The sequence below is a fragment of the Mustela putorius genome, unplaced genomic scaffold (genome assembly GCF_011764305.1).
Source record: "Mustela putorius furo isolate JIRA1106 unplaced genomic scaffold, ASM1176430v1.1 tig00003834_pilon_pilon_pilon, whole genome shotgun sequence".
In the NCBI taxonomy this organism is placed as follows: Eukaryota; Metazoa; Chordata; class Mammalia; order Carnivora; family Mustelidae; genus Mustela; species Mustela putorius.
Window position 1 is genome coordinate 19,234,806 of NW_025421987.1, and position 288,358 is coordinate 19,523,163.

The 288,358-nt window shown below is 34.8% G+C and overlaps 1 protein-coding gene across 8 annotated transcripts; it reads left to right on the plus strand.

Annotated features, from left to right (window-relative positions):
* The first annotated feature begins 66,425 nt into the window (after window positions 1-66,425).
* Window positions 66,426-188,622, plus strand: LOC101670340 (casein kinase 2 subunit alpha' interacting protein). 8 transcript variants are annotated; one of them, XM_013048670.2, is made up of 6 exons: window positions 66,426-66,482; window positions 68,012-68,082; window positions 86,894-87,012; window positions 147,196-147,343; window positions 157,803-157,933; window positions 181,547-185,572. In XM_013048670.2, the coding sequence occupies exon 6, from the start codon at window positions 181,826-181,828 to the stop codon at window positions 183,977-183,979; it is 2,154 nt and encodes a 717-aa protein (XP_012904124.1). In that variant the 5' UTR covers window positions 66,426-66,482; window positions 68,012-68,082; window positions 86,894-87,012; window positions 147,196-147,343; window positions 157,803-157,933; window positions 181,547-181,825; the 3' UTR covers window positions 183,980-185,572. The 8 variants fall into 8 exon arrangements, with proteins under 8 accessions (XP_012904124.1, XP_044944173.1, XP_044944172.1 ...); XM_045088237.1 differs by having other exon boundaries at window positions 66,435-66,482; window positions 67,921-68,082; XM_013048678.2 differs by lacking the exon at window positions 66,426-66,482 and adding an exon at window positions 188,256-188,622 and having other exon boundaries at window positions 67,873-68,082; window positions 181,547-183,577.
* The last annotated feature ends 99,736 nt before the right edge of the window (window positions 188,623-288,358 follow it).

Sequence of the window (288,358 nt, forward strand, 5' to 3'; positions counted from 1 at the left end):
AGATATTTCATGCACTGCCCTAAAAGTCCTCTGTGCTCTGCCTATTCCTGCCCCTACCCAATCTCTCACAACCACTGATCTTTTTATTGTCTCTGTAGTTTTGCCTTTTCCAGAATGTCCTACAGTTGGTATTATACAGTGCATAGACTTTTCAGATAGCCTTCTTTCTTTTAATAAAGTGCATTTAGATTTCTTTCATGGTAGCTTGTTTCTTTTTACTACTAAACAGTATTCCATTATTTAAATGTACCACAGTTCTTTTGTTTTCTTTTAATTTAAATTCAATTAGCCAACATGTAGTACATCATTAGTTTTTGATGTAGTGTTTAGTGTTTCATTTGTTGTGTATGACGCTCAGTTCTCTTGTATCACATGCCCTCCTTAATGTCCATCCCCCAGTTACCCCATCCCCCTACCCACTTCCCTTTTTGCAGCCCTCAGTTTGTTTCCCAGAGTCAACAGTCTGTCATAGTTTGTCTCCCTGTCTGATTTCTTCCCACTCAGTTTTTCCTCCCTTCCTGTATGATCCTTTGCGCTATTTCTTATGTTCTATATGAGTGAAACCATATGATTGTCTTTCTCTGTGGACTTATTTCACTTAGCATAATACTGCCAGTTCTATCCATGTCAATGTAAATGATAAGTATTCTGGATATACCACAGTTTATCCATTTACCTATTGAAGGACATGCTGGTTGTTTCTAAGTCCTGGCAATTATGAATAAAGCTAGTTTAAACATTCATGTGCAGGTTTTTGTGTGGGCATAAGTTTTCATCTTCTTTGGGTAAATACCAACAAACTGGGTTCTATGGTAAGACTATGTTCAGTAGTTATAAGAAACTGTGAAACTGTTTTCCAAAGTGGCTGTACTGTGTTTCATTCCTACCAGTAAAGAATGACAGTTCCTTGACAGCATTTGGTGTTGTCAATGTTCTAAATCTGGGCCATACTAATAGGTGTGCAGTGCTATCTCATTGTTGTTTCAATTTGCATTTCCTTGATGGCATGTGATGTGATGCATCTTTCTAAGAACCAGCTTTTGAGTTCATTAATTTTCTCTCCTGATTTTCTGGATTTAAAAAAAAAATATTGATTTCTGCTTTGATCTTTATTTTTTTCCTTTCTTCTTACTTTGGATTTTGTTTGCTGTTCTTTTTCTTTTTTAAAAAAAGATTTTAAAAAATCTTTAAGTAATCTCTGTGTCTAATATGGGGCTTAAACTCACAACCTGGAGATCAGGAGGTGCAAGCTTTACTGACTGAGCCAGCCAGGCACCCTTCTCTTCCTAGCTTCTTAAGATGGCAGCTGAGTTCACTGATTGAAGATCATTCTTTTCTAATCCAGGCACTTAATGCTGAAAACTTATTTTAAAGTACTGTTTTGGAGACATCATAAATTTTAATTTTGATTTCTCACTTCACTGTTTTTTAAACATATTAAGTTCCTTAGGCATTTTAAAGCACAGTAATATGTTGAATTTGTTTAACACTTTACATTTTCCAGGATTAAAACAAATTTTTTTTTTACCTCAGTTTATTTCAGGTTAAGTTGAAACAAGCCCTTAATATATCCTCAGTTGATCAGTCAGTCATTTAACAAATATTTGATGAATACCATACTTTGTGCCAGGTACTAGGGATATGCTAGCAAAGAGTGTCTCCTCTGTCAAGGAGTTTGTTTTATTTCATTTTTAGTGGAAAAAGAATTTTAAAAAATGAGATGAAGAGACGAAATGAAGTTAAGTGTTTCACTGAAGATCACACACCTATACAGGGTAAATCCTAATCTTTCAACCACAATTTCATGGTCTCTTTCTTACACTATTAACACTTCAGAACTTTTTTCATTAAATATGAAAATAGAAAGGTATCAATATAATATATGCATATTATTAAAACCAGGTAAGATAAAAAACCCTCTGTAAAACTACACATTATAGTTTGCTTATGCTGATGTAAAATTAACTAAGTAATCACAGATTCAATAAAAAAGGATGTAAATAGTATTAATACTACTGATTGGGAAGAGGAGAACTATTCTACCAACAAACATTTGTTTTGGGCAGATAGCTTTATCTTCTGGTTTCCAGTTTCCATATTTCAAAACCTGCAGTTAGGTCAAATGATCTTTCATTTTGCTTCTAACTTTCAGATACTAAAACCAAATTTCAAATATTTGTTGAGTATTCACTACAGTGCTCTGTTAGGTATTCGAAATAAGGTAAGACACAGTACTTGTACCAAAAACAGTCTAGTTTAGGAGGCAAGAAACATAAGGAGTATTTTAGAATGCCAATATGAGTGATATAGGCAATAATGATCTGGAACAACTGGGAATCATTTTCTCTTTCTAGGGCACATTTGGCATGTCTGGAGATGCTTTTACTTGTCTTGCCTAGGGGGATGATGACTCCTATTGGTAGAGTCACCAATAGAGTGGAGGCCAAGAATGTGCTAAACATTATGCAGTGTACAGGACAGCCTCCACACAGAACTTATGTGGACCAGAATATTAATAGGGTTGAGGTTGAGAAATGGCTCTAGAAATTCAGGGGGAAGACCACTGTGGGAAGGAAAGATAGGAAAGTTTCACCAAGGAACTGTGTTTTTCCATGAACTTCTAACGTGGTTACATTCGGAGAAACACAACATAAACAAAGTTATGGAGAAGGGAATCAGCGTTGTTTATTTAGGGAACAGTGAAAAACCCGGTGCCATTGGGGTCAGGGGCTCACACATCAGATAGAAAGTTAGATCGGTATCATATTTTGGAAAACCTCAAATGCCAAGATCAAAACTTCTTATTTTATTTATTAGAGAATGGGGAGCCATTCGATGGGCATCCTTGAGAGTAAGCATTGTTTTAGTTAGATGAATCTGGCAGTGGTCTGAGGATCTCTTGTAGTGGAGAGGCTGAAAGATAATCAGGAGGTTATAACAATCCAGGCTTGAGGTATTGAGTATTAATTCAAGCAGAACTTGACTTAACCATGATGCTTATACCACATGTCCTAGTCTAAATTCAATTACAGATTAGGGTAAAGCCATTCAGTGGCAGTAGTGCCGAATCACGTTTTCACACAAGTGTGTAAATAATCAGTTCTGGTTTGTAAGTGATGTGGACTTTCTACACTATGCAGTTTTCCTCATGTATTTATATCCAGTGTGTTAAAAAAATTGTGATTTTTATTTCACAGACTGAAGTGATGAAAACTTTCATTTGAGAACATCAGCTTTTATCATTTATTTGATTTTGGGTTCTTTCTGTTCCTGGTCCCTATGGTCCTTCCAGAGTGGTGTTCTCTAAACTCTGGGTTCTGTAAATCGGTGTATTAATACATTGCTTTGTAAGTTTGCCACCCTGTTGGTTTCCACTTGCCTAGGCAAAAAATAACTACCAAAAAGTTCATCCCTCAGGCTTTCAGTGGAAGGTGAGGTGAAAATATTAGGACATTTCTCAGTGTGTTTAAGTTTAATTATTGGCTTATATCAATAAGGTCAGTGCAAGCAACAAATATTCCTCCTTTTTTCTTTTATTTCCCACTGATCTGATTCAATAAATGTCATTAATTATATCAGTGTAATTAATGTATTCAAACTTAGATTTGGGAAAGAAAGTTGTTCTTTTGAAGTTTGGAAAGAGCAGTCATATGACCATCACTGCAGTAAATTGCACTACTCAGTTGTCATAAGCACTTTGTTGTACCCGGTTTATAGCAGAACTTCAGTAAATATCAAAGGTCTGAATGAACAGATGAATGGATGAAAGGTACCCTACAGGGCATAGTAAAGATCCTGGAATTGATTTCTGACTTTGTCAACTGTTAGCTTTTACGATAAAAAAAACAACTTCTTCTTTCCTTCCTCTTCCTCCTCCCTCTTCCTCCCTCCTCTTCTTCTTCTTTCTAATAGAAAGGAACTTCTAGGAAATTTTAATTTAGAAAGTGGCTGCTTTCAAATACCTACTGTTTTGATGATACTCATGACTGATTTAGATATGTTTATTTTTTTAATGCTTCAAGCTTTTGTTTAGATTCTAGTTAGTTAACATATAGTTTAATATTAGTTTCAGGAGAAGAATTTAGTGATTCATCATTTACAATACCCAGTGCTCATCACAAGTGTCCTCATTAACACCCATCACCTGTTTAGTCCAACCCTCTGTCTACCTCGCCTCTGACAATCCTGTTTGTTCTCTACAGTTAAAAGTCTCTTTTATGGTTTGCCTCCCTCTCTTCTCTCTTTTTTTTTTTTGTTTCCCCTATGTTCATCTGTTTTGTTTCTTAAATTCCACCTATAAGTGAAATCATACAGTATTTGTCTTTCCCTAACTGATTTATTTTGCTAATATAATACACTCTAGCTCCATCCATGTTGTTGCAAATGGTCAGATTTCAAGCTCTTTGATGGTTGAGTAGTATTTCTTATGTATGTGTGTACCACATATCCTTTATCCATGTATCAGCTAGTGGACATTTGGGCTCTTTCCACAATTTGGCTGTTGGTGATAATGCTGCTATAAACATTGGGGTGCATGTACCCCTTTGAATCAGTATTTTTGTGTCCTTTGGGTAAATACCTAGTAGGGCAATTGCTGGGTTGTAGGGTACTTCTGTTTTTAACTTTTTGAGGAAACTCCTTCACTGTTTTCCAGTTTGCATTCCCACTAACAGTGTAAGAGGGTTTCCCCTTCTGATTTAGATATAAGTTTAGATCACAAGAGAATTGAAAATAATGGACATAGACTTTTGAGTTGTAATTTTCTTTCCTTTTGGAAAGCTAATGAACTATGAAGTGACTTTTCTTTAAGAAAAGTATTAATATGATTTCCTTAACCATTACTTGGTCTGTAAACCAGCTCTAGTATAGCCTCTGCCTGGTGATTATTCTACTGATAGGAAAATCCAATCCAATAGGTCATTCTTTTGATGAAAATACAATCTTAGTCTATGAGAGACATTGTGCCAGGGAGGAGGAAGAGATCCTTTCACCAAAAAACCTGAGGAAATGTAAGGGAGGAGACCCAATTATCAATGCATGTGTACATTGAAATATTACCATTAGAGCTAGCTCAATTGGCAGCGCTACTCAAATTATTCCCTTATTTGTTTTCCATGGGCATAGAGTGCTCCAAATTACTTCACAAGAGATAAACTTAATGGCAAATAATTTCTTTTGTAACAAGTTTTGGAAGAAAACAGACTCAGAATGCACTTGTCTGTCATCACTTAGAGCAGCATTAAAATTGCCTGGGAGTTGGCTATTATCAATGCAAAGATTTCCTTAGATTATTGCTGCAGGTAATTAGGAAGATCCAGAGCTGCTCTTGGGTATAATGATACTATCACCTTTTTTTTTTTTCTTTTTAAGATTTGTTTATTTATTTGAGAGAGAGAGAGCGCACATGAGTTGAGGGGAGGGGACAGAAGGAGAGAGAGAGGGGAAGCAGACTATCTGCTGAGTGGGAGACAGATTTGGGGTTTGATATCAGGACCCTGCGATCTTGACCTGAGCCAAAACTGAATTAACCATTTGAGCCACCCAGATACCCTGATACCATCACCTTTGATCACACAAAATCATTTTTTTAGGAAAACTTCTTCTTCGTCTTTTTTTTTTTTTTAAGATTTTATTTATTTATTTGACAGACAGAGATCACAAGTAGGCAGAGAGGCAGGCAGAGAGAGAGAGAGAGAGGAGGAAGTAGGCTCCCTGCTGAGCAGAGAGCCCGATGTGGGACTCGATCCCGGGACCCCTGGATCACGACCTGAGCCCAAGGCAGAGGCCTTAACCCGCTGAGCCACCTAGGCACCCCAAGGACAACTTCTTGATAGAGATTACCTCTCTCTGGCAATGTCAGAAGCTTGCTTCCTAGGGCAGCTAGTGTTACTTGGCTCATCCTAATCACTGTCTACCATCCTGTCACTCTAGGCCTTGGCTTGAGGCCACTTTTTTTTTTTTTTTTAAATATTTTATTTATTTATTTAATTGACAGAGAGAGAGAGAGATACCACAAGTAGGCAGAGAGGCAGACAGAAAGCAGGAGAAGCAGGCTCCCTGCGGACCAGAGAGCCCATTGTGGAGCTCTATCCCAGTACCCTGAAGGCAGACACTTAACCCACTGAGCTGCCCACCCTGAGGTCACATTTTTTAAAAGGTTATATTGTAGATGTCTGATAAGCTTCCTCAAAACTTCTAAGATGGGGGGAAATTTTAAATCAAAATAATGGCTTTTAAAGTAATCTGAAGCATCTCTTTTGAACTATGGTCTACCATGCAGGAGTTGATTTAGGAGGCACAGTTGCAACTAGACCAGAGTGGAGATTCTTCAGGATGGCTTGTTCATCCCTAAATAGAAATGTGAGTCTCAAATGAAGATATTTCCACTTGCAGGTACTCCTAGAATGACTCTGCTTCTTAGACACATAAAGGCTCCAAGCTTTCACAATGGGTAAAAATAGTTGCTAAAAAAAGGAGAAATGAGACTGCTGCTTCTCTATAACATAGGAATATGATAATTAATCTTGGGAGGTATGGGGCTTTTTTGCTTAAGAAATTTCATGACAAGACTTTTGGCTGTATGAAAATAAGCTTAGAACTTAGTCTGGAATAGAAAATAAAACAAATGTGAGATAAACTGTATTGCATGACTCAGTAAGAGAAAGATGGGGATTCTAATATTGTGTCTGGAAGGGATCTTAGGTTGAAAGGGTCTAGAAGTAGACAGCAGAAAGGAGAAAGTATTAGGACAAAAAGTGGGAACGGGGCCCAGGAAATTTTACTGGACAAGGGCAAAAACACAAGTGACTATGGAGAAATTCCCCATGGTGGGATGGGGTGGGATATCTAAGGAATTTTCAAAGAAAAATGATGCCTAAATATTCATCTTAATTTCTTACTTGGTCCTATGCCATAATCTCCCTCATTTATTCCCATACATTTAGTAAAACAGATCTCATCATCTTGAGTTAATAGTGCTCTTCGAAATGCAGAAGGAGAAGCTCTGTCTTCTTTTGGGCTGTGTAGCAAGGACAGCAGCTGCAGTGTGCGTGAGAGTGGGATAGGAGATAAGGACCTAACTCTGGCCTAACAATTTGAAGCTGGCGTCAGTAGTCTAAGGAATGTTGTAGAGATGCTGAGTATTCTACTGTACTATGCTCATGGGCCTCAGGTTTTAAAAGTTTATCTTTTATTATTTTTAAAGGCCTTTTAAAACAGCATTTTCAGGTTTATAACAAAATTGAGAGGCAGGTACAGAAATTTCTCATATATGCTCTACCCCCGCAAATGCCTGGCGTCCCCCATTGTCAGCATTCCCCACCAGAAGGGAACATTTTTTACCAAGGATGAACTTATGCTGACAGATCACAATCACCCAAGGTCTATAGTGTACCTTAAGGTCCACTCTTGTACATTCTGGAGGTGTGGACAAAATTATGACATGTGTCTATCATCATAATACCGTATAGGAACAGTTCACTGTCCTAGAAGTCCTATGTGCTCAACCTATTTGTCCTTCCCCTTCTTCCCATGCTGGACTCTTGGTATTTTACACACACACACACACACACACACACACACACACAGATTATTGAAGATTGGAAAATTTGGGGCAACTTCTTTATAGTAGAAATAAGCTCAAAAGGAGAGTGGAGAAGAAAAAAGGTGAAATAATGAGTCCCCAGTTCATGGCATTTTAGTCTTTTACCTCCCCAAATGTTTCATATGGGTTAAATGAAATTAAAGCCAGGAACAGCCTTCAGAGAAGGAAATTAAAAAAAAAAAGAAAAAAAAACAACCAACCCCCCCCCCCAACAACCCCAAAAATCAAACTAGCAAGCATTCAGAAGACAAAGTGCTACTGGATAAAAATGGGATGAGTCTACGTACTTGATCTCTGTCAAAGGGGTGGTATAACAATTCAGGCTTTTATTTAGCACCATCTGGCAAAGATGCATCTTCTCCCTCAAGGCCTGGGATCTTTCTTAATATTCTGGTTTTACTGCCCCCTAAGGATATCCCTGAGTGGAACACACCCTGACAAAAATGATGCTCTTGAGGTTTTTCTGAAGGTAGAGGGGAGGGTTAAAGAAGCAGTCACACTATGGCTTATTAGCCAGTGTTCCAGAGAAAGGGGACATTTTTACAGGAGTGGGAAGCAATGTCCTTAGTATTTCTAAAAGGAGTCTGCACACTAGGATAGGATTTGATTGGAAAATTTAAAATTTAAAATTATCCATTTAAGTTGGCTTTATTAGGTGTCAGCTAATTAGGTCTGGTCTTCAAGAAGGTAGCTGACAATTCAGCCCTCAAACTTTAGAAGATTAAAATTATTCTGAAAGGAAAACAAAGATAAGGTTTCGTGTATGACTTGGAACATTTAATTCCTTAGGCTTTAGTTTCCTTATTTGTGAAATAAAGAGTTTGGAATAAAAGATTTTCTAGTGCATCCAGTTAGAAGATTTTATGATTTGATAATGTTAATCAAACAACTTATTAACAATGAGTGCTGGTTAAATTCAAGGCACTCTGAAAAATTCGAGTGATACAGGAGTTTAAGACTGGTCTTTGTCTTCAAGGATCATGAAAGTAATTGGAAAAACAAGATAATAGGAGTAAGTGAAAAAGTATAAATCCCATTCCACAAACTCAGCTGTACAAAAAATAAGGCAACTTTTTGTTTTCCAAAAAGTAAACTTAATATAAAAAATTTGATCTCAGTTACTTTAGGGGTTCCCTGATATTCTCCAGAGTTATGTCACACACAGTTGTGGGGGCCTTTACATGTTCAGCTGGGGGAGACTCTGATATGCAGTTGTCAGGTCAGATGTTAAAGTTAAGAAATTCAGGCAAGGAAGCCCTGCTTGGCTTCCTCAGATCGTGTGCTGGTCCGCTGCTTCCTTGCCATATTTTGGACATGGGGATCCTCTGCAAGGCTGCTTGTGTCCATCTGTGACACATTCTGTCCAGGCAATACTCCGGGTTTTTGAGTTTTTACCAGGTGCCTTTACGGACCTGTGTGCTTTGAAGAATTGTGGATATTGTCTTCATCTTGTTCAGGATACATCCTTAGTCTGAGGTGAATCATTTTCCCTGCATACTGCTTCAAAGCTATTCTGTGTATGTTCCTGAACTCTCTAAGTTGTCCACTGGGTTTTGGTTTCTGAAATTCCAAAGTAAGAAAAACATTCAAACTACTTCTTAGTCTGCCTCTCCTGAAGCAATCAGTCACAGAGGCTATTGTCCTCTTTGAGGGAAGAGAAAGAAGAAATATATTGAGAAAAAAATTAATATCTTAAATAACTTTATTTGATTAATGACCAAATAATAATGCAAAGCATAAGAGAATGATCTTTTCTATCTGAATATGTTTGTTTGTTTTTTGTTTTTGGTAAGTGCATTTTAACCCTGCCTGATTATAATGTGTAGATTTTTGAAAGGACCCTGGAAGAGGCCACTTGGAGGATCTGAGAAAGAGGGAAGAATTGACAGCTTCATCAAAGAAGGGATAGAGGGCCCCTGGGCAGCTCAGTCCATTAAGCCTCTGTCTTCGCCTTGGGCCATGATCCCAGGGTCCTGGGATTGAGACCTGCATCAGGCTCCTTGCTTGTTGAGGAGCCTACTTCTCTCTCTCCCTCTGCCTGCCATTCCCCCTGCTTGTGTTCTCTCTATCAAATAAATAGATAAAATCTTAAAAAAAAAAAAAAAAGGTTAAAGGCTGCCCATCTTCTCTGCTTCACAAATAAACAGAAAATTAAAAGTAGTCTTTCCAGAGAGGAAGTCAGTGACAAAGCCAGATGCGGGTGGGTAGTTTAAGAAATTTGCTGCTTCAGTGTTGGGTGCAGAAGAAGGGATGAAGGAGGAAGTGAGCGGAGAATCCTGTAAGGAAAGAAACTTCTGGGGAATGGTGCTCCCTGTCCACGGTCCTGTAATCACTAGATTCTAAAATATAGGTTCTCAACATGAGCTTTAAGGGTCTGTGAGTGACCCTTAAAAAGAGCTTGTAAGTGTTTCATTTCTCTTAGAATCTGATAAGTGGGTATGTTTGACTTCTGGGAGGAAGTTTTGATGGGAGTCATCAGAAAGTGGTACCTTGCTGAAGGGGTTATTGAAGTTTTTTTTTTTTACTCAAGGCATAGAAGTTTGAACTAGGATTTTTAGCTCGGGTAGTTGCTCAGATTAAAGGGCAGTCTGAAATCAAAGGGTGGGCATTGAGGTGCCCAGTACCCAGAGAGATGACCAACACAAAGGCTCTAGTGTGAATACTGTTCAGATTAGGTTTATGGCATCTGGGGTAGTTAGAATTGGTGAGGACAAGAACCAAGGGCCTATATGTCCAGAAGTCATAATCAGCCAAACCAGTCTGTGGTTACCAGCTTGGTTTACCAGCCAAGCCATTCTGTGGTTAGACCAAATTTGTGTGATGGTTTAAAAATGTGCAGCATGAATAGGACTGTTTCTATAATTTTGTCACTATGTTGTTGTTATTCCAATCTCGTTTTTCCTTTAGCATTTTAGGAAAGACCCTTTTGAAAATTCCAGTGTATTGCAACTGAACTATGGAATAAAAAAAAATTTCTCTCTCTTCTTCCTGTCTAAATATGGAGAACAAAAGGGTCAGTGTGAGTCCCAGTTGCCCAGCAGACCAGAGGCAGGAAGACGTGATGGAGCTAGGATCACACTTGAGGTGTTTCTGAATTGAAGACAGGGCGCACTAAATGCGGAAACTTAAACTGAACCCTGTAGAATGTCCTAGTGGGGAAAAATCGCTGTGGTTGGGTTTGCTGGAATAGATTTCATGAAATAGTTTTCCTTTGAATTAGACCTTGAAATCTGAGTAAGAACTCAGAGAAATGTGCTTAGGTATGAGCATGCCTTGTCTATATATATTAGTTTCTACACTCAATTCATGAAACACAGCATGTGCTGGGAGCAGTCCTCTGAAATCGTTTTGCATATTCTGGATTCTCAGGCTTGGGTGTGTGTGAATGAGGAAGGTGGGCAAGTTCCTTTCAAAGTTACTACTATAAAGTAAGTTGATGGTGGAGTAAATGAAGAGGTATGGAGTGTTCTGCAGAGACTAATTTTTAGGATATCTGAAAACCTGTATGAATCATCATTTCACTATCTTCTTATATGAGTTATGAGATGGGAGATAAATATTAGCAGGCAACAAATTACTATGCTTTAGCCTATGGCCAGAGAACTCTGACCTTGCCTTTCATGTGCAGGGGACAGGTAAGAAAATCATTTGATCAAGCCGCAGATATATATCTGTAGGACTTCAACTGGGAAATTGTTATTAGACTATAGATACAACGTTTAGATGGCTTGTTTAAGAAGTGAGGCTTTCTTTTCAGAAAGACTGACTTCTAGGTCTTATTCTATTATTAACTAGCACTGTGACCTTGGGCAAGACACTTAATCTCTTTTTGTATTTTCTCATTTTGAGAGTCAGATTATGTCAGGGGTCTTTGATCTTTCTCTGGGTAGGAGCTACTTTTCTTTCCCCCGTCTAAAAGCTTGTGACCTGATAACAGAACTTCAATGCTATTTTGCTTCTGAAGATGGTTAACAAGGAACTGTTATTAACTTCATTTTATAACTTAATGCAACTTGTAGTGTAAAACTCTATTCCTTCCATCTATGTCAAGGTCTCTAGCATTAGCATTTAACATATGAATTTTGGGAGGACACAAACATGCAGACCATAGCAGAAATATTGTATGAGTATTAAAACAATTTTGTTAAAAAAATATTTTTTAAGTAACCTTTACACCCAGCATGGGGCTCGAACTCACAACCCTGAGATCAAGAGTTGCACACTCCACTGACTGAACCAGCCATGTACCCCCTCCCTCCATTTTTTTGTAAACCTCCCTAAACAAGATTTGACTTTGTAGCCCTCTGGATGTTGTCCTTTTTTAATATTTCTGAATTTCTATCAGTGAAAGAATGAGGGTCTTTGTGTGATAGAATTTCTCTTTCTCTGAGTCTTACCACACTAAACTGGCAGGTAGCATTCTGAGTAGCCTTCTGTGTGCTCAAAATCTGTTGATCTAGGCTAGTCAATGTCCAAGATCTCTTCTAGCATTGAAATATTAAAATCCAACATGAGGATTTAGAAATATTAATACCTTTTTATTTTTTAAAAGATTTTTATTTATTTATTTGACAGAGCGTGTGAGAGTGAACCAGCACAAGCAGTGGGAAGCAGCAAAGGGAGAGGGAGAAGCAGGCTCTCCTCTGAGCGGGGACTGATGCAGGACTTGATCCTAGGATCCTGGAATCATGACCTGAGCTGAAGGCAGACAGATGCTTAACCGACTGAGCCACCCAGGTGCCCCATTAATGCTTTAAAAAAATATCTATCTATCTATCTATCTATCTATTTATTTATTTTAAGGGGGGTGAAGGGGCAAAAGGGGACTTGGAGAGGAAGGGAGAGAGAATTTCAAGCAGACTCCCTGCTGAGCATGGAGCCCTATGGGGCTCTATCGCACAACTCTTGAGATCAGATCTAAGCCTAAACCACAAGTTGGACACTCACGCTACTGAACCACCCAGGAACCCCTTAATGCCTTTTGAAAGCAATGCCTAAATTTCTGAGCTAGAGTGGGAACACAGAGTAGGCGGAATAGGATATAATTCATCTGATAAGGAGAGTTGAATTCTCTTTCCTTGATGATGCTGAACATCAATGACTCCTGTTTCTATACATGTATCTTCTTATATCAGCATAGAACTCTGCACTAGTTCCAGTTTTAGTGAATAGGGGCAGGGATTCTCATCATTTTTCCTTCAGGGATGTTATAAGCACTGCTATAAAAAGTATGAATTTTTCTCTGGGTATGATAACCTGCTGACATAGGAATTCAGTGTTTGCTTTATATATAAGGAACTTGGTAGTTAAGTTTTTTTATTTTTTAAAATATTTTATTTATTTATTTGACAGACAGAGATCACAAGTAGGCAGAGAGGCAGGCAGAGAGAGAGGGGAAGCAGGCTCCCTGCTGAGCAGATGCGGGGTTCCATCCAAGGACCCTGGGATCATGACCTTAGCTGAAGGCAGAGGCTTTAACCCACTGAGCCACTCAGGCACCTCTGGTCGTTAAGTTTTAAATGATACTGAGTGACAAGGAAGTTCTAGAGTTTTGCATGTGGAGCGAATCTTGAGATTTTTGTTCAGTGTTTCCATTTCAGGCATACTTCTCTGTCCACTAATTAAAAAATTAGATGTAGTTAGGAACATAACCTAAAATTTTTAATAAAAGTGACATTTTGTCACATTCTCTCATTTTTCTACCTGACTTTAACAAACATGTGGATTAGCTCTGTGAGAAGGGTGTGTAGAAATCATGACCTTTGTCACATTTGACCTTAAACTTCTGAAATTAGATTCCTCAATCTAGTGAGAATTCATAGCCTTCATTATATTTGTAACAATTGAAGTCACACCATCATTTCATAATGATTACATATTTATAGTGTACAGATTGTATGATATTTATAGTTTTAATTTAATAGCAAACACACAGTTTCCATGCTGCAAATGGCTATTAAAATCACGGGAATCATGGAAATTAGATTTCTTTGGACTTCTGTGGCTGCCTGAATTCCACAAGATAAATGCCAGATTATTTTTTATTGCCAGATCCCATAGTTAAGGAAACCATGAAAAACTTGGAATTTCCTAAATAACTGTCACAAAGATACAGTTCAATTTAGACTCCCCAAAATGCATTATTATGCAGTTTCCTCTTCCCCACCCCCAAACACTGCGTGCCTTCCTTTTCTTCCACCTCCCAGTACTCCTGCTTGCTGCTCAGATTCTGTTGGCTTCATATTTAACATAAAATTCTGAAAAAGTTATGGGTGTGGATCACTAGTTTTATAATTAAATCAAAAGTCATAGCTAAATTTTATCATCTTAATAGTTTTCATTTGTTTGGGCTAGATTCTTAAGGAAGAATTTCAAGGTGCATCTGTCAATAAGTATTTATAAATCACTTGTTACAGGTTTAAAACTGTCCTTAGTTTGGCAGGCATGTAATAAACTCTCAGGCATTATTCTTATTTTCAAAGGGCTAATAGTGGCAGGTATTATAAACAATTTAGAAGAAAGATTGAAGTTCAAAAAACTCTTAGGAGGCTCTTGTGGGAAAGATGAGAGCTGTGGATAATAGCATTTCCTATTAGTTTGGTGCATTGACAAGGGGGATATAGACCAAGGAATCTGAGATACACTGATGGCTACTAGGGAGTTCTGGAAGTCAAAAGAGACCGATGACTGGGATTAAGAGTTCACAGGACAGACATTAATTTATCTGAATCATGACTTTATGAGTAGATTTGCTATCTCATTGAGATTTGAGAGGTTTACACCATATCTAATAAAAATTAGCTGTGAAAGTATAAGATGCATGCAAGTATAGAAATATCTTTGTATTCATCTGCCCATTTGTCTTTATTGGTCTGTCTAGCTGTACTTAGCACAGGCAAAAACACATAGACATACCCCATTAAATAGCCATACTGATCCTAATCCAAAGTTTAAAAATAACCCAGGATGTTTCTGAAAGAATTACATTTATTAACTGTTCTTCATTTTGCAGATTGCTGTCCATGTAGAAATGAGTGATTCCTTCTTCCTGAAGATTTTCATTCTTTATTCGTGTTATTTATTTATGTGGCATACACCACGCATGTCAGCCTCATTTACATATTTAATAAGTCATTAGTAGGAAATCACATTCATCCCTTTTTATAGGCTCCAACTTTCTGATTTACTTTTGACACGATTGTATTTTCAGGGTATTTCTTCAGAGAATGTAAGATTTTAATCCATAAATGTGTGGTAGAATCAAGTCTCTGCCTTTCTCCTCAATGCTATATTCTTTCCAAACAATGGAGTTTTAGGAATATAAACACTAATTTCTGGTTGACCACTTTTCCAAGGTCATATTATTTTGCTTCAATTAATATTACATTCGAGTATTTGCATATCCCATAGTGTCTTTGGATTAAATAGAAAACATGTGATTAATTCCATTGGTAGCCACATCACTGCTCTGGATACCTTATTAACATATAAATGATTCAGTTGAAAATGGAATGTATTCCCACTACATTTAGTCAGAATGTGGTAAAAGCCGCTTCATTAGTATATTTCCCGTGTTATTTCTCTCGTCCCTCCCTATCTAATGTCCCTACTCTCTTTTTTTTCTGATACCCATTCTTGCAAGATCCTCATGGATAAATGTTAGCTTCTTCCCTGTCCTCAAAATTCTATTTTTTTAAATTAATTTTTACAATAAAATAGAAGCTTAGATAAATATTAGCCTGGCTTTTTCTTTAAGGAAACCAAATCTAATGCTAAGTAAATTGTCATTAGTAAACCTTGTTCAGGAAAGGTCTCAATTTTGATTGGTTATGCAGGCTATGAAATGAAGAAACTGCAGAGAGACAAGATAATAATGCAGTTCTAAGGCTGGTTATGCTATGTATTCTGGCCTGGATTTGGGGGTGGGGGGAGGAGGGCCTCTGGAAGTTTTCTTGGAGAAATAACATTTAATTTGACCTGAAGAGCCAAAGGTAGCCTAAGAGAGTATGTGGTAGGAGGTTGATGATAAAGGGAGGGAAAGACTATAGAGAGAAATCAAGTGATATTAAGTATGTCAGGTGAGATAAGTGAAAGTGATTCTGGGTATAGGGATAGAGGGCAGCCCAGACAGGTATGGAGAAACCAGCTAGCTTCAAAGGACCTTTAAAATTAGCAGATAGGGGCGCCTGGGTGGCTCAGTGGGTTAAGCCGCTGCCTTCGGCTCAGGTCATGATCTCAGGGTCATGGGATCGAGTCCCGTATCGGGCTCTCTGCTCAGCAGGGAGCCTGCTTCCTCCTCTCTCTCTCTGTCTGCCTGCCTGCCTGTCTGCCTACTTGTGATCTCTCTCTGTCAAATAAATAAATAAATAATCTTAAAAAAAAAGTAAATTAGCAGATAGGCTTGGATTTTATGGCTTGAACCACTGAAGTGAAACAGTGTATCAATCAACATACTTAAGTGTTGTTAAATCAATTAAACCAATACACTGAGGTGGCTCTAATGCCATGGTGGCCTAAGTAAACAAACCAAAATCTAAGCCTGTAAATGCCTCAAGGTTATAAAATCAAAACAGCAAGGACTACCAGTCACACACAGCCAGCCAGGCTTTAAGCTATAGCCAATCCAGTAATTTTCTTTCTTTGCTTCTATACTTTTCTCTGTATAAGTCTTTTCCTTGAGGCCTTGTGGCAGTGTTCCTAACCACTTCTGATTTGGTGCTGCCGAATTCTAACTAATTTTTGCTCAAAGAAACTCTGAAGATTTTTTTAATATATCTGAGTTTAAAACTTTTTTTTTTTTTTAAAGATTTATTTATTTGAGAGAGAGTGAGAGTGCACAGGCAGAAGTGGAGGAGGGGCAGAGGGCAAAGGAGATGAAGAGAATTTCAAGCAGACTCCCCACTGAGTGTGGAGCCTGACCTGGGGGCTCAATCCCATGGCCCTGAGATCATGACTGCCTCAGGTTATCTCCTAATAGTTGCTAAATACTAATGCTATTTTAGTCTCAAAAATGTGTGTATAGTGCTGTATTTCTTTTAACAGCAAATGACTATCTTTGACAACATTTTGGAAGTTTAATCAATAAATTAATCAGCTAATATCAGTCAATGGAATATAACTTTTTTAAAGCAAAAATTGTTTCTAAGGAAATTATATAATTTTGGCATTTCTTAAAATCTCTAACAATGACCCTGGATTGTTCCCCTGCTTTTAAACAACATCTGATTTAGTTCTGAGGATATGACTGATGTGTAATAAATCCCTGTTAATTTAAATGATATTTTTCAACCTATTCCCACCAGCCCCCACCCCCCAAAGTCTTTTAGGAATAACTGTCTCCTGATACAAGCAATATAATTAAGGGGAAGGAATTTTCCATAAGTATTTTTATATTTTGATATGAAACATCGGTGTCATGGAAACATTTATTTAAAAAAAGCAAGAGGAAACTTAATTACCTAGGGGAAAAGTTGGGAAATACTTTAAAGCCCTTGGAGGAAAGCACACATTTACAGTTTATAAAAGGTAAGGAATTAGTCACTGTAGAAAGAGCCCCTCTGGTGTTTGGCATTCTCAGCTATCTTAATCAAAACCCAGAAATAATTTGAAAATAAGGCTCCTGAGCATAAACATCAACAAAAGTTGCCAAAAAAAGTTACCAGTGCAAAAATTACAGGAAAAAAAATAACCAGCATCCACATATAGGATGCTGGCTTTCAAAATTGGTTTTTATTAGGCAAAAGGGAAGATATGAAAACTTTTAAATACAAAAGAAAATAAAAACGAAAACAATGTGGATAGAAGGGAAGAAACTGACAGACAAGAGACAATGGCAGCAGAGAAAAGAACCTGTGATAGCTACTGTGAAAAAGATGAAAGGCTGCAAAAGCTGCCCATGTCTAAAGAATGGACCAGAAAAATAACAAGCTCTGGGGACATGTAGCTAAAGAGAAAACTCATACTTAATTTCAATAATTTTGAGCATGTGTTTTGACCACTGTTAAATGCTACAGCAGTATTTGATCAGTCTAGAGATAAATTTAGAGATTCCCTTAATATATGAAAATATTTTACAATTGCAAAATAATTGTAAACCAGTTAGGAAAGATCTGTACACTTGATTTCTTTTAATACAATAATATAGTGTGAGTATTTTAGAAACATTTTATATTTAATATATTTATATTAAATATATATTATTTATATATAATAAATATATAGCATATTTATTATATTAAAATATTTAAGAAATATTTTAGAAATGTTTTCAGAAGCTGATTAAAAGTTCCAGAACTTAAAGTATCAAATCTTCATTTGAAAATAACCCTTTTCTCAGCTCTATCCACTCCACTCTGATATTTGTCTTCATATCAGCAAATCAAAATTTATTTGTCTGAATTATCCAACTAATTTTATTGATGCATTTTACCTACCTCCTCATTTCATCTGGGTAGAAACAGCCTGGATTGGGGTTCTTATTACTAAAGGGCTTCTTTTTTGTATAGCTGGTTTAAAAGAAGATCATTTAAAAATTATTTTGGAGATGGATATAATCGCTTTCTCAATTGTTAAAAATTAGAAATCAAAGTTTCAATAATACATTATGTGTTCAACAAGAATCTAAGGTGTTCAGTGTTACAGAAAATTATAATAGTAATCCCCTGTGCGTTAATATAGTGCCTGAAGAATAAAATGAAACAAAATGCAAATGTTGAGACTTTTCTACAGTCAGAGTGTTTGGATATTTTCCATTTTTATCTGCTGCAACCACACTGCCAAAGGGCTGCCTGAATTACCTTATCTTTAGTTTCATACCTGAGCTGAATGCAGTTAGTTGTTTTTTTCCATTTAAATGTGTGATTCAATTTTGAGAATTTCTTAAAAATAGTCTAGGGATTGTAAAAGGCCTTGGAGTGGAGCCATCTTCCTGAATTAATATACACTCTTGTCTGCCGTCAGCTACACATGAGCGCCATTGACATTTGCCATACACCTTTCATACCCAGTGCTCACATGCCACACTTCTACAAACATTTCTCCAGATTCGCTTTGAGCAAGTCGGATTCCCTTTCATCAGTATGTGATGATCTTAATACGAATATATGGTCAGAATCCAGTACAATAAGCAGAAGATGTACAAAATCAAAATTTAAAAGGCCAGCAGCTTCTTATTGCTGCCCAGATCTTTGCATTGTTAGTGCTTAAAATTGACATGCATAGTAGCAGGAATTTTCTGTCTCATTGTGTAATTCCTCTCTTGATTTGTAATCCAGAAGAACAATTTCCTTTGGGGACTTACTTTTATTTCCAGTGCTTTCTGATATCCCAGACCATTGATTTTAGAAAATATTTGGAATGGTTGTTTACTAGGATACACTAATTTTGAAAAGATATTAAAATGTGGTGGAAAGATCATTTCCATTCATTTTGTTTGTCTGTGTGGGCTGGTATGTATAAATGTTGCATGAATATTAATAAATGTCTGTTCACAATAATGTTTTCATGGGCTGCGAACCTTCCAGTGTCTAGGAAAGATTATGAAATCTCACATAGACTTAGCCCTATAAGGTCTTTAGCATGTTCTGTGGCCAACCATTTATTTATTTTAATGTATGGTGAAGCTAATGAGGAACAAATCTCAGATATAACACACAGGATTTCCCCACACCAGTAAAAGAGAAAGTAACTATGGCAAGTGGGAATAATAAAATGTTCTAAAAAAATATTCCTAATAATTTGCTGAACTCAGTGTCCTTCTCAATTATATCGATGTGAAGTTAGTATTAGATATTGAAACACAGCATTCTCCTATTTGATTTGCTTGGAAGTTTCCTTTGGAAGAACTATCACACCACTGCTGCACTATAACTGCACTGGAGCTCACTAAAGTCCTTGGCATGCTTTGCATAGTTAATAGTTATTTATATTTCAGGTAATGGAAGGCTCCCCGATATGTCTGGTTAAGAAGACAATCCCTCAGGGTGTAGAGCTACGATTTCACAGGAATAGAAGAGCAGTCAGGTATGAAATAAAAAACAAAAACTTAGCTAACCTAGTTTTTGAAAAGGGGATAGTGCGGATATGTATAATTTTAGTGATGTTTATAGTAGAAGCTGGTGCTGTTTTACCCAGCTTCCTCCCAGGTGTAAGCATGCATGGTTCAGAGACAGTAAGTGTTGTCTACTAGAGGTTCACCGTTATTTCCTTTTACACCCTGGGCTGCCATTAGTTGCTGTCTGGAGATGGAGAGGGAGGTCGTATTTCCCCTCCATCACTGTCTTTCAACTCTTGGCAGAGTGCAACCAATAGCTAATGCAGAAGTCCCAAAGTTTTGCCCCCTTGGCTTAACCTGACACAACTCTGATAGGCCATTAATGCAAAACCACACCTTTGTTCCACTTCTTTCTTGACCTGTATCTTCAGCACTGCCACGGTGAATCCCTTGCATAGAAACTAATTCCATGCTCTGCCTCGAGGCAACTGGTTCTAGGACAGCATTGATTTCACTCCTTCACTTCTAGAATGCTTATTGCAGACATTGTGCATTCATGTACAAAATCGAGTAAGAAATAATTCCTGCTTTTAAGGCACTCAGGTTCTGGTGAGGGAGGAACACCTTGCAGGTCATTACAGAGTGATACATGCTTTGACAGAGGATAGAGCAAGCCGTCTGGCATAAGGTGTGGTCAGGAAGCTTCAGAAGGGACTTGACAGTTGAGCTACATATTTTTCACTAGGGATTTGCTGGACAATTAGAAAAGAAAGACAGAAAAGTTTCTTTCTTTTTTTTTTTTTTGAAACACACAAAAGCATCATGTCTTTGGGAGACCACTGCAAGCTTAATGTGTTAAGAAGGATATGAAGGATGGGCTTGATTTAGGTAAGGGGCAGACTATGTAGGGTACCAGTGCAAAGGGATTAGACTTTCTACTATAGGATATGGGTTTCTTTCTTTTTTTAAACATTTTTATTTATTTAAGCAATCTCTGTACCCAAACTGGGTCTTGTACTCATGACCCTGAGATCAATAGTCACATGCTCTTCCAAATGAGCAAGACAGGTGCCCCAGAATATGGATTTCTGAAAGACAGAATCATATGTGAAATTAAAAAAAAAATAGGGGTGCCTGGGTGGCTCAGTAGGTTAAAGCCTCTGCCTTCGGCTCAGGTCATGATCCCAGGGTCCTGGGATAAAGCCCCACGTCGGGCTCTCTGCTCTGCAGGGAGCCTGCTTCCACCTCTCTCTCTACCTGCTTTTCTGCCTACTTGTGATCTCCGTCTGTCAAATAAATAAATAAAATCTTTTTAAAAAATTAAAAAATATTTTAAACTTTATAGAAAGAAGGAATTGCATTGAGAAAAAGGAGGAGGGTCAGTGAGAGATACCGAAATAGATAGTTGGCAGAATTCTTTGAGGGTGTGGGATCCGAGAGATAGATTCAAGAGATTTAGAAAAAAAAAATGATGATTTATTAAATGTCAAGGATGAGAAAGGGAAAGATTCTAGGATAAATTCTGGGGATCTGGCTTTAATAACAAGGTTTCTCATGGTTCCAGGAGGAATGTAAGGGAAGATCTGTTGATTCTGTCACCAATATTTTTTTTTTAAAGATTTTATTTATTTATTTGACAGACAGAGATCACAAGTAGGCAGAGAAGCAGGCAGAGAGAGAGGAGGAAGCAGGCTACCCGCTGAGCAGAGAGCCCGATGCGGGGCTCGATCCCATGACCCTGGGATCATGACCTGAGCCGAAGGCAGAGGCTTTAACCCACTGAGCCACCCAGGCGCCCCTTGTCACCAACATTTTTAACTTATATTGTCTTGCAGATTTCTAATGGTTCTTTAAGTAGAGAAATTCATGGGGAGCTGGTATATACAGGAAGAAAGATCTGATGATTTTTGTCTTTTAAAAAAAATATTTATTTATTTATTTATTTATTTATTTATTTATTTATTTGCAGCACTTGAGCAGCGGGAGGGGCAGACGGAGAGGGAGAGAAAAGAATCTCTAGCAAACTGTGCTGAATGCAGAGCCCCATGTGGGGCTCTATCTCTCAGCCCTGAGATAGTGACATGAGCCAAAATCAAGAGCTGGGCACTTAAGCGACTAAGTTAGTCATGTGCCCCATGATTTTTATCTTTTAGAAATCTTCACCTATGTTTCTCTTTCAAGTTGTTATTGCTGTCCTCATTGGCAATTTTTTTTAAGCTTTTTTTTTTTTTTTTTAAGCTTTTATTTATTATTTGTCAGAGAGAGAGACACACACACACAGAGCACAAGCAGGGGGAGAGGCAGGCAGAGAGGCAAGCACGCTCCCCTCTGAGCAAGGAGCCCTATATGGGATTCCATACCAGGACCCTGAAATCATGACCTGAGCCGAAGGCAGCTGCTTAACAATCTGAGCCACCCATGCATCCCGTCATTGGCAAATTTATCTCAATCCCTCCCCAACTCTCTTTACCCACTTTAAGTGTATTAGATAGTTCTTAATAACTACAAATTGTGTTTCTATTTCCTTTGCTAGTATTACTCTGTTTAGAAGTGTTTTTGTAAAAATAATATTCTTTCATAGCTTTCAACATACTGTTAGTTCAAATGGTTTTTATTGAAGATGCTAAAGCAGTGGTTTTCACTAGAATTTTCCCAGGATTTTTTCAAGGGCATGTAATGGAAGATTCATGTGCATATTTCTATGAAGTTTGTATGGTACTTATAATCTACAAGGGCAGCTAAAGCTGAAGTACCACAAAAATCTTAAGGGACTCGCTGTAGCAGAAGCCTTTGTTGAGATATGGTGGACACAGAAAGCAAACAGAGCCTTTTATGGAAATACAAGGACAGATGCCCTGATTTGTAGGTAATGATTTGCAAATAAACTGCTTTTCTAATGGGCAACTCCAATATAGCCAAGGTGATTTAACAACTGCACCTGAGATTCATTTATTTAATGATTCTCCCTAGGAATATGAGTGAGACTTGTTAATCTTTAAACAAATTCTATAACTAACTTGAAAGTGAAATAGGATATGTGTGTGATCACTTTTGTCAAAGTGAGGAGAACTTCTATTTCTGAATTACTATTTTTTATTATTTATTTATTTATTTAAAGATTTTCTTTATTTATTTGAGAATGAGAGAGTGAGAAAGAGCATGAGAGGGGAGAAGGTCAGAGGGAGAAGCAGCCCCCGCATGGAGCTGGGAGCCCAATGTGGGACTCGATCCTGGGACTCAAGGATCCTGACCTGGGCGGAAGGCAATCGCTTAACCAACTGAGCCACCCAGGCACCCTGAATTACTACTTTTTAGTTGAGAAGTCTATTTTTAGACTACATTCTACAATAATCTTTGATTGTTAACTATGGATTTCCATTTGAATAAGAAAAAAACCCAAAATATTCAATTTATTATAGGCCAAAGTTGTTTTACTTATCTATATTGTTTTAATTTTTTTTTTTATTTTAAAAAATTTTTAAAGATTTATTTATTTTAGAAAGAGGGAGCTCATGTGCATATGTGCGTGTGTTTGGGAAGGGGCAAGGGAGAAAATCTTCAAACAGACTTTGTGCTGAGCACATGCCTCACATGGGGCTTGATCTCACAACTCATAAGATCATGATCTGAGCCAAAACCAAGAGTCAGATGGTCAACCAACTGAACCACCCAAGTACCCCTACCATGTTTTTATTTTTAATATATCCTGAACTTATAGCTGATCCATTTAGCATGGACAATGAAACTTCTATTTCTAGTCATCTTTCTGATAAATATAAATATTCTTAAAAATAAATAATATAAAAAATGTATAATTAATTATATCCTATAAGGTAAGGTATAGTACCCTAAGATGTAATATAAAACTTTTATTTTATATTGTCATTCTGGTACTTTAATTACTGAGCTTTGTATTTGTACAAGCTAGTGTATACTCTTATGCAACCCTAAATAGGTTTAGAACAAGTATATTCCATCTAGGGATAATTCCATCTAAATATTAGTTATGACAAAAATCATCTTCAGGTCCAAAAGTCTTTTAGACTATATGATTTTCAAATTCCGAGACTGTGCAATAAAGCAATGGTTATTGACTTGGTAATGAAATAGAATATGGGAAGTAGTTAAGGGATTCAAATAATGTTTGATTTGGTGAATTTACTTACAATGTGCTATTGGTATTTAATAAGGAACTGGTATACCATAGGAAATTATTTTTAAACCAAAAACACAAAGTAAATGGACATTTTTGCTTCTTTGTTATTTTACAAAGGGCATTTCTGTTTTACCACAATCAATCTTGCCAACCTGCTAGTGCCTTTGACCCTGATCTGAGAACCTTTTACTTGAACTTGGCCTTTCAAATAGGGTAAATATGATCATGGTTGTGGTTTGTGGAGGGCAGAGGCACAGCCAGCTTGGGCTTATCCAGCCAGTACTAAGTGCAATATTATGGTGTAGAAGAGGAAACATGCCAACTCAAAGATGAAAGAATTTCCTGTGCTTCACTTTTCAAAGCATTCAGAATTATTGAGTTGGCCCCTGATGTACAGAAAAATATTCTAAACTGGAAAGTAATTTGTTTGAAAGGATTTTCTCCCATAGTGAAAACCCATGAAAATAACATCTATATATTATAATATATAAGGTGAAAGTTGATATCCTATATCTCTAAGTAATATTTTCCTTACATGAGGGAAGTCTCTGGAGTCTTGATAATTAAAACTATCCAATAATACTGGCAAAGTGGATGTAGGTTGGGATTTTCCACCACATAAGTATTGGCTAAGTTTTACTGCCTGAAAAAAAATGTGCTTTTTCATTAGTGAGTTTTTCTGTATTACTGTGTGCCAGTTGTAACATTTATTTTTGTTTTACACAAGTTTTGATTTTTCCTCATATAATTAAATTCAGATTTTTATTGGCTGGAGTTGGTTTCTTGGAAATTTTTGTCTTCAAAATGACTCTTGCAAGTAACCTCTAAGTAGTCTTGTTTTTGCCTTGAAAGAAGGTGCAATTTAGATGAAGATGAAAGATGAGAAGTGAATTCTGCTGACAAATGAGTATCACTTTCATCATGCTGTTCCCATGATTAAGAACCTAACATGTGTTTGGGTACCTGGGTGGCTAAGTCGGTTAAGTGTCTGACTCTTGATTTTGGCTAAAATCATGATCTCAGGGTCATGGGATTGAGCTCTGCATCAGGCTCAGTGCTAGGCCTGGAGCTGCTTAGGATCACATCTCATTCTCTCTCTCTCCCCTTCTCCCTGTGTGCACCTCCTGCCCCCCACCAGCTTATATATACATGGCGCACTTTCTCTCTTGCTCATTTGCTTAAAAAAAAAAAAAGAACATAAAGTGTCTTAACGTGTCTCTCAAAAAGTATTAACTCATCTATTTGACATTGGAGTTCTTTCATCAAGAGCACTTTATGACCTTAATGTTATTTTTTTTTCTTGCAGTCACTAATCTATTGTCCTAGCAATACTTAGCCAATTTTATCTGTTATCTTCTTCTGAAACTTTTAAAATGATTTTCCTCTTGTTTAAAACAGCCTATTCTGCTTTCTGCCCATTCAAATCTAGCACATTCTTCAAGGCCTGCTGAAACAGACCTCCTGGATGAAGCTTTCATAGATAAACTGGCCTTCTGTACCTCTGTTACTTTAAATGCCTTTAATCATATATGTATGTGTGCTGACTATATATCTATCTACCTACCTACCTATGTCCTAAATTCCTTCCTTCCTTCCTTTCTATCTATCTATCGTCTTATTGCACTGTGTGAGATAGCCATTGAACTAAACACTTTTGGTATTAGTGTACCAAACAGGTAAGTAAACTTGCCCTTAATGCCGCTTACATTCTCTTGTTATACATGATGAACAGGAAAATATTATAATGACTAAAAGCTTGAGTTCAGAAGTTGGACAGAATTGAGGTCAAATTTCAGCTCTAATCTCACTTAGTTTCAGTTACTTTTTCCTTCACATGTGTAAATTAGGGGTAATTATAATACCTTCATATTAGGTTTATTGTGAGAAATAATTTTTTTTAGTTTTTATTTATTTTATTTTTTCAAAGATTTATTTATTTATTTTTAAGGAGGCAGAGAGAGAGAAAAAAACTTTAGCAGACCCCATGCTGAGCTGAGCGTGGTGCCCAATGCAGGGCTTGATCTCACAACCCTGAGATCACGACCTGAGCCACAGTCAAGAGTCTGAGGCTTAGCTGATTGCACCATCCAGGTGCCTCTGTTGTGGGAATTAAATGAGATAATGCTTTTTTTGAGGAGAGTAATACTAATATCCTAGAATTTATTACATGCAGCTAATATTAGGGAATTTTTGATACCTCCTTCAATGGTAACATGTTATTAAAATGAGAATGAATAAGGAGTCTTCATTGAATGTACCAGCCACACAAGTTCATTGGCATTATTGATATTTTTACAAAAGATAATCTTTTTCTCTTACAAATCTGCAGAATTGGAAAAGCAGCACTTTGCTGATTACCATAGTTGTGAAAGGCAGTTTTTACTCTCCAGAGGCTTAACTGCCTTCTGATTATAAAAGAGTCAAATTACGTGATTTTTCCACACATACAGGATATTATTTAATAAATGAGTAGGTCATTGTACCAAAGGTATCTTACTGGCCTCAAAAAACTTTTCAAATGATTTAATTTGTACCTACAGGAGATGTTATTAACTAATGATCCCACCATAACATGACTGTGTCACTTAACTCTTCTTATATTTTATTTCTACCTTCATATGAGATGGTTCTTAAAGGATGACATTCATCTAAACAACTGAATTTATGGGAGTAAATGGACTTGGTTCATTTATTTATTTACTCATTTTTTTTCTTACATGTTGTGGTCCTTCATTCATTAGATTTTTTCATGTTATTATATTAAAATCTATAAAAGAGGTAAACAGTTGAATGAGAAGTTGACTTGGGGCATGTAAAGAATCACACAACTAGAAAATAAGGCTATGTATTGATGCAATGCGACAAGAGCCAATGATATATCGTGGTCAGGGAAGTCTTCTTGGAGTCAAGGTTTGGAAAAAAATGAATGCCATGCATTGACTAAGATGTAGTCAAAGTATTAAAGGTAGGATATGTAATTAATCTTTTATATTGGGATGTTTTATAGAAAGAGTGTTTTACCATAAGTAACTCTTAATCTCACAAAACAAACTGAGGGTTGCTGGGGGGAGGGGGTTTGGGAGAAGGGGGTGGGATTATGGACATTGGGGAGGGTATGTGCTTTGGTGAGTGCTGTGAAGTGTGTAAACCTGGTGATTCACAGACCTGTACCCCTGGGGATAAAAATATATGTTTATAAAAAATAAAAAATTAAAAAAAAAAGAAAGAGTGTTTTATTTATTTTTGAACAATATACTCTTTAGTTAGGATTTAAAATGCAAATGCTAAAATAAAACTTTCTCTAAAAGCAATCTATCTAAAGTTTTGAAGCTGGTGGAAAATTTTCTTTTTACATTTAAATTGCAGTAAACCTTGTCTTTTATTTAACATTTTTTTTTTATCCTTACTGATAGGAAAATATGTCAGGACTAAAACACATTCACATACACACAGAAAACCACTTAAGCAGGGTACATAGTTTTTCCTCAACCCATGTGGCCTTGAAAATGAGTATGTGAAGGAAGAAACTGGTCTATATAAAAGTGTCTCTGATTCTTGGGTGGCTTATGGTTAGTGTTATTGTTTTTAAAAACCACTCTTGGCTTCTGTGGTACATTGACCTGTGTGTGGAATCTCAAAGTAAATGTTTTCCACTCTGTGGGACACTGGGTCAAAGACGAAAAGTTTTGTTCCCTTTCCAGTAACAATTTTTTCCCGCTCCGTATTCACATGATGATTTAAGGCCATTTTCTTTATTTGAGGCTAATCTTCTTTCTTAGAACAAGCATTTCATAATTTGGGAAGCCAATTTCCAAGCCCTGAAGCTCATTGTAAAGCAGGGTGAGGCAATCCTTTATTTGATCTAATTTTAAGGCTGTAGAGAGTTTCCTTTCCACTACAAGGTGCTGTTGTTCCCACCATTAGCTCTGAACATTTTGGTTAGATCAGATTTCTCTAGAATGCTGCTAGAATGCTGCTTTCTCTGATTTAAGCTATTATGAACTTGAATACAGATTAATTTATTTGATTATCTAGAAAAGCTATGAAGGGATGGACAGTGGATGCATTCATTTTTATAGGGGAGAGAGAAAGGGTGAATGAGAAGTTGGGTGCACTATTCAGTTGGATGATGGAGAATAGGGAGACAATCTTTACTGGAGGCAGCTGAATGGAAGCCTTGTGAAGGGGAAAAAGACTGAAAGTGTGAAAACATGTGAAAGATGAGGTCTCCCAAAACAAACTCCCTATATGACAACTTTGTGTTGTTCTCTGGTTAGAGTGAGACCCTGTCTGCGGTTGCCTAGAGTGTGCCATGTCTGACATGTCAAGACATTTGGCTTGTGAGAGAGCTATTGAAGGGATTCCAAGAGTTCAGATGTGGCATGGGGCTACATCATGCAAAGCTGAAGTAATCTAACTGATTCGAGACCTTTATATTCCCCCAAAAGAAAATCTGGAGCACCCTTTAGAATTTCATAGGACCAGATCTTTGAAGCATAAGTCCATTAGATACAGCCTGGTCTATGGTACACTAAGGTAAGTATCAGACTTTTGTCACGTTATCTTCCTGAAGGAGTATGCTAGAGCCAGGGGACAGTTCTGAACTTCTGGTTTCATATGCCCTTTGTCTTGTATGCCCAGCTTTTCCTCTTCCCAAGCACTCCCCACATGTGCTTCCGCCAAGTTTCCCCATCTCTCCTTACCTCTGCCCTCATTTCTTGCTCTACGTCATTCTCTTTCTGAGCAAACAGAGTAATGTAAGTGGAGAAAAAAAATCTCTTCCTCTACCCGTCTTAGATTCTCTAGCTGGGGCCTCATAAATTAGATAGGCCAAAGATAGATAACAAGAGAAAAACAAATACAAGTTTGTTAACATGTGCATGCACTAGGGAGAACCTAGAGATGAGTAACTCAAAGGGGTGATTAGATTCAGGCTTATATACCATTTTAGGCTAAAAGAAAAGTGGCTTGGGGCTTCTGAGATAGGAAGGCAAGTTTTGAGAAGGTGTCCAGAGAAAAGTACGGTAAACAAGGATTTTTTAATAAGGTTTGCTGTATAGATTTAAGTTAGTGCCTTCTTCATTGATCAGAAAAATTGTTAGAAGTCTACCTCTTTCTGGTACTAGAAAGAGAGACATCTTTACAAACAGAAATTTCCTTTACCAAAGTAGAACTTGTGGCCTATTTTTAGAGCTTTGCTAGCTTCTGCTGGTTCTCAGTGGCCTTTAGCTCAAAATAATCCATATGCCAGAGACATATTATAGTGTGTTACATTCTGGTACCCCACATTAACTTCAGCTTCCTGCCTATGGGAATTAGGATTAAGTGATATTCATGGATTGGCCAAGACTGCTTGATCTCTCACTCTGAGGGCTTTTTGGTGTCCCTGACTAGGACCCAGATTTTCCTTTCTTATCAGGTAACACCATGATTTACCCAGCTGTTTATGCTACTTAGGTATGGTACTTCTTATAGCTCACCCTTGTTTCTAATCCATTGGGGGTTTCTGCTGGCTCTACTTCTTGAATCCATTCTTTGTCTTCACAGCTGCCATGATACAAGGGACATTGACATCTTTCACATACATTGTAGAATACTCTCCATATATGTCTGCCAACTTCCACTCTTTTTTTTCCACAGTCTAGTCAAGGGTGACCTTCTTAAATGTGAATGGGATTCATATCATTCCTGAGATTAAAAGATTTTAATGTTTTCCCATTGAATTTAAAATAAAATCAGCTTCAAAAAAAAATTAAGTAAAATCAGCTTCTTACCAAGGTCTACAAGGCCTGGTGTGACCTGGCTCAGCCTCCATATCTAGAACTTCATTTTAACATTCTCTCTCATGCTCACTATTCACTATATCCAAGCATAATGATCTTCTTTCAGTTCCTGAGTCACATGAGGCTCTTCTGCATCTTAGAACATCTGCCTGAAATGACCTTTTTTATATTTCTTCCATGACTAGATCTTTCTATTTATCAGTCTTTTGGCTTTAGTGCTGTGCCAGCTCTCAATTTTGTTGTTGTTTGTGGTACTCGTCATGGCATGCAATTAACTTTCTTTCTGTTTATATATTTGTTCTGTCTCTTGTACCCATCCCATATTTTTTTTTTGTGATAGTAGTCTTGCTATTCTTTTTTTCTCTTCTGTGTTGAAATTGTAGTACAGTCCCTGACACGTAGTAGCTACTCAGTAAGTATTTGATATGCAAACAGCCAAGGGCAAGTCCTAGTCCCAATACTTCCAATAAAGACTATATTGGTGTTGACTAAGGGTTGTTCCTCAAAACATATCTTTGATTTTATAGGATTATCCTACCTTATTAAATTTGCATCTGAATGATTGGGGTTAGACATCTCAGAAACTATTAGGTTTTTAGCTGTTTCTCTCTAAATAAACTGCTAAATTAAATTTTTGCCCTGAACCTAAGGAGTTATATTGTCAGAAACTTAGGTTTCAAAATATACTAGTCCGCTAATCCAAAACCATGAATACAGGTTTTATAGCGTTTTCCCCAAGCAAATCATGCATACTGTAAACCTTACGAGATTTTACTTGAAAAATTGGTTTCTTAGCCATGCACATCTTCCTGTTTCCTACCTCCTCATGTATCTTATCTATCTAGGAGAGCTAATTGCTAAAAGTTCACAGATGTAATTGCATTGAAACATTAGAATAAGCTATTCTTTTGAAGTAAAACTGAATAACTATAGTTATTAGTTGCCAAGTGTGTCTAACCCAATGGCATTCAATAGCATATATCTCATCACTATATTGTATGAAAGGCTTGACTCCAATTCAGGAGTTTAAACTTTGCTCATTGTACATTTACTTTTCAGTAATGTTAATTAGCTAATTTGTGAGATACAAATAAGCTATAATTAGTACGGTGCTTTGATATTTTATTTCTAACAACAGGAAGATGATTACCTTCAAAAATAATAAAAGATTTAAATCTAAGTAAGGATCTAAATTACAGTCCTTGAGTTGTGAAGAAAAGTGAATTCAGTTAATCCCCATTTGCATGTGCCAATTAGTTAAGTATTAATCAATTTCCTATATAAATGGAAATGAGGATACCAGGATTCTTTGGTAAGATAATGTTTCTCATTAACACAAACACAACCTCCTGACATTTCATAAAATAAAAAAATCTTTCCCTTTCCATTTTCCTTTTTCAAAATATCTATTGATTTATTTTTCTATAGTTATGGAATCTGTTCATCCCAATACATTTGTAAGAATTTTTTCAGAATTTCTCTTAGACTCTAATAATAATGAATAGCTATTGAGCAGAATTTAGAGTATACTTTAGATATTATTTTAATTAAAGCATGGTTTACACACAATGTTACAGTAGTTTTAGGTGTATAAAATAGTGATTTGACAAATATATACATTATTCTATGCTCACCACAAATGTAGCTACCGTGTGTCCCCATAGAACTCTCTTATAATATCATTGACTTTATTACTTATGCTGTATTTTTTTTATTCCCATGACTCATTCATTTCACAACTGACAGCCTGTATCTCCCACCCTCCTTCACCCATTTTGCCTATTCCCCTCTCTCCTTACTCCCCTACTCCCCTGGCAACTGTCAGTTTCTTCTCAGTATTTATGGGTTTGTTTCTCTTTTTGTTTGTTTATTTTTATTTATTTATTTTAGCATCCTTGTCAGTGAAATCATATGGTATTAGTCTTTCTCTAACTCATTTTACTTAATATAATGCCCTCTAGGCCATCCATGGTGTTGTAAATGGCAAGATTTCATCCTTTTTATGGCTAAGTACTATTCTATTGCATATATATGATATACGTATCACATATATCACATCTTCTTTATCTGTTCCCCTACTGATGGACACTTGAGTTCTTTTTATATCTTGGCAATTATAGACACTACTGCAATGAACATAGGGCTGCGAAGAAAACGTAGTAATAATTTGGAAAGATGTAATTTTTTTTAATAAAAAATTTTCAAATCTCAGAACTCAATTTTATATCTGAAGATGGGGAAAGTAAAGTAAGAAGCTGAAAATATTCAGATGAGCTATGCTGCAGTGAATTTATCTATTTTCTCTCCTTTCTTTCTTCCTTCCCTCCCGCGCCCCTCCTCTAGGTATGGAATATGCCCAAGTTTATGTGTTTAAAATATTTATATTTAAAACAGATAGTAGAGTTTGAAAAATCACTCAAATTTCTTAGTATTGAAAAAGCTATTTGGTATTTGGAAAATCAAAGGAACAGAATTTTTTTTTTTTATTGACTAAGTTTTTATTTTTTTATTTTAATTTTTTTTAATTTATTTTTTATTTTCAGCATAACAGTATTCATTATTTTTGCACCACACCCAGTGCTCCATGCAATCCATGCCCTCTATAATACCCACCACCTGGTACCCCGACCTCCCACCCCCTGCCCCTTCAAAACCCTCAGATTGTTTCTCAGAGTCCATAGTCTCTTATGGTTCACCTCCCCTTCCAATTTCCCCCAACTGCCTTCTCCTCTCTATCTCCCCATGTCCTCCATGCTATTTGTTATGCTCCACAAGTAAGTGAAACCATATGATAATTGACTCTCTCTGCTTGACTTATTTCACTCAGCATAATCTCTTCCAGTCCCATCCATGTTGCTACAAAAGTTGGGTATTCGTCCTTTCTGATGGAGGCATAATACTCCATAGTGTATATGGACTACATCTTCCTTATCCATTCGTCCATTGAAGGGCATCTTGGTTCTTTCCACAGTTTGACAACCGTGGCCATTGCTGCTATAAACATTGGGGTACAGATGGCCCTTCTTTTCACTCCATCTGTATCTTTGGGGTAAATACCCAGTAGTGCAATGGAAGGGTCATACTCACTCAACACACACAAAACAGGAACAGAAATTTTAATGGAACTATTAAATGAATGATTTTTAGCAAGTGCTTTACAAGACTTTTAGAGCTCAATTCTGCAAAATTCGGGGCTGACATAGACATAATATTCACAGAAATAAAGCTATGTCAATATTCTCTACCTTTCAAAGTTGGTCCTCTGGGGTATTTTACTCCATGGCAACCTGACCCTTTATTATCATATTGATATACTCCTAAAATTAAATTAAAAAATATTGCTGTGGCAAGTGAGAAATTATAATAAAACCAAGATAGTCTTTTGAAATGTGGTTTATGTGGGAAATACTATAGTGAGATGAATAGAGTAGTGGTCTGTTTTCTCATCCTACTATAAATTTTAGTTTTTTTTTTTTAAGATTTTATTTATTTATTTGACCGACAGAGATCACATGTAGCCAGAGAGGCAGGCAATGAGAAAGAGAGGAGGAAGTAGGCTCCCCATGGAGCAGAGAGCCTGATGTAGGGCTTGATCCCTGGACTCTGGGACCATGACCTGAGCCGAAGGCAGAGGCTTTAACACACTGAACCACCCAGGCACCCTAAATTTTAGTTTCAGGTGCTTCTCAGTAGCAAGAAGCTTCTAGATTCCCAAATTATACTTTCTTGATTAACCATCACATTATTTTTCCTCTATCATTCATAGAAGGCAGTACTAATCAGTGTGATTATTTAGAAATTTTTTGACCAAACAACAAACTTGTAAAGATAATGGTGTAGACTAGAGGAATAGCTGATTACCCTAAAATGTTTTCCTTTAAAAAAAAATTATTTAATGATAAAACAAATAAAAATTATTCATAATCCTAAGACTTAAAACTAAATAAAAATAAAGTAATTAGAGAATAGCTTCTTCTGCCCACTGTTCTTAAAATTCCAATCTATAGAGGTAACTATGGTTGAAATTTTAGTACCTGTTTTAAAAATTTTTCTTAATTTTATTAAAAAGTATCCCACAGCAAAAATGAACTATTGGGACTTCATCAAGATCAAAAGGTTTTGCACAGCAAAGGAAACAGTTAACAAAACCAAAAGGCAACTGACAGAATGGGAGAAGATATTTGCAAACAACATATCCAATAAAAGGCTAGTATCCAAAATCTATAAAGAGCTTAGCAAACTCAACAACCAAAGAACAAATAATCCAATCAAGAAATGGGCAGAGGACATGAAGAGACATTTCTGCAAAGAAGACATCCAGATGGCCAACAGACACATGAAAAAGTGCTCCACATCACTGGGCGTCAGGGAAATACAAATCAAAACCACAATGAAATACCACCTCACACCAGTCAGAATGGCTAAAATTAACAAGTCAGGAAATGACGGATGCTGGTGAGGATGCAGAGAAAGGAGAACCCTCCTACACTGTTGTTGGGAATGCAAGCTGGTGCATCCACTCTGGAAAACAGCATGGAGGTTCTTCAAAAAGTTGAAAATAGAGCTACCTTATGACCCAGCAATTGCACTACTGGGTATTTACCCTAAAGATACAAATGTAGTGATCTGAAGGGGCACGTGCACCCGAATGTTTATAGAAGCAATGTCCACAATAGCCAAACTATGGAAAGAATCTAGATGTCCATCAACAGATGAATGGATAAAGAAGAGGTGGTGTATATATACAATGGAATACTATGCAGCCATCAAAAGAAATGAAATCTTGCCATTTGCTATGACATGGATGGAACTAGAGGGTATCATGCTGAGTGAAATAAGTCAATCAGAGAAAGACAATTATTGTATGATCTCCCTGGTATGAGGAAGTTGAGAGGCAACATGGGAGGTTTGGGGGTAGGAAAAGAATAAATGAAACAAGATGGGATTGGGAGGGAGACAAACCATAAGTGACTCTTAATCTCACAAAACAAACTGAGGGTTGCTGGGGGGAGGGAGTGTCAAGAGAGGATGGTGGGGTTATGGACATTGGGGAAGGTATGTGCTATGGTGAGTGCTGTGAAGTGTGTAAACCTGGCGATTCACAGACCTGTACCCCTTAAGCTAATAATACATTACATGTTAATAAAAAAATAAAAAATTTTAAAAAAGTAGTTATAAAAATATTAATTCAACAGTATTTCCATAAAAATTTAAAACTAGGTTCAGAGCTACCTGAAGTGAGGAAGTTTCAGAAGTATCAGAATTTATCAGGAAGTATCAGAATTTCTTATTCCTTCTGTGTTTATCTATTTCTTCCTCAACACTTACTTGTACATCTATATTTCCCATTTCTGGAATGTCCTCTCCCTTTTGTCTTAGTATTGCTTTTCCTTCAATGCTGAGCATAAGTCCCACCTTTCTAAAAACTCCAGTTCTTAGAATGTACTCTTTTATTGTTAATGCCACATTAGGACTTTTAGCACGTGTCTAGTACTCAGATATATATTTTTATGTATGTAACCAATCTACTGAAAGCCCTCTGGGCAGGACTAGTCTCATATACCTCTCTATTAAATAAATGCCTTACACACACACACACACACACACAAATAAAAAGAAAAATAAAAAGTACCCTCCACACACATCTGTACAATATTCATACACTTTTCAAATATGGAGTCATGTCAAAAAATAAGGTACCATAATTTATTCAACTATTTCCTTATTTATATATAACCAGAGGCTTTTGTTGTTTTTTGTTTTTCCCATCACACTTCCTCAGTGGGAATTCTGATACAGATGCTTCTGTGCTAGTGTGTTTTTTTTCTGGTTTTTCTTTGGTTATTTTTTTATATCACTCCCCAAAATACTGGACTTCTTTCAGTTCCATAAAGAGTTTGTGAGAGAGGCCATTTTTTTTTATACCTTCACCATTCCTGATTATCATTCTTAATTTCTGTCAATCTTATGATAATTTGATTTTTTACTTCCTTAAGTACTAATGAGCCAGAACACCTTTCAGATGTTTGCATATACTCCATCTGCATTTCCTCTTCCTTGAATTCCCTATTTCTTAAGGTGTCAAACTATAAGACTGAAAGATGTCGAACTACTTGTAGTTTGAAAACTACAAGGTGTCAAATTATAAGACTGAAGCCCCAAACTTTAGAATACAGTTTCAATCTAGATGGCTTCTCTAGTTGTATGAGAAAATAACCAAATTCTGTTAATACTGTTTTTATCTTCTTTTTTTAAAATTTAATTTTCATATTTTTTGTGAGTTCCAAAATTCATTGCTTATGCACCTCACCCAGTGCTTCATGCAATACATGCCCTCCATAATATCTACCACCAGGCTCACCCAACCTCCCACCCCTCCCCTCCAAAACCCTCAGTTTGTTTCTCAGAGTCTATAGTCTCTTATGGTTTTTCTCCCCCTCTGATTTCCCCAACCCACTTCTCCTCCCCATCTTCTTGTTCTGTGTTTGGCTAGGATATGAAACCAACTGACCAGCACTATGAACCTACAAAACAGGATATTTGAAAAAAAAAACCTTGCACTGGAGTTGATGACAGCATATATTTTGCAGTGGTACTGGTGGTTAAATACTTCTCTTAGGACTCATCCAGCTGATACCCTGAGTTAACTGTCCATTCAAAGCCTAGAAACTAGGACTACTTAATGGTTGCACAAGAAAGCAATCATTCAAATCTTAATTTACCTTTGGAAATGTTTTTGATTTGGATTGCGGTTGTCTAGATTGGGACCAGTATATATGCATGTGTGTGTGTGTGAGATGTATATGTATATATCTCTGTATTTATAGATAGTTTTTTTTTCCTCCAAAATGTATGGTGATGGAGGAGAGTATCTATTTTAGCAAGTTGACGGATTTCAAGGTCAATGTACAAAATTAAATTTTATTTTTACATACTGGCAATAATTAGAAAATGAAATATAAGTATACTATTTCAAAACATCAAAAAATAATTCTTGGGGATAAATCTGACAAGAAGTGTTTAAGACCTTTATACAGAAAACTATAAATATTGCTGAGAGAAATTAAAGAATATTTAAATAAACATAAAATGAACACATCATGTTCATGAATTGAAAGACTCTATATAATAAACATTTCATTCTTAAACTGATCTATACATTCAACACAATTAAAAAAAATAGCTAGAAGTTTGTGTGTGTATGTGTAAATTAACATACTAATTCTAAAACCTGCAAGGGCCAAGAATCTTGAATTATAAAAGGAATCTTGAATTATAAAAATAAAGCCAGGAGATGTGCATCGCCAGGATTATATTTTATATTGTATATTATATGTTATATATAGATCTGCAGTAATTTAAAAAGTCTGATATTGCACAAAGACAGACAGGGTTGTTTGGGTGGTTCAGTTGTTAAGCATCTGACTCTGATTTTGGCTAAGGTCATGATCTTAGGGTAGGAGATTGAACCCCTTGTATAGGCTCCATGCTCAGTGGGGAGTCTGCTTTAGATTCTGTCTCCTCCTCTCCTTCTGTGCTACCCCCCTCTGCTCTCTCTCTCTCTAAAATAAATAAATCTTAAAAAAAGGAGACAGATATAAGTGACTCTTAATCTCACAAAACAAACTGAGGGTTGCTGGGGGGAGGGGGGTTGGGAGAAGGGGGTGGGATTATGGACATTGGGGAGGGTATGTGCTTTGGTGAGTGCTGTGAAGTGTGTAAACCTGGTGATTCACAGACCTGTACCCCTGGGGATAAAAATATATGTTTATAAAAAATAAAAAATTAAAAAAAAAAAAGGAGACAGACAGACAAATGATGCAGAGAACAGAGTACATAATAAACATTTACCACATGGTCACTTGATTTTGATGATGTTAATTCCAATGATATGAGGAAAGGATGTTCTATTAAATAAATGGTGCAGGTTAATTAAATATCTATATGAAAAATTGATCATGATTCTTAAATCATATCATACAAAATAATTTTTGATTTGAAAATTAGATATAAAAGGTAAGGCAATAAATTAAAAAAAACCCACTTTCTTGACCTAATGTAGGCAAATATTTCTTAAATAAAACATAAAAAATACTAACCATAAAATAAATGACAGTAAATTGGACTACATTAAAATAAAGAACGTCTGTTTATCAAAATATACAAATTAGAGATTAAAAAGGCAAGCCTTGGGCCACAAAATGAGAGGAAATTTTGCTGTATTTGTGTGTGTATGTGTGCGTGTGTGTGTGTTTGTAGAAAAATATGCTAAGACTTGAATAGGACCTTCATAAAAGAGACCATCCAAGTGGCCAATAGAAAGAAGAAAGATGCTTTAATACAGGGATTCATAAATTTCTGCTGTAAGGGCCAGATAATAAATATTATCTGCTGTGGTAACTGAAAAATACCCCTTCGAAAGAAACTCATATCAAATTTCTGAAACTTGTGAATATTACCTGACACAGAAAAAGGGTGTTTTTCAGATGTAATTAAGGATCTTAAAATGAGATCATTCTGGATTGTCCAGGTGAATCTAAATACAATAAGCATTATAAAAGACAGACAGAAGAGAACAGATATACTAGAGGAATAGGACATAGAGATTGAAATGCGGCCCAAACCAGGAAGCTAAGGAATGCCAAAAATTCTCCCCTAGAGCCTCCAGAGGGAGTACAGCTCTGGCAGTATTTTGATTTCAGACTTCTGGCTTCCATAACTACGACAGAATAAATTTATGCTGTTTTAAGTGATCCAGTCTGTGGTAGTTTGTCATGGCAGCCACGAAATGGGCCATATGATCTCTGTTGTAACTATTTAACACTGTATTGTATTTGTAGCATATAATCAGCTGTAGACAATAGTGAGCTAATGTGTATGTTCTAATAAAATTTTATTTCTAAAAGTTTGGAGAGACTGTGAAGCAGGGAATTCTCATATACTACTGGTGGGAATATGAAATGGAATGAGAATTTTGAAAAATTGTTTAGCATTTTTTATAATCCAGAAATTATCCTAGATTTAGATAGAAATTTATAAATACGTGTACCAAAACACATATAAAAATGTTCATAGTAGCACTATGCAATAATTCTAAAGTGGAACAAAATTCAACAGTAGAATCAATTAATCAATTGTGGTATGTTATAAATATACAGGCACACACATAAATACAGTCATGTAATATTACAAGGCAATGAAAATGAATTCTGGCCCCTATAATAACATGGATGATTTTTGTAAATAATATTGGGAAAAAAAACAGTTACAAAATAGTAAGAAAATAGTACATACTGCATAATTATATTTATGTAATGTTCAAAAGCAGACAAAGTATTGATGGTGGTAGGAGTCATTGTAGAGATTAGTTCTGGAAGGCAGTGACGAGGGTAGGAGGCTTGGGGGGGATATCTGGAGTTTTGTTCTTTGGTAGTTATGGTGGTTACCCAGTTGTGTTTCCTTTATAAAAATTCGTTGGATTGTGTGATTTGTATTGTTTTCTGTATCTCTGATATACTTCAACCAAATATTTGTATACTTTTGGAGTCCACATGGCATGAATTTTAATGTAAGTAGGGTCAATAGTACTGTATCATGTGACAAATAAAAATCTTAAGTAAAGTTGAAATAGTGACACTATTTCACTATTATATTGAGTAACATTCTTAAAGATAGTATTTTTGAAAATCAGTACTTTAAAAAATAATCATTCTGACTTGGGGATAACATAAACTTCTATGTTAATATTGTTGTTTTTAAGTAATCAAAAAAAATTTCTAATAGTTGATGTTTTTTCTCAAACATGATTAATGATGAGAAATTGGAAATCCTGAAATTTTTTTTTTAGTTCAATGGGAGTTTTTGATTATGAAAAAAATATACTTTTAAATTTTAATATACAAGGCAGAATTAATTATATAATAGCTCTTTGGGAATAGTAAAAGTTAGTAAGGAAACCTAGATTGCTGGCAATGGCTATTTATTCTTCTAAACATCATAGTTGAAAAGTGGCTCAGATTGTAATATGAGATTAACTTGCATAGCTTTCTTTAGATCATATGCACATAGTCAATTCACTGCTTTAGTAATTTAGTTGAAACTTTCCTGGGATATTGATATTTACACTTTCTAAAGTCTTTCATTGCCATAAGCCACTTTATTTAATTCCTTCATCTCAGAAATGGGAATTCTACCACCTTCCTGACATCACAGTGACATGGTGATTAATTAGTTAATGTTTGTAAAGTGCTTTGAGGATGTAAAGTGCTAAATAAGTGTTAAGCCCTGTTAAGTATCACAGTCAATCAATATAATGTTTTATTGTACAGAATCTCATGTTACTTCAAGTGCAGTATACTAATTTAGTTAATGTGAGAGTTCTTATGAAATTACAGCTATATCAAAGAATTGGCAGAAATTTTATAAATTATGAAGACGCAGTAAGGTTCAGAGAATTACATTTATTTATTTAGAGTTTTAATTTATATTCATTATTTTTTATTTTAAATCAAAAAAACTTAAAATTTCTCATCTCAACTTTCCATTTTAATTTTACATATTAAAAATACTCATAAAATAATCTATGCTGGAGTCTCCTTAGCCATCCTCAGTTCTGAATATAATATTTCATTTCCAAAAGAATTATTGATTCTTTTTAAGAATATCTGAAGGCTGGAGTTTTAATGAATTTGTTCTTGTTTCTTCATAAAATCTAATAAGTGGCTTTACATTAGTAATAAATGGCAAGAATTTTGTAATATGGCATTTAGGTAATATAAGACAACTTTTCTGTTTCATACAGGTAGGCTAAGAGTGGCTGAAAGAGGCTTGATATTATCCAGATATACTGAGTCTAAGCTGAGATATACAGAATAATGAAGAAGGTAAGAAACATTATTTTTTAATTTCCTTAAATCCCAGGGAACATTCATTTTCTTTGTATAGGAATTAAGAGCTAAATCCAGTGTATTTATCCACATTTAATATAGAAATGAGCAAATTATAACTTGAAAATAAGTCCTTCTTATTAAAAATAGGTAGTAAACTATTCTTTAAAAAATACCTGAAATAGATAATGTAAGTACCTGAAAATATGTTTCACTCTTTGTTGCAGCATGTAATTTCACTCTTTTGGGTGAAGATTTAAGGCAGATAGTGAACGAAATGAGAGAGTAAAGACAGTTTATGCATTCTAGACAGCTTTCTCTTGCCTTTGTGGACCTAAGGAAATTCCTTCTCTGTGTTGACGTCAGTACTTGCATGAGACTAATCTGAGACCAGCAAAAGATTTAATTAGGTAGTTGACTTTGCAAAAACAAACCACACTTTAAAAACACACAGATCCCAGAATCTTCACTTCTGGGAATTTATTTTTCCTGGGTTCCTAAAGATCAGCTAGTGTAATTTTATGGATGAGAACACTGAGTTTAAACACATTCCCTGAATTTGCCTGGGGCACAGGACCATAGACTGATGGGTTGCTCCGGCAGGGGCCCTCATCCTGGTCACCTTTCCACTGTCTTTGTGGTTGAGGGACAGGGTACAGGGTTTAGAATTAGCAGAGTTGCCTTGGGGCCAGCGTCTGGCTTTGTCGCTTTCCTGAGCACATCTCCTCTCTGAATACGAGTTTCAGTGCCTTGCAGAAAAAAAGAAATGATGCTTTTCAGGGTTGCTGTGAAGATTACAGATGAGGCACCATAAATACTCAGGGAGGAGACTGACATATAGTCAGAAGCTCAATAATTGAGGGTCAAATAATATGGTCCCTTTACACATATTATCTCCATTAGAAAAACTTGATTATTACAGTAGCTATATGAATATAGTGTTTCACATGCAGCAGCTCTCTACGTTTATTCATTTAATTTTACAACTGATAGGTTTCACAACAACTGTTTTATTTCTGTTTTACATATGAGAAAGCTAAGACGTAGAGTAATGGATATGTGTAACATAACCAAGACTCACAGAAATTAAGTAATCAACCCAAGAAACACCACACAACTTGTACTCGGGGAGCTGGACCTCTGTCAAGTTGGCCCATCTGCCCTTCTTCTGCTGTTGCTGTCTACCTACATGACTTATTAATTTTACTCTGTAGTAGTGATCCTAAATATAAGCAGGAGAAATGCCCCCAGAGAAAAGAGAAGGGAAAAATGAAGGCAGAGAAATGAGAAAGAAATAAGAGTAGAAAAATTCAAAATGCATTATGTAGGTTTCTTGAGTAACCTGTGCTACTCATACATTCTTTACATTAATTATGGGATTTGAAAAACTCTGGTATTTTATTACTGTGGTGTAAGGTTAATTCCATAAGAATTTGAACTTTTTTTCTCAGTCTTAGTATAGTATCAGTTAGATGAGGTCAGTTTACATAATATCCTATCTTTGCCACCAGTTTTACTGACTAAAATAAATTCAACGTAGTATCTGTTACTGACGTGGCTCCCATTTGTCACTGGTAAATGCATATTATGTCCCACACCATGACAGTGACTTTATCCACGGTTCCTTGGGGAACTAGAGTATATCACTTAACAGTGCTTGGTGAGCTCATAAAGCTATTTATAATGTGTAACACAACCATTAATAGTTTGAATATTTATAACCATACTTAATAGCTATATATCACTGGTACAAAAAAAATACATATAGAAAAAATGGTTTCTTTCTCAAAGTCAAACTGGTATCTTTGTTTTTAAATGGACTGGGAAGTAAGTTAGATTTGTGTACAAAATTGGAAATGGCCCCAGGGGAAATGTGTCCTAGGATTTTTGTACTATATCCTTATAGCATTGTTACTTACCTGAACACTTACCAGAACATTTTCTGCTTGCTTGTTTTACTTGTCTTGTCATCCTGTGTCCAGTTGGTTCAGTCTGGCTTAATTTACCTAATAGACATCTCAGAGTTAACCCATTCAAAACTGAAAACCTGTCGCTCACAATCTCAGCCCCACTTGAAGTTCCCAGATTACTTAAAATCATCCTTTCCTAGTTGATGACATATTCCTTTCTTTCTGTTTCTTGGGCCACAGACCTTTGAGTCATCCTCAGTGTTGTCTTTCCTTCTCTCTCTGGATCCTCTAATGAGAAGCATATTCATCAGCATAAAATATCATATAATTTCAGGAGTTTCACAGATGCCCTGAAGCCCAGACACTTTATGGACTTTAGGTGAAGAACCCCTATAAAATGTCCTTTCCAGGTTTAAAATCACATTATGCTTTATAATGAAAGTTTTTATTATAGAATGATGCAAAATGAAATATGATTCATTTTCCAACAAATATTGGTTCCTTTAATCAATAGAAGATAATACCTTGGAGGAGGGGCAAGATGGCAGAGAAGTAGGAGACCTTGTTTCAACCAGTCCCCTGAAGTGAGCTAATTATCTACCAGAACACCCTGAACACCCATGAAATCAGCCTGAGATGTAAGGTTTTACACTTCTGGATCTCTAAGGGGGCAGAAGAACATCAGTGGAGAGGTAAAGTGGAGTGCAGCACTTGGACTGATATTGGAGGATAAACAAAAGTGGGAGGGAGCCACCAGAACTGACCCATTGGAAAGTAATACCCCAATATGAAAACGCCCTGTGCTTTGGGACCAGCATTAACTTGGAGTCTGGTTAAAAGCACTCAAAAAGAACATAGGGTCTTAAGAGGCAACTAGTGGAATCAGGTGGCCTTGGGCATGGCCCTAAGCCACCATCCCAGGACAGTCACAGCTGGTGCCTACCTGTGCCTGAGAGAACCTGACAGGGGCTCCAGTCCATGGTCCCTGAGCCCATGGCTTTCTGCTGCTTGCATCATGGCTTGGGCTGGGTGCACCCCTTGCCTGCACCTGAGAATCCAGGTGCAGGCTCCTGCTGGAGGTCCCCTGGACCCACCACCTTTCTTGCTGTGCTGCTGCCTTCTGTGACCTGTGCCGCTGCTACATCAGAAGGTACCTGGCATGACCCTAGACTCCAGACAGCAGTCTGGACAATGGCAGCCACTGGAATCAGGCTCCCGGGACCAATAACGCTGGCAGTTTTAATGGCATGGGGGTGCAGAGAAAAGTGGGGGCCTCTGGCAACTACTGAGACAGTGGCTGGGGGTGTGCACCGCCTGTGGGAGGTTGCTGTGTTCAGTGGAGTTTGCAGAGGGGGAGTCTGTGTTCTGGACCACCCAGAGGGGAGCAGACTGAGGCTTCTCACTGAGGTAGAGGACTGGTGCTGGCAGTTCATTTTGCACTAACCTGCTGAAAGGTCGCAAAAAGCCGCCAAAGAACAAAAATTAATTAATCAAATTAGTGATCTAGAAGACAAACTGATAGAAAAGAAGGATCAGGAGGAGGCCTGGAACCAATAGCTTAGAAGCCGTGAAAACAGAATTAGGGAACTAAATGACACCATGAAATGTTTCAGTGTCAGAATTATTGGGATCCCTGAGAGAGTGGAGAAAGAGAGAAGACTAAAAGATATAGTTGAACAAATCCTAGATGAAAATTTCCCTAATCTGTGGACTAGAATAAGTGTTCATGCCCTAAGGTGGAAAGGACACCCCCCAAGATCAAGGAGTCTAGAAAGACCTCCAGACACTTAATTGTGAAATTTGCAAATCATAATTTCAGACAGGAGGTCTTAAGAGTGGCTAGGGGGAAGAGATTCCTTATGTATGGAGGAAGGACCATCAGAATAATGTCAGACCTATCCACAGAAACCTGACAAGCCAGAAAGGGTTGGCAAGACATATTCAGGGCACTAAATGAGAAGAACATGCAGCCAAGAATACTTTATCCAGCAAGGCTGACATTCAAAATGGATGGAAAGATAAAGAGCTTCCAAGACTGTCACAGTTTAAAAGATTATGTGACCACCAAGCCATCAGTACAAGAAATATTAAGGGGGGCTCTATAAAAGAAGAAAGAACCCAAGAGTGACATAGAAACTTACAGAGACAACCTATAGAAACAAGGACTTCACAGGCAACATGATGTAAATAAAAACTTGTCTTTCAATAATCACTCTGAATGTGAACAGCCTAAATGCTCCCATAAAACAGGGAGGCACAGGGTTGCAGACTGGATAAAGTGACAGGACCCATCCATATGCTATTTACAAGAGACACATTTGGAACCTTACGATACATCCAGACTGAAAGTGAAGGGATGGGGAAACATCTTTCAAGCCAATGGGCCTCAAAAGAAAGCTGGGATTGTGATTATCATATCAGATAAATTAGATTTTAATCTAAAGACTGTAGTCAGAGAAACAGAAGGATACTGCATCATTCTTAAAGTGTCTATCCATCAAGAAGATCTAACGATTGTAAATATTTATGCCACCAATATGGGAGCAGCCAACTATATAAGCCAATTGTTAATAAAAATAAAGAGTCATATTGATATGAATACATTAATTATAGGGGATCTTAACATGCCATTCTCAGGAATAGACCATCTAAGGAGAAAATTAACAAAGAAACAAGAGCTTTGAATGATGCATTGGACCAGATGGACCTCCTAGATATATACAGAACATGCCAACCTAAAACAACAGAAAATACTCATTCTTCTTAAGCACATATGGAACTTTATCCAGAATAGAACACACACTGGGTCACAAATCAGGGCTCAACCGATACCAAAAGATTGAGACTATTCCCTGCATATTCTCAGATCACAATGCTTTAAAATTGGAACTCAACCACAAGAAAAATAATTTGAAAAGAATTCAAACACTTGGAAGCTAAAGACTATCCTGCTCAAAAATGTTTGGGTCAACCAGGAAATCAAAGAAGAACTTAAACAATTCATAGAAACCAGTGAGAATGAAGACACATTGGTCCAAAACCTCTGGGATACTGCAAAGGCGGTCCTAAGGGGGGGAATACATAACCATCCAAGTCTCACTTAAAAAAAGAAAAATCCCAAATACACCAACTTTCTTTAAACCTTAAAGAATCGGAGAAACAACAACAAATTAAGCCAACCCCATACTCAAGAAGGGAAATAATTAAGATTAAAGCAGAGATAAATGAGTTAGAAACTAGAAGCTGATTCTTTGAAAGAATTATTAAGATTAATAAACCACTGGCCAAACTAACCCAAAAGAAAAGAGAGAGGATCCATATTAATAAAATTATGAATGAAAGGGGAAAGATCATGACTAACACCAAGAAATAGAAACAATCATCAGAAATTATTATGAACAGTTATATGCCAATAAGTTAAGCAACCTAGAAGAAATGGATTCATTCCTGGAAACCTATAAGCTTCCAAGACTGAAACAGGAAGAAACTGACAACCTGAATAGATCGATATCTAGTAACTAGATTGAAACGACGATCAAAAACCTGGTGATTCACAGACCTGTACCCCTGGGGATAAAAATACATGTTTATAAAAAATAAAAAATTAATTAAAAAAAAAAAACAACCTCCCAAAAAGCAAGAGCCCAAAACCTGATGGATTCCCTGGGGAATTCTAACAAACATTCAAAAAAGAAATAATACCCATTCTCCAAAAGCTATTAAAAAAAATAAAAACAGAAGGAAAACTTTCAGACTCTTTCTATGAAGCCAGCATTACCTTCATCCCCAAACCATGCAACGACCCCATCAAAAAGGAGAATTTCAGACCAATATCCTTGATGAGTATGGATGCCAAGATTTCTCAACAAGGTCCTAGCTAATAGGATTCAATAGTACATTAAAAAGAATATCCACCATGACCAGGTGGGATTTAGCCCTGAGTTGCAAGGGTGGTTCAAGATTTGCAAATCAATTAATGTGGTAGAACAAATCAATAAGAGAAGAGAGAAGAACCACATGGTCCTCTCAAATGGTGCAGCAAAAGCATTTGACAAAATACAGCATCCGTTCCTGATTAAAACTCTTCAAAGTATAGGGATAGAGGGAACAGTCCTCAACTTCTTAAAATCTATCTATGAAAAACCCCCACTGAATATCATTCTCAATGAGGAAAATCTGACAGCCTTCCTTTTGAGATCACGAGCATGACAAGGATGCCCACTCTCTCCACTGTTGTTCAACATAGTACTAGAAGTCTAGCAACAGCAATCAGACAACAAAAAGAAAAAAAAAGTATTCAAATTGGCAAAGAAGAAGTCAAACTCTCTCTTTGCAGATGACATAATACTTTATATGGAAAACCCAAAAGTTTCCACCACCAGACTATTAGAACTCATACAGCAATTCACTAATGTGTTAGGCTACAAAATCAATGTACAGAAACCAGTTTCTTTCCTATAGACAAACAATGAAAATATAGAAAGGGAAACTAAAGAATTGATTCCATTTACTATAGCACCAAGAACCATAAGATACTTTGGAATAAACCTAACCAAAGAGGTAAAGGATCTACTTGAGGAACTGTGGAACACTCATGAAAGAAATTGAAGAAAACACAAAAAACACAAAAAGATGGAAAAATATTCCATGTTCAGGGATTGGAAGAATAAACATTGTTAAAATGTCTATACTTTCCAGAGCAATCTACACTCTCAATGCATCCTGATCAAAATTCCACTGGCATTTTTCAAAATGCTGGAACAAATAATCCTAAAAGTTTTATGGAACCAGAAAAGGCCCTGAATTGCTAAGGAAATATTGAAAAAGAAAAACAAAGCTGGGGCCATCATATTGCCTGATTTCAAGGTTTACTACAAAGCTGTGATCACCAAAACAGCATGGTACTGGCACAAAAACACACATAGATCAATGGAACAGAGTAGTGAGTCCAGATACGGATCCACAACTCTATGGTCAAATAATCTTCTACAAAGCAGGAAAAAATATACAGTGGAAAAAAAGTCTCTTCAATAAATGGTGTTGGGACAGTTGGACAGCTATGTATAGAAGAATGAAACTTGACCATTCTCTCACAGCATACACAAAGATAAACTCAAAATGGATAAAAGCCCTCAAGGTGAGGCAGGAGTCTATCAAAATCCTAGAGGAGAACATAAGAAGTAACCTCTTTGACATTGGCCACAGCAACTTCTTTCAAGACGTATCTCCAAAGGCAAAGGAAACAAAAGTGAAAATGACCTTTTGGGACTTCATCAAGACCAAAAGCTTGTGCACAGCAAAGGAAACAGTCAACAAAATAAAGAGGCAGCCCATGGAATGGGAGAAGATATTTGCAAATGACACTGCAGATAAAGGGCTGATTGATATCCAAGATCTATAAAGAACTCCTCAAACTCAAGACACATAAAACAGATAATCACGTCAAAAAATGGGCAGAAGACAGGAATAGACACTTCTCCAAAGAAGACATACAAATGGCTAACAGACACATGAAAAAAAATGTTCCTCATCATTAGCCATCAGGGAGATTCAAATGAAAACCACATTGAGGTACCCTTTACACCGGTTAGAATGGCCAAAATGAACAAGACCATAAACAAGTGTTGGAGAGGATGTGGAGAAAAGGCAACCCTCTTATACTGTTGGTGGGAATGCAAGTTGGTGCAGCCACTTTGGAAAACACTGTGGAGATACCTTAAGAAGTTAAAAATAGAGCTACCCTGCAATTGCACAACTGGGTATTTACCCCAAAGATACAAATGAGGTGAAAAGAAGGGCCATATGTACCCCAATGTTCACTGCAGCAATGGCAACAATTGCCAAACTGTGGGTAGAGCCACGATGCCTTTCAACAGATGAGTAGATAAAGAAGTTATAGTTCATATATACGATGGAGTAGTAGGCCTCCATCAGAAAGGATGACTATCCAACATCTGTATCAACATGGACGGGACTAGAGGAGTTTATACTGAGTAAAGTAAGTCAAACAGAGAGAGTCAATTATCATGTGGTTTCACTTACTTGTGGGGCATAAGGAATAACATGGAGGGCATTAGGAGAAGGAAAGGAAAAGTGAGTTGGGGGAAATCGGAGGGAGAGCCAAAGTATGAGAGACAGTGGACTCTGAGTGAGAAACAGGTTTTGGAGGGGAGAGAGTGTGGTAGGGTGGGTGAGCCTGGTGGTGAGTATTAAGGAGGGTATGTATTGCATGGAGCAGTGGGTGTGGTGCATAAAAATGAATCTTGGAACAAGATTCAAATAATAAATACATTTAAAATACAGATAGTAAGAAAATCTTAACGTGAAAAATCTGTCATGAAGGAATCTTAAGGATCAGATAAAGAACCTCAGGTCTGTCTATGATTCGTAGAGAACTTAGATATTTATAACATGACCAAAAACAGGATTTCTGTGGTTCATTAGGCTTTAAACATTAATTTAAAAATTGCAATATGAAAAGAATACCACCTATGTGTATAAGCAAGAAACTTGTTCTTTGGCAATTTAATTAATATTAATCAAGTAAATTTTCATTATGCAATTAGAAATTGCATTGTTATCATAATAAGTTTTGTTGAAGGTGAAAAATCCCTGCCTGAAACTCTAAGAAGTTCTTGATCTTAGAGTTATGACAAAGTCTATTTATTGCTCTATGAATCTGCTTATCATTTTAGGTGTGAGCAACAGTGAAGGGTGTGGTTTTTACTTGGCTGTATAACTCTTTTCTACTCCATTTATAATTTTTTTTCTAACAAAATTCTGTTTTCATTTTCTGCCTTTAACGTTTAATCATTTATAAGTGAAAAATTCAACTTTTAAATTAATGCTTCCAAATTTAAAATAGTCATTGGAACATTTCAGCTGAAATATTGATTATAAATCCCAAGACAGCAGGAATAAAATTTACTTACTATGACCAGAACAAATTGAATTTAGACTCTTCTAGGTATACTTATGTGTTTTTATAACAAAGTTGGGAAGTTCAAAATTTTTTTAGTAATAATATTGGAATATAGCTAACAATTCTAATTTTTAGAAAAGTTTATGGGTTAAGAAATTAATCAATTTTTTAAAAGTTCTAGTGAACTAGGAAAAATATTTAAAGGTTTTAGATTTTATTTATTTACTTGACACGAGAGAGAGAGCAGCAGAGGGCGGGGGGAAGCAGACTCCCCACTTAACAGGAAGCCTTATGTGGGGTTCCATGGCAGGACCCCAGGATCATAGCCTGAGCTGAAGGCAGACACTTAACCAGCTGAGCCACCCAGGCACCCCTTGAGTTAGGAATTTTTAAGAGGCTAAAATTTATATGTCTATAAAATCATTTTGAAACATTAGCAGCAAAGTCAGAATTTGTGTTTATAAAATAAATAAAATATAATTTCATTGTTAAAAAGTGAAAGAAATATTCCTACATACTTAAAATAACATTAGTCTAGATGTCTGCTATAGACTCTAGAGTTATGTAGAGTCATAAGCTGTAGAGTCATAAGCTTCTAGAAATAGAAGAACTTGAGTTTATTTTATTGTAAGTCAGGTGCAATAAACAAATGTTGAGGAAGTCTCAATATTGAGATAAAAAATCCCAAAATAACTTTCATCATTAACTGTGCTAGGCACCATGTAATGTGGGAGGAATACATGACATCATTTTACTATAATCACAATAGAGAACACGATACCTGAATATTTTGCTGCTGCTCTTGTCTCCCTCACCACTGGCAGTCACTAACTGAAAACTGCATTCATCTGCTGAACCCAGTGGCCACTGTTGTGAAATACTTCACAACACATTCCTTAAATTGACACTTCTTATCTCAGTGGGCTAACAGGTGAAACTTACTTATCATTTTCTTCTTGTAGTACAACACCCTCCAGATAATTTATAATCTTGGTTAAGAGTTACATTGTTGTTTCTTTCTTTTTTACTTTCTTTGGAAAGATTTGGTAATGCATTTATTGCATAACTTTTCTCTGGGATTGCCTAGTGTACTGGTGCCAAATACTCAAGCTTTCTTCTTAAACTGGCTTATAACTTTTGAATAAATCCAAGAATTTTTCTGTTTGTAGGTAGTATAACATGTCTAATAATTATCAGGAAGCCTAAAAATGATCAACAATCCTAAAATTCTGAGTATAACTTATCTACCCCGGGAAATAAAACCGATTGACTTTATTTAAGCCTATATACCTTTAGTATCCAATGTAGCAGCTGGTCTATTCTTAATAAAGATGTATTTTTTTCTTTATTATTACTGTTGTAATTTAAATAAGAAGCCTCTAGCAGTTCAATATGCTTTAAAAAAAAAAAAAAGAATCCCAAGAATAAATAGCATCCATATCTTCATTGTAGTAGTCTTTGCTTTCCTTAACTTGAAGCATAAAAGCCTTTCAGTAACTGATGTTATATTCTTAAAATAGACTACATTATCTTCAACCATATTATCTATTTCCATATGTCATAAAATGACCAAGTTTCTACCATAATACCAGAAACTATACAAAAGGAGTCAGTAAGTGGTGTTATTTTCCTAATGTCTTCGAGAGAGATGCTAAATTTGATTCTGGTTTTTTAAATGTAACATGAAAAATAAGAGAAGGAAAGATATATTTTGGTTGTTAAAATAAAAAAAATTTTTCAGATTTCAAATACTTTAAAAACATGTGAAAAGTCAGATGTTCCATTTCCACTAATATCATTTATTGAACAAATATTCTGAATATCTTCTAGGTGATAGTTATTCCATGTTACAGCAGTGAAAACCAAACCAAAACACATGTCTGTAGTAAGCAGCCTGTAAATGGCCCCCAATGATCTGTTTCCTGGTATGCACAATCTTGTACAGCTACCTTCCTTGAGTGTTTGCTAGACTTAATAATTCAATTGTAATGAACAGAATATGCCAAAAGTAATGGATTGTCCATTCCTGAGATTAGGTTACAAAAAGACTGATGTCTATCTTACTCAGATTCTCTCCTGCTCTCTTTATATTTCTCTCCAGGAGTCCTCACTTTGGGAAAAGCAGTCTTCAGGCTACAGGTTGTGTTATAGAGAGGCCCATGTGGCAAGGAATCGATAATTCTGTCCAATAGCTAGTGAGGACCTGGCGCATGCCAGCAGACATCTGAGTGAACCTGGAAATGTGTCTTTTGTGACTTCCCAAATAGACTGAACTTGGAAGTTGATCCTTTTCCGGCTGAACTTCTGGTTGATTATGGCCCCCACCAATACCTTGACTGTAGTCTGTAGGACACTTTGAGTCAAAGGTATCCAGCTAAGCTATGCACAGATTCCTGACCTACAGAAATGGTAAGATAATAAATATTTATTGTTTTATGTTGTTAAGCTTTAGGTGTAAATAGATAAATAGCAACAGATAACTAGTACATCTTCCTTCTTTGTTTATATTCAACTGTATATATTTGACCTAAGGAGAAGACATTGGGTATGATAGATGTAAAAGCTAATGTGAGCAGTATGGAGTTTCTCAAAAAATTAAGTGTAGAATTACCATAAGATTCAATGATTCCTTTTCTGGGTATATGTGCAAAAGAATTGAAAATAGGGACTCAAGCAAATATTTATACACATGTTTATAGCAGTATATTCACAATAGCAAAAAGGTAGATATAACCCATATGTGGTGTACACATAAAAAGGAATAATATTCAACCTTAAAAAGGGGGAAATTGTGATAGATGCTACAACAAAGATAAAACTGGGACATTGAATTAAGTGAAATAATCATACAAATACTGTATAATTCCACTTTTATGTGGTATCTAACATAGTCAGATTCATAGAACCATAAAGTATAATGATGGCTGTCCGAGACTGGGAAGAGGGGAGGAATAGGAAATTACTGCTTAATAGGTATGAACTTTTAGTTGGGGAAGATGATAAAGAGTTTTGGAAATGGGCGATAGTGATGATTGCATGACAATATGTATGTACTTAATGTCACCGAACTGCATATTTAAAAATAATTAAAATAGTAAATTTTATGCTATGTATGTATATTTTACCACAGTAAAAGAGAACAGGAACAAAGAAATGATAAAGGAAAGAACTGTGTAAAGGAAAACTCTCACTTTACTCCTATACTTTCCTTAAGCTCAAATAGTTGAGGGTGACTGAGTAGACTTCAAAGTGAGGTGTGTTTTGAGCTCTCAAGCTGTGATGTGAGAGCTTTTGGTGGTAATGGAAGTCATTGGCTGTGCTCCTCCACCTCCAGAGAATTGAGAAGGATAAGAGTTGCTTGGTGGCCACGGAAAGGATAAGACTGCATGCAGTGGAAAAAGACAGTGAAGATGTAAAAAGTACAGATGACAGTCCAAGCTGGTGTGGACTTAATGGAGATGAGAGAACCTAAGACTGAGCTAGAGTCTGGGAAATATGTGACAAAGCCTTGATTGGTTATTAATGCGGTGGGGGTGTGGAAGCCTAGAGATTATTCATGCTTTTAAAATTCCCTTTGAGGGCGCCGGGGTGGCTCAGTGGATTAAGCTGCTGCCTTCAGCTCAGGTCATGATCCCAGGGTCCTGAGATGGAGCCCCACATAGGGCTCTCTGCTCAGCAGGGAGCCTGCTTCCCTTTCTCTCTCTGCCTGCCTCTCTGCCTACTTGTGATCTCTCTCTCTGTCAAATAGATAAATAAAATCTTAAAAAAAAAAAAGAAAATTTCCTTTGATCATATTCTCAGAGGAGCTTTTGTGCATGGGGTTTTTAGGACTAGGCCTATCATGGCACTTCACATAAGGTGGATCTTTTCTATCACATAGCCAGTGAAGAGAAGGTAGAATGAGAGGTGGGAATTTGGGGTCAGACTGAGAGAATTTATTCAGTCAGAGAACATGTGGATACATAAATATCTGAGTTCAATATAAGCCCTTTGGCTTTACACCTATAAATAAGATTCAGAGAACAGAGATAATCAAATGGATATTGGGCTACTGGATAGAAGCGCCTTACTGTGTCATTCTCCTGCATGGAGAACCAGATATTCTTCTCTAATTCTAGGGCTGAAAATCTCCAAATCCTGAGGCCACATTCTCAGACTATATGTTTTTGGTTTCTTCAACATTGGAATATAACTGGAAAATTGTATCATGGCTTATTTCTCAGGGTCTTTATGCCAAGTGGTTTTTTTCCTCTCGAGAATTTAGAGCAGTGCAAGGGTAGTATAGAAAGAACCTTTTTACGGAGTGCTCACTGATAGCTCAGTGGTGGCTCAGGAACATTTGAAAACAGCTTTTCAGTGTTCTGAGGGGTGACTGAGAAGTCAAAAAAGCAAAGTGGGAAATCACTGTGGTTAAGGGACTCAAGGGCAAGAGAAGCATTTTGCCCTCCCTGCCAATGACCTGCCTCCTGTTATAACTTGCACTTCACATTTGGATGCTATTTATATCATCAAATACTGACAGTTCAGTTATTAATAAATGTTTCATTTAGACCATATCACTGTAATTGTTAAGTGAGGTAGATCATAAATTTGCTATCTTTATCCCTTTATATTGTAAGGTGTGTACAGAATGCTGCAGTTGATCACAAGGAAACACAGATGATTAAGAATAAACTTTCCTTCTGGAGCCTGAAATAAAATGGAAGGAAATAAACATTTGCCTTGTGACATGGTCAGTAGGATAATAAAGGTATGGAAAGGGTGCAGAGAAGGAGTTCTTGTGGTGGCAAGAGAAGCCTTCTTAAGAAAGGTGAACATTCATTAGGACAAAATTCACCTGTGTAAATTTTAAAGGTCCTGTTGACTTTTATTCAGCACTTCATGAATTCAGGAAGTATTCAATCTAGTAGACAGAACGGTGCTCCAAAGAGCTGTCCAAGGAGACAGATTTCTCCACAATGAAGTGCGCAGGCACAAGGAGGTTTTACTTGACATTTGCTGATTGGTTAAAACAGGGTTTCTTTCCTTATGTGGAACAAAGGACCATCTTGAAAGCTGGTCAGGTAACTTGTTCTCAGTGGGCAAGTGCTGATTGATCTAGGTCTTCCTTTTCTGGAGAGCGTAACATAGAAATTTAGTTAAGTTCTGGTTTGCAGATGTAAGGGCTGAGCATGAATGACTGCATTTTGGAACTAATCTGGCCACTTTAACATGTTAAACAGTCTTGAATAGGTTTTATTTAGCTCATGGAAAAGCAGAGGAATGTGAGAGAGCATGAAGAAAGCAGGTAAACTGTTTTAATACTTTAATAGGGTGTATGGATGAGTCAGATTATGTCAGGAGAGGCAGGTAGAAGCCAGACCCTGCTGTGCTCTGTGCTCCCTGCAGAGTATCCTCACAGACAATGGAGGCATCTCTAATACCCTTACAGACAGTGGAGATACTAGTGATAGAAGTAAGATGATTAAAGTATTTTTTGTAGATGAGAACCATCAAAAGGAATTGTTCAACCATGGAATTAAATGAATTCATGTATCAGTTGCATGAATTATATGGACTTTCTCCCTTTACTTTCTCTGTCTCTAATGCCACATTTTTAAATGTCTTCTGTGATTCCTTAGATGTGGTAATTCTCATAGCATCTTACTCCCTATCCACTCCACTCCTCACCTGTGAGACAATAGAGGATTGTGGTTTAACTAGAAATAGAAGAGTCAAACAAAGCAGTTAATTTATTTGTAAAATAATTATTTAATACTACTATGATATTTTTAAAAATATATTTTGGAGACCTTTTTATCTGGGAAGTAAAACTGATCATTAGAGTTCTTTGGTTTCTATATTTTCAAACCAGAAGAAAGTAAAGATTCATTCTTTCTTTATTTTCTTCAGAATTTTAACTTACCCCTCTTCTCATATTGTATTCCTTCCTCCTGAATAGTATATGTGCTGTTATTTTTATTTTCAGTGATTTTTGGAATATTATAAAATTGATGGTGTTTTGGTGAAAGTTTTTTTTATGGAAAGGATTTTGGTTCCATTAATTGCATAGTATCTACTGAATTATTACAAAAATAAATAAGATACTTGAAATAGAAAATGTAATGTAAGACAAAAGTTTCCCTACCATGAAAATTCTATACTGTAAATGTAAAAGTAATATGATCACCAAGGTAAAAATAATTTAGAAACTTGTAAATGAAGATTTGTTTCATGATGAGTCTGAGAGGTTAGTTACAACTAAATATTTTGAAGTATTTGATAGGGTCTTCTGTTCTTACTTTGGAACTGAGTCCCAGGAATAGTGTGGATGGAAAATCACATTGAAGAGAATATTAAAAAAAATCCTCCCTAAGCTCCATCAAAGCTTAATATAAGATCAGGTAGCAATATTATAAAATCAAGTAGCAATAGCAGTGGCAAGGTAACAAAGATAACACAACACTAAAACCTAAGGCATATCTGAATTTGTTTCAGACCGAAGTCTAAATCTTTGTTTTTCAAGAGAACATGTTTTCCTTGCCTGAAATTATGTTAGGGAGGACTGTTTTTTTTCTATTCCTTTCTATTATTCATTCATTAGACAATGGATTTTTGGGTGGATGCTATATGCTAGTCAGTATACATAGGTGCCTTCATAGAGACAATAGTTGAATGGGGGACACAGACCAGAAAATAGTAAAGCAGAAATAAAGTAAGAAATGGGAAAGTCTTATTGGATATAGCAGTGAGGAGAAAGCTTCACTGAGACCTGCTTCAGTAAAGTATCAGTCATTGTGTGGTTTGAGGAATGACAGATATTGGAGACTGACTATAGGTAACTTCAGTAAAGTTCGGCTCTGATGGTTGAAGGATGGGGGGTAGGTGGTAGTTGACGGAGGGCTTATCAGTGGAAGGAAGCTTTGTGTAGTCAAGATTGAAGAGAGTTAAGCTTGTTCAAATGCTAACCAGAGGGAATTAGGTGACAGGTAGAGGTTAAGGATGCTGGACAGTCAGAAATACACAATGACATTCAGATATATGGAAATAAACAATGAAACCCATGGGCTAGTAAGGGTAGGAATTACGTATCATTTCTGAAGTAGCAAGTAGACTGAGCATCTTTTGGGATTCACTTTTCAGGTAAGATAGTTGAGGCAGATGGTAGGCCTTATCTACTATACTCCTTGCTTCTTCTTTTTTTTTTTTTTAAAGATTTTATTTATTTATTTGAGGGAGAATGAGTGAGAGAGAGCATGAGACAGGGGAAGGTCAGAGGGAGAAGCAGACTCCCCAAGGAGCTGGGAGTCTGATGCGGGACTCGATCCTGGAAGTCCGGGATCATGACCTGAGCCAAAGGCAGTTGCTCAACCAACTGAGCCACAGGTCCCCCCCTTCTTACTTCTTTACCCAGATTTCTGTAATGTGAAAGGTGAGAAGGTAAAAATAACTTAAAAAAGGACCTTTTTGTCAAAGACTCTTCCTTTCTTTCATTCCCTTATATAATATCTGGGTAGGGCCATGGAACCTTCATATACTTCAGATTATTTCAGTGAAAACAAACAAACAAAAAAGAGTGAAGTAATACCCTTATAGATAGATAAAATTTTGGGATGTTAGTTTATATATTTTTCTCTTGTGTTCTGGTTTTCTTCCTCTTTTGTCCATTTAAGGAGGTATTATTTCTCTACCATGGTCATCAAACTAGGCATGTGTAGAATGGAAAGGAAGTCGTGAATCTACATTTTGTTTTCTGAAAACCTAAGTCTTTAGGAAAATTTGGAGGGAAAATGGAGGAGTTAAAAGGATACTTCTCATGGGTAGAGACAAAATGTCTTGAACTTATCGTGTTAGAGAGTGATGTTTCCTCTCTAGACTGCAAGATTTCTCCATGCTTTAGAAGTTCAGGGAAGGAGCTGAGGAGGAAATCTCTGGGTCCTGAAATTAGTAACAACCATTCCTTATATCCAGTAGCACTGCTGGTGAGGCTGGGAGATCTGAGGGTAGAATGGCTAGTTGGAGTCTTGGCAGGGGGATCATGGGCACAGAGAGCTTCAACAAAGCCCTTAAGACTGGCATAGAGGCAGCAGAACCTTTAGATCTGCCTGCACCATGCAGCAGGAGCCATAGGTAGCTCAGCAGAAATCTGTGGTGACTGAAAACTGGACCAGATGCCCCTGTGGTCTCAGATGCCTTGGTACTGATCTGTTTCAAAGTCACCAGAGGAATTCTGCGTGTTGTGATCTTACTGTTCCAGAAGGAGTATTTATTCTCACTTTGGTGAATTTTGAAGGATAAGAAGGGCATCCCCCACAGAGGGACATAGAAATAGAGAATCCAAGCTGTATCATTGCTACTCTTCTGAAGACTGTGTGTCTTTAACCAGTGTATTCATACTGGAATTTTTCACTTTGGGCTCACTTTAATATAGATTAATGATTCACTAGCACAGAAACTAACCCACACTCTAGGTATCTGGCCAAATTTCTGGGTTCCTGCTGCTGAACAAGTGAATCATATAGCTTCTTTAAGAAGAATTTAAGAACATAGAATGCCCACATATAGTAAACTTCAATGAAAAAAGGGATCGGTAGTAAATCACATTTCATTTCAGTTTTAAGGATAAAGAGGCTGGTATACAATAAGTGTTTCACATACACTTTTTCATTATTCTCATACCAATCATATGAGAAAAATGATGCTTGAAAGGTAAGTAATTTTTGAAGATAAGGCAATTGAGTTGCAGAGTTGCTTTTTAAATGCAGATTTCTGTTTTCTCTCTCTCTGTATCCTTTTTTTTTTCCATAGTAGGGGGTATTGATTTTTGTCAAATATACATAAAGTACACATTTAAGCTTATATCTTTTATTTCTAAAGTAGTAGCTTTGTGCAGATATTCTAATAGCATTACTTTTTACATAACTAATCAGAGCAGGCATTTGCCATGTGAGAAAAAGAGTTTTATTTCATGTCTCATCACATCATACATGTCTAAAATTGACACTGGTTTGGTCAGTGACAATTATCATGAGGTTTAGTACTGGGTAACTAGTGGATAAAAATTCTTAATGTTTAAAAGGTATGACATCTACATTGACTTTAGAAAAAATGTCATAAGCTCTTGAGGCCATTAAAAAAGGCTTATAGTGTGAGATCATAGCATTTTGGAGCTGAAACAGATCTTTGTCCAATTTTCTTACTCAGCTCAGAGTTACTTTTAAGTGGTTTAAGTGTGGTTTAAAGGTAACCTACAGATTATCACATTAGAAACACAAAGTTATTCAAGAAAATGTTCACCACAAAGATTCATTTTCTGTCTTTACACATTTTTGAGACATTTAATTCCAAGAAGGAGATTTAATGTCCACCACTAGAGTTAATGGAACAGTGAAGACAGATTTCTGCTTAATCCCCTTGAACCAAAGAAAGCTAATTTATAAGGCTTCATGTAACAATGAAGATTAAGAATTTCATGAAATCCAGATGGGCAAACAATATCTATATTATGTATTTTTCATTCCTTTTCTTAAGTGTGTTTTAATTTCACTTTAAAATATAAGTGAGAACTTATATACTCTGGATTTTGATCATAATTCATTACTATTTTTATGATGCAGAAAGATGGTATGTTTTATGCTTTCTGATGGCTGAGTTAAATATGTTTGTATTGTTTAATATCTTTATAATGGGCAGTCACTTCTAAGATTTTGGAATTTGTTTATAATGGAAAAAATAGAATTTTACTTTTCTTATGACTAAGAAATTTTTGGTGAATTTAATTAGGAAAAAAAACTCTCAAAACTATAAAGTTGTCCCATTTTATTAATGTGGAGGGAAGTACCAAATACTTTTATTTAGATAAGCCAACTAAGTAATAATATTTAAATGTTACCGTATTTTTTACATCTATAGCATCCTGTGTAATATTTATAATTGCACAAGAGATTACTCTGAGGTGCTTAAGAAGTGCTTTTAAACATATTCGATTTCCTTTTTTTTAGATTTTATTTGTTTACTTGCCAGAGACAGAGAGAATGCACAAGCAAGGGGAGTGACAGGCAGAGTGAGGAGCAGGTTCCCTGCAGAGCAATAAGCCTGACTAGGGGCTTGATCTCAGAACTCTGGGATCATGACCTGAGCTGAAGGTAGATGGTTAACTGACTGAGCCATTCAGGTGTCTCTTCAATTTCCTTTTCTGGAGTATCTGGTCATTAACAAAAGATTGTTTTTCACCACAGGTAGAAATGTATGTTATCGTGGATGGAACATTATTAATTTTCTAGGTAGAACACATTATAATCCAAAATTGCTTGTGCTTTTCAAAGCATCCAAAAATTTACAGAAACGTAAAAATTACCTGGGCCCTGGATGCCTCAGCTGGTTAAGTGTCTGCCTTCAGCTTAGGTCATGATCTCAGGATCCTGGGATCCAGCCCCACATCGGGCTCCCTGCTCAGTGGGGAATCTGTTTTGGCTCTCCTCCTGCCTCTTCCCTGCTCATGCTCTCTCTCTCTCACTCTCTTTTTCAAATAAATAAATGAAATATTTTTAAAAAAATAAAAATTCTCATAAAAATATGGATTAATTAAACGTTTAGGCCGTAAAAATCTCTATTAAAATTTGAAATGAGATAAAATATTTTAAAATATCTACATGATACTCAATATTGCCTGGAATTCAATGTATATTTTAAAAGTTAATTTTAAAAATACCTTGTTAAATAGTTTCTCTATTTTATCTAATGAAGGGATATTCTTCAATAAGCCCAATATTTAGCCCTTGAAATGATACATGGATTTTTTAGCTTTTAATTCCTTTTTCACCAAGACTATGCAGACTTTCTGAGGCAATGTTCTTTTAAAAATATGTTGCTCATACTGTTACTTGAGTAGACTGTAGCTTTCTGAAATCAAAACAGTGTCTTATTTATCCTAGTGTTCTTAGCACAGCACAATTCATAAGACTTGGCTTTTTTATTCAGTCTATTGAATGTAGATGAATGGTAAGTTTTTCTTTATGAAATATCTTTAGGATAACTGTATCTTCCTCAATATATTGTATATTTATTGTTTCAATAGGAGCATATCTTTTGAGTTTCCTGATGCAGCTCCACTCATTTAAAAATGCATTAACAGATAACAAATCAAGAAGTTATTTATTGCCTACCCGTATGAAAATGAAATGTAAATTACAATATCTAGGAATTTTATCTACTTGGGGAAATACTGAATAACGGCATTGCTTAGTAAAGATAAACTTGGTTGAAAATAATGAAACTCTTGAAATTGAGAGGCATGAAATTTAGACTTAAATCATTGATGTATTCAATCAAATACATTTTAGGCCTTAATCAGGGGTTTAAGTATGATAAACTCAGGATTTAGAATAAATGGGCCTCATTGCACAAAAAGAAACCTTAAATGGGTGATAAGGTTGAAGATCCGGAGATCAACCAAGAGACTTTAATTCTTGTGTGAGCTGTATGGTGGAAATGTGAATAGAGACGGATGTGATAGACTATATCTAGCAGGAAATACCGATAAGAAGGAATATAGGCCTGGGTGTCTGGGTGGATCAGTAGGTTAAGTATCTGACTTTGGCTTGGGTCATGATCCCAGGGTCCTTGCTCTGTAGGGAGTCTACTTGTCCCTTTATCCCTCCCCCTTCCTCATTCTCTGTTAAATAAATAAATCAGTAAAGTCTTTTTTTTTTTTTTTTTTTTTTAAAGAAGGAATCTAACCCAAGGAGAAGGTGATATATCACCTCACACCAGTCAGAATGGCTAAAATCAACAAGTCAGGAAATGACAGATGCTGGCGAGGATGCGGAGAAAGGGGAACCCTCCTACACTGTTGGTGGGAATGCAAGCTGGTGCAGCCACTCTGGAAAACAGCATGGAGGTTCCTCAAAATGTTGAAAATAGAACTGCCCTATGACCCAGCAATTGCACTATTGGGTATTTACCCTAAAGATACAAATGTAGTGGTCCAAAGGGACACATGCACCCGAATGTTTATAGCAGCAATGTCCACAATAGCCAAACTATGGAAAGAACCTAGATGTCCATCAACAGATGAATGGATCAAGAAGATGTGGTATATATACACAATGGAATACTATGCAGCCATCAAAAGAAATGAAATCTTGCCATTTGCAACAACATGGATGGAACTAGAGCGTATCATGCTTAGCGAAATAAGTCAAGCAGAGAAAGACAACTATCATATGATCTCCCTGATATGAGGAAGTGGGTGATGCAACATGGAGGCTTAAGTGGGTAGAAGAAGAATAAATGAAACAAGATGGGATTGGGAGGGAGACAAACCATAAGTGACTCTTGATCTCACAAAACAAACTGAGGTTGCCGGGGGGAGGGGGTTTGGGAGAAGGGGGTGGGATTATGGACATTGGGGAGGGTATGTGATTTGGTGAGTGCTGTGAAGTGTGTAAGCCTGGTGATTCACAGACCTGTACCCCAGGGGATAAAAATATATGTTTATAAAAAAATAAAAAATTTAGAAATTTCAGGCTGGTCTCACTGACAAAAATACCTTCAACAACTAAGGCATGAGGGAGAGGAGACCAGAAAATTTGATGACTGATTTTAGGCTCATTAAATTTGAAATGACTATAGGCCATCAAAGCATCCACAAGGAAATAAATAAATAAATAAATAAATATATATATTAAAATATATAAAATATAAATAAAATAAATAAATTTAATATATTTTGAAATATATTTAATATATAATATATATTTATATATAAATAAAAATGCAGTGCATTTAGAAATGTGAATGACAATACAGAGCAAGATATATATTTCTGAGCATAATCAATAATGAAGGAGTGGTTGAAGTTATGGTTAACAGAGCATGATATAGGATTATGAAGAGATGGAAGGACAGAGTCACACTGAACACCATAAAATGGAAATGAGAGTAGGAGAAGGAGCTATCTGAAAATAGAGTCGGAGAAGAAAGAAGAGAACCATATTGAAGTAGGAGATGCAAAGTGTAGAGAGAATTTCAAGGAAGGAGATAGAGCTGTAGCGTGCAGAAGCCTATTCCTATCAGCTCAGGAAAGTAGATTGTTAAATTTGGGGGAATTTTATGGGTCAGTTTTTAAACTCAGCCATTCAAAAAAATTAAATAACATAAACTTCAGTTAAGCGAAATATATTAAAAGCAAAGTTAATAAATATAACTTCTCACTTTCTAATTATTTTACTATCTTTCACTGTTACCCATACTCTTTAGGTTATCTATATATATTATAGGTAACCCTATGGTGGAAATACTATATAATTGTGTTCTATTTCCATCTCTTTTCAACTCAGCATGCAGTGATATCACATTGGTAACTTGAAATCAGCAGTGAGGGAGTATGTGAGCCATTAAAATGGCAAGTGCTTAAATTTAGGCCCAGTTTAAGTTCTGTTAATTCTCTAGGCAAAGGATTGCAAACTATATCCTTGGGCCATATTCAGCCCATTGCTTGTTTTTGTACATAGTTCGACTATTTGTACATAGACTAGTGTGCATAGTCTAAGTTTTATTGGAATACAAGCATCCCCTTTTGTTTACATACTGTCTGTGGCTGCTTTTGTGTTAAAATAGCAAATAGGAATAATTATCACAGAGTATAAGACTCATATATTCTAACATATTTAATATCTGACCCTTACAGAGAAAATTTTCTATTGCTGGTCTACACATAAGAAAGTGATGAAGAACATATGCATAATGCAGATTCAATTTAAAAGTGTGTTCTGTGAATAGGTGTTAGTGTGAAGACCACAAGAATCTGAGAAAATATTCTTCTAGTATTTGTAAACTATTAACTGAGTCAGCAGAAAAGTTGCTAACACCATTGACAAATGTGTGAAGTTCTGATGAATGTCTCTATTTTGTCATTTTTGTTGTACTCAAAAACATTAACAAAAATGTCAAACCTTACACCCGTTGGAATTATACTCATTTGTCAGTCTCAAATATAGATTGGCTATGGATACAGGAGTTTGGCAAAAATCAACAAAATCCGTCTGTGATAATCAATTGGCTTGTTGGAATTTTCAATGAGGAATATTATATGTTTTATTATTATGTATAAATTGTATCCTATATATTTTTTATGTCAGTAAAACTTAAAGTCAAGACTTAAAATAAAGTTATGTGTGTATATATATGCACATTATTTTTTGTGTAGAGAGCACATTTTTAAGCATTTCCCAGAATAGCCCTGTATAGCAGTTTTAGAGGCAGTGGAGTATTAGACTAAGATAGAAACAGTAAAGATCATTACATTTAATAAGTACTTAATGACATAGAGTATATTTGTCATTCAGAAAACTATGAATCACTTAAAAACTCCTCAGAGTAGTTAGCTGCAAATTTTATTGCTTTTTTCTTTTATTCATTTAGCAAATATTTAATTGATTATGTGCCCTGTACTAAGGCATTATGCTAAGGAGTAAATGTAAAAGTGAGCATATAATTACAAAATTAAATAAACAGTCTTTAGAGTTAGTGAATAATAGAAATGCGATGGCATTGACCTTCTTAAGCAGGACGTCTAGCAAGGTCTCTGAGGAAGTGCTGTTTCAGCCCAGACAGAGACCAGGCTGGGAGGATTGTGCCTGGCAAGGGGAAGAGACTATGCAAGTATCCTGAGGAGTTAACTTTAAAAAATTTTCTACTCCCACAAAAATTTTTACTCCCTTGCAATAAGAAGGTAATCACTTTCAATTGCTTCATTAATTATAAAAGAAACTAAATTTTAAGTAATATTACTTGGGATATAGGCTGTTACTTTCCTCTAAAAACCTCAAAGTTAATCATGTGTGGAAGTTAATTTCCCAAGTTTCCTTTTAAAGCTAGTGTGGAATTCTCTGTATGTTTACATATGACCTCCATTAAGGCTAAGAATTTCTTCATTTCGATTTTGGCTTTATTTGATGCTAATATGTTATGTCAGGTTGTTTCTCATTACTTTATGTCAAAGGAGGATAATTCTTTTTCTTTCTCCATTTATGTGTTCCTGAATCTCTAAACTATACGTAGGCTCAGACAGCAAAACATTCACACTCTTACCCAATTTGATTTTTTTTCTTAATTCATCAAGCCTCAAACTGGTATATGATCTTTGGTTTCATGAAAATCCTGGGTAGCTCAGCATTACAGTGGAAATCTACCTTGTGAAAAAAGATTACTTGCATTTTCTCATATTCCTTTATTCTTTTTGCTATGTTTTTTTTTTTTTAAACAGAAGGTTAAATCAGGTATAGTTAAGTTCTTCAGGTGGTATTATTTGTGAATATTTTGAGGTGTTGACCGAAATATCCTCCTTACCATCACTTATTTCCTTCTCTGCATGACTTCATTCCCCTGCACTTCTTGGATTTTCTTCTCTTGGGTCTTGGGACCCTTCTTTCCAGCATAGGCATCCAGAAATTGTAGGATGTTATCATTGTAGGATTGTTATCATTGTAGGATTGGAAGAAAAAAAGGCAGCAGATCCTTGGCTTTTAAACTTAAAATCTTCACTTCCTATATAAGAAGTAAGTATTTAAGAAGAATACTTGTTATCTAGTTCAGAAGTCCCTGTACTCCTGCCAGAGCTCCTCTGAACTGTAGAAGGGAATAAAACAGAGGAGGAAGCAAGATAGTAAGCTGGGGCTTACAACTCATTTTGTAGAATTTGTCTTTTACTTTGAGTTAAACAAGATGCTGTAAAAATGTTGAGGAGTAATGCAGTCCTTAGCCTTTTCAAAGGTTCATTCTGCCAACTACGGTAAATATAGATGAGGGGTTAAAGATAATAACAACAAAAGCGGTTAAGAAGCTATTGCTATAATCCAGGCAAGGGAAGATAGCTGAACACAAGTGATTAGATTCTGAATGTATTTTTTAGATGGAACAAATAGGATTTCCTAACAGACCAGAAGAAGGATATGAGAGAAAGGAAGGAGTCAAGAGAACTACAAAGTTGGCTAGAAACAATGTCTGTCTTGAGGTACTGGAAGGATGAAGTTGCAACCTACTCAGATGGGATTGGAGGAGAGATCAGGTTATCAATCTTTGATGTATGATATATTAAATTTGAAATGTTTGTTGGCCATTTGGAATTTGAGCATACAGTTAGCTACATGAGTCTGGAAGACCTTGAGTAGAGAAGTAATTAATTCAGTTTTCAGCATAGAGATAATATTTATCAGCCTCTCTGAGGCTGAATTGAAGGCTAGTTCGCCAATAATATGTTTGAGTAATACTTCTAACAGATCGTTTTGCAAATAACAACTATAAATTCTAAATAAAATACCAAAAACAACTACTACAAAGGCTCTGAGGAGTTAACAAACCAGGCAGGTTATGAAGGAAAATTGAAACTTGTAAGAAGTAACAGTACTAGGTGAATTTCCTCATTTTTATAGCTTTTAGCTTGAGTACTGTCTCAGTGGTTTCTGAAAGGCCTGTTTTAAACTGCAATAGGAAAGCTTGTTTTTCTGTCCTGAAGAATCAGAAGACAGAGTTTGGGGCAACCATGGAGAATAAAGAGTGAATGAGGATACAGAGCCAGAAAAGGGGAGTTCTACTCCCTGTGTACAAACTCTATGAAATCTCTGGCTGATCCTTGAAACATACATGATTGAAAAAAATTTCAGCTAAAGACAAAAGAAATGAAAGGACATTTGAGCTACTTTTGGTGAGATAGTTTATAGTTTGAATTCGATTTAATTAACTCTATTGAAAATTTTTTCTACTTTTTGGAGGAATACAATATAGAGTTTCTCCAAAATAATGTTTACAGTACCCTAAATCTGATCTAAAATTATTTAACATATGAAGAATCAGAAAATGTGATTATTTTAAAGAGAAATATCAACTCAGATAATAAAGAAGCTGGAATTATCAAGCAGGTATTTTTTATTTATTTATTTATTATTTATTTTTTAATTTTTTATTTTTTATAAACATATATTTTTATCCCCAGGGGTACAGGTCTGTGAATCACCAGGTTTACTCAAGCAGGTATTTTAAAGTAGCTGTTTTAACTGTGCTCCGTGAGGTAAAGATGCTTATAATGAATGAAAATACAGGAAATTTTAGTAGAAAGACAAAAAACATGAAGAGAGAATCCAGTGAAAATTCTAGAACAGAAAAACAGTGTTTCTGAATTAAAGAATTCCCTGGATGAGCTTAGCAGCAGAATGGAGATGACAAAGGAAAGAGTCCATGAACCTGAAGAAAGGTTAGTAGAAATTATTCATTCTGAAAAAGCAAAATAATAAAGATCAGAAATTTTAACAGATATTTAAGCATCTGTGGGCAATAGCAAAAAGTCTAACATAGTTGTAATTGGAGCCCAGAAGAGAGGAAAGAGAATGGGCCCGAAAATGTATTTGAAGAAAATATGGCTGAAAGTTTCTCCAGTTTGATGAAATATACAATACTACAGATTCAAAAAGCTAACCAGATGAAGGAAAATATAAATCAAACTAAGATCATCATTGTCAAACATCTGAAAACCAAAGGTAAAGAGATTTTCTTGAAAACAGCAATAGAAAAATGACTCATTACCTACAGGGTAATAATAATTTGAAAAACCACAAACTTCATAAAGTGATGGAACAATGTCCTTAAAGTACTAACATAAAGTCCTGGAACTACATGGGATCACTAAGGAAGTAGAGAAGAGGAAGCAAGAATAGGTGAAGTGGTAAGAAAGATGGAAAACAGAGTGGGAAGTATCCTGGAAAATGATTTGAGAAAGAGCCTATGGTCAACTGTGTCAAATGCTCTATTGTGTCAAGGGCAGAGAATGACTGTTGGATTGAACAACAAGGATGTCAGTAATAATTTTGACAGGAATAGTTTTGGTAGAACAGTGGATTTAAGGCTTGATTTGGAGTGGGTTTAAGAGAATGAGAGGAAATGAATTGAAAATATAAGTAAAGGCAACTTTCGAAGATTTCGGCATAAAAAAGTATGGAGTAGTAGTTAATGTGGAGACTGGGGTCAATAGAAGGGTTTGTTTTGTTTTGTTACATGCTGATTAGCAAAAAAAAGCAAAAAAAAGTGATAATTTTGATAAAAAGGGAAAGAATTGTGCAGTGTTATCACATCTGTAGAATAATAATAAAAAAAAACCAAAATAGCCAGTTGAGTTAGAATAAAAATCATGCACATAAATATATTACTTCATTATCTTATCCTCTCTATCTTGAGAAAAGCTTGTTTCTCCCCAGGCTTTATTATTTACAATTTAATCATTTGTCAGTGCAAATATTTGAAAAAAATGTCCACTAAAAATTATGTAAAATTCTATGATTTTATAAAATAGTAACTGATTTCTTTGTATTTTTAATTATGGACATTATCCAGAATATGAGCAGTATATATTTTAAAAAATGTTTTTTAAAGATTTTAAAACTCTGAATATATTTTTCTAATAACATTGATGTTATATGAGGTAATTTATCCTGACCAGTCTACAAAATTCTGTAAAGTAGATGAGTTGTAATACTCATTATCTGAGAAGTCTCAGTTATTCAGATTTTTATTTCTATGGAAAACTTATTCTAGTTTTCAACCCAAGATTCTGGAACCCATCTTCCATTGTGAAGTGGGCTTAAAGGTGGGAGTGGAAACACAGCCTCCTAGTCACACTCCCCACCCTCATCTTCCAGCAGTGAGGGTAAACCATCAAAGTTCTCATGAACTCACCAAGAATTCAAGCAATGGGGTAATGGAGATCCTGGACATTTATTTTCTCACCAGTGAAAATTAATGAAGACCCAAGAGTTACTGCAGCAATAGTGATGAGAAGTTTCAGCAGCTAGAGTGTTTTGGTGAGTTCTTTGTTATGTGGCTGTTTATACCATATGTAAGGGTGTGTTAAAGTCTTTCTGTGCGTGTGTGTGCACACATACACATCCATGTGTATACTGTTGTTCTGTGTATACTGAAGTCCTGTTGACCTGAAAACCTAACATGTAAAAAATGCCAATGAATAAACTTTTGTTCCCATCTTTATTTTATAATTAAGGGAGAAATGTCCATTAAGTAAACTAAAAGCAGATTTATTGCCACACATATTTGAAAGTATATACAGGAAAACTCCATTTCATATGCATTCTGCACCTATAAGATTATGCATTGATAATGATACATGTTTTAATGATGATGCTCAGCGCAGGGAAAAATATCCTGAAGGGAATTCTGAATCACCCATAGTTAAACTATTTTCAGCATAGATTCAGTCCTCTTATAAATCTTAGAACATTGATAAACCATATAATTCTTGGGTAAAATGATTATTAACTAGAACAGCTCCCAGCTACAGGGGTGAAAACTTAAGGTTGTGTCCTTAAGTGGACCTGTTGAAGTAAATTTTTTTTTTAACTTTTCTTCTTGATCTTCTGGGTCATCATTATAACTGGCTCCATTAACTATTTTCTGCCTGTCTTAAAATGTAAAGCTGATAGTTTTAGACATACTTTGGACTTGAAAAATTGGAGGTGTGTTTGCCTATTTGTGAGGACAACGAATGACTCGAAACTTGCTGGTTGGGATACACACACACGCGCACACATACACACACACACGCACACACACATCTCAGATGCCCAAGAGGAGCACTTGAGTTCAGAAGGTTTAGAGTCATTGTAATTACGATTCACTGAGAGTAAGAATTATAGCTAAGCAATTTTCTTTTCTTGTTTCAAAAGAAATGGGTACACAGATGTATATTCTGAATACTTAGAGAGTTTTAATTGCCTGCCATGGGGTAGTATTTAGGAGCATGATTAAATGGGTTAAGCTATCTGTAGAAAGGGAACCTTTAAGTAAGAGGCGATATACTACTGGTTAATGCTCCTTCTGAGATTGAATTTAAGATTTATAGCTTTCCCTATTTAAAAAAAAAAAAAACTAGTACATGGTTTGTGTACATATTGTTAGAACCTGAATTGTTCACAAAGATATATTTTATGCTGATTCATTGGCATTGTTTCTAAAACAACAGTTGCTATTTCAGATCTTTTCAAAAACTGCACATACTTAAATACCAAGATCTCTTCTCTATAATCTTGTTCTTCTAAGATATCGCTGGTGCTGTGATCAGGAGTTATTTGTTCAATCATGACCTGTGGGGCTTTCATAACCTCTTACAAACTTAAGTGCCAATCACCAGGCTGGATATAATTACATTTTGGTGATTTCTTTGAGCTTTGAAGGCTAATGGATAGCCTCAAGTATTTAAATAACTGCTTGAACTTTCTTAATTGATACAAACTGTCTGTAATAATTCCACTTTGTCTAGTATGCCACCTGAACAGCTTTATCTTAGGTTTATATACTTAATTGATAGTGTTCAGTGGTACATGATATTTATGTGAGCCTTTGGCGTATTGAACTCTATATGAGATAATCCTTCTAAGTTATATTTTAAAACTGTGTACCAACTTCAGAAACTAAAACTCTGGAATCAGAGTTTGTATGCTAGATCAACAAATTTACTATTTCATATCAAATTTTGTTAGTCTTTTGTAAACATACTAAAACTTACACAAATGATTTTTCCTATTTTTTTCACATTGCAGATTTATATGGACACATGTTTATGTTTCAAATAAAATGAAAGTAACCATGTTAACTTATGAAAACCATACCAAATGACCCAATATCTAATTATAATGAACAATTACTTGAAGACTCTTAATTTTCATTGAAGGGTTTTATTGATTTTCTACATTAAAAATAATCAAGATGTATTTAGAGGGATAATTCAGTTCATACCATATTTTCCTTTAAAAAAATCACATCTTAAAATGTACAGTATATATTGATCAGAATAGGATATAATGTAAATCATAGAACAGAAATTGTGGAAGTAAAAAGCATTATTAAGTAAGAAAACATTTTTTAAAATTTCTCTTTAAGAATTAACCTTAGCATCCTAGATTTGCATCTAGAAATGTCTAAGTCTGAGTCCTTGTTCTGCAGTGTGACTGTCATGTGACATTTGGCAAGTTACGATACTTTTATGATGGGAAAATTATGAAGACTACAATAATTATCTCAAATACTCAACACCTCTTGATATTTCATGGACAGTCAATAAATGCTAACTTATTATCATTAACATAAGTATTATTGTCATCATCATAAGAAATACCTTATTTTTAATTTCATCTTGATTATAACCATAAATTATGATCCAGATTTGGCTTAAGAAGATCTTGAATTAGTTCCAAAAACAAAGTAAGTTCCTGAAGCATTAAGATATGATACTATTAATGTTACTTACAAGAATATTTCAGAAAATCTGAAGGCAATTCATTTTTCTGAAAATAATTCCTTGAAGCAGGTACCATTTTTGAATGTATATATTTGGAATGTTTGAAAACAATGGATGTTCTATAATTTGTCCTATACTGCATATTTTTATTCATTGTATTCTGCCTCTTAATAAGTAGAAGATGTAAAATAATATGTCATTAAATAGGTATTATTAAATCTGAGTCACCAAACTTAGATCAATCTCAGATTGCCTGCTTATATTGCTAGCCAAGTAACTTTTGGTGTTAGTATTGTTTGATAGTTTTTATTTGAAAACATGTGGGGTGTGTGTATATTTATATGTATGTCTTTTTTTTAAATTTTTTATTTTTTATAAACATACCATAAGTGACTCACAAAACAAACTGAGGGTTGCTGGGGGGAGGGAGTTTGAGAGAAGGGGGGTGGGATTATGGACATTGGGGAGGGTATGTGCTTTGGTGAGTGCTGTGAAGTGTGTAAACCTGGTGTTTCACAGACCTGTACCCCTGGGGATAAAAATATATGTATGTCTTTTTTTGAGCATTAACAACTAATATACCACAGCAAAAAATCTTTGAAATAAATCTTTGCTACAGCGTTGTATAGATATATGATTTGAGGGTTCTGCATGACTTAGTAAGAAATACTTTAGCATTGGGAAGCATATATTATACTCAAAATTTTTTTTAATAAAAATAATTTTTTTATTTAAAGGGAAATAGAGTCATTTGAATGTATCTTCCCCCAGTGTTAGAAAATAAAAAGAGTAAGAGTCATGGTTTAGAAAAAAACCAAACTGTATATAAATAACTCTGCTACATCCACTAGTTCTTGGATACAGGTTGATTAATTTTGCAAGTTGATAATTTTGGTGTGTATTATTCCCAGTTCCAAGAGTTGATGGATATAGTATAGCCATTTATGTGAAATTTCCTTTTCTACTGGTAGCCACTAGTCACAAGGAACTATGAACATTTGAAGTTTTGCTTATGTGACTGAGAAATAGAATTATAAATTCTATTTACTATTTATTTATATTTGTATTTAAACAGCCACATGTAGCTAGGGAATGCCTTATTGAACAGCACAGTTCCAGATTTATGAGAAGTTTTCATATATGGTTACATTTATGCCATGGCTTGCTATTGACAATGCCCAGGGTACAAACTGCTTCGGGATGACATATCCCTAAACCTATCTCCTGTTTTTATAGACATGGCCCATGCAGAAGTTTATAAAGCAGCAGAATCCCCAACAGAACTTAATTTCTGATTTCCTATGACAAGTGATAAACTTGGTAGGTGGTGATAATGATCTTCAACAACCACAATAATTAAACTCTATGTGCCATTCTGTGGCGTGCTGATAAGAAATGAGAAAAAGGAGACAGAATAAAGGGAACATTTTTATAACTAGACTCTGCTTCTTATCTTTCTAGTGAGTCTATTGACAGAAATGGCCATATTCTTAATAAGCATTATCCCTGGGCTTGGTTACAAATCATTAGCTGAATTCATTATGTGAAAGTCACTAATTTGAGTAACACAATCCTATTTGATAAAGAATGACATTGATGTATAAATCAAAGTGGCCAACTTTTCAGTATTTTCTGATAATAAAATATAGATTATTTTAATAATAGTGAATTCATGTTATAATGAAGTACACAGGGTCAGTAATTTGGGGATCAAAGGACCATTGCACATAAATTACTAAACAAATGCCAAAAGCCATCTAGACACTGAGACAAACATCTTTATGTCCTCTTTTCAGTTGTATCCTAGCTGCTTTATATTTGGTTCTTTTGCTAGAACAGAACATCAAGCAGCTAGCATCTATGAAGCAAGTAACGGCAGTGTAAACTTCAAAGTTACCTTAACTACGATGGAACACAGAAGATACTGCTACATGGTTGTTTTCATTTTCCCAGTTTTGATTTTACAATGGATCTCCCAGGTCAATCAATCATTCTTCTCTATTATTAAGTTTTATTTATGGGAGGACCCATAATAAGAAATTCTGATCCTTGGCATTTCAATAAGAATAATTTTGGCAGTGTTTTTCAGGATTAAATCTTTAAGATTTCATGGCTTCTAGTCCCAAATGCTAGAGACTTTTTGGTAGAATTTTAGTAGATACTACTAACGTTTCTGCTAGAAATTGGAACTAGGCTCAAGTTCTATTGAAAAGGTATTCTTCAAATTAACAGTCGTAAACTGTTAACTATCTGTAAGGGCGGGCCCATCTTGTGTTAAAAACAGCTTATAATATTTTGGTGATATATATGAGATAATTCCTGTCACCAACAAAATTTTGTTTGTGGAGAGGGAAAATGCTCTGAGTTTTAAGTGTTTATATATTTTGAACTTGCCATGGAGGCATGTGCTTTTTATTTCCTTGAGACATTGTTTTAAAATCCTCTGTTTAAAAATGTTCTTCTTTGAGCTTTAGTAATAATTATAGGTTCATATAGAGCAGCTCATCAAATCTTGGGCAGAAAAGGACAGAAATAATAGCAAGAGAGTTTCTGAGTTTGGGAGAACTGAGCCCCCAAACTGAGTTTAAAGTTAAATAAAATGTCCAATTTAGATATCTACGTGGATTTGATATACTAATTCCTTTCTTGATATGCACCTTCTTTTTTATCTTTGTAGTGACCTATGAATATAAAACTGACTGACACTCATTTATATTTGCTGTCTCGTATTCTATTGGAAAGATCCCTGTTTAGAACTACAGGATATAAGGACAAGCATATGTTTTACTCCTAATAAATTAATAATGAAGAGAGAGCCATCTTTTTTTTTTTAAGATTTTATTTATTTATTTGAGAGAGAGAGAGAATGAGAGAGAGCATGAGAGGAGAGAGGTCAGCTGGAGACACAGACTCCCTGCTGAGTAGGTAGCCCGATGTGGGACTCAGTCCCCGGACTCTAAGATCATGACCTGAGCCGAAGGCAGTTGCTTAACCAACTGAGCCACCCAGGTGCTCAAGAGCTATCATTACTACATTGTAAATTATACAGTAAGTCTTAGGTGATTTATTTAGTAGCTTAAACACCTAGGAAATTTCACTAGTTGGCAGCAATTGGAAATGCATATTAATTGCATGCTCCATCCCACATCTGAAATAAAAGGAGAATGTCAGGAATAGATTAATTCTGGTTTACTTCTGAATATCATATTTTAATTTCTTTTATGTTTCTTTAATCTTTTTAGCAGTGCTGAAGGATTTGGAAGATGTTGATTAAAGCGTTTCCTCTGATTAATTATATTTTGGCTTTCAACTGTTTTATTTTAAAATGAAGTGCACACACATTGTCTGGATTATATGAGCATCTGCTCTTCCCAGTCTCTGCAAATATTTATATAAATCTTACTGCCACCCTGCTCCCTCCAAGTTCTCACTGCTTAGCTAATCCTGATTGCATCTCCTCATTAAACCATCTTCAGGATATGGAAACATAAATAAAACAGACTCACAGCCTACATTTCAGGGATATTTGTGTGCATGGCTTACCATTTAACTCATGTTATTAAATTCTCAGAATTCATTCTGAAATTACAGGGTTTCCTTTACCTCTGCTTCCTCTATTTATACATATGATTATTATTAACCGAAGAACTATTTTGGTCATGAAGACTATGACTTTATAGAATACACTATATTTTAAGTAAGGTTTATGAGATTAATATGACTGGAAATATAGAAGTTAGTAGGTAGCTTAAAGGTGATGCATAAGTGTTGAATATCTCCAACTTTTTTTTCCTTTTAACTATCTTTCCTATTTGTTTCTTTCTTTCTTATTTTTCTATGGTTTCAGAGAATAAAATATAGTACCTCTCCACAGGAATCGAGCGCTAGTACTTACTACAAAGATTGTCCTTCACCTGGGTTTCCTTAACTAATTATGGCTTTCATTTGGGGACAGTACTTTAATCTGGGGTCTTAGCTTTATTTCGTGCTTTGATACAAAGTGAGAGACATCTATTTGACTTCATTTTACAAATTGTCCTTTGACCATGTAGTTTCTGTAGACAGAATGATTTTTTTTTTGATAGTAAATTTCTAAGACTGAGAATTTCTGTTCTAGCAGCTTTATGTAATTATGTTCAAAGGGGTTTGAATTAAAATGGAACAGATGTGTCCATCTTTAATTATGGTGTAACAAATTGTGTTACTTTAAGGTTTTATTAACTGAAACGCTCATCTTTATGTAATAATGGGTCAGTCAGTTTCAAAATGATATCGGTGCACACAGTGTACTGCCTGTTTTACTTGGACTTCAAAAGGACAGTTAAAATTCAGAGGCTCTGCAGATAGAACCAGAAGAAACTATAAGAAAATAGGCATAATTTGTTATTTCAAGTTAAGTGAAAACAATTGTTAGAAACATAAGAATTTTAATGTCATCTAAGTAAGACCAGAAAGGTAACATTTGGCATGACAGATATATCTAAAGTGTAGTGGGGGAATATGCAACTCTGCATTAGAAAATGTAATTTTTAGGTTTCCTGAAGGCTCTTTTATATTCTTTTGTGTAGATACTCTCTTATAAATGAGTAGCCAGGAATTTTTTTTTTTTGAGGGTGGACCACTTCTAAGTCAGTACAATAAAGCCCTTTTAAGAACTAGCGTGCATCTACTTAGAGAACCAAAAATTTGCAAGAAGAATATAGGTAAGCACCAATCCTGTGATGCAAGTCCTATCCCAGTGTTTCCATTTCTGTCATTAGTACCACATCCTTTTATGCTTTAGGACATTTTCAACTTCTTATACTTTTTCCATTCCCCTAACCCAATCTATCACCAGTTATTAGTTTTATTTTTGACTTTCTTTCTTTACACACTCTCTCTGCTCCCTTGTATCCACTGGAATCCAGACTCCATTACCACATACCCAGATTATTGCAATTCTTTTCTAATACATTTTCGTGACTTTTCTCTCCCCTTTCTGCTATCTTCTTTAATTCATTGCTAGTCTTTAATATTATGACACACTATTTCCTAAAATATTTTGATAGATCTAAATTGTCTATTGTACAAAGCCATATTTTGAGGTCTGGTCTTCAGGATCACCCATAATCTCTAAGCACCTTCTTCTCACTATTCCTCAATAAAGCTAGTGATATGATCTTGCTTTCATAATGTCTTTCAGTAACTGAATTCAGCTTCCACGTGGCAGGATTACTCATTTTATGCCAAAATATATAACTTTGTCATCACCTGTATGCTCTTTCTTCAGCCTAGGATGCTCTGGTGGTTTTTTCACTAAACACTTGACCTTTCTTGAAAGGCGAGATTCATCACAATGTGGTGGTTTTATCTTTTCCTTTTCTTTTCTCACTTTTCCCTATCTGAGTTGACAGTTCAGTTTTGATTCATACCCTATTTTCTAAACTTGTTTTGAGTTTTCATAAAAATCTTAATTTTGTGAAATAAGGTCTGTTTCACAAAAGGACTCAATGAAAAGTATACCTTAGTTGATGAGTTGACAAGCCTTCTTTGAGAGTCATTGCTAAGACTGTATTTATTGGGATGGATAGGGGGGCAAAAAGAGTTGGGTAAAAGAAAAAATTGGGGAAATGAATATTTTATTTTATTGCAGTGTCTATAAAATTGTTAGTGTTAAGGAAGCAAATGCATTAAATTCAAAGAGAAAACATGGAAAAAAAGAGGGTCTTGTTCATATTTTCCATTTATCTATTTTTCATTTTCAAGTGATGGAAAACTGTTATAATAAATGTTTTCATGTCCTTTTCTACCGGTTCTCATATCTGTGCCAGCTCTGAGTTATTTTCAGATGACTGATTTGTTTCCTAATTAGGTATCATTTCTCCTGCAAGAGCGCCAGGCCCTATTCTCTCTACTTTCAAATAATTGCCCCTGAGTTGCAGACGTTGCCTCTTGGACATTGTGTAAAACAAGATACTGAGTTATGATAGATGAATTTTGGGATTTAGTAAGAGCTGGGGGATGCCTGTGTGGCTAAGTCAGTTAAGCATCTGCCCTTAGCTGAGGTCATAATCCCTGGGTCCTGGGATTGAGCCCCACATTGTGCTCTGTGTTCGGAGGGGAACCTGCTTCTCCCTCTCCCTCGCTGCTCCCCCTCCTTGTATTCTCTCTCTGTGTCTCTGTCAATTACATAAATAAAATCTTAAAAAACAATGAGTAAACTTTACAGAATTTTAGTAAACACCAGATACTGAAAGAGGATCTTAACAGACTAGCCATCTTCATCTTTCGTCTCTTAGAGACGAGTTACAACAAAGAGACAAATTAAAACAATAGGACATTAAGTCAGAATGCAGAGCAATAGATTTCAAAATAGAAGACATACCCAGGGAGCCATTGTTAAGGTGTCCCTTCTCAGCTCAAGGCTGCTGCTGCACATCCTGCTCCCGTAAGATCTTCTGGTCTCTGTCCTTTTCTTACCCCTCCTTCCCTCAGTAGACATGCCCGCTCACATTTTCAGGATCCAAGGAAGGAAACAGAGCTTAATATTTGGGTCAATCAGGGCATCAGGCTAGCTGATGCAGTTTGATATTTTCTCCTGTAAACCTCAACACAAAACTCTGGATTTTCATTTAAGGACTAACAACACGTTTAACTTTGATGAATTAAAAAATAAGGTAAGAGCTACAACTGAGTTAGTTATCTAATATTAGAAAACAAACGTTGATCATTGGGTTCCCTTGGTTCACTAAGAATGTCTTTGTGACCTGAACATATACAGTTCAGAGTTTTTACTATCCCTTAATAACCAATTTGAAGCAACACAAATATAGTATATTAAAAAATATAGTATATTAAAAAGTATGGAGTAGAGTAAATTAAAAGTAATACACAAAAGTGAAATGCTACAAATGAACAATATGATTTCAAATAAATGAGTGCAAAGTAGACGTGGCTTCAGAGATGTTGACTTCTTGTCTTTTATTTTTCTAATATCAAATTATCACAATATTTATTATAAAAATTTTGGACAGGGAAAAAAATACAAAATAAGAAATTTACCCTTACTCTCATTTTATCACCAAGTGAGAACCCCAGTCAATATATTGGTGATAATCTTACCAAGAGGTAGCTTTATATAGACAGACATTTTTTATTAAAAAATTATATCACAGTTATGCTGTTTAGTAAAATTTTTTACTTTATGTCAGATTAATACTATACTAGAGCTTCAGTGTCCAATTTAAAGCAACACTGATTGTAAGGTAGTTCCCATTTGCCCTACTAGAAGCCTAATTTATTTAGTTATAAAGACTCTTAAAATCATATATTTTAGCAAACACTAAATTCATTTTAAAATGCCAATTTTTAAAAATCTTATTTTTCATGAAATGCCACTAATTTCTCATCATTGGAGACATTCTTTGGAGTCACCAGCTTTTTAGAGCCCATCATCTATACTTTGTATCTGTTTATGATGCAGTTACTGGAAATTTCATACCATGATATAAGTATTCATTTACATAACATTAAGGCTTATAGTATTTTTGTTAATCTCCACAATATAATCATTTGTCTTAATGCTTTTAAAAGTGATCTTTTTTTACCACAATATCAACATGTGTGTTCAATTGTGTGTTCGGACTCTTGGAATAACTATTAAATATATTAATTTTCTGTAATTCCATTTTTTGATTTTAGTCATGTTAACTCCCTGTCATATCTGTCTCTCTATATCTATCTATCCATCTATAATCATCTATTTATTTTTTTTATTTTTATTTTTTTTTAAAGATTTTATTTATTTATTTGACAGACAGAGATCACAAGTAGGCAGAGAGGCAGGCAGAGAGAGAGGAGGAAGCAGGCTCCCCGCTGAGCAGAAAGCCCGATGCGGGCCTCGATCCCAGGACCCTGAGATCATGACCTGAGCCGAAGGCAGCGGCCTAACCCACTGAGCCACCCAGGCGCCCCTCATCATCTATTTAAATATATGCATAAACCAGCTAACTTTAATGAAGGCTATTTTGGGCTAATGTCTTCTCCCAATTCCCACAATGCTATTCAAGACAAATTAAGGAAGCACCATTTGGAAATACTGATTTTAAGCTTACTCATTTTGGGGCCAGGACAGAAGGAGGGGGATAGAGAGGATCTTAAGCAGGCTGGATGCCCAGTGTGGAGCCTGACATGGGGCTCAATCTCATGACCCTGAGATCGTGACCTGAGCCAAAATCAAGAGTTGGATGCTTAACTAACTGAGCCGATCAGGTGCCCCTCATTTTTTTTCAGGGATCATTTTGAGGGAAAGAAGTTTATCTTACATTTGAGCGTGTAGGTTGTAGGAAAGGAGATGGCAGGGGAGTATAGGAAATATGTTTTTGAGGGTTTTTTTTTTTTAACTTTATAAAAACTTTATACTCTCCAAGTAGGCAATGAGAGCTTTTTTTTTTTTTTTTTTTTTTTTTCTTAAAAGAACACTGAATCTGGAGTTGATTTTGTAGATATTTGACATAGTCCTTCTATTTTGTAAATAAAGAAATAGTGGGACTAAGAGGATACATGGCCTTCCCGAGTTCCATAGACTTATAGGGAACTTTAAATCAGGCAGGTCGCCAGTTTATTGTTCTTACTCAATACTGTATTGAAATGAAGACTTTTGTATGAAACTCAGGAAAAGGTAGCTCCTATTATTATTATCATTTTCTAAATCTGTATTTGGTATAGAATGGGTGACATTCCTCCAATGATTCTAAATGTAGAAGTAGAGTGGGGAAGTATAGACTACATAATTCAAGAAATTTGGTTGTGTATGATAGGGGGAAGTGGTCCTACAGAGTGAAGAAAGGTTTTTTGTTTTTTTGTTTTTCCTTTTTAAATGAAGAGACTTGAACAAATGTTTGCTGTGGACTATCCCTCTTAAACCCAGACAAATGGAGCTCCAGCCCAGGGTGTTCATTTTCAAAAGACCCCTCTGCCCTGTTGGCCACATCTTTACCCAGGGCAAAGAATCTGCAGTCTGAAGTGCACACCCTACTGAGAATTTGGGGCCCAAATGTTTCTGATTACGCTTCTAGAAACACATAGACCTCTTAATTTGTACTCCTGCAGTTATAAGCTGCTAGGTCTGAGGGTGGGGGTGACTATTAACAACTTTGAGGTATGGTTAACATAAAATCTCTGCACATACTCAAATTGTACAGTTTAATGTTTGTTTTTATACATAAAAGATAAGCACACAGAAATTTATTTTTCCCATAGAATATGATCAATTTTTAAAATATTTCACACATATTTTTATGTTCAGTTTGGTACAGATTTATCTAATATAGTGTGCATAGTAATTAATATATTTTACCCAGATCCTCTGTGTATTGGCTTATTTTTCCTTCTTTACTTGTTCAAAAGAGGGATTAAAATCTCCAGATATTTATCTGGGCAGTTTGTCAGTTTTCAGTTTACATGTTTGAGGCTATGCTACAGGGTAAATATACATTAGTCATGGTTGTATCCTCTTGCTCCAAGAACAGTGTAACTATCTCACATATCTTTATTTGCCCTTTAAAATATCTTTAACGGGAATTCCATTTTCTCAGGTCTTAACATCACCACCTACCTTTCTTTTACATCCTGTATGCTTAGTATGCTTTTTCTTTTCCTAATGTTGTACTGTACTTTTTGTGCTTTTTGTAGTGTCTCTTACCAGACATAATTATTATTCAAAATGAAAGTCTGAATATCAATTATTTTAATCTTCACCCTTCTACAATATATATTATGAGTTCTGTGGCACGGGGGCTCATTTTTGGTATCTTTTTTTCCCCCCAATTTCTATTTACTGTATTTGTGTTCTGTCTTTATTTCAATTTATAACTTTTAGATTGCTTTTTTTAAACCACTTTACGATAAACAGAAAGCTGTATATATTTAATGTATACAACCTAGTAAGTTTGAAGTATACATCTGTGAAACACAATTTGTTTTGATTTATCTAAATACCCATGAAACATTACCATAGTCGAGATAGTAAGCATATCCATTATCTCCAAAACTTTCCCTGTGCCCCTTATAATGTCCAGGTCTGCCTGTTTGCCCTACCCCCAGATAAGTACTTAATTGCTTGCAGTCACTCTGAATTAGTTTGCATTTTCTTGGGTTTCATACACCACACATTCCTTTTTGCTTGTTTGCTTTTGGTTTAGCTAGTTTTACTCAGCATAACTATTCTAAGATTCTTTCATGTTGATTTTTTTAATGGCTTATCTTTTTTATTGCTGAGTAGTATTTTATTATATGGGTATGCTAAAATTTGTTTAGCTATTAACCTGCAGATGGGTACTTGTTCTCAGTATTTGCCTGTAAGAAATAAAGCTGCTCTGAACATTCTCATACAAGGTTTTGTCTAGATGTATGCTTTCCTTTTCTTAGGTAAATACTAGCAAGAAAAGGGGTGGATTATTTTTTTAAGAAGCTATTGAACTTTTTTCTAAAGTGGAAATTTGATATTCTAACCAGCAGTACAGGAGAAATCCAATTTCTCCACATGCTCAAAAACATTTGGTATAACTAGTCATTAATCTTAGGCATTATAACAGGTGTGTAACGGTATCTCACTATAGTTTTAAATTGCATTTCCTTAATGCCTAATGATGTGGGCATTTCTTTTTTCATGCACTATTTGGCATATATACATCATCTTTGATAGTGCCTATTCAAATCTTTTGTTTATAATCTAATTGGGTGGTTTGTTTTCTAATTGAGTTTTGAGAGTTCTTTTCAATGTTGTGGCTGAAAGTCTTTTATTAGATATGTGCTATGCGAATGTTTTCTCCCAGTCTGTGGCATGTCTTCATCTTCTTAATAGTTACTTTTTTTTTTTTTTAAAGAAATGGTGCTTTTGATGCCTATCCACAAAATATTGGCCTAACCCAAAGTCACAAATAGGTTTTCTCTTAGAAATTTTATGGTTTTAGGTTTATGAGCCTAAGCCTAAATGACCCATAACCTAAATAAACCTTTATGACCCATTTTTAGGTTTATCTTTGTTTTGTTTTTTTTGATACAAGGAATGGTTCAAATTTGGTTCCATTTGTTGAAAAGATAGTCCTTTCCCACTGAATTGTTTTTACACTTTTCTCAGAAAAAGAAAAAAAAGGAGAACGGAGTTGAGGGAAATTGGAAGGGGAGATGAACCATGAGAGACTATGGACTTTGAAAAATAATCTGAGGGTTTTGAAGGGGTGGGGGGGGGAGATTGGGGGAGCCAGGTGCTGGGTATTATGGAGAGCACATATTGCATGGAGCACTGGGTATGGTCCACAAACAACGAATTCTGTTATGCTGAAAAGAAATTTAAAAAAAGGAAGAAGAAAAAAGTTTTTTTTTTTTAAATATGTGTAGAGATCTTTTCTGTTTCATTGTTCTGTGTAGCTGTCTTGAAGCCAGTACCACAATATCTTGAATACTATAGCTTTATAAGTCTTGAGATCAGTTAGTGTTCACTTTCCAAATTTATTTTGGCATTTCAGAATTGTTTTGGATATTATAGGTCTTTTGTATCTCTATAAAAACTTTAGAATTGATTTTTCAGTTTCTACTTAAAAGCCTGATGGAATTTCGATTGTGATTGCTTTGAATCTATAGATCAGTTGGGGGAGAATTGATATCTTAACAGTAATGAGTCTTCTGATCCACGAACAATTTTATGTCTCCATTTCTTTAGATCTTTTAATAATTTACCCAGCACCATTTTGCTTTCTCATTGTACATTTCACATCTTTTGTCAGATTTATCAATTTAATTTTGATAATACTGTAAAATAACTTATAAATTTGTTTTCTGTTGTTTATTACTAGTATTTAGAGATACAGTTGATTTTTTTATATATCGATCTCATATCTGGTAGTTTGGTAAGTAATTTATCATGACTAGTTGCTTTTTGGTAAATTCCATCAGACTCTCTTCCAGACAGTAATATCAAATACAAATAGACGGCTTATTTCTTTCTCTACATAAAGATGCCTTTCTTAGGTGAATGATTACAGTAGCTAAAAACTCCAGTATAATATTGAATAGATGTGTTAAGAGTGGACATGTTGTTTTGTTACTGAACTTGAAAAGTATTTAGTTTTTGTGCAGGATTTATGTTAGCTGTACTTATTTATTTATTTATTTATTTTTTCTTTTTTTCTTTTTTTATTTTTTATAAACATATATATTTATCCCCAGGGGTACAGGTCTGTGAATCACCAGGTTTACACACTTCACAGCACTCACCAAAGCACATACCCTCCCCAATGTCCATAATCCCACCCCCTTCTCCCTAACCCCCTCCCCCCAGCAACCCTCAGTTTGTTTTGTGAGATTAAGAGTCACTTATGGTTTGTCTCCCTCCCTATCCCATCTTGTTTCATTGATTCTTCTCTTACCCACTTAAGCCCCCATGTTGCATCACCACTTCCTCATATCAGGGAGATCATATGATAGTTGTCTTTCTCTGCTTGACTTATTTCGCTAAGCATGATACGCTCTAGTTCCATCCATGTTGTCGCAAATGGCAAGATTTCATTTATTTTGATGGCTGCATAGTATTCCATTGTGTATATATGCCACATCTTCTTGATCCATTCATCTGTTGATGGACATCTAGGTTCTTTCCATAGTTTGGCTATTGTAGACATTGCTGCTATAAACATTCGGGTGCATGTGCCCCTTTGGATCACTACATTTGTATCTTTAGGGTAAATACCCAATAGTGCAATTGCTGGGTCATAGGGCAGTTCTATTTTCAACATTTTGAGAAACCTCCATGCTGTTTTCCAGAGAGGTTGCACCAGCTTGCATTCCCACCAACAGTGTAGGAGGGTTCCCCTTTCTCCGCATCCTCGCCAGCATCTGTCATTTCCTGACTTGTTGATTTTAGCCATTCTGACTGGTGTGAGGTGATATCTCATTGTGGTTTTGATTTGTATTTCCCTGATGCCGAGTGATATGGAGCACTTTTTCATGTGTCTGTTGGCCATCTGGATGTCTTCTTTGCAGAAATGTCTGTTCATGTCCTCTGCCCATTTCTTGATTGGATTATTTATTCTTTGGGTGTTGAGTTTGCTAAGTTCTTTATAGATTCTGGACACTAGTCCTTTATCTGATATGTCGTTTGCAAATATCTTCTCCCATTCTGTCAGTTGTCTTTTTATTTTGTTAACTGTTTCCTTTGCTGTGCAAAAGCTTTTGATCTTGATGAAATCCCAATAGTTCATTTTTTTCCTTTGCTTCCCTTGCCTTTTGCGTTGTTCCTAGGAAGATGTTGCTGCGGCAGAGGTCGAAGAGGTTGCTGCCCGTGTTCTCCTCAAGGATTTTGATGGATTCCTTTCGCACATTGAGGTCCTTCATCCATTTTGAGTCTATTTTTGTGTGTGGTGTAAGGAAATGGTCCAATTTCATTTTTCTGCATGTGGCTGTCCAATTTTCCCAGCACCATTTATTGAAGAGGCTGTCTTTTTTCCATTGGACATTCTTTCCTGCTTTGTCGAAGATTAGTTGACCATAGATTTGAGGGTCTATTTCTGGGCTCCCTATTCTGTTCCATTGATCTATTTGTCTGTTTTTGTGCCAGTACCATGCTGTCTTGATGATGACAGCTTTGTAATAGAGCTTGAAATCCGGAATTGTGATGCCACCAACGTTGGCTTTCTTTTTCAATATCCCTTTGGCTATTCGAGGTCTTTTCTGGTTCCATATAAATTTTAGAATTATTTGTTCCATTTCTTTGAAAAAGATGGATGGTACTTTGATAGGAATTGCATTAAATGTGTAGATTGCTTTAGGTAGCATAGACATTTTCACAATATTTATTCTTCCAATCCAGGAGCATGGAACATTTTTCCATTTTTTTGTGTCTTCCTCAATTTCTTTCATGAGTACTTTATAGTTTTCTGAGTATAGATTCTGTGTCTCTTTGGTTAGGTTTATTCCTAGGTATCTTATGGTTTTGGATGCAATTGTAAATGGGATTGACTCCTTAATATCTCTTTCTTCTGTCTTGCTGTTGGTGTAGAGAAATGCAACCGATTTCTGTGCATTGATTTTATATCCTGACACTTTACTGAATTCCTGTATAAGTTCTAGCAGTTTTGGAGTGGAGTCTTTTGGGTTTTCCACATAGAGTATCATATCATCTGAGAAGAGTGATAATTTGACTTCTTCTTTGCCGATTTGGATGCCTTTAATTTCCTTTTGTTGTCTGATTGCTGAGGCTAGGACCTCTAGTACAATGTTGAATAGCAGTGGTGATAATGGACATCCCTGCCGTGTTCCTGACCTTAGCAGAAAAGCTTTCAGTTTTTCTCCATTGAGAATGATATTTGCAGTGGGTTTTTCATAGATGGCTTTGATGATATTGAGGTATGTGCCCTCTATCCCTACACTTTGAAGAGTTTTGATCTGTACTTTTTAAAAATCAACAATGAATATTAGATTTTGTCAGAAGTTTTTACTATTACTACTGAGATTGTATATTTTTTAAAAATTTTGGTAATATGATGAGTTACATTGATTTTCAAATGTTAAAACAACCTACCTTTTTAGGATTAATCCTTATTTAGTCATGACACATTAATATTTATATCCTATAGTCTATTTTTTAATACTTTGTTTATACTTTTTACCCTATGTCATGAAGACTGTTGGTCTTTATTATTCCTTCTACTTACTTTGGACTTTTTTTTTCTTTTCTTTTTCTAGTTTCCTTAAGATAGAAACTGAGGTCATTGACTTGACTTCTTTTTTTTATTACTTTATTTTACTTTATTTATTTGAGAGACAGAGAGCATGAGAGGGGAGAGGTCAGAGGGGGAAGCCGACTCACCGCCGAGCAGGGATCCCTATTGTGGGACTTGATCCTGGGATGCCAGGATCATGACCTGAGCTGAAAGCAGTTGCTTAACCAACTGAGCCACCAAGGTGCCCCTGATTTGAATTCTAATGTAAGCATGTGGTGTTATGAATTTTCCCATTAGTACTGCTTATTTATTTATTTATTTATTTGGTTAATTTACTTAGTTTAAAATATTCTAATTTTTCTTTAAGTTTCTTCTTTGATCCATGGGTTATAAGAATTATATTATTATTCTTAAAATATTTGATGATTTCCAGAGATCGTTCTTTATTGATTTATGACTTAATTCAGTTATGGTCAGGGAAGATTTTTATGGCTTGAATGCTTTTGAATTTATCAAGACTTGTTTTATGGCCTAAATTATGATTTTTCTTTGTGAATGGTTTGCTGTTGAAAAGAATGTGTATCCTGAGGTTGAATGGAGTGTTTCATATCTTTTAAGTTTGTTTATTAGGTTGAAGTTGTTCCACAATAAATTGATTTTTATTTTTTTAATGTTATGTTTTCCCCTCTATGTTTCATTTTTAATATTTCTGTTATACTCTCAATTTTACTAGTCTTTTCTTTTACATGACTTAATCTACCTTTATTTTTGTTCTGTGTATTTTCACCACAGTCATTTTAATATTTATATCTAGAAAGTAGATCTGGGTCTTTTTCCTATCTTTCATGTTTCTACTGAATTTTATAATGTATTGAACACAGTTACTAAAGTCATTTTGTTGTCCTTCTCTACTAATTCTAACACACCTGTGTTCTAGGTCAGTTTCATTTTATTGATTCTCTTCCTCTCTATGTGTCATGCATTTTTTGCTTATTTGCAAGCCTGGTAATCTTTTTTTTTTTTTTTAAAGATTTTATTTATTTATTTGACAGAGAGAGATCACAAGTAGGTAGAGAGGCAGGCAGAGAGAGAGGAAGGGAAGCAGGCTCCCTGCTGAGCAGAGAGCCCGATGTGGGACTCGATCCCAGGACCCTGAGATCATGACCTGAGCCGAAGGCAGCGGCTTAACCCACTGAGCCACCCAGGCACCCCGCAAGCCTGGTAATCTTTGACATCCATTGTGAATTTTATCTTTTTGAGTGTTAGGTATCTTTCGTATCCTCTAAATATTCTTGAACTTTATTCCAGCAAACAGTTAAATTACTTTGAAATTATTTTGAAATAGTTTGATACTCTCTGGTTTTCCTTTTTATACTTGTTTGCTGCAGTTAAGTTAAGGTTAATTTTTTCTTCACCATTGAGGCAAGACCTTCCTGGGTGGTCCACGTCATTACCTGTAAGTGATGAGACTTCTTAGTCTGAATGATGTGAAAAGGCCTCTTTCTGACCCTGTGTTATCCCAGCATTGTTCCTGATGTTTTTTCTGTCTACTTTTGGGTAATTTCCTCATGTGTATGCCCTGATAATTTATCTGCTGAATACTTAAGGGCACCCTCTACAGACATCCAGGGTTCTGTCTCTATGAAATTCTCTCCTCTCTAGGACTCTGTCCAGTGAACTGCAGCAGCCTTATTCTTCCTGTCATCTCAATTCAAGGGGTCCACTGGGGTCCTCCTGGCTTCTCCCTCTCCGTATCATCACCTGAGAACTCTCTCCAAACAGTAAGTTAAAAGAACTGTAGAGCTCACTTCATTTGTTCTCCATCTCATAACGATCACTGTCATTTATTGTCCAAATTTAAGTCTATTTAAGTCCAAAGTCTTTAAAAAATGTTTTATGTATTTAAAAATTGTTTTACATGTTTTGTCTATTTGTTGTTGTAGTTGTTAAGATGAAAGATGGTTTTATGTGGGATAGTAAATCTAGTTGCTGCTGTTCCACCTTGGGTAGAATTAGAAAGCTCTGTTATTTTGATTTGTAGCTTTGAAATATTTAAAAATATTGTGGGTGCCTGGGTGGCTCAGTGGGTTAAGCCGCTGCCTTCGGCTCAGGTCATGATCTCGGGGTCCTGGGATCGAGTCCCACATCGGGTTCTCTGCTCAGCAGGGAGCCTGCTTCCCTCTCTCTCTCTCTGCCTGCCTCTCTGCCTCTCTGTCTACTTGTGATCTCTCTCTGTGAAATAAATAGATAAAATCTTTAAAAAAAATAAAATAAAATAAAAATATTGTATGAGGCCTCCAGTTGTACCATTGCCCTCGACTCAGCAAATATAATGGTGTATATGGGGAAAAGAATTAAAGTAGATGGGAAAAAGAGGGATAATTGATGTAATAACAAAGTTTCAAAAGGGAAGGAAGTGTTTTTCCTAAAATTTTATAGAAAATAGGTAATATGCGGTATTCAAGAATGTGATTTATAAAATGTGCTGTTAAACATTCAGAGATGTTATTGTTTTTTGACATGTAGTAATAACACAGTTGCTTTTGGAGGTCTTATAGTTTCGATACCTAAAACCCAGTTACATATTTTCCCATCAGTTTTTAGCAGTCTTGGTGTGGAGCAGTTAGTTGGCCAAATTTGCCAACTAGCTTATCTTATTTGGAGAAAATAAATAATGAAGTACAGATTTTAGGCCAGATATGAAAAAAAATACGTGAAAAATAAATTTAGGAATAAATGTGTAAAAAGAACTAATATTTATTTATCACCTACTATGTTCCTCATCTGCATCATGCTAAATGTTCCAGATTATCTCATTTTATCTTCATAAAAACTATATTACATGGGCATGAGTATCTGCTAGATTAAACATAATTCCATTTTCTTTAGATGAGGAGATTGACGCCTAAGTGTACACAGCTAGGAAGCAAATGATCCAGGATATGGATCCAAGTAGAATCCAAGTAGACTGATTTAAGAGCCCACACACTTAACTAAGTGAGTATATTGCCAATGAAGTTAAAATGGAAATGAATTAAAATACACAAGGGAGCTGGAAGGATTGAGGGTTGTGGTCAGAAAGCAGGATATTAATGTTAAAGATGTTGGAGACAGAGCTGCTTTGGGTGATGTTGGATCTAAGGTGGGTGGCTGGAATAGGGTTGAAGTTAATGTAATTAGAATTAAGGTAATTTAAGAATGTTTAGGCAGAGTAATGCATGTTCATGGATATTAAAATCATCCATGGTACTGGCTGAATTTGAGGTAGAAAGTAAGACTAATGAAGTTTTATATTCCTTTTTTTTTAAATATTTTTTTTTTAAAGATTTTATTTATTTATTTGACAGACAGAGATCACAAGTAGGCAGAGAGGCAGGCAGAGAGAGAGAGAGGAGGAAGCAGGCTCCCTGCTGAGCAGAGAGCCCGATGTGGGGCTCGATCCCAGGACCCTGGGATCATGACCTGAGCCGAAGGCAGAGGCTTTAACCCACTGAGCCACCCAGGCGCCCCTGAAGTTTTATATTCCTATTCTGTCATACTGACTGGCCTTCTTCACACCTTTAGGAAAATTCAGGAAGTTGAAGAACTTTAACATCAGACACCTTATTTATTTATTTATTTATTTATTAAAGATTTTATTTATTTCTTTGGCAGAGACAGCTCACAGGTAGGCAGAGAGGCAGGCAGAGAGAGAAGAGGAAGCAGGCTCCCCGCCAAACAGAGAGCCCGATGCGGGGCTCAATCCCAGGACCCCGAGATCATGACCCGAGCCGAAGGCAGAGGCTTTATAACCCACTGAGCCACCCAGGCGCCCCCAGACACCTTATTTAATTGGTCAGGTTAAGAATCCCAGGTCTTCAACCTGCCAGCAAACAATCTAATAAATAGATACACTTGCTTTACTGGTGTCCACTCCTTGTTATAACTCCTGAAGTTATCTGAGCCTCAGTCAAGGAAAAGTTTTAATGTCATTGTTTGACACTTAATCACTGTGGTCTTTTTGGCTCCCCTGTTCAGGTACTCATCAGTGCCAGAGAGGAATTTCAGCATATCTAGGAGTTAGGGTCATCTGAATTTTCCTGCTTTAGATAGGGGAATTCGCCAGAATAAGTATATATTGAAGGACCAAAGCTTGTAGAATCCCTAAATTTCTTGGCTGGTTATTTAATATTTGTCAGGTAATCTCATGGAGTCTTAGCTCTTTAATGTCATCTTAACTCCTAGTATTATTTTATTTTATTTTTTAAAATATTTCATTTATTTATTTGATACAGAGAGAGAGCACAAGTAGGCAGAGAGGCAGGCAGAGAGAGAGCGGGAAGCAGGCTCCCTGCTGAGCAGAGAGCCCTATGCGCAGCTTGATCCCTGGACCCTGAGATCATGACCTGAGCTGAAGGCAAATGCTTAACCTACTGAGCCACCCAGGTGTCCCTTAGTATTATTTAACTATAACATTATTGTTGTTAATATTTTTAAAACAAACTCTTTTACCAGGCTTATTTTTTTATGTAAATTCTCTTTGGAGAGAAGGAAAAGATGGTGCCCTCTTCAGCCTAAGAAAGAAGACCATTCTGGATTTTATACTATACTTGATGAGATTATAATATGAAAATTAGCCCAACAGTAACTGCATTTTGGCAATACTCTCTTTCCCTGATTTTGTTTAGTGTGGGTTTCCTGCTCTGCAGGAATTTGGTTCTCAGTGGATTTTAAGCTCTAGCACTTTGAGGTCGCACAGACCCACAGACCTGTGCCAGGTCATGGGTTTCCATTTGTGGCCAACTCTATGATTAAAATGCTTCAGAGCATATCAGTGACAAGGCAGTGTTGGCATTCAGTGCCGTCAGTTTGTGTAATGGTTAAGCCACAGATGTATGTGGGTATCATGTTGTCATCATGTTCTAGAGTGAGTTGACCAAAAATCAAATGGGGCAGGGAAGGCATAAAATCAACCTATAAGGCAAATTAGGAAAGAGAAATTTGTTTCTCTAAGAGATTTGAAGTTTTCATGTCAGCGAGTCTTAAAGTTTGGTTTGTAAATGAGTCTTAAAGTTGAAAACAAAGTATTTTATTTCCTCAAGCAATAATTCTGTGTCCCCATCATGTTTATATTTTATTAGAGAATGGGTAGGTATAGGATAATTTAAATAGAGTGTTAAAGTTATCACTATTTTTTAGGATTGAAAAAGGAAATAGGTAGTAGTTATATTGAAGGCAGAGAAAGAGGGGCCAAGTTAAGGGTGAAATGCTAATTGGAGCCAATGCAGGAGACAAGGGAATATTTCTTAAATATAATTAATATTGTAAATTAAAGTGTTCTTTTAAAAACAAACAAACAAAAAAACGGCTTGTGTTTCAGCCTGATCTCTTACTATTCTCAAGAGAAACTTTCTAATTCACAGGAGGGAATATAAAAGGAAACCAAAGTGAAATAAGAGTCAAATAGTTGCTGAGTACACTGAGGCTTCATTTATGAAAATTGAACTTAGAGTGAGTCTTAATCAGTGATGGGGCACTAGATGTTTAAGGTTGAGGTAGAAAAAGCATCAAGTAGGGACAGAGCCAGAGTCAGGAAAGACTACATGGAAGATAGTATTTAAGCACAGTGGCTTAGCACATGCTGAATTTTATATTTCATGCATTGTTACCCTGTAGTGTTTATAATTAAGATAAAAAAAGAATTCCAAAGATTTTATAGATTAAAAAAAAGAAATTCTAACGGAACCCCATATTTTATACTTAACATTTTCCTATCAGTTAGAAATCTGTGTTTTCAAAACTGCACTTTAACTTTGTTGCATACAGCGCTTTGGAAAACAGATTCCCAAGTTTGGAAGGTCAGTGCAAACCCTTCATACCAACAAAATGTACACTTTCCTTTCCAACATGCCAGAATAGTTCTTCTGATGCTGTTGAATATTAAAGTAATGAAGGATTTTGGTGTTATCTAAATTATTTGTTTTGTTCTCTGGGCATATGAACTAATGCAAATTTGCAAAGGCTGGTTGAAAAATAAAACCTCACTTGGATAGCATTTAATAAAAAATGCAAGTCTTTTGACTAATAGTAAGATTATAGTATTTGATTCTTCTCCCAAGTAAACAGATTGATTTTCAGGAATTTGAATGATGGAAAAATGACCTTTAAACCTATTTTTCAAGTGGAAGAGACTGTTATATTGTGAAAATTCACACACAAATATTTTGGAGAATACAAATCTCCAGGGAATTATGGGGAGCAAAAAATTACAAGATAAACCATATGGACTTGAGCTGATATTACTGACATTTTTCTTTTATGAGTATACCAGTTTTATAATGTAAATTTGAAAGGTTTCTGTTCTAATGAATGAGTTTCGTTGTTAGCTGTTTCCAGATAAATTGACTCATTTCTGCTATTTTTCAGTCAACAGCCATTTGTTGAGGGTCTATTAGCTGCCAAATCCTCTTTTAGGCACCAAAAATACAGTAGTGAACAAGATAATGTTTGCTTTCCTAGATTGATATACTTTCTGGGAAAAATTAATAATAAAAAGAAAAATATAACAATATGATATCAAACAGTTTGATATTTTGAAAAGAGAAATTAAAATTGGGACTTTAGCTACATAGTGATTGAATGGCTACTTTAGGTAGGCTGTTGGGGAAAATTGTCTGAAAAGTTTGTACCTGAATTCAGATCTGAATGATGAAAAGGATGCAGTTAAGTTAAAATCTGGGGAAGGGGCCTAACGAAGAATAATAATTAAAGTAGCATGAACATAGGAATGCCTCTGGCATTTTTGTGGAAAGGAAAGAAGACCAATATGCTTTCTTTCACAAGAGAGAGAAAAAAAAATTCCAGTAGTTAAAAATTATTAGGATACTTTTTGCCTCTTACAGCTGAAAGTACAAAGATCAGGTAGTTTTAGGATTGTTTGATCTTGTCAACCATGTAGCACCTGTTGCCTATTTTATCAGGAGTAGAAGTTCAAACATTTCTGTGCCCTCATCTTGGTATGGAATCATCAGAAACACAATGCATTCAAGCACTGGACAGGCTATAGTGGAGACACAGTGTAAGACAGTTTTTCTGGTGGCATTGGTCCTCATTGGTCCCTTTTGGCAGCTGATAGAGAGGGACTTACCTACATATGCCCATCTTGTGCTGTAGCCTGCAAAAGGCAGATACAACTGTGGGGTATCAGATGCTGTATGATGCACATGCTTAAGCAGAAATAAAAAATATATTCCCACACAAGGTGATAAGCCCAGCAGAGACTGTGAGGACTCTTGATCTCTTGGTGAAGAAACATTCCAGGCCTTTAGGGAGAGGGTGGATTATGCAGAGTTTGATACTGAGTTTTCATTCTACTCCAGTTGAAGAGCAATTTCTGGATTTTTAAACTGGTTGTGTGTGTGTGTGTGTGTGTGTGTGTGTGTGAGATTGATCTGATATATGTTATATTGATCATTGATATAGGGTGGTGTGACAAGTTCAGGCAATTCTTCCCACAGAAAACAATTATAGTAACTGGAAAATAATCAAAACAGAAATTTGAAGATACTGGAAAATGACCAAAGGCAGGTAGAAACTTGAGAAGAGTTTACTACTGAAAGACTGCTGCTACATTGGGTAGAAAGTACAATGCTGTGTGTTGTGGCTTTTTTAGAAAGCCTCAGTTTAAACGACTCAATTTCAGGGAAAATTCTAGAAGCAAGAGCACCACAAAGGTCTGAAATCCAAAAACCTGAGTATAATATTTTTGTAAATTCCTGGATGATCAATAAAATATGACCCCAGAAAGGCTGGTGAAAAAGCAGGGAGAAAATAAAGATGGGTTTGCTTTTGAATGAAAGAATTGCTTCTGGGGAAATATTATAGTTATGCCTTTTATTGAGTGCATTTCCTAGTACACAGGGAGCTTGGATGGCAGAGAATAGAAATCTTATTAGATTGACTTGTCAGAAGACAGAATTCTGGGATGGAAAAGGGACTGGAAATTTATTAGGAGGGACTGGAGACAAGAAACCACCAAAAGAGTGAACCCCCAAATCTAAGCATTGACTCAGCTAAATTTCTTGGCAGACGTCTAAACTAATAGGGACAGAGGAGACCAACATGGAGGCTAGACTTAAAAGCAGCAGCTGGAAGCCAAGAAAACTTGGCCAGAGTTATCTTCTCCAAACCATGGGGAAGACAAATTTTAGTTTGGATCTAGGCAAGTTAATGACTTACTGGAACCAAAAACCAATAATCCGAAGAAGAAAAGAGATCTTAGAGTCACTCCAACATACTCTCTTATGGACAGAATGTATCTCCCCCAAATTCATATATAAGGCCTAACCCCCACTTTAGCTATATTTGAAGATAGGGTCTCTGAGGAAGTAGTTGAGGTTAGATGAGGTCATAAGGGTGGGAAACTGATCCAAAAGGCTTGGTATTCTTATAAGAGAGACTAAAAAACTTTATTTACCCCCACCCTGCCACATACACACTGGGAAAGGCCATATGGTGACATAGAAGATGGCTGCTGCAAGCCAGGAAAAGAATCCTCATCAACTGAGCCTTGAGCTTGGACTTCTAGCCTCCAGAACTATGAAACCTGGAAAGTAAAATTTCTGTTTTCTAAGCCAGCTGATTAAGGTATTTTGTTATGACAGTCTGAGCTACTGAGCTAACTAACATATTATCTATCATGACAAGTTTGGAACAAAAAATTACTAGCCATGGTAATAAATTGGAAAATGTAATTCATATGCAGGGAAAAAAAATACATCAATACCAACTGATTGCAAGTGGGTCAAGATATTAAATAAGCACAAATGTCAAAGTAGCTGTTATATTCAATGAATTAAAAATATATTCAAAGGTTGGAAAAAGTTTATTGTACATTGAATTATGATTTTTTAACAGACAAATGGGAACTAAAAAAATAAGTCAATGGAAATTCTACAGCTAAAAATTATAATAACTGAAAATAAAAATTCCCTAGTTGAGCTCTAAAACAGACAGAAAATAGCATAAGAAAGCCTCAGTTAACTAGGTATAGTTTACTGGAAACTATACATTCCAAAGGGCAGAAATAAAAATAGATCAGAGAAAAATGAACAGAGCTTCTTTAGAGAACACTGGAGCATATCACGGGGTCCAACATATGTGTAATTGGAATCAAGAGTCAAAAAGAAAGAGAAAAGGACACAAAATGTATTTCCAGAAATAAACAGAATGCTTCTGAAATTTGATTACAAATATTAACTTACAGATAAAAGAGACTCAATGACCCTCATTTGGAAAATAAAGAAAAGCTGTACCTACACCCCCCATGTTTAAGATGTTAGAAATCAAAGATAAAAGAGAAAATCTTGAAGATCATAAGAGAGGAAATGACTCATCACTTATAGTTATGATACAATTATAAGTTGACTTCTAATTATAAATAGTGGACACAAGGAGATATTAGAGTGAAATATTCAAAGTGCTGAAAGAAAAGCCACCACCACCACCAAAAAGTCAGCCAAAATTTGTTTTCAGCCAAGTTGTCCCTCAAAAGTGAAAGAGATTTTCTTTTTTTTTTTTAATATAATTTTTTATTTTTTATAAACATGTATTTTTATCCCCAGTGGTACAGGTCTGTGAATCACCAGGTTTACACACTTCACAGCACTCACCGAAGCACATACCCTCCCCAATGTCCATAATACCAATGACAAGAAAGAGATTTTCTAATAGACAAATTGAGAGAATTTGTCACACCACTAAAGGAAGATCTATACCACTAAAGGAAGATCTTCAAGTTGAAAGGTAATCAGCTATACAAAAGGAATAAGGGGGACTATAAATTGTAAATAACTTCAAATAAGGAAATATTTATTTATAGTTTTATTTCCTAATTTTTCTAAAATACCTATGACTATGTAAAGGAAATTTTTAACACTGTATTGTTTGGCTTGTAACACAGATGATGTATTTTGCATAACAGTGATAACACAAAGGATGGAGGGTGCTAGATGAAAACTACACTGTTGCAAGTTTCCCATATATCATCAAAGAATGTCAATATTTACGTAGATTGAAATAATTTAAAGTTTAATGTTTTAATTCCTAAAATGACCATTTAAAAATGTGAAGAATTATAGATAAAGAAGTAAAAGAAAATTTAAATTAAGAAAAGAAAGAGAAAGTGAGAAAGATGAACAGAGGAAGTGAGGCAAACAAAAGAAGAAACAAAAGAAGAATAGCAAAATATCAGAAAGATATCCAGTCATACTGATAATTACATTCAATGTAAGTGGACTTCGGTCAGTAAGGATTACTATATCAAATAAAAAAGCAACCCTCATATTTTTATATAAGTGTGTTTTGAAAATAAAATAATCGAAAAAAGTATAACATGCAAAGATAAACATGAAAGCTAAAGTAGCTATATTAATATGATTTGGTAGACTTAATACAAGGATTATTACTGGAGACAAAGGTAGAGATTTCATGATGATAAAGGGTAAATACAGTGGGAAGATATAACAGTTATAAATGTGAATGCATCTAATAACAGAATTCCAAAACTTAAAATCTTAACTGCAAGGAAAAATAGGTAAATTAATAATTATAGTTGGAGATTATATTATCACTCAGTGATTGATATACTAACTTGATAGGAATCCTGTAAAGATACGTAAGAATTAAACAATACCCTTAGCTAATTTGACCTAATTGATATTTATAAAATACTCTACCCAACATTGGAAGAACATTTCTTTTTAAAATTTTATGAAATATTTAGCAATGTAGATCATATTCTGGGCAATAAAACACAATATCAATACTTTTAAAAGGACATTTAAAAGTCATTAAAAGTACATACTCTGACTGTGATATAACTAAATTAGAAATCAGTATTAAAGGTATGTGGAAAATCCCCATATAGTTGGAAATTAAATAATATACTTTTAAATGACCTATGGGTTAAAAAGGAGAAGGAAATGAGAAAATATCTTGAAATAAATAAAATTTAAGACACAGCATATCAAAATTTGTGGGATGCTGCTAACATGGTGCTTGAGGGGAAATGTAACAGTAAATGTTTTCTTACAAAAGAAGACAGGATGGGAGTTAATTATTTAACTTGCCACCTTAAGTAAGAGACTCAGAAAACAGGAGGAAATGAACTCTAATGTAAGTCAAAAGAAGGATCTAGTAAGCATAAGAATGGAAATTACTGAAATAAAAATAGAAAAAAAAGAGGAATGAAACAGAAACTTAATGAATGCAAAAGTCGATTTTTGAAAGAGAAAAAATTTGATACTAATTCAGCTAATTGAACAAAAATTAGAAAATAGATTACTGATGTCAAGAATAAAAAATGAGATGATTATCAACAACTTAATGCCAATTTCACAAATTTAATGGACAGAATTCTTGAAAAATAAAAATTCTAAAAAATTTCAAGATGAAACAGAGAATCAGAATGACTTCATATCAGTGAATATAGATCATTGAAATTTGTAATTTAGAATATTTCCATTAAGGAATTATGGGCCCATATGGGTTCTCTGGCAAATTCTAGCAAGTATTTAAGAAATACATCCTACCAATTTTTACAGATTCTTTTAAGAAATCATTACCTTATAGGCTAATTGGTGGATAATAGACTATAAAGAAGCAAGAGTTGAAAGCAGGGAGACTGGTAGGAGTTTGTTTATAAAGTCTGCATTAAATTGATGATTAATCAAATTTGAGTTGTGGCAGTGGACTTGGAAAGAGTGGTTTAAGTGGGGATATATTTAAGAAAAGGTAGAACTTACCGAGTTTTGACAGATGTGGGATATGAGAGAACAATCACTATGCCTCCTTAATCTTTTTCCCAAGCAATAAAATCCATAGAGAGCTATTAATTACAATTCAGGAGATTTGAAAAAAGTGTATTTGAGGGTGAGGGCGTAACAAAGAATTTTAGTTTGTATGTGTTTTGTTCAAGATGCTTCTTGAGATTTCCAAGGGAATAATTGATGGGATGGTCTTGTGTTTAGTGGAGAGATTGTGGATGAAGACATGAATTTAGGAATCATCAGCATTTAGAAAATTTTGCTAAGGAACTGGATGAGATCATCTAGGCATTGAAGGTAGATGGAGGTGAACAGATTGCTAAGTCTACTAGTCTTTTAGAAGCTCATGTGAGCAAGAGAAGACAGCAAATAGTGTGACTCTTCAATAGTCTTCGTTTCTTTGTCTCTTCCTAAATTCTATTTCATATTCAAAATTTACTTCTGACAACCATATTCACTCAAGACACCATGATTTTTTTTTTCTTCACTTTGACTATGCAGTGGCCACCCTTTGCTTTTCCTCTCTTTCCAGGCTAAAATCATTCCCATTTTGGATCTCTATAATTGCTATTTTTCTCTTTCTGGAGCATTCCTTCCACTGGTCTCCATACAGTAGATTTGATCACATTCAGAATTCAGTTCACGTTATTCCAAACTTAGAGAGGCCTCCCTGCTTCCCTTCCCCCAAAAGCTACTCTTTCACTCTATTCTATTATCTGATTTAATTTGCACCAAAACCATTTCATTATTTTAAAAGTTTTTATTATTAATTGGCATTTTATTCCCTCTTTTTTCTTGTTTTCCCTCATTCTAAATATTTGTGTTCTCCAGGATCTGACTTCAACCTTCTTATATTTTACATTATATTTCTTCTCATTCTAGAATGTATTAACTCTTTAGTTTACCACCTGTGTTGTTCATTTTTGTATCAGCATCTTCTAGAACAGTGTCTATCTGGCACATCACAGGTGCTCAGCAAATGTGTTTTGAATTTGAATGAAAATGTGAGTGAATATGAGGACTTTTGATCTTAGTTACCTAAAATGACTAATTTCAGTTTGACCTACTGTACATTTTCACCCATCTTCATCTATATTTTTTCCCCAGTGAGAAATTTCTTCATCCTCTCCATGACTAAGCTCTTTTGATGTTTTCTTGATCCCCTATTTCACTACCTTCAGTGCTAGCTCTTTGAATTATAATCTGTTTTAGTTTTCGGTCACCCTTTATTTACATTTACTACTTTTTTCAGCCTTCTCATAGATTCAAAACAGTAACAATCAAGGACTTCCCTTTGCTCTTGCCATTTTCTCAAGCTAACAGACTTTCCTTCATTACTTTTGTGGCTAAACTTATTGAAAGAGTATCACCATTGGACCTTAAAGTCAAGCTCAAGTACTGATTTTGACCTATGTACCAATGTTTTTATTCTGTTTACCAATAATTCCTAGTTCCTAAACTCAATGTTCTCTCTTAACGTCCCTACCTCAGACACTCAGCAGCACTTGATACTCCCGTTCCTTTTTGCAGATCCTTTGTCATTTGGTTCTCATCCCCATCTCTGTATTATCATCCTAATCTCAGTCATTGTCTGAGTTTCCTTATTTTACTTGCAAAGAGAAGATGTTTTTTAAGGATCCTCTCCTCCACCTTCTTCCACTGGCAGCTTCATTTTGGGTCATGGTTTTGATAATTAACAATGTGCCAATAGTTATAAACCTGCAGTTTGAGGTTTATTTTCAGAGATCCAGATTCTTATTTCCACTGTTTTTTGGGGGTGCTTTGACCTGAAGTTCTTGCCATAACTTCAAAGTCAGTATTTCTTTCTTTTTTTTTTTTTAAAGGTTTTTTATTTCTTTATTTGACAGAGAGAGAGACAGAGATCACAAGCAGGCAGAGAAGCAGGCAGAGGCAGAGAGAGAAGCAGGCTCCCTGCTGAGCAAGGAGCCCGATGCGGGGCTCCATCCCAGGACCCTGATCATGACCTGAGCTGAAGGCAGCAGCTTACCCCACTGAGCCACCCAGGCGCTCCCAAAGTCAGTATTTCTTAAATGAAACCTATCATCATTCTTCCCAAACACATGCTTCTCACTATACATTGGTACTCCTCTACCTAGACTTTGGAACTGTGGTATTTCCTTTGATTTCTCTCTTTCTTCATCTTCCTGTTAAATTATTTATCAAGTCCTGTTTATTCTAGCTCTGTTAGATCTATAAACTTCTCCTTCTCTACATTTTCATTGGAACTACTCTGTGTAGGCACAACACTTCCTTTGGCCTTTGAATGATTGACTGAATTCTATTATTTCCAGATGCATTGTCTTCTCTCATCCATGTTGCAGTTGGCAGATGGATTAAGTTTACTAAAACACAAATCTAATAATGTTGCAAATTTCACCATTAATAGTAATAATAGCAAAAACTTATTAAGTGCTTACTGCTTGCTAGGCCACTTTTTTAAATGTTTTTCAATGATCTTTTACACAAATATTGCAACACAGATACTCTTAATGTCCCCATTCTTAATATCTTTCTTCAGAAGAGGAAACGGAAACACAGGAAGAAGTAATATGCACATAGTGACACTGTGTTAAGGCTAGTATTTGATGATTTTAGCCAGCACACTATGTACTGCCTTGGCAATAAAACCTGAAGACTCTGTCTATACAGGACTGTCTGTGAATTTGATTCAATTCACTCTGTTTTAATTGAAAAGAATTCACTCTTATCTTAAGCAATACTATCAGTGATATAACAGATTTTATGTGCTAGTAATATTTTTTCCATACTCATAAAATACATATAAAGCAGTTAAAATAAAAAATTACATCAGTGTATCAGTTAAAATCATACCACATTACCATACTTTAGGACATACTTATCTGCAAAACAAAGTTAAAATCATTATGCTGTTATGCAGATTTTTTCACCACTCATTTTTTAATGATAATTGCAACTTAAATATGTAATATTATTTCCCATTTCTACCCTTTATTCTCCCACAGGTAAAAATAAGTAAATAAATAAATGCCATTCTTCCTCTATATATCCTACTACTTCTGGGTTCTTGATTTTTGTTCATGCAAACAAAACCTTATCTTTAGTACTCTATTAAGTGAACTTTCACATGTAGTGCTAAGTTTATTTTATTTTTTAGTAATTTCTACATCCAACATGGGGCTCAAACTCAAGATCCCAAGATCAAGAGTTGCATGTTCTTCTAACTAGTCAATGGGGTGCCCCCAGATGTCAAAATTATTTCCATTCTTTCCACTTATGAAGATTCAACTAAGTGGTTTTAATAGATTCCTTAACTGGATAGGATATTTCTGTCCTAAACCAGTGCTTTCTAGGAGGCTTTTCACAATGATGGAAATAGACTTTCAGTACAGTGACTATTAAACACATATGGCTGTTGAGCACCTGAAATATGGCTACTGAGACTGAGGAATCAAATTTTTGGTTTTATTTAACTTTAATTAATCAAAATTAAAATTTAAAAAGCCACAGATGGCTAATGGCTCTTATAGTAGATAGTACAGCTGAATGACCAATATATTTAAAAAAGTTGTTACTGTAGCATATAAATACATTTTAATTGTTTATAGTTTCCTGGAAGGAAGAATCTTCATTTTATTTTTGTGTGTGTATTCTAATGCATCTAGCACATTTCTTCGTATGTCAAAGAACACAATAGATATTTGTTATGTGACTAAATGAATGGATGACTATCTGTTAACTTTGCTTAATTGCGTTAGTATCAGTGATATCACAAACTGTTCCATAATTTAATTTTTTTCAAGATAACTGATAAAATAAATGATTATAAAATAAACAACTGGCTTTCATCTTTGCCATTGCTTATATGATTCGATTCTTTAATAAAAAGTGCTTTCATTTCATCAGTTCATCCTTATTTTTTCCTGACATTGCTAGAAATGAAAACATCTATTTTGTTAACAAGCTCAATTTCAAGTCAGCCAGACTGCAAATCCTCAGATTTACTATAGCTCAGTCAACAAACCCTGGAATATGTCCACCTAGATTCACCATGGTTCTAATCAGCCTTTTGCACATGGAATGCTCCCCATGAGGCTTAGACCCCTGTGACACTCATCTCTTTCTAATGCAAGTGCCTGCTTCTCCCTCTGCTGGTTTCAGAATAAAAGCCTTGTCAAAAAAAAAAAAAAAAGAATTAGATCTTGACAGCTTTTTTCCTATGGTTAATTGAGTTGATAGATATACTTGACATTTATCTAAGTATAGAATAGAAGATTAAGACATTTTCTACATACATTCTGTGTTTTAGGGGAGGTCACTTTCTGAGGTCATTTTAACGTGGCTGTGCAATTAGTAGTAGTGATAATTCCGCTTCATATCACAATGTCGTTAAAGTTCTTTCAAATTGACAGATAAACTTTTCTTTCTAGGGTTTGAATTGTTTGGATCATCTTTAAGTTCATTCTAGGTCTTCCCTCCTTCAGTCCTGTAAATTAATAGTTATTGAAAAATATAAAAGATGGTATGCAGTTTCGTTCTGTTCAAAGAGAATAGGGATAGAGGGCTGGATTTGAGATCACCTTAATTATTGTCCCTAAATTTGTGAGGGCATTCCCTGGTATTGTTAGGCAGATCTTAAGAAAATTTGAGTCTGTGTGTTTGTGTGTGTGTGCCCGAGTGCCTGCACACACGCACATATTTAAAAGTTCCTCAGCATCTAATTGTGTTTGTTGTTATTGATAGAAATGCAGACTATGATTTTTTTCTTTAATTTCCCAGGGAGATTTATTTTTTTTTTTATGTTCTTATGTTAGCGTGCTAAGGTTATCTCATGTAGATATCTAACATCTTTACTAGTGATTCTTATCATCCAATTTAGTGTTAGGTATTCATTTATTATAGCCGCTATTTAAACATTTTACATTTGTAGTATTTCATTTTAATCTGTAAAACATTTCAATGAATCTAAAATGTATTAGTACATTTTTAGAATAACAGTTTGTGCAAGGGATTTTGAAAACATATATGCTTTGGAAACTAATGAAATTATTATTATAAATATTATAGGTGTTAATGTTAATTGAGAGAAGACTATACAAATAAATTGGAGATTAGAAAAATGTATTTAAAAAGGAAAGCAAAAATAATTTTCAACTTAAAAAATGTAAACAATTCTATTTAGATTAAACCCTGAATATAGTAGTCTAAGGCAACTAAATTAGTAATGCTAAAAAGCAAATGTTTGCAATGTTGTAAGAGACAAAAGAATTACCCCAAAAGAATATTCTATTATGTCAGTAAATACTAGCAACTTACAAAAAGAATTTGGTAGCAAAGGCATCAGGCTACGTTTTAAGTCTTTCTTAACTATTGCATTTAATTTTTATATTGCATACTAGGATCATAAGGGACAATAGCACTATTTAGGAAGCTAAATACCACTAGTAAAAACTATAAAATTCACTTTAGAAAAATAGTAACTACTTCTAAATGGTTGCTTAAAAAAATAAGGCTATCAAGTTATATTTTTATTGACTGACAAAGCTCATGTAAAAGGGAGTGAAGGGGTCAATATTCCTTTTTTTTATGTTTTATAAAGACTTTTTTTTTTTAAAAAGATTTATTTATTTATTTATTTGACAGAGAGAGAGAGAGGGAGAGAAGGAACACAAGCAAGGGGGAGTGGGAGAGGGAGAAGCAGGCTTCCCGCGGAGCAAGGAGCCTGATTCAGGACTTGATCCCAGGACCCTGGGATCTTGACTGAGCCAAAGGCAGATGCTTAACCAACTGAGCCACCCAGGTGCCCCAAGGTTAATATTTCTAAAATAGATACAGAATTAAGGCAAGAAAGGAACATAATAGCTGTAAGAAATAGAAGAAAAATAAATAAGAGCATCATGCTAGGAAAAGAAAATGAATCAGGTATAGACTCAGTAAAGTTTTTTAGTGAGTAAAAAATGGTATGGTAACATATTCAGAGATTTATTTTTATTCCTTTCACATGTTGAGCCATTAAGAATTAATGTCTTCCTGCTAGTGTTTAATTTATTCCTGCCAAGAAGCTTACATATTCGAAAGTTTGGGCTTAAAGTATCTCCTTTATAGCTGTGTAAACAGGGTTTCAGTCAAAGTAGAGATTAAATAGGTTCCTCATGGAAGAGGGTACTTAAAATGATGGGCTCTTGCTTATTCAGGTAGAGACAAAAAGCCTCTAATACAGAGGAAAGACACCTCAGTGTGCTGCAGTTGTGTCAGGGTAGGAGTAAGGTCCAGTCACCAAGTCAAGAGTGTGGCAGAAACTTGAGGCTACCACTCTCAAATGTCCATGGTGAGGAAGTGTGTTCCTTGAGGGAAAGGTATATCTGTTTATAAATGAAGATCTGAGGCCTTCTGAAAGGGAAGGTGCCTGTAAATGTTCTAAATAATCTTATTTGGAACTCTTAGTATAGGAGACAAGGTTGAATGCATCTGAATGGCCCTGACCAAGACCTAGTGGTTAGGAGGAAGGCATTGAGATCCCTGAAATAAAATTTCCTATAGGACAGGAATAGTATGGGCTGGTACTTTAGATGGTATACAGTGACCTAATATTCATGTTGCCATTATGGGAGGGGTGAGGTTTTATTGGTTAGGATACAACATGGAGCTGGTACCCCTCATGAGCCAAGCCTTGGTTCTACTGTGTGGGGAACAATTGCTAAAATATGTGAGTGGTTCCTAAGAGAGGTGTATCTTCAGACTCCAGCATGGAGACCCTCTGTGGCTATGTTGACAGGGAGAATAAATATCCACAAGACTGGGCAAAAGTAAACTTCAGTAGGAACACAATTTAAAAAACGAACAGTAGTGGTAATGGAAGGATTAAATGTGAGATATCTATAAGCCTGATTTCAGAAGAGGGTTGACTTTCATTCTTTGGGGTTTGTCCCTTAGGATTCCTGCACAATAGTGGGTCATGTTGGAAGAAATTCGACTTCCTTCTGATAAGATATATAGGGATTCAAACAATGAGTTAGGAAAATAAAAGGAGATCTGATTATATGCGGCACTTCATAACAGTTCAGGTATAATGTTAGAAATAACTATCAATCAATTAGAACTAAAAAGATAACATGTACTAGCCAAGGATCAATTGTAAGTGCTTTCTGCTCATTCCGAGAAAAGTGATTGCAGTTCCTTTGCTCCGGTCCTCTGTTTCTCTTTCCACCTGCTTCTTTGCCCAATTTTCCTGCCAAATGAGGACTTTCTCCATATCCCTTTTCATTCAGACACTTTGTTGGAGAGAATCTAACTTGTTTAGTTACTATTCAGTAAAGCACATTTCTATTGGATATGGTTCTTGTGCTAAGCAATATCAGAGTTAGCTTCTTACATGAAGGATGGCTGCCATTGACATAGGAACTGATCCTTGATACAATCCTGTGTAGTCAGGATATCAGTATTGAAAAATTGAAGGGCAATCTTGTCCCCAGAATTGGCATTTGATAGATACAGAAGGATGATGCTACTATACCAGATTGGGGATAGCTAGGCAAAAGCTCCCGATAACAGTGTGTTTCATTAGGACTTCCAGAACCCCTGAGCACTTGAGAATATTATGGCACTTCTTTTTTTTTTTTTTTTTTTTTTTTTTTTTTTTAAATTGAGATTATTTATTTATTTATTTGACAGAGAGAGAGAGAGAGAGATCACAAGCAGGGAGAGTGGCAGTCAGAGGAAGAAGGAGAAGCAGGCTCCCAGCTGAGCAGGGAGCCCACTGTGAGGCTCAATCCCAGGACCCTGAGATCATGATCTGAGCTAAAGGCAGGTGCTTAACTGACTGAGTCACCCAGGTGTCCCTATTATGGTACTTCTAAATGTGTAATCAAAATATATTAACTTACAGAATACATAAAAAAGTCTAAAACAGTTCTGATTTTTCCCTATTAAGCTTCCTTGTTTCTTAATTTTTTTGCTATTCTTTTTGTCGTCGTGGCTTCTACCTTATGAAATTTTGGAAGCTTCTTAGTCTGTCCATTGACAAAATAATCCTGAATGATTCTGAACCCATTGTTGGGTAGGAGAAAGGGGTACTGGGCTCAGCTGTGAAGGCTTGAAGATGGAAGATTCAGTAGAAATAAGTCATGCACTCATCAATGCTCTGAGCCTTTTTGTCCCTGTTGTTAAAGGAGTTCTGGACTTTGAAGGTTCATATCTAAGGAGTCTGATATAAGTCATTTATTTATTTAATTTTTAACTAATAGATTCTATTGCTGATTTGGTTCCCTTGTGCCCAATGAAAACCTAGTCTTTCAGTTTTCATTATTGTTTAGGTATATATTTCTAGTTTATATTATTGGGTTATTTGGATGAGTGTACTAGATTAGATCTAAAAGCTGGTTTCTACTCTCACATTTCCCTGTTAACTAACTTCATGGCTTCACAGTGACAGCTTACCTTTGTGGAGCACACATTAATCTCAAGTAGTTATCTCCTCCTTCTTTCTCCTCTCAGGAGACTTTTTTTGGAGGTACTTTAAGATATTAAAAATAGGGCTCCTGTAAGTCTCTTTTGGGCCTATAACTTAATTCTTTGAGTCAGAGGACACTACCTTTGAAATTAATGAAATAGAAAACAAAAGAGGTTATGTGATATTGTAGAAAGAATATAGGTCTTGGAGCTGGGCAGACATAATTTCTAATCTAAGATCCATCATTCATTATTTATGAAATCTTAGGCAATATCTTGTCTTTCTGATGTCAGAATTTTTTATCAGTAAAATGGTGATGGCTATGTACATGTCAGAGTGTTGTACTAAAGAGGGTAATAAAGAAAAAATACTCAGCACAATGTTTGGTGCACAGTTAATTCTCCATTATTGTTTGCTCCATTCCAGACGGACACTCAGGGAGCCACTTCACTGTTTACTCATCAGCATATGGCCTAAGTGCTATTTCTTGTGCTTGCTTAGTCATAGAACTTATCCTGGGAATTATTCATCATTTTGAATGGCCCGTAGAAACTCATGTCTTCTCATGCTATAACTTCACATTTGACTGTGTAGATATTAATGCAGAAATAGAAAATAAGTTTCTCAAATAAGCCTTTACATGATAAGCTCAGATTCATTCATTATTTCATTTTGTTCAGAAATATTTCCTAGAGTGGCTATTTTGTGCTCTTTCCAGACTTGGAATACTATGATGAATAAGATAGATAAATGCCCTTATAAAAATTACATTTTAGTAGCCTGAGATGGACAACAAAATAGGAGAAAATACATGGAGTAGGTAATTACTGATTGTGAAAAATGATAAAAAGGAAATAGTACATTCAATGAAAGTAACTAGAAATAGAAGAAGTCCATTTTTGATTGGAGGGTGAAGGAATTTTTTTCCTTTTTCCCTCCCTCCCTCCTTCCCTTTCTCTCTGTTTTACTGAGACCTGAAGTTCTAAAGAAAACTAGCGAAGTCAAGAGCCAGGGAAAGAGAATTACAAGCCTTGGCGTAAATAACTGGAAGACTCAGAGGCTGGAAAGAACTTGTCAGGAATGAGAAGAGTAAAGAAAGCCTGTGTGGCTGTAGCATAGTGAGGTGGGATAGAGGGATAGAGTTATATATTATGAGATAAAAATAATGTGACGGGAGTAATCCCCCCCCTGCCCCGCCCCGTCCCATTAAAGAACAGTAGGAACTCCTGGAACTATTTCATACAAGGAAACGGCATGATTCAATTTACAATTTAAAATGAATCATTTTTGTAGCTATGAAAAATGACTCTAGTGAGATAAGAATGGAAGCAGGGAGGGGATGCCTGGCTGGCTCAGTGGCTTGAGCCTCTGCCTTCAGCTCAGGTCATGATCTCAGGGTTCTGGGATAGAGCACCACATCAGACTCTCTGATCAGTGGGCAGCCTGCTTCCCCCCCTTTCTCTTCCTGCCTTCCTACTTGCAATCTCTCTGTCAAATAAACAAATAAAATCTTCAAAAAAAAAAAAGAACGGAAACAGGGAGAACTGCAGTTGTTCAGGTTCGATGAAATACTGATGACTTAACTAGGGTGCAGACAACAGAAATGTAGAGAAATGGACAGACTGAGATATATTTAGGAGGTAGAATCAAAGTGATGTGATAGATATGATGAAGGCTGTGAGGAAAATGGAAGAATGAAGTTGGCCTTATAAGAAAATAAGAGAAGTCGTGTTAGTTTCTGTTGCAAAAAATTGGAAGATTATCAAACGTGTTTAGTGGTTAGAAATCATACTGAAGGAAGTTGAAGAGGTAATTGGAATATGAGGAACTGAAGATAGCAGTAGTGAACAACACATGAAATAATCTTTTGCGATTTTATTATTTTTCTTATTTAAATAAGCTGAAAATGATATGAGCTATTCCCCTAGAAGAGAATGTGCGGTCAAGAAAGTTTGTTTTTAAAATATGGATGCTCCTAGAATATATAGTGGGCTGACTAAGAGTCGTTAAAAAGGGAGAGAGAAATTGTTACCGTAGACAAGGGGAATGTAACTATAGAATAAAATCCTTGAGAAAATGAGAGCGTTTGGAATCTGTATCTCAAGCTGGCTTGAGCATAGTCAGAGTCATCACTGACATGGTCATGTCACTTAGTCCATTCTAACAGGAAGAATAAAAGAAAAGATGGGCATATAGGAAGATGATTTTGTAGATATGGAGGCAAAGGAATAAGGGAGTTATTTTTCATGGTTTCTACTTTCTCAATAAAGTATGAGATCATTTACTGAAAATGGAGGAAGATAGGACATGAGTTTGTTTGAGAACATTGGAAAAGGTGTGAAATATGAGCTAGAGAGTAGGAAAATAGATTAACTTGGCAGATGTAGTAAGACTGAGAGAAATGCAGAGAATTCAGTTCAGTTTGAAGTTTATGAATGGGAAATGAAATATGCAGTCCATTTGTGAAATTTTTTTGCAGTAGTATTCAATGTCTTATATAGAAAGTACAGAAAATGTATAATTTGGTTAATTCAGGTTTGAGGTTTGTTCAAGCAAGCATGACAGAGGACAAACTAATTGAGACTACTTTTAGACAGTGGTTATAATTACCACACATGTATTCTAAACTGAATTAAGATGGTGTGAAGATGGGAAGTGAAGAAGAATGACATAACATAATCAAGAAAAAATCAGTAGGGTTAATCATAAAAAGGTTAGACGTGGCAGTGGAGGTACAGTTGCAAATGAAATGGAGGAAGAAGGATGTGGTAGTCAACAAATGAAATGTTTAGTGTAGGGTAGTTACTAGTGATGATGAAGTCCAGGGTTTGGCCATGTGACCAGGTGGCTGATGTGGAGAAAGGAAAGATGGCCCAAGATGAGGAAGTCAAGAAACAGAGGTCAGTTGTTAGGTGGATCATCTACATGGATAATGATGTCACTAGTAATAAAACCAGGCACTGAGACATATGGAAGAACTCGGATGGAAATAGAGTGAAATTGAGGCTATTATCGTCCACCAATAAATAGTGGGTGAGAAGTCACATGGAGATGAAAGTGAGCAAGAAACCTGGAAACTTTTTCTTAATCTAGTAATTTCATAATTTTGTTTTTGATTTTAGCATTGCAACAACCACTATTCTTTAACTATAATTGACTGAAAACACATGGTTTACTTAATATCCCCTTTCTATTTAGGTGGTTATCTGTGTGTATCTCACTGTGGATACTAGCTGTAGCTCTCATGATTCCCCTTATCTCCTAAACCTTTATTTTTTTCATGAGTATGCACTGGAATTTTGTGTGTAGCCTGTTGTTGCTCTTCTTAATCTATAGGATGGCATTGATATGTGATTTTATTTTTCATTTTCTCCCACTTATAGCACTGCCTTGAGATAATCCATAAGCCTTAATAACCCTCCTTTCAAGTTTGCATTAATTCTTTCCTATTTATTTCAACACAGTACTTATTTTTCCCCCTGAAGGTAGTTGTATTATTACACTTCCTCTTTTGCTAGTCCTGTGTTAGGCTCTAACAATTCCCATTATTTATCTTCTGATTACTTTTTTTGCAATATAAATTCCTGACTAAATCAACATACACAAATTCACACATACTATTAATGTCTTACATGAAAGAGTGGTCTGTTTAATATCTATGTTTTAAAAAATGTAACTCTTCTAGTTCTTTTGGTGCTAGGCCAATTATGTTAATTAGAGTATATTGAGCAAAGTACATATTTCGTCTCTGCACATATATTATTCAATTTGATCAAGCTTCAATATATAAAAGCTTTTTGCAAAATGTAGTGTCAAAATGTTACAGTCTTTGGTCAGAATCTTGGCAGATAAAGTCAATTAAAAAGGTCAAAATAATGGTCCTTTATTTTACAGGAAGTGTAAATGTACAGAATTTATTGTCTAATTAAATGCAAGTCTGTAATTCAGTATTAGTATGGGGAATATAAATGTATCCAAATCAGGAAGCAGAAAAATTTGGTTTATTAATAGTAACCAGATATAAGATTGGCTATCCAGTTTGTTCCTTATTTATTGCATTTTGTTATTCTGGAAAACATTTATGCCCTTATAAAATATAGACAAAAACATTTTCTATTTAGTCAAGTTGTCTTCATTATTAATTTTTGGTTAGTTGAATATCTGTCAGATTAAGGTTGTTTTGTTTAGCTATGGAAAGAGTCTTCTGTGGAGGGTGTGTATTTTTCCCTCTGCCCAATTTAATACCAAATAATACTGATTCATCCATTTAACAGATATTTATTAACTATCTACACTATCGCTTGCACTGTTCTGGGAGCTGTGCATACATCAGTGAAACAAATAAATAAAAAACAAACTAAGACAGTCTGCCCTCATCAGCTTACATTCTAGTGGAGGAGAATGTAATAAGCTAATCATATAGTTTATATGTTCATATATAAACTATACTTATATAGTTTATATAGTTCATATAATAAGCTGTCATATGCTAAAATAAAAAAAATGTTGTATGGGTATATGAGATGGTAATTTGTGGGTACAGTTCCAAATATAGTGCTCAGAAGGGCCTCTGATACCAAGAAGGGAACATTTGATTAAAAAATGCATGGACATGAAAAAATGAGGTTTGTGTTTATTGGGAGGAGGGTTGTGGAAATCGTTGGCTCTTATCAGGCTGTGCTAGAGGGGCAGCTTGAAAGCTGTTGTGGTTGGAGCAGAGTAGGGAAAGATAAGAGTGAAAGAACATGCCAGATCATGGGGGACTTAAAAACCACTATAAAGATGTTGACTTTTCCTCTGACTGAGACTGGAAGTTACTGAGCAGAGAAATAAGATGATCTGACATAAGTTTTAAAAGCGTTCCTCTGTGTTGAGATTAGACTATAAGGAGAACAGGGGTAAAGCAGGGAGAACAGTTAGCATATATTGAAATAGTCTGGGTGGGAGACTTTGGTGGTTTATACCAGATTGGAGGGGATAAAATGTTGAGTAGTAGTTGGATTTGGATAAATATTGAAGATAGAGCCAGCAGTAAAAATCTAGTACAAAAATATGCATTAGAGTACCTAGAGGTGAAAGCAGAAAGACTAAAAACCCTGTATTTTTTTCTTTTTTATAACTAAAAAAAACCATTGCTAGAATGATACCTTTCTCTTCCGAAACCCATCAGAATAGCTTGTGTCAGTATGCAAATATAAAACAAATACCTCACTCAGTGTTCTAGGGAAAAAATGTAGAATGTGTCTGAATCCAAGGATTGGCTCATCCTGAAACTGCATAGGATTTTAAGGTCTCTTCCTCCATCTCGTGGATGTAAAGACCATAAAGAGCTTAAATTTTCAGGGGTGTGGAGGGACCTGTGTACATGTGAAGGGTGGGGTGATACATTTGGATAGGATAAGATTAAAATTATTTAGCAGATCTGATGCACTTCACTGGAGCCAAATGAGGCTGGCAAATGGGAAGGAAGAACTAAGGGCTGTCTTGGAGTGAACGGAGTGTTCAGTATGCAGCATACTTGGACTAATGGTAAGGAATAAATATGATGATATGAGATTTGAAAATAAAACCTTTATCCAAACCAGGAAAGTGACTACTACTAGAGAATTCCCTGACTCAGTGCCACTAACCTGGCACTGTGTCATGTAGTGGAAGAAAACGATTACGTAAACCAGGAAATAAATGGGTTAGTCATGAAGCGTTGTAGTATTTCATCAAGCTCTTGACCATATGTTACATCCAATGAGTGGTCTTTTCAGAGGGACATGCCAGCTACAAATATTTGATGAAATAAAAATATAACAAAAATTAATAACCAAATTAAGGAGCCATTGCTTTCTTTTTTTTTTTTTTTTTCTTAAAGATTTTTATTTATTTGAGAGAGAGAGTGCAGAGTGAGAGAGCACAAGCAGGACCATGGGCAGAGGGAGAAACAGATTCTCCACCAAACAAGGAGCCTAAGCAGACTACTTTTTAAAAAATTTAATTTATTTTTTTCAGTGTTCCAAGATTCATTGTTTATGCACCACACCCAGTGCTCCATGCAATATGTGCTCTCCTTAATACCCACCACCAGGCTCACCCAACCCCCCCAAGCCCCTCCCCCACCAAAACCCTCAGTTTGTTTCTCAGAGTTCACAGTCTCTCATGGTTTGTCTCCTCTGATTTCCCCCAACTCACTTCTCTTCTTCTCCTAGTGTCATCCATGTTATTCCTTATGCTCCACAAGTCAGTGAAACCATACAATAATTGACTCTCTCTTTAAACAGTCTTTTCTTAATGTCTCTTTAATTCTCTGGTTAAAAGTTACATACTTTGGGGATACATTATTTCTATTTGGATGTGGAAGTAACACTTAATTCATGAAATGTTAACTAAGGAGTTCATGCGCAGCCTGAAATAATTAGTGCCACAATATATGTATGTTTGTTTATTTGTTTTTGCCATGGATTATCTAAAGGCCTAGGAAAATTTGGGTTTTTGTATCATGTATTTTGATAGATTTACACATGAAAGCATACTAAGAAAATATGACAATCATATTAACAGTAGCATTCATAACATTACTTTGTTATTTTATAGCTCCTTCCTAATGTGTAAAAATGTAAAAATCAGTCAGTGCTTATTGAAGATAAAATCTTGTGTGGTGATTAAGAATTTGGGTCCTGCAATCAGACCTCTCTGTGTTCATTCCTAGATCTCGTTTTCTAGCTTGTGATTAGAGCAAATTACCTAACCAATGTGTGTCTAGTTTCCTCATGGGAAAAAAGAGGATAAAACTTAACAGCCATCTGCCAGGACAGATCTATATCTACATGTATTTATCCATCCCTCTACCTATCTAGATCTATCTATCTATCCATCCATCTTAATATTAGTGCCTATTGCATAACAAAAACTAAAAGTTAACTATTATTATTCTTGGGAATAATTTTTCCACTTCTGAGTTTTAGATATTTGCCCTGTTGAATTGCACTATAAACTCATTTGTTCATACAGGTTTGGGGAACTACTGTATGCCATATATTGTGCTAGGAACTTGGCCTATACATGTGATTCAAATGGACATGATATTTGAATTCATGGATGTTGCAGTATAGAGCATAACATATTTAAAATACTGAAAACACAAATGTAAACCTGAAAAGTGAAATAAATAGATTTTTAAAGGTGCATATAGCAGGTGAAATCTAAGCTAGAATAGTTTTTTGTTGTTTTTCTAAAAATTATATTTGACAAGACTATTTGATTACATTGGAAATATCCAAGGGAAGAAGAATATTTTAAGGACAGGGAATAGCAGGGGCCAAGAATCAGAGGTAAGGTTTTTTTTTCAGGAAACTAAGTCCATCATCACTGAAGCACAAGCAGTAAAGTGGGACTTCCATAGCTGAGGTTGTAGAAGTAGGGAAAGATGAAATTGTGTATACTTCTATAAACCATCCTGGAAATCTACTGCTTTACACTGAGAGCCAGGGGAAGTCAGTGTGATGATTTATGACAAGGGTAACATGATAATATATGCATTTTAAAAAAGATTACTCTAGTTTGAAGTAGTGAGGGTGGAGGAAGGCAAGTGAGAGTGGTTATAGTAGGATCAACAAGCAGAGCATAGTAGAAGTTCATTCAAGAAATGATGGTGACTTCATGATAGTTTAAGTGGAGGAAAATGAAAAGAACCAAAATGTCTTTTAAGATGTATGATCAAAGGAATTTGTAGTTATTTTGTTATGGAAAGGAGGGACAAAGAGAGAATAGCCAAGAACAAGCTTCATATTTCTGGGTGAATTGCCTGAGAAGATTGGGGTGCCATTTAAAATAATAGGAAAAGAGCAGGTGGTGCAGGGCAGCCTAGAACAGTAGAAGATGACACCTATTGCTTTGCACTGTGAATTGTGGATGTGTTAATTTCCAGTAGGAAGTTGGGTGTGTGGTTCAGAATTCAGGAGAGAATTTTGGCCTGAAGATAGCTGTTGTTACACCCCAGAATAGTTAAAGCCCAGTGTAAGGTGTGAGATATCCCTAGGAATAGAGTATTGAGTGAAAAGAGATGGAAGCTTAGGATAAATCTTGAGAAACTTGTTGACAGAAAAGGAACAATAAACAAAAATGAAGAATAGTTAGAGAAATAGTAGAAAAAAATAGGAGACCTAAAGGGACAGGAAGATTTAGGAAAAAGAATTCCGAAAAGGAAGGATCAACCAACAGGTCAAATTCTTCCAAAAAGTTAAGCAAGGTTAGAATAAACACTTCTGATTGAATTTTGGAGCAGAGAAGACATTAATGACCCCTCTAAAAGCAGTTTCAGTGAATTCGTGGAAGTTGAAACCAGAATAGAATGGACCAGAAACTAAAAATAGTGTTTTTAAAAATGGAGAAAAGTGTAGGCAACACCTTGTATCAGTTTGGCTGCCATGTGGAGAAACAGAATACTAACTGTATTAGTGAGTCAAAGGAAAGATGCTTTTGTTTTATTTTATATATTTTTCAAGATGGGGCCATATAAGCATTCTTAAAAGCAGATGACATAGATGTTAAAAACATAGTTGTGATACAGTGGAGAGATTAACTGTACAAGGTTCAGAGAAGGGAGAAAGAACTGGAATCTAGAGAATAAGAGGATTGGCCTTGGAAAGGATGGAGGGCAATTTTCTTTGAATCAGGAGAAAGGAAGTATGGGTATAGCTTTACTTTGGATTACATCTTTGGTGTTGAAAATTAGAAGAAATACCTCACATATCTGCAGAGGAAATGAGGGAAAATAAAGGGTTTTATTTTCAAACAGATAAGGGAAGCTTTAATGACATTACAGAGAATGCAGAAGAAGCAGCTTAGGTAAACTTACTAAGAGTCATGGAAGGACTTGTACTCGAGAAACTACAGAACCCTTGTGAAATAAATTGAAGAAGACACACAAGATGGAAAAGCATTCCATGCTCATGAATTGGAGAAATAAACATTGTTAAAATTGGAGGAATAAACTGCCTGGAGCAATCTATACTTTCCATGCCATCCCGATCAAAATTCCATCGGCACTTTTCAAAGAGCTGGAATAAGAATCCTAAAATTTGTATGGGACCAGAAGGGACCCCGCGGGCATCACATTGCTTAATTTCAAGTTTACTACAAAGCTGTGTTCACCAAGACAGCGTGGCACTGGCACAAAAACAGACACATAGACCAGTGGAACAGAGTAGAGAGCCCAGATATGGACCCACAACTCTATGGTCAAATAATCTTTGATAAAGCAGGAAAAAATATACAGTGGAAAAAAAGACAGTCTCTTCAATAAATGGTGCTGTGAAAATTGGACAGCTATGTATAAAAGAATGAAACACAACCATTCTCTTACAGCATACACAAAGATCAACTCGAAATGGATAAAAGACCTCAACATGAGGTGGGAATCTATCAAAATCCTAGAGGAGAACATAGGCAGTAACCTCTTTGACATTGGCCACAGCATCTTTTTTAAAGAAATGTCTCCAAAGGCAAAGGAAACAAAAGTGAAAATGACCTTTTGGGCCTTCATCAAGACCAAAAGCTTCTGCACAGCAAAGGAAACAGTCAACAAAACAGAGAGGCAACCCATGAAATAGGATAAGATATTTGCAAATGACACTACAGACAAAGGGCTGATATCCAAAATCTATTAAAAAAACACCCCCAAACAGATAATCATGTCAAAAAATGAGTAGAAGACATGAACAGACACTTCTCCAAAGAAGACATACAAATGGCTAACAGACACATGAAAAAATGTTCCTCATCATTAGCCATGAGGGAGATTCAAATCAAAGCCACATTGAGGAACCACTTTATACCAGTTAGAATGGCCCAAATCAACAAGACAGTAAACAAGTGTTGGAGAGGATGTGGAGAAAGGGGAACCCTCTTACACTGTTGGTGGGAATGCATGTTGGTGCAGCCATTTTGGAAAACAGTGTGGAGACTCTTTAAGAAATTAAAAGTAGAGCTACCCTGCAATTGCGCTACTGTGTATTTACCCCAAAGATACAGATGTAGTGGAAAGAAGCGCCATATGTACCCTAATGTTCATTGCAGCAATGGCCACAATCGCCAAACTGTGGATCACTTCTCCTCTCCTTTTCTCCATGTCCTCCGTGTTATTCCTTATGCTCCACAAGTAAGTGAAATCATATGATAATTGACTCTCTCTGCTTGACTTATTTTACTCAGCATAATTTCCTCTGGTCCTGCCCATGTTGATACAGAAGTTGGGTAGTAATATTCCTCCTCCAAAAGAGGCGTTAATATTCCATTGTATATATAGACCATATCTTCTTTATGCATTCGTCTGTTGAAGGACATCAGGAGAAGGAGAGGAGAAGTGATTTGGGGGAAATCAGAGGGGGAGACGAACCATGAGAGACTATGGATTTTGAGAAACGAACTGAGGTTTTTGGAGGGGGGGGTGGTGGGTTGGGTGAACCTGGTGGTGGGTTTTAAGGAGGGCACATATTGCATGGAGCATTGGGTGTGGTGCATAAACAATGAATCTTAGAACACTGAAAATAAATAAATTTTTAAAAGTGTCATAAAAATTAAAAAATTTGAAAGCCTAAATGAAGAATATTAAATTTTTGATATCAACTTGTGAGATTGATATTCCTTCACCTAGATTATAGCATGGAGAATGTATATAGTGGATTCATCTGGGGTTAGGGATTTAGCATTTATTTATGGACAAAGGAATTTTAGGAAAAAGTATAGTGAATAACAAGGATCAAATCAGAGTAGATGGGAGAAATATAAATAAAGCTATTGAGAGATAAATAAGTATAGACAAGATAGATACAATGATAGAAAGGACAATGGTTTAAACACAGTAATATTTTCTTTTTAGAGTGTAACTGCAGTAGCAGAGTGACATATCCAGAATTTGCAGAGATTGTGGTCAGTGAGATTTCTGAAGTAGTTTAATGTGATTGTTTGGTTTATTCTGTGGTAAAAGAAATGTGTGGTTGAAATGGAATGGAAGAAAATGTTACTTCAGAAGTAATATTCAGATATAATTTCAGATGTAATAGAATTTCAGATATAATATGGCAAACGTGGAATTCAAAAATAATAATACAGTTTGGCCAGAGAGTAACAATGTTGAGCTGGTTGCCAAGGTTATTAAAAAAGAAGTAAAAATGACTGAGAAATAAGTAGATACTAGAGGGGGTTAGGAGGATTAAAGAACTGAAATGATGTAAGCCCCAAACGAGCAAGTGTTATAGCCTGCAAGTAGCATGAGGGAACAGAGGAAACACGGACATACTGACACTGACACAACTCTATATAATTACCTGTGGCGTGGGAGTTAATGTGTGGCCTTTACTTGATGAAACTACCAGAAATATGGTGTTCTCAGAGGAGAACAGAGTTAAACGTCACGTCAGTGAATGTTGAAGACACTGAAAATCTTAAAAATAAACAGGAGTTTGTGCATCAAGGGATATATATGACCTGAACTACTCTTGAGGTTTTTGCATGGGGTAATGGTCAAATTTTTTTAGGTGGGGAAGAAGTATAGACTATCATCAAGGAAAGAGTATGAGAGAGAATACAGTATTGTGGGGGCTTAATTTTTGGTGCTTACTAGAGAAAATAGAGACATAAGATGATTATTGCAGGTCCTCTCATTTCCCACATTCCCACTTTGAAAGAAGACATGGTTAGTTGTGTCAGCCAAAGCATTTTTTTTTTCTTACAGTCTTTTACTTATTTTTTAGTTCATTGTACTTAATTAGTTTTTTTACTTATTTAATTTTGTTGAAGTATAATTTACATACAATAAAATTTATCCAGGTTAAGTACAATTTTATGAGTTTGAAAATATATCTATCGGTGTTACCACTACTCCACTTGTTATTGAACATGTCCTTCACCCAGACACATGTTCTGTGTCCCTTTGCTGTCTATGTACCCACTCACTCTCCTAATAAACAACTGATATAGATTTGTTGGTGTAAATTACTTTAGAATATGTACTCTTTATCTCTTTATCTGAATTCTTTTGCTCGGTATAACATCTTTGAGATTTATCCATGTCCTTTCGTGTCTTGATAGTTCACTCCTTTTTGTGGATAAGTAGTACTCATTGTATAAATATACCAAAATCATGGCACCTGGGTGGTTCAGTTGTTAAGCAGCTGTCTTTGGCTTGGGGGATCAAGTCCCTGCTGGGCAGGAAGCCTGCTTCTCCCTCTCCCACTCCTGCTTGTGCCCTCTCTTGCTGTGTCTGTCTCTGTTAAATAAATAAATAAAATCTTTTAAAAAATAAGTATACCAAAATCTATTTACCTATTCATTCATGACACAGATTTGGGTTGTGTTCAGTTTGGAGCTATGATGAATAAAGGTACTATAGGACATTTGAGTATAAGTCTTTGTGTAGAGACATTCATTTGTCTTGGGTGCTATCTATATATGTACGTTTACTTTATAAAAACCTGCCAAGCTGTGTTCCAAAATGGGTGTACCATTTTATATTACCACCATAAATTTACAAAAGTTTAATTTTATCCATATCTTCACCAATATTTGGTGTTTTAAAAATTTTAGCTGTATTGGTAGCTGCTGGTATTGGCTAATGATATTGAGTATCTTCTGATGCATTTACCTTCTTTTTTGAAAAGTGTGTTCAAGTTTTTTTGCCCATTTAAAAATTTTTTTTAAATTAAAATAAAGGGTTTTTAAATGTTCTTACTTTAGTTAATTAATTATTTTTTTCAGATATAGTGTTCAATAATTTATCAGTTGTGTGTAACACCCAGTGCTTATCACATCATGTGCCCGTCTTAATGCTCATCACCCAATTACTCCATCCCCCCACTCACCTCCCCTTCAGCAACTTTCAGTTTGTTCCCAGTAGTTAAGAGAAATTCGTGGTTTTTCTCCCTCTCTGATGACTTCCCATTGAGTTTTCCCTCCTTTCCCCTATGATCCTCTGTGCTGTGTCTTACATTCCACATATGGATAAAACCATATAATTGTCTTTCTCTGATTGACTTTTTTTGCTCAGCATAAATCCTTTAGTTCATCCATTAACATTATTATTTTAATTCCAGTTAGTTAACAATATAGTGTTATGTTAATTTCACGTGTACAATATATTAAAAAAATGTTTTTGTTGAGTTGTAATGGTTCTTTATGTGTTCTGGATACAAGTCCTTTGTCATATATGCTTATACTCACACACATACACATATATAAACACACATACATAAAATTTTATCCTAATTGTCTTTGCATTTTCTTAATGGTGTTTTCTAAGGAGTAGATTTTAAATTTTGTGAAATTCAATTTGTCAGTTTTTTATGGTTTGTCCTTTTTGTTTCATATCTAAGACATCTTTGCTTATCCTAAGATAATGAAATTTTCTTCTGTTTTTGTTTCAAAAGTTCATAATTTTAGCATTTATATTTACGTCTATTATCTATCTCAAGTTAATTTTTGAGAAATATGTGAAATATCAAAATTTGTTTTCTCCCTCCATAATGGATTTCTAGTTGTTTAAGAGCACTTGTTGAGAAAACCAACTTTCCTCACTTAATACTTTGGCATCTTTGTGGAAATCAGTTGATTTGATGTGTTTGGTATTTAAGTGTTCGCTCTTCTCTTGCATTGGTCTAGATATACTTACAGGTAATATAAGTCTTCCAACTTTTTCTTTTTCAAATTATTTTACTATTCTAAATACTTTGCATTTCTATATTGATGTTAAAGTCAGCTTGTCAATTTCTTGAAAAAAGAGGGCATGTTGGACTTTTGATTGGGATTGAGTTGAATCTACAAATAAATTTGAGAATTAACACCTTTAACAATATTGAGTCTTCAAACCCACGAAAATGGCATATCTCCATTTCTTTCTTTCCTTTTTACTTTGTCTCAGAAATTTTTTCTAGTTTTTAGTGTACAGGTTCATAGTTTACTTTGCCAAACATATCCATAAATGTTTTATATTTTTGTTGTTTAAGTAATATTGTCTTTAAAATCTGCTGTTATTGGGGCACCTGGGTGGCTCAGTGGGTTAAAGCCTCTGCCTTCAGCTCAGGTTATGATCCCAGCATCCTGGGATCCAGCCCCGCATCGGGCTCTCTGCTCAGCGGGGAGCCTGCTTCCCTTCTTCTCTCTGCCTGCCTCTCTGCCTGCTTGTGATCTCTGTCTGTCAAATGAATAAATAAAATCTTTAAAAAAATTTGCTGTTATTGTTTATTGCAGTTAATTACTTTTAATTGGTAGTCATATTAAAATGATATTTTTTGAGCATATACTATATGCATTCTCTTGCTTTATCTTAGAATTATCATGATGAGTAAAATAATAGGTCCTCTGTCCTTTTCAAGTTTACAGCATAGTGAAGGAGACAGACATCGGTAAAACAGTGACACAGTAAGTGTAATAAAAGAGGAGTGCCTAGTCCATTAGGACACACAATGAGGCAGTTTGACTTTACTAGGAGAATAATTTGGCCTATAAAAGTGCAAAGGAATTGAGGTCTGAAGAATGAACAAGAACTGACAAAATAAAGAAGGGAGAGGAAGAAGAGTCTAACCAGAAGAAAGAAGATGGGCGAAGACTGTCTGGTGGGAGGAAACACAGTGAGGAGTGGTACTGAGGGATGATCATGCTAGTTAGAAGAGAATAAGAGAAACCATGACATTAGATTTGACTTGAGAGATAGCTTAGTGGTAGATCATAATCTGAAAGTCATCTTTGTCTTTAGCCTGAATGGTTTTAGGCAGGAACATAACATTATTATGATTACATTTTAAAAGGTCAGTGTGGCTGCCATGTGAATAATGGATTAGAGGGGAGCAACAGTGGCATTAGAAGAGTTAAGTGGATATTACAATTGTCTGAGATGGTGGTTTGGAATAGATGATGAATTATAAATGGAGAGAAGTGATTAAATATAGGAGATAATTCAGAGAAAACAAATATGTTAATGATCGATTGGATATGGCCGGTAAGGGAGATGAAAAGGTTGAGGATGGTATCAATGTATCAAATGACTTTTTTTTCCAAAGATTTTATTTTATTTAACAAAGAGAGACACAGTGAGAGAGGGAACAAAGCAGGGGTAGTGGGAGAGGGAGAAGCAGTCCCCCTGCCGAGCAGGGATCCTGATGTCGGGCACAATCCCACGACCCTGGAATCCTGACCTGAGCTTCATGAAGGTAGACTCTTAATGATGGAGCCATCCAGGCACCCCTTAAATGACATTTTAAAGACAAGCAAAAGGGAATATGAATAGATCATTGATATGTGTGTTTGGAGCTCAGAAAAGATATCTAGGTAGTAGAGAAACATTGCCCAAAGGAGTATAGCTATCAGTTGAAATTTTACATGAAGATGAAACTATCTAGATAAGGATTATAGAATGAAAAGGGAATAGGGCCGCTGTTCCTGTTTTTCTTGCTAATTCAAATACATTTTAGCTATTAGTATGTCAAGATGATCTTTTCATATTCTTTTTTCCACCAAAATTTCCAATTCTGTCAGTTTTTCTCCTTCAATTTCTTATATTTTGTCTTACATTTGTATAGTTTACTTATGACATTAAACTTGTACCATTATTAATCTTTTGCTAATTTTATCAAGTTCTCTGTAATAATAATAACAGAAGATAATTTGTCAAAATGCTAATTCCTCATGTGATACCCCAAAATTTACATATAATGGGGGTTTGTTAATTAAACTCAACTGGCCATATTTGCTCTGTAGATGATCACTAGGAAGATAAAATGTGAGTAGTCTGGGGAAGAAAAATTGAGAATGAAGTAGAAGAAGAGTTGTGTTATGATATCTATATTCATAAAATATTAAATTGTAAGTAGATATGAGTACAGATGGTGCCTTACTTATGACAATGTTTGACTTATGATTTTTTTGACTTTCCAGTGTGTGAAATCAGTACACATTTGGTAGAAATCACACTTTGAATTTTGAATTTGTGCTAGTGATATGAGGTATGACACTCTTTGGTGATGCTGGGCGGGGCAGCGAGCTACATCTTCCTCAGCCATGTGGTCACGAGGGTAAACAACTAATACACTTACAACCATTCTCTACATATATGACCATTTTGTTTTTCAGTTTGAGCACAGTATTCAGTCAGCTTCATGAGATGTTCAACACTATATGATAAAATATGCTTTGTTTTAGGTAACTTTGGCCGACAGTAGGCTAATATAATCCTCTGAACATGTTTAAAGATAGCCAGATTAAATCACAGTGTTTGGTAGGGTAGTGTATTAAATGCATTTTCAGCTTTTCCTATTTTCAACTTATGGTTTATTGGGACATAACCTCATCATAAGTCGAGGAAGATCTGTATTTTGCAAAATTAGCTTTTTAATTATTTACAATGATGGTGATGATACCTAGGTTTGGTTTTTGTGAGGTTTTCTTTCCCTCCTCCCTTCCTTCCTTCCTTTTTCTTTTTCGTTTTTGGAAAATTTCACCACAATTTGAGACATCTCCATTCTAAATAATAGCTATTTCATTGCTAAATATAAAAAAGTAAGAAGTAGGCTGATAATATATAAATTGTCCATTCCCCTTTTAGATGCCATTTATTATTTATTCATAAAGCAATCCTTAATCTGGGAGCTGAGCCAATAAATTGATTTCATTTTCATGACTTATAACAGTTTTGGATAAGAACCATTGTTACAACTTTGTAAAATTGGGTAACTGTTTCCTGACAACCTATAGGAAAAAATATGGTTTCCTATAATAAAATACTGAACTTCATCCAATTCAGAGAAATATGCTGAATTCATAAACAGAAAATTAAATTCTCTAATGTAGAATGAATATAGATATTATGGCCACTGGAATTGTTCCTAAACTTGAGCTGCTATTACTTATGCAAAATGTCCAAGGAAGATGAATGGCTCATTGTTGAACCCATTGAACAAAAAGCTTTGATTTCCAACAGTGATTTTAATCAAGACTCATTATATGATTTAGAATAAGATACTTAAAAAGTCCATGCTCCTGTTTCATCATCAGTGAAGTAGAATGAAAAATGCACTTTTTCTTTGTTCTTAAACCCTTAAAGTTGTAAGGAATGATACTGCTAGTGTACCCTACTAATATAAATGCAAATTATAATAATTTAAAAATTATTTAAATCTAAGCATCAGCTAAATAAATTAATTCTAAAATAAACTAGGGGTATATAGGATTAAACATTTTAAAATGCTGTATATGCTAAAATATATGTTTCATTTTTCCCAATGCAACACTTTCCATGCAGGTAGGCTTACTGTTAAGAATAGGGGAAGACATATTTTGAATATGAAGTGAAACTGTAGCAATTAGATCCAAGAGCTAAGGGGCTTTATTTAATAATTATAAGTTGAAAGCTAATCTGCCCACAAACTATTGAAATACTGGGGAGGATATCTTGATTTGTCTGTAACTAAGAGTCTTACGTATGGAGACAGATAATTTTTTATTTGGAATTATCATTCTTCTTCCATTATGGCATGGAATATGTGTAGTTTTCATAATCCTTTGCACATATTAATGTATGATATCTGAGGAAGGTAAAATACCAAGTGAAATATGTAGTCATTTATTTGTTTTCATTTTTAAAAAAGAAATAGAAACTGTCTTAGGTTCTAAGGATGCAAAGATTCGTTAGACACACCAAAGAGTTCAAGATCTTTCAGAGAAGAAAAACATATGAAAATGTATAATAAAGTACTAACTTGATAGGACATTAGTGTTGATATATGTGGTGTTTTAGAATGAAATCATTTTAGAGAGATGCATTCTTTAAAAATAGCATAAAGACTAAAAGCCTTTTTGAAATACTTTTGGAAAAATTCTGTTACAGATTTTACTAATTCATTCTTGGGCCAAAACGGTTGTCTTGGGCTTTTCCTTAACATCTTTGAAGATGATTTATTGACTTCAACATTTGAAAAAATCATATCTGTATCCTAAAAAATATGTTATCCCTAATGCAAAGGATTTATATGAGTGAGTATCCATAGTGGGCTGTGTAGAGTAGCCAAATTTACCTACCCATTCCTCTCCTGAATGCAAAGCTCAGACATATTAATACAGAATCTAATTTTTATGTCAGTCTTTCACTCCTCTTCTCATCTATTCATTTGATAAATGTTTATTGAGTACTTAAAATATACAGGGAATGTGCTGGACATTGGGCTATAGTGATGACAGAAATTTATTCTTCCTGGTGTAAAAAAATAATACAACTGACACATAAGCCTGAGACTGATGTGGGGCTTCATACTTCTTCATTAATTCAAAATAGCTAGGTCCAGGATACTAATCCAACCTGAGTTTCCACACCTGTTAAGGTCAGAAATGCTGGTAAAGTAGGGAAGGAATGGAAAATCTGCCTCTGTTCTTTCCCTATGGCCTAGTGTGTCTTTCGGCAGGAGAACTACAAAAGTGAATTGAGAGGGAAAATAAACAAGGAGCAGATTTTGCCTTTAGGCATAGAACTGACCCAGGCTAGTAAAATGTGACATATAAATTAAGGAGAATGCACAATGGAAAGAATGATCGGATAATGAAATAAAGGGAAAACTATGAAACATCAAATAATAGAAATAGAAAATGAAGCATAATAAATACGTATCTGAGTAGAAAACTAATATTTGTCCTTGCATAAATAAATGATAGATTGCAAATTGGTGGTCAGACAATACATGCTAGGGAAACTTTGGGTGAGAAATTTATTTAAGCTGATATAATTAAGTGATGTTTAAAAACATGTTATTATTTGAGCTGGACCTAGAAAGGTAAGTTACATCATATAGTGAAGTAACAAATACTTGCTAAAATTCTGTCATTTGGTAGCAATGAGACTCTTGGACTTCCTTGTAAAATGGGAAGTTGGGTTGAATGAACTTTTTCAGTCTGAACCACCCACTGCATGCTCTAATTTTATGGACAAAGATAGAAGCTCTTAGGTAGCTGGAATAGAGGAAAAATGTGACAGGCAGAATAATGGTTCCTAAAGATTTCTGTGTACTAATCTCTGGAACCCATGAATGTGTCATTGTACATAGCAAAAGGGACTTTGCAGTTGTGATTAAGCTAAGGACCTTGAGATGAGGTGATTGTTCTGGATTATTCAGGTGAACTCAATCTGATTACATGGGCACTTAAAATTGGAGACACTCCTGGTATTGTAAGAAAGGGGGAGACAGTGGAAGAATGGTCAGAAAAAATGTAACATTGCTGACCTTGAACATGACAGAAGGGGACCACAAGCTAAGGAATATGGGTGACTTCTAAAAACTGGAAAAGTAACAGCCCAGTGACATCTTGATTTTAGCCCAGTGAGACCAGTGTTGGACTTCTAACCTATGGAACTGGAAGATAAGAAATTAGTATTGTTCTAAGTGCTAAGTTTGTGGCAATTTTTGTATTGGCAGTAGGAAACTAATGTAAAAGTGTTTATGTAAAGGTTACAGTAGGTCCATGATGCAGAGGGAAAAAATATCAAATGTTTTTGATGAACAAAGATAAGTTGGTAAGAAATTTGGCTGAGCTGAAGAGTGTGTATACGGGAATAACAGAAGATGAATCACTACACACGAGTTAAATTACTGAGGGCCTTGAAGCTTAGGCAAAATAGTTCTATTTATTTATTTGATTATTTTTCATATGGTAAAATCATAATAGAAAGTTATCAAAAATTCTTGAGAGGTATAGAGTTGAAAAGAAAAAAGTATAGAGTATACTTTGCATTTTAACAAATCATTAAAACATAAATCATAAAAGTTAAAATATTCTTATAAAATTAATAATACAGTATGCATATTTAAAGAACTATATCTTATTTCACAAGAGATTAAATTCTTTTTTTATAATTTTAAAAATAAGATTGACTCCAGCAAACTGTCATTATTTAAGTAAAAACATTACCATATGCATACATAACCTACATGATTACTTGCTTATCAATAATAACAGTGAAAATAGTAACCCCTTTGTTAATAGTCCATAGTTTATGTAGTCCTTGCAGGCCTATGGCATCTTGAAGAAAGTTTCATTTAATTAAAAAAAATGAATATCTTCTAGGGACTAACTTTAGAAAGAAAGATATTTTTGCAGAAAATTTTACTGAGAACAGATTTTTTAACATACTTTAATGGCAGCATAAACTACTGGATAAAGTTAGCCTTATAGAAGAAAGATGAGTTTATGATAATTGTCAAAGTCCTAATGAAGAGTTAATGAAATCCTCAAATCCTGCTGGCTGTATTAATGAAAAGACTCAAATGCAAAATCTCTGTGGGAAGTTTAATCTTTGTCACATTTAAGAAGTGGCTAACCAGTCCAACTTTATAACTGAGTATATTTAAATGGGGTATTTCTTAAGGGAAAAAAAAAGTCAAATAGGAGGAAAAGGAGGTGAGGGACAAGGGGGAGAGGAAGAAGAAAACAGGATTTCTAAGAGTATTACTATTTACAAAAGTATAAATTAACTTTACAAGACCTGACTTATAGTTAAGTAAGCTCTTTTAAGGGTCTAGGTAATTTGGGGCCTCAGGAAAATGAGATGGAACAAATCTATTCCTTTGCTTTGGAAAGAAAGTGATCTGCTGTTTCATTTCTTCTTTGGGCAACTCACTGTAATATCACACATGGTAACAGTCTACATAGGTATGAAACAGGTTAAATGGAAATTTAGTAAGATACTTCAAATCCATAACCCAGGAATTGGCTGCTTAAAAGACATTCACTTTAAAATTCATTTTAACTTTGGCTTTTAAATAAAATCTAACCAATGTTACTTGATTTCACATTCACCAGAGCAATACACATTTAAGAAATTTTGGCATTATCATGAGCTAGTGAGGTTATGGAATAAAGGGAATCCTTATATGTTGGTAGTGGTTGTATAAATTGATACAGCAAGTTTTGAGAATGATTTGGCAGTATCTGGTTAAGTTGATCAGGATCTAGTGTTCCGCTTCTAAGTGCTGTATTTACTTCAGAAAAACTATTGCATATGTGCACAAGAAAATATGCACAAGGGTATTCAATACGACATTGTTGTTTATAGGAAAAAAAAAACTAGAAAAAAACCTAAATATCCATTATTAGAAGTGGATAATTTATATATTCAGCAGTCAAAATAAATAAAGAAAATAAGCAGAGAAATCTTGAGAGAAAAAGTCAAACTCTTAAGAACTCCTACAATAAGATGCCTGTTGTTTTAAAATTTGAAACCTATAAGAATAATATATATTGTATGTAGACACAACATATCATATTTGTATGTAAAAAGTGCGAAAACTTGGATGGAAAGGATACATTTCAATTTGTCTAGGATTCAGTGGGGATGGCATGGAGTTGATTGAATTAGGATACAAAAAGAGAATGATCAAACCTTTACTCATTATGTCTTTCCACAGTTATTCAAAGAAAATGTGAAAGCATTTTTGTTTAATCTGAGAGTGGGTACAAGGTATTTGTAATCTTTTTGTACTTTTCTGCATTTTCAAATATAAACCAATTGAAAAATAAAGGATCATATTTTATTTCACCATATATATTGATCATCTCATGAATAATCTGGTAGTGGTTTTAATTTGAGTTGCTTTGTGTGGTTCCATTAATTCTATTTCAGTCTCAGATCATACTATTTTTCATTTCAGGCAGCTGGTTTGTATTCTTCCTTAGATTGTGTTCTGATAGCATAAGGTCTCTCTAGTACTATCATGCATTTGATGATCCACTTACAAAGTTCTTTCTCAAAGATTTTCAGAGTATCTCTAGAATTGTACTGAGCAATATTTTTACTAGTTTTTTTTCAAGATTAAACTGATTGACCCAAATAAGATTCATTAAACACAAGCTCTGGAAAAATAAGGTCACCATGAAAAAAAAAAGTAACTTTATTCTGGACTGGCTAATCTGATTGACAGAGTTAAATATGTGCCATTTCTGAGAGAAAAGACTAGTTTGTCATTAGAGATGATCTTAATCATTGATACCAAGGGATTCTAATGGGGGCAGCTTTGTTCTTTCCTCTTCATTCTTGGGAGAGCAGTTGACCCCTTAGCTTGCTTCATTACCATTCTTCACAATAAATCATTGGCCCATTATGGACAGCCATTTAGAGAGCAATAATAATAATAGTTAACATTTAAGGAGCTTTTATTATTTTCAGTGCTCTAATCAGCACTTTACATGGATTATCTCATATCATTTTAACAACTTATGAGGAAGAAGCTATTATTATTTACCTTTATAGATGCAGGAACTAAGGTTTACAGGGGCCCATGAAATCTCAAAAGAACATAAAAACTCTACATCACTGACAGCATAAACCTAAATTAAATTGTATGCTGAAAATATTTCATTCTACATTTGATAAATGTCTCAGCAAAGAAAGCCTATTCTTTAATTCGCAAAGAAATATGGAAAAATGTGGGAGATGATATTTGCTGGTGACTGGAAAAGAAGAGGTATGGATATGTGGTAGGCATCAAGAAACACACAGAAACTTCCAGTAAACGGAAGTAAGTTCTGTTCTTTCCTGATAATATTGGCAGGTAAGTCCCACATAGTGTATTTTTCTTGTTTTCTATATAGCTTGAGGGTTCCTGTGGAAGAAATCAAGTCCTAAATATCAGAAGGAAAATAGTGGACCAGGGATAGGTTTAGTACATGCATGGCATCTGTAAAGGGTAGTCTGGGGAAATGCACATGGATGACTATTCAGGAAGGGTGTGGGGCTGGTCGTGCATGGAGGCAGCACAGTCATACAGGGGAAGGCTCAGAAAGTTAGATAAGCCTGGCTGCCTCAGTCGGTTAAGCATCTATCTGATTCTTGGTTTCAGCTCAGGTCATGATCTCAGGGTTGTAAGAAGGTGTCCCCAGTCTGACTCTGCTTAGCGCAGTCTGCTTGAGATTCTTCCTCCTCTTCTTTTTTGCTCCTACCCTACCACCCACATGTGTGTATGCATGTGGGCACTTTCTCTCTCTCAAGTAAATAAAATCTTAAAAAAAGAAAAGTTAGCTAAGTTAATGGTAAGTGACACGCTGCAGGAGTCTTATGCAAGCAAGGAGCGGAAACGGATTTTGGATAGATTGAACATATTTCATAGACTGAGGCAATTTGGAAATTCTCAGTGTTCATGTGCAGCTTGCATATTTAATACTGCATAAATGTTACAGCAGAGCAGTCCAATAGAAACCTCTCTAGCCCAGGTCCAATTGGAACAGGTTTACATGAAAAAAAGATTTTTGTTCTTTAAATTTTAGTATTTTTATACCCATTGCACCCTCAACCTTTTCTCTTGAGAAAAGAGAGAAAGCTTTCAACTTTCGCTCCTTCTCTCCATTTACTCTTCCTTTCCCCTCCTCCAGAAACCCAAATTTACCATCTATTAATTATCCAGTACAACTTTCTTATTCTGCACTATTCTGTCCTTGCTTGAGTAAATCCCTTTTGCTCCTAATTTTAAAATTGATCTTTTTTTTTTTTTTCTTTAGTTCTTTATCTGCCCATCATTTCTTCAGGTCAGAGGGTGGGAAGAGAGGTCAGTGAGTTCGGTTCTCTGCTTTCCCCTGCAGAGTCACTTCCCATTGGCTCTGCCCCTTGACCACAGACAGGTCAGAGCTCCTGTCCTTCATAGAGGACCCTTATTTTGACTTACCCAAACCACACGCCCTTCCTTAGTTTTGGTCTAGGAATAGTAATAGCTCAGATTTTCTAGCTTGGACTCTAACCCTTTTAAGATTTCTTTATACTCTGCCCACACCTTGATAAATATATATTATACAACAATCCCAGTTTGAATGTGTCATCTTTTTCCTGTTCGGACTCTGACCAAACCAGCCATTTTAAGTCTCTTTTCTTTTATTTCACACTTTCCTGATTTAGTTTGTCCTAGATACCCATTTATCTATTATCTACTATCTATCTACCATCCATCATCTATCCATCTATTTTGTGATTTCCTGTTTTAATCTTTATTCCATTAGGTAGCTTGTAGAGTAAAAATATCTCAGGAATAAAGCAATCTGGTAGCCATGTGGTCATAAGCAAATCACTTATTTCCTCTGAACCTTACTTTTTTATTATTTTTTTTCTTTTTCTTCTAGAAAATGAGGATAGTTACATTAGATGATCTCTAAGATTATCTTCTGGTTTTATGATTCTACAGTTTCATAAAATGAGCAGTATATAATTTTTCAGTCTCATTGATTGCTTGTCTCTAGCCCTTGCTTTATTGTGACTTTATATAAAGACGATGTCTTTGTAAAAGTCCACTTTTGGGGTGCCTGGGTGGCTCAGTGGGTTAACCTCTGCCTTCCACTCAGGTCATGGTTTCAGGGTCCTGGGATCGAGCTCCACATCGTGCTCTCTGCTCAGCAGGGAGCCTGCTTTCTCCTCTCTCTGCCTGCCTCTCTGCTACTTTTTATCTCTGTCAAATAACTAAATAAAAAAATCTTTAAAAAATATAATATCACTTTTTATATATAAAAATTTAAAAGGAAGAAAATAAGCCTAAATGGGTTCAAGATATAAAAATATCAATATAAAAACACAAAGTAAACAGCTAGTATAATTATGTAGCTTTGAATTTGAAATTTAAACAGTAAAATTCTATCCAAAAGTAGAATCAAAAGAAGAACGTTAAACACAGGTAGTTATGTATTTAATGCAAATTGATTATATGTCCTTTGAACCTTTAGCTTGAATGAGTACAATTTATTGATATTTTCAAGCATGGGATATGGGAAGAACAGTTTCTTTATATGTTATTTATAGAAGATTTAGCTGGCAGTCGAACTTCTCGATTTCATTTGCCTGATATGTCTTTAGGTGTGAAGAGAGAGTTTTTTGAAATATGTGACATTTTAAAAGGGGCAAAGAAACATTCTATATTGAATGGTCAGATCTCAAGGAATATTTTGTCCATACTTAGCTTTAGATAGAAGATTGAACAATTTTAAGATGGAGTTTTTGACCACTCTTTCATTGGACTTGATATTAAGATAGCAAACCATAATATGATACTAATATTTCCAAATAACAGTATGCATCGTTTTCTAGCTGGAAGGTATTTTCTTCCAAAGAAGTCAAGCAAATAAACCTGTGTTATTAAAGTTTTTACTTTTGATAGCCCCAGAAAAGAAAAAAAAACTGTGCATAGTGTACAATATTTAAATTCCATACTTGAGACAGACCCATGCCGCCATGCAATTGGCCACAGAATTCAGTTTCTGTCACGGAATTTGCCCTGTGGAGATCACTGTGCAGTCCACTCTCATGTGGCTGACTGAGAGGCGAGGGGGAGCTTTACATTTGCTTTGCCTTGGCTCTGGCTTAGGAAAATTGCTCAGGCAATTGCTCTTTGTAGCATGTAATGCTGTTAGTTCTTACTCCACTGCTAATAGCCTCCCACTCCCAACTAGACCACAAAGACGTTGGAAGAAAGAAGAACTACTATATCTCCTAACCCTGTTGACCCATGTATCAATAACAGGGGGTAGCTTTTCAGTCCTACTTCCTCACACTGTGGATGTCACCGAGGATGCCAGGGTGGAACTATTTAGTGAGAGTTGAGCCCAGCATTTCCCAGCATTGTGCCAACATTCTTCTTCTAATTCAAAGAGATTATAAGTTTCATGAAGAAATAAAGTGAAAACTTTAGAAAAGGTAGGAAAAGGAAGGGAGATTCTGAATGCAAATTTATGCATTTCATGTAACTTTTTTTATGCTAAACATGTGAATATGTATATTTTATGTTTTTAAGGATTGAAACAAAAGATTATGCTACTAGATTCAAGCTAGGAAAGTGAGGAGCTGATATTAAAATTTGATCAGCTTCTTGGTGGCATATGTAGCATTTACAATAATCTCTTCCTGTTTTTGGTGACATGGTCACTGCATCTGATGAAGGTCAGCATATCATGCCCACCCACAGTGTGCGTGGGCATACAGGTGACTCTGTAGGCTAAAAACATACACTTTTTTTTTTAATGATTTAATGCTTTTTTTTTTTTTCCTCCTCCAAATAAACAATGGATATTTACTGAAAGGTGCTATCCTTTGGAAGAGATTCAGGGAAATACCATGGAATAGATTTACTTTTATATGTAATATATTAATTTTAAGATAGACATTAATAGTCCCTTAATACTCTTTCAGTAGAACAGAAAGAAAAAGCAATTTATTCACCAGCACTTAATTGACTTCTTAATGGGCACATTGCTAAGAAATAAGAAATAGAAAAAAATGTCGTGTCTATTTAGTTTTCACATAGACAGTGAGGTTTGAGAGATTAAGTTTTTCCTTAAAGAAATAAAGACAATACATGGAGTTGCTCATTTTTATTGTTCACTGCAAGTCAGACTGCTCATTTAATGGAACTTAGTAAAGTTCAATTGTTTATCAGACCAACTTGCTGTTTTTTTTCCCTTGGATTTGACCTTATGGAAATGGTAATCTCTCAAGATTTTGTGGATGGAACAATAAAGAAGTATAAAGACTTCTCTACTAAATCAGCTGATTAATCTTATAGAATAACAAAAAAAATTGAATTTACCTGATAATATGGAACCAAGTTAGTGCCTAAACAGTCCCTTAATACTCTTATTACCACAAAGAAAAGCACCTTATTCACTTTATTTTACATGAAATAAAACACTCTATTAATGTTCCATACAGGGAGAGAATCTAAATTCTTATCTCCCAAAATGTATATGTTCAAGGTTGCCCATTATAAGAGGAGTTACTGTGGTCTGGGAGTTGCCTATATACTGTACCAGATGCTTCTGTTCCATCATTAAAATGTGCCAAACCATTCACCTCAAATTTTGAGCACCTACCAAGTTAACAGGAGGATTCCTTTTTGTTTTATTGTTTTGGTGGCTTCATTATCAGAACCAGTTTTCATTAACAAATATATAAATTAATCATAACTTCAGCGCCCTGAAAGTGATTCAGAATAAATCAGCCATGACCATTACCGCCAACTGAGACCATTGGAAAGGGGCCCTGGAATAGTGTAATTAGTTGCCATTACGTGGCTGCAAAGCCTGCAATTTTCCTACTGACTCCGTCCCACTGCCTTGCTTAAGTAAGTATTTGCACGCAAACTCATGATAATTGATCCCCTTCTGTGTCAAGTGTCTTCATAACTTTAAAAATTAAAGATGCACAGTGTCTCAAGTGGCTTGGGTAGGCAATTTTATTCCAATTTTATTATCACAATGGGTCCATAATATGCATGGAGTGTCCTTTCTAATTTGCCATGCCTGAGCAGTTACCTACTCTGTTTCTGTATTTGCCTGTTTTTCCGCCTGTTCCTTCTCTTCCAGTCTGGATTTCCCCTCATTTTCTGAGAAAACAGGAGGCTACTTGCAGGAATTAACTAGCTATTCAAATTAGTTGCCCAGAATCAGGATTGGCTTAAGCAATGTGTTGTTTGCTGCTAAATCAATCGTATCTAATACACAAGAAAATGATTTCTTTCTCTCGTTTCTGGGATTGAGGAAAGATGTCTAAGTGACCAGGTACAAATGAAAACTTTGCTCTAAACATTAGAATGTATTTTTAAAATACTCTCAGTACCAAATTACAGACAGTAAGTGTTTTGTGTTGGTCTCAGCCTACACAATAGTGATGGCACTTGTGATGAGCACTGGGTATTGTGTGTGAATGTTGAATCACTAAACTCTACTCCTAAAATCAATATTGCACTATATGTTAATTACTAGAATTTAAATAAAACTTTGAAAAGAAAAAGAAAATAGTGATACTATTGGCTAGGAAAGCCTATAGCACTCCCCTGGGTTCTTATGATTTGTGGTGAGCCCCACTTAATGTTTCTCTGACCAGAGTCCCTGTTGTGGCTGGACTGGTTCTTGTGATTCTCCTTATTGCAAGACACGCCTCAGCAACACCATCAGAGAACTTCGGTAAAACAAGGTTTATTACTCACAAATCCTACAGGGTACATGGCGCATTCATGGTCACACAGCAAGGTCTGAGGTAAAGAGATTTTGAAAGCAAGCTCAAGGATCTGCAGTTCTGTCTTTATTGAGGTCAAGGGAAGGGTTTTTTTTTCCTAGGGTTTTTTGGGTTTGCTCTTCATTGGTGAATTTAAAACATAATAGCAGGAATTAAAGCATGGGAAAGCAGGGTCACTCTAGCAGTCAGGTATCTAGGTCACCCAGAGCTTTCTAAAAGGAGAACTTCATAAATGGGGCCGTCAGGCTCTTTATCTCATTGTGTAGCTGGCAATATGTTTATTTGAGGTGACTGGCTTTGAAGTAGATCTCTTGGCAATCAACAGTTTAATGTCAAGTACTTATATTACAATCAAAACTAATTGTCAGGCACTTACACTACAGTGAGGCAAATAGAAAAAAAAACTAGATTATCTAGCCAAATGAATTGATAAAAATTATTCTTAGGACAAATTGTAACACACATGCATGATGCTATACATAAGCTGAATATAATTTAAGGAGCAAGTTATTTAATTACGAGATCATTTTCTTTTGTTTCCTTTGGGTTCTTTTATCATATTTCTATTTTTGTTCTATTTTCTAGTCAAGTCAGTGGTTTTCTATTTATTAGTATAATGGAATGTATATTATTCATTTTATTGGTCACTTATAAAATGAAACAATAAAAATTCAAATCATCCTTTGCTACAGGAACAGTTATATAAGCAGTGATAATATCCCACTTCCGTAACAAATGCATCAGGGTGATGTATTTTTAGCTGTCCTAGGGCCATTATCTCAGCCTGAATTAGGACCATTGTGTGTCACAAGAAGCCTTTCACCCAACAGTAGTTGAGAAATCCTATCGGGACTAAGTCAATAAATCAAACTCCAAAGTCTTCAAGAGAAAGAATCTAAATTTTGTCACAAAGTGAGCAAAAACATATGGGTGTTCACTATTTCATGGAAAAATGTGGTTCACTGATCTCAAAAAAAAAAAAAAGGCTCTGTAAATGAAATCATGAAAACTGCACTTAGCCAATAACTTTATCAAATTGCAAAGTTTAGAATATCCTGAAGATGACCCACCCCCACATATTTCCAAAATTGGGAGGGTTTTCTTTTATATAGTGAATTATGCCTATAAATGAAAAGGGTCTGTTCTTTGCAGCACATGCAGAATTCAATGGAAGTACTTGAAAATCAGACCCATACTTGAGATCACCAGGAGTCCGACATTTATAAAGATTTCTAGTTACAGAAGCCTGAGCCTGCCTTCCTTTGATTTGTTGCAGTGTGAACCATTGGTCCATTCATGAAACTCTCCTGCCAATAAAGTCTTTTAAAGAACTTGTCTTTTGTGGTGATCTGATTGACAACTGTTCAATAAATCTTCAAAAAGATTTTTCAGGGGATTATAGATATTAGTTATTACTTCTAAAATTTTTTTCTGATTAAATATAAATTGTTTCCTATAAGTTTACTCATTTTATCCTGATTTCTAGTCTCCCATTCCCATTGAAATCCAAGTATGAATTTAATTATTGTCAAATGCTGCCATTTGATTACTTCCTGGCTTCATGGGACAAGAAGTCAACTTCATAATGAGTTCTTAGCACAGCCGTGGATTATTGTATGAATTTTGGTGATAAACACTTGACTTTGGTGCCCAGGATTACTCATCTATAAGATACTTTTGTTATGTTCAGAAAGATGGAACAAAACAAACAGCAATGAAATAAAATGTTCATGTTGTCTTAAAAAAAAAAGCTATTTTCCATTTTAACTACTGATTAAGCAAGACATATTAGTATTTAAAATTTTAAATGTTTGTGATATAGTATTAGAAAACATGTTTTTATTACCTTAAATTATCTATTGCAAATTACCTTGTATATGTAATTGAATATACTTATATTTATTGCTCATTTTTAAATGAATAAGAAAGATAACTTTTTATCATAATTAGGATGAAAATTTTATTTTTACTAAAACTAATAAGAAAAACACAAAGAATGAGGTCAGATTTAAATTTTTTTTTTTAAAGAATTTATCTATTTGAGAGAAAGAGTATGAGAGAGAGAGAGCGAGCATGAGGAGAGGGAGGGTCAGAGGGAGAAGCAGACTCCCCGCCGAGCAGGGAGCCCAATGTGGGACTTGATCCAGGGACTATAGGATCATGACCTGAGTCAAAGATAGTCGCTAAAACAACTAAGCCACCCAGGCACCCCTAAAACGTGTTTTAAGGTATAGTTTTATTTTTTTGTGTGGGACTTAGAACAAATCTCAACTTCCTCCTAGCTTTGAAGCAAAAGTAAGCCATCTTGTTTCTCTAATTCCAGATACTTTTTAAGGTCTGCAAGTGGCATGAAACTGTCCCATTTTATTCTGTTTGTTTATCATCTATCTATCATCTATCATCATCATCTATCTAACCTCCCTTTATCTTGTTTCCCCTAAATGATTAAGTTCTTATCAGCCTCCTATGAGTTTTATTAAGCTAAATATATTGTAAGCAATAAACTAAAGAGATTCATTAAGTTGAATCTCTACTCAGCCACTAAGCATATACGGCTTCTCTAGACTGTCTTGTTTGTAACTAACTCCATGTAACTATTAAGAACTTGACATAGATTGTGTGATTAAAAAACTGAATTTTTAATTTTATTTGATTTTAATTAATTTTAGTATATGTGCTGCCGAAGCGAGCACTGATTTTAATTAATTTAATTCTAATTTCAAAATTGATATTTGATTCACTTAGTTAAATATTATTTTGTTTGGAAAACTTGGGTATGTGAATTTACTTTTTCTACTGTATTTTATCAAACCTAAATAGGTACTAATGATGAATATAGTATCTGGAAAGAGGTGTTTTGTGAGTATATAATACATTCAAGATTTCAAGATTTGGTATTAAGTTAAAAGAAAATTTCAGATCTAGCTGGCTTTTTATTGATTGATTCATGAATTGGGAAGCATCCAGTCTAGAAAAGAGAGAGACTTCAAAGAGTTGAATAAACTGAGGGTTTTATAGACTGAAGTGAGCTAGAAACAAGGGAGTTATACTGGGCATTGCTTATTTGGAGCAAAAGGAAGTCTGAAGATGATCAGGTAATTTATGGTGAGTGAGCAAGTGCTAATTGGTTGTATTAAGCCTTCCTGTTCTGAGAGCTGATCATAGAAATTTTAAGTTTTAATTTGCTGTTGAGGGGCTTAGCATGAGTATCCATGTTGGCCCTAGTCTGGATACTTTAACAGCATAAAAAAAGAATGTAAAATATTATGTTAAAAATTTATTTCTTATCAGTTAAATGTTGAAATGACTGTATTTTATTATTTTATTTATTTTAACTATTTATTTATTTTAGGGGAGAGGGGCAGAAGGAGAGGGAGAAAGAGTCATAAGCAGACTATGCTGAGCATGGAGCCCAAAGCAGGTCTAGATCTCTTGACCCTGAGATTGTGACCTGAGTCAGAGCCAAGCGTTGGATGCTTAACTGACTGTGTCACCCAGGTCCCTCGATCATATTTTAGAAAGGTTGGGTTAAATCAAGTATATTATTATCATTTTCATTTTAATGTATTAATATAATAATATTGTATATTATTTTAATAGTGTATATAATTTAATTTTAATGTATTATTTTAAATTTAATGCAGTTTTAAAATTTTAATTTTAATTTGAAATTTTAAATACAATTTTTATTATAAATTTTAGTTAACATACAGTGAAATATTGATTTCTGGAGTAGAATTCAGTGATTCATTACTTACATACAACACCTAGTGCTCATCCCAAGTGCTGTCTTTAATACCCATCACATATCTAGCCTGTTCCCCATGCACCTTCTCTTGTTAAGAGTCTCTTATTGTTTGTTTGTTTCCTTCTCTCCTTTTTTTTCTCCCTTTCCATATGCTCATCTGTTTTCTTTCTTAAATTCCACATATGAGTGAGATCATGTGGTATTTGTCTTTCTCTGACTTATTTCACTTAGCATGATATATTTTAACTCCATCCACATTATTGCAAATGACAAGATTTCATTTTTTGATGGCTAAGTAATATTCCAGTTCATACATATACTGCATCTTCTTTATCCATTCACCAGTAGATGGACATTTGGGCTCTTTCCACAGTTTAACTATTGTTGATATTGTTGTGATAAACATTGCAGTGCACGTACCCCTTCAAATCTGTGCTTTTGTATCCTTTACGTAGGTAAATATTTAGTAGTGCAATTGCTGGATGGTAGGGTAGTTTTGTTTTTAACTTTTGAGGCACCTCCATACTGTTCTCCAAGAGTGACTGCACTAGCTTGCATTCCCACCAACAGTGCAAGAGGTTTTCCACATTCTGACCAACCCCTTTTGTTTCTTGTGTTGTTAATTTTAGGTATTCTGACAGATGTGAGATGATATCTCATTGTGGTTTTGATTTGTATTTCCCTGTTGATGAATGATGTTGACCCTCTTTTATGTGTCTAATAGTCATCTAGATGTCTTCTTTGGAAAAGTGTCAATTCATGTCTTCTGCCCATTTCTTAACTGGATTACTTGTTTTTTGGGTGTTGAGTTTGATAAGTTCTTTATAGATTTTTGGATACTAAGCCTTTATCAGATATGCCATTTGCAAGTATCTTTTCCCATTCCATAGGCTGTCTTTTAATTCTGTTGATTGCTTCCTTCTCAGTGCAGAAGCTTTTTATCTTGATGCAATTTATTTTTGCTTTTGTTTCCCTTGCCTTTGGTGATGTGTTTTGTAAGAAGTTCAATGGCTGAGGTCAAAGAGGTTTCTGCCTGTGTTGTCCTCTAGGATTTTGATGGTTTCCTATTTCATGTTGAGGTCTTTCATCCATTTTGAATTTATTTTTGTGCGCGGTATAAAAAAGTGGTCCAGTTTCACTCTTCTGCATGTTGCTGTCCAATTTTCCCTTGTTGAAGAGACTATCTTTTTTCTATTGGATATTCTTTCCTGCTTTGTTGAAGATTAGTTGACCATATAGTTGTGGGTCTATTTCTGTTTCTGTATTCTGTTTCATTGATTTATGTGTCTATTTTGGTGCAAGTACTATGTTGTCTTAATGACTATAGCTTTGTACAGCTTGAAATCCGGAATCGTGATACCTCTAGTTTTGTTTTTCTTCTTTAGAATTTCTTTGGCTATTCGGAGTCTCTTATGGTTTCATACAAATTTTAGGATTGTTTGTTCTAGCAAACAATGTGAAAAATCCTGGTGATATTATGATAGGGCTTGCATTTATTGTGTGAATTGCTTTTGGTAGAATAGACTTTTTAAAAAAGATTTATTTATTTATTAGAGAGAAAGAAAGAGAGAGAGAGTGGGAGTGAGAGAGCAGGATAGGGGGAGGGGCAAAGGGAGAGGGAGAAGAAGAGAAGCAGACTCCCCACTGAGCATGGAGCCTGACTTGGGACTCACTCTCAGCAGCCTAAGATCTTGATCTGAGCTGAAATCAAGTCTTAGAGGCTTAACCTACTGAGCCACGTGGGTGCTCCAGGTAGCTTAGACATTTTAACAATGTCTGTTATTCCCCTCCATGAACATGGAATATTTTTCCATTTCTTTGTGTCCTCTTCAGATTTTTTCATAAGTGTTCTATAGTTTTCAGAGTACAGATCTTTTACTTCTTAGTTAAAAAGAACACCTTAGTTAGGTGTTAGGTGTATTCCTATGTATTTTATTGTATCGGGTTGCAAATAGGATCAATTTCTTGATTTCCTCTTCTGCTGCTTCATTGTTAAAATCATTTTCACATGTTTCTCTTTAACTTTTTAATGTGGTGATTAGAAGGTTTGAACTTATATGTGCATCTTACATATATTTCTATTTGACAACACTGTTAAAGAACAAATATCCCAAGAGAAAGGGTAGTATAAGCTGTACTGCATATAAAAATAAACTTGAAATAGTTTGGTATGAAAAAATTTTATCTTTGGAAGAATAATTGTTTTTCAGAATTAAGAAAAGGGAAGGAATAATAAAGAATGTATTGATCACTTTGACTATATAGAATGCATAAGCTGTGAATTTCTCTGTGTATTTCTTTTAAGAATCCCACTGTGAAGAAAATTAAAGAGCAGCAGTTAGTATGTTGTGGAATCAGTTCTTCTTATCTTCTCTAGGGGGAAAGTTCTCTTGCTCATCCCCTAGAGCTGGGTGGCATTCAGATTATCCTTCTGGACATTTATTTCTCTCCTAGAGGAAGGGCTCACCTTATGTTGATGATTGGATCAAGGATACTTGCTTATCTTATGACAAGGTCTTTATCTTTCTCTCCCTAGGGGAACATATTGTCTTTATTTCTGTTTTGTGCTAAGTTTTAGTATTGGAAAATATGTATAAGTATGCTTGCACAATTTCAGTATGCAAATCTGCTCTTTCAGTTGTAAATTTATGAACTCTATATGCTGAGAGTGGGGATCGGGGTACATGGTTTGTCATTTTTTAGCCACCTAGAATGGGTGGATTAAATTGGTAATTTTCAATGGGTAGAGAAGTAGGTATCCCTGTTTCGGCTTTTGGTCTAAGCTATACTTTTTAAAAAAATAAACTTTACTTTGAATTAACATTTTTATTGTGATATAGTCAACATATAACATTGTGTTTAAGGTGTACATGTTGATTTGATACACTTATATATTACAATATGATTACCATGGTAGTGTTAGTTAACACCTCCATCATGTTGAATCGTTAGTTATTTCTTTTTTGTGATGAGAACCTTTAAGATCTTTTTTCTTTTTCTTAAAAGCTTTCAGGTATATATTTCCTAATCTAGTCTCCTGGAGAATCTTTTGGAATAAAGATGATAGTGTATTAATCTTAATTTGCCTTGTGTGACTTTAATTTAGCAGATGCTGATTAATGACATAATGCATTGAGAAATATGCCTAATCTAGATATGCTCTTGTCAGATATGTTTGATCTAAACTTCATGATGGGAAAACAGATACATCTAGAAAGTGGGTTGTTCTACAGATTGACTCACCTGGACTATTTGAGTAGTTAGTATCACAAATGACCAAGGAAGGAGCATATATCTCTTGTAGATATCTACAAGATATCTTGTAGATTGAGGGAACTAAAGGGACATAATAGTCAATGTTATGAACCACTGGATTTTGAAAACATATTTTAAGATAATTGAGAGTGTTTGTGTATGCGTATGGATAATACTAATGTTAACTTTTTTTTTGGTGTGGTAATGATGTTGTGGTTTCATAGGATACAATGTTCCACTTTTTGGGGCATGCATGCCAAAGTATTTACGGGTGAAATTTAATGATGTCTGCAACCTACTTTGGGAAGTTTGATAAAAGGTGTGTGTGTGTGTGCACGCGTGCATGTGTGTACATGTAGAGAGAGAGAGAGAAAGAGATGAATAGATAAAAAGTAGGTATAGCATAATGTTAACAGCTGGTAAATCACTGAGATTTTTCTGTGTTTTCAAAAAAATTTTTTTAAGATTTTATTGTGTTTTCAAAAAAATTTTAAAACTCTCAGTGGATTTAACATTTTTCAAAATAAATATTGATACATAAACATTTTTTATATATGTGTCACATTGGGGATAAGAAATGTAATTGATAATTCTAAGACCCCCACATAGGAGTGACAGATATTTACAATGTATATGACAGATGGCTAATAAAACTAATTTGTAGGGGCATCTGGGTGGCTCAGCTTCTCCCTCTCCAGCTCCCCTGTACTTGCATTCCCTCTCTCGCTATCTCTCTTTGTCATAAATCAATAAAATTATTTTTTAAAAAAACCTAATTTATAGGAAAATTTTGAGATCAATAAGAAAATATAACCTTTTTAGAAGTAAAATGTTTAAGATAAATAGGTTATCAACAGAGGAATAAAGACAAATGGCCAGTAGACTTATGAAGTGTTTATCACTGATAATCAAAGGCAGAAATCTAAATATAATATCAAGGTAGAAATTTTGTCTTTCATTTACTAAAATATTTTAAAATTATAAATAACAAGGCAGTCCAAAGCAACAGGTAAATCTGCTGGTAAAAGTACAGTGTTTTGAGAAAACTAATTGTAAGTTTGTTTTGAGTAACATAGCCTAAGAAAATCTGAATTATCCATAAAATAGCTACAAAGATTTTTAAAAGCAGGATTTTTAAAAGACAGAGTGTTATAGATTCTGGATTCTGTTTCCTGATATTTAAAATAGAAAGTATTTTCAATGCCTGCCTCTGGGGGATGTTGCAAATATTCAGTGAAATAACTAAAATTAAGAGGATTAAACAAGATGATAAAAACATAGTAAACAGCAGTTAATACCATATTCAAATAGAAATGACCAACACAGAAACCCAATTAGGGAATTAAGTAAATAAATTTTGTAATTTCTATACAACTAAAAACAATCAATGTATTGAAATTAGGTTCAAAGATTATTTGTTACATTTTTAAAAGAAAAAGTCATGTGGGACGCCTGAGTGCCTCACTTGGTTGAGCCTCTGACTCTTGATTTTGGCTCAGTCATGGTCTTAGGGTCATGAGATTGAGCCCTGTGTTGGGCTCTGTGCTCAACCCAGAGTCTGCTTGACATTCTCTCTCCCTCTGCTCCTCAGTGCATTCTCTCCCTCTCTCTCTCTAAATAAATGAAATCTTAATAAAAAAGAAAAAGTCATATGTACCTTCCAAAAAAGTGTTTAGTATCATCTTGTTTTTATTAAAAAAATTCATGAAAATGAATTCATAACCATGTAAAAGCATAAAAGGCTATATAACAGCAATTACTTAATGGTAGAATTATGGATAGTGTTAATTTTTTTCTCTTTTTCTCTAAATTTTTCACAATCATTTCATTTACTGATGTAAAAAAACCTAGCGACAACATTATAATCTTCTTCTATGAAAATGGAATATGGTTTCTAATTCCCTGTCTAGATTAAAAAGATAAAATTGATAAGGAAGATGAGCTCAAGAAACCAGTATAGTAAGGAATTTAGCATCATGCAAAGTGTCTTCCCAGTCTTTCGAAGTACTCTACAAAGTAAACACAATCAGGGTGGTGTTATATTTTATTAGAAATAGAGTGGTGTGATGGAATCAGATTGATTTGGGTAAAGACTGATTCTCATGTCCATCATGGATTTAATTTGGGGAAATTTTATTAACATTTCTGAATTTTCCTTTTCCCATTTGTAAGCAGAATAATATTACCTAAATAAGAGTAGTGTGATCTTTTAAATGAAATAATGAAAGTAGGTTGACATGCATAGTCTCACCTAGTCTTCATAGACTAGTGAAGTGTTCTGAACATGGTTCCTTGCAAAGTTCATCTGACTTCAAGACATACTCATACATGCTTTACAAGCCCTAACTCCAGATCCTGGAGGTATAATGTTTCTTTTATCTTATAGCCTGAAGTGAACCTCCTTGGTAGGTATGATAACCTAGGAGTGTAACATTTTCCCATTAGACCTTAAGTTCCACTGAGATACCTCAAAGTGAATCTGTGCCAAAATTCAGAAACACAAAAACACAAGGTTCGTCTTGCTCTCCAGAAGGCTTGGTTGAAATAGGGTGACAGAGACTTGAGCCAGCTACAGAGGAATGGAACTCAGAGGGATTCAAGAAAATGCCACTTGAATTTGTACTTTGTTTATAGCTTTTACATCTTCCTAGTGAATCAGATTGTTCCCTATAGACTCAAAGCTTGGGTTCAGTACACAGCTGAGATTAGGAGACCCAATAGCATTCTCAGACCTCAGATAACCAAATCAAGATAGCATTAAAATTAAGAGACAGAGATCAGTAATGCATTGTTACAGCTTTGAGACTGTATGGAAATGATTATACTTCTCTTCTCCTGAGACACTTGCTATACCATATCACTGAATCCTACACATCTATCACCCTTCACACATTTAGTCGTTTAGGCAGCTTCTGGGTATAGAGGGAACAATGGTTAATTTAAGACAACATAACCGTAAATCTAATCCATTTATTTACTTATCAAGAAAAGTTCTTGGCAATTCAAATTGCTTGATTAAAAAGCCATAATGTTATCATTCAAAGTAAAAGCAGCTTTTTTTTTTTTTTGCTATATTTGCAAATTAGGCAGGATTTCTCCTTTTTAATTGCCCATGCTAACAGTTTTTAGTATATGGGCTCATATGGAATAATACAGCATGAAAATAATGTAGAGCACCACAAACGTCTTTCTGAATTCTCCCCAGTTTACTGCATTATTAAATAGTACATAAATTATTCAATGTCCTTTATTGCAAAAAAATATTTTTTTCTTGCAAACAGGATCAAAACTAAGTGACATTATTTAAGATTACTAGGCATAGATTATAGAATATTTTTTTTAAACTAAAAAAGACCTGACCTTCATTTACACACTTCACTGATTGAAGCACAGGGAAATGTGATGACAGAAAAATAGGGAGGCAATTTAGTTTATTTACACAACAAATAGCCCCATTTGTTGGTATTTAATGTTTGCTTTCTTACTGCCTCTGTGCTCTGAGATAAAGATTTGAGCATGTACTTTATTTTTGGTTATCTGGCCCCAACAGAAGGTTGCCTGGGAGCTGGAAGGGCAGGCATTTAAAAACCCAAATATTTAATTACCTCTCCTGGCCTGGTTCAGAAGACCTTCTATTGCACAGAGAAACAAGAGTACTTCTGCTTGGGCTGGTGCTTGGTTGTTTCTGAGAAAGAATGTCTGATACTCCCTCCATGGGATAGGGAGCAAGTCAAGAATTAACAGCCTTGTATCATCTCGCATTTGTAGCTCAAATGGAGAATTCCCACTTTGGACACCAAGAGCCAACTATAAGTATAATAAGCATGCTACAAAAGATGGAGCATTTTTCACTCAGATCTGATCATTCATTCTTTTTTATACTGATCTCAAATTTGCTTCCATGTAACTGCTGCCGATCGGTCCTGGTTCTCCCTGAAGCAACATAAAAGAGACCTAGTTTTTTTCCACACTGTAGCTCTTGGCTGTTAGACATCTCCTATAATCCACAAAGGCCTGTGTTAGACCCTGTGGTATTTTTACTTGTAGTGCTTAAAAAAATTAAGTATTTACAAATCCGTATTATAATGGAGGATATGAAATTCTCCCTTAAAGATCAAGGACTAGCCCTTTTTGAGACTTAAAAGAAAATACGTGTAAAGTTTTAAAATTTATAATATTTCATCATAGCATCTTTGTGATACTGTAAAAAATTTGGAAATTGGTAAAAATGTGATTATATACTTAAAACTGTGAGAAATTGTGGTAATAGTAGGTTTTGTAGATGCATTTATAAGGAAGTCTCTTGACCAAACTGAATAATAAAATATATATATTTTTAGGGCATTAGAATTCTTGTGAAATCAGAATTCACTGGTAATTCCTTTGGAATGCGTGAGAGGGTACATGTCACCGGGGTGGGGTGAGGAGAGGTGTTTTGATGAAAGCCAGTGGAAGAGTTTTAAGAATTTCATTTTAAAAGGAGAAACACCTTGGTCTAGTTAACATATTGCATGCCTGTTGAGATCTTATTCTAAAGCACTCACAACACAAGAGTAATTTTAATAATTAGGACTGTCATTATGCTACTGCTGACAACTTCCAAATGTCTACGGGAGCTAAAGGTCTGTGTGTGTGTGTGTGCGCGCGCGCGCGCGCCTGCACGTACACATATGACCTCGCGCACGCATGTGCCCATTTGTGTACCTTTATCCTCTGGTTTTCAGCAACATTTAGTATGTAATAAAATGAGATTTTACTTGTTACAATCAGCTGTAGTCAATGAGGAAAGGTGAGGGGAAAGAAAAGTAGAATTCCAAGATTAATATTATTTGAAATTAGGTATTTGTTTCATTGTTATTGTTTCTTTGTACTTTAAACTTTCTTTTCTTGAATATGGAGAAAACTTAATGGCAAGGAGAACTTTAATAAATCCCTTTAATAAAACAAACATCAACAAGAAATCTTTTGCTTTTACTGTCATGTCTTGTTTGATGTTCTTATTAAAGCAGTTGAAAGGATGTTCTGAGACCCAGAAGGCTTTATAGCCATTATGCAAAATCCAGACAGAGGGGAAAAAACAAAAACACAAAACCCCATGCATTTATCGCTTACACTCACAGTGCATCAGAAAACACCTGGAAAGATTTTTTAGAAATACTGATCATTCCCAGGTCCTCCCTAGAAAAATTCTTGTTTTATTCGTCTGGGGCTTGGACATTGTTATTTTATATATCTTCCTAGGTGATGTTAATGTGTAGCTAGGACTTAGAACAACTAGTCTAATTGAGAGCATCATAAACATAAAACTTATACTTGGCAGCTTCAACACTTGAATTAAGCACTTTTGTGGAGCTATATCTCACTGTCTCTAGCTAGTTGTGATGGTTTATTCAGATCCAAAAAATATGGTTGTTGGTCAATAGATGGTTAGCTTAATACTATACTGATTTATCTTATGCCTGGCTATCACTTTTGAGTAAGACTGAATGGCTGATCTGCCTTGCTAGTGCTGCCACTCTGCCATTCTCCCAAGTAGGCATATTTAATTGTCCTTGATTACCAATTAGCCTACACAAAGCATCATAATCTCCTTCAGTGTTGCTTTTGAGGCAACCATGCCTAATGACTCAGAATTGTTCTGTGACATTCAAACTATATACTACTACTGCACAAAAGTTAAAGCACTAGGCATTTCTTTGGAAAAAACATTTGAAATGAGATTTATAAAAGTTAAATGCTCACTGATTTTATATATATATAATAATAAACTCTATTTTCATTATTATGAAAAAATGGGGATAAGTATCCATAAAATTCTATAGCCCCCCCCAAAAAACCAAATGTTTAATCATGAGTAGATTCTTTTATGAGCTTATTTAAGATAAGCTTTAGAGGGAGAGTGAAGTAGAAAATTCTGGAGAAGCCAGATGAATATTTAAGTTGCATTCAGTTCCCAGACTAAGGACTCTGTATAGAAAACTATGTTACTTGGGTTATGGCATGTGAGTATATGACAGATAGGAGAGGATGAGTTAAGAAGAATATAACATGACTTGGTAGGGGCCAGTGTAAGAAATATTTGTTTGTTCCAATCTGAAATGATCTCTTGGTGGTTTATATGGGATCTGTCTCATAAAACAGGAGTGGGGGAGAACACAAAAGTCATAAATGAAACATCTGACACAAAAATTCAGATCCAAAAAATACGGTTGTTTTAAATAAAAATTGTTATTAAAACTAAAATTTAAACATAAGGAAATATATTTAAAGAGGACATATGCAGGGGAAATTTGTACAGGGTACATTGGGAACTTATCTTATTCATTGTGTTCTTTTCTCCCCACTCTTGTCTGAGAAGAGAGATGCCTTACCTCCTTTTTTCACTTTCTTCCTGAGTATTAGATCAGTTTGTATACTGTTTTTAGTTTTCCATAACTGATATCCTTGAAGAGAAAAAAAAACCCTTTTTGTGATTGTACTCAAAGTCACTGTGGCCATATCCTGGTTCTTTCTTTCAGCTTGAAGATTATATGTACGGAGGGAGCCTTGCTATAAGTCTGTCTAGTATCCTCATTCCACAAGGCAGCACTGCTTCCATATAAGCAACAGTTGTCCTGCTACAATTAAAGCTTCTCTTTAGTTTTTATTATTTTATTTCATATTTTCAGCACTTCAAAATTGTTTTTTTTTTTTTTTTTTTTACAGAGACACAGCACTTTCCTCCTGTCAAGAAAACTCCACCAGTGTATATGACTCCAAAAAGCCATCTGGATTTGCCCCTAGCAGTGTTGTAAGCTTGCTTATGAGGACAACTTTTAACAGAAACCATCCTAGAAACAGTTTAATTTAAAGGGTCTGTATATTTTTCTTAGAAAAAAAACACAATAATTATTTCAGCAGAAGTTAAAACATAGATATAATAGCATCACCGTAAGAATTCAAGAGCTGTTTAATTCCTCAATGAGCAAAATAGTCTGTCTCTCTCTCTACCTGACAGCATATATGCCGCTGTATTAGTTTTTAGAGTTTTTTCTTAATATCTCTTTGTATGTTTGGGTATGTGTCTATGTATGTATGTTTGTCTATTCCACATGGCTCTCCATGGGTTAGCTTTTGACATTTTATAAAGAACTTTATGTCTATTTGTATCTGCATATTTGGCAACATGGGTTCTTCGAAGGGCAGAGCACTCATTTTCTCTCTATCTTCCTCTATGGTAGTCTATTTTATTTTCCTTTTATTTCCCTTTTCTCGTGTCATCTTTTTTCCCTCCTTTTTATTTTCTGTGTATCTTTATTTGTCCAATTGAAATATCTTTAAATTTTTTTTTTCTTAAACTGAAACATGAATGTTTTGGATGGTTATCTTTCTCTAAAACTAACAAACAACCAACCCAATTTTTTTAGATTTTATTTATTTTGAGAAGGAAGGCAGGGAGAGAGTGGGGAGGAGGGGCAGAGGGAGAGAGTGGGGGAAGGAGAGATTGAGAGAGAGAGAGAGAGAAACTCCCAACAGACCCCATGCTGAGCATAGAGCCTGATGTAGGGCTCGGTCTTGTGACCCTGAGACCAGGACCTGAGCCAAAATCAAGAGTCAGACACGCAATTGACTGAGCCAACCAAGTGCCCCAATTGTCCTTTCTTTTATGGCTTTGGTGAGATTTTTTTTTTTTTAACTAAGGAAGAAAAATATTTTTCCACATTCATGACCTAATAGCCATCTTACAAAAACAAAACAAAATAGAACAAATCAAAACCAAACCACAACCAAAATATTAATACAGCCCTAGAATTTAAACATCTAAAAATATTATTAGCTTAACCATGGTGTCAGAAAGAACAATGTAAATATTTTTCCCCAAAAAACAGTTGTTAATCTATTGCAGAAAATTTTTAGATTTTATTATTTATTTATTTATTTATTTATTTATTGCATATCTAAGACACGGCAAATATTTGGTCTATTATTGTTCTTTATTTTCTTTTTCCCTCATTGTTGAATGAATGCAAGAAAGAAAGGCATCCGAGGAGGCTAATAGCCTCCTGCAGGGTCTTTCCAGTACACATTTGAAAAGTTAGCATTTCTGACCTATGTTCCTTTCAAATTAAATATCTTTCCAACTTATGATGGCATTGTGTACCAATAAACCCTTTGTAAGGTGAAAATACTATAAGTTGAAAATGAATGTAATATACCTAACTTATTGAACTCTGCCTAGCGTGCTTTAGTGTGCTCAGAACATTTTAAGGAGACATTTGGGCAAAATCATTAACATAAAGCCTATTTTGTAAAAAGTGTTGGAGATCTCTTGTAACTTATTGGGTACTGTACTGAAAGTGAAAAAACCCAATGGTTGTCTGGATACAGAGTGGGCTTAAGTATATTGCCTGTTCACCCTTGTGGTTGTATGGCTGACTGAGAGCTGTAGCCTGCTGCTGGTCCTGCCCCCGCATCACTGAGAGTATCTTATTGCATATCACTAGCATAGGAAAAGACCAAAAATTCAAAATTGGAAGTATATTCAGTATATTCTCCTGAATGCATATCACTTTTTTGCACCATTGTAAAGTCAGCAATTTTAAGTCGAACCATTAAGTCAGAGATCATCTGTACAAGCTTTGACAAACAGCTTTAATAAGGTCTTTTTTTCTGTAAGTAGCATTTATAATGACTTACATCCATTTAAAGTAAAATTGAAAACAACAAAGCAATAAAAAATAATACAACTCAAGTTCCATCTATCTTTGCACCATTAGGACAGAAATGTATGTATTTGGATTTAGTTCTGAATAGTAGAACCAATTAATCAGTTTAGAGCATAAACTCTATGATGGCAGGGGATCGTGTCTGTCTGGTTTCCTGCTTATTATTTGCATCTAGCACTTACTGCCTCATACTCAAGTAGATAACTTAATAATTACTGGTTAGACAAACTCAAACATTTAGAAAGCAATTTTTCTCTTTAATCTTCAATATATCAACCATAGAAGAATCCCAGAAATTGGATAATTAAACTCAGGTCTAATACTAATGGTCTAAAATAATTGTGGGTAATATCTTAGTTTTTCTGTTTTAGGGTATTCTGTAGTTTATTACAAAATTGTATCAGATAAAAGGAGGAAACTATGACTATATTCTCACCTTTTCTGACAGAACAGTCTTATTAATTTGGAAAATTCTCAGATGAAATGTGTTTATTTTCATTCTTCTGATGAGAACAAAATGGAAAATGCAATGCTTTAACAAGTTATAAGAAGTGCTGGTGAGCAGGGGTTCCTTATCTCACCTCCTTATGTTTCTCTTTTATAGAAATAAATGGTATCACCTTTAAAAAGCATTGGCATAGACTTATTTCTTATAATATTTTCCTTTTATGATCATATTTTCTCTCTTGATTCTTGCATTGGAAATAAAAATGAGATTTCACACTAATGTTTTACTTTTCTAAAAAAAAATCTATTAAACAAGGAAATTTTATTTTGAGATAATCCATTTAGCATCTCATCCTTCCAACACATAAAGAGCCTTTAGGAGCATCTGTGATATTCTCTAACATTGAATACATGCAGGGGTGCATCTCACAGCTTTTTAAAAATACCCAGTTTTTAGGTTTTTTTATGTTTTATATTTAGATTTTGGTTTTGTGCCCCAAGCTGAGCAATCCTAACAAAGCTATCGATATGTTGATAGATTGATGAACACCTTCATATATTTACTTTTTCACTCATTGTCCCTATGCAGTAGATACTATGATAGTCACAGAAAATACAAACATAACATGATTGATGTCGATATAGACAGGTTATAGAAAGTCCCTCTCTGTGTTAAAGATCAGGAGAAAGAGAGATTGACAGGTACCCTCTGTCTCATTCTTGCTGATGTGGCCTCTTCACAAGTTGTAATACAGGAATATTTAGGTTTCAGGAAAGAGAAGATTCTTTCATCTCATGGCACAGACTTCGGAAGTTTTGTGTCAGATCAGGGAACCACATTTGGCAGCAAGGTGGAGATGAAATAGACCCTGGCAGCAGAGTAGGTCCTTACAGCATAGGAGAATCCCATTTTATAGGTAAGGGATCTTAGGAGCCTATGATAGAAAGAAAACCTGACCAAGTTTCAGTGCTTTCTTGTACCTGGCCCTCTTTGTTTGCTGTGCCCTAAAGACATTACGTTTTACATGCCACTCACAGAAAAGTTTACTTACATAGAGGGTGAACTTTTTCCCCAGAATGAAGAAGGTAGTGTCCACAATTAACCTCTTAATGGGATATATCTCTTAAGTGAGTTTTACCCTTACTAGCTTCTTGGTGAAGCTGCAATTGATTGTTTTAAATTTTTCTCTCCTCTCATTTTTTTTTTTTTTTACCCCCTACTACCCCTGCTTCCTCCCTATCTTTGTTCCACCATTTCCTCCTGAATAACTTTAAACTGTACTATTATCCGACTAGTCATGGTGATACACTTGTAGTTTATAATAGGCAACTCAGAGCTGGGAAGACTGTCTTGTCTTCTGAAATCACAGTGCATGAGGCATGCATAAGCTGTTGTAGTAGACGTGTTATTCTAGAGTATTCATGTTTTCTCAGTTTTGAGAAATAATAGTAATAAAATAGTTTTATATGTCCATTTGACTCCTTATACTCTGGACATGTTAAGTGAGAATATTTTTGTTAGAATAATCTTTGAGGAGAGGAGGCAGCAAAGTCAACTCTAGTTGCTGTAGAAGGAGTCCAGATTTCACTGAGAGAATCTCTTTCTATAGATGTTGACTTTAAATTTACAGTGGGAAATAAGAAAGAAGTTGGTTTTTATAGGGACTGCATTGAACTGATAGATCAATTGGAGGCAGTTGCCATCCTGAAGAGAATAGATACTGAATCTTTCAATCCATGAATGTGAAATGTGTCCTGATTTTTTTTTTTTAAATTAGATGTAGGTTCTTTTTTTTTTTAATTTTATTTTTTTATTTGAGAGAGAAAGAATGAGAGAGTGCAGAAGAGTGGGAAGAGTCAGAGAGAGAAGCAGAGGAAGAAGCAGACACGCTGCTGAGCTGAGAGACTGGGACTCCAGGATCCTGACCTGAGCCAAAGGCAGTAGCTTAATAGACTGAACCACCCAATCATCCCAAAATGTGTCCTCATTTATTTTGGTCTTGTATTTTCCAGTGCTTTATACTTCTCAGTGTACAATTTTTACCCATTTCCTATTGAATTGATCTCTACATGCTTTATTCTTTTATGATGTTATTATGGAATTGTTTCTTGATTTCATTTTCTGATCATTGCTATAATATGGAAATACAGTTGATTTTTATATTGATCTTATATCCTGTATACTCACTAAACTTATTAGCTTACTAGGTTTATTATGAATTCCTCGGGATGTCTATATACAGGATATTTTTGGTGTGTAAAGACAGTTTTTCCCATTTTTCCTTACAATCTGAATGCCATTTATTTTTTTTATTTATTTATAGCACAGACAGTATTGGAGAGATTTATTTCTGTGGATTCCCATTACTCTGTCACAATAAAATGTTAATTCTGGGAGGGACTTTATATTTCTCAAAATCTGAAATAGTGTCGAACTCAAAATTTAGATGAGCATACCACTTATATTCCACGTAAACTTAAGAGGAATTTTCATTTCCCTGTGGAATATCCTATGAACATTTTCAAGGATTCTCTTTGTCATTTTTATTTTCCACCTCCACTAAATTCTTGTATTTTGCTACTATCTTGGAATTTTTACTTTATTGCTTATATTCTGCCCATCCACTATTCCCTTGGCCAAATTAGCTATAAAATGAATTTTGCATGTATTAGAATTTTATTTATATCAGAGAGTTTGTATTTCTTTTTTTTTTTTAAAGATTTTATTTATTTGTTTGACAGAGATTACAAGTAGGCTGATAGGCAGAGAGGCAGGCAGAGAGAGAGGAGGAAGCAGGCTTCCTGCTGAGGAGAGAGCCCGATGCAGGGCTAGATCCCAGGGCCCTGGGATCATGACCTGAGCTGAAGGCAGAGGCTTAACCCACTGAGCCACCCAGGCACCCTGAGAATTTGTACTTCTTCTCAGGGAAAAATATTACACACATAATTCACAAATAAAGAAAAAAAAAGAAATAATAGAAAAAGAAAGAAAAAAAAAACACATAAAGAAACTAAAAATCATATATTAGAATATTTGCTGTTGACATCCTTTTGACTATTTAATATGGGGGACTTCTTATTGGCTTTACTAGTGTGCATGGGCCTGGCTACTGTCACCATTGTGATGGCTCTTCAGTCCTCATTTCAACTCTGATATATTTGCTTACCTCTTCCTTTAAATTCTTACTCATCTGTTATGCAGAGAATTTCAGCTCTTACTTGTCCCTACTTCCAAAGTTGGTTCCAGGCCTAGCTTTTTCTATGGATTGACCTTCATGTTTAGTTAAATGAATGTTTGCTGAGTTCATAATCCTTATAAGAAGGATATTCTCTGAAATATCTTTTTCTGTCTAAATTGCTATAACATTTTGGACTACGTGTTCATGTGGCATATTCTATAGGAATAACCATGGTGAGCCCTAGTAGGGCTCTTCTGGTAGGGAGAAGACTTTCCTGTCTGATATAATATGATATTGTACAAAGTTAATATTTTACTCTTCTTGAAGACATCTAAGGGCAACTCAAAAAGGACATTGTACTTCAGGGATACAGTTAAAAAAAAAAAACTAAACTAAAAATTCTAACTTTAGTGATAAGTGCTTTATTTTTTTTTTTAAAGATTTTATTTATTTAATTGACAGAGAGAGAGATCACAACTAGGCAGTGAGACAGGCAGAGAGAGAGGGGGAAGCAGGCTCCCCGCTGAGCAAAGAGCCCAATGTGGGACTCGATCCCAGGACCCTGAGATCATGACCTGAGCTGAAGGCAGAGACCTAACCCTTTGAGCCACCCAGGTGCCCCGTGATAAGTGCTTTTAAAGAATAACAATTTAATGGTGTGTCAGAACATTACTAGGAGAACTTCCATCATTTACTTAATATCATTATCCCAAAATATGCAAATTCTGCCATTGGCTTTACATGGATAGATGCCTATGTCTGTAAAAGTCACTCATCAAGTGTTAATATTTATATTTGAACTCTTCTCAATTAAGGAACATGCAATTATTGGACCATGGCTTCCTGGGTTTAGTGTATGAAACAGTTATGTTTACCAGTTTACCAGTTATACCTTCATGAATTACTTATTTCCAGCCATAGTCTTTAACAAAACTTTTTTTCTGCATGTGAAAATCCTCTAACATAAACTTAAAGAAGTGTAATGATGTAACTTTTTAAGGAACAAGTTATGTAAGAGTTGGAGATTTGAAAAGGTTTCCAGCTTAAAGAATGAGTACCTAAAAAGACATAGGGCACCTGGGTGACTCAATCATTAAGCGTCTGCCTTTAGCTCAGGTCATGATCCCGGGGTCCTGGAATGGAACCCCACATTAGGTTCCTTGCTTGGCAGGAAGCCTGCTTTTCCCTCTCCCACTCCCCCTGATTGTGCTCCCTCTCTCTCTGTGTCTGTCAAATAAATAAATCAAAATCTTAGAAAAAAAAAGAGGTACACACAAATGCAGATTGTCGAGTTGCAAATCCTTGTTAGTTTTAATTTTTTTAGAATAACTCTGAAGAGACAGCAGAAAATTTTTATAAAAATCTTTATACGGAGAGGTACATCATTAATATTTGATTTCAGATATTTTACTCTATTTTCAGAATCACAACTAAGAAAAGTTATATACCACATAAGCATAATAAAAAATAACATTTTCTGCAGATTAGCAATGGCTGTATTAAAACATACATGACAAAGTTTATTTTTTCAAAAATACTTTGTAATTACTGTTTAAATCAAATGTAATTAGCTCTGTATGGCATTTAACATTGACAAATCAATGCTTCTTTTTTCTTTTTTGCATCACGATGGGTTAAAACCAAACCAAGATACGCTCTTCTTTCTTTCCAAATGTTAAGATGGTTCTAAACCTAAATAAGTAATGAAAATAAATAGATATAATTAACATGTTATACTTTGAATCTTTAATTTTTAATTTTGGGAATTAGATTTGTTTATTTATATCCCCATTATCCTATCCTAAATATGAACTGGAATCGACTCTATTTCTTCAGTTCCGTTTTCTTGTTCTTTTTATAATAATATACAAACTTGACTGTAAAATATTTTTTTATAATAATGTTATTTGAGTTAAGTAGTGTAGGTGACAGACATAGTTACTTAATAGGTACAAAATAGCAGTAATGCTAGTACCAGTAGTGGTAGTAGCAGCAGTGGAAGTTGTAGTAGTAATGTAATAAGCATTTGTATAACGCTTTAATTTTTAAAATACACTGACATATTCCTTATGACATTTGATACTGAAATCATTGTTGTTTTACAGATTATTATTTAGATGCTAAAAGAGTTTGCTTTTCCAACAAGATTACTTGGTAGAACTCCCACCTATGTCTCTAATCTTCAGACTTTCATTCCCCTTGTTATGATGTTATAATAGGGTGGTAAGCAAATTTATCTATGTATTTTTTTAATAAAGTCAATTTTTAAATTATTATTATGTTCAATTAGCCAGCATATATTTAAGCAAATTTAATAGTCTCTATTTTACTCCATGAAGAAGCCGAAATCTTGAGAAATAAATGATGCATTCACTAAATACTCATTTATTCTGGACACACAGTGTGTGGGCAACTTGTTAGTTGCTGCAAGGGAACCAAGAATTAATGAGCTTAAGTTTCATAAACATTCTAAATGTTTTCACATAATAGACACCTATTTTTAAATGAAAGAGTTCTTTCCTATAAAACAAACAAACACAAAAGAATTACTAAATTGTTTCTTGGTATTTATGCAGAACCAAGAAAATCATGAATATTTTAAAACTTGCTTATGCATTTTTTTGAATTAAGATCACTGTATATTTGTTAGTTATCATAAATGTAATAAATGTTGCCCTAGTGGGTAGAGTTAAAACAACTCTCTAAGTGTCTATGTCAAAAGTACTAGTGTGTGTGGAAGTACTAGGAAGAATGAACATGCCATAGTATTGCTACTTAATATGGGTCCAGGGACAACAGCATCAACAGTAACTGAGGGCTAGATGAAAATGCAGATCCTCAGACCCTTCTCCAGACTTTGTGGACCAGATTTTGCACTGTAACAAGATCTCAAAGTCATTCTTAGTTTATTATACACTAGTCCATATAGGTAAAGAGGGATAGATGGTGGATTTATTGGAAATAGTATAGTATAAAACCACATCGGAAATCAGACAAAAAGTTCTGAAGGCTGCATATACCACCAAGGAGCTATATTACATTTGGCAAAGAACATAATCAAATGAGACTTAGCAGCCTCATCTCTAAAACAAAATGATTAGATTAGATGTTCCTAGCTTGTTTCCATTTTCTTATCTGCATTTATTTTTCTAGATTAGCTGGTACATGATTGTCTAACAACAATAAGTTCTTGTTATAAGTTCCCTCCTTATCTATGGGGAAATACATTTCAAGACGCCCAATAGATACCTCAAACCACAGATAGTACCAAACCCTATATATGGTATGGTTTTTCCTATATATGCATACCTGTGATAAAATTTAATTATAGCTTAGGTACAGTAAGAATTAACAATAATAATAAAATAGCACGATTATAAGAATATGCTACAGTAAAAGTTACATAAATGGGGCGCCTGAGTGGCTTAGTGGGTTAGGCTGCTGCCTTTGGCTCAGGTCGTGATCTCAGGGTCCTGGGATCGAGTCCCGCGTCGGGCTCTCTGCTCAGCAGGGAGCCTGTTTCCTCCTCTCTCTCTCTCTCTGCCTGCCTCTCTACCTACTTGTGATCTCTCTCTGTCAAATAAATAAATAAAAAATCTTAAAAAAAAAAAAAGTTACATAAATGTGGTTATCTCTCTCAAAATGTTTTATTGTGTTGTACTCACCCTTCTTTTAGTGAGGATGTGATATGATAAATGCCTACTCAATGAAATGGGTTGAGGTGAATGATGTTAAGATAGGCATTGTGACATAACATTAGGTTATTGACCTGGCCATGTGTCAGAAGGAGGATCATCTGCTCCTAGACTGGTTGACCAAAGGTAACTGTGGAAAGCAAAATGCGGTGAGGGGGGACTTCTGTATATTTGTATGCATTTAAGCAATTTATAAAATAATTAGCTCTTCTGTAGTTTTAAGTGTGGTACTCTCTACTTCCGTTTGGGTGAGAATATCTGTTAGAGGTTTGCAAATATAGGGCCTGTATTTTAGATTTGGGGTTCCATTCATAACAGTTCTTTTAACAGTCTCCAGTATGTTCTTTATTTGCATCTTTTTTTCCATGGGCCAGTGGTTGATAACCAGCACTAGAGCTCTGTCCAAATATAGTCATCACCTAGAAAGTTTGAAGCACGAGCTTCAGCACTTTGCTTATCCTCATGTCTCTTAGCTTCTGTATATTTCTACCATGAGCCTGGGGAGTGAGACAGGGAGATGGGCCTCTAAGCTCCATCTTTAGATGTGGGTCTTCATTTTGATGTTATTTACTTTCTTAAGCAGGCAGTGCCCTGCAGAACGTTTGAAGAAGCCAATAGAAAGTCCCTAGGAAACGCCAGGTGAGGGTTCCTTTTTCTATTTTACTGGCTCTTCCCTTTCCTGCTATTATTTCCTGCTATACCTTTTATTACTGTAACTTGGCCTACACTAACTTTAATCTCGGGCAGATAACTAATTTGCAAACCTAAAAATTATCTGATATTCATTGTCGCTAAATAGCTGGCAGGCTCTCCCATTTTTTTTTTTTTTTTAAGATTTTATTTGATGGAGAGAGAGACAGCGAGAGATAGCACACAAGCAGTGGGAGTGGGAGAGGGAGAAGCAGGCTTCTTGCTGAGCAGGGGGCCTAATGCGGGGCCTGATGGAGGGCCCTGATGCAGGCCGATCCCAGGACTCTGGGATCATGACCTGAGCCAAAGGAAGATGCTTAACAACTGAGTTACCCAGGCACCCCTATAGCTGGTTCTCTGAACAAGATAGTGTTTCTTTCCCTTTTGGTTTCAGATGGGAGAGCTGGGCTAAAGCTTGTAATGTTATAGTAGGTCTTTATGGAAGGTTTTTAAATTCACCAATCTCTTTAGATAGCTCAACATTCTTCTAATTAAGCCTCTAAAAACTCCTTCCTTCCTTCCTAGGTGCATTTTCTAAAAAATTTTTATACCACAGGTGGCAGTTTGACATCTTGATATTCTATTTTATATGCCAGACTAATTTTGCAGTGAAGAATTAGAAGAACTCCTTCCTGCTCAGCACTGAACCTTCTAACTAGAGCTAACTATTCCTGTAAGAGAAGTTCAAGAGGATATTGTACGTCCCAACAAGAAAGGGCTGCGATACGTATGTATACATATATATCTCTCCTATAACAAGATAGTGCACCTAAAAATTAAGTAAAAAAAAAAAAAAAGGATTTTGCAGAAGAGTCATATTCAATAGAAGGGCTAAAATATCTATTAATTATCAAGAAGAGAAATAAATAAATTTGAGAAAATATACCAGCATAAAGAGGAGGGACAAAGACATGGAAAAGGTAGGAATATAGAGGCTCCAATATTAGACTAGTAAGAATTTCAGAAGGACAGAATAAAGCCATTGAGGAGACTAAATATAAGAGAATTTTCCAATTTTTAGAAGAGCCAATCTAATGGAAAGGAGCAACCCAAGAAACAAAACAGCAGTGACTTGAGGGAAATAACCTCACATACATAAAATCATACTCACCCTCCCCCCACACACATACCTTAGCCATATAATAGTGATGTTTCACACTTCCAAGCGTTCAGTGAAAATCCAAAAGCTTCCAGAAAAAGAAGAGTTTTAATTCTAAACAGAGCAATGACTTTATTTAGAAGTCTATTTAGAATTTCAGTAATACTGAATAGTAGGAGATAATAAAGCTAGGACTTCAAATTTTAGAAAAAATTATTTAAAGAGGCACTCTACCAAAATAATTTGAGAAAAATAAGTGATTGGGCTAAAGGAATTAGTAGAAGTTATTCAAGAATATAATACATAAAATTCCAAGATAATAGCAAATGCAACAAACTTTTAATGAATTGTTCCAACTCCTAATATGAAGTCTGAAGTTTTTGAATAAAGTTAGGAAACTCTACACAAATTTTAGGAATAGGCCCCAGAAATGCTTGATGAATTGTAGACATGTGTTTTCTACTAATAAGAAAAATGAAAATCAGTTGGTATTCTGGGAAAGATAAAGTACTAAAAAATGTTCCTGAAGTGAAACAAATAAGTACGTAGCATGCTATTAGAAAAATAAAGCAATTATGTATTGATTAGATGATTCAGGAGGGACAATACGTACTATAATTCATATAAAATATCTTTAAAGTTTTAATAGATAAGGTTTCTATTCATTTCTCTATAATGTGCTGGTGACTCTTCCTCTAAAAGTATGCTGTTTTGATAAGGCACTTTAATTATAATACAACACTTATCTTATAGTTTCTCTAAAATTTTTGTGTTTTTATTAAAAATAGTTTATTTTTTATACAATTAAGATGTCTAATTTTTTATGGATTACTTTCTCTTATTTTTACTAAAAAATAATGCTATGGTCATTTACAAAACATATGCCTTAAAAAAATCACACACTAGTGACCCCAACCATTTAATATTTTCTCAATTTTCAAATTCAGAAGATGGCTTTAGGAAAGGATTTTTATTACCAAGAAAAATATTTATCTAAGGTTTAGTAATTTGTCTAATTTCATCTGTCAGTTGATTTCTGTTTAACTCAAATTAATTAAATTACATATATAATACCTATAGGAGGGAAGAGAAAATATGAAACCTATCTATTATCTCTCTGAAATTTAATATATAAAGAATAAAAATGTTAAAATATGTGCAAACTCATTTGGGACAAAAATCAATAAAGTAAAAAAATAAACTGTCTTGAATCTTACCAATAAAAGGTAATGATTTAATTTTTAATTAAATTTAATTTTTTCTTTGTACTACAGCATAACCTGTAAGAAAGGAAAACTGATTTCTCCAAGCTGAAGTTAGGGTAGGTAAAGATGGAGATAACATTAGCTGGAGGAAAACAGTCCTAACTTGCCAGGTTTCTACCAAACATCTTCTCTTAATTATTCTCTTCTTTGAAAAAAGAACAGTCAGGGTTACTGTGGAAAAAAAGAGTTATAAGACAAAAACAGGTGATAGGTGATGGCTCTCTCCTCAAAGCTGCTTTTTACAGTTCCTTCAAGGCACAGACTCAGGGAGAGGAGCCCTCTCACAAGCTTGGGTCTGACAGGGCACAGAAATTTAAAGATTCAAAACTATGACAATCACTCTGAATACAGATATTAGGTCATGGAATTAGGGGAAAACCAAAACCTGCTAAGATATTTATGAATTTTTATATTGTCAAAGAAACCCCAAAGCTGACTGATGATCGTCTCAAAAGTTCAATCTTTAAGGTGAATTCAGTGTCCCTAAACTCCACCTAAGAGGAAAAGGACTGTCAGAGTTCTTGAGTCCCCATCTTAAGTGTCACTGTAGCAGATATCAGGGTCCATGGAGGTTAATGGGAAGGAGGGATCTCTTCAGAAAGCAGAATTCCAAGTAAGTTCTGTTGTTTGCCTGTAGTATCCATCCTACCTCACTTCCCACTTCTTTTTTTTTTTTTTAAGATTTTATTTATTTATCAGAGAGAGGGGGAGAGAGAGCGAGCAGAGAGGCAGACAGAATGGCAGGCAGAGGCAGAGGGAGAAGCAGGCTCCCCGCCGAGCAAGGAGCCCGATGTGGGACTCCATCCCAGGACGCTGGGATCATGACCTGAGCCGAAGGCAGCTGCTCAACCAACTGAGCCACCCAGGCGTCCCCACTTCCCACTTCTTAATGAATACTGTTAAATAACCCCAATATTGGCGAGGTATCCATCCCTCCTTTCTCTGGCTAAGTGTCCCAACCTATTATTTTTCAACTCCAGGGGTTCCAAATTGAATATTTAAGTCTATTTTAGTAATCCCAGCTTTCTGGCCAGCAGTTCATTTAGTAATGGACAAGTGATTTGATTCTGGCTGATGAGATGAGAGATGAAGTTCACTGATATGCTTTTGGAAGAATGTAACAATTCTCAAGAAAGAGACAGAAGAGAAAAAGGTTGCCTTGACTATCTCTGAATATCTTCTTGTGTGCCCAGATGAGATGCTAAGAATATGAAACATAAAATTATTTAGCAACTAAAATGAGGATAAGCCAATACAGGGAGAATGAGTCAATTCATAAGTTTATAGAGAAGTAGATGTTACCCCCACTCAGAATCCATTACCCCTCTGGATTTAATGCGCTATGAAATATTCTTTCATTTGTTAACCAGAAAAGTTGGATTTTCTGTTGCTTGCAGCTTTACAAAATATCCTGAGGACTGTCAAAACACATGCAGTACTGCATAGACACAGTTGAAATTTCTTTATCATGTGGCAAGGGTTCATAGTAACTTATTGTGGATATTCTCTTACCCAAAGCACTAAGTGAAAAAAATCTGGTTCTTAAAAATTGTAGGTCTGAATCAGCAGAATACCTCAAAACATGTAGCTGATAGAAGAATTTTTGAAGTAAATTTTATTACGCATGTGATATATACATCAAAGAGAGGGTGAAAGAGAAGGAGGGAGAAGCAGATAGAAGAAAAAAGAAGGAAATGACAGAGAAAAGAAAAAAGACAATGGTGTTTACTGCACAATGGTTCTTATAATCTGAATCACTTTACCCCAATGAGCAAGGTGGAAACATTATATTTAAACCTTGTAAACACTTTATCACTTTGCATAATATGCATTACTAGATGCCAAATATCTTCTGAATTTTAAGTGGTAACATTTAAAAGAATGAAAGGTTAATCGGTTATTCTGCACTGAAATGCTGGATTAAATGAAATTTAAAGTCAAGATCATTAAGGGAGATTCCAAAATAGAGAGGTCGAGTGACATACCAGCAGGATAACTTTAGGATTCAGAGAAGCTGATATGAATTGAAAAAGGGTATAAATGACCTTTTTTTTTTTTTTCCTTAAAAAACATCTTTTGATCCAAAAAGCACTTCTGGCCACATTTCATAGTCAAACTGATGGTTGAGTTATATCATGTTAACAAAATGGCTTTTTCATTAAACATAATCCTCTCATGAAATTTAAACAAAAACTAAATTTAATTATAAAATACAAAAATGTACAAACTTTTAAAAGGAAAGAAATACTACATAAGTTCACAATTAAAATAATTAAAACAACATTGGCCTGTTTGAAGCTGATGAACTCTATCTCCTGCAAATGCTATCTGATCATTCAGGAAGAAGGAAAATCCTCGTATGGTCCTGACAACCCATGAATTTTGAGGTGTCAGTTTGCTGGGTAGTTACCTATTGCACTGCAGCAACAAGAAAACAAACAAACTAGAGTTCTTGGTGTACCATCAGTATTTAAAATTTGGGAGCAAATCTGTTTGTAATTGTGTCTGTTTCTAGAATTTTTAATACAAAAGCATGAGTAACACTGTCTTCCAGTCAAAATTCTTAGTGTTTATGATCAGGAAAAAACTCTAGATTGTAATGAAGTCCAATGTGCTTAAAAGTAAAACTTTAGTCCTTATTTATTTGAAATCTACTGTTCGGTTTAATAAATGTAATAATTAGAGTAAAAAATGATTGGTGCCTTTTTATTATCAGGCCATAAATATTCTCTTTCAAAATTGTAAGTAAATGCCAAGTTTAGTTTTTTCATACTAGTTTAATTTTCCATTTTTCTATTTGGTGTCTAAGTAATATAATGTTAATGGCAGCACAGTCTCTGCCTGCTATCTGTCTATCTCTTCCAAGATTACAGCCCACTTTGAGGGACCTAAGAATTTATCTCATTGGAGGACCATTAACAGAGAACAAATTGAAATCCCATTAATGATCTTGCTCAATTAATGGCAGATGTTTCAGAATTCATGGCATACTGCCCTCAGTTAAATAGAAGCTACTATATTTCAAGTTCAACTGGAGTTTAGCAGGAACTAGAAAATTGTGCAATACCTTCATGATTATGGGCCAAGAAGGAATTCTTCAATCATAATATTATTATAAAACTGTTCTTAAACACCTTTAATCTTATTCATATTGTATACAGACTTTATATTATATTAGCAAAATTATAAATTTTCAGTTTCTTCTAAGTCAAAATAATTTCCTGATACCAGAAATCCTGAAGTGTTTTAAGAATCTTAACATAAAAACAAAATCAAGTTCAATTATTATTATAAAGAATTGATTTATTATTTATCTTAGATGAGTGTTAAAAATGGGTTACCACCATTATTTGCTTCTTTAATAATGTTTTTAAAAAACATTTAACAGTTATTAAGTCCTTACTGTTTTCTAGGTCCTGAGCTAAATATGTTGACTTTCACTTATCGTCATAACATTGACTTCCCTATTAATCTTCTTAGATTACAAAGGTGAAATCTAGAAAGGAATTTGTAAAGAATAAGAAAAGTATTCAAAACACTCAGTGAGGAGCGCATGGGTGGCTCAGTGAGTTAAGCTTCTGCCTTTGGGTCAGGTCATGATCCCTGTGTCCTGGGATTGGGTCCCCACAGTGGGCTCTCTGCTCAGCGGGGAGCCTGCTTCCCTTTCTTTTTCTCTGCCTGCCTCTCTGCCTACTTGTGATCTCTGTCTGTCAAATAAATGGATAAAATCTTTAAAAAAAACCAAAAAACAAAAACAAAAAAACCCACAAAAAACACTCAGTGAATGGCAGAGCCTATTTCAAACCCAGATCTAACTAATTTCTGTATTCATGTTCTTATTGATTCTGGCATAGCATTTCTCTCTCTACTTCACAGCTAGAGTTTCAGCAATTGTCTAGAATAATTTCTACTGTAAATCTATAAACTTACCAGATTCTCTCAAAGATGTATTTATTGTCAATTTCTCTGAAACTTTTACCAGCTTCTCCCAGCTACTAGTTTACATAAAATGATGTCCATACATCCACATTCCTTTGTATTGCCCCAGACTCCCATCTCACAACTCCCATAACCCTCATTTCTTCCTCCACCTGCCTCAAATCATTTCATATTCTCTAAGCAGTGTTCGTGCTTTCCCTCTTGCTCTGACTTCCTCTCCAGTGTTCTGGCCTTTGAAATTGTGCCCCTTTCAAGGCTTTGTACAAATATGGCATCTATCCCATGGAATCTTTTCTAATAGCCACCCTCTCTATCCTCTTCCAGTTTCTAAGAATTTTACATGTCCCACTTTTCTTTGACTTTCTTTCCACTGAAACCACTATTACTGTGTATCTGTTGAGTAACATGATGTTTTACCAATAAATTGAATACAGACACTTTGGAACTGTGCCCCTGTGTTTCTACACTGATTTATTATTTTTTAAAATTTATTTTGAGGTCTATAGAATACACTTAGAGTTCAAAAATAATTTGGTAGCACACATTGTTCTGTAATAGTTCTTATATTTTTTACAGGTTGATTTAAGTACTTTTACAAAGCAGAGTTAGCACTACCAATAATTGCATGTGCACCAGGATCTAGTGCTTAAAAAATTTTAGTTTAGGGTGAGATGAGAAACTTTAAAACTAAAGACTGACCTCTAGTTTACATTAAGTTGAGTGGCCTAATGATTTGTTTTCCAAACTGGGACAGTTTGGAGAGATAACAGGGTAACTATGATTTAGGGTAGTGTTGGGAAGTCCTGGTTTCATTAACTAGCTAGATGATCTTAAGAAGTCATTTAGTCTCCTTGAGTTCAGTTTCCTCATCCATAGATGACACGTTTGGAGTAAACAGTTGAGACTTCTTCTATCTCTAAAATTTGTGAAAGGTATAAAATACATTTTATGCCATAAAATGTATAGCAGTATTGCAAATTTAGTATATTGTTAATAGTTTACCACATTTTGGATTTCAAATTCAGGGAAATGGGAATGCAGGAAATGTAGTGACAAAGAGCCCTTTCAGTAAAATGATAAAATTTGGAAAACTATTAGTTAGAGTAAGGATCAGATACTTTTCAGATAAGCTCGAAGAGTTCAGTGGTGATAAAAATGGAATAGTTAGTAACACAAAATAGATTAATACAGCTACTAAACATAATCTTCAGGTTTCAAAAAGGAGTTGTGTGGGAGAGGCTTTTGAAAAGTCTAGAACTCTGGCAGATAAGACATGGGAACTGCTTTGGGAATATGTGTATGGCAGTAGGCATAAGGAAGGTGTATACATCTGTTTGGGAAAGGGTAAACTGCATTAAATATTTTAGATCTTTCTGGATAATGGACTTCAAGCATTCTAGTAAAATATATTCTAAAAATGTGTTTGATCCAATTTAAATATTAGCATTTGATTTAATTTTGAATTTTTGTTGTTGTTGCTTTATGTACAAACTAAAAATCCGCTCTAAGGTGACTTTAGAGATGTGTGGTCTGTTTTTAATACCATATACTCTAATGTCTAGAAGTTGCCTGCTATTCTGAAGTCACCTAGAGATTATCTCAGCATCTTTATGTAACATTTTTATATAGTCATCCTGTTACCTCATCTCAAATGCCAGGAAATAGCCTGACCAGATGCTGATAAAAATATTACATTCTGTTTTAATGCCACTATTTGAATTTCAAAAAAGAGGAAATGATCCTTAATTGTAGATTCAGTTGTTATTTGCAGGTGCAAAAGGGAACTTTGGCTGCCTCATTTAATAACTTGTTCCAAGAGTTCAAAGGTGAATTAAGAGGATAGTACAATTTAATATATGCCCAGTTTAACTAGGTGTTGCCTAGAGAAGTTTATGAGTCCGTTAGGGAAGAGCAGTATGTTATATTAGCAAAAGGAACTTCTGTTAACTAATCACACAGTATCAGAAAGGTGTAAACCCGTTTTTCTTTCGGAAGATATCTCTGCTTAATTTTTTTATCTATTGCTGAGAAACTGATTAAAGTTTGTTGTTATTGATAGTTTGGGTTTGTAAGACTTAGATGTGTCTGAAACTTGCCTAATTTACATTTCCACTTAAATAATTTAACTTCTGCAGAGTGATATATTTTATTACTGTGGGAAAAACAATAAGGAAACTTGGGGATTAAATGGAATTTATTTCTTGGTTTCCTACATTAACTGATTTGGGGGTTATTTCTTCCTTCATCTGTCATACCAGAAAAAATAAACAATTAAAAATTTTCATGGTGCATTTCCATGATTGATTATAAGCTGGGTTAAATCCTTATATAGTAGGAGTGTTTTCTTGTCAATTCTTTAGTTTCAATAATATGATATTTTGTTGAACATTCCTATACATTTTAAAAGTCTGATATAAATTAGAATATAATCTTTTAGATGGAGAAACACAATTTTACTCCCTAATTAAATAGAATTGTCTTATACTTAGTGAAGTTATCATGTTACATCTAGATAAAATAGCTTTGATTTAGATGTAGGTTCTTCTTTTTCTGTGTTGTGAACTAATTATCTGTATGTGGACTTTATATTTTCATCCAAATGTATGCTTCAGGTACACCAATCAGAATGAAATGCTGGTATGCAACTATGTTTTTACCTAGGAATTTTCTACAACCAGAGTTTAGCTTCTTGTTTATCATCTTTATAAAATATAGTGATGTCAGTTTTAAAAAGACCATCTTAAAAGTAGGAACAAGGCTTAGTAGGCAAACCCTTTTTTTTAAAAAATAATTTGTGAGGTTTTAAAAAATTATATAGTTTTTGGGAAAATTTAAAAATTAAATAGCTAGACAGAAAAATGAACACCAGAATTGGAAGGTCGAAACCCATATATCTCTTATACACTTGCCATGGTAGATTAAGATATACATATCTCCTATTTATAGGAGATACACATTATGTGCATGCATGTGCATGTGCATACAGACACACTCAGATCCTGTTAATTTGCATTTGGCTTCTGAGATCTTTTGAGTATTCACACACACATACAGTGTTTTATTTCCTTATAATTATATAACTAATGGAAACAACATGGGTTCCCATAGGCAAGAACACCCAAATGCAAATCAACTGTAATAGCTTATAGGAGTTATTTACATAACTATATAATGAGGCAGTGGGAATTATTTTATAATAATAAAAATGACAAGTTATTAATCATATATACTTCACGAGACATTTTATATGAGATAATCACTACTATTTTCTTTATTTTACAGATGAGAAAACTAAGACTTAGAGAATTTAGATAATTTATCCAAGATTATAGAGCTAGAAAACAACACGGTTGCAACTATAATTTTGGTATACTTGACCTAGACTTAAAAAAAAAAATCATTGAAATATAGTTGACATACAATATTATGTTAGTTTCAGGGGTACATCATACTGATTCTGCAATCTATATATTAACTCAGTGCTCACCATAATAAATATACTCACCATTTAAGACCATGTATTATTACAGTATCATTGACTACATTCCCTATGCTGTACTTTTCACTCCTGTGACAATTTCTCTTATAGTTGAAAGTTTGTACCTCTTAATCCCCTTCATCTCTTTTGTCCATCCCCCTGGCTACCTTCCTTGTGGCAACCACTAATTTATTCTTTGTATTTAAGTCTATTTGTTTTCCATTTGTTTGTTTTGTTTTTAGACCCCACATATTAGTGAAATCATATGGTGTGTGTTTGTGACAACATGGATACATCTAGTATTATATTGAGTGACCATGATTTTTTAAAATTGTCTTATCAAAAATATAAAAATTGTTTTAACCCTGTTACATAATCTTTTTCCTGATTACTGTGAGTTCTTTAAAAGTCTTATTATATTTCTTCATACAGAGAAATCTGGGTACAATCAATAATCATATATTATGATTAGTTAATTAAGAATTGAGATTCTTTTTGCTGCAATTTTTAAAATAATATAAACAAACTTATAGTCTAATCTAATTGCTTTCATAAGCAATCCTTCAACTTGGTATGAAAAGATAAAGAAATACGTAAAAATTTGCTTTTTAAAAAATACGCTAAAATACTAATTGCACACTTAAATCCATCCTAAAGAAGTTGTAAAAATAATGAGTGATTTTTAAAATTTAATAATTTGTAATGCTTTTTGTTTCTCATACACATTCAATACTGTGGCTAGTTATAGGAGTTAAAAATATTCTATTCAGTGCAAGAGGATTTGTAAACATACTGTTTATATTAAATGTCTGCTGTTTGGCACTGTTGTTCAATATAAACATCTGGATTTTACCTCAAATGCTTAAAATTGTTGACATAGCAATTTTTGATAGTATTATAAGTGAGGAAGCATATAAAAACAATAAGTTTGATGGGAAATAGAAGAAGGGTTTAGAAAGAGGAGTTAGGAAAAATGAGTGCAAATTGAGAAAAGAGGTGCATAGATGTGGGTCAGAGGAAAAGGTCAAGAAGATGAAGAGAAAAGTCTTGGAAGGTATGTACAGAATGACTGAAAACAGATGTTGGCAGCAGTCAAGGGAGAGGCAGAGAGAGGAGACCATGATTCTGAAGGTTATTTATCTTTTAAAGATAGAGAAACAGAAATCAAATGCCTCTATATGCAGAGAGAAAGACAGAAAGTATATTTTTTTACCCACCTTTGAAGAGAACAATCATAAGGTCAACTCTAGTGTGTGATGCGCAGGGCCAGGGCACTATTCTTCACAAAAAGGGAGTTAATATGGTCTGAAAAGGGTTGTTGTAGAGTAGTAAAAGAGTTAATGCATATACCAAGAACTGAGCAAACGCAGTCTGTTATTAATTTCACCATAATCATTTAGATATTACTTCATTTGCCACTCTCCAGTTTTCTATGAATAGAAATATTTGGGAAATAAAGGAATAGAAAAATAGTAAAGGAGTAGTGGAATCATCTTGACCTGAGATATTTGTGATATCAAAGGTCTAAATAGAAATTATCATATTTCTGTTTATACTTTCAGGATAATGTTTTAGGAAAAATATATAACAAAAATTGTTTTGTAGTGTCACAGTGATTTCAAGAGAAAATATTGCAGCATCAATTCTTCCTATAGGAAGAATTTTAAAATTTGTATATTTTATTTTATTTTTTAAGATTTTATTTATTTATTTGACAGACAGTGATCACACTTAGGCAGAGAGGCAGGCAGAGAGAGAGAGAGAGAAGGAAGCAGGCTCCTTGCTAAGCAGAGAGCCCGATGTGTGGCTCCATCCCAGGACCCTGGGATCATGACCTGAGCTGAAGGCAGAGGCTTGAAACCACTGAGCCACCCAGGTGCCCCCAAATTTGTATATTTTAAAACAAGATATTAACTTAGTAAATAAGTGAATGAAAAGTTGATTTATATTTGTTTATAATGAGTTTGTTTTCCTCTGGGATTATTTGAAGAAATACTGAAAAAAGAGCAGCACTGGAACTCAGACAAGAATATTTTAATCATAAAATCAAGGGCATAAAAGAATTAGATTCATTTTTAAATGGAGAACATTTTTTTAAAGATTTTTATTTATTTATTTATTTATTTATTTGAGAGAGAGAGCCAGAGAGAGAGAGAACATGAAAGAAGTTAGCAGGAGAGCAGACTCCCTGAGCAGGGAGCCCAATGTGGGGCTCCATCCCGGGACTCCAGGATCATGACCTGAGCCAAAGGCAGTCGCTTAACCAACTGAGCCACCCAGACATCCTAAATGGAGAAACTTTTTAAAAATGATCTAAACTAGTGAATATTTAGGTGAAGACATTAATAGTAGTTTATTTCAAAAAGTTCTATAAGCTTATTTTCCAATAAGGAAAAGGTTATACAGTGCTTATATGCAGTAAATTACAGAGTATTAAATGTTACCTGTCATCATGACTATATTTTGATATGTTGTCATGATGAGAAAACTAATCTCTCGAATTTAGGAAAGATTAAATTGCTAGTTATTTGCCAAATATGATATTTTAAAATATCCTATTTCATTCTTATCTTAAAATGGTTAGCATTAAGGTATTGTCAAATATATGAAGATATAGAAATGTTATGTATATGCATTAACTAGTTTAATGCATTTGAAACAAAATCTGCATTACTGAAATCTAATCACTTTAGATTCATACAGCAAGGGTGTTCTATTAAGTGAAAAACACAAATCAAGCAATATGAAGGCAATGTATAACCTACCAAATTTTCCATTGGGGGCTATGTCCTTGATTTTATAAGGAAAATATCTTGAATTAGACATGCAATGTAATCAACAGGTCTCTTAATGTGTCGTGGTTTTCCATAAAGTCCTTCTCTTTGTTTGCACAGCTGCTTTCTAAGAGACCTATATATCACATTTCCCTTATGATATTGTCACTGCTGTTTTAAACCTCGTGACCATTTCCAGGAAGAAAGTTGCGTGCATAAATGTTTGATTTTATGAAAACTTGACCCATTGTTTCATTATCATTGATATCATTTGAATTTTTTGTATAGGCAAGATGTTTGGATTGTCTAATATAATATTAAACTGTGGCTACATTAAAAAAGAAATGTTTATGTAAATTTTAGCCCACAGAATATAGTGTATTCCAACATGTAGTCCCATTTAATCATTTTGTTAGAAATATTATGTTATAGGGCAGTTGATTTACAGATGATTTATTGGCTTTGAAGAGATATCTCAAATCCTCGATCTCAAAGGCTATATTGGTTTTAAAAATAAAATTGATAGGTCAGTAATGCCATGAACTTAATACCAAATTACACAATTGATTTTTTAAAACAGATACCCTTCTAATAAAACATACTGATGTCAATAAACTTTGTATTAGCAACAAGTAGCCAATTAGCAAGACGCTGTTCTACTTGGTTCCTGCTAGAGAGTTAATAGTCTGAATATTCATGTTTATCTTAACGGTCTCACTTTTCATTTGATTATTTCCCCTGCTCATCAGTCACCCCCAGGATAAGAGGTATATTTTTTAGAACTACATACAGGACCCCTCTTCATCTGCTTCCATCCTCATATTTCCAGGAGTGCCGCAGTGAATTTCTCACTGTCCCTGTATGTTTTAAGTTCTTTCATAATTTTGTGCCTTTTCATAAGATGACCTTCCCTTGATTATCAATGGTGAAATGATTTTTCAAAAATCCAATTCGTATGTCTCTTCTTCTTTGAAGCCTTACTGGACTTCTCATCTGATAGAGAAGTCCATGCATCTCTTAAGAACATGATTATGAAAGTGTAAAACATTCTTGATTTGGCAACACACAAACACACAAATACACATGCTTCTGTTACTTGAAAATAACATGGAAAGAACCTCAAAACCTTTAAATTGTGCTTTTATGTTAAATAACTTGATGATCTTCATAATTAATTTGATATCATAAGGCATCCCTATTTACTTTAGTGTTCAAATCTTGTGGATTTGTTGTACACACTAACTTTGTTGGAATTTCTGTTTATGTTCTCACACATGTCATGAGTAAAAATTTTTATATAAATCTTGAATGAAATTATCATATTGGGTGGATCAGAGACAATATAAATTTTTTATAGCAGACAGTGTAAGAGAAATATTTGCAGTATTTGTGATAAAAGTAGACATTATAATACATAATACATTATACATATAAATATACTAATTATAAATTGTTATAATGTACAATAAAAATATATAAAGAACCCTTATACTCAATAACACAAAGATGAATACACTGAATCATGGGTAAATAAAGGGACCATGGACTTAACAACAAAATAATATAGTCAAAATTTAGCTGATATTTAAAATATGGATATTAAAACAAGTGGCCATGGAACAAAGGCCAGCAAATAGAAAAATATCTTATATGTTCTGGAGCCAGAGTTTATGAAATAGCTAAATGTCACTTATCTATTACTGATGGGAATGTATTTTTATTTATTTTTACAAATTTCCTGGGGGAATATTTAGCAAAATATTTTAAAGTCTGAAAATACAAAATTTTATCCTAAACTACTAGTTCTAGAAAATAGTCTAAAAGCAGAGATGTAAAAAAATATTGGTTAAGATAATGATCTTCAAAGCCTCACTTTTAAATAATGGAAATACAATGATACTTATGGACATGAATTAAGATTGTATTTGAGAAAAATCTTTAAAGACATGAAAATATCTATTATTTCACTAACCAAAAAAGAAAATGATAAGCACCTCATATTTGTATAAAAATGCTGGTATATAGAAACACTGGAATGATATACACATAATAACTCTGGATAATGGGATTATGTATTATTTTTATTGATCATATTCTCAAGTTTTCAATGACAAATACATATTACACTTCTCATTAGAATATTTAAATGATTAATTTTCCTGAAATTAAACAATCACAAGCAGAAAAATTAATGGACTTTTACAAAGCAAATTTTGTAAAATGTGTCTAGAATGGGCTGATTTAGCTCTTTACATACCAAGTCCATGGTTCTTGAACTTGTCTAGGAGAGAATAGAGAAGATAGACAGCATTGAATACAGCTGCATAGCGATGGATAGATTTCTGCAGAATTCATGGCAGGGTTGCTTGAAGTCCACTCCACTAACAACTCCCTGTATTTGGGTGACAACTTGATTGCAGGTGGAAAAGGCAGAATTTTCTCAATGCTCTTACTTTGAATAGAGAATTATAGAGCTCTTTCTGGAAATGGCAGCCTAGGAATTATAATTTTTCTGTCCATAGGACATAGTCCTCTCAGTATTACTTTTTCCTCACAAAGAATGTAAATAGTATATAGCCTACAAGATTATCTAGCATGAGAGTAGCTCAAGTTTCTTTTCTAAGAATCATTGAAAGAGCCATATTTTTAGTTTTTATGCAACTTCTCCTGGGGACAGGCACATATATAATCAGGAATATATATATAGATGACAATGCATGTATATGCAGGTATAATAACATTCAGAGAATGAGAGCTGAATGTCTGAGCTCAACAAAGTAGAAATGTCAGGTATTCATGTCAAGTATTCATGTCAGGCTAGAGATAAGCCTAGGATTGCAGAGGTTTCTTCTGAAGTCTGCATACCTGAGCCAGTGCATCTTATGCATTTGGCTCCCAAAAGAGGATTATCCTCTTAGAATGATCAATGACTAGCACATTAAGAATTAACTTCCAAGAAATTCTCTAAATTCAGATCTTTGAATTGTAAAAATAATATAGGCCCAAGGGTATTTTAGGTGTTGAGTTTGGCAGGCAGGAGACTATTTGGTTTAAGCAAACCAAACCTTAAAATGATAGTAGGTTACTCCAGACTAAAATTTAAAAGAAAAAAAATTAGATATTGCATATTCTGGCTATTAACTCAATGTGACATTGCTGGAAAATTAATCTATATATACAATAAGAATGCTGGATATAAAATGCTAAACCAGTCTTCACCAATTTTTAAGGCATCTGTGCATTTATATTTTTGTTGTATGGGTTTCTTAGAGGCCTCTGATTTCTTTTGAAGAAGGCTTTCTTTGGAGGATGCACCTATGTCTATTTTGATGGTTTACTGAGAACACAAAGCATTTACCTCATTGTACTGTCTTTTATCAGAGGTCTTAACATTTGAGATGCTAAATGAGGTTGGTTTACGAGACTCCCTTTGTTTTACACTAGGGTTTTTTTTTTCCCCCTACTGATTTGTAATAATTTTGCTGTTAAATTCTCAACTGAGGATGGGACTCCTGAAATTAGTAGTAGTATGTGGAACTACTACAAATTATTGATTCATTCATCTGCTGATGGACATGAGATTATTTTCAGTTTTGGACTATTAAATTAAAGCTGCAGTGAATGTATCTCTGCAAGTCTTTGTATGGGTGTGTGCTTTCTTTTCTCTTGGGTAAATACTAGGAGTGGAGTGGCTGGATTATAAGATGCGTGTGTTATTTAGCTTTCTAAGAAATGGTCAACCTATTTTCCAAACTTCTTGGGCTATTTTAAATTCTCACCAATAGTGCATCAGAGTTCTATTTCTTCCACATTCTTGTCAACACTTAGTAGGAGAACATTAAAAAATTTTAGCAGCTCTAATAGGTATTTAGTCATATCTCTTGTGGTTTCAAATTGCATTTCCTAATGATTAATGATGTTGAGTGTCTTTTCTTGTGTTTATTTCCCATTTGTATATCATCTTTGGAGAGCTGTCCAAATATTTTGCCCATTTTTTTAATTGGATCACTTACATTGTTATTGTATTTTGAGAGTTATCTATATACTCTTGATAACATGTCCTTTTTCAGATACATGGTTTGCACATATTTTCCCTAAGTTTATAATTTATCTATTCATTTTCCCAAAAGTAGCTTATGAAGAGTAGAAACTTTTAATTTTGGTGAAGTTCAACTTATTCATTTGTCTTTTATTGGTTGTGCTTTTGGTGTCACATCTAAAAATTTATACCCAGTTCAAAGTCACAAAGATTTTCTCTATTTTCTTTAAGAATTTTGTAGATTTAGGTATTATGTTAGATCTGTAATGCCATTATAAATTGATTTTTGTATATAATTTGAGTTATGGGTCAAACTTCACATTTTTTGGTAGATGTATATCCAGTGATTACAGCATCATTTGAAAGGACTATTCTCCACTGAATTGTTTTTGCACATTCTAAAAAAAAAAAAACATCAGCTGTCCATAAATGTGTGGGTGTAATTCTGAATTCCTATTTTGTTCCATTGATTTACTTGAGTTCCTTTATGCCCAAAAAGGACATTTTGACTGTTGTTGCCTTTTTTTTTTTTTTTTTAAGATTTATCTATTTATATGAGAGCAGGGGGGAGGAGCAAGTGGAGAGGAAGAAAGACTCTTAAGCAGACTGCCTACCCAATGCAGAGCCCAGGCACTCAGGAATCTATCTCATGACCCTGAGATCATGACCTGTGCCAAAATCAAGAGTTAGATGCTTAACCAACCAATCCACCCAGGGGCCCCAGCTATTGTTCTTTAATAAGTCTTGATGTCAGGTAATGTTGGTCTTCCAATTTTATTTTTTCAAAGCTGTTCTATTTTAGCTCCTTTGCATTCTGACTCTTCACTGAGATTTTTCTAATGTTAACATGTTACACAACCATTGTGTATTTGTCAAAACAAAGACATTCTCTTTAAATATAAAAAAAAAGACATTAACATTGGTAAAATACTATTATATACAAATACTAAACTACAGATTTAGTAAAATTTCATGGATTTTTCCATTAATGTCTTTTCACTGATCTAATCCAAGATACCACACTGCATTTAGTCGTTATGCTTAGATTTTTTTCCAGTCTGTGACAGCTTCTCTATTGCTACTTGCTTTTTGTGACTGATACTTTTATGGAGTAGTGGTGAAATATTTTATAGAATTTTTCTTAATTTGGGCCTGTTTGACATTTTCTCATGATTAAGATTGGGTTCATGGATTTGGGGGAAAGTATTACCCTTTTTATATGTTGTTGGATTTGACTTGTTAGAACTTTGGGATTTATGCATCTATCTAAGGAGATAGGTCTTTAAGTTTGTATGTTTTAATCTAGTAATGCTTTTGTTTGTTTTTTTGGTATCAAGATAATACTTGATTCATAGGAAGAGTTATGAAGAAATTCTTCCATTTTACATTTCTAGGAGATTATGTGCAGAACTGGTATTGTTTCTTCCTTAAATATTTGGTACAATACACCAATGAAGCCATCAGAGTCTGGGTTTTCTTTGTGGAAAGGTTGTTTTTGTTTTTGTTTTTGTTTTTGGGGGAGCAACAGAGGCGGAGGGAGAGAGAATCCCAAGCAAGCTCTACAACCAGCATGGAACCTGACACAGCACTCAATTTCACGACGCTGTGATCATGACCTGAGCCAAAATCAAGAGTCTGGTGCATAACCAAATGAGCCACCCAGGTTCCCCTCTGTGTGGGAAGGTTTTACACTCAAATTCAATTTATTTCATAGGTATGGAGATCTGTAGGTTTTTTTTTTTTTCTTTAAAGATTTCATTTATTTATTTGAGAGAGTGACAGAGCAGAAGCAGGGAGCGATGCAGAGAGAGAGGGAGAAGCAGAAGTAGGCTCCTCTCTCAGTGAGGAGCCTAATGTGGAAGTGATCACAGGACCCTAAGATCATGGCCTGAGCAGAAGGCAGCTGCTTAACTGATTGACCCACCTAGACACAACCAAAGATCTGTAGGTTGCTTTTTTTGTTGTTGTTAAGATTTTTATTTATTTATTTGACACAGAGAAAGAGAGAAAGAGAGGGGAAACACAAGCAGGGGGAGTGGGAGAGGGAGAAACAGACTTCCCATTGAGCAGAGAGTCCAATATGGGGCTCAATCCTAGCACCCTGGGATCATAATCTGAGCCGAAGACAGACTCTTAATGGACTGAGCCACCCAGGCACCCCAGATCTGTAATTGTTTAAATTTATTTTTGAGCAAGTTTTGGCAGTTTGTGTCTTTCAAGAAATATGTCTCTTTCATCTGAGTTGTCTAATATATTGGTGTAATATTAATGGTTACACCTTACTTTTTAATACCTATAGAGTTGGTAGTGATACCACGTCTTTCATTCCTGGTATTTTTATTTTTCTCTTCCTCTTTGTTTTCTTCTGGACATGTCTGACTAAATGTTTTCAGTTTTATTGATCTCAATCAGATTTTGGCATCTTTGATTTTCTGGTTTCTGTATTATTAATTTCCCTTCTAATTCTATCATTTTTTTATGCTTCATTTTGGCTTAGTATGCTATTTTTCTCCTTGCTTAATAAGCAACCCAGTGTCCTTGGTTTGAGTTTTCTTCTTTTCTAATACAGATATTTAATGCTACAGATATCTCCCCCCTCCTAAGTTAAGCGTTAATAGCATCCTACACATTTTTATACATTCTAGTTCTATTTTCATTTATTGCAAAATAATTCCTTTCTTTTTGTCTTTGATCAATGGGTTCTTTAGAAGTGTATTATTTATAATGTTTGATTACATTTTCAAATATTTTTGTTACTGATTTATAATTAATTTCATTGTAAAATCCAAGAACATGCTATGTATAATTCAAACCCATTTGAATTTATTGAAATTTGTTGTATGGCCTATAATGTTTTGGTGACTATATCATGTACACTTGAGAAGAATGTTTTTGGAGTGAAATGTTCTCAATTAGGTCAAGTTAATTGACAGTGTTTTTTAAATCTTAAGTACAAAATTTTACTGATTTCCTGCTTATTTCTATCCATTAATGAAAAACTTACTGCAATTTCCAATTATAATTTTTCTGCTTATTAGAAATATGTTTTGAAAAAGGAAGTAGAATGAAAGCAAGGAACATTTATGCATTGCAAAAAGAATTGAAAGATACAAAAGAAGCAGACACAGTAAATTGTTGGACTTCTTTGACTACTAGGCATGAGAAAATTAATATAGAAAGTATCTATGATGATTATATAACCTGCCAAATGTTGATATTTAGTAAAATTCTTGATTCATATACATTGACTTAGTAAAGTAATTTCACTGAACTTTCTGAATTTTAATATATTACTGATTCTATCAGGTTTTCTTTAGTCTAAATTGGGTTTTTAATCACACAATATGCATAGGGAGATAATTTGTCTTTTCAATAGTTATATTTCCTTTTTTGTCTGTTTTCTTCATTATTACATTGGCCAGACCTTCCCAAACAATATTAAATCATAATAGTGACTACATGATGGATATGCTTGTCTATTATCAGCCTATGGTAGGATTAGCTCATATTTCAATATCAACTGAATGACTTCATTTTACTTTCGGATAGAGGTTTGTTTTCACTAAACAACTAGTTTTTTTCCTAGTAATTTACTGAATTTTATGAGGAGTGAATTAGGAGTGAGTTAGATTTTATAAAGTGACTTTTTTTGAGCATCTATTAAGATTTATTCTGAATTACGAACATGACAAATGATAGTTTACTAATAAATCTTTACATTGCCAGAATAAGATCAAGTAGTGATAGATGATTATTATTTTATTATAGTGTTAAATGTTTTATTCTATTTAGGAATTTTACATATGAAACGAGTATCATTCTATTATTTTTCTTTTAACTTTGAACTATTTTTGTCATGGTTTAATATCAGAATCCTGTACAGCAGTTTCATAGAACAAATTTAGACTATTTCTATTTATCATATTCTGAAAAGGCTTGTATAAGTTTGAAAGAACTCATCTATTAAAAGAATTTGGGCACAAAGACTATATATGTGGGTTTATTTTTTTCTTAAGTGGTATTCATTTTCTTCTGTAGTTATAGCTTCACTCAACTTTCCACCATTTCATGAGTACTTTTAATATTTATATGCTTTAGCAAAACACATTCTTTGAAATGGGAGTGCCATTTGTGAATGTCTTGAAGTGGAAAATATTCAGAAATGTTAGTTTTCTCTGTTTCTTGTCTTAAATAGAGTTTTGTTAGTTCCATTTGTTTTGAATTTCTTTATTCCTCTACATATGATAGTAGGATTTCCACATTACATTCTTCTTTTTCTTTTTTTTCAAGTTTTCATTACATCTGTGTGCCAGATCTTGGTTCATTCTTTAATGCTTCACCTTTCAGTGCAATTTTGTTTCAGATGTGTCTTTTCATATTAACATCAAGTTATGTATTTTTTAACTTTCTATTGAAGTTAAGAAACATACAAAAATACACATAGTGTAAGTGTTAGAGCTCAATTATCACAAAATGAGTTCACCCATGCAATCATCTTCCAGGTCAGGAAACAGAATATTACCACCACCCTAGAAGTTTTTGTTTCCTCCTAATCTGTACCTCCTCAAGTATTAGTTTGACTTTTAAGATCATAGTTAGTATGACCTTATTTTGTATTTTCTTTTGTAAAATTATGTAGTATTTTTTATGCATATTATTACTTTCATTCAACATTGTGTATGTGAGATGCATCCATGTAGTTGCATGGTGCTAGACTTTTGTTAGGTTCATTATTGTTTGGTATTTCATTATATGACTATATCATAAATTATTTATATATTCTGCTATTAATTGACAGTTAATTTGAGTTTGGAGATATTATGGATAATGTTCCACTGAACATCCTAGAGCAATGTATTTGGTGCAAATATTCATTTATTGCATGCTTGTTGGATTATACCTCAGAGCAAAATATAGTAAATGTGTGTGTGTGTAATGTGCTAATTAATTTACATAGTCATTAATTCTTGGCTTTGTCTGTTTTTATTTTATTTTGTTTTATTCACATCCTAATAATATATTATAATATCTCTGTTTTTTAAATATGCATTTCATGGGTTTCTAATGGGCTAAGCTTCTTTTCATATATGTGTTAGCATATGGATATCCTCATTTGTGAAGTGCTTGCCCATGTATTTTTCCATGATGCCAAATGCATTTTTTTCTAAGCAACATGCAGAGGTTATATATGTAATATTTCCATGATAATATCCATATCTGTATTTTTTCAGATTATGTTTTGTAAATATGTTTTCACATTCTTAGAACTGCCTTTACTCCTTATAAATATGGTGTATTTTGGTGACTGGGAGTTCTTGGTTTTAATTTATCAATTTTTAGTGCTTACTAGATACTATCTAAGAAATTTTCGCCTTCCTCAAGGTCATGAAGTTATTCTATATTACCATCCAGAAGCTTGTTAGGGTGTCAGACAGTACATAGTGGAGTGTACCATTTTCTCATCTTCAAAAAATTGGTGTTGAATCACATCACACAAAATCCAGCAATCACAAGTAACTTCAGTGCTTATTATGCATGCATTCATCAACAAAATGAAAGAATTTCCTGGGTGAGCAGCAGTTGTGTTTCACCAGCAAGAATTTCTTTTCAAACGTTTGGAAGATGAGATGGAAGAGAGGGAGTGAGGTCAGGAGGGCAAGATATAAACATTAATTATATATTTGTCTAAATGAGAAATGCCTACAGTATAAACTGAAATAGGGGCATTGGATAAGAAAAGGTAAATTCAGATATGAAAGAGGTAAACTCAGCCAGTATTGGTATCTAAATGGTTTTAGAGGTTGAAGCTCTCCAGGATGATTTCAAAGATTCCAAATTAGATAATTAGACTTTAGGCACTGAGATAAAAGATACAGAAAAAGATTTCTCTAGAAGGAGAAATAACTTTATTGAGTTTTATGCATTTTATATTTGAATTGTCTTTGAGACTTTGGGATAGAGAAGTCTGATGATTAGTTGGGAATACAATTTTGAAGCTGAAGAGAAAACCAGCACTAGAGACAAAAGATTAGAAACTCATGGGTGTGTAAATAATTTTCTTGGTACTTGGAAAATTTCACAAAGACTGACTCAAAACTTGAAAACAAATGAATTATCATATCGATAAGATATATTTTTAAATGGAGTAAATATGTGAAAATATACCTTGACATAAGGGAAGAACTTCTAGTAATAATAGAATTGATAGTTAACAAATTGGATAAGTTGACATATATGAACAATAAATTTGTCCATCAGAAATTGGATTGGTAAGTCACAAAAGCATTTGGAAGGGTCATGAAACCAAAACTGATAGCTCCCATCCTTCAAGAGCCTTTGGACCAATGCCTTAATTGGCAGATCCAAGGTCTGTTGCAGTCACTTCCAGTTTTTTGTCATATGATGTGTCTTAGCCTAAAAACCAGAAGAATAGACCCCTGTCCATGAAAATGCACTAAAATAATGTCATCTTATATTATGCGGTTTTATTGGGGGGGGGGTAGATTTTTATTTACTTATTTGAGAGAGGGAGAGTGAGAAAGGAGTGAGGACAAAGGGAGAAACAGACTCCTTGCTGAGCAGGAAGCCTGATGTGGGGCTCAATCCCAGGACCCTGGGTTTATGACCTGAGCCAAAGGAAGACATTTAACCAACTGAGCCACCCAGGTGCCCCAAATGTGTTGTCTTTTAAAAAACAGCACATCTATCTTTTCTGAGCTTGCACCTTGGGCCAGCTATATGTTTCTGTTTTTTGTGAGGCTTCTTTCTATAGTCCATTTTTAAATCCTAAACATAACTAGTGAGATCGCATAGGAATAAAATAAAAAAGAGAAGAGAATGGGTGATATAACACTGAGGACTACATTGAGGTGAGAGGAAAATAAAATAATTTACTGAAGGCGTAGAGAGAAATGAGAGAGTGAATAGAGAGACCCAGAATAGAAAGAATGACCAAAGACATTAGTTTTAAAAGGTAGTAGTCACAGTTTCAAAAGCTATATTGGTGAGAAGAATTGGTGACAAGAACAAGAATAAAAGTATGCAATAGACTTTCAATGAGAATTATGGACTTTTGGAAATAAGCTAAAAATAATGATAGGGTACTTGTGATCTCTCTGTCGGGTAAATAAATAAAAATCAAAAAAAAAAAATAATGATAGGTAACTGAATCTAAATTGAAAACCAACATTTCAGAAGAACTTCCTTTTCACTTTCCTCTAATATTCTCTTATTTCCTGCAACAAACTTACCATAGTTTTTTGTTTGTTTGTCTTTCTGTTTGTTTTACTAAAGCTGGTATTAAGAGTACCAGAAATGGCTATCACCTTTTATTATATCCTGGGAAATTGTATTTAGTTAGTTTTTAGCTCAATCAATTAAATATTTATCTATTTCACAGATAAATGGGGTTTAGAAAGCTGGATTCAAAAGTTACACACAGGGGTACCTGAGTGGCTTGGTTAAGCATCTTACTTCAGCTCAGGTCATGATCCCAGGATCCTGAGATTGAGCCCCATGTTGGGCTTCCTGAACAGGGAGTCTGCTTCTCCGCCTGCTCATGCTCTCTCACTTACACACTCTCTCTTTCAAATAAATAAATAAAATTTAAAAAATAAAGTTACACACAGAGTAAATGGCTTGGATTTTACATAAAGCCCATGCCTTAATCACTATAAAAAATTGTTTGAGAAAATTAATATCCTTATCAGCATCTCTTCTGAAATCTCTTCATTATTTTATTAACAGGCATTATTTCCTCAAGAGAAAAATAAAATACCTCTAGGAAATGAAAGAGAAGATAGCAGAGAATCTCTAATGGTCATAATTTTTCCAACCTCATCTATATCTGAATTTTGATATACTCTATGATATTTGGCAATTAACAGTGAGGAAACAAGATAGAAGGAAGAAACTACCAAGGACTATTTATTTTAAAATATTCATTGTCCAATGAATCCATCTAAAAGACTTTCAAATATCCTACAAGCCAGCTGCTTTCAAAAAGACCTCTATCAGTAGCACAAGATGATACCATTGGCATGTTATGATCAACACTTTGTGCCTTTAGAACACTCTTACCAACTGGCCACAACCAATTCATTAACACATCAGTACACAGGTGAAAAACTAAATCAATCTAATAACCAGCCTGTGGTCAGACTGCAGTCCCATAGTAATCATCTTGCAGCACCTCCAGTTAGCTCTAAGCAGATGGCACAGAGCTTCTCATTATTGTCATCTGTCAAGTCTCAGGACACAATTTCACAGGGCTTCAATAACAAGGCTCTGAAAGCACCAGTATCCCAACCCAAATGTCAGGCCACCCCTTCACTAGACCTCCACCAGAGAACTTCACTGTGGCCTAATCGGAGAGCCCTGAGCTCACCTGTGATACATCATAAACCTGAGACAACATCTTCACTTGAACTTAATAAAACATCTTCATCTTTGGAGTCCACCCAAACAAATCTGAGCTCACAATCACCCCTCCCCAAACCTCAGACTTCATCTTCACCAGACTTTTGCCAGACATCATCTTCACAGAAGTCTAATCAGGGAGTCTCAAGTTCATCATTATTTCCCTCCAAACATCAAGATACACCTTCCCTAGACATCCTCTGGACATCATCATCTTTGGGATCTAATCAAAGAGTGCTTAGCCCAACATTACCGCAATCCAGGCCTCAGAAAGCATCTTCATTGGATAGCCTTTGGACATCTTTGTTAGAGCGCAATCAAAGATCTTTGAGCTCACCATCACTCAACTCTACACCTCAAATAAATGTCTTGCTTCAGTCTTCAAGTTCATCGAAATCCAATCAAATGGCTCTGAACTCACCGTTACCTGACTCAAGATATCAGACAGCACCTACACTGAATTCTAGTTCCTGTGTTCTGAGTTTACCACTGTCCCACTCAAAACCAAGGAAATCACCTCCAGCACATTCTGTCCGCCAGGCTCAGAGTTTGCCATTGTTCTCACTCAAATCTCAGACAGTGCTTACACTTAATCAGGACTTTAGGACCTTGAGCTCACCAGTTTGTCACTCCAAGTTTCAGAGCACTTTGTCACCAAATGACAAACAGAAAGCCACAGATTTATCTTCATCCCATTCTAAACCAAATGTCTTAGGTCCGTCATTATCAAGCTCCAAACACTTTATCAGAAATATAGCTGCTTCAACATTGGGCTCCAGATTCCAAAGTAAAAACAGCTTTGATTTTTGTGCAAAGACAGAATCAAATAAAGAAATTCCATGGAGTTTAAATTACATTTATCCTTGCATTGTTAAAGGTGGAACTGTGCCTGATGATGTCCTAAATAAAATTGTCAATTCTCTTTCCAAGACTAGAATCCAGAGGGATCTCTGTAGGCAGATTCTCTTTCGAAGGATGAGGGGAAGACCAAATCCTCATCCTGGTCCCCGTCTTTCATCAAATTATGTAGTTTGTTTAGCTTGTGCTTCCTGCATAAAATCTCAGTGTAACCATCTTACAGGAAGGAAGGATCCTCGAGGTGCAACGCTGTTTGTCATACCAACACCTGAACTTGGTTCTGAGGGAGAAACAGAAGTGAAATTAGTTTTTCTCCTTTCTCTACCAGAGACTTCTCTCTCATCTTGTCTCCCATCCCCTGTGAAAGAAAATCAGCCTGATGAAGCCCCTGAAGACAACCTTGAAGGAATGGAGAAGATACGTATTTTCTCTCCATCTGAACCTGAAATCACACAGGAGCTAAATAACAAATGGCCGACAGCAGGCCCTGAAAACAAAGTTGTAAGCCAACAACCCCAGGCTATTGACTGGCTGCTTTATGTTAAGAAAAGTAGTAATTTTCAGCCACAGTCCTCTTCCTCCTCTACATCCTCCTCCTCCTCTTCATCTTCTTCTTCCTCTTCCTCTTGCACTCCACCTTCCTTACTGCCTCCTTCCAAAGAGTCTACCACATCTACTCTCTCAGGTTGTGTATTCACTAAGGTACTTAGTTACCACCGGTTGCCTCCAGGGGTCTCCTGGCTTGAGTTTATATGTAGTAAAAATCACCAGCCACTTCCTGGAAAACCACAACAAAGTCAATCACAACCTCCCAAAACATGGCCTATGAGGAATAGCACCACAGTAAAAGGGTCAAAGGGGCCAAAGATACTGTTCAAAATTTTCCAGACAGTTTCAAAATGAGAGAAATATTGATTAAATTAACTTTTTGTTTCTTTGAAAGCAATTGACCTCTTAGTTCTTTGAAACTAGAGATTGATTTCCTATCATGCTTATTAAAATTCTTAGTAATAACCAAGTGTGACTGTATATTTTAGCTGATGAAACACCTAGTTAAGGGGAACTAATACTCTTAAGTCTATTTTCTAGTTAAATAATAGACTATGATCTCCTAGACAACAAAACTGAATCCCAGGTTTTTAACCAAAAGCCTGGCATATAGTAGCCATGTATAATCATTGATACATGAATTAATCATAATTGGCCATAAATCAGAAATACCTCATCTATCTTGTCCTGAACAGTATCTAGCTCATTGTTATTCTCATTCCTCATAAAACATGATAATGACAGTATCCTTAAGCCAATTCATGCTAACCTGTTTCCCTCTCTCTAAAGAAAATTCAGATTATGTTCAACAGGTAAGAATGTACATAGAGAGGAATTTTTTCTCTAGTTATATGAATCTCTTTCTACTTATGTGTTCCTAACGAAAATCCTTCTATGCTAAGATCCCACACTCTGAAATCCAGTGATTTATTCAACCTTAGTTAACAAATCTCAGCAGAGAACTAACTAGTACAAATAACTCTACCTGTCATCTGTGCCAGTATTTATAGGCTCTGTGCCAATATTTAAATTGTAGGCTCTAAAGTTACCCGTTCATCACTTCTATCTATACATCCAAAATGGGTTAATAAAAATGTTTAAAAAATGTTTTTGTTCCACTGGGTCTACTGGTAGTGGGAAGAGAAGGACTGTCTTATCTATTCACCTTAAGTGATCATCTCAAACCCCTAGGACTAGAATTAGTATCTCTTTCATGCACTGATGACTTAAAATTCTGTTCTACCAATATCTTTTGACTCTATACTGAATAGTTCCAACTGAATAATGCACAGGCATCTCAAACTCAACATGATGAAACCAGAATTATTATCTTTATATTTACAATTTGGAGCATTATATTTACAATCCTTTGCCCCTAGTGTTCCTGTTTCAATGAATGTACCACCATTCATCATGGAGGTATGTTTGACTTTTTTTTTTTTTTTTCATTGCCTGCCCCACTCTTAGGTCCATGAGTTCTATGGCCTTTCTTTTCCTAGAATCCAGCTTTTTTTTCTCCAACTCCAACCCTGCCCTAGTTGTGATCACAACTGTTTGTCACCTGGATTACTGCAATAACTCCTAAACGTGCATTTCTAACTTTTGAATACATTTGTAAGAAACAAATTTGGTAATGCCATTCCACTGCCTAGAATCCTTTCATCATTGCCCAGTGTTTTCTTGGCAAAGTCTAAATTTCTTTTATAATTGAACTATGGTAGCCTCTCAACACTTATTTCTTGTTCTTCTACATTTTCCTCCTGGATGCTACAGCTATACTAATTGCTTTGAAATGCACAGAATGTGTCAAGGTCTCTGTTATATCCTACACTTTTTTGTTTATCTTTTTATTCTAGTTCTTTTTTTCCCCCCATTATGTTAAGCATACTCTTTAATCCCCATCCCCAATTTCCTTCATTCCCCCAACTCACTCTTCTCTGGTAACTATCAGTTTGTTCTCAATAGTTAAGAGTCTGTTTCTTGGTTTGTCTCTGTCTTTCTATTTTTCTTTTCCTATAGTTATTTGTTTTGTATTTTAAATTCCACATATGAGTGAGATCATATGGTATTTGCCTTTCTCTCACTGACTTACTTCACTTAGCATTATACTCTCTAGCTCTATCTGTATTGTTGTAAATGGCAAGACCAATCTTTTTATGGCTGAATAATTTTCATTGCATATATATACCACATCTTCTTTATCCATTCATCTGTTGATGGGCATTTTGGGTGCTTCCATATTTTGCTATTGAAAATAGTGTTGCAGTAAACATAAGGGTGCATATCTTCCTTTGAATCAATATTTTTGTATTTTTTTAGGCAAATACCCAGTAGTTCAATTACTAGGTCATAGTATAGTTCAATTTTTAATTTTTTGAGGAACTTCCATACTGTTTTCTACAATGGCTGCACCAGTTTGCATTCCTACCAATAGTGCACAAGAATTCCCCTTTCTCCACATCTTTGCCGGCACTTGTTTCTTATGTTTTCTATTTTAGCCTTTCTGACAGGTGTGAGATGATCCATTGTAGTTTTAATTTGCATTTCTCTGATGATGAGTAATGTTGAGCATCTTTTCAGGTGTCTGTTGCCCACTTGTAGGTCTTCTTTGGAGAAATGTCTCTTCATGTCTTCTGCCCATTTTTCCACTGGATTGCTTTTTGGGTATTGAGTTGTATCAGATCTTTTATATTTTGGATACTAACCCTTTATCTGAAATGTCATTTGCAAATATTCTCTCCTATTCAGTAGGTTTCCTTTTAATTTTGTTGATTTTTTTTCACTCACTGTGTAGAAACTTTTTATTTTAATTTATTCACAATAGTTTATTTTTGCTTTAATTTTGCTGGCCTTACATCCTACACTTTTAAAAAGAAAATTTTGCTGTCCAGAAATACCTTCCCATCTATACATTTTTATCCTACAGGACTCTATTTAATATTGAAATCTCAGGAAAGCCTTTTCCTGATGCATTTATGAAGGGGTTAGTTGGCTCTCCTATTATTATAAAACTGTGTTAACTCTCTGTACTGCTCTTAACCCACTACAAAATAATCATTTTTGTCTGTTTTCACTTACTATACTGAAAACTCCCGCTATTTTTTTTTTTTTTAAACCTAGTCCTTGGCATAGAGTGCATGCCTTAAAACAGTGTTGATGTTGAATAATGCTGTTGAAGTTCTTCATCTTTTTTTAATTCTCTGAAATAAGTAACAGTTCATCAGTTTGCTTCTTTCCTGTAAGATTGAATTGTTCTTTGTACCTTTTGTCTTGGTGAGAACACACATAAAACTGTTATTGATGACAGCAGTCATCCTTGTCTTATTTCTTATGTTAACAGTGCTTCTTTCTAGTATTTCAGTATTAAATGTGATGTTGGTTGCTATATAGCTGGTCAGTGATGATGAGGAGAAACTTAGGTATGTGATAATGTGTTCATGGCCTTGTCCAACCCATTTAGAAGACACTTGACATGTGCTTTATTCATCCTGAACTTCTCTTTTGGTGACACACATCACTTTGTAATTACTTGTTTAATATGCTTTCCACTAGACTAAACTTCAGGAGTGGAGATCCTGTGTCAACCTTGTTTACCACTAACTCCTTAGGATGTGGTACCTGGAGCGTATTATATATTTAAAAAATATTTATGGAATTAAGTTAAACTAGGGAGTTCAACTGACTTTTCTTCAAATAATTTACATGTTTAATTTTGTAACTCTCAGCTTGTTTTCTAAACTTTATACCTTATTATAGTTTCTTTTTCTTTCCTTTTTTTTTCTTTTTAGGGCTATGATTTAGTTGCTTTTTACTTTTCTAATGTATTGGCAGTTATTTATCTTGTTCTTAATTATAACAATGTCTACTTTCAATATTTCTTCAAAAGAGTTCTTTAACCAGTATTTTCTAATTTGAACATAAAACCGCACCAAACTTACTGGGAAAATGCATAAACAGTAGTTATCCAACCCTGTTCCTCCCCAGCTTCTGTTAAGACACCAATAAAATAAGAAAGAACATGTGTCATGCCAGAGAGGCCAAAAAATTTCTGACAGATCTTGTATAGATGAGACCAGATTTCGAAAATGTAAGTCTTCTTTTTTTAAAATTTATTTTCAGTGTTCCAGAATTCATTGTTTATAATTCACTATGTTTGAAAAATAGAGATTATCTGAGACATAATAGAAAAAGATATTAATTGCATTTCATTAATGCTTTTCTCCTTAAATGGAAAGGGCTAGACAAGAGAAAAATCATAGTATAGTTGAGAGGTAGAAAGTAGATCCTATGAGTTGTCTCATTTTGATCCAACCAACTGATGTAAACTGGAATGACACATCTGGATGATAACTTGACAGTAATATCAAAATCTTAATAATATATGTAACTGTTGGGGGTAATATACATAACTGTTTGCCCTATGATCATCTTTATTCAAAATTATTTTAAAGAAATCATCATGACTACATAGAGTTATAGAAGTAAGCTTTGTGTTTCCTTATAATAAGGATTGAGGACAAATTTAGATGTTCATTTATAGAAGTGTTTAAATACATTATGACTCATACATGTGATATTTTTCCTAGTGAAAAAATTGTTATTTCTAATATTGCATCTACATTCATTTCAGGAATAGAACTACTTTCTTCAGGAAAATGTCTTGTTGAAAATCCTTAAGCATGGATAGTGATCCTGAGCATGGGTTGGAAGAATAAAGTTGAACAAAGAAGAGATAGCTAAACCACCGTATTTAAATTTTAAACAGGACTTTTTCAATGAAAGACCAATGAAAAGAGAGAATATAACATTTTTGATTTAAGTGAAAATATACTTGGATTATAAGACATTATATGCAGTTTATATATGATTCTACCTTGTAAAACATTGAAATTATACATATGTGTATATGTATGTCTTCATATTATTGCAAAATCTATTTCATATATATGAGAAAGATGGGGTGATAAAATAAACACCAACAATAATGAAGTGATTATTACTAGAAAATGTTATAAAAGAGTATTTAGGAAATGAGATTTTTAATCTTTTCCCAATCTTTAATGAATATGAATTCCTTTTATAATCAACTTAAAACATGTTTCAAAAATAAAAAATTAAACTTGCTTTGTTTTTTTCTGCTTTAGATGAGGTATATAGCACACAATTTTGTTGTTGTACTCTTGTCCACCTATTGGTATCATTTGTGGCATTACAAGTTCAGAAGAAATACATATTTCTATGAGATACATAGTTTTTTTCAGAAGCAAAAAATTTTCATTAAGTTTTAAAATCCATCAAAATATTTGTAAAAATTGGATATTTTCTATTTCAATATTTATTGCTAGACTTCTTACACTGTTCTTTTATTTATTTGTGCATTTATTCATTTTTAATTATGAAATATTTCAAACCTATAGAGAAAGACTGACAATAAGTTGGTGAAAGGTTTTTTTTAAATTTTTTATTTTTTATAAACATATATATTTTTATCCCCAGGGGTACAGGTCTGTGAATCGCCAGGTTTACACACTTCACAGCACTCACTATAGCACATAACCTCCACAATGTCCACAACCCCACCCCTCTTCTCTCAACACCTCTCCCCCCAGCAATCCTCAGTTTGTTTTGTGAGATTGAGAGTCACTTATGGTTTGTCTCCCTCCCAATCCCATCTTGTTTCATTGATTCTTCTCCTACCCCCTTAACTCTCCATGTTGCATCACTACTTCCTCATATCAGGGAGATCATATGATAGTTGTCTTTCTCCCCTTGACTTATTTTGCTAAGCATGATATGCTCTAGTTCCATCCATGTTGTCGCAAATGGCAAGATTTCATTTATTTTGATGGCTGCATAGTATTCCATTGTGAATATATACCACATCTTCTTGATCCATTCATCTGTTGATGGACATCTAAGTTCTTTCCATAGTTTGGCTATTGTGGACATTGCTGCTATAAACATTCAGGTGCACGTGCCCCTTCGGATCACTACATTTGTATATTTAGGGTAAATACCCAGTAGTGCAACTGCTGGGTCATAGGGTAGTTCTATTTTCAACATTTTGAGGAACCTCCATGCTGTTTTCCAGAGTTGTTGCACCAGCTTGCATTCCCACCAACAGTGTAGGAGGGTTCCCCTTTCTCCACATCCTCGCCAGCATCTGTCATTTCCTGACTTGTTAATTTTAGTCATCCTGACTGGTGTGAGGTGATATCTCATTGTGGTTTTGATTTGTATTTCCCTGATGCTGAGTGATATGGAGAATTTTTTCATGTGTCTGTTGGCCATCTGGATGTCTCCTTTCAGAAATGGCTGTTCATGTCCTCTGCCCATTTATTCTTTGAGTGTTGAGTTTGCTAAGTTCTTTATAGATTTTGGACACTAGTCCTTTATCTGATATGTCATTTGCAAATATCTTCTCCCATTCTGTCAGTTGTGAATTTGTTAACTGTTTCCTTTGTGGTGCAAAAGCTTTTGATCTTGATAAAATCCCAATAGTTCATTTTTGCCCTTACTTCCCTTGCCTTTGGCGATGTGCCTAGGAAGATGTTGCTGCGGCTTAGATCAAAGAGGTTGCTGCCTGTGTTCTCCTCAAAGATTTTGATGGATTCCTTTCTCACACTGAGGTCCTTCATCCATTTTGAGTCTATTTTTGTGTATGGTGTAAGGAAATGGTCCAATTTCATTTTTCGGCATGTGGCTCTCCAATTTTCCTAACACCATTTATTGAAGAGGCTGTCTTTTTTCCATTGAACATTCTTTCCTGCTTTGTCAAAGATTAGTTGACCATAGAGTTGAGGGTCTATTTCTGGGCTTTCTATTCCATTCCATTGATCTATGTGTCTGTTTTTGTGCCAGTACCATGCTGTCTTAATGATGACAGCTTTGTAATAGAGCTTGAAGTCCAGAATTGTGATGCCACCAACTTTGGCTTCCTTTTCAATATTCCTTTGGCTATTCGAGGTCTTTTCTGGTTCCATATAAGTTTTAGGATTATTTGTTCCATTTCTTTGAAAAATATTGATGGTACTTTGATAGGAATTGCATTAAATGTGAAGATTGCTTTAGGTAACATAGATATTTTCATAATATTTATTTTTTGAATCCAGGAGCATGGAACACTTTTCCATTTCATTGTATCTTCCTCAATTTATTTCATGAGTACTTTATAGTTTTCTGAGTAGATTCTTTGCCTCTTTGGTTAGGTTTATTCCTAGGTATTTTATGGTTTTGGGTGCAATTGTAAATGGGATTGACTCCTTAATTTCTCTTTCTTCTGTCTTGTTTTTGGTGTAGAGAAATGCAACTGATTTCTGTGCATTGATTTTGTATCCTGACACTTTACTGAATTCCTATACAAGTTCTATCAGTTTTGGAGTGAAGTCTTTGGGGTTTTCCACATATAGTATCATAACATCTGCAAAGAGTGATAGTTTGACTTCTTCTTTGCCGATTTGGATGCCTTTAATTTACTTTTGCTGTCTGATTGCTGAGGCTAGGACTTCTAGTACTATGTTGAATAGCAGTGGTGATAAAGGACATCCCTGTCTTGTTCCTGACCTTAGCGGAAAAGCTTTCAGTTTTTCTCCATTGAGAATGATATTTGCGGTGGGTTTTTCATAGATGGCTTTGATGATATTGAGGTATGTGCCCTCTATCCCTACACTTTGAAGAGTTTTGATCAGAAAGGGATGCTGTACTTTGTCAAATGCTTTTTCGGCATCTACTGAGAGTATCATATGATTCTTGTTCTTTCTTTTATTGATGTGTTGTATCACATTGACTGATTTGCGGATGTTGAACCAATCTTGCAGCCCTGGAATAAATCCCACTTGGTCATGGTGAATAATCCTTTTAATGTACTGTTGAATCCTATTGGCTAGTATTTTGGTGAGAATTTTCGCATCTGTGTTCATCAAGGATATTGGTCTATAGCTCTCTTGTTAGACGGGATCCTTGTCTGGTTTTGGGATCAAGGTGATGCTGGCCTCATAAAATGAGTTTGGAAGTTTTCCTTCCATTTCTATTTTTTGGAACAGTTTCAGGAGAATAGGAATTAGTTCTTTAAATGTTTGGTAGAATTCCCCCGGGAAGCCGTTGTCCCTGGGCTTTTGTTTGTTTGGGGATTTTTAATGACTGTTTCAATCTCCTTACTGGTTATGGGTCTGTTCAGACTTTTTATTTCTTCCAGGTTCAGTTGTGGTAGTTTATATGTTTCTAGGAATGTATCCATTTCTTCCAGATGTCAAATTTATTGGCGTAGAGTTGCTCATAGTATGTTCTTATAATAGTTTGTATTTCTTTGGTGTTAGTTGTGATCTCTCCTCTTTCATTCATGATTTTATTTATTTGGGTCCTTTCTCTTTTCTTTTTGATAAGTCGGGCCAGGGGTTTATCAACTTTATATTTCTTTCAAAGAACCAGCTCCTAGTTTCGTTGATTTGTTCTATTGTTTTTTTGGTTTCTATTTCATTGATTTCTGCTCTGATCTTTATGATTTCTCTTCTCCTGCTGGGCTTAGGGTTTCTTTCTTCTTCTTTCTCCCGCTCCTTTAGGTGTAGGGTTAAGTTGTGTACCTGAGGCCTTATTTCTTGAGAAAGGCTTTACTGCTATATATTTTCCTCTCAGGACTGCCTTTGTTGTGTCCCACAGATTTTGAACCGTTGTATTTTCATTATCATTTGTTTCCATGATTTTTTCAATTCTTCTTTAATTTCCTGGTTGACCCATTCATTCTTTAGAAGGATGCTGTTTAGTCTCCATGTATTTGGGTTCTTTCCAAACTTCCTTTTGTGGTTGAGTTCTAGCTTTAGAGCATTGTGGTCTGAAAATATGCAGGGAATGATCCCAATCTTTTGATACTGGTTGAGTCCTGATTTAGGACCGAGGATGTGAACGATTCTGGAGAATGTTCCATGTGCACTAGCGAAGAATGTGTATTCTGTTGCTTTGGGTTGAAATGTTCTGAATATATCTGTGATGTCCATCTGGTCCAGTGTGTCATTTAAGGCCTTTATTTCCTTGCTGATCTTTTGCTTGGATGATCTGTCCATTTCAGTGAGGGGAGTGTTAAAGTCCCCTACTATTATTGTATTATTGTTGATGTGTTTCTTTGATTTTGTTATTAATTGGTTTATATAGTTGGCTGCTCCCACATTGGGGGCATAGATATTTAAAATTGTTAAATCTTCTTGTTGGACAGAAACTTGAGTATGATATAGTGTCCTTCCTCATCTCTTATTATAGTCTTTGGCTTAAAATCTAATTGATCTGATATAAGGATTGCCACTCCTGCTTTCTTCTGATGTCCATTAGCATGGTAAATTCTTTTCCACCCCCTCACTTTAAATCTGGAGGTTTCTTCAGGCTTAAAATGAGTTTCTTGGAGGCAACATATAGATGGGTTTTGTTTTTTTATCCATTCTGATACCCTGTGTCTTTTGATTGGGGCATTTAGCCCATTAACATTCAGGATAACTATTGAGAGATATGAATTTAGTGACTGTTACTGTATATGGTCTCTGTTCCTTTCTGATCTACCACTTGTAGGCGCTCTCTTTGTTTAGAGGACCCCTTTCAAGATTTCCTGTAGAGCTGGTTTGGTGTTTGCAAATTCTTTCAGTTTTTGTTTGTCCTGGAAGCTTTTAATCTCTCCTTCTATTTTCAATGATAGCCTAGCTGGATATAGTATTCTTGGCTGCATGTTTTTCTCGTTTAGTGCTCTGAATATATCATGCCAGCTCTTTCTGGCATGCCAGGTCTCTGTGGATAAGTCAGCTGCCAATCTAATATTTTTACCATTGTATGTTACAGAGTTCTTTTCCCAGGCTTACTTTCAGGATTTTCTCTTTGTCACTGAGACTTGTAAATTTTACTATTAGCTGACGGGGTGTGGGCCTATTCTTATTGATTTTGAGGGGCATTCTCTCAACCTCCTGAATTTTGATGCTCGTTCCCTTTGCCATATTGGGGAAATTCTCCCCAATAATCCTCTCCAGTATACCTTCTGCTCCCCTCTCTCTTTCTTCTTCTTCTGGAATCCCAATTATTCTAATGTTGTTTCATCTTATGGTGTCACTTATCTCTCAAATTCTCCCTTCGTGGTCCAGTAGCTGTTTGTCCCTCCTTTGCTCAGCTTCTTTATTCTCTGTCATTTGGTCTTCTATATCACTAATTCTTTCTTCTGCCTCATTTATCCTAGCAGTAAGAGCCTCCATTTTTGATTGCACCTCATTAATAACTTTTTTGATTTCAACTTGGTTAGATTTTAGTTCTTTTATTTCTCCAGAAATGGCTTTTATATCTCTCAAGAGGGTTTCTCTAATATCTTCCATGCCTTTTTGAGCCCGGCTAGAACCTTGAGAATTGTCATTCTGAACTCTAGATCTGACATATTACCAATGTCTGTATTGATTAGGTCCCTAGCCTTCGGTACTGCCTCTTGTTCTTTTTTTTGTGTTGAATTTTTCCGTCTTGTCATTTTGTCCAGATAAGAGTATATGAAGGAGCAAGGAAAATACTAAAAGGGTGGCGGCAACCCCAGGTAAATATGCTTTAACCAAATTAGAAGAGATCCCAAATCATGAGTGGGGGAGAAAGTGGATAAAAAGAGGTTCAAAAAGGAAGAAAGAAAAAAAAAAGAAAAAAGAAAAAAAAGGAAAAGAATTTAAAAAAAGAAAACAAGAAAAATAAAAAAATATATATATATATATATATATATATATATATATATTAGATAAACTAGTTAAAAAACGTTAAAAAAGAAAAAGGTAAAAGTTAAAAAAAATTTAACCAGAGGGCCTTGCTTCGGTTTAGCCTCTGGAGCGATGTCCCTCAGCGGAACAGACTTTTAAAAGTCCTGATTTTGTGCACCGTTGCTCCACCGTTTGCCGGGAGCCAGCCCCTTCCCCCTGGGGTCTATTTTCCCGTCGCTTTGGATTCACTTTTCCGCCGGTCCTACCTTTCAGAAAGTGGTTGTTTTTCTGTTTCCAGAATTGCTGTTCTTCTTCTCTTCGATCTGCCGATGGATTTGCAGGTGTTTGCAATCTTTAGATAAGCTATCTAGCTGATCTCCGGCTAGCTGAAGTAGTCTCAGCCTGCTACTTCTCCGCCATCTTGACTCTCCCCTCATATATAATTTTAAATTTTCTTGTAACTACATTAGGAAGTAAAAAGAAATAGGTAAAATTCATTTTGATAGTATACTTTATTTGACACCATGCATCTAAAAGTTTACCATTTCAACATGTAATTAAGACTTGTTCTCAACAAGGATTGATTTGCCTCTGAGGGCAGAGGAAGAGGGAGAGAGAATCTCCAGCAGACTCTGTTCTGAGCACAGAGCCCCAGGGTGGACTCCATCCCACACCCTGAAATCATGGTCTGCACTGTAATCAAGAATCAGATGCTTAACTGAGACACCTGGGTGCCTCTGCAGACAATTTCGATTGTCATAACTGGGGGGATATTTCAACGGTTCTAGGTTATGACAAAGTATAAGCCAGGAATGCAGCTAAAAATCATACAATGCAAAAGGTAACCTCTGACAAAGAATTAATCCAGTCTAAAATGTTAATAGTATCAAGGTTGATAAACCTTAAATTAATATGATAGATATTAGTGTGAAGTATATAAATGTGTGTGCATACGCATATATATCTGTCTTTCAAATCTGTTGAATTTAACACTTAGCAGCACATCAGAACTTGGACTAGCCACATTTCAAGCACTCAGTAGCCACATTGAACAGTGTGGGGTCATAGTGTTAAAACATTTTAAAATTTACTGGATATTACTGAATTGCTCCTTAAGGTAATTTTACTGTTTTATATCCTCACAAGTAATGCATGAAGGTTTACACTGTTCCATAGTCTTACCGGAACTACATAATTTTAAAATTTTTAATTCTTGACTTATACGAATAATGTGGTTTATACTAATAAGATGATCTCCTTGTACTGTATTTTAAATGTTTACCCCTCTTATAGCTATTCCTTAAATATCTTTACATATTTATTGACCTTCTGGATTTTCTAATTTATGATTTATCTTTTATGGGCATTGCTCATTGTTCTAGTGAGTGCTTTTTTTTTTTTTTTTTTTTTTTTTTTTTGATTTGTGTGTGTATTCCAAACATAGTCTTTCAGTTGGCTTGTTATTAAACGATCCTGACATTATCAATAAGTCCTACTTGGTCATCATATGTTGTGATTATACCCTACCACATTCAGGTTTTTAAAACTGGCTATAATTTTATATCTATATTCAAAAGTATTATGGAAAAAAATTAAAACCAACCAAATGAGAAAAAATGGAGGCTATTTATTCCGAGCTTTTTATAGCAAGGGATTCAGTCACCACTACTTGTATTTGCAGATATTTAAAGGCCAGAAAAACAGTGGGAAAGCTTTTTTAAATTTTATTTTTTGAGAAAGAGTGTGAGTAGGGGAGATGGGCAAAGGGAGAGGAAGGGAGAGAATCTTAAGCAAGCTCCATAGCAGCTTGGAGCCCAATGTGGGGCTTGATCTCATGACCCTGAGATCATGACCAGAGCTGAATCAAGAGTCAGAAGCTTAACCAACCAAGCCACCCATGCACCCCCAGAGGGAAAGCTTTGTAGCAGAAAGAAAGAGAAGGGTTCAGCTATGCCCTACATGGAAGCTGTTGGTACAGGGAAGCTAAAGGCAGGCTTACTAGAAGAAGGGTGATCTATGTAATTGGTTAAGAGTGCACATTTGGCTTTCTCTGGCTCTTAGTTGGAAGTAGAAGTGGGAACAAAAGTAAGTTACTTAATCATGTCCTGGACATTTTGGACCAATGGTTTCAGACATTATTGTTTGGCTTCCTGAATTGTGACTAGAATTAGTGGTCTGATGTCTTACAAGTCTGATATATTAATAGTGGGCATGCTCTCTAGGCTGGTTACTGCAGATAATGATTTCTTGGGCTGCTAAGTGCAGGCTATAGATCAGAGTTTATGTTTATACATGGTGATTGTCTATATATTTATTCTGTCAATATGACCTGTGTAAACTTTTCTTACACTGTCTTGACAGTTTTGTTATAGAATTCTAAATTAATTGAATAGATTTTCCTATTTTTCAGTCTTTTAAAACAATTTGTATTCCATATTTTGATAGGTGACAATTTTTTGTTTGGTTCTTCTGTTTCTCTTAAAATTTTCACATAAATTTCATGGTAATTAGTAATTTAGATTACTCTGATATTTGGTATTTTATAGAGCACTTTCTCTCTGCCTTGATTTGTAATGAATTTTTTTCTGTCATCTAATTTGAAAATGTTGTCAGCAAGTTCTTTTAGAATGCAATAAGCTTTTTCAATATGTATACATAGTACTCTGTTAATCTTTGTCTTCTATAACTTTGAAAGTTGTTTTTTAAAATCTGTTTTATCTTTTTATATAACCACTAGTTAATTATGTGTTGGAGTTCTGTTCTCTGTTTTTAGTATCTTACATTTCATTTCACCATGATTTTTTTTTCCTCTGAATTCTGGAAAATTATCTTGAGTTGTTTTTCACATCAGTAATTCTGTATTATCATTTGTGTTCCTAACTGCCCCCTCTGGAATTTTAATATTACTTTTGTATGCTTTAGTTTCCTTCCATAAATTAAAAAAAAAAAAAAGTCAGCATCACCAAGATACATTTCTCAATGGCTCTCAGTATTTAGATTTTTTTCTTTCATATGTTTTACAGGATATTTACAGAACCATTTAAAAATCTTTTTAAATACTTAAAACATGAAATATTTATCAAGATTTATAGTTATTTGACATGTCACAAAATTAAAATACATAAAACCACTATTCTCACAAGTATTACTAGCACCTCTTTTCCTTTCTCTGAAATTTGTCTTGGAGAAACTAGTTGCTCAGGATCCCGTGTACTATACATTTCTGACTCCATAGTTTTTATTTTTCTGTTTCTCTTTAGTAAGAGAAACTTCCTTCCTCCCTGCTTCTTTTTATCATTACTCTTCCAAAAGTAGTTTTCTATGTGTGTATTAGGTGGCATAAATGCTCTAGCCATATAAAACTATATCAAAATACATTAAAGGAATATCTGTTTATTTTTCTAACTTATAGATCCTTTGTGTTTCAGAATTGGGACAAATTTGGAGGGGGTTTATGAAGACTCATAAGACTCTTTTATAGTCACTCATTCACCAAATGTTCCTTTTAAGTGGTGGGGAAAAGGATTTAAAGCAGCTTGCGTGAGATTTGTGATCCACTAATTCTTGGGGAAGCAGATGCCCTCCCAAGCCTGGGGAGAAAAAGGTCAGGTGACTTGATGTAATCTTCTTATCAGATGGAATTTCCTTTGCTATGGGGAGTAGTCCTTATTTGTAGAATGCCGTTAGCAAAATACCCTGTTTAATCGGTACTTATAGTAAATAATCTATGAACTCATATTGCATGGTTCACTAGAGAATGCCAAAAAAGCTATACAACTTCTTGAATATAAGCAATGATTTTTCGTAACTAAAATCTTCCTCACTGTGTAAGGATTATTGCTAGAGACAGTGGTTTGACTTATCACAAGTCTGATGTATAGATGCGATACCTTACAAAATGTCTCTTACAAAACTCACATGTTATTCTTGCATAACAGAGACCACATATTGAGTGTAGAAGAGAATAGGAACATTCTGGAATGTCTCAGTCTTCTTTCTACTTTGTCTTTGCTTTTGACAACCTGCATTTTTTAAAAAAATAATTTAGGTAAGCTTTGGTAAGTAAGGTCTCTTATAATTTAAATCTCCCTTAACATTTTGTTCCTTTGAGTGAGTTCAAGTGCCTATTTTCCAGCCTCTGATTTGGTACGGGAAAAAGAGCTGCTGCAGCAAACTAGTTGATATAAAGCGGTATGACATATCTGGAGAATAATTTCACAATAATATCGAACCCTTGATAATATCCATAACCATTTTCCCCTAAGGCTCTCCAATGCAGAGTAACATGAAGGCAGCTATACACAGTATAATAAATGGGTTCATCTATGTTCCAATAAAACTTTACGAAAATGTGTAGCAGATCGGATTTGGCCCCTGGTGCTTAGTTTGCTAACTCCTCCTCTTGATAGTTTGGTTTGAGAAAGCTTATCTGGCAAGTAACATTTGTCTCTGAAGTGAGGACAGGACATATCATAAAAAACCCTTGATAGGGATGCCTGGGTGGCTCAGTCTATTAAGCATCTGCCTTCAGCTCAGGTCATGATCTCAGATTCCTGGGATTGGGCCCCATGTCTCGCTCTTTGCTAGTGGGGAGTCTGCTTCTCCTTCTCCCACTACCCCTGCTTGTGCTCTCTCTTAAATAAATAAAGAAAATCTTAAAAAAAAATCCCAAAACAAGAAAACCCCCAATAGATTTTTTTCTTCCCTTTTCATTTACAATATATGAAGAAGCAATAGTTGTTTGGCCTTAGTCTTGAGTGTTGAGTTTTATTGTCAATAGCTTTAAAGAAAAAATTGAAAAGGTAAACCAGTGGGTTAAGTGGGTAATTATTTTCTTAAATTTGCTGCTTTTTAATTTATAAATGCTTATAAAATTAATTTTGTTATCTTTGGTTAAAATGACATTTTACCTATTTCTAGCTTAATATGGATAAAGAAAATGAATCACCAAGGGAGAAGATGGAGAGTTGGGTGCCTGAAATTTCAGGCAAGAAATAAGGGAGAACGTTTCATGAGAATGGAAGGAAGTTTGGGGCAGGCTGGTGGATCAGACTCTTTATTTCCCTCTTGTCTCCATCTCTCGTGAGGTGCTGTCAGCTGTTTTGCTTCTGTGTCAGCTGGATTGGCAGTTCTCCAAAAATCAATATTCAAGTTATTAAATTTTATTGCACTAAAGTGCTATTTCCTTTCTTCTCTTTCAGATCCTCCTCTTTCTCCACTTTCTCCTCTCATTCTCCTCTTCCTTTTCCTCCTCCTCCTTTTTCTCCAAAAACAATCCATGCAAGTTCATTGTCAAATAGTGTCTTAAAAAAGGAAAAGAAAACTACAACAGCAAATCATCTTCTTTAAACCTCTTTCATTGGCTTCTTCCCTTTTCTAGGAAAACTCATCAATTTGACTTCCATTACAATCGACTTTTCCAGTCCCTTCTCAGAAACCACAGCCATTCCCCCTCCCTGCCCTCCAACACACACAGAAAGAACCAGAGAATTGGAGAATTTCTTATATAAGACCTGGATATAGTTTTCACATTACCAACTATAGGATCATCAGCAAGTAACTTAGCCTCTATTAGCCTCTTTTAATCTGTGTTTATATGTCTGTAAAGCAAAAGACTTAAAGTGTATGTTTTCTAGAATTGTTCCATATTCTTGCATATTATGTCTTTAAACGCAAAGTTATAGGTAAATCTAACTGTTCCTCACTTAATCAGTATGAGACTTCCTTTCATCATGCTTTTGTTCACAAGATTTCAAACACCTGAAGTAACTATATAATGACATGAAATACAATTAATCGTCATGTCACATTAACTGACCCTGTGTATACATATAATAAGAGCCATGTAAACTACCATTTATTTTTTATGTTATTTAAATTCATTAAATGTGAGGTGCTGACAACAACTAGAATGAAGGTGGAACCAGGCTCATTCCTTCATCCATCTGCATGACATTGTGTGTGTATTTTACACAAGGCGTTTCCTAAGGAAACTGCAACCTCTGGAACCTCATCTAAACTAAGACTTTTTAAACTTTTTCTGGGAAAAAAGGAAATAGAACTGTATTGTGTCTCTGGTCTAAATATGTGTTTCTCTTCCAGGTTGAAAAAATAAAATACCACTTTAACGCTCAGGGATAATGATCATGTGTTCCATACTCTTGGGCTCAGACACACACAGACTCAGGCTCTGTCACTAGCTGCACAGCTTTGGCAAGTTAGTTAATCACTGTGAAAATCTGCTCCCTCATCAAAGAGGGATGATATATGGTGAGCATCTGGCACACAGTAACCCTGAAATGAATAGTATCATTCCCACCTTTATTATTCTGCTGAAATTCTCCTTCTTCCTCCTCTTTTTCTCCTCCTCGTCCTCCTTTTCCTCCTCCCACCTCTGCTCCTCCTACCCTTCTTCTTCCTCCTCTTCTTCTTCTCCTCCTCCTCCTCCTTCCTCCTCTTCCTCCCCCTCCTCCTTGTTCTTCACATTTATGCATCCACTTTGTGCTTTAGTAGTTAAAGTTGGTAATAAACATTTTGATGCTTTAGGATAATAATAGCCCGAGATCCATATTCCAAATGTCAGTTACAGTGTTCCTTGAGAGTATCTCTTCTGTCAATTAAATCTGTATTCCATTTTAATCATTACCACTCAGGTCAAGGCTGCTTGTTACTCACTGAGCAAAATCCAGACTCCTCAGCCTGTCACGTATGGTCCTTCTATTTTGTCCATATCAAACTCTTTTATCACCTTTTTTCATAAGGTACTACAACCATAATGCATTTCAATTCCATATAATCTTTGCCTCTTGCAATTTCTTAAATATACCCAGTATTTTCCGTCTCTCAGACTTTGCTTACTGCTGCTTGGGTCATTTAGAACATCCAACATCCATACCCACCTATGTTAATATCCTATTCATTATGTAAGCTCATCTTGGTTAGCAATATATCAGCACACCTGCTTATACCCTAAACCAGTGGTTTTTTCTTAGCATTCCTATGCCTCTGGCATGGGTTCTCTGATTCCATTTATTCATAGATCCTTTTGACTTATTTACAATTTCCAATTAACCCTTGAGATTAAGTGCCCTATGTCTAAACCCCTTCAGTTTATTTTCTTCATTTTTTCTTTAAGTTGTATAAGGTCTTGCCTTTAGTAAATGCCTTGCTAATAAATATTTAAATAAATATTTGGCTCTAGGCAGGAAGTATAGAGGGATGGGCATAGAGCTATTTTTATTTCTTATAGAAAATGACTTCCCTAATGCTTCTTCCTACAGTGAGGAAATGGTGTGTCAGAATCACATTCTGGGATTTGTGCCAGGGTTACACTACAAAGTGAGAAGTGTTTGGAAAGGTAACACTGAAGTGTTAGAATCTCTCACTAAGAAGTGTGAATTACAGTACTTTAGAAAATGAAAATGAACTGAAGTATAACCCCTCCTCAGTCAAATGAAAAGTATAAGATGTAATAAATATATAGTAAATTGAAGATGATTTTTTTAAAGGTTGAGACCATACCATATTATTCATAAGAGAAAGCTGTGGAGATCTGTGATGTGAGTTGAATCATAGTATGTGATATTTGATACTTATTAATTACTAAACTTTAAATTGGCCTTCATCTCTCCTAGCAATTGCAATTTCTTCGAATATCCATTACAGAAAATATATTGTATTTAATTATTTTCACTAATAATGATAATCATAATCCCACTTGTTTGGGGGATTATGTTTTGTATTTCCATTTTTTGGAAAATTTTTTTAAAAATTTAAATTCAATTAATTAACATATAATGTTAGTTTCAGAAATAGAGGTCAGTGATTTATCAGTCTTATATAATACTTAGTGCTCATTATATCACATGCCAGTGACCTATCCCTTCACCCTTCCCGTCCAGCAACTCTCAGTTTGTTTTTTATGATTAAGAGTCTCTTATGATTTGTCTCCCTTTCTGATTTCATCTTGTTTTATTTTTTCCTCTCTTCCCCCATGATCCTCTGTTGTGTTTCTTAAATTCCATCTATAAGTGAGATCATATGATAATTGTCTTTCTCTGAGTGGTTATTTTGTTTAGCATAATACCTTCTAGTTCCATCCACATTGTGGTAAATAGCAAGATTTCTTTTTTTTTTTTTTTGATGGCTGAGTAGTAGTCCACTGTATAAATATACCACATCTTCTTTATTTATCCATAGATGGACATTTGGGCTCTTTCCACAGTTTGGGTATTATGGACACTGCTGCTATAAACATTGGGGTGCAGGTTCCCCTTTGGATTACTACATATTTGTCTTTGGGGTGAATCCATAGTAGTGCAATTTCAACTTTTTGAGGAACCTCTATACTGTTTTCCAGAGTGGCTGCACCAGCTTGCATTCACACCAATAGTGTAAGATTTGGTTCCTCTTTTTCCTCATCCTCACCAACATCTGTCATTTCTTGACTTGTTAATTTTAGCCATTCTGACTAGTGTGAGGTGGTATCTCACTGTGGTTTGATTTATATTTCCCTGATAATGAGTGGTGTTAAACATTTTTTCATTTGTCTGTTGGCCATTTGTATGTCTTCTTTGGAGGAATGTCTGTCTGTTCATATCATCTACACATTTCTTGATTAGATTATGTGACTGATTATTTATTCTTTGGTGTTGAGTTTGATAAATTCCTTACAGATTTTGGATACTAACCCTTTATCTGGTAAGACATTTCTTATGTCTTCTCCCATTCTGTTTTGGTTTTGTCGACTATTTCCTCTGCTGTGCAGAGGCTTTTTTCTTTATGAAATATCAATAGTTCATTTTTGCCTTTGATTTTCTTGCCTTTGGAGATAGTGTCTAGCAAGAAGTTGCTGCAGCTGAGGTCAAAGAGGTTGCTGCCTGTGCTCTTTTCTAGGGTTTTGATGGATTCCTGTCTTACATTTAGGTCATGCATCCATTTTGAGTCTATTTTTGTGTATAGTGTAAGAAAATGGTCCAGTTTCATTCTTCTGCATGTGGTTGTCCAAATTTCCCAACACAATTTGTTGAGGAGACTTCTTTTTTTTTTCCTCATTGGATATTCTTTCTTTCTTTGTCGAAGATTAGTTGACCATAGAGTTCAGTGTCCATTTCTGGGTTTTCTATTATGTTCCAATGATCGATGTGTCTGTTTTGTGCTATTACCACACAGTCATGATGGTTATAGCTTGGTAATATAGCTTGATGTCAGGAATTATGATGCCACCAGCTTTGATTTTCTTTTTCAACATTTCTCTGGCTGTTCAGGGTCTTTTCTGGTTCCATACAAATTTTAGGATTATTTGTTGCAGCTCTGTGAAAAAAGTTGATGGTATTTTGATAGGGATTGCTTTGAATGTATTGATTGATCTAGGTAGCCTAGACATTTTCACAATATTTGTTCTTCCAATCCATGAGCATGAAATGTTTTTTCCATTTCTTTGTGTATTCCTCAATTTCATGAGGGTTCTATAGTTTTCTGAGTACAGATCCTTTACCTCTTTGGTTAGGCTTATTCCTAAGTATTTTATGGCTTTGGGTGCAGTTGTAAATGGGATCAACTCCTTAATTTATCTTTCTTCTGTCTCATTGTTAGTGTATAGAAATGCAACTGATTTCTGTGCATTGATTTTATATCCTGCCACTTTGCTAAATTCCTGTATATGTTCTAGCAATTTTGGGGGGAGTCTTTTGGGTTTCCACATAGAGTATCATGTCATCTGTGAAGAGTGAGAGTGTGACTTCTTTGATGATTCATATGCCTTTTACTTCTTTTTGTTGTCTGATTGCTGAAGCTAGGACTTCTAGTACTGTGTTGAACAAAGGTGGTGAGCATCGACATCGACATCCTTGCCATTTTCCTGACTTTAGGAGAAAAGCTCTCAGTTTTTCCCCATTGAGAATGGTATATGCTGTGGGCTTTTTTTTTTTTTTTTTTAAGATTTTATTTATTTATTTGACAGAGAGAAAGAGAGAAGGAACACAAGCAGGGAGAAGGAGAAGCAGGCACCCCGCTGAGCAGGCAGCCCAATGCAGGGCTTGACCCAGGACCCTGGGATCATGAACTGAGCTAAAGGCAGATGCTTAATGACTGAGCCATCCAGGTGCCCCTGCTGTGGGTTTTTTGTATCTGGGTTTTAGGATATTGAGGTACGTTCCCTCTATCCCTACATTGTGCAGTGTTTTAATCAGAAAAGGAGGCTGTACTTTGTCAGATGCTTTTTCTGCATCTATTGATAGTGCAGGATAGTTCCTGTCCTTTCTTTTATTGATGTGGTGTATCACATTGATTGATTTGCTCATGTTGAACCACTGTTGCAGCCCAGGAATAAATCCCACTTGGTTGTAGTGAATGATTCTTTTATGGTATTGTTGGATCCTATTGGTTAGTATCTTTGTGAGAATTTTTGCATCCTCATTCATGGGGATATTGGTCTCATCAATTTTCAAATCGATCACATGTAAAAAACTTAGATATATTTAGTATAAATTTTTTAATTCTGAGTGGATCTTACCACTATCTTGGATATGAAAAATTATCTAAAGAATATCAAATTGTTTGGAGATTTAAAAAGATAACTAAAATTATTATTATTTTAATAATTTTTTATTTTTTATAAACATATATTTTTATCCCCAGAGGTACAGGTCTGTGAATCACCAGGTTTACACACTTCACAGCACTCACCAAAGCACATACCCTCCCCAATGTCCATAATCACACCCCCTTCTCCCAAACCCCCTCCCCCCAGCAACCCTCAGTTTGTTTTGTGAGATTAAGTCACTTATGGTTTGTCTCCCTCCCAATCCCATCTTGTTTCATTTATTCTTCTCCTACCCACTTAAGCCCCCATGTTGCATCACCACTTCCTCATTTTTTGATTTACATTTCGTACGTGCCATCTTCCCTAGAGTTGCATAATATTCTTATGAAATTTGAAGCATATTATGATCCCAATTGTACTAAAGAAGAAATGCAATACAAGGAAAGGCTCAGTCTAATACTGGAGTTTACACAATGGTCAAAGAAATGTTTTTTTCAAATGTCTAAAACTGCATGCACTCTCCAGTATGGTGGCTATTAGTCATATGTAGCTATTGAGGGTTTGAAATGTGGTTTTACCATACTTTAAAATTTAAAAACTGAAGCACTATAAAATTTTTTTCCAAATAAACAGAATTTATCATTTTGGTAAGACTACATTTCCTTTAAGTATTCCATCACTTTAAGATATTACTGTTTTATAGTTGTGTGCATTTTGGGGCCTGCACATTATTTCCATTATTATATATATGCATATCAAAAAGCTAGTTGATACCAGTGAATTCATTCAGTTCAAATGATTTTTTTAATATACTGTTGAAATATTATAATGTGTTTACTTGAATATTTTATGTGGATGGCATGAGCTATAGTAATGCTTATATGTAACTTGTAATTGGTAACTAAATTGAAATTATTGTGAAAGTTTTGATTACAATATAATTAAAACATTTTTAGTTTAAAATAAATATGGACATATTTTAAATTTAAAATGAAAATATAGGGGCACGTGGGTGGCTCAGTGGGTTAAAGCCTCTGCCTTCAGCTTGGGTCATGATCTCAAGGTCCTTGGTCAAGTCCCACATCGGGCTCTCTGCTCAGCAAGGAGCTTGCTTCCCTCCTCTCTCTGCCTTCCTCTCTGCCTACTTCTGATCTGTCTCTGTCAAAGAAATAAATAAAATCTTAAAAAAAAATAAAATATTTATTCTTTTATTCTTCTCCTACAAATGAAAATATACTATTATGCAGAATGAAGTGGAGATATGGAAGTTTGCACTACATCTAAAATAATAGTGAAAAAGAGTGGAAGTTTTGTAAAAAATTGATGAATGACAATTTTAGTATGCTAAATCAGAACAGCACAACAATTTATTTATTCATTGTGTTTAAAATTAAATATAATATGATGGATAATATTAGGAAATATTTCAGCAAATACGTTATTTTTTAAATTATAAGATTTTATTTGTGAGAGAGCAAGAACATGAGATAGAAAGAGGAGAGAGAGAGCATGAGAAGGCGGACAGGCAGAGGAAGAAGCAGACTATGTTGAGTGGGGAGCCTAACGTGGAGCTTGGTCCCAGGACTCTGGGATCATAAATTGATTGCAGATGTTTAACCAACTGAGCCACCCAGGCAACCCAGCGAATAAGTTTTCTATCAATAGTCAAAAGTGTCAACACGTTTAATTGTCAGAAAGTGTAATTAAATATCTAAGAAGTATTTAGAAACTATTTCTAACAGGAGTTGTTTTCTAAATCAGTATAGACCTTATTAAAAAACAAACAAACAGGGGTGCTTGGGGACTTTTTGTCTCTGGTTAGGTCATGATCTCATGGGTCATGAGAGTGAGCCCCAAGTTGGGCTCCATGATCAATGGGGAGTCTGCTTGGAGATTTTCTCCTTCTGGCCCTACCTGTGCTTGTGCACATGCACTCTCTCTCTTTTTCTCTAAAATAATTAAATAGATCTTTAAAAACAAACAGAAAATAAAAACATTCTAATGATTACTCTGGCATTAACATAAAGTGAATTTAAAATATTGGCCATTAATACCTAAGTTGGAAAGTATAATTAATGTGCTTTAAAATATTTCAACATTTGTGTAATTTTTAGAAAACAAAGATTCTGTGATATATCTTCTGAGATACTATATGTGATATTAAAATTTTATGAACAACTATTTTTTATGGACAACTATAATAGAATTGAGAATATTTCCTTCAAATAATTTAAAAGTTAAATTGAGAATACAGAAAATTTGTCCAATTTAAAGCTGTATGAGTAGAATTTTTCTGAAGATTTATTTATTTAATTTAGAGGAAGAGAGAACTCGAGTGGGACTCATGCAGACTCTGGTGTGGAGCCTGATGCAGCGCTGGATTTCATGACCCTGAGATCACAAACTGAGCTGAAACCAAGAGTCAGAGCTTAACTAACTGCACCACCCAAGCACCCCTGAATAAGACTTTTATTTCAGGATTTATTTATTTATGAGAGAGAGAGAGAGAGAGAGAGGTTGGGGGGCAGTAGAGGGAGCGCACAGACCCTGATTCAGGGCTGAATCTCACAACCCATGAGATCAGAACCTAACCCAAAACCAAGGGTCTAGACACTTAACTAACTGAGCCACCAAGGCACCCCTATTTAGTTGTTTTTTTAAAACAGAATTTGAACTTGTAAGTTTGTAGACTCAAAATAGGCTTGTATTCTTGCACACACACAAAAAAGCATTTTTATATGGAGGGTTACAAAAAATATTTCAGTTTCAGAAACTCTGAAATTCAGAAGTTATGAAGAAAGACTTAAAACTGACATAGCACTAAAGTGAAATATCTTCAGTGAAGCCTCCAAATAACAACTCTTAGAATATATAACTTTCTAACAATATCAAAAAACACTTCCTCAAAATTTGAAAAATTGCAGAGTTTATTTTTAGATTGACAGTCATGCATCATATGAGACACACTGTCCAGTCTACATTTGGCATAGCTTTCTCCTCAGAGGACATTTGAATTGACAAAGAAATATCATTTGCTTGTGTAAAATAGAAATTGTAGCTTATTTTTTAATATTTTCCATCTTATAAAGTCAAAATTCAGCTTGATTATGGAAAAATTAATTATGTTAGGTCAAAATTCCATACTGATTGGAATTAAAACTGATGTTTCCTTTATTGTTCCATTCCACTCTGTAATATATATAAAATGTCTGTGATCAGTTTTTGAGAAAATTATACTAAAAATATAATGTACACAGTAGTTAAAACCATTCAATATATGCATGTAAGTGCTATGAATTATAGCCAGTTTATGGAAGTTATTGAGAAAGAAGAGAGAATGAATTTAATAATCTTGTGTTCTTTGCCAATTCCCCTTGTTGAGTTGTGGATGAATGCTCTAAAGATTACTGTATTGTTAATTCAAATTTTTTTTGAAACAAAAGGGATTCTTGCCAAATATTCAATATGACAAACAAATAGTAGTGTGATTTACATATTTCCTTGATATAACATTCCATATGAGCAAGCAAAACTTGTAGCATCAAAGAAAGGAAAGGCTTATTTGTTATTTAGCTAAACAGGTACATGAATTTATTTTGAAATGAAAACTCTTCATAATACAAGTCAATAATAATTATTGCACATTTTGCAACACAAATCAATATGCAGATTTGAATTGTAATTGGCAGCATTATGTAAAATGTTCTCAAAATATAAGAGAAAAATTTGAAGAACACTAAGACTGCATTGACATGAGTTAATAAATGTATTTAACTTGAACAGACATGGTTTTGAAACCAGTATGCTTTAGCTCCAAATTTAAAAAAATCTTCTATAAATGATAAGCCAGTTTTTTCAACTTAGATACAAGTAAAAAAGCAAAATAAGTTTTAGAAATTGATTCAGTTATTTGAAACCTCTGAAATATATTTAGAATAACTGGTGTATATAAATGTATTTTTAAACTGTATGTTTAGCAACTCTAAATGAAGATTCAAAATATTTGATGAAAATTTAGTGTCCAAATGGAAATATGCTTTAAAGGTACCATACATTAAATTTTGAGGAAGATGGTATAGAAACTATAAAATGACTCAATAATATTTATATTGACTATCTTGTTAAATGATTATATTTTAGATATATGATGTTAAATAAAATATTAATGTTACTCTTACTAGTTTCTTTTTATTTTTTAGTATTTCTACTAGAAAATTTAAAATTATATATGTGGCTCACTTGTATGTCTATCAAATAGTGATAGTCCAGAATATAAAGAAGGGTTGAGTGTCTTGAAAACTACCATTTCTTGATGCCTAAGAAGAATACATTTGGCATGCATTTGGTAGTTAACAAATATGTCTGAGTGAAAAATGTTTGCTCAAATTTCTGATAGAAATGTTTGAGATGTGTAAGCGGGACTCTTTTCTCTCTCTCTCTCTCTGTCTGTCTCTGTTTCTCTACCTTTTTTCTCATTAAAAATGATTATCATAAAAAATTCAAATGTTAGCAAGTATAATATCTGTCTTGTGATGCCAGTATGGAGAGATACTGCTATTAATTTGGTATATCATTCCAAATTTATTACTGCTATCCTTCTATTCTCCCACATTTTTAAAACCATAACTGGCATCAGAATGTACACACTTTGATATTATGTGGCCCTGTTACAGTTTTATAAATTTTTATTGTAGAAGTAGTGAATTCAGAGAATAACCAGACAATAGCCAAACATACACTATAGAAATCCAACATTGTTTTCCTCTTAAAAATAATTCTTAGGGGGCGTCTGGGTGGCTCAGGTGGTTAAGCCTCTGCCTTCGGCTCAGGTCATGATCTCAGGGTCCTGGGATCGAGTCCCACATCGGGCTCTCTGCTCAGCAGGGGGCCTGCTTCCCTTCCTCTCTCTGTGATCTCTTCCCTTCCTCTCTCCTATTGTGATCTCTCTCTGTCAAATAAATAAATAAAATCTAAAAAAAATAATAATTCTTAGAAGATTATAATATATTTTTCCTTATTTTGTCTATACATATTTTGCATTTATTTTTAAAAATATATGGTGGAAGGGTGCCTGGGTGGTGCAGGGGGTTAAGTGTCCAATTCTTGGTTTTGGCTCAGGTCATGATCTCAGGGTTGTGAGCTCAAGCCCCTGGTGGAGCTCCATGCTCAGCAAGGAGTCTGCTTGAGACTCTCTCTCCCTCTGCCCTACCCACCCCACTCATGCACACTCATCTCAAATAAATAAATAAATCTTGTGGAAGAGTGGGGTTTTATTGTACATATAGCAAGCATATTATCTCACTGTATTGTTTTGATACTGGAAGGATTCATCTCATTTGCTTTTTCAGTCAGTCATTGAGAAAAATCCATAACTCTGGTCATCATCACCCTTGGCCAACAGGCTCCTCCTGTGTGCCACTGGCTTTTTCAGCCCTCTTCCTTACCTCTACCCAAATACTGAAGTTCTTCTCTGAGCCCTACAGTATGGTCATTCTTCAGAACAACTTCTTAAACAACATACTCAGTTCTTCTCTGATCATTCCCCTCCTGGTAATCTAAATGGTTGTAATCTAGGTCTCTTCAGAGGACATTGCATCCTTCAAGTTACTGTGTCTTATTATATCACTCTTTTTGAAATAGAGTTTCACTTTTGATTCTCATTGGGGGTTTTAAACCATTCTTTCTGTTTAAATCCTAACCCCCATCCCAAGTTTCAGTGTCATATCATCCAGCCGTATCCTCAACTTTCTCACCCTTTTTTATTTTCCAGTCATTTTTTGAATGTGGTATAAGTCTCATTTGGATCCTCACTTACTTTAATACTCTTCAGTACTCCTGTTAAAACTCATGGTATCTCAAAGTTCTCATTCCTGTGATTCCTCATTCTGCCTGCCTCTTCCCTCTCAAAAGCATGGCCAGAATATAGATCTATTCATCATTAAACACCTAAAATCTCAATTTCCAACATTTCACCCATTTTCTTTAGTGCTCTTATTCCAACAGTATTTTGGGGACACAATCTACTATTCTTAAAAACGTTTAATTATCTTTTACCTCATTGATGTCTTTCTAAACTGGCTTGAATTTTTTATAACCTATCATTATAAAAATGATTACATATACCCTCATCTCTTGTCACATCATCTTCTTTTTTTTTTTTTTATAATTTTCTGGTAAAACCCCAATCCTTGTTAAATTTAATTCTTTGTCTACTCCAAAGTTGTATCTCTGCAGGTGAATGTGGCTTGAGAAAAACTAGCGTGCTGATGAGCCTCACATTAAACCTCAAATAAGCCTTTAATGCTGTCCAAAATCCATCATCTTTTCTCCTCTCCTAGATAACTATTTGATACCTTTTTCTCTCCTTGGCCATTTCACTCTCAAAAAAGCATTGAGTTCTAAGTGCTCTGTGCTGTGACCCAAGGACTCTTCCCTTTTTATACTTAATTCTATCTCCTTTTAGCTACAAAAGGAAAATTATCTACCAATTGTCCCCTAAATGACGAATTCTCCCCTTTCCTAATTTTTGTCCTGTTAGCAAACAAAATAATGTATTTTTATTATCCTAAAAAAGGAAACTAATTTTTCACCATTTACAGCTACTGCCCATTTTACTTATCCATTTTACCCACTCAGAAAAGTCATGATGGCTCTAAATAGGTCTCTTAAGCTCTTTTATATACTAAATCCAATCATGATTTCACTTACTCTGCTATACTAAAGTCACTACTGTCTAGATCATTATAGTACTTAGTATTGTTAAATACAATTTTTTAAAGATTTTATTTATTTATCTATTTATTTATTCCAGGATCAGGGATGAAAGGCAGAAGGAGAGGGGATCTCAAGCCAACTCTGCGCTGAGCATGGAGTCAATCAATGTAGGCCTCAATCTTATGACCTGAGATTATGACCTAAGTTGAAATCCTGACCTGGGTTGAAATCAAGAGTCAGTCACTTAACTGACTGAGCTACATAGGCACCTTGCTAACTACAATTCTTGATCTTCAATTTAGTTGAATTTTCAGTGACACCTCTTTAATAAACTTATTAATCTTTCTTCTCTGAAACACATACTTGCTTGGATTCATCATACCATATTCTCCTACTTTTCTTTTTCTCCTCCTCAGTACCCTTGTTCCTTTCCTCATCTGGACCCTGGATTGGAATAGAATAGTGCCCCAAGATTCAGTCCTTGGACCTCTTTTCTTTCTCTACTCATTTCACAGAGTGGCTTTCAGTACTACAATATAGGATGATAATTTTTGAAAATCCTGATCAGATATTATAACTCCAAAGTACTTAGTGTCTCCAATGGCAATAGAGATTTTTAAACTTAACCCATTACAAACCAAACTCCTTATCTCTATTCTTACACCTCTGCTCTAATCCCAAACTTGTTTCTCCACAAGTCTTCCCATCTCAATAAAGAGCAACTTTGTTCTTCCAGATTAATTTGTGCACTATTAGCAACCTTACAATTTCATATTTAAATCATGAAGGATAGGGTCATTTTTAGGTTATTTTAAAAACTTTACTCAAGATTCGTTTTGTTTGCTGAGAATTTATAAGCACTTCTGTTGAATAATTAAGTGTTTTGGCTTCTTCCAAAAACTATTCAATCAAGGGACCTACTATCTTGTTTGTTCTTAAATATATCTGTCTTAAAGAAAAAGTAAATTACTCTGTAGCTTTATGGGTTGTTCCAGGAGATTAAAGAGAATACTAGTCATTTCCTTCCCCTTAACTTTCTCAATATCAGAATTAGAGACCACCAGAAAACAATAAAGGACCTCTATTAATACATTTCAAACTCACATGGAAAGTCAAAAATAATTATTCAGGTCATTTGGGAATTTTAAAAAGCAGCTTAAAAATATATCTCCCAGAATTGCTAAAGGTAGCATAAAAGAGTTTTGAGGAAAAAAAGGTCATTGCATCTTATGTTTAGACATGACAAGAATTAGAATGCATTAGTGTTTATTAAGACTTTCACATCCTAAATCATGGTTTGCAAACTGTTTGAAAGGGAAATAAGGGAAGCGGCATTATATCAAGTGGTTATTTAAAAAAAAAAAAAGTGTACTCTGATCATCAGAGACTACAATAAGGAATCAGGAATAAATGTATCAATTTTGAAAAAGTTCTCAAAATAATTCTGAAATTATTTTCAGTAATTTTGAGAATCAATAAGAATATTTTAGAGAAAAGAACAATCTCAGCTTGAAATATGTCAACAATAGGAGTTGTAGAGTTGGACTTGGATGGAACTTAAAATTTGAGTCAGAGGCAAAACAAGATAATTTAGAAAGTGGCAGAGATGCTCTCAGTGATAGTGATGTTAAGCAAAAGGACCCAACAATTTCAAACATAGCAAAGTGTACAAAAATCTATGAGTTTAGACACAAATCATTTTATTTATCTGAAAATGCTAGTTTTGTTCAAAGTTAAATGTTTGGCAAACTTAATGACTTAGAAAGTAAGTGTAAAGACATTAAGAGGAGAAAGGAAGGTGAGGAATTAATTTTGGGGGCATAGGTATCAGACAATATTAAGGATTTTATGTTTATCTCATTTAATTTGTAAAAGTCTATGAGGTTGGCACTATTATTAATCATTCTTGACAGTTCAAAAAACTGAAAGAGAGATTATATAACCTACTCAAGGTCATAAAGCCAGTGAAGAGCAGATCAAAGTCCAAACTCATGGTATATCACTACACATTTGTTGATATTGCTAAAACTAAAAGTAACAACAAAAAGGGAAACTGGTAATACTCATGTCTGGCTAAAATATGAAGTACCTAGAACCCCACTATAAAAGCTAATGGTATAGCTACTTTGGAAAAAATAATTTTGTAGTTTCTTATATATTTAAACCTAGAACTATCACATATCCAGCCAACCCTCTTCTGGGTATATACATAAGATACATGAAAAGTTATGTTCACACAGAAATCTGTATATGAATATAATACATTTATTTGTATCTTCCAAATAATAGGTACAACCCAGATGTCATTCAGTCAATATATGGGTAAAGAAATTGTGCTCCATCTTTACAGTAGAATACTACTCAGGATATAAAGAAATACAATATTGATTTATACAACAATACAAATAAATCTTAAATGCACTTTTCCAAACCCACAAACTTCATACTTTATGATTTCATTTAGCTGACACTGTGGTAGAAGCAAAACTATAGATGTGGACAACAGACAAAAGGTTGCTTGAGGATGAGGGTTGGGGCAATGGGTTTCTATGAAGAGAAGGAGTTTGGGAGTATTACAACTGCTCTGTATGATATTATGGTTTTAGATACTTAATTCTATGCTTTTGTTAAAAGTCTAAATTTGTCAAAAATATGAATTTCATATCATAAAGAATAGATTGAGTTGAATAAATTTCAAAAGAAACAAACTCCCATGATATGGGGTGGTGGTGGAATACAAATTGCCACAAATGAGTCTAACTGTATTAAAAATGAATTACATAATTATACTGAAGAGAATGGGGAAGAAAGAAGTTGACACATAACTTTGGAATTGTTTTGAGTGAATACTCCAAGGTTACTGGACGTTGTACACAAAGGCAGTACTCTAACTGGTAAATTTGTTTCTCACAAGGATATATGTTGGCAAATCTAAAACTACTATAACTATATAATAAGATTAAAACAAGCAGTAGATAATGAGGGCCAGATTTTTCATTGTCTGAGAAAAAGTTGAAAATGATGGAGATGGCTGTGGTAAACGTTATGGTGCTGGATTGTAGTCAGAGCAATTAATACAGACTTTAAAAAAATACACACACACACAAATAGATACAGATATATCTACAGGTGTGTGTGAGTGTCCATGTGCATGGACTAATCTACAGAAATATATTTTCTAGCTCTATCCACTAATGGGGAGTAGAAGCAGTGACACCCAAGTAAAAATTGGCATATTTAGCACCTATAACCTGGTATCTAAATACCTTTCTCAAGTGAAATTACACCAGTTTGCTTAGAGACCTAAAAGGACTCCAGGACTGAGGCAGGAAAAGATTAAGTTGAAACTGCAGCCTTTTGTGGTTGTAGAAAGGAAGTGCTAGAGAGAAAGAGAGAGAGAAGAGGGTATAGGATCCCATATAGAAAAGCTCTCAGTGGCCAAAATGGAAACACCTTGTGCAATAGAGTAGCTATTGTCTTGAATTAAACCTCAAATAAAGAAAAAAGGAGAATTACGACAGATATAAGTAACTGAATAAACAAATGGACAATAGGGATAGCTCTTCCTGATAGAGAACTTCAATTAATAAATGTAGATAGAATAAGGGAAATAGAAAATCACCACTAGAACACCATAATTACTGCACACAAGATCCACTGATAGCTGTTAAAATTACGGGGCAGAAATTACATAGAAAAAAATGGTATTTGTATAGTCCAGAAGTATCTCTCCCTTAAATATTCAGTTATTGGTAAGGGATGAAATAGTAACTTTATAGGAAATAATTTTGGAAGATACTACTTTAATTGTGTGATTAAGGTTAACGTGACTACAAATACCACTAATGCCCATGGACATTGTGTGTCTAGAAATAGTGCACTGAAGGGAGCACATCACCTTTGTAGCTTTTTTCCTAGTAATGCATGACTTTAATTTAAAAATGAGAAAATACTGGGCAAGCCCAATCCAAGAACCATTCTACAAAATAACTGACAAGTATCCTTGTCAAAGACAAGGAAAGCTTGAGCTAAATCCTGGAATGAAAAATGGACATTAGGGAGGAAAAGTTGGAATTCAAAGAAATTCTATAGTTTGGGGTGCCTGTGTGGCTTAGTCAAGTATCCAACTCTTGATATAGGCTCAGATCATGATCTCTGAATGGTGAGGCTGAGCCTCACACTGGGCTCTGTGCTGGGCATGGAGCCTGCTTAAGATTCTCTCTTTCCTTTTCCCTCTGTCCCCTTGTCTTTCTCTCTCTCTCTTAAAAAGAGATAGAGATAGAGAGAGAGCGAGAAAGGAAGGAAGAAAGGAAGGAAGGGATTCTGTCATTTAATGGTATTTCCTCAGGATAAATTTATTATTATGATAATTACTCTAAGAATTTGTATGTTATTAACATAAGGGAAAGCTGGATAAAGGGTATATTGTTTTTCAATGTATTATATAAGACTAAATTATCTCAAGAAATGAAGTGTGCTTTTAGTCAAGCTGAAACAATAAGAAATGTTTCAAAAACCCTTCTCATCACTCTAAACCAATTAAAAGGGCAGGTAAAATATAAAAATTATACATATTATAATATCAAGTCCCCAAAATATAAAAACCTTCTCCTTGATCAAATATAGACAAGAGAAGTGGTTAAGAGGGCTGAACCACAACCTACTGAGCTGTGGGTCTAGAAATATGTCTATGTGGGTAAAACAGGGTAATGGGAGAGAATAATGCTTCATATAAGTAAGTCAGTGAAACAAGAAACCACAGAAAAGAGATAAAAAGACAGATTATAGGCTGGATTCTCCAACAGCCACTCTCATTCTTTCCTCCTTAGCTTTCTTTTCTACTAGTTATATAAATAAAAATATTTTAATTCTCAGACTCCTTTAAAAGCTAGATTATGATACATTCTACTCACTGGTATGGAGGTGTTAGTTTTGGATGAGGACTTTTTGGACCGAACATAATCTTGTTAAAGGAAAATCCTTGGGCCATCCCTATTATTTCTCTGTGAAAATGTAACATGATATCTCAGAGTGCAGCTCTTATATTGAGACCATAACGATGAACCTGAACATTATGGATGACAGAGCATGAAGACAGATAGAACCAGCTTTTTTGATGACATCCTTGGGCTTTATACCAGTAATGACATCTTGTCTCTGTACACCTTATGTGGGAAAAACAAACCGTTCAGTTGTTTAGTTTCTGTTTTTTTTCTTCATTTATAGCAAAATGCAATTTTAACCAGGTTATAGAAAAGTTAAAATTATACTAGTCAAGATGAATACACCAGCATAATTCTAAAGCAAGTGAATAAACCTTATAAAAATGAGTAAAAACCAATCATAAAAGTATGAATTCACTCTAGAAAGGATTACAAAATGAACAATTTGAAAAAATTGTTAGAATAAGAATGTTTAGAGCTCAAAGTGGTGACCGAAGGAATAACACCCATGAAATAGAACAAGAACTCATGAAATAAAAGATACAAAACTAAAATATGAACCAATAGGCTGAAAGAAAAAAAATTGAAATTATGGAGAAAATTTATACTATATGTTTCTAGCAAATTAGAAATAAAGGGGAACTTAATTTCATTAAAAATATCAAAGAAAACATCATACAAAATGATAAAACATTAGAAACATTTCATATAGATACTAGTTTTGAAGACATGGATCTAGAAATTCAACTTAATTTGAGGATTTCATAGGAATTGATCAACTTAAATTTATATCAAAGAATTAGGGTCAATAACAAACAATTTTGAAGAAAAATAAGATATTGTAAGGGTATCATTTATGAAATATCAATATTTTATTACTATTTTTTAAAGACTATTTTAGAGAGAGAGAGAGAAATAGAGCCTGGATGTGCATTGTGAGTGGGGGTCAGAGGCTGAGGGAGAGGAAGAGGGACAAGCGGACTTCCCACTGAGCCTGGAACATGGCACAGGGCTGGATCCCAGGACCCCAAAACCATGACCTGAGCTGAAGTCAGTTGCTTAACCCACTGCGCCACCAGGTGTGCCTATCAGTATTTAAGTTCTAGTTCTAAAGAAAGTACTTTAGCTGTGCTTAGTATTAGTGTTTACTAATTTAATTATATTTAGTTTAGTATTATTTCAGGGATATGCACAAGAATAGATCAATATATTTATGAAAACTTAGAAGATGATAGAGATGCTAAACAGATTAGTTCAGTAATGAACTTGTTAATATATATTGCTGTATAATGGCTCTTCATATGGGAAAAATAAAATTAGATTCCTGCCTTACATCATAAATATGCAAAATAATTCAAGTATCACTAAAGACTAAAATATAAAAGGCAAGATGTTAACATTGAATTTTAGAAGAAATTACCACCTAATACTTTTATGGACTCAGAATAATGAAGTTATTTCTAGAAAAATGTACCAAAACAAATCCATAAGTGTGTTAATACCATAGGTCTTAACATACTTAAAATGATTGATCAGAGGGCAAAAATATGGGTTTGGTAAAGTAATTGATAAAAGTTTGTATTCAGTCACTGTAATTCAAACTCCAGACAGAAATAATAAGATGAAGGTCACAAAAATGTAAGTCAGGTTAATAAATTCAAACATTTAGATAGTTCTTATTTAGTCTATCTTATTTAGTCTATCAAAGGGACTGTCCAAGTGGGTACCAGACTGGATAGAATTATCATGAAAATCACAAACAAATCTTGCATCCTTGGTTATGCATAGGCATAGTTTTTTTTTTTTTAACTGCTTTTTATTGTGCTTCACAGTTAATACAGACAATAATATAAGGAAAATAAAATTAAGGGAAAAAAGAAAAGTAAAAAATATGGGAGCATGTCTAATTTTTACAAATCATTCTAGTTTTTATAGAACTTAACACATTTTTTTAAGCAACAGAGAAATACTAGAAACAGCCTAAATATAGAATAGGAGAATAATTAATTAGATAAAAACTTCTGCATTCATACCCTGAATCAAGTATTAATTGAATTAATCCATTAACTCTAGTGGTATTAATAGGAGTTTTGTTAAATATAGGCACATATCATTTTATTGTGCTTCACAAATTTTATATATATATGTATATATACATATATATATATTTTTTTTTTTTTTACAAATTGAAAAAGTTCTTACAAATTGAAAAATTTATGGCAACCCTGCATCAAGTAACTCAATTTGTGCTGTCTTTTCAACAATATTTGCCCATTTCCTGTCTCTGTGTCATGTTTTGGTAATTTTCACAATGTCTCAAACTTATTCATTATTATGTTTATTAAGTGATCTGTGATCAATGCTTTTTGATGTTTCTATTTTAAATGTTTTGGAATACCTCAAACTGCACCTACATAAGACAGTGAACTTAACTGATAAATGACTGCTCCAGTAACTGGCCATTCCTCCATCTCTCTCCTTATCCTTGGGCCTCCTTTTTCCCTGAGACAAAATAATACTGAAATCAGGTCAGTAAATAGCACTACAATGGCCTGTAAGTCTTCAAGTGAAAGGAAAATTCTCCTGTCTTCCAGTTTAAATCAAACGCTAGAAATGAGTAAGATAAGGAAGACATGTTGAAAGCTATGATAGGCTAAAATCTATGCTTTTTATGTCCAAAAGTTAGCCAAGTTATGAGTATAAAAGAAAAGTTCTTGAAGGAACTTAAAAGTGCTACTCCATTAAAACATAAATGATAAGAAAGTGAAATAGTCTTATAGATGAGGTGAAGAAAATGTTAGCCTGGATAGGTGATCAGACCAACTATGACATTTTCTTAAACTAAAGCCTAGCTTAGAGCAAGGCCCTAACTCTCTTTAATTCTATGAAGGCTGAGAGAAGTGAGAAAGATACAGAAGAAAAGTTTGAAGCTAGGAGAGATTGACTCTAGAAGTTGAAGGAAAGAAGCCATTTCCGTAATGTAAAAGTATAAGGTGATGTGCCAAATACTGATGTATTAGCTGCAGCAAATTATCCAGGGGACCAAAAGATCATTAGTGAAGGCAGGTACACTAAACAACAAGTTTTCAGTGTGCACAAAACAGCCTTATATTGGAAGAAGGTGCCACTTAGGACTGTCATAGCTGGATGGGAGAAGTCAATGTCTGGTTTCAAAGTTTCAAATGACAGGCTGATTCTCTAGTTAGGGCTAGTGCAGCTGGTGAATTTCAACTGAAGCCAATGTTCATTTACCATTTTGAAAGTTCTAGGGTCCTTAAAAATTATGCTAAATCTGGTCTTATTGTGTTTTATAGATAGAACAATAATCCTAAATGTCAACTTATCTATTTACAACATGGGTTACTGAATATTTTAAGTCCGCTCTTGAGACCTACTCCTCAGAAAAAAAAATTCCTTTAAAAATATTGCTGCTTATTAATAATGTATTCAGTCACCTAAGAGCTCTCTCTGATGGACATGTACAAGATTAATGTTTTAATGCTTACTAACACAACATACATTCTATAGCTCATAGATCAAGGGGTAATTTTAACTTTCAAGTCTTACTATGTTAAGAAATACATTTTCTAAGGCTATGGTTGCCATAGATAGTTATTCCTTCCATGTTTCTGGGTAAAGTAAATTGAAAACCTACCTAAAAGGATTCATCATTCTAGATGCTATTAAGAGCTATTAGAAGGATTCATGATTCATGAGAAGATGTAAAAATATTTAATTTAACAGGAGTTGGAAGAAGTTGATTCTGATCCTCATGGATGACTTTGGGTTCACAACTTCAGTGGAAGAAGTAACTGCAAATGTGGCGGAAATAGCAAGAGAACTAGAATTAGAAGTGGAACCTAAAGATGTGACTGAATTTCCACAATCTCATTATAAAACTGGAACAGATGAAAAGTTGCTTCTTATGGAGCAGCAAAAAAAGTGGTTTCTTGAGATGTAATCTATCCTGGTGAAGATGCTGTGAAGATTGTTGAAATGACAACAAACAGCTTAGAATATTACATATACCTAGTTGATAAAACAATGGCAGAGTTTTAGAGGGTTAACTCCAATCACGAAAGAAGTTCTACTATAAGTAAAATGCCACCAAACAGCAGATTGTTACAGAAAACTTTTTGAGGAAAGGAAATCAACTGATGCAGAAACCTTCATTGTTGTAGTATTTTAAGAAATTGCCACAGCCACTGCAAACCTCAGCAATCACTAACCTGATCAGTCAGCAGCCATCAACACAAGATAAGACCTTCCAACAGCATGATGACTATGACTTGCTGAAGGCCTAGATGTAGTCAGCATTTTTTAGTAATAAAGTATTTTTAATTAAAGAATATACATTTTGGATATAATATTGCACACTTAATATGCTGCATTATAATATATTCATAACTTAGATATGCACTGGGAAACAAGAAATTCATTTCAAACACTTTATTGTAAAATTTGTTTTATCATAATATTTGTTGTATTGTGGTGGTCAGGAACTAAAATTGTAATATCTCTGAGATATGCCATCCATAATTTTTTGGGTGCTACCTCACCTATTCTGAGTAGGTAACTCCAACTCTAGGTTAGGTAAGAAAAATTATAATTGCAAGAAAATATAAGAATAAAAATAAAAACAAAATGAAGACATCAATGTAATCCTGTGTATTAGCAATTTTATAATCATTTGTTTGTAATAATTCCAATTATTCATGATTATTTTATCTGCATTTTAAGTAGTTAAAGCATTTAAGAGAATAATATATATTAGGCTTATAAGGAGTGTAATGAAATAAGCTTTTAGCCAATTCTCAAGTGTTTGGAGTTATATAACTATTTTTAGTGATTTATTAATTATATCATACTATGAATATTTGGAGAATTAATAGGCATTATATAAGGTCCAAATGGACATGAAAAAATCTGTCAAAAAAAGAAGAAAGATTTATATAATTGAATATAATACAATTAAAACTGATATATGTATATCATAAATGTACTGAAATTTGGCTCATCTTTTAAAATGTATTTTATTTATTTATTTATTTATTTGATTTATTTTTTATTTTTATTTTTTATAAACATATAATATATTTTTATCCCCAGGGGTACAGGTCTGTGAATCGCCAGGTTTACACACTTCACAGCACTTACTCCAGCACATACCCTCCCCAATGTCCATAACCCTACCCCTTCCCCAAACCCCCTCCCCCCAGCAACCCTCAGTTTGTTTCGTGAGACTAGGAGTCACTTATGGTTTGTTTCCCTCCCAATCCCATCTTGTTTCATTTATTCTTCTCCTACCCCCTTAACCCCCCATGTTGCATCTCCACTTCCTAAAATGTATTTTAAAATATCCTTAAGATATCTTCACTTTTAATATGAAAATATGAAAAAGTGAAAAGAAAATATATGAATCAACTGAAAAACTGAGATTGCCAAATATAGTAAGTTTATTGAATAGCAAATTAATATACAGAAATCAGTAACCTCATCTACCAATGAGAAGCAATTCAAAAATATAATAGAACAAATGGTATGACATATAAAAGCAAAAAAATAATGAAAAGTAAATATATACTTAAGTGAGGGACAAAATTTAAAATTAAAATAATATGGAGGGATGAAAAATAATTTTATAGAAAGGCATATTTTATTCTTACCGAATGTTTTAAAGTCAGGATGATGTTGATTATATCTAAACCTATATATTTAAATATATTCAAATAAAATATCAGTAAGTCTGGTTGTTTCTTAAGTTCAGAGTTGTAAATATCATTGGGAAAATGTTTAAACAAGTTTAATGGGAGGGGACCAACTTTATGAGAAACTGAAAAATAATTTGTAACTATGGTCATCTTAGCATATGTAGACACCAAAAATAAAATAGAACAAAAAGAGAATCCAGGTATTGAACCTAGTTATTTAGTTCACGATGAAAATGGAGTTCCACAGTGATTGGAAAAGAAGTGTCATTCAATAAATAGGACTAGGATTAAGGGCTACCTGTATGGGGGGGAGAAAGAAAACTTGAATTCTAACATCATCTCCTACTGGGAGAAATTTCAGATGACCCACAATTATAGTAAAAATATATATATATATATGAAGCCAAAAGGAAAAGATATGATACTTCTTGTGGTTTTGAAGTGGGTTAGCCTCTAAATACAGAAGTAATTTGAACAGTTATAAAAGAAAAAAGTGACTAATATGAGAGTGCAAAAATTAAAGTTGTGGGGTATAAAGACTGAAATCTTGTCAACATAAAACACATAAGCTATTTTGTTCACTTTTATAACTGTGCATAAACTAACAAGCTCCTGAAAAATTATGTGTAAAGGACAATTTAGCAACAGAAAATACATTGATTCTTTTATGTGTAAAAATCTGCTCAAACTCAGTCATGATAAGAAAAACATTAAAATAACACCAGTTTGCCCATATGATATTGATAAGAATCTTTAAAACATTCATTCTCAGGATGGCTCAGTCTATTAAGCATCTGCCTTCAGCACAGGGCAGGATCCTGAGGTCCTGGGATAGAGTCCTGTATCAGGCTCCTTGCCCAGTCAGGAGGCTGCTTTTCCCTTGCCTGCTGTCTTCTGCTCCCTCTGCTTGGGTTCTCTCTTTCTGTCTCTGAAAAATAAATAAAATATTAAAAAAACAAAGAAAGAAAACTCTCATTCTCATACATTCATACATTGTTGTAGAGACTTTAAACTGGAGAAATCTCGAGAGTGTAATTTGACAAAATAGATCAACATAAAAATACACGTGCCCTTCAATTCAGCAAGTATCTCCTCTCTCTCTCTCTCTCTCTCTCTCTCTATATATATATATATATAATAAATAGATTCATTGTAGCATTGTTTGTCTTATCAAAATAATGTGAACAACCTAGATGTCTATTATTAGGTAGATAGTCTAATAAAGTGTGGTATATCATACAACAAAATGCCATCTGGTCAGTTGGTTAAGCAGCTGCCTTCAGCTCAGGTCATGATCCCAGCATCCTGGGATTGAGTCCCACATCGGGCTCCTTGCTCCACAGGGAGCCTGCTTCTCCCTCTGACTCTGCCTTCCACTCTGTCTGCCTGTGCTCGCTCTCACTCGCTCTCTCTCTGACAAATAAATAAATAAAATCATTTAAAAAAATTATTTTCTATGGGACTGAATGATGTTTGAGACATTGTTCAGTGAAGGGAACAAGGTCAAAAAGCATCAGGTGTGCACTGTTCTAGGTACTAAGGATTTAAATAGTAGAAAAAGTTCCTGTCTTCAGTACCTTTTATTCTGACAGTAAATGATAAGTAACAAAAATGTAAATAAATCAATTAATATAAATGCATTATCTATTTAGAAATCTAATGTGACCACTTCTTACATGTTGGTGAAAATTGGATGTAATTTTAAGATAATAATAATTTTAACAAAGTAAAAAAGGAGAAATTTCTACTTTCATGTAATAGTTTCAGAGTTTAGGTGAAAATGCTTTTTGGAAAAATCCATGATGCAAAATTTCACATAAAATGTTTTCATACTGAAACATTATTTTTGGAGTTAATCTTATTTGAAAGTGGAAGTGTATACGGATATCAGAAAAGTTGAAATTATGTCTCAATTTGGAAAACACTGTTGATGTATTCTTTGTCCATTTTAATTTTATTTAGTGAGTAAACTAATTTAATTTAGTTTAGTATGATAGCTCATGGGTGATACTACAGGGTAGGGGAGCCTCCAGCAACTTTACTGAAGGGTTTATTGGTTGAAAGTTGGTAGAATAAGTGATAAGGAAAAGTGACTTCTTCCCTCCAAAATTATTTCATACTTCAAAGTCATAATGTTTAAGTATGGAAAATCATGTTTCTGTTTATCATCATCCTCTGGATTCACCCACTGGTGCCTTACTGTATAATGAATGCTTATTTATTTTTCACATAATTTTAAAATACATACATATATATATATATATATATATACACATTTAATTTTGCAGAAAGCTTAATGTGTAGATTTCTTGTATGTCTTCAATAAGCATTTTATACTTTTCCAGGGCCTTAGGTATAAGGATGTTCTGAGAAGCCTATGTTATAAATTGTAGGCTTAAAAAATATATATATATATAAATGTTTATGTATATATATACATATACATACACATACATGTATATACATAACATATATGATTACTGTTTTGATAGGGAACAGAATATGAGATGAGTTCATTCCTATACTATTTTTCTTGGATGAAACTTTAGCAGACCAGTGAAAATGTCTATTACAGAATTTATTGGCACATAAACAATTTGCCATAGAAATCTTCCTGAACTCTTCCTTCTCAAATTCACCATGAAGGTCTCAGTTTCAATTTCAGATATTTCACTACTCAAATATTCTCTTAGGATGACTCTCATTTCAAAGCTGGAAGCCAAGTGAAAGTTTAAAATGAGTCTGATCATAAAGCTAAATATATTTATTATTTAAAATATTCTGATATAATTAGCATTAACTATCAAGAGTTTATAAAGTAAGGCTTTGCACGCGTAAATGTTATATTCTGTGCTATAAGGTGTGGGTGTTATCTCTTTAGTTTTAATGTTTATTTCACTTGAGAAATCCTTAAGTTGATATTTTATTGAAGCATAACTGACATAAAATTTCCTATTAGTTTCAGGTGTATATCATAGTGGTTGATATTTTTATGCACTATGAAATGATTCCCATGATAAGTCTAGTTACCATCTGTCACCATACAGTGTTATGATAATATCATTAATTATATTCCCTATGCTATACATTAAATCCCCATGATGTATTTATTTTATAACTGCCTTAAGTTGATTTACTTTATTTAGAAATTTCACTTATGGCATCACATATAAGTAAAAATTCACACTACTTAAGACATACTTCTCTCTCTGGGTGAATGGATAGGTAGATAGATAGGATAGATAGATAAATAGAATTCCCCCTTTTCAAAGAGAAAATACACAGCATTTTAAGGCAGAATGTAAGTGAAATATGTTCTAATATATATCCTTATTATCTAGAAAACAAAACCAATAAACCAAAAAACATCGATACTTTTGAGTTCTATGTTCCCTCCATTTGCTGTCTCTATTGTAATACTGCTCTCCAGAGCAGTACATTATATACTTGAATTGTCTCCCTTTTCTACTTTTCTATTTCTTCTCAATTTGCTATTATCTTTACATTCCATTGTCATGAAGTTTCTTTTGTTAAGTTCTTCAACAGCCTACTTTAATTAATCAGTAAGCACATTTCAGTTAACAACTCACTGTATCTCTAAGAAATTACCTAGCATTTCCTTCACTTTTAAGATAGTCTCTTTCACTGGTTTCTGGACACCATGCTTTCTTGGTTAGATGATGATCAACTGGATTTAACAGAAAAATACTAAAATAATGGCTAAAACAAGAAATACATTTGTGTTTTTATCTAAAATAGTTCCAGAGTTAGGAAGTGTAGGACAGTCTGGCAGCTCCAAGATATTGCAGATCCAGGATCCTGTTTTTCCATGTCATTGCTCAAGGCCACCTTCTGGTCTAATGTGGCTACTGGAGTTGTAGCTATTATGCTACATTTAAGGCCAGAAGGAGGGGCCAGATGAGAAGATAAAGGGCTCTTTCTTCCAATGGAGTCAACTTCCAATTCAAAGCCTACTTCTTAGTCCACATTCTACTCCTTCAGAAACAAAATCATATGGTCATGGCTAAGAAAAGGAAACCTGGGAAATAAAATCACCTACTGGAATATAATTGAGGTTCTTTTTAAAAAAGAAGGAGATTTTTGTTTGTTTGTTTCCTGAGATTAAAAACTAGGGGTTTCTTGATGGGAATTAGGTGGGAGGGATAGGGTGATGGGTGATGGACATTGGGAAGGGTATGTAAGTTACTTTTCTGAGATCCCAGACCTAGTAGATGGTCAAGCTGGAATGTAAAAGCTGGCAATATTGTTATAGCAGTTCTATGAATTCTATGAATTATGTAAGACTAATGAATCATAGACCTGTCCTTCTGAAATGAGAAATGCAGTATACGTTAGTAAAAAAAATAAAATAAAAAAAATAAAAAGAAGGAGAAAGGAGGTACTTAATGGTTGCAACTACGCATCCTTGCTCCATTATCTATGTCCCCTCTCTTCAGCCTCTACACCCTCATCTTTTATATTAACTTCTTAAAACAAACATTTAACTATATGAAATTCTCTTCTATCTTAGAACAGCTATAACAAAATCTCTTCTTTCCACAGTAAATGGTGACAAGTACTACCTTCTTGAATTGTAGAGAGGGTTAACTTAATATTAATAATATACTTTGAACATCACCATGGTACATAACATGTGCTATATTACTCATTTACTTATATTTAATTTTTTTATCTGAGTATAGTTGACACACAATGTTACATAAGTGTTAAATGTATAACATAGTGATTCGACATCTCTATACCTTATGCTATACTCATCACAAGTGTCGCTACCCCCTGTGACTATGCAACACTATTACAATATCATTAACTTTTTCCTATGTTGTGCCTATTATTCCTATGACTTATTCATTCCATTACTGGAAATCTGTACCTCCCATGCTCCCTTCATCCATTTTGTCCATTCTGCCTCCCTCCTTTCCTCTGGCAACCATCAGTTTGTTCTCTGTTTTTGTAGTTCTGATTCTGTTTTTTGTTTGTTCATTTATTTTGTGTTTTTTTGTTTTGTTTTGTTTTTTGTTTTTCTTTTTTTTTTTTTTTTAGATACCACATCTGAGTTAAATCATATGGTATTTGTCTTTCTCAGTCTGACTTATTTCACTTAGTGTAATACCCTCTAGGTCCATCTACGTTGTTGTTAATGGCAAGATCTCATTCTTTTTTATGGTAGCTATGTTACGGATGCTGATGCTGGTGATAGCATTTGAATTCACCATTAATAATTCAGCCCACTCAGAATGTGAATTTGAATTCTGGGTTTAACAGTGAGCATTCTACCCAAGGAATGTGGCTCTTGTGTTCTTCATCATTTCAGATGATGTATTTACCCACTTCTAGGTTTAGTGTCTATATTCCTTCAAGCAACTTTTTTTTTCTTTATAAACATATAATGTATTTTTATCCCCAGGGGTACAGGTCTGTAAAGCACTAGGTTTACACACTTCACAGCACTCACCATAGCACATACCCTCCCCAAATGTCCATAACCCCACCCCCCTTCTCTCAACCCCTCTTCCCCCAGCAACCCTCAATTTGTTTTGTGAGATTAAGAGTCACTTATGGTTTGTCTCCCTCCCAATCCCATCTTGTTTCATTGATTCTTCTCCTACCCTCCCAATCCCCCATGTTGCATCTCCACTTCCTCATATCAGGGAGATCACATGATAGTTGTCTTTCTCTGATTGACTTATTTCGCTAAGCATGATACCCTCTAGTTCCATCCATGTTGTTGCAAATGGCAAGATTTCATTTCTTTTGATGGCTGCATAGTATTCCATTGTGTATATATACCACTTCTTCTTGATCCATTCATCTGTTGATGGACATCTAGGATCTTTCCATAGTTTGGCTATTGTGGACATTGCTGCTATAAACATTGGGGTGCATGTGCCCCTTTGGAGCACCACGTTTGTATTTTAGGATATATACCCAGTAATGCAATCGCTGGGTCATAGGGTAGCTCTATTTTCAGTTTTTCAAGGAACCTCCACTGCTTTCCAGAGTGGTTGCACCAGCTTGCATTCCCACCACAGCGTAGGAAGGTTCCTCTCTCTCTGCATCCTTGCCAGCATCTGTCATTTCCTGTCTTGTTAATTTTAGTCATTCTGACTGGTGTGAGGTGATATCTCATTGTGGTTTTGATTTGTATTTCCCTGATGCCGAGTGATATGGAGTACTTTTTCATGTGTCTGTTGGTCATCTGGATGTCTTCTTTGCAGAAATGTCTGTTCATGTCCTCTGCCCATTTCTTGATTGGATTATTTGTTCTTTAGGTGTTGAGTTTGCTAAGTTCTTTATAGATTTTGGACACTAGTCCTTTATCTGATATGTCGTTTGCAAATATCTTCTCCCATTCTGTCAGTTGTCTTTTAGTTTGTTAACTGTTTCCTTTGCTGTGCAAAACCTTTAATCTTGATGAAATCCCAATAGTTCATTTTTGCCCTTGCTTCCATTGCCTTTGGCGATGTTCCTAGGAAGACGTTGCTGCGGCTGAGGTTGAAGTGGTTGCTGCCTGTGTTCTCCTCAAGGATTTTGATGGATTCCTTTCTCACATTGAAGTCCTTCATCCATTTGAGTCTATTTTCGTGTGTGGTGTAAGGAAATGGTCCAATTTCATTTTCCTGCATGTGGCTGTCCAATTTTCCCAACACCATTTATTAAAGAGGCTGTCTCTTTTCCATTGGACATTCTTTCCTGCTTTGTCGAAGATTAGTTGACCATAGAGTTGAGGGTCTATTCCTGGGCTCTCTATTCTGTTCCATTGATCTATGTATCTGTTTTTGTGCCAGTACCATGCTGTCTTGATGATGACAGCTTTGTAATAGAGTTTGAAGTCCGGAATTGTGATGCCACCAACTATGGTTTTCTTTTTCAATATTCCTTTGGCTATTCAAGGTCTTTTCTGGTTCCATACAAATTTTAGGATTATTTGTTCCATTTCTTTGAAAAAAAAAATGGTTGGGATTTTGATAGGGATTACATTAAATGTGTAGACCTTCAAGCAACTTTTAAGACTAAATTCATACATTTTGTCTATTTCTGTTTTTATCAGTTAACAAAAACATGTAATCCTCTTCTCATGGGTTCTCTAAAACACCATAACCTAAAATATTCATCATGTTTGATCCAGCCCCACACCCAGCTTATTACCCACTATACAAATCCTTTTACTGCACCCAGTAGAATCAAGTTTCATAATTAGCAAATTCCCTTCAACTTACAAACTCTTCTATGAGTATTTTCTTAATATCCTTGTTTTCAGTGAAACTCCCTCTGTTATGAGAATCTTGCAGAAGATTTTCAAGAAGTGACTATTTTTCAAATCTCAAGTGCATCATGTGAGATTGGGCTTATTCCTACTCCTTGTTGTTCCAACCATCCAGATCATTACTAACTCTTTTGTAAAACTAAACATAAAAACTTGGTTAAGTCTTTAATATATATGACTTACTCACTTTCTGTTGTCATTTGATGGCTTCCAGCCAATTCTCATCTTTCAAAGAATTTGACATGTATTTAACAGACCTCATTTGCCATCTTCCCGGTCACTTCAGTACTCAAGAGCTTTATCCATCTTCTCATGTAGTTCTTGACCTTCTTACTTCTAGAGTCATCCACATTTATTTCCTTTCAACCTCTTAGTCTGTCTATCTCTCCAGATATCTTCAGCATTTAATTCTGGCCACAAACTTCTCTCAGAATTTGTTTATCAAAATATTTGTGTCTAATTTTTATTGCAGTCAAACTCTAATCCGTTGACTTCTCTTCTTTATCATAATACGTTGGCTTCCTCCTTTTTTATTTTCTTGTGATTCAGCTTATATTAATTAGTTATTATTCAAAGAATTCTTTCTCCAGCATCACAACTTTCTTGATTCTGTTTTAGTTGCATCCATTTGGCAAAATCCTAACTCTGGAAGAAACTAGCCACCTAATTTCTCTGCACCTGAACCCAAGTAGTCAAGCAATATGGCAAGAAATTGCCAAATTGGGTCTTCTGGTTTCACTATAAATTCATGGTTCCTGGCCTCATGTGGATCTTCCAACACTGCTCAGAAATCTTGCTGTGTGTCTTTGAAAAACACATATTCTCCTATTTAAATAATGCCCCTTTCAAACCTTTTCCACTCTACCAAAATTTCTGATCTTCCCATTTTCCCTGCTCAGTGTTTATGATTCTCCTATGATTCACTGAAAAAGAGAGTCTGTTAGAGGGAACCTCCTTCAATTTCATGATAAGAACCACAAAAAAAAAAAAAGATTTTTTTCTGTTCATATCCTGTGCTTCTTCCTGCTCCTGACCCTTATCTATGAGTGCTGCTTCCACTGGTATCTGGCATCTCAACTTTGTTGCAGGAAATTCACACTAAAGATTATACTTTATTTCTCTGAATATTCTAATGTATAAAATCTATTGGGTTCTTTAAAAAGTTATTTTCATTAACATATGAGGTATTATTTGTCCCCAGAGATACAGGTCTGTGAATCATAGGCTTACACATTTCACAGTTCTCACCATAGCACATATCCTCCCCAATGTCCATAATCCAACCACTTCATCCCTCCTCCCCCACCCCCAGCAACCCTCTGTTTCCTGAGATTAAGAGTCTCTTATGGTTTGTCTCCCTCCCAATCTTGTTTCATATTTTTCCTTCCCTACTCCCAACCCCCCACGCTGCCTCTCAAATTACATTCATTTCTTTACTTTGCTCTCTCTTGCTAATCTCATAAATATTTATTTTCTTTCTAAGAATATTTGTCTCTATATGCTATCTCCATTTCCTCACTTCCAACCACTTCTTGGCCCATTCTAATCTGACACCTTGCTATTGCTCTGTGCTCAATTAGCTTTTGATTAGGTCACATATTTTATCTTTCTTAATATAAATAGCACTTTTTAGTCTATTTAACTTTCTGGCAGGTCCTTCTTCATCTCTTATCTAGTCTCAGCCTCTACCCAACTTTAAATGTTAGCTTTTCTGGAGGCTGGCTTCTTAGAAGATTTCTCACTTCATATTATTTCCCTTGTAATCTTATTTAAACCCATCTCTTCCATTACCACATTGTCAAAGTTAACTCACAAACATATTTTTAAACAGATTTGTAGACATCAACATCTCTGAGTTCTAGAGTTGTTCCTTTAACTTTCTCCTAGACAACTTTTCTTAGTTTAAAGCCAGCCTGAACTTAATATGTGCAAAGCTAAACTCATGATGAACTTCTGTCTCAGTCAGCTTTGTCTGTTATAATGAAATTCTAGAAGGTTGGTGGCTTGAACAACAGATTTTTTTTTTTCAGTTTTAGAGGCTGGAAAGCCCAAGAACAAGGTGCCACCAAGGTAAATTTCAATCTGAGGTCTTTTCTCTTGTTTTATAGGTGGCTGACATCTCATTGTGTGTTCAAATGACCTTTCTTCACTGTGTGCTTATAGAATGAGAGAAAGAAAGAGAGGAAAGTTCTCTCTTTTCCTCTTTTTATAGTACCACTAATCCTATTGGATTAGGGCCTTACCCCTATAACCTCATTTAATCTTAATTATCTCCTTGTAGGCCTTCCCTAAATATAGTTTCAATATATGAATTGGGGGGGAGTGCAATTTAGTCCATAGTCCATAGTGCCTCCCCATATGCAAATATGCATATTGAATAACGCATGAAGCAGAGAGCAATTTGATGTAATATGAGAAATATATCCATAAAATTACAACCAGCCAAAATTAGATCATCAGCATCTCAGATGTCCCCTTGGCCCCTTCTCAATCCTCCCACCATCCTTCAAAGGAAACTACCATCTTAATTCTTGTGCCATAGTTAGTTTTCCCTATGTTCATATTTTTTCTATCTGGCTTTATTTTTTCCTCAAAGTTATATTCATTAGATTTATCCATGTTGTTGATATAATTAAGTTATTTATTTAATGGTGCTGTTCAGTAAAATTGCCATTAGAAGAAATAAAATGATCTAGGTATAGTTTTGTCTTTATTGTATAATTTGGTCAGTATTTGCCATCCATTCACCCATACTGTTGATTTTGTGATAGTAACCATGTCTACCTTTACTTATTTTGTCCCCAGATCTTGGTTATTTTTATTGACCCATGGCTGTCCCTTGATGTGTTACTTGACAAATGAAGAATCAATTAGCTACCTTTGAGAGATACAATCCATGTCTATAGCTTCACTTATAAGACCCATATCTGGTCCCATCTGCTTAGAACCTTCCTCTCGCCAAATGAAAGAGAAACTCTAAGAGAAGTGTTGAGGATATCTTTCAAAAATATAGACTTACATCCATTCCCCAGTTGGGTATCTGCTTAGGCAAAGTCCTAAAGATCAGGCTGTGCTATGTGAGCAGGAGAGAGAAAAATTAGAGAGGGTAGCAAGGCCAAGAGTCAGACATGCTGTGGAGCAGCCCACATTCTCACCATTTGCTAAGGCCAACATGTGAGACTTTCCTAAGGATCAAGGAACACACCCAGGGTATCCAACTTGAGTCCCCATAACTATGCTCCACAATACAGTACTAGGTAGGGTAAAGGTAACCTAGCAGATAATACACAACTGAGTGGCATCAAGGAGCTTGAGTCCCATTTGGGGTTGCCTAAGTGTCCACATAACTCCCAAATGAGACAACCATCTACTTTTGGTTGCCTGACCTTCACAGAGAGTATTAATGCACAGGTCAGAGTTCAAGAAACAGTAATGACCAGCACAGAATGTAAAAAATAATCCTGAAGTTCTGGAAGTATAGTTTGTTTTGTTTTGTTTTTAAATTTTTAGATTTTATTTACTTATTTTAGAGAAAGAGAGAGAAAGAGGATGCCAAGCAGTGGGAGGGGCATTTTGGGGGGGGGTGGAGGGAGAGATACTCTCAAGCAGACTCTGTGCTGAGCATGGAGCCCTTAGCAGGGTTTGAGCTCATGACCCTGAGCTCATGACCCTGAGTTATGACCTGGACTAAGACCAAGAATCAGATGATTAATTAACAGAGTGACCCAGCCTCAGTTATACTTCCCAGTGCCCCTGAGAAGTATAGTCTTAAGGGGAAAAGGTAGATGTGGGTCAGAGTGGTATCATGATCATTCCATCTATATCAAAGCAGCCATGGGTCACAGCAAGCCTTAAATTGAGTCTGAAATTGAAATTTTAAACTGTACTAAAATTTAAATAACTACAGGAATTCAAAAATGAGAAAAAATAAATTTATTGATCATAGTTGAAAATCAATAATTGGGAAAACATTTAATATATTATTCTGATTTGAAATTTTTCAATAAAATTGCCATGTACTTTTGACTTTGAAAAATAATGTTAAATGTGCCTTCTCATTCAATTTTCAAAACAATATAGTAAAATAGATTAGTACATAGAATGAAAAATAAGATCATAGGTTTTGAGATATATTTGAGATATGGAGAATTTTGGTGAATATATATTATTCTATTTGATCTCTGCAATTTAGAATCAAAATCATTTACTTAGTAACAACTTTATGTCAGTAGCAGGAACTATTTACCTAGCAACAGACTATGTAGAAAATACTAAAAGACACAAATAATGAAATCAGACTAGTGCACATATATGAGATAAGCAACTTGGCTTTAAATTGTTTCTCCTAATGGAGAACTGGAAAAGAGTTGTTTTTATAAAAGCAATGTATGATTTAAAGAAAATAAGATGTTATATTATTTCTAATATCTAGGTCTATAGAGTTATTGTTTTTCCAATCAAGGCAAGTCTAAAAATGTTAATCTGATTATTAAACTGAATTAGAATATAAATTAAGAGTTATTATTGTTATTATTTATTATTTCATTTACTGTTTTAGCATAAAGACTTTATATTTTGGAATTACCTCTCCCTAGATTTTTAAAAAATTGAATTAATGTTTTTCTTTTCCATGAATCAAAACTCCAGAACTAATTTTGCAGAAGGTCCAGAAATAAAAAGCCAGAAATTTGATGTTGGCTTTAGTCTATAAAGTCTTATTACAACATACATCAGGGTTTTTTTTCAATATTAAAACTAAACAAAACAAAACCTAGTGGTCTTCCATGATTATAGACATGGACCTTAAAATTGGGATCCCGTTTGGAGAAACAGTGATTTTATTATTTAATAATATTGTGGTTTCTTCATTCAACTTTGGCTAATTCCAGTGCTTTATCTCTTTACATTAAGTTCATTTGGTGAAGAAACAATTGTTTTAATGTACAAAACAAATAGGAAAAATAGAAACTAGAGTTTACTACTTAATAAATTCACAATTAATCAGACTTCACAATTAAAGTACAAGATTTGCCCAGGAAGACCATAGGTTGCACAAAGGTTAGAACTATACAAAGAAAACTAACATAGCTCCTTTATACAAAGATGAGCTATTTATAAACTCTTCCTTATTTTTTATTTCCTCTCTCCCCCCAACTCTAGGTAAGTTCTTTCTGTATATCTTAGAAACTGTACTTCCTCTATTATAGCATTTATCAAACTATATTACATTTCTAAATTTAGTTTATTATAACTTTCTTACTATATTTTAATTTCCTTAAAGGAACAGACTGTATCATCTTTCTCTACATTGTATTTACAGCAAATGAGCAAAGATTTTGGCCCAAGCTAAGTTCTCATTTACACATAAAGAGCTGAATGAATAAAGAAAAGCATTCTAAGAAAATAAGGGGAAATGTTATATAAAAAAATAAATTTACTTTTAAGGAAATATTTTTAAAAACCCTCCATTTATATTCAAATCCTTGTCCTCATTATAAACATAAGTAAATATAGAAATTAATTGGAAAACTAAGTTAGGGTGACTGCATATGACAGAAGGAAGAGTATGTACTATAGTAATTTAAATAAAACTAGCAATAGATTTTGGCATGATTATTGACTTGAGAACAGATGTACATATTTGAACTCTGGGTTTCTCATGTTTTTCCTATTTAATTAATGCATTAAATCATCATGCTTGTTTTTAGCAAGTATTGCATTAAATGCTTTAAATATTGTTAATATTTTTGAAATAAAACAATAAAGTTGAAATTTACTTTATTCATCATTTTGATATACAAACATTTTAAGGCCAAATTTTCATTAAATTGCAGATATTCTGTGCTGATACAAATTGACTTTAAAAATCATATGAAAAAGCCAGTTAGAAAATTAATGATTAGGACAATAAGGGACTATTATAATTTAATAGATTGAGTTTACTAATACATTATACCTTCTGATAAAATAAGGTATTAGGTACGACTACGACTAAAATAAAAATAATAAAATTGAATGATTAACTTTATTTTAAATGTGAAGGAATAAAGCATTTTAATTTGATTTTTGTCCCCTTAAACTCACAGAAAACAAACAAAAGTAACAGAGAAAAAAATGTGGTCTTCAATGAAACAAAGAAATATCCATAACCTCAGATCCTAAACTATGAAGGGTATGTGCCAAATGCATGGAATTTGAGCCAAAATGAGAAAAAAAAAATCCAGAACAAGCAGCCTTCTCTTTGAATCTTAGGCTAAAACTTTCTTTAAGTCTGAAAACTTGAAGGTTTCCAGTGTCCATTTCTCCATTGTTATCCATGAATATGCCTCTGACTGAGCACGTGTTGGTTAGAAGAATTTTTTGTTAATCATGCTTCCCTCCTACCTTTCTTAATATGAGCATCTTAGTCCACTGCATGTATTTATGATTCTGGGATTTAAATGTACTTACTTTTCATACAGTATGGCTTCAAACATAAGCCAATATCTCATCTTGTACTCAAAGAAAAAGAAATTTCTTCCAAAGCTTGAGGAAATTTTGGTTCTCTTGAATTTATTGAGAAATAATATATTGGGTTTCTAGTGAAACATTCCTGAAAGATTTTTCCAGGATAAAATTTCATATTCCATATTACTTTATAAAATTACAAATGATGAGATTCTCCTATAGATAAACTGCTTCTTAATTTAATAAAAATTGGGACAATGCCAAAAATATAAAATTTTAATTTAGTATGAGTAGATTTATTAAGACAGAGATTGGAAGAATTTTGTTCATTCCTATAAAGATTTTAATAGACTTTTTAATATTTATTTTTATATTTTCATAAAATTGAGCAAATAAGTCAGTGCAAATTAAAAAAATAAAAGTCAATAGAGCAAAACTATGGAATGAAATAAGAAATTTTTGACAGTTAAGTATGTAAAAACTACTAGGCATGCCCAGATGGGCTCACAGATGATCTCTTTCACAATCCTCAGGAATAATCAGGATGTAATTTACATTCTTTGAGATTAAAGGGGAAAAAAAAAAGTCTTCCAAAATACTTTGCACAAAGCTAGAATAACAGTGCTACCAAAGCTTGAGAAAGGTCACTGCACAATTACAGAATGAATGATCCCACATTCAATTACTGATGTAGAATTCTTAAGTAAATAATTTTAAAATACATAATATACTGAAAAATTTTATTTATTAATCTTAAGAGTTTTACTCTAGAAATGCAAGCATGGTTTAGATTAAGGGCATCCATTTATAAATTTACCATACTTATACATCAAAAGAGAAAAGAAATTCTTGCCTTAATATTAAGATTATATGAAATATGTGATAATTTTTTTCAAATAACTCTAAACATTATTAAAAGAAAAAAAAAGACCTTTTTAACTCAAAACAAGGAAAACATCCTGCTTAATGCTGAAATGTAAAAATTTTAACTGAAGTAGGAAATAAAGCCGGGATATTCTTTTTGTTGAATTAAAGATGACCATGCACCTTTTTCACTCCTCCATTAAGAGGTAAAGTTTATTTCTTTTTTTCTTGGCTAGCTCTGTGACTGTTCAGTTAATAGAAGTCTCTGAGGTGACAGTATTCTGGTTCCAATATGAAGCTTAAAAAAGGCTTGACAACTTCTGCTTTGTACATTTTGGGCTGCCAAAGGGCAGTCATGTGAGAATACAACTACCCTGCTTAAGAAATCACATAAAGATACAAAGTGGAAAAACTTGAAGGAAAGGCTTTGAGATGGCATGGGGCAACCAACCCAGTCGAGCCTCCAAATGACTCCAGTCCTCACTGCTGCCATCTGACTACAATTGCAGGAGAGACCTGAGGCAAGACCAGCAGATGAGCTGCCCAGCTGATCCATGGCAACCCACAGATATGAAAGATATAGAAAGATATAGAAATAATCTTTGTTTTAACCTTAATGATTTGAAGTAGGTTGTTATAATCTACTTCTATCATTTTCCTTAAAAAAAAAAAAAACAACTAAAATAGAAATGGTACTTAGAAGTTGTTCTTGTAACAAAAACACATGTTTAATTGGCTTTGGACCCTGGTGCTGAGCAGAAGTCAGAAGGGTCCCAAGGAGACTGTTAGTAAAGGCTGGAAGGGACAAAGAAACAATGGTCATTGGAAACTGGGAAAAGGCTATCTGCGATATGAGTTTGACAGAGCTTGGCATCGGGTTCTCCCAATGTAATATGAAAAATTAGACATATGTTTTAATATATTACATATAAAACAGCATGACACTTTTACAGTCATTTATGAACCTACCCAGAGTAGTGAAATTTTGAGTCACCCAGGGCAAGCATGGTCCTAGCTGAAGTTGAACAAGGCAACATTATGTCTTCTTGTTTCAGATCTCATATTATAAACAGGGGTCCTATTTGTCATCTACTTAGTACCACAATTTTCACTTTTTTTTTTGCTTTTTTTGGTGATTTTATTATTTTTATGTGGTCTGAAGCATAGTATTCCCATACTGTCTAGTGTCCCTAAGTTCAAGGAGTATAATATGCCTTATGAAACAAGTGTATAGGAGATCAACTTAGTTCAGAAATGGGCTATAGAACTCTTGGCTGCAAGGTCAATGTTATTGCACTACTAAGTATATTAGAGTGTACTTAAATAGAAACATATATATATCAAAGTTATGGACTGATTTGCTGATGGAAATGTGACTAGAGGATTATAGGAACCTGACCCTGTATTTCCTCTAGACGCAAAGATTCAGTATTTGCTAATTCAGTATTCATGGGGATTTTATTAAACATAACTACTGCAAATAATGAGAATTGGCTCTATGGCCTGGGATAAGGAGATTTCCAGGTAAAATGCCAGTAGTGACAATGTATTTCGTTTGTCTAGGTATGATAAAGAAAAAGCAGATTTCAAATAGACCTAAAATAAATATTTTAAACTTAAGATTTGCTTTTTGGAATCCAGGAGCATGGAACATTTTTCCATTTCTTTGTGTCTTCCTCAATTTCTTTCATGAGTACTTTATAGTTTTCTGAGTATAGATTCTGTGTCTCTTTGGTTAGGTTTATTCCTAGGTATCTTATGGTTTTGGGTGCAATTGTAAATGGGATTGACTCCTTAATTTCTCTTTCTTCTGTCTTGCTGTTGGCGTAGAGAAATGCAACTGATTTCTGTGCATTGATTTTATATCCTGACACTTTACTGAATTCCTGTATAAGTTCTAGCAGTTTTGAAGTGGAGTCTTTTGGGTTTTCCACATATAGTATCATATCATCTGCGAAGAGTGATAATTTGACTTCTTCTTTGCCGATTTGGATGCCTTTAATTTCCTTTTGTTGTCTGATTGCTGAGGCTAGGACCTCTAGTACTATGTTGAATAGCAGTGGTGATAATGGACATCCCTGCCGTGTTCCTGACCTTAGCGGAAAAGCTTTCAGTTTTTCTCCATTGAGAATGATATTTGCAGTGGGTTTTTCATAGATGGCTTTGATGATATTGAGGTATGTGCCCTCTATCCCTACACTTTGAAGAGTTTTGATCAGGAATGGATGCTGTACTTTGTCAAATGCTTTTTCAGCATCTATTGAGAGTATCATATGGTTCTTGTTCTTTCTTTTATTGATGTGTTGTATCACATTGACTGATTTGCGGATAAATATTGTGAAAATGTCTATGCTACCTAAAGCAATCTACACATTTAATGCAATTCCTATCAAAGTACCATCCATCTTTTTCAAAGAAATGGAACAAATAATGCTAAAATTTATATGGAACCAGAAAAGACCTCGAATAGCTAAAGGGATATTGAAAAAGAAAGCCAACGTTGGTGGCATCACAATTCCGGACTTCAAGCTCTATTACAAAGCTGTCATCATCAAGACAGCATGGTACTGGCACAAAAACAGACACACAGATCAATGGAACAGAATAGAGAGCCCAGAATTAGACCCTCAACTCTATGGTCAACTAATCTTCGACAAAGCAGGAAAGAATGTCCAATGGAAAAAAGACAGCCTCTTCAATAAATGGTGCTGGGAAAATTGGACAGGCACATGCAGAAAAATGAAATTGGACCATTTCCTTACACCACACACAAAAATAGACTCAAAATGGATGAAGGACCTCAATGTGCGAAAGGAATCCATCAAAATCCTTGAGGAGAACACAGGCAGCAACCTCTTTGACCTCAGCCGCAGCAACATCTTCCTAGGAACAACGCAAAAGGCAAGGAAGCAAGGGAAAAAATGAACTATTGGGATTTCATCAAGATCAAAAGCTTTTGCACAGCAAAGGAAACAGTTAACAAAATCAAAAGACAACTGACAGAATGGGAGAAGATATTTGCAAACGACATATCAGATAAAGGACTAGTGTCCAGAATCTATAAAGAACTTAGCAAACTCAACACCTAAAGAACAAATAATCCAAGCAAGAAATGGGCAGAGGACATGAACAGACATTTCTGCAAAGAAGACATCCAGATGGCCAACAGACACATGAAAAAGTGCTCCATATCACTCGGCATCAGGGAAATACAAATCAAAACCACAATGCGATATCACCTCACACCAGTCAGAATGGCTAAAATCAACAAGTCAGGAAATGACAGATGCTGGCGAGGATGCGGAGAAAGGGGAACCCTCCTACACTGTTGGTGGGAATGCAAGCTGGTGCAGCCACTCTGGAAAACAGCATGGAGGTTCCTTAAAATGTTGAAAATAGAACAGCCCTATGACCCAGCAATTGCACTATTGGGTATTTACCCTAAAGATACAAATGTAGTGATCCAAAGGGGCACATGCACCCGAATGTTTATAGCAGCAATGTCCACAATAGCCAAACTATGGAAAGAACCTAGATGTCCATCAACAGATGAATGGATCAAGAAGATGTGGTATATATACACAATGGAATACTATGCAGCCATCAAAAGAAATGAAATCTTGCCATTTGCGACAACGTGGATGGAACTTGAGCGTATCATGCTTAGCGAAATAAGTCAAGCGGAGAAAGACAACTATCATATGATCTCCCTGATATGAGGAAGTGGTGATGCAACATGGGGGCTTAAGTGGGTAGGAGAAGAATCAATGAAACAAGATGGGATTGGGAGGGAGACAAACCATAAGTGACTCTTAATCTCACAAAACAAACTGAGGGTTGCTGGGGGGAGGGGGTTTGGGAGAAGGGGGTGGGGTTGTGGACATTGGGGAGGGTGTGTGCTTTGGTGAGTGCTGTGAAGTGTGGAAACCTGGTGATTCGCGGACCTGTACCCCTGGGGATAAAAATACATGTTTATAAAAAATAAAAATTAAATTAATTTTTAAAAAAAAAAGGACTTTTCTTTAAAGTCCTTTAAAAACAAAACAAAAAAAACATTTGCTTTTTGGAAAATGCAACTGTTTCTTATTCCCAGATTTTCTGGAAATCAAAAGACTCTTGGTGTAAGAGAGCCTCAGAGTAAAGATCAAATCCATGACACTGGGGGGAAAATATATATATATATATATATATATATATATATATATATATATATATATATATGACTTCAGGATCAAGATATTGAAGCTTACAGCTGTAAGATTCTCTGTTTAGGTATCAGAAGCATTTAGGGTGTTGCCTCATAGACCCTCTTTGCTAGACCATAGTATTCTAAGATCCTTAAAAGTCCCTCTTTGCTAGACCATAGTATTCTAAAGTCCTTAAAAGTATTATTCCATAGTCCTTTGATTCTCAGTCCAAGGTAGAGAGGGGCCTGAACTGAAAAGGCTCTTTGATTTCCTGGAGTAGCTTTCACGTGATACACAAGAAACCTAGATAGTTTTCAAGGGAATTATAATTATAAGCTCTGAAGGAGGCATTTGAACCAAAAATTTCCTACAAGCAGGAATCAGACTGAAAAACTAAGCTACCCAGTTGCTTACATGGGCTGTTTCTTGTAAAAAGAAAGGATAACTCATAGGATTAAAGTCAAGAGTCCAGAGATTAGAACTGTTAGCGACAGGACCACTTCCAAGGAGTAAAGTTAGGCTCTCATCAAGGGATTGGTTGCATGTACCTAGTTAAATTTTGGAATTATCATGGATTTTCTTAATTCTAAGATTTTTAGTCAAAGATTATTACTACTAAGGAAATTAAACCACATTTGGATCTGATTTAGATGATTTCTTGAACCTAGAATTTAGGATGAAATCTCTTTGAACCCTTGAAGGGTGTTAGTGTACTTTACATGAAAGAGCACTATAAATAATTTATGGGCCAAAGGAGTACTGTGAGAAATTAAAAATGACTGCATATTCTTCACTCCTCCATTGAGAGCTGAAACTTTTTTCTTTATCCCTTAAATCTGGGTTATCTCTGTGACTGTTTAGCCAACAAAAGTTGGCAGAAGTAATTCTGACCTAGCTCTGAGCTCAAGACTTAAGAAGATCTTGCTTTCTCTTTCATTTTTATACTTTTGGGGAGCTCTGAACTTCCATTTAAGAAGCCAAATTATAGTGCAGAAGAGAATATGTTGGAAGACTATGATCAGCAAAAAGGCCTTGAGAACACACGAAGATAGGAGAACCCTTGCTGTGACAGTGTCCCAGCCAGGTTGATTCTTGCTCCAGCTGCTATCTGAGGACTACTACATGAGCAACCTCAAGTAAGAGGATCAGAGATTTCCAGAGAAGTCACAGGATTGTAAGAGAAACTAAGAAGTGGTTATTTTGTTTTGTTTTGTTTGTTTTTTGTCGCAGTTGTTTTTAAGTCATGAAAGCTTGTAGTCGTTTGTTGTATAGCAACAAATAACTGGAACACTATTGCAATTATTATTTAACATTGTTTTAAAAAATTCTTGTCAGGGTATGTGCTTTGGTGAGTGCTGTGAAGTGTTTATACCTGGTGATTCACAGACCTGTACCCCTGGGGATAAAAATATATGTTTATAAAAAAATAAAAAATTAAAAAAAATTCTTGTCAATAAAAATGTCAACAGAAAGAGAATACATACTAGAATGGGAAGGAGAATGCAAAATTATTATTCTTATTGCATATGTTATAATTAATGATTGGAAAATTGAAAAGAAATGGTGTTTGCTAAGCTACTTGTTCTCAAAATTAATATACAAAAATTGTTAGCTTTGTGATTTTAGTTTTTTCTCCAAATTTTAATCTTAACTCCAGTTAGTTAATATAAGGTGTATCTTTTAATTTCAGGTGTAGAATTTAGAGATTCATCACTTATATACAACAGTTGGTACTCATCACAAAGGCACTCCTTAATCCCCATCACCTGTTTCACCCATCCCCCTCCCACCTCCCCTCTAGTAACCCTCAGTTTGTTCTCTATAGTTAAGAGTCTTTTTCTTGGTTTGCTTTCCCTTTTTTTCTCCACCCCTATATTCATTTGTTTTGTTTCTTAAATTCCACATATAAGTGAAATCATATGATATTTTTCTTTCTCTGACTGACTTATTTCACATAACATGATACTCTTTATCTCCAACCACATTGTTGCAAAATGGCAAGAGCTCATTCTTCTTTATGGCTGAGTAATATTCCATTATATACATATACACCACCTGTTCTTAATCCATTCATCAGTTGATGGACACTTGGGCTCTTTCCATAATTTGGCTATTGTTGATAATACTGTTATTAACATCAGGGTGCATGTATCCCTTTGAATTACTTTGTGTCCTTTTGGTAAATACCTGGTGGTACAATTGCTGGGTCATAGGTCACACTATACACAATATTGCATACTGTGTAATGGGGTATTATCATCAGCCCCTGGAAATAATTCCCTTTAAAATTTGCCCACCTGATTATAAAAATAAGCATTTAAAAAATTTCCTTTTTTGCTTAGACATGATGTTGAGAACCTTTTCATATATCTACTGTCTTTCATATATCTAACACTTTTTAGGTTTCCCTTTTTGTGTGTGAATTCCCATTTTTTATTAGATTTCTATCTTTTGTTGCTTCTCAAAAATTTTTCCATTATATAATATTTGTGAATATTAAATAATTTATATTTAATATCTCTATATTATCTTTTGTGGAACAAGAACCTTTCATATTGCAGTAGTGAAATCCATTAATATTTTCATTTGTGGCTTTGAGATTCTTTTGCTTTTCTTCTTCCTGTCATTTTTAATTATTTATGATAGTCACCATCCTGGAGATTAGATCTTCAGAACATATTCATTGTATAAAGGAACATTTGTACTCTGACCAAAATTTCACCATTTTCCCCCATGTCCTAGCCCCTGGCAATCACTATTCTACTCTGTTTCTGTAAGTTCAACGTTTTTGTGGATTTCATGTATGAATAAAACAATAGAATATTTCTCTTTGTCTAGTGTGTTTGGCTTAGCATAATGTCCTCCAATTTCATCTATGTTGTAATAAATAGTATTTGAATATATAAAATATTCCTCTTTCTCAGAATTTTAATAAATATTGCATTGAATCTATAGATTACTTTCAGTAGTATGAATACTTCAACATAGTAATTCTTTCAATCTGTGAACACAGTATTTTTTCACTCATTTGTGTTTTCTTCAATTTCTTTCATCAATGCCTTATAGTTTTCAGTATACATGTATTTTACCTCCATGGTTAAATTTATTTTTAGGTATTTATTTTTTTTTTTGATACTGTTGTAAATGGTATTGTTTTCTTAGTTTCTCTTTCCAATAGTTCTTGTTAGGGTATAAAAATACAACTGATATATGTATATTAATTTTATTTACTTAATTTATTAGGTCTGATAATTTTTTGGTGGTAGGATTTTCTCTAGGATTTTCTATATACAAGATCATGTCAAAAGAAAGAAGTAAAATCATCTTTCTTTTCAGTTTGAATGCCTTTTATTTCTTTTTCTTGCCTAATTGTTTGGCTAGGACTTCCAGTACTATGTTGAATAGAAATGGTGAGAGTGGACATACTTGTCCTGTTTTTGATCTTGGCAGAAAGACTTTCAGCTTTTCATCATTGAATATGATGTCAACTATGCATTGTCATAGATGGCCTTTTTAAGTAGAGCTATGTTCCTTTTGAGGGTTTTTAACTAGGGAAAGATTGTAAATTTTGTTAAATGATTGTTCTGTACTTATTGATATCATATGATTTTTATCTTCATCTATCTGCCATTGATGTGGTTTATCATGTTTATTGATTTGCATATGTTGAACCATCCCTGCATTCCAGTGGTAAATCCCACTTAACCATGCATACTACTTTTTAAATGTACATTTGAATTTGGTTTGCTGGTATTGTGTTAAATATTTTTGCATCTCCGTTCATCAAGGATATTGTCCTGTGATTTTCTTTTCTTATAACTTCCTTATCTATCGTTGGTATGAGAATAATGCTGACCTCATTAAATTACTTTGGATGTGTTCCTTCCTCTCTAATGTTTTGGAAGCATTTGAGAAGGATTAGTATTAATTCTTTAAATGTTTTGAAGACTTCACCAGTGAAGCCATCTGATCCTGGACTTTTCTTTGTTGAGAGATTTTTCATTCTGAGTCAGTACTAGTTATTGGTCTGTTCAGATTTTCTAGTCCTCTGTGATTCAGTTTTTGTAGGTTGTATGTTTCTAGGAATTTATCCTTTTCTTCTAGGTTATCACATTTGTTGGCAATTAGTTATTCATAGTGTTCTCATATGATTATATTTCTGTGGTATTGACTGCAATGTCTTCTAGTTCATTTTTTATTTTACTTGAGTCTTTTTATTCTTAGTCCAGCTAAAGTTTTGTAAATTTTATCTTCTCAAACAAAACAAAACAAAACAAACAAACCAAAAAACCCAGCTCTTAGTTTTGTTGTTCTTTTATACTGTTTTTCTACTCTCTATTTCATTTATTTCCACTTTAGTCTTTGTTATTTTTTTTTCCTTCTGCTAACTTTGGGCTTAGTTTGTTCTTCTGTCCTCCTTCTTCCTTCCTTCCTTTTTTCCTCCTTTTCTTCGGTGTCCCTCCTCTTCCTATTGCCCCTCCTTCCTCCTCCTCTTTCCTCCTCCTTCTTCTTCCTCTTTTCTTCTTTCCCTTTGTCTCTCTCTCCCTTCATCTCCCCCTTCCTACCATATTTCTTTTAAAAAAATGCCTTTATACAAATGCCATAAGCACTGTTCACATATTTTCTCAATTTTTTAAAATTTACTTATTTATCTTGAGAGAGACAAAGAGGGCAAGCATGGGGAGAGGGACAGTAGGAGAGAATCTTTCAAGCTGACTCTCCACTGAGCTGGGAGCCCAATGCAGGGCTCAATCAATGACCCATAACTTCATGATATGAGCCGAAACCAAGAGTCAGGCAGTCAATCAATCAGCTCAACCACCCAGGTGCCCCTCACAAATAATTTTTTAAAATTGTATTTTATGATTAAGTCTTTAGCCCACCTACAGTTTCTTTTTGTATATGATATAACATTTATTTTTCCCCCATAAAACAAACCAATTTTCTACAACTTTGTATTAGGTGATTTATCTTTTGTATTTTTTTTTTTGTATTTTGATTTAAGTTTTTATTTTAATTCCAATACAGTTAAGATACAGTGTTATATTACTTTTAGGTATACAATATAGTGATACAGCAATTTTATACAATACTCAATGCTAATTATGATAAATGTACTCTTTAATCCCCATCACCTATTCAATCCATTTTCCTACCCCCTATTTCTGTAGTTAAGAGTCAGTTTCTTGGTTTCTGTCTCTCAGTTAATTCCCCCCCCCCTTGTTCATTTGCTTTGTTTCTTAAATTCCATATATGAGTGAAATCATATAGTATTTGTTTTTCTTTGGCAGAGTTAGTTTGCTTAGCATTATACTCTAGCTCCATCTATGTTTTCAAGTGGCAATTATTCATGCTTTTTAAATGTCTGAATTATTTTCCATCTTTTTATCCATTCATCTATTGATGGGCACTTCGGCTGCTTCCATAATTTGGCTATTGTAAGTAATGCTGCAATAAGCATAAGGGAACATGTATCCCTTTGAATCACTGGTTATGTATGTTATTTTGGGAAAATTCCCAGTAATGCAGTTACTGGGTCATAGGGTAGTTCTATTTTTAATTTTTTTAAGAACTTCTATACTGTTTTCCATAGTGGTTATATTAGTTGCATTCTCACCAGCAGTACCTGAAAATTCTTTTATCTTCACATTCTAGCCAACACTATTTTTTAATGTTTTTTCTTTTAGTCACTCTGACAGGTGTGAGGTGTTATCTCATTGCAGTTTTGATATGCATTTCCCTGATGATCAGTGATGTTGAGCATCTTGTCATGTGTCTGTTGGCCATCTGTTTGTTTCTTTGGAGAAATGTCTGTTCATGTCTTCTGCCCATTTTTTAAAAATTTATTTATTCATTTATTTATTTTAAAGATTTTATTTATTTACTTGATAGAGAGATCACAAGTAGGCAGAGAGGCAGGCAGAGAGGAGGGGAGGCTCCCCACTGAGCAGAGAGCCCAATGCAGAGCTCTATCCCAAGACCCTGAGATCATGATCTGAGCAGAAGGCAATAGCTTAACCCACTGAGCCACCCAGGTGCCCCTTCTGCCCATTTTTAAATTGGATTGTTTGTTTATTGGGTGTTGACTTGTATAAATCCTTTATATATTTTGCATATGTCATTTACAAATATCTTCTCCCATTTAGTAGATTTTATTCTGATTTTTTATACTATTTCTTTTTTTACAAAGAGTTTATTTATTTTATTTAACACAGAGAGAGCACAAGTAGGCATTGGCAGGCGGGGGGGGGGGGTTGGTGAGCAGACACCCTGCTGAGTAGAGAGCCGGATATGATGCGGGGCTCAATTCCAGATCCCTGAGATCATGACCTGGGCTGAAGGCAGAGGCTTAACCCACTGAGCCACCCAGGTACCCCTGATTTTTTATACTATTTCCATAATATACCATCCATATATATCCTATTATCACAGGTTCGACTGTCTGTTCCAAAAGTCTATTTATCTGTTCTTCTACCTATACCTACTACTGTAATAAATTTGATTTTTTTCATATTGATTAAGTAGGACATAGGTCAGCTTTTTTTTTTCTTTAATATTCCAAAACTTATCTTAACCATTAAAGGGATTTCTTTTGTTTTCTTTTCTCTTTTCTTTTTTTGGAAGACAGAGAGAGAACACAAGCCAGAGAGCAGGGAAGGGGCAAAGGGAGAGGGAAAGAGAATCTTAAGAAGGCTCCGTGTTCGATGCAAAGCCTGATGCAGGGCTTGATCTCATAACCCTGAGAACATGACCTGAGGCAAAATCAAGAGCTGAATGCTCAACCAACTGAGCCACCCAGACAGCCCTAATGGTTTTTATATACATTTTATAACCATACCATCAAAATTCTCTAAAACAGTACAGTACTTTTTTTTTATTTTTAATTTTTTATTTTTTATAAACATATATTTTTATCCCCAGGGGTACAGGTCTGTGAATCACCAGGTTTACACACTTCACAGCACTCACCAAAGCACACACCCTCCCCAATGTCCATAATCCCACCCCGTTCTCCCAAACCCCCTCCACCAGCAACCCTCAGTTTGTTTTGTGAGATTAAGAGTCACTTATGGTTTGTCTCCCTCCCAATCCCATCTTGTTTCATTGATTCTTCTCCTACCCACTTAAGCCCCCATGTTGCATCACCACTTCCTCATATCAGGGAGATCATATGATAGTTGTCTTTCTCCGCTTGACTTATTTCGCTAAGCATGATACGCTCAAGTTCCATCCATGTTGTCGCAAATGGCAAGATTTCATTTCTTTTGATGGCTGCATAGTATTCCATTGTGTATATATACCACATCTTCGTGATCCATTCATCTGTTGATGGACATCTAGGTTCTTTCCATAGTTTGGCTATTGTGGACATTGCAGCTATAAACATTCGGGTGCACATGCCCCTTTGGGTCACTACGTTTGTATCTTTAGGGTAAATACCCAATAGTGCAATTGCTGGGTCATAGGGCAGTTCTATTTTCAACATTTTGAGGAACCTCCATGCTGTTTTCCAGAGTGGCTGCACCAGCTTGCATTCCCACCAACAGTGTAGGAGGGTTCCCCTTTCTCCGCATCCTCGCCAGCATCTGTCATTTCCTGACTTGTTGATTTTAGCCATTCTGACTGGTGTGAGGTGATATCGCATTGTGGTTTTGATTTCTATTTCCCTGATGCCGAGTGATATGGAGCACTTTTTCATGTGTCTGTTGGCCATCTGGATGTCTTCTTTGCAGAAATGTCTGTTCATGTCCTCTGCCCATTTCTTGATTGAATTATTTGTTCTTTGGGTGTTGAATGAATCAATCCCATTTACAATTGCACCCAAAACCATAAGATACCTAGGAATAAACCTAACCAAGGGGGCACAGAATCTATACTCAGAAAACTATAAAGTACTCATGAAAGAAATTGAGGAAGACACAAAGAAATGGAAAAATGTTCCATGCTCCTGGATTGGAAGAATAAATATTGTGAAAATGTCTATGCTACCTAAAGCAATCTACACATTTAATGCAATTCCTATCAAAGTACCATCCATCTTTTTCAAAGAAATGGAACAAATAATTCTAAAATTTATATGGAACCAGAAAAGACCTCGAATAGCTAAAGGGATATTGAAAAAGAAAGCCAACGTTGGTGGCATCACAATTCCGGACTTCAAGCTCTATTACAAAGCTGTCATCATCAAGACAGCATGGTACTGGCACAAAAACAGACACATAGATCAATGGAACAGAATAGAGAGCCCAGAAATAGACGCTCAACTGTACGGTCAACTAATCTTCGACAAAGCAGGAAAGAATGTCCAATGGAAAAAAGACAGCCTCTTCAATAAATGGTGCTGGGAAAATTGGACAGCCACATGCAGAAAAATGAAATTGGACCATTTCCTTACACCACACACAAAAATAGACTCAAAATGGATGAAGGACCTTAATGTGCGAAAGGAATCCATCAAAATCCTTGAGGAGAACACAGGCAGCAACCTCTTTGACCTCAGCCGCAGCAACATCTTCCTAGGAACAACGCCAAAGGCAAGGGAAGCAAGGGAAAAAATGAACTATTGAGATTTCATCAAGATCAAAAGCTTTTGCACAGCAAAGGAAACAGTTAACAAAATCAAAAGACAACTGACAGAATGGGAGAAGATATTTGCAAACGACATATCAGATAAAGGACTAGTGTCCAGAATCTATAAAGTGCAGTACTTTTTATTAGAATAAATACAATTTATTAATTGTCCTCCAAATTATATATTTTTAATCTTCCTATTTTCAATCCACTAATAATGTTCATATGTTATTTATACAAATCTTTTGTGTGCTCTATAAAAATATTTTTAAACATTCTGGATAACTTTCATGGCTCGTGTGGCTGTGTCAATGTTATGTTTATTTTATTTTTTGTGTTGATTTTAAGTTATACCCAATGATAACTTCTTATTTATTACATCTCCTATTTGACTCTTTTTTAAAATACATTTTATTTATTTATTTGACAGAGAGAGAGCACAAGCAGGCAGAGTGGTAGGCAGAGGGAGAGGGAGAAGCAGGCTCCCCACTGAGAAAGGATCCTGATGTGAGGCTCTATCCTAGGACCCTGGGATCATAGTCTGAGTTGAAGATAGTTTTTTAACCAACTGAGCCACCCGGGTGTCCCTTGAGTCCTTCTTTTAAGGAGGAAAAATTATTGTTTTTCTTAATCTTCTATCTGGCTACCTGTCTGAAATTTATTTTAGTTAAAATATTGTTTCTGTGTATGTTCTGTATGAAATATTTTATATCAGATGATAATAAAGGTTTTGCTTCTCTCTTACAGTATTTTTGAGTTATTACCTTGGTCAGACCTTTGGTTCAAAGTTAAATAGTAATACATATGATAGATATTTTTGTTTTAGTCCCAATCTTAAAGAAATGTTACCCAAGTTTAGAATTATATTAAGTGCATATTTACTGTGGGTTTTTGTGAAACAGAATTTACAGGCTAAGGGAACTCTTGCATCATTTTGATATCTTAAAACATTTTATCGTACATAGGTGTAGACAGTTAAGAAAGTTACTGTTGTTTCTGTATTTAATTTCTATATATAATTTTTTCTTCTTTTCCAAAATAAGATAAATTTTATTAAATTTTTTGGTTGTCTTAAACCAATCTTGCATTTTTAGAATATAATTTTTTATTTTTTATAAACATATATTTTTATCCCCAGGGGTACAGGTCTGTGAATCACCAGGTTTACACACTTCACAGCACTCACCAAAACACACACCCTCCCCAATGTCCATAATACCACCCCTTTCTCCCAAACCCCCTCCCCCCAGCAACCCTCAGTTTGTTTGTGAGATTAAGAGTCACTTATGGTTTGTCTCCCTCCCAATCCCATCTTCTTTCATTTATTCTTCTCGTACCCATTTAAGCCCCCATGTTGCATCACCACTTCCTCATATCAGGGAGATCATATGATAGTTGTCTTTCTCCGCTTGACTTATTTCGCTAAGCATGATACGCTCAAGTTCCATCCATGTTGTCGCAAATGGCAAGATTTCATTTCTTTTGATGGCTGCATAGTATTCCATTGTGTATATATACCACATCATCTTGATCCATTCATCTGTTGATGGACATCTAGGTTCTTTCCATAGTTTGGCTATTGTGGACATTGCTGCTATAAACACTCGAGTACACGTGCCCCTTTGGATCACTACGTTTGTATCTTTAGGGTAAATACCCAATAGTGCAATTGCTGGGTCATAGGGCAGTTCTACTTTCAACATTTTGAGGAACCTCCATGCTGTTTTCAAGAGAGGTTGCACCAGCTTGCATTCCCACCAACAGTGTAGGAGGGTTCCCCTTTCTCCGCATCCTCGCCAGCATCTGTCATTTCCTGACTTGTTGATTTTAGCCATTCTGACTGGTGTGAGGTGATATCGCATTGTGGTTTTGATTTGTATTTCCCTGATGCCGAGTGATATGGAGCACTTTTTCATGTGTCTGTTGGCCATCTGGATGTCTTCTTTGCAGAAATGTCTGTTCATGTCCTCTGCCCATTTCTTGATTGGATTATTTGTTCTTTAGGTGTTGAGTTTGCTAAGTTCTTTATAGATTCTGGACACTAGTCCTTTATCTGATATGTCGTTTGCAAATATCTTCTCCCATTCTGTCAGTTGTCTTTTGATTTTGTTAACTGTTTCCTTTGATGTGCAAAAGCTTTTGATCTTGATGAAATCCCAATAGTGCATTTTTGCCCTTGCTTCCCTTGCCTTTTGCGTTGTTCCTAGGAAGATGTTGCTGCGGCAGAGGTCGAAGAGGTTGCTGCCTGTGTTCTCCTCAAGGATTTTGATGGATTCCTTTCGCACATTAAGGTCCTTCATCCATTTTGAGTCTATTTTCGTGTGTGGTGTAAGGAAATGGTCCAATTTCATTTTTCTGCATGTGGCTGTCCAATTTTCCCAGCACCATTTATTGAAGAGGCTGTCTTTTTTCCATTGGACATTCTTTCCTGCTTTGTCGAAGATTAGTTGACCGTACAGTTGAGCGTCTATTTCTGGGCTCTCTATTCTGTTCCATTGATCTATGTGTCTGTTTTTGTGCCAGTACCATGCTGTCTTGATGATGACAGCTTTGTAATAGAGCTTGAAGTCCGGAATTGTGATGCCACCAACGTTGGCTTTCTTTTTCAATATCCCTTTAGCTATTCGAGGTCTTTTCTGGTTCCATATAAATTTTAGAATTATTTGTTCCATTTCTTTGAAAAAGATGGATGGTACTTTGATAGGAATTGCATTAAATGTGTAGATTGCTTTAGGTAGCATAGACATTTTCACAATATTTATTCTTCCAATCCAGGAGATTGGAACATTTTTCCATTTCTTTGTGTCTTCCTCAATTTCTTTCATGAGTACTTTATAGTTTTCTGAGTATAGATTCTGTGCCTCTTTGGTTAGGTTTATTCCTAGGTATCTTATGGTTTTGGGTGCAATTGTAAATGGGATTGACTCCTTAATTTCCCTTTCTTCTGTCTTGCTGTTGGTGTAGAGAAATGCAACTGATTTCTGTGCATTGATTTTATATCCTGACACTTTACTGAATTCCTGTATAAGTTCTAGCAGTTTTGAAGTGGAGTCTTTTGGGTTTTCCACATATAGCATCATATCATCTGCGAAGAGTGATAATTTGACTTCTTCTTTGCCGATTTGGATGCCTTTAATTTCCTTTTGTTGTCTGATTGCTGAGGCTAGGACCTCTAGTACTATGTTGAATAGCAGTGGTGATAATGGACATCCCTGCCGTGTTCCAGACCTTAGCGGAAAAGCTTTCAGTTTTTCTCCATTGAGAATGATATTTGCAGTGGGTTTTTCATAGATGGCTTTGATGATATTGAGGTATGTGCCCTCTATCCCTACACTTTGAAAAGTTTTGATCAGGAAGGGATGCTGTACTTTGTCAAATGCTTTTTCAGCATCTATTGAGAGTATCATATGGTTCTTGTTCTTACTTTTATTGATGTGTTGTATCACATTGACTGATTTGCGGATGTTGAACCAACCTTGCAGCCCTGGAATAAATCCCACTTGGTCGTGGTGAATAATCTTTTTAATGTATGTTGAATTCTATTGGCTAGTATTTTGTTGAGTATTTTCACATCTGTGTTCATCAAGGATATCGGTCTATAGCTCTCTTTTTTGGTGGGATCCTTGTCTGGTTTTGGGATCAAGGTGATGCTGGCCTCATAAAATGAGTTTGAAAGTTTTCCTTCCATTTCTATTTTTTGGAACAGTTTTAGGAGAATAGGAATTAGTTCTTCTTTAAATGTTTGGTAGAATTCCCCCGGGAAGCCGTCTGGCCCTGGGCTTTTGTTTGTTTGGAGATTTTTAATGACTGTTTCAATCTCCTTACTGGTTATGGGTCTGTTCAGGCTTTCTATTTCTTCCTGGTTCAGTTGTGGTAGTTTATATGTTTCTAGGAATGCATCCATTTCTTCCAGATTGTCAAATTTATTGGAGTAGAGTTGCTCATAGTATGTTCTTATAATAGTTTGTATTTCTTTGGTGTTAGTTGTGATCTCTCCTTTTTCATTCATGATTTTATTTATTTGGGTCCTTTCTCTTTTCTTTTTGATAAGTCTGGCCAGGGGTTTATCAATTTTATTAATTCTTTCAAAGAACCAGCTCCTAGTTTCGTTGATTTGTTCTATTGTTTTTTTGGTTTCTATTTCACTGATTTCTGCTCTGATCTTTATGATTTCTCTTCTCCTGCTAGGCTTAGGGTTTCTTTCTTGTTCTTTCTCCAGCTCCTTTAGGTGTAGGGTTAGATTGTATACCTGAGACCTTTCTTGTTTCTTGAGAAAGGCTTGAACCGCTATATATTTTCCTCTCAGGACTGCCTTTGTTGTGTCCCACAGATTTTGAACCGTTGTATTTTCATTATCATTTGTTTCCATGATTTTTTTCAATTCTTCTTTAATTTCCCGGTTGACCCATTGATTCTTTAGAAGGATGCTGTTTAGTCTCCATGTATTTTGGTTCTTTTCAAACTTCCTTTTGTGGTTGAGTTCTAGCTTTAGAGCATTGTGGTTTGAAAATATGCAGGGAATGATCCCAATCTTTTGATACCGGTTGAGTCCTGATTTAGGACCGAGGATGTGATCTATTCTGGAGAATGTTCCATGTGCACTAGAGAAGAATGTGTATTCTGTTGCTTTGGGTTGAAATGTTCTGAATATATCTGTGATGTCCATCTGGGCCAGTGTGTCGTTTAAGGCCTTTATTTCCTTGCTGATCTTTTGCTTGGATGATCTGTCTATTTCAGTGAGGGGAGTGTTAAAGTCCCCTACTATTATTGTATTATTGTTGATGTGTTTCTTTCATTTTGTTATTAATTGGTTTATATAGTTGGCTGCTCCCACGTTGGGGTCATAGATATTTAAAATTGTTAAATCTTCTTGTTGGACAGACCCTTTGAGTATGATATAGTGTCCTTCCTCATCTCTTATTATAGTCTTTGGCTTAAAATCTAATTGATCTGATATAAGGATTGCCACTCCTGCTTTCTTCTGGTGTCCATTAGCATGGTAAATTCTTTTCCACCCCCTCACTTTAAATCTGGAGGTGTCTTCGGGCTTAAAATGAGTTTCTTGGAGGCAACATATAGATGGGTTTTGTTTTTTTATCCATTCTGATACCCTGTGTCTTTTGACAGGGGCATTTAGCCCATTCACATTCAGGGTAACTATTGAGAGATATGAATTTAGTGCCATTGTATTGCCTGTAAGGTGACTGTTACTGTATATGGTCTCTGTTCCTTTCTGATCTACCACTTGTAGGCTCTCTCTTTGCTTAGAGGACCCCTTTCAAGATTTCCTGTAGAACTGGTTTGGTGTTTGCAAATTCTTTCAGTTGTTGTTTGTCCTGAAAGCTTTTAATCTCTCCTTCTATTTTCAATGATAGCCTAGCTGGATATAGTATTCTGGGCTGTTTTTCTCATTTAGTGCTCTGAAAATATCATGCCAGCTCTTTCTGGCCTGCCAGGTCTCTGTGGATAAGTCAGCTGCCAATCTAATATTTTTACCATTGTATGTTACAGACTTCTTTTCCCGGGCTGCTTTCAGGATTTTCTCTTTGTCACTGAGACTTGTAAATTTTACTATTAGGTGACGGGGTGTGGGCCTATTCTTATTGATTTTGAGGGGCGTTCTCTGAATCTCCTGAATTTTGATGCTCGTTCCCTTTGCCGTATTGGGGAAATTCTCCCCAATAATTCTCTCTAGTATACCTTCTGCTCCCCTCTCTCTTTCTTCTTCTTCTGGAATCCCAATTATTCTAATGTTGTTTCGTCTTATGGTGTCACTTATCTCTCGAATTCTCCCCTCGTGGTCCAGTAGCTGTTTGTCCCTCTTTTGCTCAGCTTCTTTATTCTCTGTCATTTGGTCTTCTATATCACTAATTCTTTCTTCTGCCTCATTTATCCTAGCAGTGAGAGCCTCCATTTTTGATTGCACCTCATTAATAGCTTTTTTGATTTCAACTTGGTTAGATTTTAGTTCTTTTATTTCTCCAGAAAGGGCTTTTATATCTCTCGAGAGGGTTTCTCTAATATCTTCCATGCCTTTTTCGAGCCCGGCTAGAACCTTGAGAATTGTCATTCTGAACTCTAGATCTGACATATTACCAATGTCTGTATTGATTAGGTCCCTAGCCTTCGGTACTGCCTCTTGTTCTTTTTTTTGTGTTGAATTTTTCTGTCTTGTCATTTTGTCCAGAGAAGAGTATATGAAGGGGCAAGGAAAATACTAAAATTGTGGCAACAACCCCAGGAAAATATGCTTTATCCAAATTAGTAGAGATCCCAAATCGTGAGGGGGGAGAAAGTGGATAAAAAGAGGTTCAAAAAGGAAGAAAAAAAAAAAAAAAAAAAAAAAGAAAAAAGAAAAGAATTAAAAAAAAAGAAAACACCTAAGAGAAATATAAAAAAGAAAAAATATATGTATTAGATAAACTAGTAAAAAATCGTTAAAAAAGAAAAAGGTAACAATTAAAAAAAATTTTACCCAAAGGCGAGAAAAAAAAAACAAAAAATGAAAAAGAAAAATATTAAATTAACCGCAAGACTAAAAAAAACACAGGCAAAAAGCCATGAGTTCCGTGCTTTGCTTTCTCCTCCTCTAGAATTCTGCTGCTCTCCTTGGTATTGAAACCGCACTCTTTGGTAGGTGAACTTGGTCTCGGCTGGATTTCTTGTTGATCTTCTGGGGGAGGGGCCTGTTGTAGTGATTCTCAAGTGTCTTTGCCCCATGCGGAATTGCACCGCCCTTACCCGGGGCCGGGGTGAGTAATCCGCTTGGGTTTGCTTTCAGGAGCTTTTGTTCCCTGAGTGCTTTCCGTAGAGTTCGGGAGGACGGGAATACAAATGGCGGCCTCCTGGTCTCCAGCCTGGAGGAGCCGAGAGCCCAGGGCCGCACTCCTCAGTGCGCGCTCAGAGAACCGCGCCGTTACTCCCGTCTGCCTGACCTCCGGCCACGCTCCGATCTCACCGAGCCTGCGACTGGTTCAAGGTCACCCCGAGCTGCGAGCTTACTGTCGGCTCTGTCTCTGTAGCCGGCTTTCCCGTTCCAATACCCGCAAGCTCTGTGACACTCAGACACCCCCGATCCTTCTGTGACCCTGCGGGACCTGAGGCCACGCTGACCCCGTGTGGGCTTTGCCCCGGGTAGCCTCTGGAGCGATGTCCCTCAGCGGAACAGACTTTTAAAAGTCCTGATTTTGTGCGCGGTTGCTCCGCCGCTTGCCGGGAGCCGGCCCCTCCCCCCAGGGTCTATCTTCCCGTCACTTTGGATTCACTTCTCCGCTGGTCCTACCTTTCAGAAAGTGGTTGTTTTTCTGTTTCCAGAATTGATGTTCTTCTTCTCTTCGATCTGCCGATGGATTTTCAGGTGTTTGCAATCTTTAGATAAGCTATCTAACTGATCTCCGGCTAGCTGAAGTAGTCTCGGCCTGCTACTTCTCCGCCATCTTGACTCCTCCCCCGCATTTTTAGAATAAATTCTATTTGACATGATTAATTATATTTTAATACCTTGAAAGATTTCATTGAGTAATTATACTTAAAGTTTTTGCAAACTTGTTTATTAAATTATTTTTCATTTATTTAATTCCTTTATTAAACTTCAATATCAAGGTTACAACAACCTGTAATCAATGAACTCTATTGTTTGCAAAAATATGTGTTTTTGGAAGTCTGGTAAAAGTTTTCAGTGATACTATGTTATTCTTTTTTTGTTTACCAAGAAGTGGGTATGATAGTATATTATTTATCTTTTCATTTTCCTTAAATGTTAATATGTTAGTTGTGTCAATATATTGAAATACTCATCTTTATCCCAACTTTCAATTTCTAGAGTACTTTTTACTTGTATTTCTGAAACATCTTTTTCTTCATATATTTCTCTACCTGTCTACCTGCTCATCCATCTACCTGTACACACACACACACAACACCTTTTATTTTTCTCTTTAGTTAACATTATTTGTTGTTTTTGAAAACATCAAATGTAATTTGAATCAAGTGAATATATTTTTCACTATAAATACATTTTTACTTTATCTAAAATATATGTTCTGCTTCATATAAAAGACACATTACATACAATATACTTTAAAATGTTTGAGACATTGATTCTTATTTTCTAATGGATTCTTCATATGTTTGTAGGTACATTTTCATGGGAAAAGTTGCAACTCAAGAATTTTAACATACATTACAATGAATATCATTCTTTGATTCATATTTAGTTTCTCCTATACTTATATAAGATAAATTAGTCAAATTGGTAATTCATATGACCTTGAACATTCAATTAAAACTGTGCATATGATGGGGCACCTGGATAGCTCAGTGGATTAAAGCCTCTGCCTTCAGCTGGGGTCATGATCCCAGGGTCCTGGAATCGAGCCCCGCATCGGGCTCTCTGCTCAGCGGGGAGCCTGCTTCCTCCTCTCTCTGCCTGCCTCTCTGCCTCCTTGTGATTTCTGTCTGTCAAATAAATAAATAAATCTTCAAAAAAAAAAAACAACAACTGTGGAGATGACAAAATACACTACACTGTTAATCTCAATGTCATTATTTAGTTCTCATTGGCCTCATTGGATGATGAATGATTCACATGGAGAACCCTTAATTAAGCAGAGCTCAAACACTATAAACAATGAGCATTTTGACATCAGGAGTGTCACTTTTTAAAGGCACTTTGAAAGTCCTTGTAATACAAGCTACTAATAAATTCTTGATAAATTAAAAAAAACAAAATTATTATATACAGTTTTCAAGAGAAAAAATATCTACTAATTAATCTGAATAAACTGGGCTGCTCATTGATACAAAAGATGACAGATATTAAAACTATCCAAATATGTTAATTAAATCACTGCCTTAAGTAGTTACATGCAAAGATATAATTATGGGCTAAATAATTGAGTCAAAGAAAAATTTACCAAAAAAGGAATTTTATACTAGGAGACAAATATGTAATCAGATATGTAGTTTGAAAATCAGTAGTTTGAAATTAAAATACCCACTAAATTGAACAATAAAATATGAAAACAATTTTTATTTGAAGTTCACTTGGTTAGTATTCAGTTTCACTTAGTTTATAATTTTGCAATATGCTGAGTTTTAACATTACTTTCACAGACAATAGTTATTTTTTCTTTGGCTTTGAAGAGACTTAGGACATACACGCTAGAGAAATAGGATTTTTCAAGTGAAGTGCCATTTTTATTCCTTTTGAATATAACTGAGCCAACTAAATTGGATAAGTATATATTTCTTAATTTTTTTCTGTATCTTTTCAGGCCACAAAATATTTGTATAATAATGAAGATGTGAATTGATAATCACAAATAATAGTTTTTTGATAAATATTCTAACATGGAGGAACTAAATAGATACAAAAAGGAACTCAGTTTTAATTGATTAGAAATTTAATTTTTAAAGTAAAAAACTAGAGAAAGTTTATTATTATATTAAAGAGAGCAGTTCTTGTTTAAAAAGATCGTATGCTGGAGACTCAAACCTTATATTAACATGCTCCCAAAGATTTTTATGTGATGCTAATAAATCCATAATATCCTATAAAATTGCTCATAGCAAAACAATCTTAAAAGGAGGCAAATATATAGAAAAATATATTAGAAAATAGGTGAGTGATTTAATTTCTTAAAATCCTTTTATGTTAGTACATCCATACAAAAGTAACAATTGGCAATAGAAGTTTCTTTCTTTTCCTTCTTTCCTTCTTTCCCTCCTTCCTTTCTTCCTTTCTCTTCTTCTTCTTCTTCTTCTTTTTTTAGACTATTGCTAATAATTATACATTACGTCCTGATGGGCTTATTAAATATCCCTTTAAAGTACTTTTGGAGATCCCCTTTGCACTAGCCTGCCAAAAGTTTACTCATTTAATATCCTCTCTTTACTGAATAATTTTTTAATTATTGGTAATGTGGTTTTACTATCCACAAAGTTAATGGAATTTGCCATAAGATCTAATACATAATAATCTTTAAGAAATATCAGTCATTTCTAGGAGCACCTGGGTTGCTCAGTTGATTAAAGCCTCTGCCTTTGGCTTAGGTCATGATCTCAGGGTCCTGGGATCTAGCCCAGCATCCGGCTCTCTGCTCAGCAGGGAGTCTTCTTCCCTTCCTCTCTCTCTGCCTGCCTCTCTGCCTACTTGTGATCTCTGTCAAATAAATAAATAAAATCTTTAAAAAAAAGGAAATATCAGTTATTTCTAAAAATGAAAAGAATGATAACATCTTTTTCAGTAATATTGCTATTCTAAATAATATTGGTGTTTTGAAGCATTTCATACTATATCCCAAGGTAACTGGACACAAAATCTTGCAGCACATTTCAAACTTCTAAAAATTGGAAGCAAGAAGCCCACTAGATCCAAATAATATTGGATTTATATAAAAAAGTAACAGTTTTGCTCAAGTGACATAAGCTAAAGATAATCACAACTAAGGATTGCCACATAGCATAACATTATAAGACAGTATTTATAAACATGGTTAAGCTTTAACACACAACAGCCACTGGTGGAAATGCTAACACTACAAAACAAAAACACACAAGAAAATTGATCTGGTTTCTACAAATGTTCATTTCAAACCACGGGGAAATCTTTCACATTAGTAACTGGGCCAGGGAAACATACTATAACTATTATTGTAAGTAGATACATAGATGTAGATCAAATTTATAACTCATTTTCTTGGACATTCTCAGAAAGGTAAATATTACTGGCAACAACAAGTGCATAAACTGATTTATTTTGAATCTTCTATTGCTCACTAAGCACTTAATGCCATGAATCAGAGTCAGCTAAATAAATGAACAAATGTATATATTTCTTCAAGTTTTCAGGGGAGTTCTAAATTAACTATTTCTGAATGGTTGACAGTTTTCTATGCAGGATTTTTTTTTTCACATTGTCCTATAAAAACAATGATAAAAATGGTGGGGGGGGCGCCTGGGTGGTTCTGTTGGTTAAGTGTCCAACTCTTGATTTCAGCTCAGGTCATGATCTTAGTGTTGTGAGATTGAGCTGCATGTTGGGCTCTGTTCTAGGCATGGAGCCCACTGAAGATTTTCTTTCTTTCTTTCTCCCCCTCTATCCCACCCTCCCTGCACATATCCTCTCTCTAACAAACATAGGAAGTAAAAGAAAGAAAATAAAAATTAAATGAATTCTACACAAAGAAAATGTGTGAATTTTTATTAGAGCATAAATTTTGACTGATGAAGAATTCCCTAACTTGAAATATGTGATGGCTTAAATTTATGTATCAACTTGGTTGGGCCATGGTGCCCAGATATGTGGTCAAATATTATTCTGTATTTTTTGATGGAGGTTTTTTAGGATGAGCTTATCATTCAAATCAGTGGACTTTGGACATTTAAAGGAAATTGGTCTTCATAATGGGGGTGGGGGTCACGTCCAAACAGTTGAAGTTGTAACTAAAACAAAGACTGACCTACTCTAAGCAAAAGGAAGTTCTCCCAGCAGCCAGCCTTTAGATTTGAACTACAACATCAGCTCTTCCTGGATTTCTAGACTGTGGGCACACCCTCAGATTTTGGACTTGCCAGCTTCCATAAGCTTACTAGCCAGTTCCTTAAAATATATCTCTTTCTGTATATAAGTATGCATCCCATTTGTTCTGTTTCTCCAGAGAACCATGACTAATGCAAGCTGCTTAACTGGATGTAAGTCATTTTGATTTTGGATGTACCAAAAGTTTTAGACTCTATAAGAAGGAGTGTTCAGGTTCTCCTTCTCACTGGGACCTTCCTTGGAAGTCCTGTGTAATCTTGGGTCACAGTTGGTTTGTTTTGCATATTTTGGCTATGATGGTGGTTTAAAACCTAGAGATCCGCATTTACTTTTGCCTTCTTGATACTCTCACCCTCATGCATTAATGTCTAGTCATGGGGCATTCTTTTAGCTGCTTCTATCTCTTGACTGGAAAAGGTATAGACAATTTCAAATGTCTTTGGGAACCAAATAGGCAACACAAATGAATGAAGATGCTTCAGTACATGTATATTAAACTAAAAAATATGCTGAGCTCATTTTTCTTGAATTTTTATCACTCTCTACTTTCATCTTGTTTTTTCACTTTTCATAGAAACCTAAATATTGATAAGAGTTCCCTATTTTAAGAGAAACAATAATGTAAGGATTACGATAAAAGGCAACTGACTTGGCCTTAGGTTAAACAAAAGACCTCGTGGATAGAATGGGGTATTGAAAATATGCCATTTGAAAACTTCAGTTAGGGGGCGCCTGGGTGGCTCAGTGGGTTAAGCCGCTGCCTTCGGCTCAGGTCATGATCTCAGGGTCCTGGGATCGAGTCCCGCATCGGGCTCTCTGCTCAGCAGGGAGCCTGCTTCCCTCTCTCTCTCTCTCTCTCTCTCTGCCTGCCTCTCCATCTACTTGTGATTTCTCTCTGTCAAATAAATAAATAAAATCTTTAAAAAAAAAAAAAAAGAAAACTTCAGTTAGGAAATTCTACTGAAGTGTTAGCTTAAATTTCTAAGTAAATTATGTAAAAATTCACTCTTTTCATCAAGTATTCACAAGATTTTGCACTTTATATTTTAACAAATTACTTACATTATACCTTAAAATTAATAGTAATGCATCATATCGTGCCAATACTTTGAATAATGCCGTTATATTAGCTGGAATTTGGAAACCTTAATTACCCATTAGATTTTTCAATAAATTGAAGCAGATTCAGATTATTTTCCCCAGTTATTTCCTGCAGAGGTGACAGGGACTTTGGTAGTTTTATGAAAATGATTCTTTCTTATCTCCAGCATTTAATTTTCACCTATCATGCTTTGCTTTTAAGAACCTTAAATCTGCTCTTATTCTGAAAATAAATATTTCCAGATACTTTTCCAAGATTTGGTGTACCAAATTTTATTAAAATGTGGTTTTAATAAATAATATCTGTTGACAAATATCTAAAGGATTTTTAGGTCACAAAGTTTAAAATTTTTTAAAAAATATTTTATTTATTTATTTGGCAGAGAGAGTGAGAGAGAGAACAAGAGGCAGAATGGCAGACAGAGGGAGAGGGAAAACAGACTCCTCACTGAGCAGAGAGCCAGATGCTGGACTCAATCCCAGGAGTCTGGGATCATGACCTGAGTCAAAGGCAGACAACTTAGCTGACTGAGACACCAAGGGGCCCCAAGCCACACAGTTTTATCTTTTTAAAAAATAACCTATTATTTTGAAACTTTACATAATTTCAAATGGGAAATTGAATTTTAACATCTCTACATTGAAAGATATCTTAAGAATTATGTTCATCCAAATATTTTATTGCATTCATGGCAGAAATATTAAATGAGTCTATATAAAGACTCATCAAAGAATTCTTTAATATTATAATTTAAGAAAAACTTATTGTTGTTGTTCTTGGTTTTTTTTTTTTTTTCTTATTTCTTGGGTTAGATTTTCTTCATTAGTTTTTCTATAGCAATTCATTTGTTTTTACCTGTGGACATTGTGAATCATATATTTCCTTCTGTCAGTGGTAACTGGCAAGCTCAAAGCCAAATTTGTATTCTGCCATATAGAATCTGTTCTCAGAATGAAACCATGTCTATCTCTCTATCTATCATCTATCTATCTAGATATCTATCTATCATCTATCTATTATCTATCTATCATCAATCTATTATCTATCAGCATCTATTATCTATCATCTATTTATCTACATCTATCTATCATCTATCTTTTTAAAGTGTCCTAATCCTGGGGCAAAGGCAGAGTGTAACTTGGGATCAAAAACTAAATGCCTGGGGCACCTTGGTGGCTCAGTCTATTAAGTGTCTGCCTTTGGCTCAGGTAATAATCTCAGGGTTCTGGGATTGAGCCCTACATCTCTCTCTCTGCTCAGAGAGTCCGGGAGTCTGTTTTCCCTCAAAGTCTGCCATGCTTGTGCTCTCTCATTCTGTCTCTCTCTCTCTCAAATAAATAAAAACAAAACAAAACAAAAAAACCCTAAACCTAAAACAAACTCAATGCCCACAGATTGAGGAGACAGACAAGTACAAACACTAACTGTATAAGAAAATGTAAAAAGAAAAGCTCTGGGAACTCAAGGGTACTTCCCTATCCAAAGACATTCAAATTAAAAGTATATCAGTATACTATAATAGATTAGAACTCCAAATCAACCAACGAACGACATCCCTGACACAAATTCAAACTGTGGAAGCATATAATACTTTCCTCAAAATATGTGAAAACAAGGACACCTGGATGGCTCAGTTGGTTAAGCAGCTGCCTTCGGCTCAGTGTCCTGGGATCGAGTCCCACATCAGGCTCCTTGCTCAGCAGGGAGTCTGCTTCTCCCTCTGCCTCTGCCTGCCTGTGCTCACTTTCTCACTCTCCCTCTCTCTGACAAATAAATAAATAAAATCTTTAAAAAAAAATGTGAAAACAAGTAAGCAAAGGTACTTTATATATGTTATTATAAATAAACATATAAATGGATATGTAAGCAAAGTACAATAAGCAAAAAGTACAAATAAGCAATAAGTACAATAAATAAACATATAAATGGATGGGTAATTCCATAATATCTCAAAATGCATTTTTCTTTCATTTAATTATTTCCTTTCCATTGCAGTTTCCACCACTCTAATTAAGGGTCCAAGTATAAAATTATTGAATAAAATAATCTTCATTGTTCTATGTTTAGTCTCCACTTTAATTCTTTCTGCACATTGCTGTCAACTTTTCATTTTTTAAAATTTAAATTAAATTTAAATTTAAATTCAAATTTAAATTCAATTAATTAACATACAGTGTATTAGTTTCAGAGGTAGAGTTCAGTGATTCATCTTTCTTATATTACACCCAGTGTTCATTACATCACGTGCCCTCTATAATGTCTATCACCCAGTTACCAACCCACTCTCCGGCAATGCTGTTTGTTTCCTATGATTAAGAGTCTCTTATGGTTTGTCTCCCTCTCTGATTTTATCTTGTTGTATTTTTCCCTCCCTTCCCCATTCTCCTCCATTTTGTTTCTTAAATTCCACCTATAAGTAAAATCATATGATAATTGTCTTTCTGTGATTGACTTATTTTGCTTAGCATAATAGCCTCTAGTTCCATCCACATTGCTGCAAATGGCAAGATTTCTTTCTTTTTTTTTTTTTTTTTTGATGGCTGAGTAATATTCAAGTGTATCTTCTTTATCCATTCATCAGTCAATGGACATCGGGGTCTTTCCATAGCTGGCTATTGTGGACATTGCTGCTGTAAACATTGGGATGTTGGTGCCCCTTCAGATCATGGCATTTATATCTATGTAGTCCATCTTTTCATTTTTTTAAAAAAAATTCTTAGCCTCACATGTACAAAAAACAAACTTCTTGGCATTTATCTTACAATTTTGTTACTCCAGTGGTCTTCTGTGATACCATTTATTTTGTCTTACTTCTTTTTCTTTTTTATAAATTTAAATTCAAGTTGGTTAACATACAGTGTACTATTGGTTTCAGGGTAAAATTTAGTGATTCATCACTTACATATAATGCCCAGTGGTCATCCCAACAAATGCCCTCCTTAATGCCTATCACCCATTTACCCCACCCTCACTCACCTCCCTCCAGCAACACTGTTCTCTTAACTATAGAGTCTCTTATGGTTCGCCTCTTTCTTTTTTTTTTTCTTATCTTATTTTTCCTTCCCTTCTCCTATATTCATCTGATTCTTAAATTCCATATATGAGAGAAATCATATATTTGTCTTTCTCTAACTTATTTTCACTTATCATAATACATCCTGTTTCCATCCATATCATTTCAAATGGCAAGAGTTCATTCTTTTTGATGACTGGGTAATATCCCATTGTATTTATACACCATTGCTTCTTTATCCATTCATCTGTCAATGGAATTTTGGGCTCTTATATCCATGTTGTTTCAAATGGCAAGATTTCATATTGATGAATCTTTTAAAAAAAAATCCCTTCCAATACCATATGTCTTTTAATTGGACCTAAATTTAGTCCATTTCCATTCAGAGGAATTATTGATAGGTATGGATTTAGTGCCAGTGTGTTACCTGTAAAGTCAATGTTCCTATAGATTGTCTCTGTTCCTTTCTAGTTTTTGTTGCTCTTTTTTCTCTTTCCTGCTCAAGAGGTCACCTTGAATATTTCTTACAGAGGTGTTTTAGTGTTCACAAGCTCCTTTAATTTTTGCTTGTCTTGGAAACTCTTGATCTCTCCTTCTATTCTGAATGACAGCCTTTATTCTTGGCTGCACATTTTTTCTGCTTAGCATGTTGAGTATTTCATGTCTCCATCTTTTGGCCTGCCAATTTTCTGTGGACAGATTTGCTGCTAACCTTATGAGCCTACGCTTATAGGTTAAGGATCTTTTGTCTTCTGCTGCTTTCAGAATTCTCTCTTCATCTTTGTATTTTGCTAATTTCACCATGGTATATCTTGATATTGATTTGTTTATGTTGGTTTTGAGGGGATTTCTCAGTAACTCTTGAACTTGAATACCTGTTTCCTACTCCAGATTAAGGAAGTTCTCAGCTATAATTTTTTTTAAGATTTTATTTATTTATTTGACAGACAGAGATTACAAGTAGGCAGAGAAGCAGGTAGAGAGAGAGGAAGGGAAGCAGGCCCCCTGCTGAGCAGAGAGCCCGATGTGGGACTCTATCCCAGAACCCTGAGATCATGATCTGAGCCGAATGCAGCCGGCTTAACCCACTGAGCCACCCAGGTGCCCTCTCAGCTATAATTTATTCAATTAAATGTTCTGCCCTTTTCCCCCACTCTTCTTCTGGAACTCCTGTGATATGAATTTTAATGCACTTTATGGAATTGCCAAGTTCCCTAAGTCTATATTCATGATTTAATAGTTTTCTTTCTCTCTTCTTTTCAGCTTAATTATATTCCATAAGTTTATTTTTTGAATCACCTACTCATTGCTTTGTTTCTTCTATCCTCATAGTGATTACATCCAGTTGGTTTTCTGTCTCAGTTATAACATTTTTATTGCACCCACCCAGACTAGTATTTAGGACTTTTATCTCTTCAGCAAGAGTTTCTCTTGTCTTTTCTGCATCTTTCAAGCTCAGTTAGTATTCTTATGACTTGTTCTAAATTCTTGTTCAGATATATTCCTTATATTAGTTTTGAGCAAATCCCTGGCTGTGATTTCTTCTTTCGTTTTTTTTGGGGGGGGGGAGAATTCCTCTGTCTTGTCATTATGTCTTGGTTTCTGTGTTTTGCATGTTATGCTAATGAGGGTAATAGTAATATTAAGAATGGGTCCTACACTGTCCAGGGCCTAGAGTTCTGGGAAGTGTTTCTGGTGTGTATTGTGTGCACTCTGCTGGTGTGTTTTGGTTGCTCTTTCTTGCCGAGTTCTTCCTTGCTTTCAGTGTGAGTGTTTGGAACTTTAAATAGGTGTGCTTTGATTTATTTGTTTAAGGTAAGCCTGATTAGAAAGAATAAAAAATTGTGATCCAAGAGAAGAGAAAAGGGAAAGGAACAAAAAAGCAAGCAAACAGACAAAGTAAAAACTATAAGCCTGATTCCGAAGTATAAATAAACAAAAAAAATAAATAAATAAAATATAAGGGGGGAAAAAAAAAAAAAGGAAATCCTTCTCCTATTTCTACCAGAACTGAAACTAACACTTTGGAACACTCTATGATCAATAGACTTGATAACGTGGGGGGGCCTGTGTCATTCTTCTGAGGGAGAGGCGTACTGTGTTGGCTCATGGTTAGATTTGCTCTTATAAAGATGCCCCTGTGACACAGTGGGGTAGGGTTTGGTGTAAGTGACTCAAACTTCCACTGGAGGTACTAGGTTTCTCTCTGAACTCTTACCATGCTGTTGGGGAGAGTGAGGCGGGGGAGTGGGGTGGAGGTGGTCATGAAAGATGGTGTCACTCTGCCTTCTCATCCCATGAGAGGGGAAATCATAGACACTATTGTTCAGAAGGTCCTCACAGAAAGTGAATAATCTCTGCTCCTGTATCCCAGGATTTTGGTCAGATCCCCACCCTCAACCTGCCTGTACCCAGACTATCAGAATCCCTGGCACCATAGTTCTCCTATGTTTTATCTCTGGTAAATGGCTGAGATTAAAAACTCCAAATCTTAAAGGACCTTGCAAAGCATGGACCCACTCCCCTCCATAAGAGGGGAGCTTCACAGTGCTGCTCCTGGCACGATTCTGTTCCAGAAAAGTGTGTGTGGATGTCCAGAGTCTATGTTGAAGCACAGCATAAAGCTCCTACCGGGTTATTTGTCCTCTGCATGTGCCTCTGTGCCCTGCTGTTGAATGGCTGCTTGATGGCACCTAGTGGGTCTATTCTTCTTGGAGAGGCAATATACCCTCTTCCAAATGTGCTCCAGGAAGGGAAACAGTTCTCTTGCAATGCAAACCATGAGATTCCCACACCACAGCATCTTGTGTGAACCCTATATGCACTTCTCTCTCTTCTGCTCACTCCTTCTCTCCTTAACCTCTCTCTGCTGAAAGGCTTCCTCCCCTCTGCAGCACTGTGGCTTTTCTGTCTCCCAGTTAACATATCTGAACCCTGCATCCACCATGTTGTCTCCCTCCAATTGTGCAGATTGTTGCCTTAATCCTCAGATGATTTTCTAGTTGTTCAAATGATTTTCTATTGATCTAGGTGTGTTCAAGGGATGAGGAAAGCCCAGGGTGCCCCTACTACACTGCCATATTAACTCCTCCTCCTACCTCTTCCCTTTTTTAAACCCACATTGAATAATCACCAACTCTTTTCTGATTTTCTTTGAAATACATCCAGAATCAACTCTACCATTTGTTATTTGGACCATTGCAATAGCATCCTAACTTTCTACTTTACTCTCTAAAAGTTTATTCCACAGCAACAGCTAGGAAAAGCCAGAGCAGTCAATTTTTCGATTTATTTTGAAAGGTAAAATAGTCACCTAATTCCAAATGCAGAAAATATAAAAAGGGCATGTAGTGAAAAACCGATCTTTCATTGATCTAGTTGCTACTCCCCTTCCCATTTGATATCATTCTTCTTATATCTTATGTATTATTCAAAATTTATTTTTTGAATTTATTGGCAAATGTAAATGTGAACTTTTGTGTATTTTTATTTATTTATTTTCACAATATCACACTAGTTAGCAATGAATATTTCTTATTTCTACATTTTCTTATTACTACACACAATTGTACCTTTCTTCCTCTCCACCTCCTCTTCCTCTCCTCCTCCTACTCCTCCTCTTCTTCTTCTTCCTCCTCCTCCTCCTCCTCCTTCTTCTTCTTCCTTTTGTAGATGCTTTATATTCAATTGCATGGTTGTAATATAATTTACATATCATCTCCCTTACTGATCTATATTTAGTATGCTCCATGTCTGTTATTCCAAATAATGCCGCTATCCTGCAGTATGTTTAGGAAAAAAAAAAAAATCCTGATTGCTCTTTCAAAGGGCATTTTCATTTAAATTTTCCACGAATATGGTCAAATTGGTCTCCATGACGTTTTATCAATTTATCTTTAGTAATGAATGAGGGTGGCCTATTTCCCACGCACTCACAAATATAGTGTGTTATAAAATTTTTGGAGTGTTGTTATGTGGTGCCTCACAGAGTGCCTGTAGATAGTAAGTGCTCAATAGTAATTTCTGTACTAAATTGACAAATACATCTGTTAGGATTGGCCTCATACAGGACAGGCTTTTTTGAATTATTGTCTTAATTTCTTCAGTATATTTCAATAAGTGGAGAGTACATGGGGAGTGTTTATAACAAAAAAATGTGGATTAATGAAGAAGACAATTATTTCAATTCCAGATAGTTCTTATAATAGAAATATCCTAATTAGACTCAGGTTGATTTTTTTATTACCTGATTTTAAAGAGAACAAAATCAGATATATCTTTAACATTTTTATTCTGGCCAATAGTATTCACAAAAGATTATGGATGTGGGGACAGAAAGAACTAGCTTTGTTCTGAGCAAAGTAATTTATCAAGCAATAACAATTAATGTTTGTAAATGTGTATTAAATTCCATGAAGTTCTTTATAATTTTTATTTATGTATCTTTTCAATAATCCTATGATGTAGATTATATTTATATATTATATATTATATTTATATATATATATCTTACAGTTATAGAAACTACCTCTTAGAGTGACTAAGTCACATAGCTTGCCACAAATACTAAAACTACACATATATTTCCTTCCTATTTCAGGAAAGCTAAAACATTCCAACTCTCATAATTTACTATTCAGCTGTTACAGTTGGTGCATTTTGTTTTTCTTCCTATGACACATGATATTTTATAAGATTTTGATTGAATGTCAGCTTTATTTGATAGAATATATACCCAATGGTTGCCTAGTTTCCATTTGGTAAATCTAAAGAGGAATACAGTTATCATAGGGCTAAACCCACCTTCATTTACATTACTTCAACAGGTAAAATAAATTGTGTGTTTTAAATTTCCTGTTTCATAAAAAGGAAAAATGATCTGGCAGGTGATATGGATTTATATTTCTTTTGTGTATGTGTGTGTTCACTGGGAGATAATTATATTTTCATTTGATCCTTTTCAATATAACTGTTCTTATCCTATAATATGCTATACTTTTCTATTATTTATTTTGTGGTAATTTAATATAAATTATTACTAGGTTTTAGTCTGGGGAGATTCCCCAAACTTCAGGTTTCATATCTAGCAAAGGCACTGGTTTAATATGTAACTCACTCTTTTTTTTTTTTTTTAATGATCTTAAGTTTTTCTTTTCAAAGCTACAACATTTGACCAAAAAGGAATTGTAAGAACCAAATACTTCCACTGAACTTTAGAAATAACATGGACATATTTTGAAAAATATGTATCTTCATAATAATTTGTTACACGTGTTGAAGGTATATACTAGAAAACACAGGGATTTTTTTTTCTCCATGGATTGTTTAATCTCTTCATATCATTCATTTATAGATTTATTATGTAAGAATGATAATTTTAAGGTAGTTGACAAAATTCACCTGAATATTGCAAATAATAGAAACAAATATAATACTGAATACAACTGGACTACACAGAGAGAAACAAATTAAGTAGAAGTGTTTGATTTAAAAATTAACTCTAAATCTTTCAAGATTTTTTCTACCCACTTGGATTATAGGATACAATCCATGCTTTTTTAAAAATGGGAACATTGGGGGCACCTGGGTGGCTCAGTGGGTTAAAGCCTCTGCCTTAGCCTCAGGTCATGATCCCAGGGTTCTGGGATGGAGCCCTGCATTGGGCTCTCTGCTCAGCAGGGAGCCTACTTCTCCCCCTCTCTCTCTGCCTGCCTCTCTGCCTACTTGTGATCTCTGTCTGTCAAATAAATAGATAAAATCTTAAAAAAATGGGAACATTGCCTGTTACTTGTCTGATATTATAGTTGTAACCAAAGTCATTTCTGAAAAGCTATAGGTTCCAGTGTAAACCACACTTTCCCTCTGATCTTCTTCTTCTTATTATTGTTATTTTAAATATAGTTGATACAATGTTACATTAGTTTTAGGTGTATGACATAATGATTCCACAAGTCTATACATTATGCTATTCTTACTACAAGTGTAGCTACCATCAACCACCATAGAACACTATTAAAATACCATTGACTATATCCTCTATGCTGTGCTTTTTATTCTGTGATTTGTTCATGCCACAAGTGGAGATCTATATTTCTCAGTCCCTTTTACCTATTTTGTCCATCCCCTCTCCATGGCCATTCCTCAAAAAATTAAAAATAGAAATACCATATGATTCAGTAATTCCACTTCTGGATATTTGCCCAAAGAAAATGAAAACACTAACTCAAAAAGATATGTTGTTGTTGTTGTTATTATTATTATTATACATATTATATTAACATTATATTACATATAGTTATATATAATATTGTATATATGTAGATATATACAATGAGTTAAAAAAAATTCAGTGCCATCTAGAAGGAAAAAGAAAAAAGAAAGAGTTCATAAAGCCAATCTGAAGCCTGAGAAGTCTACATGAAGTAAGGGAGGAGCCAGCACTCTTCTGGGTTCTAGACCTGTACGAAATGGAGGAAACTTCCTCCCAAAGAAGCTCTTTTCACTTTCTCTTCCCAAAGTGTAGTTCTGATTGCATTGGCACTTCCAATTTAGTTTTATGTTACCTGCTGAAAATAACAAGAAGCCACTGATATTTTGGCAAACTCAGGAGATATTTTTATGAATATTTATAAGACAATGTGATCAAACATTTTATAAAATTGTATGCTAGCATTAAAATTATTTTACAATATTAGTAATGCCTGACATTCCATAAGACTTTCAGATTCTGTAGGCATTTAGAATGGCAAGATTGATTTTCCATGGTATTCATAAACTCATTTGTGGTAAATTAATTCTGTTTTTATGGATGTAGTTAGTGTCATTCTTCAACAGAAGTCAAAACATCCTTATGCTATCATCATATGTGCTTCCGTGAATACTGATGCTGTTAACATTCTGGAGTTTTAGAGAAATCCTATATCTATGTCTTCATAGAAAAGGATGAATCTTCATATAAATTCAAGGTATCTGGTTATCCCTTATATATTGATTTCTTTCTTTTGTTTTTTAACTTAGCCCATGTAGGATCAGTCTCAGTGAATTTTAGGAAAGGGGTCACATAAAGAATGAATGCTCATATAGTAGAAGTAATATAAAAAATAAGCTAAATAAAAGAAAACTACATTTAATATTTTCAGAAGGCCCTGCAGCTTTCTCAAGTGTGGATTAAAATGATTACTAAACATAATTGCATTGAGGAGTTTCTGAGTGAATCTTTATCTCTTTTTTCTTTTTCTTTCTTTTTTTTTTTGGAGGAGGGAGAGATAGACTCTCAAGCAGACACCACACCCAGTGTGTAGCCCAACACAGGGTTTGATCTCACAACCTTGAGATAATGACCTGAGCCAAAGTCAAGAGTGGGATGCTTAACTGACTAAGCCACCCAGGCACTTTCTTTCCCTTCTTTTCTTTTCTTTTCTTTTCTTTTCTTTTCTTTTCTTTTTCTTTCTTTCTTCTTTCTTTCTTTCTTTCTTTCTTTCTTTCTCTGTCTTTCTCTGTCTTTCTTTCTTCCTTTTCTTCCTTCCTTCCTTCTAATTCTTCTTTTAATAAGAATATACTTTCAGGTCAGAACCAGTTTTGTGAGGCCTTAGCTGATATAGTTTTATGTGGTAGGCATTTCTGATGGAATGAATAAGGAATATAAAATATCTCTTTCTCAAATTTTCCAAACCATTTGACCATGTTAATACCTTATTAGGACCCTCCCAATCTTGGAAGGGGTTCAGAACAGTGTGAGACTGTGAAGTTTCAACATCATTAGCTTCACAGTAAATCTGCCTCTGTATGTTGTTAGGAAGAAGTTCCTTAGATCATTAGAAAAGGAGGCCCTTTTCCTAATTGACCACCAGAAAATAAAACCAACCTACACAACCACCGGCAGAAAGTATTAGAAATTGTTTCTCCAGATTTGCCAACCTGCTTACATTCATAGCTTTAAATCTTTAACAACTTTAACTACTTAAAGAGGAATATCTCATTGCCTAACTGGTGTCATATTGGGCTTTGGTTGGTGTCTCCTACAGAGATTAGGCAGTGAGTATTAGTGCTAGCCAGTTTTGGTAATGGTACATCTATGTTGTTGAGCTCTTGGCCCCAAAGCCACTTTTCTTCATGTGTTTACTGAGCAAGTGCTGGGATGGCTGGAGAAAGAAGCTGACAGACACCCATGGAGCTTGTTAATTTTCTACCTGATTACTAAGAGCCCATTTGAGGTAGATGCCCTTTGGCAGGCATTCACAACATAGGCACACATATTCTCATAGATTGTGTCCAGTCTGAGATTTCTATCCACATATGTTTTCTTGACTTCCTTGTTACCAGTATTCTAATCCTGTTTCTTCTAAGTCTCAGATCATCCAGCCAACCAGTTAATAACTGCCAATGAATCAATGTAGAACTCTACTTTTGACCATCTCTAATCGTTAAAATGGATAACAAAATGTCAATAAAATACCTGTTGAAACCAGGAACTAGGGAAGTGTTTGGTAAAAAATTTGCTGGAGGGTGATAACCACTGGGTTCCTGGTACACTTACTGCTGGCATCTATGATATAGGAGCAAGAAAAGAGGAAGCACAACAGAAGAAAGACAGAGAAGACTTCTCCTGTAGGGTCCTCTACTCCCTTCTATTGATGACACTTAGCACTGTGTCAGCTTGCAAAGGAAAAATGTGTGCAGAGTCTACTTCCAGTTTCACAAAGTAGAACAATGAAGTGTGTATGTAGAGGTAAGCAATTCACTGATACATGGCACATCATTCTGCATAATACAATGGAATATCAATATTATTTTTTCAAGCCTAAATTGACTTTCTCTGTTAACTTAGAAATGAGAGAATTATTCACAAAGTAAAGATATGAGTTGATTCTATAAAATCATAAAAGCTTGTATATTGAAAAAATCAAAATAAATACAATCCATGGATGAGAACATAGATCAGTGGCAAGTACTACAAAAGAAAGTTTAAATCTATTCATTGAATACAATATTTTATTCACTTAGATAAGAAATTATTAATACCACAGTATGTAAATGAACGAATTTCATGACCAGAAAATTCACAATTGGAAATTAAATTGGTAAGAATGTATATTAAAAATATAAACAATAGTAGGAGCCATTCTAAGACATAGGAAGACAACCTGTATAAGGGATACACCAAATAAAAGGGTTTTAATTTATATATAGATAAAATCAATCATTCCTAAGACCCACCCAAAAAATGTTGGGAAAATACACACAGTTCATCTATTTGCAGAAGCCCTAAAATTCTGAGTCTGCTTGGGTGTCTTCCTGTCTTAGTCTAATCCCTGGGTCCTGGGAAAGGTGAAAGAGAAGAAAAGGGAAAAGAAAAAGAAGTAGCAAGGACAGGGAGGAGAGAGGAGGAAAGGAAATAAATAAATAAGGTCAAAATCTAGCTATTATGTTGGGGAATAAAGTATAAGAAGGGAAAAGTAACACCCCAAACCATTCATTGTTTATAATGTCAGTATGAGACATTTATTTTAGAATGTGGATTAAACTTTTAAGTCAGGTGTCATTCCCAGTACCTATCCACTGGCAAGCATGCCTGTTATTAGGAGGATGTGGTCCTGATAACTTGCAAAAGGTGAGTGTGAAGGTTATGTGTTTGACTGACAGTTGCAGATTGGATTGTCTCCAGTAATACCATCCCAGTGTAAAAGACATCTAGCAGCTGTACCTCCCCATTCTGGCCGTTCCATTGAAGACTCTGGCCTCCCAGGATTTTGTCCCCTCTTACGTTGTGTGTGTATGAATATAATTTTATTTCTATTACAACCAGTTATGTTTCCTTTAGTTGCTGTTTCCTGGTGTCTCTTCACCCTCAAAATTCTCAGAAAGCTTTGATAATTAAATCACTAGTAAGGAATTCAGCTATATATTACTGACTTCAATAACTAAATATCAAGAGTGTTCAAAAGAATGCCCCCAAAAGAAAACATCCATTTAACTCCATATAGTTTAATTTAGTTAAACTTAGAAGTAGTTGAGGTATTTACAAACCACTTTATTAATGATTTGAAATATGTTTATCTTTGTTATTTAAAAATATTTTACATATCAACTTAATAAAATTTTGTAAGATACAAAATGTTAAATTATACATTATATTTAAAGAAATTTTCACTTTTCCTAGGAGAAAACTTATTATTTTTTATACTATTCATTAGCATTCTTGGGTGATTTCTATTTAGGGGGGAACATAACATACATTCAAAAAAGAAGCCTGCATGAATTCTGTAGACATGAATGTGGTGCAGCCAATGACTTATAACTTACATCGTCACTGTACCCATTATGGTCTTTTCTACTTTATCTGCCAATTAGTCATAACACTATATATCTCATAAGGTTATTTAAAAAATTAAGAGGGAAAAAACTAGTACTACTAAGCACATATTAAGTACTAAACAAAATAGTTGAATATGAATATATTTGAATGTGAATATGAATATAGTTGGATATGTTTTTTAGTTAAGGATGTTGACCACTCTATGTCTTAGTTTCCTCACTGGTAAAGTGAGGATAAAAATAGTGCCTACCTCATAGGGTTATTATAAGGAAGAAAAGAGATTTATATTCATAAAGTATATTAAAGAGGAAGAAGGCCTCATAAACATAAATTATTATGTAAGATTTACATAAGGACTATATTATATAAACATTATGTAATTTTATACATATTATATAAGGATTTATTAAATGAATGAATTAAATAGGGTAGAGTTTTCACTATTCTTTTCATGAATCCACAATATAATGAAATCGTTCACCAATGTAAGATTTTAGGTTTTGTATTTCTTAATTAAGAACTACTCTGTTAACTAGATATCTCAATTACATATATTTATGATCTGACAGGTATTCTTTGGAGCAAGTGCAATTTCTGTACTATTGATTAGAACTTCACTACTTAAGGTATGATCCTTGGACCAACAGTGTGACATCATGCAAATTCTCAAGCCTCACACTAGGACAGCATTTCAACAGGTTCCTAGGTGATTTGAATTTACTGCTTTAAAGTATACTATGTCCCCAGTATCCTCCCTTCATAAAATACAAAGGAATAAAGATTAGAAAAACCCACAAGAAAGTGGCACTTTTTTTTAATTTGGAAGGACCTTTCTTCTTAAACAACAGATAAATCATATACAAATTAAAAACATAATTTCTTTTTTGTATAGACATGATTTTTTTCAGTTTTCTTTTCTGATCAGTATGAAAAATCAGTATTGTTTGTAATTACTGAGAGTTATTTTTAGTTTTTTTTTTTAATTGTTTCATGTTCCATTTTATTTTTAATGGAGAAGCATGCATAGGAAAAATATCTTGGGGACAGATAAATTTCCTTTCATATTTCTGAGGTCATGTGTAATTGTAGGAATTGTAAGATTGAAGACCACTGGGAGAAAGAGCTGTCCAAAGGTGAAGGAGTATTCTTTACAACTGAGCTTCTTGAAAGAAAAAAATGATGGCAATATGTTAATAGGTTTGACAGCACTGTTGCCAATTTTGACCCAGAGGTCACTGGTTCTCTGAGTGATGGAGTCTACTTGCTAAAGATTTGAAAGGAAGAAGTGTTTATGTTATTTGTCCATGGGAATCACATTATCCACTGGAATGCCTGGATTCTGTGCCTGTCAAAGCCTAGATATGTGAAGTCAGTCTAGCACTTGAAACATGTGGCATAATATTATGACAAATACTGTCCCTGACCCACATGTAACATACCTCCTTAGCAGCTATTATAATGTGGGTCCCGCACATCACAGCACCATGTGAGCCCTGTGCAAGTTTGTATTGTGCTGCTGAGGATTCAATGGAGACGTTCGTACAAGTCTTGCTGATAACCTGACAGCACCCTTGAATTTGAACATGTCTCAGGCACTTTATTCCTTTTTATTTGCTCTTTTAAGAATTTGATTTTAGGGAAAATTCATATTTCAGGAGAAATTTTATTATAGTACCCATCGTGCATTTAAAAATAGGCCAGGCACCTTTTTAAAAAAATGAATTGTTGATGCTAGGTGCATGTAGCATGATAACATGCTTTCAGGTTCAAGCTTTCAGAGAAGCAACATTCAGGCATTAATTTGAACTCCTGCATAATGTAATTAGGCTGTGGGGAGAGGGTCAGAGGTACTAAGAATAGCAGTGAGCCACCTTGTGTCATTCTGTATGCTGTCTCCTCTTCCCCAAAGAATTAGCATCTCTTCCTTGGCACCTTCTCCCTCTCTCATCTCACCTTGCTGCAAATGAGCACACACAGCTATGGAAATAGATACACACACTCTCCCCAAAACACCCAGCAATATCGGAGAAAAGAGAGCAGACAATCTCATTGCCCCCTAAATTATCTAGTAATAATAATTGTATGTGCTTAATGTTATAAGTAGGTGTGCATGTAACATGTATGAATGGCCCACATAATGTTCAATTTTCTAATGTAATAAAAATAAACAGGCACTGAACTTACATAGACCTTAGTTAGAATCTTAATTCTCAGATGATGGAACTATTAACACATGATTTACAGTTTTCTGAGCTTCAATTTTATTATCTTTAAAATATTCATTATATATATCATATCATTATATGTATTATGTATAGACATTATAGCAATAAGTCTATTATAATAATAAAATCGGAAAAGGCACATATAAATGAGATTTGAGACATAGATACATTTGGTATATTTGCTTAAGTAATACTCTTTCCTAAAACTCTCCCCAAGCCTCTTAAGCAGAGATCAAGTCTTTCTTTTTCATGATTTATATGGTGGCTTAGAGTATCTTTATGCTTATAAAGGAAGGAAAAGGGCATTCACCCAAAAAGTTGATTAAGATACACATATACAAGTTGGTGGATCGATGTGGGGCCAAGCATTTGGTAAAGAAGTGAAGTTTTTGTATGATATGGATTGTGACCTCCACAGTCACAAGAAATAATTCTCCTGTAATGAGCTAGGCTAAGCTAGAGGGTCAATAGGTCAGAAGGATATAGAGGTTCCAGTTGCAGTTAAAAGGCTCACACTTGAATCTGGTCTGAGCTATTTTGGTGCCGTTCGATCATCTGGTTTGACAAGGCCTACATGTAAACTGAAATTTTCCCAGGTTCGAGACTCCTTGTATAAGAGATTTCTTTCTTTCTTTCTTTCTTTTTTTCTTTTCTTTTTTTTTTTTGTAAATCTTGTGTGCTGTAAGGGTCAAGTGCATTAACGGTCAGGGAAGGCTAAGGACAGCTTTCTACCCCGCTGGCACTGGCAAGTCTGCAGCTTAAATTACAGTTACAATTGTGGATTTCCAAGGTGTGCAGAACCTTTGCTCAGCAGAATCTTAGCTCAGTAGAGATGGCAATGATTTTTCCCATCGTAGGTAGGATGAAAGCTAATTTATAAATGTTAACGAAGACACTCCTTGGATATTTCCATAATATCTATTTGGAACTTGAAGGAGAATTTTTCGTGGGGCTTGAGTTCTTGCATGACAAGGAATTTGTGGTATTAGATTTAATGATTACTATGGCAGTAATTGTATGGTCATATGCTAATAAGAAATGAGGATAAATAAAAATATATATGTGTATATATTTAAGATTTTTATTTATTTATTTTTAGAGAGAGAGCACACGTAGCTAGGAGGATGGGAAGAGAGAGAGAGAGAGAAACTTAAGCAAACTCTTCACTAATTGGGGAGCCTGATGTGGGGCTGTTTCACAACCCATGGGATCATGACCTGAACTGAAACCAAGAGTCAGATGATTAACCAACTGAGCTACACAGGTGCCTCAAAGAAATTTATATTTCTTGAAGAATGCACCAAACATAATGCCTAACATGATAGATATTTAGCAGATTTGTTTATCCTCTTGCATGCTGATACTTTATCATTATAATTAGAACAAAAAGCTTCTTCAATTAAAGCAATTATAATACATAATGATAAGCTAAATCCTAATAAATTCTAGTATTAGAATTTCATAACTTCCATGATGTAAAGTCTAGTATTAGAATTTAGCAACTTTTGTGTTGTAAATTCTAGTTGCCATGATGGACAAAATATAACTATGATGGTCATAAAAATGCCAAATAATAATTTTTTCTCCTTGCTTTGTAGTTGATAAATTGCTTTAAACATTATTTTAATATGCTTAAAAACTTTGGTCTAAATATTACATTCTGTGTTTTACAGATGAGACTCAGAACTGTAACTAGGGAAAAGAGAAAGATATATATAGCTATTTAAAGAAAAAATTGTATTTAGTATATTAATCATTAACCAGCAGAAAAAAATGTATTCACATACTTTCAAAATAAGAGAAGGTTAAAAATGATCACATCTACAGTTAGAAATTTAGATTCATCTGATTTTTATTTTAACATGGTCAAATTTTGTTTCTAAAGGCATTTCAGGTATAAAACATGATTAACAGTGTTTTTTGTACTGTTACACTGGTATTTCAAAGTAATTACACAAACTGCTGAATGGATGAAAAATTAGTTGAATTGTAATAATAGATGAATGTGTATTCATAATTGTCAAGCATATTTTCATTGGGATCAATGTTAAGTCTGATGTTTCTTAATATCTTCATAAGTGAGGTAAGTAATATAATTAGTAGATATCAGCTAGAAGATGGTACTAAACTTAGTCAAGGTCTAAAGAAATATAGATATAAAAAAAAAAGAAATATAGATAGATAGGAACTTACTATAGGGAAGCAGTAAAATGAAATTCTACTAACATGCATTAGTGTATTTGAAAAATAAAATGAAGACAAACACATATTTAGTGTATACAAGTTTTTAAATGTAAAGTAAAATAAATCGGTGTTTGTAATGTATGAGAACTGGTGTAAGAGTTAGCAAGAAGGATTTTGGCATATTTCTAAGCTTTATGTGAGTAAATAGACATCTATTAATTTTGATGGTTTCATTATCATATTATTTTGAGATTAAACCTTAAACATATCTTATTCTAATATTGGGGGACAAAAAGAGAGATATGGTGCAAAGAGAAGTACTAAAATAAACCATTTATATGGGCAACTGACTTTGGATATTTGATTTCTTCTTAAATAAGTCAATATACATTAACATTACATACACATACTTATTTACTCATGGTAGAAAATGGTAATTAGTACATGCTTTGGAAACACTCTCTTAACAGAAAAATAACCACCATGATACTACATATTTACCAAGGGACAGATTTTAATTCTCATTGTAGTATGATTTTAACTGAAACTATTTAACTCATTTCTTAAATATACAATTTAAGTATTACTCCAGCAAAATCTATTAATCGTCAATTATTCAATGATTTCTGAAACAAAGTACATTTTACCATCTAGCTACTTAATGACTTATCCTAATGAAAACTTTCCACTCATTATTCACTTAGCTCTCTTCATTTGTTTAAGGTGATGAGTCTATTGGGAAGGGACTTTTACAACATTTATGTTTATTTTCATCTAAACCAGGGATTAGCAATTTTTTTTTTCTATAAAAGGCCAAAGAGTAAATATTTTAAAGTTTTTGCAGGTTATAGACTCTCAGTCACAACTCTCAACTCCATCATCCTGACCAAAAACAGCCATAAATAATGAGTAAATGATTGAGGGTGGCTATATTCCAAAAAAATTATTTATGGCTGGATTTGGCATGCAGACCATAGCTGGTCAACCCCTGATCTAGGATATTGTCAGTTCTTGAATAACAATGAGAATTTTAAAAAGTCTTTAAAAATACTTAGATCCCTAATAGTATTGGATAGTAGGTATAATATATGCTAAAATCTATGATGTAATAAGAAAATACCAGAATTTTGTCTAACATAATGAGACTGGTTATGGCTCTTTGGGGCTAGTTTATTAGAGAGACCAAGATGGAAAAGGGAAGTCAAACATTAAAGTAATATCAATTAAGCATTATTTAATTTTTCTTTCACTATGCTATTTTGTAATGCCAGTAATTAAAAGGAAACATGAAACATTTTTCTTTGGCACATGTGGATTCTAGTCTGTTTAAAGTCAGAGTTTCAAAGTTGAGTTAGTATGGAAAAAAGTGCTAAAATTCCATAATCCTCACTCTCAGAAATACGTTTTTTAAGGTGTGTTTTAAGTTATGTGCTAAAAAGTTCTACATTGTTTTTCTCATTATTTGACAAACTTTTATCCCTCTAAGAACTGAAGCATTATGGTAGAGATGCTGTAGACATTCTGCTATTTAACTTCTCTAGCGCAAACAATATAAACATGACCCTTTCACATACTGTTAAATATATTACAAGTCCTGCATTTGTCTCCAACAAGTGTACTAAATACACAAGATGTGTGAATTTAGATTTAGCAATATAACAAAGGCTTATAATAACAGAAAAAGTGAAAGAAAATCCTGAAAGCAATCATTCAATGTATCTAAACCTGCCCTTCCTATAAACCAATATCAAATTCTATCTTTTCAAGCAAGTTGATGCCATTAGCACAGAACTGAATTAGGAAACAATCTAACACTTGTTTCCCTGAAAACACAACCATTAGTACAACTTAATTGATTATTTTGCTTAGTAGGTGATAAATAGATTAAAATGTGGTGCAAACATCTGGCTTCTATTTGTTAATTTCTTTTTTAATAATTATCAACTATAAAACTTTTTCTTTTTTCACTCTATTTCAGTATTACCTCTATAATCATCAGGGAAACAACACATCCATAAAAATACATAAAGTGTGATGGAAAGGAAAAAAAAACCAAAATGGTCAAACTAAGCATAATGAGCTGAGCACATTTGTTTATTTCACAAAATAAGTATTCTCCTAGTTTTTTTTTTTTTTAAGATTTTATTTATTTATTTGACAGAGAGACAGAGAGAGCACAAGTAGGCAGAGCAGCAGGCAGAAGGAGTGGGAGAAGCAGGCTCTCCACTGAGCAGGGAGCCCGATACGGAGTTAGATCCCAGGACCCCGGGATCATGACCTGAGCTGAAGGCAGCCACTTAACTCACTGTTTCGTGTTGCAGAACACGAAAAATAAGCACTGAAAGAAAAAAATGTCTCTCATATAATTAGAACAACAATGTATAGTTTTTAGCATAAAAAAATTGACTAAAACAATTGAGCAGAAGTGAAAACTAGATTATTAGTCTAAAAAGAATTTAAAGGACTGTAAACTCCAATGTTATTCACTTTAAATGAATGGTAATTCAATACTTTTCAGGGACTTCTGCTGTTGATTAGGATATAGCAAGTCACAAGAGACTACTGTTCTAGATGAGCCATAAAATTATATAGTTTTTTTTTTAAACCTTAAAATATCTGAGTATACAAAGGAACCAAAATGCACTAAATTCTTAAAAAAAAGATGAATCTTTCTGATAGAAGAGGAAAATCATGGCTGTTGTCATCCCTGGCAGAATGTCAGAAGGAAAAGAACCTAGGAGAAGATTTAAAAACTTTTAACACTTGTATGAGGTGTTAAAGATTAGATTAAAACCCCAAGAGGCTCCAACCCTAAAGCAACCCTGCCTCCAACTCTAAACTCTTTCATGGGCCATCTGTAGTGCACAACGTTTGGGGCAAGACTGGGGAATGAAGAGAAATTCATTTCACATTCTGAGTTAAAGAAGGTAATCATCTTATGCAATACACTAGCCCACCGAAGACTAGGGTAAGTGGAAGATTAAAAAGTCAAAAGAAATTTCAGCCACCTAAGAAACAAAATGGAAAGCAGGTCTATTGGTATTGGGAAAGCTGAAGACTAAGTTTTAGAGCAAGGGTTGACAAATGTTTTCTGTAAAGGACTAGATAGTAAATTATTTAGGCTCTTCACTAAAATAAATTATAAGAAAAGTTCCTAAGGGCAACAGGAAATGATACTAGATGAATGCCCAAATCTCTAGAAAGGAATGCAGTGCATCAAATAGGATAAATAGAAAATGCATTCATATATATATAATATTTAATATATATTTAATAGGTATATACCACATGTACAACTTTTATAATATGCATATACACATGTATATACCTGTATTATGTATCTTATGTAATAATATAATTGCAATAATTTATTAGGTTACCAAGAGTAATAATCATTGAAGAAAAATTTGATAAACTGGACTTTATCAAAATGGCAATTTCTGCTCATCGAAGACACCATTGAGAAAATTAGTAGGTGAGTGACAGATTGGAAAAAATATTATATATATTATATATAAAATCACCCTCCAGAATAATTGTAATAAAAATGACAGGTAATAACAAGCACTAGTGAAAATGTGGAAAAGCCAGAATCCTCATACACAGTATTATATAATTCCATTAATATAAAATGTCCTGCATAAGCAAATCCCCAAAGATGAATAGATTAGGGATTCTCATAGGCTGGAGGTAGGGAAGATGGGAGTGGCTACTAAATGGTATGAGTTTTTTGGGGTGTAGTGGGGTAATGGAAATGTTTTAAAATTCAATTGTGATGATGATTCACAATGCTGAGTACAAAAAAAAAAAAAAACAGTGAACTATACACTTTAAATCGGTGTGCTCTGTGCTATGTGAATTACATTTCAGTAAAGCTGTTCAGAAAAACAAAATAACTTCCTGACCAGTCCACTGCCACCGTGATAAGTTCAGCTTCTCAACCTGACCTTTGGGTTTCCTTTGTGTTTCCTCAACCTGATCTTTGGGAAACTGGACATCCTGCTACTTCTTTGGCTTTCCCAGCACAGACACAGAAATCAAAAAAACTAGTCTATTAAAAATTCATCTAATCCATCAGACAATTCAGGAAGAATTTGGTACCCGTGGCTGCTTGGTCAAAGATACTTCCTGTGAAGAATATTCCTGACGATGCAGTATCAATAATTAAAAATACACTACACATTCATTTCCTTTCAGAATGGGAATTAGGCAGGGTCCCTGTGCTTCAAGAACAACCTTGCAGCAGTATGACAAACACTAAGGACTGTGTGGGAAGCTCTATGTTTTATGTATCCTGCCAGGCTAGATCAAGTCCAGGCAGGTCATTACCAATGGGCTGTGAACCTGGAAGAATCTCATCCAAATTTTCAAGTCCAAAGAACAAATTCTGATCAACTCTGCAAGAGGAAACACTGTTCTATTTTTCTATTCTCTCTATAGAAACAGATATTACAAAATTATTGTCATATGAAGACATAACCAAAGACAATATAGCCCAAAAAGGTAGAAAAAAGTGTTAGGAAATTAATTATTCAGCATATCATGCTATTTTTGATTTTGTGTTGTTTGTAGTATTTATCAGCATTTTAAATTAAGCAATTTGTAGTGAATTATGTTATTCTAATTATACATTCACAATTATACACATATTATTATAATTAAATGAACACAAATTTGGCTTTAAATCTAATCTGTCTCGATTTCGCTCATTACATATGGTTTCTTGCCTTTTATTCCCCCCTTGTTAATCCACTTTTAACAAGAGCATATTATAGTCTTTCCCTCTTTTCCTCAGTTGTGATGGTGACAGCTTTGACTTAAAATTAATTCGTTGCTTAAACCAAGTGCCCTCATCATCTGTTTTATTTTTTAACATATAATATTCATGTAAATGCCAAATGCACCCATGGTTCTCCACTGTTCCCTGTAGTAGTAACATTGGACATTCTATTACATTTAGCATCTTTCATGAATTTTACTTTGACCTCTCTGCAGACAGGGACACATTTTTGCTACTAATCCTGACACAAAGCAGCCTTGTATTATCACCACAGTATGAGAATTCAAGTCGTGAAATTGTGACATTGCACACTACCACTTCTTCCTATTGGTAAATTATGTCCAGCTCCATAACACAAAATTACATGCATTTAATCTACTGACCTTACACAGAGTCAGGTCATCCACCTCAGGCAATACAGCATAGTAGCGTCATGCAAAGTATAATCTTCCTATAGATCAGAGATATCCAAAGAGACATATTTTTAAAATCCCACAGAAATAAAACACTTGCATAGTAATTGGTTTTGGAAAGCTGTATTGAAATACAGTCATGGTTTTTATCTACCTAGCTATAGCTTGTTGTACAGGAGGGAAAAAAAAAGTCAAGATAGGGAAAGTCAAATTTCTATGTTTTCCCTTTTCCTAATCTGTCGCAGGCCAATGATTGGGTTAATGGCCTGGAGAAAAAGCTACCTTGTCAAGGTAAACTGAACTTTCATCACAACTAGGTGTCACCATCAATGAACTGTCAAAAAAAAAAAAAAAGGAAAAAAAATTCTCTAATGATCTTTCTTTTTATCTTGTGGAACACCTGCTGCCCCAAATAATGCCAAACTTACTGACAGCAGGTAGTTTCTAGGAAAAACCAGTGACTTTTCTCCCCCAAGGCTCTTCGTGTCTTTACTGAGCCCTTGGCCTGGGATTGTTCAGCAAGAAAAGTCAATAGTGCCTGCTGTCAACAAAATGTGCCTGTGTGCATTTTTAAAGGCTCTGCCTTCTTGAAGTTTAGTTGTCAGGAACCTCGCTTTTAAATAGATTTCGGTGTCAATATATGCTGTTTCCCACTAGTGTTAAGAAATGGCCACAAAGAGCAGGATCTGATGCTGTGTCAGGATGTTGGCAGTGCTGATACTTATTGGCTGTCCACCCATCAGGAAGCATCTTTAGAAACTGAGAAGGCTTGGATAAAAAGGAAACCATTTCAGCTACCTTCTTGAAGTTTCCTCATTATCACCAGGAGATCTATATATGTGGGAATAGACATACACTCAAAACGTATTCATTGGCCTAGATATTGAGTGTCTATACTATTGAACACATGTGAAGGAAAACTAAGGGCTACACATAATAGGTTCAACATTTTAAAACACGTGAATTATTACAGAGACAGAAGCAGCAGGCTGTCAATTTCTGCAACTGATATATTTTTCCTGTTTCAGGTAGGCACCGTTCTGTCTATAAACATGCTTCCCCCAAATTCATGTATGGATAGAATTTTTTTGGAGGGAAGATACAACTTTGCAGGTTTATTTTTTATTCTACCTATGTTGGTCAATTTCAATTGGCCTTGTGTTTTTAAAGTGTAGATCAAATTAATAAAATAGAATTCACGGTAATTTTAGCAACAACCTCTCTGACCCTAAATGTTATTATGAACATTTACTGAAAACATCAAATTACACTTATTTACTCTTTTTTTTCTACCACAAAATATTTTAAATATCTTAAAAATGCAATGCATTGTGTTGAGTACCTCGTGGTACTAAGAAATAAATGAACTTCTTTACTAACCAAGAGTTTAAATTCTAGTATCCAGTTGGGATGGGGTCACAAAGACTTAAGTAAGAATTGTAACAGGAATATAGCAGTAGCAATGGAGAGCAAACAATTGATAAATTCTGCTTGGGAAAATAGAGATGTTCATGAAGGAGCTGTCTTTTAATATGAGCTTTGAAAAATGATCAGTGTCTGAAGTTGGCATTGGATGGGGAATGGTAGAAAAAGCATTCCATATTGAAATATAGATATCAACACTGGAGTCATATACTTAGTAAGTTAGAAAAATTAGAAGTAATTCATGGCTATATGTATATATAGAGTAAGGAGGGAAATGTAAAAAAGACCACAAATAACTTATATTCTGAGGGATTCTTATTAAACATGGTATACACAATTATGACTTGTTAAACTTATTAGTTTATTTATCCAGTTATTATTTTTAACAAATATTTGTTGCAGTCCTACTGTTGGACAGGTTGTGTGGTAGGCACTGGGGATACAGCAGTAAAAAATAAAAAATCTTGTTTTTCATGGAGTCAACCATTTAGCACAGGGAATCTGAAAATAAGTAAAAAGGTGCACATGTGTCACATGCAAATAAGAGAAAAAAAGCAAGATCACAGGATAGAGAAATTGAAGAGATCGATAGGGAATACTACTGTTTTATAGTGTGGTCATAGCAGAACTCTCTAAGTATGTTTGGGCCAAGATCCAAAAGTGACAAGGTCAAGATCAACACAGAAGTGAAGGGAAGAATGTTGCATGTAGAGGGAACAGAAGTGACAAGCCCTGAGGCAGGAGACACCAATCACTTTTTTCAGTCTTCTCATCAAATGAAGATGTACCATTACATCTCTAAAGTCCATAGAATATTGTTTAGTTTGTACAGGCTTTTATTTGAGAAGCAACATGATGTAGTAAGGACAATAAAAATATTTGGGTTTTAAGAAAAAGGGAAACTTATTTTACATAGAAAAATAATTTTAAAACAGTTCTGTCTTTGGCTTAAAATCTAATTGATCTGATATAAGGATTGCCACTCCTGCTTTCTTCTGATGTCCATTAGCATGGTAAATTCGTTTCCACCCCCTCACTTTAAATCTGGAGGTGTCTTCGGGCTTAAAATGAGTTTCTTGGAGGCAACATATAGATGGGTTTTGTTTTTTTATCCATTCTGATACCCTGTGTCTTTTGACAGGGGCATTTAGCCCATTAACATTCAGGGTAACTATTGAGAGATATGAATTTAGTGCCATTGTATTGTCTGTAAGGTGACTGTTACTGTATATGGTCTCTGTTCCTTTCTGATCTACCACTTGTAGGCTCTCTCTTTGGTTAGAGGACCCCTTTCAAGATTTCCTGTAGAGTTGGTTTGGTGTTTGCAAATTCTTTCAGTTTTTGTTTGTCCTGGAAGCTTTTAATCTCTCCTTCTATTTTCAATGATAGCCTAGCTGGATATAGTATTCTTGGCTGCAAGTTTTTCTCGTTTAGTGCTCTGAATATATCATGCCAGCTCTTTCTGGCATGCCAGGTCTCTGTGAATAAGTCAGCTGCCAATCTAATATTTTTACCATTGTATGTTACATACTTCTTTTCCCGGGCTGCTTTCAGGATTTTCTCTTTGTCACCGAGACTTGTAAATTTTACTATTAGGTGACGGGGTGTGGGCCTATTCTTATTGATTTTGAGGGGCGTTCTCTGAACCTCCTGAATTTTGATGCTCGTTCCCTTTGTCATATTGGGTAAATTCTCCCCAATAATTCTCTCCATTATACCTTCTGCTCCCCTCTCTCTTTCTTCTTCTTCTGGAATCCCAATTATTCTAA

Coding starts and splice junctions, on each gene's coding strand:
- LOC101670340 (XM_013048670.2), top strand. CDS start 181,826: ATGATACCATTGGCATGTTATGATCAACACTTTGTGCCTTTAGAACAC.